At 42.5% G+C, this 288358-nt stretch overlaps 4 protein-coding genes and 1 long non-coding RNA gene across 5 annotated transcripts; 4 read left to right on the top strand and 1 right to left on the bottom strand.

Moving 5' to 3' along the window:
• Positions 1–46479: 46479 nt before the first annotated feature.
• LOC141981515 (enoyl-CoA hydratase EchA19-like) lies at positions 46480–79070 on the top strand. The gene is made up of 6 exons (XM_074943174.1): positions 46480–46771; positions 50402–50569; positions 60360–60457; positions 63126–63270; positions 69033–69182; positions 78539–79070. The coding sequence occupies exons 1-6, from the start codon at positions 46609–46611 to the stop codon at positions 78757–78759; spliced, it is 945 nt and encodes a 314-aa protein (XP_074799275.1). The 5' UTR covers positions 46480–46608; the 3' UTR covers positions 78760–79070.
• Positions 79071–86841: 7771 nt separating this feature from the next.
• On the top strand, positions 86842–242256 carry BMP6 (bone morphogenetic protein 6). The gene is made up of 7 exons (XM_074944904.1): positions 86842–87466; positions 201572–201764; positions 218702–218850; positions 220542–220739; positions 237318–237394; positions 239939–240049; positions 240141–242256. The coding sequence occupies exons 1-7, from the start codon at positions 86926–86928 to the stop codon at positions 240288–240290; spliced, it is 1419 nt and encodes a 472-aa protein (XP_074801005.1). The 5' UTR covers positions 86842–86925; the 3' UTR covers positions 240291–242256.
• Positions 227316–231775, top strand: LOC141983480 (uncharacterized). Its single transcript, XM_074946687.1, has 3 exons — positions 227316–227899; positions 228639–228952; positions 231704–231775. Exons 1-3 carry the CDS (start codon positions 227341–227343, stop codon positions 231773–231775), a joined length of 945 nt encoding a protein of 314 aa, XP_074802788.1. The 5' UTR covers positions 227316–227340.
• TXNDC5 (thioredoxin domain containing 5) lies at positions 238943–279716 on the bottom strand. The gene is made up of 10 exons (XM_074944905.1): positions 279481–279716; positions 269161–269310; positions 265383–265488; positions 262578–262674; positions 256728–256843; positions 254128–254214; positions 251150–251290; positions 248954–249036; positions 243748–243877; positions 238943–243195 (listed from the first exon to the last, which is right to left on the bottom strand). The coding sequence occupies exons 1-10, from the start codon at positions 279699–279701 to the stop codon at positions 243073–243075; spliced, it is 1254 nt and encodes a 417-aa protein (XP_074801006.1). The 5' UTR covers positions 279702–279716; the 3' UTR covers positions 238943–243072.
• Positions 279717–280441: 725 nt separating this feature from the next.
• On the top strand, positions 280442–286180 carry LOC141982635 (uncharacterized). The gene is made up of 4 exons (XR_012638163.1): positions 280442–281548; positions 281977–282074; positions 285426–285498; positions 285874–286180. It is a non-coding gene; the product is annotated as an uncharacterized LOC141982635 (long non-coding RNA).
• The last annotated feature ends 2178 nt before the right edge of the window (positions 286181–288358 follow it).

Below are 288358 nucleotides of genomic sequence, written 5' to 3'. Positions count from 1 at the left end.
AAAATGTTTATTTTCCATTAACAACGTTTGTCATGGGCAATACTGACTCTCATAGACTTTAAAGCCAGAAGGGACCATCATGATCATCTAGTCTGACCTCCTGCACATTGCAGGCCAAAGAACCTCATCCACCCACTCCTGTAATAGGTCCATCACCTCTGGCTAAGTTACTGAAGTCCTCAGGTCTTAATTTAAAGACTTCAAATTACAGTGAATCCACCATTTACTCTAGTTCAAACGAGCAAGTAACCTGTGCCCCACACTGCAGAGAAAGCTGAAACCCCACCAGGGTCTCCGCCAATTTGACCTGGGGGAAAATTCTTCATGACTCCCAAATATTATGGGGATTCATTAGACCCTGAGCATAGAGGCAAGACCCACCAGCCAAACACCTGGGAAAGAATTCTCTGTAGTAACTCAGAACCCTCCCCATCCAGTGTCCCACCTCTGGCCATTGGAAATATTTGCTACTAACAGTTGCATATGGGCCATACACCACTGTAGGCAACCTCATCATGCCATCCCCTCCATAAACATATCAAGCTAAGTCTTAAAACATGTTAGGTTTTTTTGCTCTCACTACTCCCCTTGGAAGGCTGTTCCAGAACTCCACTCTTCTGATGGTCAGAAACCTTCATCTAATTTCAAGCCTAAACTTATTGATGGTCAGTTTATATCCATTTTTCTTGTGTCAGCATTGCCCCTTAACTTAAATAACTCCTTTCTCTCCCTGGGGTTTATCCCTCTGATGTATCCCTCTCAATGGAAAGGGATTAACTATAGAGCAGGGGTTTCAAAATCACAGCTGTATCTCTAGTGCAGACTGGGCCTTTTTGTCTAAAGAAGACCGTATGTCTGGAAGTGAGGAGTGAAGTATTACAGACAGTCAGGGGACAATGTTATAGTCTCATGCCACAGTAGATGAGGATTCAGGAAGACTTGGAACTCTTCATTGCCCATTAACTTATATGGAGCTATACCGATTTAAACCAACTGAGCATCTGACACATTGACTGTATACTTCAGTGCATATACTGAAGTTAACTGAAACAAAAAATTAAGAGGTTAACAGGATTAATGGGTTTACATAATCCCAATTTAAAGGCCTAATAGTTTGTTGATGTCATTTTACATACCTGGTTTCTCTTCTGACTTGCACGCTTGGTCCAAGCTGATAAGCTGTCAGGTTGCTTTGTGATCCAGGAACAATATTGACTCCAGAAGCCCTGGGTACTCCTAGTTCTTCTAATAGATCAGTGACTAAAATGGAACAGCGGTCAACATGACTAACATGAAAATGGTGAAAAAAGTCATCACGTGTTTGGATAAGGAGCTACCACCAAAATATGGAATGGATGGTGATGCTCCCAACAGGGGGAGGGGGATTTTCCCAACCTTTCTCACTAAGTAGAGTTGGAGAAAAAGTAGTGTTGGTCACAGCTAATGTCCTATTACCTAGGAGTAACATAAGAGTGAGCAGAAAAAAAAATAGGAAGAAAATGAAATATTACATCATAATAAGGAAATGAGCGTGGGATAGAAATTGGGTGAATTAAGATATACTTTGGCTTGTTCAGCCTTAGACATTTCTCACTCCAAACTGGTTTGTATGTGGACATGTACCCGCCTTATGGATATTGTATACAACTGCTGTAGCATACTATGTGTTATAGAGGGAAAAGTAAGGGAAGAGTAAAGATTATACATACCTTGTGCTTCTCTTGAGACTTCAGGAACTGGGAAAAGATTTTTCTCTCCACTGAATGATGTCCCAGCTGTTAAAGTTGTATCATCTCTAGCATCAACATAGTACTCTGTTGGGAAAGTGTGTTTCTCTCTGTCCGGGTAATAACCTGAAGATGTTGACTCATAATATCCAGCTGTGGTTTCCTCTGAGTAATATCTACCAGGGTAGTCTGTGAGGTAAGGGATGCTTGTGAATGGCATCCTGAAATCATCTCCTGATTTATAGCCATCATAAGATATACTTCCTAATTCAGGCAAATAAGGGTATGATTCTGCCGCTATTTTCCTATAGGTGTCTTCATCACCTAATACATTTTTGAGATACCAATAATAATAAAACATTAATCACAGACACAGGCACAATAAAGCACTTTTTATACTAAGGCCCAGATCCTAGCTCTCATTGGTATCAGTGGGAATTAGGCACCTAGCTCTCTCTCAAGATCTGGGCCTACATTCTCAGTCCAGTGCTTTTGGGTACAGCCATAACTATAAATGCCATAAATGAAAAAGATGGGTCTAGCCAATCATATCACCAGTCTGAGGTTTTTGAAAAGCAAACAACAGTGATCTGAATAAATACAGGGAGGCTAATAACAAAAGTTTTAAAACCCCATCAAGTTTATATTTATTTTCTATTTGTCGAGCTGCTTAGGTGGGACCTGAGCCACCACAGATGTTATCATAGCTGTTTCTGACTCATTTTGGAACATGACCAAGGACACTGAATCTCTCTTAGGCCTGATCTACGCTGAAAAAGTTATAGGCATAGCTCTGTCAGTCAGGGATATGAAAAATCTACACACCTGACTGAAGGACCCATTCTGACATAACCCCCAGTGTGGATGCAGCTATGTCGATAGAAGACGGATTCTGTCAACATAGGTAATGTCATTCGAGGAGGTAGTGTTCCTACACGAACAGAAAAAACCTCTTTGTTGTAGGCGGCATCTACACGACTGGGCTATGCCGACATAATTATGCTGGTATAATTTCATAAGTGTAAACATAGCCTGAGCCACTTGGAGCTTGAATTTTAAAATTAGACAATCACATTTATGTATGCAAACACAGGCATTCGGGTTTAGGCCTAAACACTACTGTACATTGGACTCATGAAGTAGTATCAGCATCTCAGTATTCAGCTTGTTCCTATTTCATTGATATGTTCGCATATGAGGTGTGGGAACGAACTAAAGGCTTGCGTTTCGCTTTTAGGTGTACAGTGTTCTTTTGTGTATTACTTCTATTAGAAATTGGATCAACTCTAAATGCTGTCATGCCATGCAGTGGTTTTATTTTAATTTCTAATATATTTGCATGTAAATAGCATTTTGTTGCATAGACATAGGAATTTATTTACTCATAGGGGCTACTGTATAGCTTGTCTTACTATAAGACCCAATCCTGCAGTTTCCCAATGGGTATTCAAGAACTGCAGGTTTGGGAGAATCATAGAACTGGAAGGGACCTAGAGAGGTCATCTAGTCCAGTCCCCTGCACTCAAGGCAGGACTAAGTATTATCTAGACCATTCCTGACAGGTGTTTGTCCATCCTGCTCTTAAAAATCCCCAATGATGGAGATTCCACAACCTCCCTAGGTAATTTATTCCGGTGCTTAACCACCCTGACAGTTAGGAAGTTTTTCCTAATGTCCAACTAAACCGCCCTTGCTGCAATTTAAGCCCATTGCTTCTTGTCCTATCCTCAGAGGTTAAGAAGAACAATTTTTCTCCCTCCTCCTTGTAACAACCTTTTATGTACTTGAAAACTGTTAATGGGTTCATAGCTCACACTGGGGAAGTCTACACTGCAATTAAACACCCGTGGTTGATCCATGTCAGCTGACTTGGGCTGGCAGAGCTTTGGCTGTGAGGTTGTAAAACTGCAGTGTAGACACGTGGGCTTGTGCTGAAGCCCAGGATCTGGAACACCATGAGCAGGGAGGGTCCCAAAGCCTGGGCTCCAGCCTGAACCCAAATGTCTGCACCACAATTTTGCAGCCGAACCCCAGCAAGCCTGAGTCAGCTGACACAGGCCAGCCGCAGGTGTTTAATTACAGGGTAGACATAGACTTAGTCACACAAATGAATGTTGCATCAGCCCCTTTCATGCTACATTTCTATTGCTTTTTATCTACAATATTATTGTGCTTTTTCCAATTAATCAGCGGGTATTTAAATAATTGGCTTCACCAGCTCATGGTAATTTTTCAGCACTGTGCTCATCATTAAATTTCAAATAGCTCATCAAAGAACCAAATGAAAAGGTGTCATCGAGGTCATTGGCAATCATTCTGGTAAAATATTTACTTTTTTATCATATTTGTTTTTGGAGAAGTTAATTGATTTATCAGCTTGTACCTGAATGGTATCCAGAGTGCTCTTGTCCATTGACAAGAAAGGACTGCATAGCAAGAAAGACACAGACAAGTACCCATGTCCCAGCTCTGTTCCTTGGCACAGATGAAATCTGGCAAAAAGAATCAGGAAACATGATTAGAACTAAAAGTCAGCCACAGCTTACGGCAAAACAACAGGGTTTCTGTGGAGATGCTGCAGCCCCTACGCCTAGCAATTTACATTGCAGCATAGCGGATTATGTTATAAACTGAGGCAAGATAGTAATATAGCAAACTGCTGTGAAGAGTGAAAGAAAGAAAGAAAGAAAGATTAGTTACAAGATAAATTTACCACTACATAATTCTTTGTTATAAAACTAACTGATTGTAATTGTTAAAATACAGCATGGTTTGCCTTTTGTGCATAAACTTGTACATAATAATTAGTGACAGGACTTGATCACATTAAGAAAACGTGGTGTTTTGCACCCAGTTCTACTTACATCTACTTACATGCCTCATATTATACACTGTTCCAAATCCACACAGTTCCTCAGAGAAAACATAAAATGCTTCACTCTACACCACCAGGATGCATTTCTCCTTTGCAGAGAAAGTGTCCTTCTCCTGCTCTGGGGCTTCAAACCATGTTAAGTTAAGCATATGCCTAAGTGCTTTTCTGAACAGGGATTCTTTCCTGAATTTGGCCAAAGCTTGAGAAATTTTGTACCACCCAGTGTGTGAATGAAAAATCACATATCCAGCAAGCTACTGTGTGGGAGAAATACATGCAACAAAGGGATTGGAGGGTTGGCACAAGCCAAGTGTTGGCCGAACTGGGGCCTTAATTTAAAAAATAGAAACTTAATTCCATTACATTCACACTATTTAATGTTATGTCTAAAAATAGTCATTTTAAAAATTAGCTGGAATATTTATTTTTAAAAAGCCCACCACAATTTTCCTCTTGGATTAAGCCTGTGTTTGGCCAGTTAATTTTTCATGGCAATTATGAAAAATGCCAAAGAAATGGGTGTCTCCAATGAAAGCGCTACTAGAAATGTAACTGGAGAGGAGGAAATGAGCAAGTTTTTCCCAGTTTATAAGAATTATTAATCACTGAGTCTAGTCAGGAGTGTGAATAAAAAGAACCAACTGCCAGCAAAGCTGGACATTCCACACTGGAAAAAAAAATATTGCAGAGGGGCTTCTGCAAACACCAGTTGCACAAAAGAAGGGTTCATTGCTTTAAGGACTGGACAGATGTGTGGTTTGCTCACTCCAGCTTGTGAAACCAACAGGCAAGTGCAAAAGCTTACTTCCATTGCTGCTTTTGGCCCTGATTCAGGAAACCACTTAAGCAAGTACTTAAGTGCCCTTCCTGAACAGGGATGCTTTTGTGAGTGTATGTAAGTATAGTAGCTGTATGTAACAAGTTCGAATCCATTTCTCAGTATTGCATTTGCCATTGTTTATAAAATCTCTGATAGAAAATGGCTTCAGCTAAGACTCCATATCTGACCAGGTTGAGACAAGTGATTATAACAGCTGAAAAGTAGTCATCCTGTCTGCCTTTTTCTGCCTGATGTATCAATACATACAGAAACTTTACCAAAAAGTTGCATTTACTTATTTACGACTGAGCATAAATTAAGATAAAATTTAATGGGTCATTCAACACCATAATACAGCAAAGATTATAATAATTTATGCAAAAATGCTCTGTACAAAAATTCTTACCAATATATTTCTGCTGGAAGTATTAATTTAATTTTAATATAATATATGCCCACAATGATGCCCAGATCTTTTCCTGGAGTGGTTACAGTTTCTTCAGAACGCAGCAAGGTATACGGGTTGTCCTTGTTGTTACTTCACACAACACTAAATTTCATCTGTTGTTGTGCTGCCCATTCACCCAGCTTTGTTAGGGACCTCTGAAATTTCCCAATATTCTCAAATCTTAACTGATCTAAATAATTTTGTGTTATCTACCCATTTTGCCACTTCACTATTAAACCACCTTCTATAACACCAGTTCTCTCACAGAATTGTAGGGCCCACATGGGTAACTTTTGCCATGTTGAAAACTGACCTTCTCTTTGTTTTCTTTCTCTTAGCAAGTTTCTATCCATGGCAGCACTTTGACTCTCACTCCATGATTACTTAGGGCAGCAGTTCTCAACCAGGAGTCTGGGATTCCCTAAGGAGAGCACGAGCAGGTTTCAGGAGGTCCGCCAAGCAGGGCTGGCGTTAGACTTTATGGGGCCCAGGGCAGAAATTCCAAGCCTGAGCCCAAGCCCTGCCATGTGGGGATGAAGCCAAAGCCCAAGCAACTTAGCTTTACAGGGCATTCTGTGGCGTGGGCCCCGGGCAATTACCCTGCTTGCTACCCCCTAATGCCAGCCCAGGCTTCTATATGCAGAACAATTGTTGTGGCACAGGTGGGCCATGGAGTCTTTATAGCATGTTGGGGGGGGAGGGGCCTCAGAAAGAAAAAGGTTGAGAACCTCTGACTTAGGGTACATCTACATGGCAAAGAAACCCCACAGCAGTGAGTCTCAGGGCTCGGGTCCACTGACTCGGGCTTGTGGCGCTCACACTGCAAGGTGAAAACTGCAGGGTAGATGTTTGGGCTTGGGGTGGAGCCTGAGGTCCAAGACCCCCTCCCCTCTTCCCTCTCACCAGGTTCCAGAACCCTGGCTCTAGCTACATGGCATGAGCCTTGCAAGCCCGAGCGAGCTGACCTGGGCTCTGAGACTTGCTCCTGTGGGTCTTTTTGTGCAGTGTTGGTGTACCCTTCATTTCTTGCGAGGGAAGGGTAATGAATTTGTAGTTAAGGTACGGAATTGGAACTCAGTAGATGTGTTAATTTCCTAGCTCTGTTCAAGACTTCCTTTCTGAATTTTAGCAAATTACTTTTAATCTCCCTGTTCCTCAGTTGCCTATCTGTTAAATGGAGCTAATAATACTTCCCTACCTCACAAAATAATGCACAATAAGACACAATATTTTAGAATATTATTACATTAATATTATTAAGAACTATAGAAATATAACTATATGCCTATATAACCTAGTAGCAAGGGGAAAATGTGAGTGATACAATACATTCGGAAAAAATCATTAGGGTGTATTTCATTGTGGTTTTGTGCCAATCCTTGGCTGGTGTAAGTTAGTATACCAAATGGAGGAATGGATCTGAGAATCTGACCTTGTGTGTTTTAGATTTATGTCAGTTTATATATTTCGTGAAACTTTAGAAGACTTTTTCATCCAGAAAGAATCCTGAAAGAGATTTGGGACTTATTTTCAGCATAAAAGACCTAACTGACTTCCCCCCCGCAACACTTTTTAAGGCCTTGATTCAGCAAAGCATTTAACCGCACGCTTAACTTTGAACTTGAAATCAGTGGGACTTTTAACCATGTGCCTAAGTGCTTAGTGGAATCAGTGCTTAAATGACAACAGAGCGGTGTAGTAATGAAAACATGCATTTTCAATGAAAAGGTAATTTTGAATAGTCACATTATCACCAAAATAACTTCCTCTAGAGGGCAAACAAACCATAATTTATTAAGGCAAATTACTCAGATTAAAACTATACAATGTTCAAATGCCAGTGAGTTTTCTTATTACCCTGCAAAGTAGAAAGGCAGTTTCACTGTTGGCAATTTTAAGCAGCATTGTTTTAAATACAAAGCAAAAGCCACCAACCTCTCCCTCCTTCCAAATCTTGTTTTAGACAAGATATTGGTTCTCATTTTACATATACCATATGGCATAATACTGTACTCCTGCAGCGGAAACCCCAGGACTCCAGGGAGGTAGAAGTTTGCACTAATGCCCAGTGTATTTATTCTGGCAAAGATATTTGATTTTTCAGTAGACAGCATGTTATCATCCAGGTTGCTAAAAAATAGAAATATTACACATGGCAACGATGGCTAATACAGGGCCTGATCCTACCAACAGACACATAAGTAGCTATTCGTGGAAGTAGGCCAGCTGAGTTCATGTGTGTAGTGTTTGCAGGATTGAGCACATATACTGTGGTAATCTGTACACTGTCATTTTGTCTTGCTAATAATTTACTCCTGCTGGGCAGTTCTCCAAAAAAGATGTAAACTTCTTCCCATGAGGGGTTTCCATTTAATTGTAAAATGGGAAAAAGTTACTCAAATCAGGGTGTAAAGCTTAATATTTGGCACTGATGTGAAAAAATGAATTCTTAAAAATATAGTTAGAGAGCAAGTCTCTGATCAACAGGAGGAACTATCCTGTAGCCTGTCTTGGGGTAAAAATCATTTAAGGAAATTTTTGGTAGATTTCTTGCTTGTCCACAGAGTGAATGTTTAAACAGACAAGCAAAACACCAAGGTAGGAGTTCTTAAACTTTTTCTTAGAGCAGACCACATTTTAACAGAACAGTTGTTTCATGGATCGCCTCCAATTCACAAACCCAAAACAATGCTGTGGAAACTACAGTAATTACTTATATGTTAAAGTAATATTGGGGAAGTATGTGTGTATTTCCAGTTGTCTTTTAATTAAATTTAGCAGCAGGAAACAAAAAGAGCTAGCACTCAGAGCTCCGATCATGCAAATTCTTAAGCAGTCTCATTGACTTCAACTGGGTCTATTTGAGTAAACCCCAAATAGAATCTATGCCTTGAAGTCAATAGGACTGCTCAAGCACATGCTAAGCGCTTTGCTGTATCAGTGCCAGAGTTCTCAGCGCCTTACAGATCCAAGTCCTATGTCTCCTGTTGAATACAAAAGGAGTCTTTCCATTGATTTCAAAAGAAGATGGATTTTGTCCTATGGAAAGACAACATTAGTGAACGACTTTGAGCCTTTGCTTACAACTGTTTCCCTCTAAAACAGGAGCATATGTAAAAAGTACTATGCATTTATAGCTTTTTCACATTCCTTTTGAATATTACTATGGCCTTTAAAAACCCCACAGAGCAAATGTTTTTGTTTACCCTTTCATGGACAAAGTACAGAATGTCTTTCCTTTAAATTCATTTTAAGCAAATGTCTTACATCCAACTTACCATCATGCAGTTCTGCAGATTTCATAAGCAGTTGATTTAATGAATATAGGAAGGAACACAACCTCTTGGTCACACGACACTCAGAAATGGATATCCGTGAAACATGGCCACAAACATATACATATAAAGTACATTTCAGAAAATATCTTTTGAAAGTAGCTCCCCCCCCCCGCGCCATCATACATTATTTTAAAAGCTAAACTATCTTGCTAATAAAACTTTGAGAAAGGATCTTAAAGACAATGATTGAAAATTAGCAATGGAGGTTGGGGGGGGGGGAAAGAAAGATTTGACTGTACCTTTGACAACAAGTCTGCCATAATTCTCCAATTGTGAACCCCTAAAAGTACTGTCCAGATATGTACCAGCAATTACAGATATGGTAACAAACCCGCTTTGCCCTTAATTCTTCCTTTTCATTGCTGTGTCTCTGCATATTTTCTCTCTCTTCCTTGACTTTTCCTCTCCATAGCTCAGTGAAGTGACACTTCCAAGATTTCATCAGCCTTCCTGTTTGCCATCCAGTGCATGCTGATCTCAGAAAGCCATGGGCAGCCTATAGCAATCCCCAAAGTGGTGAGAAATACCCCACTCCCAAATGCAAATATCTCTGACTGCCTTCAACTTCTATTCTTTGTCCTCTCCTTCCAATCCAGCCTTCACCCTGTAATGATTTATGATTTAAACAGTACATGGCACTTTTGCATCTCTCATCATTTTTTCCTTTTAAATAATAAGTGTAAAAACTATATAAAAGGAACGTTAAGCTCACCTTGTTTAAATGACAGGGCAAAGCATAGTTAAAATTCCTACAGTAATTTAACCCACATATGCAGTATTTGCTATTCTTCTTTTGGTTAAATGTATAACTTAATATAGGTCCTTTAAAACTTTTTTGTGGTGTAGACCACATCTTAATAGGTACTGTTTCATGGACCATCTCCCCTCCATGTCTTGCTTGAAAAAGTCAATGCCTGCCTCTCTATTACCCCATCTCACTCCTCCCCTTCATTTCTGCACTCAGTAAGAGCACCATGTTTAATCATTGCCTTGATTTTCTCTCCTCCAGCTCTGCCTTGGATTCCTTCCCATCTGGACTCCACCCTCTCCACTCAACTGAAATCACCTTCACCAAGGTCACTAGCTAAGTCTCGGGACCTCTACTTCATCCTTATCCTCTGTGACTTCTCTGCTGCTTTTGATGCTGTTTATTATTCTCACCCCCTTGACATTATAACATTAGAAGATTTTTGTGATATTGTCCCCTCTTGGTTTTCCTCCTACCACTCTGACAGTTCCTTCAGCTTCTCTTTCAGTGGGACCTCCTCCACCCCTCTCCCTTTCTTCTTGTCCCCCTCCCTGATCTCCTCACTCTACACCCTGGGCAAGCACATCCATTCACAGTGCTTCAGTTACTGTCTCTATGGTGATGATTTGGAAATCTACCACTTCTCCCCTGAACTTCTAATTCCATTCTTGTATTTCAGGCAGTCTCCTCTTGGATGTCTTGTCATCTGCTTCACATTGACATATCCAAAATCAAATTCCTTCTCTTCCCTCCAAAACCCTCTTCACTTGATCTCTTTATTTCTGTCAACAAGACTATCATCCTCCTTGTCACTTAGGCCTCCAATCTGACTTGAATGTTTGATTCAGTCTCTCTTGTCCCATACATCCAGGCCATATCCAAATCCTGCTGCTTCTTTCTCCTCAACACATTCAGGATCCATTCTTTACTTTCCATCCTTGCAACTAAATCTCTCATTCACTCCCACTTTGACTACTGCAACACCCTTCTCCCTGGCCTCTGTAAAGCCCACATTGCTTCATTCCAGTCTACATAAAATGTTACAGCTAAACTCATCTTCCTTGTCCATTGATTTGATTGCCATTTTTCTCCTCAAGTTGTTCCACTGCTTCCATTTCCGTTATTGTATCAAGAGCCAGGACCTGTCAGCTCTCTGCAGACTACCAGTAAATGTTCTGTGGGTCACAGTTTGGGAATCTCTGGCTTCATATTTTATTCTTTATGACCCTTATCCTGCAAACCCATAAGGCTACTCATGTGCTTAAAGTTAAGCTCATGAATAAGTATTTTCAGGATCAGGACCTACATTTTTAAAATTTACCCCAACCCTGCCCCCGCCTCCCACTGAGCTGTGCAATGTGGTCAAGTAAATGTTCCTGGAGGATTCACCTTTTGCATATCCTGGTTACTTTAAACCAGCAACCTTATGGTTGTATTGACATCATTATTCCATTTAATAGTTTTAATTGTTCTTTTCGTTTAAAATAAACTTGACTAAAGCAGAAAAGAGCAGATAAATGATTTTTATTGTTAAATCTCAAGATCTTAATTGAAGAGCAGATTGTTACACTTTCATGAACTATGGAGAGGTCTGTCCCCTGGCTATAACCAGCAGTGGGTGGATTATGTCAATGTACTATCTGTGGGAGCAGATCATATTAGATTGGATACTTGCGTGCATTACACAGGGGTGTAAAGGGAGTGATTATGGTAGCCCTTTCCAGTCAAAGATTTAAGGAATCATCATATTTGAACAATACTTTGAACATAGTTCTCCATTATTGTTTTTGTTTGGGAGCATGATTGAACTGTTTGAAATGAACCTCCTTGGGATTTGTTATCAAAGCACAATCTGTGAGGATCTGGTACACTGCATGTATTGTGTACTTCTGTACTTCTCTAAAGTTGTATTCTCAGGTGGTGTAAACTGACATAGCTCTATTAAAGTCAATGGAGTTATACCGATTTGCACCAACTAAGTCACTGATCAGTGGCTTGAATTAGTCATGGCCTCATTTATACAGCTCACTCCAACCATCAGATTTAGATACTAAGGGCGCACTAAATTACACCAGCTGAGGATCAGGCCATAAATGTTCATTTTTGTCTTTATCAGGTTGTTGGATGATATAGTGGCTCCATGGTGATAGATTACACCATGGTCATCTCCCTCTAGATTTCCCTGTCTGATCATCTCACTGAGGACATGAAGAACTTCCACCTTAACCTGCAGGGGTAGAAAATGCACTCAGTGTACAGTACAGTAGACAAAGTACAAATAAGAGCAAAATCTTCCCACACTGACAAGGGATCTGTTATAAATCCTATACTATGGGCATTCATCACAAGAAAAGGAGATGTTAACCTCCTGGCCTCAACGTCATGTGTTATAAACAGTGTGATATGACAAATACAGGCTGGAGGCCTCTTGTGTCCTGCACTCCCCCATCTGGAACTGCAACTCCCATGCCTCTGGATGTGCATGTATGCACTTACACTCACACATATACGCACATGCACTTCAATTAGCATAGTCAATGTCACCGTGCCACTGGCTGCCCAAACCATGGTTTCAGCACCACAGACAGTTCCTTAAAACAACATCACAAGCTAGTATATGGGAGATCTTTGACTTTCCTGACCTTGCACAGAAATGTTTTGTCCATAGTAAACTAAGCATTAATTTTACTGCTAGTCTCTCTCTCAAGAGAGAGTAATGCTTCATTGTCCTTCATGGCACTGCTGCTATCCCAAATTCTCTTACGTTAGCACCTCAGTCTAGTAGATTAATTTTGACTGCTTTTACTGTGTTTTTTGTTCATCTTTCATCGCCATCCTCTGAAGCGTCAGAGATGGCCACATCTGGAGATGGGACATCGGGCGTGGTGGGCCAGGGATCTGAGGTGGCACCAAGCATTCTCTTTTCTGGCTGGTTCTTGCTCACATGCTCAGGGTCTAACCGATCATCATATGTGAGTGTAACAGGGTACACTCACAGGTGTGGTGCCTCCTTGTGGCTATGTCTGGGGAATAGCTTTTGTCTCATCTGGCACCCTCCCTCAATCAATTACTCATGCTGTGACCCCTTTCTCTCTCTCTGCAAATTGGGGTGCTTCCTCTTCATTACTTGGCCTTCCGACCAGGTCTCTATATAGTTCTCCCCTTCTGGGGTAACAAAGTCACACAAATAACAGTCCAATGCCTTTACAACAGGTCTTCAGCCCCCAGCTCTGGGCTTCATGGTCATGCACCCTCTTGGTTTAAGGCTTTGAATGTCCTTATCCCTTACATCAGGGGGCTTTATGCTACCTTCCCCACGGTTGGTAGGAGATGCCAGGCCCATCCTCTACTTTGGGTTCCAGCCCCGGACCCTGTAGCTGGCAGCCAATGTCTACTCCCTCAGACTGCTTGCTGCTTTGCTGGACCACTTCCTACCTCTTCTATCCACCAGAGAGTGACTGCAGACTCTCTCCCTGCAGCCCCTTTCTGCTGCAAGTTTCCTGGCTTTATAATCTCCACCCAGGCCCTCCCCAGTTGGACTTCATCAATTAAGCCTGGCTTTCTCTCTTTCCCAGGTGTTGCCAGGTAAGTTAATTGGCCTCTCAGGCCCACATTAACCCCTGCAGGGCCTGTGTCGGGTACACAGTGGGGTCTGGAAGGAATTTTCCCCAAGGTCAGATTGGCAGTGACCTTCAGTATTTTTCACCTTTCTCTGTAGTGGGTAGGTGTGGGTTATTTGCCAGGATTATCTGGGTATATCTCATTTAATCATTTCCCTGTCATTGCAGGGACCGCGAGCACTGGCGCACCTCAGTCCCTCCTGTTCTCTGCCTGTGGCAGATAATAGTCTAGTCTTCTGTGGGCTGTAATGCTTTGGTCTCATTTCAGTTGTTGGGTTTAGTGTGCAGGTGTTGGGTGGTGTTCCTGGCCTGTGATATTCAGGAGGTCAGACTAGGTGACATGGTGGTCCCTTCTGGCTTTAAACCCTATGCCTCTACAAGTAAGTACACATTCTCCAAAGTGTTTAGCACCCACAAGTCTCCACTGTGATGCATGTGGATAGATTTTCAGACAGCTCAGCACCCAGTGTGGCGAGTGCTTTTGAAAACCTGACTTTATTTTACAGGCTTCACAGAAAATAAAATGGAGACTGATTCTTCATGGCCTTGTTATTTGTTCTGGCTTCTCTGACCTTATGCCATGTGAGAGGAGAAAGAATATGCTGAGAACGACAATCTATATGTTGTCATAAAATGGCTCCCTACTGCTTACCTGGAAGACAGTTATTTTCTCCACCTCATCCATCTTCTAAAAAGATACAAGACAGGTGTTTTCCTATTGTTAGTCAGGGATCCCAGAGCTCATTCAAGAGTCAGACTGACCAGTAGGTTATCCTACAGAAACAAAAACAAAGGCAGCATCCTCAACATACTGGCCAACTGATGGCAATGGAGTTAGACCAGGGATGAATGTGATCCAGTGAACTTATTTCCATTAGGTTGAGTCTGTGGGGTCTTCCCTTCTGAATAGAAAAGAGGAAAATAGAAAAAATAAATTGCTCAACAGCTTTGGATGAATTTAATGTTGCAGAGGGACACTGTGCATTGTTCAATAAAACGCTTCATCTTGATGGTGTCTCTCAGCTCTGGACTCTGCCTCCACAGGTAGGTGATCCTCAGGACACTGTGCACTGGGAGTATAATAAAGGCATTGATAGAGCAGTATTTAAGCTGCCTGTGTAGAGACTAAGGGTATGTCTACACTGAGAAATTAGGTTGAATTTATAGAAGTCGAATTTTTAGAAAGTGATTTGATACAGTCAATTGTGTGTGTCCCCACTAAGCGTATTAAGTCGGTGGAGTGTGTCCACAGTACCGAGGCTAGCATCAACTTTCGGAGTGTTGCACTGTGGGTAGCTATCCCACAGTTCCTGCAGTCTCCGGCGCCCATTGGAATTCTGGGTTAAGCTCCCAATGCCTGATGGGGCAAAAACATTGTTGTGAGTGGTTTTGGGTACATGTCATCAGTTGCCCCTCCCCCCGTGAAAGCAATGGCAGACAATCGTTTCGCGCCTTTTTTCCGTGCGGGCGCCGTACTGCTTTCAACAGAGGGTGCAGCAGGTCTGCAAACTGTCATCATCGAATGACCGCTTCCACTGCCACTCTGCTCTCCTGCTCTCCTGGTGCTATGAATCCACCTTGCAGGTCCTCTATATGACCGTCATCATCCACCGTTTCCGCTGCCACTCTGCTCTCCTGGTAGTCTCGCAGGTCCTCTATATGACCGTCGTCATCCGCTGCTTCCTCTGCAACTCTGCTCAGCTGCTCTTGTCTCGCCATACCACGGCAAGTGTGCAGCCCGCTCAGCTGTTGTGTCCTGGCAGCAGACGGTGCAGTAGGTCTGCAAAACTGGTCATCCAACCACCGCTTCCCCTGCAACTCTGCTCTCCTGCTGACGCCATACCACGGCAAGCATGGAGCCTGCTCAGATCACCACAGCAGTTATGAGCATTGTAAACACCTCGCGCATTATCATGCAGTCATAAGCGTGTGCAGCACATTTCATTAGGGTGTGCACCCAGGGAATTTTTTTTTTAAAGGCGAACTTTTATTGAATACTCAATCATAAAGGACATTATTTTTATTCATCAAACAAACTAAAGAAACTAAAACTGAACTTATTGTTTTTTAAATTAACAACTAAACTTTATTTAAAAAATACAAACTTAAAAAATGAGACACAAAATACCAAATTTTTGCTGTAATGATAACCAGGAGTATACAAAGATACAGTCAATTTTCATGATCTTTATCTTTAACCAGATAATGAGCAAACCCAAATTGACCAAAACAGATTAAGGTTTCTTCATCTTCCTGTCCTAGAGAATAAGATGTCGCTCACCAGGTGTTATGGACTTAAATTCTTCAATCACATCATTGTAATTAACGACGAAGCCAATTCTTGCTCAATGTACAAAATCATGAGTGAGTTGAGGCGCTGTTGGGACATTGTACTTCTTAGTTTATTTTTTACAGGTGCTAGTTTCGAAAAGGCTCTTTCACATGAACAGCTTGTAACAGGTAAGACTGCAAAGCATTGAATAGATTTGTAAAAGGCCTGGAACATGGAAGACCGATTGGATTCCTTTAGCCAATCAAGCCACTCTCTGGTGGTGTTCGTAGTGCTACCTTTAGGAACAGATCCATCATAACCCCAAAGCAATCCGACTTCAGCTTCCAATTCATCTAAGGACACTTTAAATTTGTTGTCCATGATTCTCATATTGTCCCTGCCAATGTCTAAGCTCAGCAGTTTTCCCATTGCAGTCACAATTTTACAAGTCTCCTGTTCAAATCGCTGGTCAATGCCAGTAATCTTTGAGTTTAGGAGTGGGTAAAATGAAGTGATTCTCTCCTGCTCCTCTTTTGTATCAAAGTGATGCTAGGACTCAAATGCGTCATCAGTATGAGTGGACGTTTTTCTCTTCTTAACTGGAGGAATCGATATATCATTCTCTACACACATTTTCACACTGTCATTGAAAATAGATTGAAAATATTCTGGGCCACTTCTCATCGCAGCCAAAGAGTTACACAAGCTTTTCATCCCTGTCATTGCGGTAAGTAAGTTGAGATATGGAACTTGAAGAGCCTTACTCACTTTTACCACCATCTGGAGAATAGGGTGCATCATGTGAAGGGCAAAGATGAATTTGAATGAATTTAGTTCATGGATAAGGCCCCTGGCTTTTTTAGTGTCAGCAAGGCGAGTTGTTTCAATAATCTCTTGTGAAGCTTGTAAAATGATGGAGTAGTTTTGTTTTACAGCAGCCACTGCTTCTGCTCTGTCTGCCCATCTTGTGTTTGATAGGGACTTCAAAGTCTTCAACTGGGATCCTACTTCTTGTGAAATCTTCTCCATTACTGCATGTCGCACAGGAATCCCCTCCATAAAGGCATAAAGAGTCTGAATAACATGAAAAAAATCAAAGACAGTTCTGTTTTGTTTACTTGCAGTGCATGCATCTTCTAGGACGAGGTTCAAACAATGTGCATAGCAGTGTACATAGAGTATTTCACTGTTTCTTTCTTTACATTTCATTTGAACTCCCAGAGTACATCCAGACATAGTAGATGTGCCATCAAAACAGACAGACATCACTGATGACCAGTCAATTTTAAGAATGCCAAGGACGTCATTTAACTAGTCAAAAATAGACTGAGCATCAACTGTTAATAGTCTCTGAACAGACACAAAATGTTCAACTGGACTATGTTTTTCATTGTCAAAATACCGCACCACAGTGGACATCTGTTCATGGTGTCCACAGTCGGTAGTGTCGTCGGCAATTATTGAGACCATTTTTCCATTTAGTGAAGACACGATCTTTTGTTGCACAACGTTGCGCAAGGCTACAATTAAATCATTTTGGATGCGATTACTCGGATAGGTAGCATTTCGAGGAGATTGTTGCACATGCTTTGCCATTACGGGATCATATTTTTGGAGCATATTGACAAGATTTAGAAATAAACCTTTCTCAAAACTGTCAGCTTTTTCATTGTGACTCCTGAATGGTCTCCCACCTTTTGCCAAACACAGAACAATGTCAATCAGTCGCTCCATTACACTTTGGTTATGGCACCGTTCTTCTTGTTTAGACAGGTAAGCCTGCTTGCCCTCATCCAACAATACATCAATAGGTTTCCCTTCATTAAAACTTGACCATGAAGAACAGCTCAACACATGAGATTTTGACAGTTGGTGGTTTTTAAAACATTCGTTAGCCCTATGCCAGTTTCTGAATCCCTTATCAATAAATGCTGGATCAGTGTGACCTTTGTTTGCTGCATCATTAGAGGAGACGAAACGGCAGTAAAAGCAAAATGCTGCATCCTTTGATGGGCTATATTCTAACCACCTATACTTTTCATACCAATCGGACTGAAAACTTCTTTGTTTATTCCCTATTTTACTTCTAGGACACATACTCAATCTAGGCTGATAAGGACCTCTAGATAATCGAGACTGGCGTTCTAATCTATTTTTTGGAATATCACAGACTGGGTCATCAGATGGAATGTTTGATGGTTTTGAATAGGAACTACACTGACCTGAACTAAGAGACAAAGTCTGTTTGTTGGTCATTACTCAGTTTATTGCACACACTGGAACTGGTGGTGGCATTAGCTTCATGTAAGTTCTTAACAGAGGAGTCCGAGGTATTTGCACTACTATCAGCACATTCATTATAATTCAGTTTGACTTCTCCTTTTCTTATATTAACAACGAACCGATCCATATTTTAAAATTAAAAGGGGGTATCATACGATTGAATTAAAACATAAAGCCACGGGCTTGTTATGCTATTTCAGTAGAGTACACGTGACAAAGATTACAAACACTGTAGACACTGCGCTGGGCACGCCTGACGTGGCTGCTTATATAGGTCAAAGAATTTTCTAGAATGATAGTCGGAGGGGGAGGGGAGAACCAATGGAAATGCGGCGCCGGAGTAGTGGGGACGCATGCTGGGAGCGAACGCGGGCTTTCTATGCATTTCTACAATATCTATATTATGCAATTCAGCACTTATTGCATAATACAACATAATATAACTGCAAAACTAAGCATTTCTGATAGTATCTTCTAGACTGAGCACTGAGTCCCATTGGGTGGATAGAAAGATTAACTTAATAATCTATACAGAAGCCTGTGGAACCCCGTAAAATTGGGTCCCTAATCCATGAACTATTACAACTCATTTACAAAACTTTTCTTAAACATTACATGAATATATTGTCTCACACTATAGAATTAGAATTTATAATCCCTATTCCATTATGAGATATAATGTATCTTAATTAAAACTATCTTTAGATATATTTTTTCCTCAAAAATCCAATTTAAATAAATAAAATCCAATATTTTTGATTTTTTTAAAGTCATTGATTTTTATCCACCCTAACAGCTGGGCATGGTGGGGACGGGAGAAGGATTGGTCCCCAGCTGGAGTGAGGCAGGGGCCAGGGGCAAGAGGAGCATAGTGGGGCATGGTGGGAGGATTAGTCCCTGCTGACTGGAGCAAGGCAAGGGCTGGGGGCAAAAGCACGGCAGGGCGGGAGCTAGGGTTGGTCCCTGGAGCAAGGGAGGGGCTGGGGATAAACTGCAAGTGCAGCAGGGCTGGGGAGCAGGTAAACAGGATCCCCCCCACTCCTGCCCACATAGAGCCGGTACCTATCTTCTCCCTGGTTCTAGCCCATTCTCTTCATCTCTCTGTCAACTGAGCTGAGGGTGGGGGTGCACTGAGTACAGGGCTGGGGATGCAGGCTCTGGGAGGGAGTTAGGGTGCAGGAGCAGGCTGGGGGTTGGGGTACAGGGTCTGGCCAGGACCTAGAATGAGGGAGGGGACTCAGGGTTGGGGCAGGAGGTTGGGGTGTGGAGCACTTATCTGGGGTAGCTCCCATTTGGTGCAAGGTGTGCAGGTGGATATGTGGGCGGGAGGGCTCAGGAGCTCCCCGTTTGGTGCTCAGGGTGGAGGTGGGGATGTGGGTGTGTGTGCAGGAGTCAGGGCATAGGGTGTTTGGGGGGGTCTGGGTATGTGTGGGGGGTGCAGGAGTCAGGACATGGAGTGTGGGGGGCTGGGTATGTGTGGAAGTGCAGGAGTCAGGGCTGGGGTGTGTGAGGGGGGTGCAGGAGGAAGGGCAGGGTGTGGGAGGGGGGGTGCAGGAGTCACAGCTGGGATTGGGGGGTGCAGGAGTCAGGGCAGGGGGCTGGGAGTGTGTGAGGGAGGTGCAGGGGTCAGGGCTGGGGAGGTGTGCTGGGGTCATGGGAGTGCTCCCAGACCCCTACCCTGAGTGGTTCACAGCAGGGGGCTGGAGGGGGTATACCCTGATTCCACCCCCTTTCCCAAGGCCCTGCCCCTGCCTCTTCTCCACTTCCTCCTCTCTCTCCCCGGCACACAGCTGATCGGGGGAAGGGAGAGAGAGTGACAGGAGGAGGGGCAAGTATGCAGCATGCTGGGGGAAGAGGCAGGAGCTTGGCTGCTGGCTGCCAGGCGCGCAGCACCACCAAGCTTCTGCCCCCGCAGGGGAGAGCAGGGGCAGAGAAGAGAGACCAGGCCGGGGCCCCCGCTACCCCCGGACTTCCCCGCCCTCCATCTCTGGCAGTCTGGCAACCCTTTTTTTTTTTTTTTTGTGCTTGGGCCGGCCCTGATTAGGGTGTGCCTGGGCACACCCCGTGCGCACGCTTATGCATGCAGTATATGCAGAACCAGAACCTGCAAAAGCAGGCGAAGAGGCGACGGCAGAATGGTGACGAGAGTGATGAGGACATGGACACAGACTTCTCTCCAAGCACGGGCCCCGGCAATTTGGCCATCCTGGTGGCAATGGGGCAGGCTCATGCCATGAAACACTGATTCTGGGCCCAGGAAACAAGCACAGACTGGTGGGACCGCATAGTGTTGCAGGTCTGGAACGATTCCCAGTGGCTGCGAAACTTTTGCATGCGTAAGGGCACTTTCATGGAACTTTGTAACTTGCTTTTCCCTGCCCTGAAGCGCAAGAATACCAAGATGAGAGCAGCCCTCACAGTTCACAAGCGAGTGGCGGTAGCCCTCTGGAAGCTTGCAACGCCAGACAGCTACCAGTCAGTCGGGAATCAATTTGGAGTGAGCAAATCTACTGTGGGGGCTGCTGTGATCCAAGTAGCCAAAGCAATCACTGAGCTGCTGCTATCAAGGGTAGTGACTCTGGGAAATGTGCAGGTTACAGTGGATGGCTTTGCTGCAATGGGATTACCTACCTGTGGTGGGGCGATAGACGGAACGCATATTCCTGTCTTGGGACCAGAGCACCAAGGCAGCCAGTATATAAAAGGGGTTTTCAATGGTGCTGCAAGCACTGGTGGATCACAAGGGACATTTCACTAACATCAACGTGGGATGGCTGGGAAAAGTACATGACGCTCACATCTTCAGGAACTCTGGTCTGTTTGAACAGCTGCAGCAAGGGACTTACTTTCCAGACCAGAAAATAACCTTTGGGGATGTTGAAATGCCTATAGTTATCCTTGGGGACCCAGCCTGCCTCTTAATGCCATGGCTCATGAAGCCATACACAGGCAGCCTGGACAGTAGTCAGGAGCTGTTCAACTATAGGCTGAGCAAGTGCAGAATGGTGGTAGAATGTGCGTTTGGACATTTAAAAGTGCGCTGGCGCAGTTTACTGACTCGGTTAGACCTCAGCAAAACCAATATTCCCATTGTTATTGCTGCTTGCTGTGTGCTCCACAATATCTGTGAGAGTAAGGGGGAGATGTTTATGGGAAATCGCCTGGCCGCTGATTATGCACAGCCAGACACCAGGGCAATTAGAATAGCACAGTTGGGTGCGCTGCGCATCAGAGAAGCTTTGAAAACCAGTTTCATGGCTGGCCAAGCTATGGTGTGACAGTTCTGTTTGTTTCTCCTTGATGAAAACCTGCCCCCTTGGTTCACTCTACTTCCCTGTAAGCCAACTGCCCTCCCCTCCCCCTTCGATCACCGCTTGCAGAGGGAATAAAGTCATTGTTGTTTCAAATTCATGCATTCTTCATTAATTCATCACATAAATAGGGGGATAACTGCCAAAGTAGCCCGGGAGGGGTGGGGGAGGAGGGAAGCACCGGGTAGGATGGGGAAGGAGGGGAGGAGGGAAAGACAAGGCCACACTGAACTTCAAAACTTATTGAATGCCAGCCTTCTGTTGCTTGGGCAGTCCTCTGGGGTGGAGCGGTTGGGTGCCCAGAGCACCCCCCCCACCCCGCGTTCTTGAGCTTCTGGGTGAGGAGGCTATGGAACTTGGGGATGAGGATGGTTGATTACACAGGGGCTGCAGTGGCAGTCTGTGCCTTTCCTGCACCTCAACCATATGCCGGAGCATATCAGTTTGATCCTCCAGTAGCCTCAGCATTGCATCCTGCCTCCTCTCATCACGCTGCTGCCACCTCTTCTGTGGCTCCAGCCATCTATCCTATCACGCATCCCTCCTGTCCTCGCATTCATTTAATGCTTTCCTGGACTCTGACATTGTCTGCCTCCACACATTCTGCTGGGCTCTTTCAGTGCGGGAGGACTGCATGAGCTCAGAGAACATTTCATCGTGAGTGCGTTTTTTTCACCTTCTTATCTGTACTAGCCTCTGGGATGGAGATGCTAGTGGCAGAGTTGAAACATTTGCAGCTGCGGGAGGAAAAAAAGGGAGAGTAAAATTGAAAAAGACACATTGGCCATTTAAAAGGAGGGGCTGATGTTTTCGGGTTAACGTGCAGCACAAACCCAGCTAACCCCCCCACCCCCAACACCAAATTCTCTGGGATGATCGCTTCACCCCTCTCCCCACCGCGTGGCTAACAGCAGGGATGATTTCTTTTCATCCACAGGCAAACAGCCCAGCAGGAACGGCCACCTCTGAATGTCCCCTATTAATAAAATTCCCCTGTTTCAACTAGGTGACCATGAATGTTATCACTCTCCTGAGGATAACACAGAGAGATAAAGAATGGATGTTGCTTGAATGCCAGCAAACACTGGGACCACACACTGCCATGCTTTCTTATGCAATGATTCCAGACTACATGCTACTGGCTGAGTGGAGTGGTAAAGTGTCCTACCATGGAAGATGCAGTAAAGCTGCCCTCCCCAGAAACCTTTTGCAAAGGCTTTGGGAGTACCTCCAGGAGAGCTTAATTAAGATGTCCCTGGAGGATTTCTGCTCCATCCCCAGAGACGTTAACAGACTTTTCCATTAGTTGTACTGGCCACGAATGCATCCCAAGTCTTCAAGGCAAATTAATCATTAAACACGCTTGCTTTTAAACCGTGTATTATATTTACAAAGGTACACTCACCAGAGGTGCCTTCTTCACCTTCAAGGTCCGGGAGCCCAGGTTGGGAGGGTATTAGCTCGAGGGTGATAAACAGTTCCTGGATGTTGGGGAGAATGGTTTCTCCGCTTGCCTGGTGTGCACTATCTTCAACCTCCTGCTCCTCATCATTTTCCTCATCCCCAAAATCCTCATCCCTGTTGTGTGAGACTCCCTTGCAGGAGTCCACGTACAGGTGTGGGGTAGTTGTAGGGGCACCCCCTAGAATTGCATGCAGCTCATCATAGAAGCGGCATGTCTGGGGCTCTGACCCAGAGCGGGCATTTGCCTCTTGGGTTTTTTGGTAGGCTTGCCTGAGCTCCTTAAGTTTCAGGCAGGACTGCTGCAGGTCCCTGTTATAGCCTCTGCCCTTCATGCCCTTGGAGATTTTTTCAAATATTTTGGCATTTCGTCTTTTGGAACAGAGTTCTGATAGCATGGATTCATCTCCCCATACAGCGATCAGATCCAGTACCTCCCGTTAGGTCCATCCTGGAGCTCTTTTGCGATTCTGGGACTCCATGGTCACCTCTGCTGATGAGATCTGCACAGTCACCTGTGCTGATATTGGGTCATATTAAAGAAGTTCTGTATTAAAATCACAAATGAGTTTGATTCCCCATAGTTTAAATTCCAGGGTATTACTAATTAAGAGGTCTCTTGGTTTTTGGTACTGTTTCTCTCCCTCTATGTGTGAAACTTGCAAGCTGCTAATTGTGTTAGTAAATTCTAAGACAGAGTCTGTTCTCAAAGCAATTTTTTGTAACAACAACTACTCACACAGAGAGAGACTCAAAGCAATACTCTGTAACAATAGAAACAGCACCCAGAGACTCCCCGCCCTTTTGTTGTATTCATCTCGCTTTGTTAACCATTGTGATTAAAATAGAGATAGAGGTATGTATGTGGATGGATGCTTGGTGTGGATAATAACTGAATGATCAGGGAGGTGCCAGCCTAAGAATCCAGTGTCCATCGGCTGAAGAAGGCGTCAAATGGAAATAACCAGAGGACCCCGGAGGGCAGACTGGAATCCACCCAACAGCCTCAAGAATGGGAGAACCAAAAAACAAGATAACATCTAGCAGCGTGGAGCCATCAGGAATGTGCCATCTGCTGATTGATTCAGCAACAGCATGATGAAGCAATTCCCATAGACTGAGATAGGAAGAAATTCCTATAAAAATGGACTCTGGAAAGTGAGAACTTTGGGGTCTGATTCTTCAAACCAACTTGCAGGAGCATCAGATGTGCATCTGACGAGGTCCTGCTCCCTCCTCATGTCCAGGCCACCCGGCCAGTGGCTTGGCATGAGCAACTCTAAGGCTGGTAACTATGATGATAACCTTGCAGAACCTGTGTGTGTATGTGTGTGTGTATATGAATGCATGTGTGAATAAATATGATATTGAATGGAATGTTATAGCTATAACTAACTGCTTACTATGATTCTTTCTGTATTCACAATAAATGTGGTATTTTGCCCTTTCCCTTTTAATAAGATCCTGCTGGTTTTTATTTTATTGGTATAACACTGATCAGCTTGCCACGCTGGCCAAACAGGAAATGAAATTCAAAAGTTTGAGGGGCTTTTCCTATCTACCTGGCCAGTGCATCCGAGTTGAGAGTGGTGTCCAGAGCGGTCACAATGGAACACTCTGGGATAGATCCTGGAGGCCAATACTGTCAAATTGCGTCCACACTACCCCAAATTCGACCCAGCGATGTCAATTTGAGCGCTAATCCCCTCGTCGGGGAGGAGTACAGAAATCGATTTTAAGAGCCCATTAAGTCAACAAAAATGGCTTCGTTGTGTGGATGGGTGCAGGGTAAATCGATCTAACACTGCTAAATTCGACCTAAACTCGTAGTGTAGACCAGGACTAACTGATTCCACAAGACCAAGAAACCGTGCTTCTGTTTTGCAGCTACATTGGAAGGAAAACCTACCCCAGGAGGATCTGGAGGTGAAAACAGTACCAACTAACTGCATCTCTGCTCTGGCAGTTTGTTCTGTCCCTGCCAATGGAACAATCAATGTAAATAATCCATTAGCACTTTACAGAGAATAACTTTCCTTACTCTAAAAGAAAAGGAGTACTTGTGGCACCTTAGAGACTAACCAATTTATTTGAGCATAAGCTTTCGTGAGCTACAGCTCACTTCATTGGATGCATACTGTGGAAAGTGTAGAAGATCTTTTTATATACACACAAAGCATGAAAAAATACCTCCTCCCACCCCACTCTCCTGCTGGTAATAGCTTATCTAAAGTGATCACTCTCCTTACAATGTGTATGATAATCAAGGTGGGCCATTTCCAGCACAAATCCAGGGTTTAACAAGAACATCTGGGGGGGGTGGTAGGAAAAAACAAGGGGAAATAGGTTTTTTCCTACACCCCCCCTCAGACATTCTTGTTAAACCCTGGATTTGTGCTGGAAATGGCCCACCTTGATTATCATACACATTGTAAGGAGAGTGGTCACTTTAGATAAGCTATTACCAGCAGGAGAGTGGGTTTGTGTGTGGGGGGGGGGGTGAGAAAACCTGGATTTGTGCTGGAAATGGCCCAACTTGATTATCATACACATTGTAAGGAGAGTGATCACTTTAGATAAGCTATTACCAGCAGGAGAGTGGGGTGGGAGGATGTATTTTTTCATGCTTTGTGTGTATATAAAAAGATCTTCTACACTTTCCACAGTATGCATCCGATGAAGTGAGCTGTAGCTCACAAAAGCTTATGCTCAAAAGATTGGTTAGTCTCTAAGGTGCCACATGTACTCCTTTTCTTTTTGCGAATACAGACTAACACGGCTGTTACTCTGAAACCTTTCCTTACTCTGGCCCCTGTTTCTTTTTTCTGCATGCTGCTCCATGAGGGGGCACATTGCTCACCTGAAATATTAGGACACAACCGCTTTTTTCACTGTTAGCTGTATGTCCAGAACTTAATCTATGCCAGGGCTTGCCAGGGCTGCATCCTGGCACCTCCAGGCTTGGCAGGTCATAGTTCCAGCATTTCTGGGCTTGCCATGTCAGTCATGAAAGTAAAACAATTGCGTGAGCCCCGGCACCTAATTGCATGAGCCCTGGCACCTCTTTCATTACAAATTATGTCCCTCAGCCAAAGAGAAAGTGACTCAGACTGTAGAATGGATCTAAGATGTTGTCTGGAGGGGCTTCAGGATTCCTCGGTGTTTTCAATGGGGAAGTTGTTGAGTCAGGGAAGTCTAAACAGCTAATGTGAATTGTTTTAGGATAGAATGTAACACTTAGCAAAGGAGGAGAACTCAATTCCATGGGAAATAAACCTACCCAGGGAATGTTCCTAATCATGTTCTCTCCATAGAACAGAACTCCATAACTGTATGGGGAAGGGAAAGGGGAATTAGTTCTGAATGGGAGTCAGTTCTTTAATGACCACTGTGCTGTGAAATATACTTAATGAGGTGATAAATTGCTTTCTGGGTATAGAGACATAGGCTCTGGGGAGTTGTGATAGGATCCCTGGGGTGCAATCAGAACTGTAAGACCATTGCACCTTCTGTCCCTCTAACCTGGGCTCCCTCTCACGCTGATGCTGTGACAAGCTGCAAATCTGTGGCAGCTACTGCACTTACAGAGCCATCCACAGGAAGGGATACGCGCAGCTGAGTTACATGAATGCTTCTCCCAGCCACTTATGAACTAACAATAGAGAGGCTCCAGACAGTTACCCCCAGCCTTGCACCTCTGACCAGTGTAAGTTTATAACTCAGTCCACCCTCCCTTCACGTGGTGAGGACGTGCACCAGCTTTTGTACCTGAGCTGACGTTTCCCAAGCACTTCAAGCAAAATACACTGGTTTAGGTAAAGTATAAAACAGATTTATTAACTACAGAAAGAGAGATTTTAAGTGATTATAAAGTGGTAAGCAGAAAAGATCCGAGAATGTTACTGAAGAAAGCAAAAGAAAAATGTACACTCTAACTCTTAAACCTTATTACACTAGGTAGTATTTAGATCAGCAATTTTCTCATCTCACAGGATGTTACAGTTCTTAATATGCAGGCTTCCCCTTAAGCCTGGGCCAATTTCCTCAGATGACCTTTGTCTTCTTTTCATTCCAGTTGCTTCCAGTGAAGGTGGGGGAGGAGAAAAGCAAAAACTTGCTGCCCCAGTGTCCTATTTTATATCTTTAGACCATGTGCCTAGAAGATATGTCCTGGTGGCCTTTGCTGAGTTACTAAGCTGGGCAATCTCCCTGGTGTGGTCTTGTGCAGCTGAGTCATAGAGTTGAGCAGTCCCCATTGTGTTGTGCTTGGGCAACTGTCACTGGATTGTAAATCCCTTGATTACAACTCCCCTACTGATGAATGGTTATTGAACACCCTCCTAGGCGTGGGTCCTTTGTATGTCACTAGCAAACTCACACCATATTTCATTAACAACCAGAGAGCAAAACTTGTAACTGCATACACACGAATGAATACATATTTGGACAGAACCATGGGTTTCAGCAGATCATGGCCTTTCATATGATATTTTACAAGGCATGATTTATATGAAACATATCATGACTATATGAATGATGAATGTGGGGGTTCCAGGGTGCTGCTTTGAGGCACAGGGTGTCACAGGATTCCAGTAGCTACAATAGGTTGCCACAGGAAGTAGATGGGTCAGTGAAAGAACGTCAGTGAAGATCAGAGGAATTTACCTGTCCGCAAAATCCTAGTCTTTGCAGATTAAACAGACCATGCCCTGGTTCCTAAGAGTTCAATATACCATTAGAAATATATCGGTTCACTGGAGTGAAGTTGCAGTCCTTTAAATGAAATTCAGTGCCTGCCTTGCCTAGTCCATGAATCTAAAATCTCCTGCTCCCTTTCTGAACTGCAAGGTTCTAAAATGTGAGAGCTTTCCCCCAGAGTGTTAATTTTTCAGTACCTGTAGAGAAGACACAGAATAGCAATGGATACTTGCTTTCATGGATTCCTGATCTTGGCATGTTGCTATGCCTGTGACGCTAGGTTCATCAACAGGCAAAGAAAATCCCTTAGGAGCTGCAAGCCTGCATCCCTTACATAGGTGCTATCCCTGCACTCTTGTGAAAACCCAGATGCTGAATCTCATATGAGCTCTAGTTTCTTTTTAATGGTTCTGAGTACACTTTGCATGTGATTGCAAGACTTAGGCCCTTTGGTGGCAGCTGTTATTGGTCCCGTGGTCCCATGACAAACATGTTGCAAACTTTGATAGCTGATACGAATGATGAAGCAGGAAGTAAAACTGCCATTGTTGAACAAGATTTGAACACAGTACAACCCTTGACTTTTTATTTCTCATGGTTTACATAATCCTGTTGTCTTGAAACCTACACGAAGAAGCAAAACAGATTCTTGACCTCTATTGCAGTGGTTCCATGTTCCCATCTCTGGTTGGCTAAATGTCTACTAGCTAATCAGCTCAGACCTGTGACCCTTTATTTTTATAGTTGTGTTGTTAGCACTATTAATAACTTAATAACATATTGCAGTAGCATTTAAATGCCTCAGTCAGGTCAGGGTCCCATTGTGTTAGTGCTATACAAACGTATAATAGAGACAGTCCTTGCCCTCAAGAATTTACAACCTAAATTATTTTTTGTGTCCCTTCACTTATACAGCTAGGTGCCTTAGCTACTATTAGCCCAGTTGTGCAGGGCACAGAGAGAAGAAACATTTAACTAACGTGTGTAAAACTCCCCTAAATATTACCTGAAATAGCTTTTCTGGCCACAAATTGTCTTAACTTGAAAATGTGATATCTCAGGCAGATCCCAGGCTAGAACCAAGTGCTGTGTTTTCCATCAGGATGCTGGGAATCTCCCCTTTCAACCGTATAAACTCCTGTTTCAAGCTCTTCAGGGTTATGCAATGTCAGACCTTAAACCTGTCACTGCCCATTGACTGTCTGAGCTTCAGAGGATTTGGGGAAGGTATGCGTGAGCGTGGGGGAAAGGGAATCCGCCTTTGGCAGAAAGACGGAAATATTTCTGTCAGCTGTGTGATGATGCTTGGGAGCTTGGAATGTTTAGAGTAAGTCCCACTAGAGGTAATTTAGCACATAGTTCTGCAATTTACCATGTAGTTTCAGCTGAAATGTTTAAACAGCCAAGTACAATGTGCAGAATAATATCCTTAAAGTGCCCTCTAGTGGCTTGTAGCAGAGATTGTCTATCAAAGCAAAACAAAGTTCCATTTGACTGAATTTATTACAGGCAGAAGGATCTCAGCCCCTCAGTCCAGACAGCAATTGAAGAGGCCATTGCAACTATTCACATTCAGCAGCACAGAACGTGAAAAGTAAAGAATGCAGCCCAGCTTGGTCTCGAGATCTGTGCAGAATGGGGAGACTATCCCCACTGTTCAAATGCCCACAGAAGTCTGGATGCTAATATGTCTGGTGCAGCTGGCTATGAAAAGAAAGTGGAAATAAAATCTACGCATGGATCTTTGAATAGATTTTTTTTTAAAATGCAGAAGCAACACATGGGGATAATTTCATTTATTCTCTTACAAAGTATCTATGTACAAGAGCTGCAGTGTTGAAAAAACTGGAGCTAAAGTTACAGGGCCAGATCCTCAGTGCTGGTGTAAATTGGTGTAGCACCATTTAAAGTCAATGGAACTGTGCCAAATTACACCAGCTGAGGATCTGACCCATCGTTTTCTAGCTAGAGTATCATAGTTTGGTTGAAAGGTAAACAAAACACAAACCAAGCAATTCCATTTTAAATCTCAAACTGCATTAAGTGAATTAATTGTGCCGTTTGAGCTACTAAGTTCCAGGTGGGCTCCTAGCATTTAATTGTTACTGCTTGTGTTTTTGAATCCTTACAGTGGCATTAGTTCCCAATAGAACTCATCAGTTTTGACTACAGTTGAACCTCAGAGTTACGAACAGCAGAGTTACTAACTCACCAGTCAATCACACACCTCAGCTGGAACCAAAAGTACACAATCAGGCAGTAACAGACCAAAAAAAAACAAAAACAAAGGGGAAGCAGCATTTTTCTTCTGCATAATAAAATTTCAAAGCTGTATTAAGTCAATATTCAGTTGTAAATTTTTGGAAGAGCAACCATAAAGTTTTGTTCAGAGTTACGAACATTTCAGTGTTACAAACAATCTCCATTCCCAAGGTGTTTGTAACTCTGAAATTCTACTGTATAGGCTGTTTGCTGCAGCTGGCAAAAGAGTAGTAATAATTCAATATGACTGAATCACAAAATTTTAAAATTCAGAAGACCACAGAGCATTCTCAAAACTTTAAAGTCATTTTTTAAATCTATGTTTAAATTTTAAGACCAGTTTGTATTCACTCCCACCTCTAACTTCCTTTATTTCTTCCAGGTTCTTCTCCAGATGTTGGAATCAATGGCAGATCCACTTCCAGCTCCCATTATGCAGATCTGTGGTGGCAGTGGGAGACAGCACTTGCTACCAGAGAGTGAAGATCTGCTAAGTCGTCGCAGATACAAACTTTACAAGAAGACACAAGGTTAGCAGATCTTGCTTCCTTCCCCCCTTAATCAGGGGTGGCAATGCAGACCCATAGAGCACATGAAATTGGTACTTTGACAAACCGGCTGGCCAGGCGTGACATTCTTGGATTGAAATCAGCGTTCTCAATCACGTAGGGGGTGACAGAGATGAGAAACAACTTGGCTAAGGTCACCCAGCAGCGCTATGGCAGAGCTAGCACTAGAACCCAGGTCTCCTGAGGCCCAGTCCTTCACCCTCTCTACTGTACTACACTAGCTCTGCAAGATCAATCACAGTAATTTAGAACCTACAAGAAAAGAGTGATTGGTCCTAAAAGAGTTCACCTTAGTCAACACTTGTCATCGTAATTAATTTTTTTAAAACTGTATCATGTTTTGCAGCATAGTAAAGGGACTTTGCAGTTCTGTTATCTTGTGAGGCTAGATCAGGGGAGGGCAAACTTTTTGGCCTGAGGGCCACATTAGAGTTCCAAGACTGTATGGAGGGTCGGGTAAGAAAGCCTGTGCCTCCACAAACAGACTGGCCCCCACCCCCTATCCGGCCCCTCTCACTTCCCGCCCCCTGACTACCCCCCTCAGAACCCTCCACTCATCCAACCCCCCTGCTCCCTGTCCACTGACTGCCCCGACCCCTATCCACACCCCCACCCCTGACAGGCCCCCCGGGACTCCCACGCCCTATCCAACCCCCCCCCTTCCCCGTCCTGACTGCCCCTCCCCAAACCTCCACCCCATCCAACCCCCCCGCTCCCTGCCCCCTTACCATGCTGCTCAGAGCAGCATGTCTGGCAGCTGCGCCGCCCAGCTGGATCCAGCCATGCTGCTGCGCTGCCCAGCAGGAGCTCACAGTCCCACCGCCCAGAGGGCTGGTGGCACGGCAAGCTGAGGCTGCGGTGAAGGGGGAACAGCAGGGGAGGGGCCAGGGGCTAGCCTCCATGGCTGGGAGCTCAAGGGCTGGGCAGGATGGTCCCGCAGGCCGGATGTGGCCCGCGGGCCATAGTTTGCCACCTCTGGGCTAGATTGTGAGTGCAGTGCGATCACATTGGCCATGACTCAGGCCAGTATTTTCTTTAGCATTTGCCTAAGACCCATTGACTTCAATGACACTTAAGCATGTGCTTTAAGTTAAACATGTACTTAAGTGTTTGTCTGGGTATGGATGCTTTCCTGGTGTGGGGTCATTTATTGGCATAATATTGAGAAATATTTATACAATTAACATGTTCATGTTGTTGTGATATCTATTTCTAATAACTTGGGAGGCACTCAGATGCCATGGTAACAAGAAGCCAGAAGTACTTCATAACCTTCCAAGACCTAAATGTATGACATAATTTGTGACCAAAACCCAAAATGAAGATCATGAAAATAATTCAAGCAGGAAACAAAGTGTTGCGAGAATCATTCCTAAGATATAAATAACTCTATAAATTCAGTTTATTATTATGCATTTCTAATGCATATAATTTTCAACAATAAAAGCGAGGTGACCCACATTTCTGTAGCTGCAGGTAACTTTGGGACTAAAAGGAGTGACATCTCTTGAAATGACAGACACTTCACTTGTATGAGGCCAGATGGATAAAGAAGAGATAATTTTATTCTGGTTCTGTTGCTGCACCAAATCATGAACCATAAATACATGCTTGAAGCTGACACATTCCCACAGCATCCAACTCTCTAGTTTCTTTGAAAAGTGCTAGCATTCTTTGGAAGGGTACTCTTCATGGGGAAAACTTTCAAGCAGCAAAGATTTTTCCCATGAAAATTTGCCGAAGATTTCAGCTCACCACAGAATATTTGCAAAGCAAAATGCAGATGTTTTTCCAAGTTCTGCTCACATTACCTTTAATTTAAAAAGTTTCCCCTTAAAACTTGTGGCCTATAAGCATGCCTGAGGGAGTTGACCACAGTCATTTAGAAATCAAAAGCTCTAGACATGTGGCTGAAATATGGCTGGGAGAAAAATAGAACAAAATAAATTAACTGACACTGAAAGTAACTTGAAATGCAACTGTTTAATTATGATGTTTTCCAGCAGGATCTTGGAGATTGAGGAAAGAAGGGAAACAAGGTACAAGCAAGTTGATTTTGCAGTGTTCAGTAATTTATGCAGTGCTGCATATTGTCATTTATTATTTTTATTTAGCTTTTGGTTTGTAAAATGCACCTATCAAGCTCTCTGAGCACTTGAACATCATATGAAACACATTAAATAATGACAGGTTTCAGAGTAGCAGACGTGTTAGTCTGTATTCGCAAAAAGAAAAGTAGTACATGTGGCACCTTAGAGACTAACAAATTTATTTGAGCATAAGCTTTCGTGAGCTACAGCTCACTTCATCGCATGCATTCAGTGGAAAATACAGTGGGGAGATTTATATACATAGAGAACATGAAACAATGGGTGTTACCATACACACTGTAACGAGAGTGATCACTTAAGATGAGCTATTACCAGCAGGAGAACTGGGGGGAAAAAACCTTTTGTAGTGATAATCAAGGTGGGCCATTTCCAGCAGTTGACAAGAACATCTGAAGAACAGTGAGGGGTGGGGGTGGGGGGAAATAAACATGGGGAAATAGTTTTACTTTGTGTAATGACCCATCCCAGTCTTTATTCAAGCCTAAGTTAATTGTATCCAGTTTGCAAATTAATTCCAATTCAGCAGTCTCTCGTTGAAGTCTGTTTTTGAAGTTTTTTTGTTGAAGAATTGCCACTTTTAGGTCTGTAATCGAGTGACCAAAGAGATTGAAGTGTTCTCCGACTGGTTCTTGAATGTTATAATTCTTGACATCTGATTTGTGTCCATTTATTCTTTTATGTAGAGACTGTCCAGTTTGACCAATGTACATGGCAGAGGGGCATTGCTGGCACATGATGGCATATATCACATTGGTAGATGTGCAGGTGAACGAGCCTCTGCAGGAGAGTGAGTTTGTGTGTGTGGTTTTTTGAAAAAAGGGGGGGGGAGGGAGGTGAGAAAACCTGGATTTGTGCTGGAAATGGCCCAACTTGATTATCATACACATTGTAAAGAGAGTGGTCACTTTGGATGGGCTATTACCAGCAGGAGAGTGAGTTTGTGTGTGTGTGTGGGGGGGGGGGGGGGTGGAGGGTGAGAAAACCTGGATTTGTGCTGGAAATGGCCCAACTTGATTATCATACACATTGTAAGGAGAGTGATCACTTTAGATAAGCTATTACCAGCAGGAGAGTGGGGTGGGAGGAGGTATTGTTTCATGGTCTCTGTGTATATAATGTCTTCTGCAGTTTCCACAGTATGCATCCGATGAAGTGAGCTGTAGCTCACGAAAGCTTATGCTCAAATAAATTGGTTAGTCTCTAAGGTGCCACAAGTACTCCTTTTCTTTTTGCGAATACAGACTAACATGGCTGTTATTCTGGAGCCTCTGATAGTGTGGCTGATGTGATTAGGCCCTATGATTGTGTCCCCTGAATAGATATGTGGACACAGTTGGCAACGGGCTTTGTTGCAAGAATAGGTTCCTGGGTTAATAGTTCTGTTGTGTGGTGTGTGGTGGCTGGTGAGTATTTGCTTCAGGCTGGGGGGCTGTCTGTAAGCAAGGACTGGCCTGTCTCCCAAGATCTGTGAGAGTGGTGGGTCGTCCTTCAGGATAGGTTGTAGATCCTTGATGATGCATTGGAGAGGTTTTAGTTGGGGGCTGAAGGTGATGGCTAGTGGCGTTCTGTTATTTTCTTTGTTCAGCCTGTCCTGTAGTAGGTGACTTCTCTCCAAGGAGAGACTGCTGAATTGGAATTAATTTGCAAACTGGATACAATTAACTTAGGCTTGAATAAAGACTGGGAGTGCATGGGTCATTACACAAAGTAAAACTATTTCCCCTTGTTTATTCACCCCCTCCACCCCCCACTGTTCCTCAGACGTTCTTGTCAACTGCTGGAAATGGGCCACGTTGATTATCACTACAAAAGGTTCTCCCCCCCCCCCCCCGCTCTCCTGCTGGTAATAGCTCACCTTAAGTGATCACTCTCGTTACAGTGTGTATGGTAACACCCATTGTTTCATGTTCTCTATGTATATAAATCTCCCCACTGTATTTTCCACTGAATGCATCCAATGAAGTGAGCTGTAGCTCACAAAAGCTTATGCTCAAATAAATTTGTTAGTCTCTAAGGTGCCACAAGTACTCCTTTTCTTTTTACATTAAATAATGTCATCAACAATTAACAAAATTGACTCAGTTTGCCATTTAAACAAGTCAGTGAAATGCTCAGATCAAAAATGTTTTAATACATTAAAAATTTGCACACTGAAATAGTGAAAATGGAATTCCTTTTAATTATTCTCATTAATGGCATCCTTTTAGTTTCTGTCTTGGGGGAGAAAGAAAGGATGGAATGGACACTGAGACTCAACTAGTCTCCTATCACTTAAAAAATTATTCTCCTCAGGGGTGAGGGATGGACGCTTCCACTGCCATAGGACTGCTTGTGCTGTTCTCAAAAGGAAGCTTGACACTGGAACTAGTGGGGCACTTCCCCACATAAAAGACCAAGAAAATAAAATTAATGTACAATAAAATTACTTTAATCTTAAGTTTCTTCACCAGTCACTGCTGTTTAATGGAATAGCTTTTCCAGATAAAGGAACCATGGCAGGCTGCTCTTTCAGTGCCCTGGACCATACATGCGGAATGCGCACATTCAAGTGAGAGACTCCAAAGCAGCATCTTTGTAATGAATAGCTCAGTAACCACAGAAGAGTGCTGAGGACCATTTTCACAAGTACCTTTAAATAATAAACTCATGTGTGTGTCCCATTAAGTTGCAATTCACAGCACCCCACTCAAAATTTTGATCAAGGGCTGCCACTGCCTCTTCTGTAGCTACACAGAAAATGTTATTCTCTTAGGCTGTTAACTTAGCACCTTTTACAGCACAGTATTCTTGCAATATCTCCTCAGACCTAGAGCATATTCCCACACAGGGTCAGCCAGCTCTCCTGGCCAGTCCATGGGATGGAGGTGCAGCTATGGCTGAGCTCTTTCTGTTCCCCGACTCAGCTGCTCCAAAGGAGAAGCTTCTAAGGTGTAGACCCTGTGTTTCTTTGAGAGCTGGAGCTGCTATCTGAACAGTCATTATTACATGGGTTGAATAAGGTGGAATCCTTTTTCACTCCAACTTCCCTGCATAGGCATGATAGCAAGGCACAATCTAGGCCTTGGGGGTTTAGCCATATGATTTCCTCTGATTTTATTGCACACTGAGTGGCTACATAAAACCCATGCATCACTCTGAAAACCACTTTGCATTGCATTACAATCTGAGAAGTATCTGCAGTACTCATTATCCCTTTGATAAACCTGGGCTTCTGTCACTTTTTTTTTTTTTTTTTTTTGGTAAGGAGATGTTTTCATTGCTGCTTTGCTAATATTTTTCATATCCATATTAAATAAAACACTGCTGTAAATATCTTTCTTACGTCACTTCCCATGGGTCCAAGTATTAGTCCAAGTTAGATATGCAGCTGGCTCCCTGCTTTCAAAGCTTCACTCTGGATCATGGCCAGGGCCTTTGCAAATAAACTCTGAGGGTTTCTACAAACAGTGAACAGAGGCTACTGTAACCACCTCTGTTATTCATCATCAACTCCTTTACTTATTGGAATTCTGTAGACTTAAAAACTAGCCAGATAGTCTTCCAGGAGACATATAATCTATCCCAAAATAAAACAGAAGTAATTAAAAAGGCCTTATGATTTGCCAAGAAGGGTAATGATATTAATTATACAGTAAAGAATAACCTATGTGTTCTTTTGTTACTTTAAAAGATTAAAATAGTCTCCTCAAGCCAAACAAGTAAGTCCAGGCAATTAACTGTATATGGTAATTGTACCACTTTCTTTGTCATATTGAAGAAAATACTCCAGATGAAATCCTGGCCCCATTGAAGTCAATGGCAAAACCCTCATTAACTTCAGCAGAGCTAGGATTTCACCATCTACGTTTTGTTCATAGGTGAATGGGTATAGAGACAAGACAGGCTCAGAAGGTGAAGGATATATAGGATTAGCCAGACCAGCTGGACAAATAGGTAATTTAACATGAGGCATATAAAGATTCTTAAGGGACCCTAGTATTTTAAAATAAAAATGTGTTGAACCCATGTAGCAAATTTTAGGTATCCTAAGAGGTGGAGTTTTCCTATAACTTTAAGTCAGATGAATATGTGTGTAACAGGGCAGCCTGCCCCTTTAAGGGCCAAGAGGCCTTGGCCCAGACTGTCCTATTCAGTTAGTCCCCTCCATAATTAGCTGCCTCTCAGCCTGAAGGCTGGACAAATAAAGTAGGTGTTAGCCTGATAAACACCTGTGCTTCATAAAAACGTTGAGCAAAGTTGGAGAGAGGAACTACAGGAAATAGGCTGTATTAGGCTCTGGGACTGGCAAAGGGGCTCTGAGGTAGGGTATGTAGGGAGCAAGGTGGGCTTTGGGAGAAGCTGCTAGAGTTAGTGGGAACCTACTTGGAAAAACAGTCTCTAGGGAGAAAGCCCTGGGAGACAGTGCTCAGATAAAAGAACAAAGAAGAATTCTGCAGGGCCTGGGAATAGGGGTGCAGAACAGGGAACTTCAGTGAGTGATAGACTATGAGAGGGACTCTAGGGAAAGCAGCCTAGGAGTCACTGCTCTACAGCAGAGGCGGGACTGGCTTAAAGGTAGACCAGAAGGAGTCAAGAGCTGATTCTAGAAGGTGGGCTGAACAATAGTTCAAGAAAGGCAGAAGAATCATAGAATCTTAGGGCTGGAAGGGACCTTGAGAGGTCATCTAGTTCAGTCCCTTGCACTCAAGGCAGGAGTATTATTTAGACCAGGGGCGGGCAAACTACAGCCCGTAGGCCACATCTGGCACATCAGACCATTTAATCCAGCTCTCAGCTCCTGCCGGGGAGCGGGGTCAGCAGGGGCGGATTTACCATGAAACACACAGTGCCCTGGCACGGCCCCCCCCAACAACAGGGAGGCCCCCAGGGCTAGGCACTCGGGCAGCTCAGCACTGGCGCACCCTGTGCAGGGGGGCTGCTCCACGGGAGGTGGGCTGCGGGGGTAGACGCTGTGGCGGGCAGGAGAGCAGGGAGGGAGGCTCACCCGCAGCCTCAGAGGAGCAGGCGGGAGGTGCGGGTGGCGGGAGAGCTGCAAACGTCGGCCGGAGGACTCAGGAGTAGCACAGGGCAGCCGCGCAGCCAGCCGGAGAGAAGCGACGCTTTGAAAGGGAAACCCCCGCTTCTCTCCGGCTGCCCCTGCTCCCCCTGAGTCCTCCAGCGCCTGCTCGCAGGGCCGGATTCGGAAAGGGGGCAGGGCTTTAGGGGCTGGAGCCCAGGGCTCCGGGCCCACTTAGCGCTGGGCTGCAGCCCCTAAAGCCCTTGCGTTCCTGGTGCGGGGGAGGGAGGGGAAGGCATCTCCGAGAATCGTGGCCAATAGGAGCTGCGGGGTGCGGTGCCTGCAGGGCAAGCACAGGGCCGCAAGGAGCCACCTGAACTCCCCGCACCTGCACCAAATGGGAGCTGCCCCAGGTGAGTGCTCCGCACCCCAACCCCCTGCCCCTGCCCCAGCCCTGAGCCTCCTCCCACACCCTAACTCAGGGGCGGGCAAACTGCTGCATCGGGTTTCTGAAATTGTATGGAGGGCTGGTTAGGGGAGGCTGTACCTCCCCAAACAGCCAGGCATAGCCCGGCTCCCGCCTCCCATCCGACCCCTCCCCCCCGCTTTCTTGCCCCCTGACAGTCCCCCTCCAGGATCCCTGCCCCATCCAACACCCCCTGTTCCCTGACAGCCACCTGGGGTCCCCTGCCCCATCCCCCCTCTCTCCCCGCTCTCGGTCCCCTGACCGCCCCCAGACCTCCTGTCCCTAACTGCCCTGCACTGCCCCATTCAACCCCCCCTCCTTCCTGACTCCTCCCCCTGGGACCCCTGCCCCATCCAACCACCCCTTCTCCCTGACCGCCCCCGACCCCTTGCCCCAACTGCCCCCCACCACCCCATTCAACTCCCCCTCCTTTCTGACTGCCCCCCCCCCCCGGGACCCCTGCCCCATCCACCCCCCTGCTCCCTGTCCCCTGACCGCCTTCTGCCACCTCATCCAACCAGTCCTCTCCTTCCTGACTGCCCCACCGGGACCCTTGCCCCCATTCAACCCCCGTTCCCCCCCTCTGACCTCCCTGACCCCTATCCACTCCCCTGACCACCCCCCAAACTCCCCTGCCCTCTATCCAACCGTCCCTTTACCGCGCTGCCTGGAGCACCAGTGGCTGGCAGCGCGGCTGCACCAGGACAGGCAGCTCTGCCGTGCTGCACAGCACAGAGCACCGGGTCAGGCCTGGCTCTGCAGCTCCGCCACCCAGAGCACGGCGCCGCACGGCGGCATGGCTGCAGGGGAGGCGGGACAGCCTCCGGGCCAGGAGCTCAGGGGCCGGGCAGGACAGTCCCGTGGGCCGTACTTTGCCCACCTCTGCCCTAACTCCTGGCAAGCCTCCTCATCCCCATCCTGTTCCTGCACCCTAACTCCCTCCCAGACCCTCCATCCCTAGCCCTGAGCCCCAGGGGGAGAATGTAGAGAAAAAAAAAGAAAAATGGTGGTGGGGGGGGAAGGAGGAGATAAGAGAGAATGCTCCCCCTGTTGGGGGGACCCAGCAATGAAGCAGGGCACAGGGCCCCACTAACTCTAAATCTGCCTCTGGAGGTCGGGGGCTTGCCCCGCTCCACACAGCTCCCAGGATGCAGCCAGCATGACCCCCTTTGGCTCCTACATAGTATGCGGAGGCGTGGCCAGGTGGCTCTGCACGCTACCTTGTCTGCAGGCACTGCCCCTGCAGCTCCCATTGGCCACGGTTCCCAGCCAATGGGAGCTTCCGGTGGTGGCGCCTGCGGATGGGGCATCGCACTGAGCTGCATGGCCACGCCTCGGAGTTGAAGGGAGGACATGCTTCCGGGAGCTGATTGTTGTAAGCGCCACCCAGAGCCTGAACCCTTGAGACCACCCCACGCCCCAATCTCCTGCCACAGCCCTGATCCCCCTCCCACCCTCCGAACCCCTCGATCCCAGCTGAACCCCCTCTTATATCCCTTCCTGCCCTCCAAACCCCAAGCCTCACCCCAGAGCCCACACCCCTGGTGCCCCAACAGTCTGCCCCATCCCTGATCCCCCTCCTGCCCTCTGAAACCCATTGGTCCAAGCCTGGAGCCCCCTCCTTCACCCCAAACTCTCACCCCTGGCCCCACCCCAGAGCTCAAACCCCCAGCCGGAGCCCTCACACCCCTCCCCTGTACCCCAAACCCCTGCCCCAGCCCTGATTCCCCTCCCGCCCTCCGAACCCCTTGGTCCTAGCCTGGAGCCCCCTCCTGCATCCCAAACCCCTCACCCCCAGCCCCACCCCAGAGCCTCCGAGGTCAATGAGAGCAATTTTTCTCCCTCCTCCTTGTAACATCCTTTTAAGTACTTGAAAACTCTTATGTCCCCTCTCAGTCTTCTCTTCTCCAGACTAACCCAATTTTTTCAATTTTCCCTCATAGGTCATGTTTTCTAGACCTTTACACATCATTGTTGTTGCTCTTCTCTGGACTTTCTTCAATTTGTTCATATCTTTCCTGAAATGTAATGCCCAGAACTGTTCACAGTATTCCAGCTGAGGCCTAATCAGCGCAGAGTAGAGCAGAAGAATTACTTCTCGTGTCTTGTTTACAACACTCCTTCTAATACATTCCAGAATGATGTTCGCTTTTTCTGCAACAGTGTTACACTGTTGACTCATCTTTAGCTTGTGATCCATGACCCCCAGACCTCTTTGTGTAGTACTTTTTCCTAGGCAGTCATTTCCCCATTATGTATCTGTGCAACTGATCTTCCTTTCTAAGAGGAGTACTTGGGCTTTGTTCTTACTGAATTTCATCCTACTTACTTCAGACCATTTCTCCAATTTGTCCAGATCATTTTGAATTTACTTTGTCCTCCAAAGCACGTGCAACCCCTCCTAGCTTGGTATCATCCACAAACTTTATAAGTGTATTCTCTATGCCATTATCTAAATTATTGATGAAGATATTGAACAGAACTGGACCCAGAACTGATCCCTGTGGGCTTCCACTTGATATGCCCTTTCAGTTTGACTGTGAACCACTGATAACTACTCTCTGGAAACAGTTTTCCAACCAGTTATGCACCCACCTTAGAGTAGCTCCATCTATTGTATCTCCATGTATTGTATACATGCATCCATATATTTCCCTTTGGTTTGTTTGGTCTTTTGTTACCCTGGAAGGGAATTGAACTTGAAAGGTTTGCTAGCTGGAGGTATGGGCCGTGCAGGCCGCTACAGGATTGGAATAACAGCCAACAGGGGGTGCTAGAATAGAAGAACTTCTGTAATGCTGTGCCCTGACATGAGGGAATGCTCTAGTGGGGAGTTCCCCACTTACAATGTGCTTTACAAAAGTATTGTAGAGGTACCTGAAGATATTCAGTGATTTTAAAAATTCCAGACTTGTCCCCATGGTAGAGTACATATTTTGTAATTAAGAACATTTACAGGAAGATAGCTTTACATTTTTGAAGTGCTAGCTAAACTTAATGTCCTTTATAAGGACCAGCTGAATGGTTATTTATTTGATGAAAGCATTCTGTTTTTCTATTATGATCAGCAAGTAGGGGTGCATGCTGATCTCTAGTGATTCAGGATTGACTCATGGCTAGAGAGAGACTTTGGCACCACCAAGACAGGGACCCTTAGATCATGAAAACTACACCTCACTTTAACTTATGAGGCCCCAAAGATTGCGGCCCACTGCAGTTATAAAATATACAACTTCCTGGGGCTTCCCTGTAGGGAGTTATATTCATAGAGAGGAGAATATGCCCCATGGTAGTATGCATGTAGACTGTTTATTTTAAAATCCTCTTTCTCTAAATGCTTTCTTCCTCCTGTTACAATAAATAATACTTTGGTTTGAAGAAAGTTGTTTTGTCTCTGCACACCACTGGTCACAGATTTCTAGGTAGAAGAACCACAGGTGCCTGAACTCAGTTTGACCTGACCGTAGTTGACACGGATGCTTGTGGCCAAAGGCCTGGTCTACACGTGGCAGAACTGCAGAATTCCACCTCAAACTAGGTAAAAAGATGATGCCCTAGGCAGTACACCCAGAAAGATGACAGAGGTACAGCTAGCCCTGTAACCATGACATTAGCTACCTCACAAACTTTTCCCAAGATGAAATAAAAAATTCCCATAACTAGGTACACTAACCTAAATGTACACATCTGTTAGAAGAAACTTATTGCCAAGTGTCATAATATGGGCACAGTTGTCAAACAACAATCTACAACACACAAAGCTGCTTGGATTTCACAGGCATCGTAAAGCTTGTCATCCTTACTGGAAACATAATTAGAACCATCTATTACTGGCTAGTCTGTGAGAGTTGCCTTTTAAGCCAATGCATTGAATATGAAAAGGTTGTATGAAGAACCTGCTCTCGGGTTTGCATTCAAATGCATATCATCACTGTCCAGATGTATATTTATACCAAAGCACTGCTTTCTGTTTCTCTGTGTTTCCTCCCATCTCAGGAGTGGGGTCTGTATCACCACTTGTGGGCAATCAGTAACACCAAGCATATTAAGAAATCCTCCTATGTCATTAAAAAAAAAACCGCTCTTTTTTTATTGCTTGTGTTTTGGCAAAGAGGGAAAAATACTCAAGATGTTTCTGCATAGCTTTTTGGAAATCATGCAGATGGCAGCACAGAGAGGACTAGGACATAATGCATTAATTACAGTATATCCCTAGCCACTCATTTTTCCATTACAGACAGGGTTGACAGATTCTTTTGTAAACATGGTAATAATTTCTCTATGCCTTGTAAAGAGCCCAAAGACTCCATTTAGCAGGTCACTCAGGTCTATCCCCCAGAAATGCTGCACCCTCTGTGCTTGGTGCTTATTTCACTTATTTGGCAGAAATCTGTAGTGATTCCACAGTCGTCAAGGCAGTGACACTAGTGTAAACCCAGTGTGAGGTTAGAGCTAGCTCATCTACAACTGTCGTGCAGGGTATGCACTCAAGTATGATAGACCTTCTGTGTGACCACCTGCCATCCTCGTCACTCTCCATTAAGAAAAAAGTTAACACGGGCATATAATTAAAAGGCATAGCCATTTCAACCAATATTTGCTAGTAGCTAAAGAATATACAAAATTGCTATTTGGTAATCATTTAAAAAAAAAGACTAGTAACACTTTAAAACAGCCAGTTTGGCTCCTAGGAAAACAGCATTACCTGGTCATCTATGTCTACCCAGAGGGGGGCAAACTATGGCCTGCGGGCCACATCCGGCCCACAGGACCCTTCCATCTGGCCCCCGAGCTCCTGCCAGGGAGCAGGGTCAGGATAGGCTTGCAGAGGAGCCAGCCCAACTCCCCAGCAGCGTGGTGAGCGGGGCAGAGGCTAGCCCCTGGCCCCTCCCCTTCTGCTCCCCTCCCTCCCTGCCTCTCTCGCAGTCACAGTTCCCCCAGCATCTGGCCAGCGTGGCTACAGCTCTGGCTGGGCGGCACGGCTATTGCGCCACCAGACCTGGTGCTCCAGGGCGGCGCGCTCAGAGGGAGTTCGGGGGGGAGTGAGGAGCCGGGAGGGTTGCAGGGAGGGTTGCAGGGCGGCTGTCAAGAGGCCTGGGCCTTGCTGCCGGTGACAGGGGCAGAGCAAGCCATAGCCCCCCTCCACCTCCAGCATGCTTGGCCCCAGCAGCCAAGCCCAGACAGGAAGCGAGCCCTGTCCGACTGCCAGGGAGAGCAGCCAAACCAGCAGGGGAAATGCACAGGGAAAGGACTGAGCCCCCTTTTCCCCCTTAGGTAATGCGGGGTGGGGAGAGCTGGGAGGGTTGGATAGGGGGCCCCAGGGAGGTGGTCAGGGGGTGGGGAGCAGGGGAGATTGGAGAGGGGCAGGGATCCCAGGGGTGGGAAGCAGGGGGGATTGGATAGGGGATGGGCATCCTGGGGGGATGGTCAGGGGGCAGAGAGCAGGGGTGTTTGGATAGGATGCAGAGTCACAGGGGGTAGTCGGAATGGGGAGCAGAGGGGGTTGGATGGGGGTGGGAGTTCCTGGGGGCTGGAATGGAGGCGGGGGCCATGCCATGCTTTGCTGTTTTGGGAGGCATAGCCTCCCCCACCCAGTCTTCCATACAATTTCTGTACCCGATGTGGCCCTAGGGTCAAAAAGTTTGCCCACCCCTGCACTAAGTAATGAATTTTTTTCAATTAATGAACAAGTACCATTGAACCAGGCTGCAATGTACCTACATGTAATTAAAATGTTCTGTATGTAATTAATACATTACTGAACAGCTGCCTGCCAGTTAAATGGTAGATGTGGGTCACCTGCTCGATTGATACAATCACCTGATGAGTGTGGCAAAGCTCAGCAGGGTAACCAGGGTAACAGTAAACTCGTTAAAAATTTCAGAGATAGCTTCCAGCTGGCTACCTCTGACTACAGAAGCACTGTTTGATGGCAAAGATGGGAGAAAAACAAAGGAAAGAAAAGCTGGACTTTCCCGTAGTCCTTTCTGCACTGTTTCAATGACTACACAAGAATAAAGCTTGTGGAACTGGATCTGTGGCTATCCACAGTGGCTAATACAGGTGAAACCAAGGACTTAGCAAAGCTCTTATAGCACATTAGGGAAATAAAAGTAAGATAAAGGAGATGGGGAGCAGGAAATACTGGTTTCAGAGTAGCAGCTATGTTAGTCTGGGTCTGCAAAAAGAACAAGCTTTCGTGGGCTCCAGCCCACTTCATCGGATGCATAGAATGGATATATAATAGAACATCCATTCTATGCATCCATTGAAGTGGGCTGGAGTTCACGAAAGCTTATGCTCAAATAAATTTGTTAGTCTTTAAGGTGCCACAAGTACTCCTTTTCTTTTTACTTATAGACTGTAATGGAGCTAGTAGTTGAATGACTGATGCAGACATAAGTAGTATGGAAAGGATGACTTGATCAATCTAACAGATGATCAGAAATGGAAAGTGTGGGGAATGATCACAATGGGTATGAGTGCTCAGGGTTAATGCCATTTCAAAACTCGGAGTTAAACAGAAAATAGAGATATGCGATTAACATCCAGTGTGCAAGAACACTGGCACAAAGCTTCAAATTTAGTGTTTGAGTACTATGTTGCTGATCTTAGAGAAGACATGAAGATAGCATACAATTTTTGACTGGCAAGAGTTACATAGTTTTTTAAATATTACCACTTTCCTGGTTTTGACCTGTAACACTGTAATGAGTGTATGTGCAGCACGCTCTTGAAAAAGTATGTCACTTTGAATGATCTTAGTGATTACGGACAGATACACATCAAAACCCCTCACTCCCAACTGTTGCATGTAATTATTTGAACAAACCGAAATTCAGAGGTAACTTACAGGGCATATTGGCCCAGCTGAAGTCAGCTAGATACCTGATTAAATCTTCTCCTATGCCTGGCACTTGACAAAACACAATTTTGGTCTGGTCTATGCACAGATTTTGAATCAGGATAACTACATGTGTTATCTACCAATGTGATATATGCCATCATGTGCTAGCAATGCCCCTCTGCCATGTACATTGGCCAAACCGGACAGTCTCTACGCAAAATAATAAATGGACACAAATCTGACATCAGGAATCATAACATTCAAAAACCAGTAGGAGAATACTTCAACCTCTCTAGTCACTCAGTAAAAGGCTTAAAGGTGGCAATTTTGCAACAGAAAAGCTTCAGAAACAGACTCCAATGAGAAACTGCTGAACTAGAATTAATTTGCAAACTAGATACCATTAACTTGGGCTTGAATAGAGACTGGGAGTGGCTGGGTCATTACACAAATTGAATCTATTTCCCCATGTTAAGTATCCTCACACCTTCTTGTCAACTGTCTGAAATGGGCCATCTTGATAATCACTACAAAAGTTTTTTTTCCCCTCCTGCTGATAATAGCTCATCTTAATTAATTAGCCTTTAGAGTTGGTATGGCAACTTCCACCTTTTCATGTTCTCTGTATGTATATATATCTTCTTACTATATGTTCCATTCTATGCATCTGATGAAGTAGGCTGTAGCCCACAAAAGCTTATGCTCAAATAAATTTGTTAGTCTCTACGGTGCCACAAGTCCTCCTTTCCTTTTTACATGTGTTAGGAGTGTGATTTTTACTGGAATTAGCATAGGTGCTGGAACTAGGGCTGCTGCCACACCCCCTGTCTTGAAGTGGTTTCCATCATATACAGGATTTACAGTTTAGTTCAATGGCTCTCAGCACCCATACTATAAAATTGTTCCAGCGCCCTGCTGGAATAGTGATACTAATGCAACTTCTGGTGTTATGAAGTTATAGCGGTGCAAAGGTGCTGTTTTACTGCTATGTCTTATTTCTCTTCTATTAGAGGAAATAGTATACTGGAATAATTGTGTCTACAATAGAGGGTGGCCTTGCACTGCATTCACTTTCCTAGTATAATTACAGTGGCATAACCCCTTCATCAAGTAAAGGTGCCAGAGGGCAATACAAACAGAGATTAGAAGCCAGCAACGTCTGTCTGATTTGCAAAAATGAATATTTAACCCTGGTCAGTTTTCCTAGAATTCATGAAGACTCATTGCCACCAATGTGGTGGCATGCAGTTGTGATAGTGCCTAGTACAAAGAGGGCACCTAAAGCAGCAACAGGGGGCAGTTCTGCCGGGGATAAGGACAGGGAGCACGTTCCCCTGCTCTCTCACAGAGCCGGGCCGGAACAAGGGTCTGGCACACCCAGCAGAAGACTGGACCCTGTACTTCCCGGCCCAAGGACGGTCGCATGATCTGGGTCCAGGGGCTAACAATGGTCGATACTCCTGTTACATGCCAGAGATCACCACCCACTGGCTCCAATTGCGGCTGCCTCCCCAGTGACCCTCCCCGCCTGCTGACAGCTGAAGAGGCAGCTACCTTCCCTGGGGGCAGCCTGCGGCTTCAGTGGTGGCGAGACCAACGGGACCGGGGCCATTTTGAAAGAGGGTAGAGATCAGCAGCCGCTCAGGCCACGTGGGAGGCTGGTCCGTGCGTGCGGGCCACAGCTGCGCCTTGCGCGCTGGCACCATCCGCGTGCCCGGGGGGCAGCGGGGCGCGGCTTTGGGGTCGCTGAAGAGGGATGTCCGGGCAGCGCGTGCGCAACCCTGCGCGCCTCCTCTTCAGGGCGGCCCTGGGCAGCCGCCGGGCGGCAACAGCAGCAGGTGCCTCTGCTAGGGAGACCCCCGCCGCCTCCTCCTCCTCCTCCTCGGCTGCAGCAGGAGCGGGGACACCGGGAGGCGAAGGTTTGTGTCCCCGGCAGAGGGCAGTGCTCACTGGGTTGCTGACAGGACAACACTTAACGGGGAAGGGAGGGAGGAGCAGCGCCACCCCGGCTGCTGCCGCTGCCGGAGCGTGCGATGTGGAGGCGGACTCCCCAGGGAGCGGCAAAGCCACCCCGTGCCCTTCGCTGCTAGAGTACAGGAGTCCCTCACCGCTGCTTCGCGCCTGCAGTCGCGCCCACGCTGCTAGATTACAAGCGCTGCGAGGCGTCTCGGAGCCTGCGTGGTTTTTAGGAGGCCCCGCTCACCCCACGGCCCTTAGTAAATGTCACGGTTTATGCTCTGAGCAGTAATAGCTCCCTTCGCTTCGAGAGGCTTTTGGGTCATATCAAATGTCCGTTTCTAGGACGAATTGTTCTTTAGGGAAGGATCAGCATTAAATTCTGAGTAATGTATCCCAAGGTGGGGCGTCTGGTGGGAGCTGCAGATTCTAAGCTGATTTATAGGGGGCTCTGAGCTGTTGATTTATTAGACTTGAAAACCAAAACCAAAACAGGAATTCTTGATTATTTGGGGACCCCACGTTTTCATGTGTCTTGATGACATTCCATTTCTTTTGTTGGAAATTTGACCTCAGCATGAAAAACAGCACTGTACCCTATCCTGAAGACAATGGTCCAGATTCAGTGTTACCCTCTGCCTGCTTTACCCCCTTACAGAGCAGCTGATAACCCACTTCTGCCAGGTTTATGGCCCCCTTGTGTCATCAGAGTGGCACAGAGCTGGTGAGTGTACCAGTGAATCTGCCCCGATGAGGCATACAACAGAATGGAGACTAAAGGATAGTAGACAACGAATTATTTCAGAGTAGCAGCTGTGTTAGTCTGTATCCGCAAAAAGAAAAGGAGGACTTGTGGCACCGTAGAGACTAACAAATTTATTTGAGCATAAGCTTTTGTCACGAAAGCTTATGCTCAAATAAATTTGTTAGTCTCTAAGGTGCCACAAGTCCTCCTTTTCTTTAGACAAGGACTGTTATCATCCTAGTTGGAGAAGTGATGGTTGCAGGACCTCTGTTTATGTTTCCTTCATGAGATAGATGCTTTGCCTAGAGAGTGGTCTTCACCTTGCACTGGACAAAATGAAACTGATGAATAAATGGTAAACTATACAGCAGGTGACTCAATTTTTTTAAAACTTTTTATTTATTTTTTAAGTTAGGGTGCTGCACTCTTGAAGAACTGCTGTTGGATACAATGCTCTACTGACTGAGCCCCAACACTAGCTTGGTGTTTCATTTTTGAATAGCAGTGAATTTCTTGCATGGTGTCAAGTATCAGAAGGGTAGCGGTGTTAGTCTAGATCTGTAAAAGCCGCAAGCTTATGCTCCAATACGTCAGTTAGTCTATAAGGTGCCACAGGATTCTTTGTTGCTTTTAATGAATTTCTTGATTCTAAAGCCCCATTCTGCTCTCTTCTCCAATCCCTATGCTTCATGAAGGGTGAAGTCCTGTTCTGAGACCTTAAGTGGGATTTGTATGGGTCAGGGGATTTGTATGGGTCAGAGGATTTGTGCTGACCCATCACACAGTTGAATTTCACTCAGAAAGAGTCAAGCTTTAGAAGTATACATGGATGACCATGCATTTAAAATGAAATGCTATCTGTGCAATTTGGGGTGGTTGTAGACTGCCTTAAATATGTTTAATAAAACGTGAGAATAAAGGCTGATTTTACTTTAATCACCCTAGGAATGTATCAGTCCCTGGGAAGTGGAGTGTCTTATTGCTGCTGTTACATCCGAAGGGAAAAATCCTGGCTCATAATTGGCTAAAACAGTGATGTGATGAGTTAGTAGACTTCTGCTGCCTAGGCTCCTTAGCGGTGAGCAATATTAAGATCTAGAGTAATATTAATCAATCAGATCACATATGTCAAACAAATAAATGCATCCTGAGTGGATGCATCTGAGGTTAGTAAAAACTATCTGACTCTAGCCAATCCGACAGCAGTTCTTATTTCTTTCAATGTAAAATGTATACCACCTATCCTGGACTCTAGGAGCCTATGCCAATAACTTAAAATAACTTTAGAAGCATAGCCAACAGCTTCTCCTCCACCCAAAATAGTAATAAAATAAAGCTTCCCAAGTGCCCCTTTCTGCACAAACACCATCCCTTACATCCCCCCAAACTTGTGTAAATAGATAGCTATGCAGTATTCCCTGACTGTCCACAGACTCAGGTGGTTTTGCACTAATGGGGGAATTGGGTTCCAAAGCTGAGGGCTCCTCAGAGCAAATATCCTGCTGGGAGACCCCCCTCTCTCCTTTATATGGAAGAACCTCTGCCAATTACAGCTGTGATAGTGTGGAACATGGAAAAATATGATCTCTCAGGTATAAAGGTCTTCCTGACTGTCCCATCAGAAGTGAATAACTGGGCCAGAACTTCAGCTTTTGTAAATCGGATTTGTTCTATCGAGAGCAGGGAAATGAGGCCAATTTACGCCATTTAACTGTAAAGCACCATGCACAGCTATGGCAGAACTAAAACATAACTATAAAAACAATACTGTAGAAATAACAGATCGTTAACCAAGGTTTTTCCCATCCCCCAGCAGTTAATCTAGGAAATTTATTCTACTGATTCATACACCAGTGGTAACTTGAAAAGTGCTGTGACACGCAAGCAACAAAAGATCCAAATCCAATGAGAATCTGTTACTTTTTTTTCTGGACTTCAGATTTCAGGTCCCTGTAGACTACTGCTTGAAAGGAAAAACTTAGATTTTCAATTATGTACAAAGAAAACATTTAGAATATATGTAAAATTACAGGTACTAAGCCAAATTCTGCTTCTAGTTTCATTGCTGTGTTCTGGAATAGCTCCTTGTAAATTCATGCAGTGCCTAGAATCCCCAGCTAAGACCGAGACCCCATTGTGCTGGGTACAGTACGCACACTTAGTAAGAAACCGCAGAGAGTAAATAATCCAACTACTTACACTGAGAGCAGAATTGTACCCTTGGTTTCCTATTTTGGTAGAAAGAGAGAGTTACTGTATCTTGAGGTAAATATGATTATTTACTACATTAAACAATCTTGGTAGTTATCTAATTAGAAGCTAATGTTTATTGTAAAATGGGTTATTGAGGGCTGTTTTAAGCAACCTGATTGCCTGCTTTGCTTAACATTAATTCTGTAGAAATTCCTTTACCTCCAATACCAGATGAAACTACCTCTTGCATTTAAAAATAACTTTTTCCCTTCATTTTTTAGCAATAACAATGACCCCACAGCGCATTTCACCCAGAAGAGTGATCCCCAGCTGCGCTTGAGACAGTCCACTCGTCACAGCTGGTCATTGTTATTAATTCTCAGGAAATACCTTCTGTCCTTATTTACTGTTGCTTAAATACAAGCCTGGCAAAGATACTATATATTAAAATGTTTAAAAATGTTCATGAAGGAATGATGTAAGTGGTAAAAGTAATATGTTGGATTTACCTCTGTTTGTTTATTTTAAATGTCTCTGTTGTCTAATAGTAAAACATTTTAAGCCTTTCAGACCCCTTTTTTAATGTATTAATGACTTACTAAAAGGAATGTAAATATACTTTTACGCTGATTGTTTTTCTTTCCCCCGCACACAGGGAAGAAGAATGTAGTCACTGAAAGACATGGAACCATCATGACAATTGGGATCAACAGGCCGGAAGCTAGGAATGCTGTGAATCAGGAGACTGCAGCAAATCTTCTGCAGGCATTCACCTCATTTGAAGATGATACCTCACTAACTGTTGCTGTACTTCATGGAATAGGTGAGATTTGTGATAGCCCTGCCTTATTTCCCCCTCCCCCACAGTGGGTGGTCACCAGGCTGTTATAATCAGACCCAACATTTGAATCCAGCCTGCTTTCCAGCCATCTGGGTCAGGGCAGAGTCCAGTCACTGTCTAACTGAGCCTCTAGGGCATGCTCCTGGCATGCAGACTTCCTGTCTGGCCCTCTTCTTTGGGATGTGGGACTCCTCAGTGTAGTTGCCTTCAGCCTTGAGACCAGTGCTGAAGCTCCCCTGCTGTCTGTGCATGGTTTCCCCATAGCTCCATCCCCAGGGGCACTTTAGTTTATAGTTTAACTCTTTGGGGAAACGTGGCAGTTAAAGTAGGGAACACAGACTTTATAAAGGAACTTCTTAAACACACATACTTTACTCATAGACAGCACAGCAGAATTACAGATGTAGGCAAAACAATAAACACATGAATGCAATTCCTCTCCTGCCCCCGAGAGGCCAGAGTCCTCACCGCTTCTGAGAGTTCTTAGGGTTTTGGTCAGTTTCCTTGGAAAGGGAAAGCCTGTTCTGTGCCCACTTCTCCAGCTGTGTCCTCTATTTCTTGTGACAGGCTGACTGTCTTGCCCAAAGTGCTCATCTCTTTTTAAAAAGCAATCTGTAACATCTTTTCTTTTTCTGTCCTTGTGCCGGTGATTTTCTGTCCCCCAATTCCCAAGGCTTTGCTACGCAAAGAGTTTTTAAAACTCAGTGGTTCTGCTGGTAGCAACCTCCATTGGCCTTTCAGGGCAAAGCTATTCAGTTGTTGATGGCCCTATTTAACTTCTCCAGACATAGTTTGTTCACTACATGCCAGGTCCCTGCCACCAAATGGATGATCTAATTCATAATGGCTGTTAGAACCATAAATGATATTAGGGATTTATATGTTGACACAAACATGTTCCCCAAACTGTCACAAGGCTATTCTCTTCCTCCTGAGATTAATCTTCTACAATTTTGAAAAAATTTTTTTGGACTCATGCTATAGTTTCACAGACAGTGAAGTGGACACTGATTTTTGGATGCCTCATATTTTGTGTGCTCAGCTTGAGACATGTTGGTCATGAACTTCAGAGGTGCTGCTCACACTTCTGATGCTCATGCTGACTTCCAGAGGAGAAGTGAATACTCAACACTTTGGAAAATCAGTTCGAAGTTGTCTTAGGTTTGGCATTCAAAAATGGAGGAACCCAAAATAAATGACCACTGTTGAACATTTTTGCAATGATATACCTTCACAAGCAGTGAATTGGTTAATTATAACCTGATTTTGGTCAGGGTCTCTTTTTTCTAATAAACATCACTGTTTATATTGCTGCCTTTTCAGCAAAATAGCAGCTGTTCCCAGATGCTGCTAAGCTTTATAACTCATGCTTTCTTGACTGTGTCAATGTACATGTTCACTTATACACTGAACTTAAAGTTATGAAGAGGTAAAATATTTTAGATACAACTAAATGAATTCATTTGATGCTTGTTGTAAAATGTGCCCTTGAGTAATAGTTGTTTATAAGCTAATAAGAAACTCTGAGACAAATTCCTGTTTTTGTTCTTTGAAATATGTATAATATCATGATAATTATGATTGAGGGTCAGATACCCAGCTGGTATAAATCAACATAGCTCCATTGATTTTCATTAACTGAGAATCTGACTGTTGGAGGGTTTTTATTGTAATTATACTGCTCAGGTGCTGTGTGACTTTTGAGAAATCCTTTATATTTGAATATATTCTACTCTAGGTGACGGAAAACCTCCCAATGACTTATTTTGTCCAATACAAATGACTTATTGTGCCCACGGACTAGGGTAAGACAAGGCACATGTATCTGAAAATCAAAACAGGAAATGAGAACATGCATATTATTTAAGATGCATGTGCAGTTTTTTCTTGCTTTATTCATTTATCTTGGAAGCGCTGCAGTTGAATTTAGGATGATTGAGACATAAAACCCAGCACTTGGAAAAAACAACCTCACCCTAAACTTCAAAGAGTATATGAACATACTTGTGTGAATTGTCAGATGGAGGTAGCAAAATAAGAAGAGACACATTGCTAAACTTTAATTAGAAGTAGCTGTCTTGTCATTATCCAGAGAGGAGGAAAACATTCACATTCATGGTGGAAATATCATGTTAGTTTTTTTACAGTCAGAACATTTAGTAGCAATTCCAGCAGTTCCTAGCAGTGACTGCCACACCAGTTTAAAGACACTTTACATTTGCAGGGTCAAATCCTGGCCAAGTCACCTCCCATTTACTTCTACAGGATCAGTATTTATAACTTATTGCTCCTATTATTTTAATAACTTTTTGTGCGTTCCTCTATTATTTCCTATTCTCTGGCCTGCCTTGATAGCTCTCAGTAGTCAGAGATGCTTTTATCACCACTACGTATGGAGATCTGTTTTCAGGTAGGATAAAAATCAATGATTTTTTTTTTTTTAAATGCTTTTTGAGGAAAAAACTTATGTAAAGATAGTTTTAATTAAGATACTGTACATTATAGCTCAAGGATATCTCATCATGGAATAGGGATTATAAATTCAAATTCTATAGTGTGAGACAATATATTCATGTAATGCTTAAGAAAAGTTTTGTAAATGAGTTCCAATAGTTCATGGATTGGGGACCCAATCTTACGGGGTTCCATAGTCTTCTGTATAGATTATTTAGGTTAATCTTTCTATCTACCCAATGGAACTCAGTGTTCAGTCTAGAAGATACCATCAGAGATGCTTAGTTCGTTTTGCATTTCTCAAACTGTGGATTTGTGTCTCCAGACGTAACATCAATTTGATTAAATCAAATCTACCCTGTCTATTTTGCTCTAGTTAACTATTTTAGTTAAAATGCACACATGCATGTGTATCTTATTATATAAATAGCTCAGCATCCAAGACTCTAAAGTTATAACCATTTAAATTGTGAGATTTTAGATGTCATTGATGCAAATTAATTCATTTCTAGGTCGTGTTCCTTAAAAAAACAAACAAACAAAATGCAAAACACTTTAAAATACAGGCCTAACAAGTAAGGCCTGTTTGTTTTTAAACTGGAAAAAAGGCCAAATAAAAACAGTGTCTCGTTTTTGAGAGAAGACATTTATTTTTCTCAGGGGAGGAACAAGTCAAATACCCAACCTGCCATTAGAGTTTTGTATTTGGAGATTCCCACACTTTTCCAAACCATGCAGGTAGTTTCCTAGAGCAGAATTCCTCTTGTAAAATTAGATCAGCCTTCACTTTGACATGGGCCTATAATAGGATTTAGTGGCTGAGTTCATTCATTTGTATTTTCTTTAATTTAATCTATCATCTCTGGCCCAGATCCACTAAGTTTTAATCAATGATGCTCAGGATATGTCTACACTACCAGCTGGATCGGCAGGCAGCAATCGATCCAGCGGGGGTTGATTTATCGCGTCTAGTCTAGACACGATAACTCAACCCCTCCCTCCCCCCGAGCGCTCTCCCGTCGATTACTGTACTCCACCGCTGCGAGAGGTGCAGGCGGAGTCGATGGGGGAATGGCAGCAGTCGACTCACCGTGGTGAAGACACCGCGGTAAGTCGATCTAAGTACGTCGACTTCAGCTACATTATTCATGTAGCTGAAGTTGCGTAACTTAGATTGATTTCCCCCCCCACCCCCCCAGTGTAGACCAGGCCTCAGTCTTCCGCTGGGAACAAGTTATCAAAGGCACTGGGCTTGTGGATTTCTCTGTGGTATTTATTTAATTTATGCCAGTATATGTAATGATTGACCTCTTAGGTGTGTAAGGTTCAGCAAGAACAGACTCACCCATTTTACAAGAACAGTCTCTGTTGTTCACTACAAGAAAAACTCACTGGGCCAAATCTACCCCTGGTGTAACTTCACTGATTTCAGTAGAGTTACAGTGGGTATGACTTTGGATTACTGGCTCTGTTCATACATCTCATAGTTTCTCTAGCCTCACTCTTCTGACTTCTCAGTCTGCCTTTATATGATTCCTCTCACTCAGCATCCTAACTCCCAAACCAAGTATCAGCACAAAAGCAATGACTGTCCGATCACTGGGCGCTACCATGTATTACTGGCAAACACTTATATTCCTTGTCTTTCTGGTGTCTTCTGAAAAAACAAGATTTTCAAAAGCGACTTGTGATTATTATTATTATTGGTGCCTCAAACTTTGTGTGCCCAAAATTGAGATACCATAAAGGGACTTAGCGTTCAGAAAGTGCTGAGCCTGCTTTCTGAAAATCAGGCCCCTTTAAAGTATTGCAGTTTGGGCACCCAGAATCACAAGTCACTTTTGAAAACTTCAGCCTAGGGGTTTTTGCGGGATTTTTTTCTGTCCCCTGTCTCCAGACTGATCATTCTCTATGTATTAAGTATTATGAAGCTGAATACATGCTAACAAAACTAATACATTCTTAATATTAATACATGACCATTCTTATTCAAATAGAAAAGAGGTGCTAGGCTGGAGTCAGTGGTACTACTGAAGTCCTGAGAAAATTACAGAAATTGTTGTAGACTAAAAAAGGAAAGTTGTGTGTATATTTTAAAGCTTTACATCCCCAGGACATATGCATGGGTTATTTATGCCACCCTAACTGACTTAACAGAGAGAATTAGAACACTGAATTTTGCAGCCTAGTACAGTGGTTCCATCTGTTAAACTGTATCAGGGAGGTTCTTGCTCTGTGGCCTCTTATGTTTTAGAGACAGCAAGGGATTTCTGTACGTCGTACAGTTGAATATTAAAGTAAATGTGGTGGGTTTCAATGTTTTGATTTTCATTGTGGTGGAGCAGTGAGCAGCAGTGCTTTCTACTACTTCCAGAACTCTGAAGAAACGACACCTCAGTCATGCAAGAAATGGTCTGAATTCACTCTTTCTGCTGTGAGTAGCTGTGTGGAGGAGGCATACTTTCAGTGATAAGGAAGTGGAGGGGGTGGAAGGGCGAATAGGTTTTTGGCATGCACCAGTGAGAACCCTGGAAATGAATTCCTGTTTACTTCGTCTTCACTTTCTTTTAAATGACACATCCGTATAGAATGCAGCCTTTATTCAGTGTTTAATCATAAAATTGGCATCTGCAAAGGAAGAGAATATGGAGAGTTACTAAAAAGTCAGTGCAATGCTGATATTAGACCGGGATCTTCAGTGCCAAAAGACCGGTTTTTTCATTTTCTTTCACCATCAGAAGATTTTTATTTCTATGTTTACTTTTTAAGAAGCTATTTCATAATCTCAGCTAGCATATGATACCACTGTCTAGTCTTGCCACAGCCCAAATGGTTTAAACGTGCAGCTTGTGGCCTCTGGGCACCTATGTGAGATTAGGTGGCCTCGCTGCTCTTCATAGAACCTCAGATTTAAATATAGGAATAACACGTATTGTATTACGTGACATAAAGGCAAATTCTTCCCCACACACTCCTTTGAGGAGGTAGAGTGGCCTGCCTGCAGCGGGACTTGCGTGGTTCCCCAGGGCTGGAGCGGGGCTGGGCTCCATGCCATGGGCATGAAGCTCTTGTGCCTTACAAAGCCCATCTTCCTGGAAGCACACTGTGCCCCAGCACACAGGGGAGAAGTAGGAGGTTTGCTAGTTGATCCCTGGCTACACGAATCTACTGGGACTTCTTAAGGGAGTTTGTGCTGCAGAAGTTATTGTGGCTTTGAGATCGCAGTCGTGTCCGAGAAGTAGTTTAGTTGCTGCCCACATCTGTGAGAGAATCTTCTTCTCCCTCCTGCCCTCTGCCCCAATAGAACTAAGACCAGGGGAGTTAGTGCAGGGTAGAGATTTTTTTTCCTAAAAGACCATTTCTGGAATAGTGAACACCACCAGTGTCCCCATCTCTTTCCCCCAAGGAACTTTGATCTGTTATAGGTAAAAGCTGATGGTGTATTGTGAAGTAACTTGATGTTTTCTCTTGTTTGTTTGAAAACTGAGATGCAAACAGGACTACACTAGTAAACTGTAAAGACTACTGTGTTAATATAGCCCTGAGTGCAATAACTTGTGTCATACTGCACTGCAGAAAGCTGTCCTCATGTCTCATTCACAAATGATTTAGTCTTGGGAGACCTTTTCTCACGTTTGTCAGAGAGCACAGGGTTTCTTTCAGCATTAATAGCATAGTTGTTCTTGTTCCTCATTCCCATTAACAGGTTAATTTTCAAAACAAAATTACTTTGCACTTATTTATATTCATTATTCATCTCCCCAGTATTAAATGTGTTATGAAAATTGTCATGGAGATGCTTAACTTACACAGCGTCACATAAACTATTTTATTGGATAAAGTGTTAGAGAGCTAATGACACTCATTTGGTTTATGTTAAGAGTATTTAATACCCCCTATTACATGCTATTGCACTGACTAATGATTTGGAACATAAAACAGAAATAGGTTTTGCAGCATCCCTTGGAGGAATCTTACAGAAACTTTAGAGGTTGTGGCTAGAACATATGTTTTAACCTAGCTTTAGCATAATTGGGTAAGGTCCACACTGGCTGGCCAAACTGGCTTATAGCCCAGTTCAGCCACAACCATTTTTAAAACCTGCTTAACCACAGCTGTTAAACACTGTTATCTGGCTTTTGTAGATAGGGCTTTAATTCATACTCAGGGTCATTCTTTTACAACAATGATTTGGGAGATTTCCTTAACCAGAACATGGATTGTTTGATTCAAACCTGTATGAAACTTTTCTCCCAAGAGTTCATTTTCTGACATGGATTTCTTTTAGATTTCTAGACTTGGTATTTCCTTCATCTCAGTCACACAGCTAACTTGAATGAAGAGAGAGTTTAATTTTGTGTCAGTGTGTTGTGTAACTTCTAGGTGAATTTAGCACTTATGAAAATGTTATTCTCAGTTATCTTCTAACCATAGCTCAGTCTGGATTTTGGATAGCAATATGTGTTTATACAGTAGTTGTTGGCTTTCCACATTCAGTGACTCCTCCTTTCTTGTATCTCACAGTAACAGCTTTCCTGAGAGCTTCTCCATATTCATTTATTAGTCAGGTGTCTAACCCTTCCTTGGGAACTAACTTTCATCCTGAGTTACTATACTTTCCTCCTTTCAGGCTTCTGCGTTAACTGCTGTCATGCAGCCTTTCTTGTAAGGGAAACGCTATCTTAATCTAAAATAATTAGATTATTGCATGTTCAAGAGATCGTCACACTGTTTCCTGTTTTTTTTTCCCCCTCTCTTCCTTCCAGATTCTTTACCAAGCAGGTTTTGGAGTTCCAACAAAATCATTTCAAAATTAAAGGAAAAATTCTGCCCAGCCTTATCTGAGTGCACAGTATGGGTGAGGCCACAAATATCCTCTTCCCCACTCCTCCACTACCCTTGCAAGGTCCAACCTGAATTGCACTCCCTGTGCTTAGGGGAGTGATAAGATTGCTCCATCCTTACTCGCAGTGTACATGGTGCCCCAGAGGGCACAGGGACTAGGCAGGGTCATGACTGTATCCCTGCACACTGACTAGGGGAGCTCCCTATAGCAGCGTATATGCTATCTCTGTATACACAGGAAGAATGTTTTCTCTGAGGCAGAATGCCTCTTGGGTGTTCTCTCTGGGGCAGTGTGGCTCTGCAATGCCTTCCCAATGCAGGGCTGTGCCGATAAGGCACAATTAAGCCCTTTATCTGCTTTCTTTCCCTGGCATCATTTGTCCATTGGTGAAGTCATTCTTCATAAAATAAAGAGAGACTTCCACCTCACCCTAAACCTGTTCTTTTTTTCATCAATCGGATCAGCTATTTGTAGCCTACATTCCCAAATTGTTGTGTGCTGCTCATGTGAGATGTCATCTCTCTGACTGTTGTTGTTGTTTATTATTTGAATTATCATAGCCCCTTTGAATCAAGAGACCTGCTACCTAGACTCTCCCTTTCTGCTTTCTGTAAGCATTGCTGCCTGGCATGGACACTTTCTTCCACAGAGCAATTCAAAACAGATAACAGATCTGATAACAGATGAGATCTGTGGAGGTGATCCCATTAAAGAGAAAATAGGCTGATTTATCAGTAAATGAAGTTCTCTGACAAGTTTATCTCTCCACACGCTCATAGTCTCCCTCCTCCTCCTTGTTGCTTCAGATCTTAAATTCAGATCTCAGTACACAACCTGAGGGCCAGATCCTCAACTGCTGAATATTGACATTAATGGAGGACCGGATGAGGATATGGTCCTGAGTTGGTGATGTTAGCCCAACACTTAAAAAAAGAACTGTTTGCTTGGGATGGATGTTGAAATGCACACTAAAGCTTTCTAAGTCTATGTTTCATGGATCCCACATCCCATGTATTGATAACATGAGCTTAATAATGTGCCTCTATGGAGGAAATAAACCATTTGGAGAACCAACTTACATTACTATTAGGAAGTCTTTCCCCCTCATTAGTGATGTGACTCAACAGTACCTGGTTAAGCTGTAGTCTAGTCAATAGAAACAATGAAGTTAAAAATATGTTGAGAGCCCAGAGGGAAGCACTCAGGCCGTAGGATGGTAAAATTAAGGTTGCCTGGACAGTTTTTTACCCTGCCTTCTTTTGTGTGTTAGATATGTTAGATTTAATGTTTTAAAATATGACACCCACTAGCTTTCAAACAAATAGTTCAATGTACTTTTAAAAAGACAATCTTATGGACACATTTGGCATGTTGTAGCCTTTCAGGCAGTGGGTACTGTTGGGCCTTACATTGTTTTGCAAATTCCTTAGAATATCATACAACTTTTTTCTTCTGCCGTCTTAGATATGTTTTAAACCCACTTCAAGGCCCTTTTGTGCTGCCAGAGTGATGAAAAGGGATCGGAGTATAAATGAGAATCAGATCCTTTGTCTTCATTGACTTACCTTTTATACAACTGAAAAAGACAGGTGTAATGGAAGTGCTACTTTCTGTTGAAATATCATTTAAGATTGATGAGTCAGATCTTCAGCTGGTGTAAATTGGTACAACTACACTGATTTCAATTAAGCTATACCAATTTATGTCAGCTGAAGATCTGGCCCTGTGACTGTAATAATAACAATTATTATTTTTTGTATCACCCTAGGATATAGGAGCCCTAGTCATGGACAAGAACTCTGCTAAGTCTTACACTTGACAATAATATTAACTTCAAAATGAATCAGAAAAATTTAAAGGTAGAATAAATAAACAACCTAGATCCAGAAAGCTGTTTAGGATCCTAACTTCCATTGAAATCAATGGAAGTTAAGGGGCTAAATACCTTTGTGGATCTGGGCCTAAGTCTCTCACATAAAACTGGATGGATCTACTATACATTATACGCCACTTTGGTCTGGCATAATGTGCCCTGAAACCAGCTTCACTGGGTAAGGAGCTGAAAATGACCCCTTGACAATGGAAATTTTCATGCACCTTTGACAGTAGGTGTGGCTACACTTTCATTATCAATAATCCCATTTGAAAGTCACATTGTAGCAAAATGCTGCTGTCACTAAATGGATGGACAGAAATATTGAAATGATGTTTGTCTGAGATATACGTATACATTTTCTGATCCAGATCTGTTCCTTAGATGTGTGTATAAATTGTCTGATGCAGACTCTCAACAAGGCTTTCAGGGTTAAATAAACTTCTGAATAAAAGAAAATGGTCCCTTGAGCCACCCCAAAAGCAGCTCTTTGGACAAACCTCAAGGAAAAAATGTGAATATTTGGAGCTCCACTGACCCCACACTGGTGCTTTCCTGGATTCATTGCTGCGGAGTCTAATTTTTGCGGTGTTTTGTAGGAGGTAATTTCTGCGCTGGTTATGATTTGAAAGAGCTGGCCCACAACCCAACCTCAATCAAATTGGAACAAGATGTCACCAAATGTCCTGGTCCCATGGTATGTACTTGGAAACAGAACTGTGCAGCGTGGAGAGGTTTTGGGCAATTCAGTGAAACTAAAGTCAATTTTCGTGGCTTGAAATTGCTGCAGGACCAGATCATTGTGTTTCAGTTATTTTGCTATATGTGTGAGAGGCAGCTGTTTTGTTTTTGACAGACAAGAAAACTTTAAAATCCTGATTTATGGAAACAAGTGACAAATTTCTGTTAACTTGCAGAGACAAAAAGGGGAAAATATACTTGTCCTCTTTGAAGTTAACTAAAAACAAATGGGATTGTTTCCCCAAAGGAAAAGTAGGCATTTAGTTATGATGCATCACCTCCTAGACATCTTGGAAATTATATATACTGTACCCTCTGTTTATATAAATATGAATTACATGATTGTGGCACAGGGTCATTTGTAGTTCAAATGAAAATGTCATAGGCAGAGACTGCTGAGGGATAGACAGGATCCAAAGATCTATTAACTATTTTCCAACATGGTGTATCATATTTTTTCTTTAAGTTGAGTGGTAAAGAAAACTTTGGCCCAGTGTCATATGTAGGTATCTTAGTCACATCTGGAAAGCAGGATTTTCACCAATGTTCATATGACTCCAGTCATTCTCCATTTGCATGGTATCTCTACCATGAAGACTTTGGTGCAGGAGTTCACTGTTTTTGCTCAGAAACAGACTGATTATGAAGTTAGAAGAATCTTTCTGCCTCCTAAAAATGAGTATCTTTATATTTGTACTTGCTGTGGCTGGCGATGTAGGAGAGGTACATATGAAAGCACAAGAACTTCAGGTTCACTGGGGAAGCTTGCTAAAGACAGACCACTTGTAAGGTGGAGGTGTTAGGTAAGTGCTTTTTTTCAGTATGTTAGATAGCTGTGCTCAATGCTTTGAACATCACTTTATATGGGCACTGAGAGATTTGTTTCCATATACAGCACGTTCGCCAGAAGTACATTAATGGTGACATGTTGATAAAATCAGTAGTCTCAGAAAACAAAATGTTGAATTAGATACTTGGGTATCGGAATTCATTCACCATACATTAAAAGAAAAGGAGTACTTGTGGCACCTTAGAGACTAACCTTAGAGACTGTATTTTGCGAATACAGACTAACACAGCTGCTACTCTGAAACCTGTCATCACCATACATTGTCAGTTTTGTTTTTATCTTAGATAGAGTGAGGGTCAATAAAGTCACTAGGCTTCTCCAGTTGAGATGAAAACAAGGTGTCAGTCTCACTGGATAGAGTAGTGCATATTCCTGTCTGAAGTTTGCTGCTGCTTCTCATATCTGTAAATTTATTTAGCATTTTGACAGATGAGGGTGTATAACTCAAATAGAATGAAATCTTTTCTTCCTGAAAGTTATTCTAGAGTGTTTTTGAGAATCTTGTCTGAGACTCAACGTATACAAGCAAAATAATCCTGCTGTTTGAATTGTTGTGTTCATGAAAGAGTGGTAATTTGAGTGGGCAAACAGCTTATTTAACTGTCCCTCAATTTCTCCATCTTTATAATATAAATAACAAAACTTTTTAGCCTTCTAAAGGAGTTCGAGGTCCTCTGATGGAAGATGTGGTTTAAGTGCAACATGCTTTTAATAGACAGCCACAAGGCTATAGGTCACAGTATGCAGTCCTGTGTCTTTCACTTGCTGAGCCCAATAGTCTCTCAGAGGCATGCCTTTGTATTAACGCTAACAGCTGTGGGTTGCATTTGGTCTGTTAGCATACTGACTACTTCTCTAAATTACTGATGCTTGATCCTTAATACAGTCCTAATATGCATAATTATGGCATTCAAATGTTATATGATTGCAGTGTATATCATGAAATTTGTACACATTGGAAACAAATCAAGGATGAAATGCCTTCTTTAAGAAGTGAATTTCCTTCCTTCCATGTGTACAGTGTCTCCCTGATATCAAAACTTGCTCAGCTGACAAGTAAAATGTCTTTCATATGGTCAGCCCTAAAAACTCAACATGGGCTCTGAAAGTGTAGCCGGGTTCTTTCTACCTTGAACATCATAACCAGTAATAAAGGCTCTGTTAGCCAAATTGTGCCCTTGGCTGCACCTGTATAACCTTTTTGCCTTCAGATTATGCCTCAGTGGTCCATGCTCAAATTTAAAGTAAAGTTTTTGGAAGACCATGGAGTCGTACAGATGTATCTGAGGTCATCATTTGGTTTGTATCTTTACATAATCTATACAGGGCAACTTCTGTGATGGAAGCTTAGAATTTCACTACTGTGAACATCTGCTTTAACACCATTGGCACTGGATAAATGTCTTATTAATTTTTCCTACTGCTGTCCTGATTAAACAGCAATCATTGTCATTCAGTCTCATTAGGCACCCAGGGATATCAAAGCAATCCCGAATAAACCAAGTAGACTGTATTAATAAAAATGTAAATTGATCACAACAAAACCAAGATAATAAATGGAAGTTAGTATATGTGGGTGCATTAGCTGATGTGCTGGTTGCAACCATCCTAGATATGGTCCAATCCTGTAAATGCTTATTACAAGGCATAGTCCCGCTGAAGTCAATAAACCTCCATCCTATATTAAGCACTACGCCCAACAGTGTTTGCAGGATTGGGTCTTTGGTATGTATACTGTGGTATGAATGTATTAATATATCTTTTATTTTGATAGGGTCCTTCCCGAATGAAGTTTTCCAAACCAGTGATTGCTGCAGTAAGTGGATATGCAGTGGCCGGGGGTCTTGAGCTCTCTCTTTTGGCTGACCTGCGTGTTGTGGAGCAGAATGCCATTTTTGGAGTGTTCTGCAGACGCTTTGGTATGTTTTCATACAAAATCTCTACAGAGATAGCAGAGACCAGATTTTAAAAAAAAAGTCTTTAGAATTGCTCTCCCAGTTCTTGCAAGTGCGAAACCGATCTCTGTATATGTGAATTGGGTACATAGACCCACAATTTTCTGGTTTGTATGCATACAGTTTGCAGGCACATGGTTACAGATTGATTTGAGAATTGGGCCCTGATCTCTCGGGGTCTCTTTCTCTTTGCTTCTTTGTCTGCTTTCTTTATAGCCAGAAGTTACAGGAAAGTTTGGAAATTAGAAAACTGCTAGCTAACTAAGGGCTCATCTACACTGGGAATTTATATCGCCATAGCTACACTGCTTAGGGGTGTGACAGATCCACATCCCTGAGTGATGTAGTTACGCAGACCTAACCCCCCAGTGTACACAGTACTAGACAGACAGAAGAAGTCTTCCGTTGACCTAGCTACTGTCTCTTGGGGAGGTGGATTACCTACACTGACGGGAGAATCCCTCCCATTGGTGAAGGTAGTGTCTACACCAGGGTTGGGCAAACTTTTTGGCTCGAGGGCCACATCTGGGTATGGAAATTGTATGGCAGGCTATGAATGCTCACGAAATTGGGGTTGGGGTGCAGGAGGGGGTGAGGTCTCTGGGCGGGGGTGCAGGCTCTGGGGTGGGGCCAGAAATGAGAAGTTGAGGGTGCGGGAGGGGGCTCTGGGCTGGGGGGGGGGTGAGGGCTCCAACTGGAGGTGCGGGCTCTGGGGTGGGGCTGGGTGCAGGAGGGTGCTCCACGCTGGGATTGAGGGGTTCAGAGGGCGGGAGGGGAATTGGGGCTGGTGCAGGGGGTTGGGGCATGGGGGGGTGAGGGCTCTGGCTGGGGGTGCTAGCTCTTGGGTGGGGCTGGGGATGAGAGGTTTGGGGTACAGGAGGGTGCGCTGGGCTGGGATTGAGGGGTGTGGAGGGGGATCAGGGCTGGGGCAGGGGTTTGGGCATGGAGGGGTTCAGGGGTGCAGGCTCCAGGCAGCGCTTGCCTCAAGCAACTCCTGGAAGCAGCAGCAGCATGTTCCCCTCTCTGGTTCCTATGTGGAGGCATGGCCAGGCAGCTCTGTGCGCTGCTCTGTCCACAGGCGCTGCCCCTGCAGCTCCCATTGGCCGCAGTTCCCTGCCAATGGAGGTGTGGGGGCGGCACTTGGAGCCGGGCAGCATGCGGCGCCCTCTGGCTGCCCCTACGCATAGGAGCTGCAGGGGGAACATGCCTCTGCTTCCGGGAGCCACAGCATACGCAAGCGGAGTGGCCCCCGACTGAGAGGGGATATGATAGAGGTCTATAAAATCATGACTAGTGTGGAGAAAGTGAGTAAGTGTTATTTACTTCTTCTCATAACACAAGAACTAGGGATCACCAAATGAAATCAATAGGCAGCAGGTTTAAAACAAACAAAAAGGAAGTACTTCTCTACCTCAATATAACGCGGTCCTCGGGAGCCAAAAAATCATACCGCATTATAGGTGAAACCGCGTTATATCGAACTTGCTTTGGCCTTGAGCATTTCAGTTATTAATAGTCACTTCCTGTCCTGACTGACCCCTCACAACCCCCGACTCATCCAGCTCCCCCACCCCGCTCCCTGTCTCCTGACTGCCCCGACCCCATCCACACCCCTGCCCCCTGACACGCCCCCCGGGACTCCCACGCCCTATCCAATGTCCATTTCCCATCCCCTAACCATCCCGCCCCCAGAACCTCCAAACCATCCAACCCCCCCTACTCTCTGACCACCCCCCAAGACCCTCTGCTCTTTATCCAACCCCTCAGCCCCAGCCCAGCACCTTAACACGCCGCTCAGAGCAGCGTGTCGGAGCCAGACACACTGACACGCTGATCCGCCGGAGCACACAGCCCCGCCCCCCAGAGCGCTGCTTTACTGCGTTATATCCGAATTCGTGTCATTTCAGGTCACGTTATATCAGGGTAAAGGTGTATTTCTTCACACAATGCACAGTCAACCTGTGGAACACTTTATCAGAGGATGTTGTGAAGGCCAAGACTATAACAGGGTTCAAAAAAGAACTAGATAAATTCATGGAGGATAGGTCCATCAATGGCTATTAGCCAAGATGGGTAGGGATGGTGTCCTTAGCCTCTGTTTGCCAGAAGCTGGGAATGGGCAACAGGAGATGGATCACTTGATGATTACCTGTTCTGTTCATTCCCTCTGAGGCACCTGGCATTGGCCACTGTCAGAAGACAGGATACTGGGCTAGATGGACCTCTGGTCTGACCCAGTATGGCTGTTGTTGTGTTCATTTATGTAAATAATCATTATGAATGGTTATTATTTTAAATTTTAATAAAGCCATGAATATCTACTGTAGTTCCTGCTGATAAAACAGTTGTTAAATTTAAGATGTTATTGTTTTCCTCCTAATAAAGCAAGTTTTTTTTTTTCAATGTATTTAGGTAGAAGAGTGTGGAATAAAGGTATGAAGTAGAGCTATGAAATATTTTTCTAGTTAGTCTGAAGGCTAATGATAGTTCCTCCATAGCTAAAATGAAAGCTCGCTTCTCATTATAAGCCCTATATAACAAACAAACAAATCAATTGCCCTGAAATTTCACATACCACATCAGTCTTGGGAAGAGGTTTTCCTGGGAAATTTAATAAATTTATCAAATCTTTTTTCCAAATTTTGTTTTGTTGGCCTCGTTGAGGAGAGGCACTTTTTTCTAGGCCTGGGAGGCAGGGAAGATGCCTAAAAAGGGTTTACAAAGTTAAAAAGTCAAATGACATGCACGCTGTGCAGCTGCAAACAATTACATGTGCTTTACTTTACTACCAAGAGCAGTTCTGTTGATTTCAGTGAGACTACTCCATAGTAATAAAGTTAAGCAAAAGTAAGACCTTGTCTACACTACAGGGAACTTTGGTATAACTTACGTTGCTCGGGGGTGTGGATTATTCATACCCCTAAGCGATGTAAGTTACACTGACCTAAGTGCTGGTGTAGACAGCACTATGTTGACGGGAGAGCTTCTCCCACTGACATAGCTACTGCCTCTCCTGGAGGCAGGAGTTATTAGGCTGCTGGGAGAGCTCTTGCCCATCGGCTTAGAGAATCTCAGCCACAATGCAGCTGAATCGCGGTAAGTGTTATACTGTAGATGTAGCCTAATTGTTTGCAGGATTAGTGCCTTACTAGAGTGGTGTGCTAGTGAGTGCTGAAGGATCCTGTGGCAGCAGGGAACTGACTGGATCCCTGCTTGTTCATTTCTAGGCTTTTTGATGTTGGGGTAGTTGAGTTTCCATGGCCATTCAGATCCTTGGCCTCTCTGCAAAGACTGCAAAACATGGTAGCTGTTTTTGTGATGTGGAGACCTTTTTGCCAGGAACTGGAGTGAGGCTGCCAACGATGATGGTAACTTTCAGCCTCTACCAATCTATATCTAGAGTTGTACAGATGACTTATGAGATGCCTCTAATAGCCTATTTACAAGAAGGTCCCTGCCATCTCAAGAATTTAATGGGAAATTTTATAAGTCTTTTAACTATATTTTGAGATGCTCAGGCTTTGTCTACTCTGCACACCACTTGCGGCAGCATATAGGGTATGTATAGCTACATGCTGCAGTGAAAAGCAAGCCGCATCCATGCTGCGGAGTGTAGATACACATGAAAGGCTCAGCCAGGGGAAGGCAGTGAGGAAAAGCTCTGGGGAAAGACTCCAGCAGCAAGGCACTGCACTGCTAAAGATAGCAGAGTAGATGAGGGAAGCACTGCTTGGGCATGTAGAGAGTCTTGAATGTAGGGTACATACCTGCAGGGTTCAGGCACGTCTTTACTCACCTTAGCAGTGCCTCACTGTCTCTGCTGCTATTTATACCCCTACTAGGGGGATATGTAGTGTAGGTACTCTACAGGTAGCTGAAAGGGTGTGCCGTGTAGACGTATCTCCAAAGTAATAACTTCTTATTACAATCAAGAAGGGGGAGTATGGCAAGGTATTTGCTATGGAAAGTTCCTCTGACTTGTGGGGGTATGGCAGGGAGAGGGAATACTAAACTTCAGCCCTTAACAGCTGCAATGACTCTACTGGTCTCACTTACTTGAATTCTGGTTGACTCATGCACAACTTGTGCTAAAATTCTTGCAGATAGTGGACGTGCTGCAACTGGATTTTCATAGCTCTGATAGTTTGACTGAAGTAGCTGTAGATTTCACTGTTGACATTCTAGTATATTCCACAGACAGGCCTATTTGTAAAGCAAGTTGTTGAACAAGGGGCATGCAAACTATCGTTTGTAATAGCATGGTTTACCCTAATAGTTTGTTGGCCCTTGCTGAGAGAGAAAAAGCAGTGCTAAGAATGTCTAGGGAATGCAACACGCTTGCACCATGCTTCTTTGAGCATCTGCTGCAGTATTATGCTTATTGTAGTTTGGCCCATTTTTAAATACTTGAACACAGTGCTTCATGTGGTGCTTTTCTTTTTTTTTTTGAGTGAGTGGGTGGTGCGTCTTTGCAGGGAAGACGCCACTCTTAAAATCGGCTTTTTGTGCTGCTGCTGCTGTCATATAATCTATCCTTTGATCCTGACCACTTATCCACATGGTGGCTGTAAAGATCTGGGAACAAATTTCCCTTTTAGTTCATTTCAGATCATGACTGATTTTCATTAAACCAGTTTTTAGAGCATCTCCATGAAGAAATATTGCGGTGATGTCTGAGCTAAATGTGAATATTTTTAAAAACCTTTCACAGAAATAAATTCATATGGCAACATCCTGTTATATCTTAAACCTGTTAGGGGAGAGCACCCGGTTATGGAGGAAGAATAGACTTATGGGTAGGGCACCAGTATGGGATTTGGAGAACCTGCGTTCAATTCTTAACTCTGCCACAGACTTCCTGTGTGACCTTGGACAAGCTACTGTGGCAAATTGCCGGCACTACTATGATGGGTCTCACGCTTTCTCTTCTTGGGGAATTGTTCCTGACAACATCAGCACATTTCTGATAAACATGTAAACAACATTAAGTCACTTCTTTAAGTGCAGGTCTGCTCTGAAAAGTGACTTGTAAAAGTAAATCTGCTCCCTGTGCTTAGTCACATTTGTTCTGTGACAAATATTACTCTTGACTTCTGAGATCCCTGCAGAGTCAACACAGCTAAAAGAGAGTGAGCTGGATTTTTGTACTCCTTGTGCATCAAGAGAACTGTTTACTAAATTATGGTCCAATCAGGACTTAAATTAGAGGCCCATCCAGTAACAACTGTGCAACCTCACGAAAGGCACCGGGTTTACACAGGTGCCACCGAGGGCATCATTTGGTCTATAAAAGCATATTTATTAGTGATGAAGCTAGAGTAGGAAAGAGCCTAGCTTGATTCTCAGAGACTAGGCAGTTTGCAGAGCTGACATATAGGAAAAAAAAAAACCTTTTTACTTGTAAAGTGAGCACATTTGATACAGAAATCATCAAGGAAAAAACATGGAAGCCAGGAGTGCTGTTTTTAGAGTCACTTTTCAGGGTAGATCAAATTGCACTTACCGTTTTAGATAACGGTCTTTCAGTTGTGAAATTAAAGGGAGAATCCTGCAAACCTTTACTAATGAAATAGTCTTTTGTGTTACCTTAGTTACATTAATTAAATGCAGAGAAGCAGCCTAGAATACTCACTTGAGTAAAGTCATGCAGGATTAGGCCAAAAAATTGTTTTTAAAATATAAACATTTGGGTTTTCTTTTAAGCCTATGTTCTTTTGTCTTCACAGGTGTTCCACTGATTGATGGTGGCACTGTACGGCTACCTCGACTGATTGGTCTCTCACGAGCCTTAGATCTCATTCTAACTGGTCGTCCTGTTGGTGCACAAGAAGCATATGAGTTTGGGCTAGCCAATCGAATAGTCCCCAATGGCCAAGGTTAGTGCTTAATGAACAATGTAGGAAATGGTTCTAAATGTGAATCTTTTGATAGTGTTATTATCTGTACGTTTGTCTTTGTGAAGACTAGTTAACACACAAATAATCATGATTTTTGTAATAAACAGAATTGGTTACAGGGGCGTGCACAAGAGTGGGCAAGCAGGGGCATGGCCCCCCACCCCAAATTCTCCATGTGTCCCTGCAGCTGGGGAGGGAGGAAGCAGTGGGCAGCTGGCTGCTGGCTGAGCTCCTCCTCCCCTAACCCCTACAGCTGCTGCTGCTTCTTCCTTGCTGCTGGAGTCCCAGGTGTTGCCTCTGCCTCCATCCCCTGAACCACTTCACTAGGTGGTCTGCAAACCAGGCTGCAGTGCTGGGACTCCAGCAGCAGGGAAGGAGAAGCAGCAGCTGTAGGTGTGGGAGGAGGAGGAGGAGCTCAGCCAGCAGTCCTGCTGCTTCCTCCCTCCCGAGGCTGCAGGGACACGGAGAGTGCTGTTGCCTCTGTGCTACTGGGCGTCCCTGCCAGAGGCGTCCTGAGAAGTGTGTGTATGTGAGAGACATGACCCTTTCACTTGTATGTGTTTAATGTACCCCTCCAAAAGCAGTCAAATTTAAAGTCCTGCACACGCCCCTGATTGGTTTTGATTAAAAGTAAAAGGTCCCTATGTCATGGACCATGTTTTAATATATATTTGCACAGTGCCTAGAACAATGGGGCCCTACTCTGCTTCCTAAACAGGGGTCTTGTGGTGCTATCGTGATACAATTTATAATCTAAAATATACATCTGGCACAGGATTGACACACTGCAGAGAGGACATCCAACATCTGTCACATTTGCTTTTACTGCTACACTGCTATTAAGTTATTCATGTTTAAAGTAGATCTTAAAGCAGGCTGCTAACAATAATACATCATCCAATTATCCATTCCCTTTATTGTAAATGTTTTGTAACATCACATAGCTGAAACTAGAACGTTAGCTGATGGGCTGCCATCATATTTTAGTAATTTATTTTGTTTTAAATGGAGGGAAACAAAACTTTCCAAATGTTGCTGTATGGTTTAAAAAAATGAAATGGGTTTCCTTATATTTTGGGCAAGGGAAATGAATAGAAGTTTTTCTAATGGAAGTCAGACGTAGCACTTGCTTTTACACTTAAAAAAAGCATATGTTCCAGTTTCTCTGCTTGTGAATCAGCCTTGTCCTGCCATTGTACAGTTCCTTGAAGATTTTTTTATTTCCTTTCTAGCTAATTAGGTGCCTACTCCATCTCTCCAAAGCCTAGAGACAAAGATATTGTGAAGAACTAAAATTACTTGAGGCAAGAATCTAGTTTAGAAAGAGATTTCCTTTACAAGTTAAATGTTATGTTTCCACTCAAAAGAAAGGTGCTGCTGTGCAGTCATAAAAAGCTGGCCAAAAACCCTGGGAACCTTTGCAGTCAACTGTGGTGTTTTTGATCCATGCCAACATGAATCACAGCTCTGGCCCAAGAGAAGCAATGCTTTCCGACTCCGTCAAGCTAGAATCCAAAGAACTCAAACAGCAGCTCACTCAGGGCCCAAATCTGCAAGCACTTATTCACATGAGTAGTCTTTCCTTGGGCAGCTGATCCCACTTATTTAAATAGGAGTAGCTGTGTGAGTGATCAAGGGTTTTCAGGATCTTGCCTTTATTCCCTCCACCCTTTAATTCATTATCCTCAAATATTTCTCATATTGTAGTATCATTTTATACTTGTCCCACCAGTAAAGATGAGCTTAGTTGCATTGAGTAAATATTATGTAATGTTCAGATGTTTACTGTCTAAGGATTTGATCCTGCAAATGCTTACTACTAAGTATAATGCTTATGGAAATCAGCCAGGCCACTCATGGAAATAAGCACTATACCTAATAGTAAGTATATGCTGGATCAGGCTTTAAGGGCTCACCAGATTTTGAGTTCACTCAGCACCTTGCAGGACTGAAATCTTAATAGACAAAATACATATATTCAAAAAAGGGTGGTGGGAGGAGGCGTGCAACCCAAGACTTCCTCTTCCAGTTCTAGCGTTCCCTTTTGTTAATCCTTGTAGGTTTTATTTTTTTAGTCTTTACTTATTTGTGTTTGTTTTTTAACTCATGCCAATTTGCATTTTTGTTTACTTGTTTCTAACAGTTTACTGGGTTTTTGTATGTTTGTCTGACTTTTTGTTTTATATTATAACCCTTGGTTAGTTTCTTTGTTAGGGCCGTACCCTGGTGTCTGGCCAAAGAACGCTTAGTGCAGTTCAGGAAAGTGTGTGTGCAAGTGGCTTTAAGCAACCTTGCAGTTGCTTGATCTTGGGGCAACTTTTTGCCAGTGGGAGTGCCAGGCACAAGCTAGAGCAGCCCAAAGACCACTCTAATTTGTATCTTATGCTATTAGGCATTAGCCCAAAGGGGCCATTACATCAGCCAGGAATCGTTGGGATGCAAGGACAGTCCAGCTACACCCACTTTCACCATACATCCACAAGGAGAGAGTGGCGTAGGTGCTACTATGGTAGTTCCCCAACCCTTAGGGATCCCTTGAGCTGGGAGTAGCCTCATATGATCCAGTAAACTTGCTTTAATGCAGTTTTGCACTGGGGGAGTTGAACTGAAGTATTCCCATACCCTGGAGGAACTGGGCCTTTGTTTTTAAGCTAGTCCTATTTTCTGTTTGTTTGTTTTAAATGTGTGTAACTCTTTCCTGTTTTCATATTTAACACTTTCAGAATGCCTACCATTTCCAACCCTGGAAAGCGCTGTCCTCTCTCCTTTGATATTGAGAGCTAGTGAGCCCATAGCAACTTAGCTGCCTGGCTCCTCCCATACTGCTTACGTGGAAAGGTCTGTGGAGGCCAGGACTAGACCCTTTCAGAGTCATGTAGCAAGTTTGTGGACTTGTCTACACTGCAGGCTTAGCTTGAGGTATCTACACTGGAGTTAACGCCTCTCGCGTCGTGTTAGCCTAGTGGAGAAAGAGCATTCACACTTTAAAATGACTCTTGAGCTGGACAGTGCTTGTATCAGCAGCACAAATTGACTGCGTAGCCACTGTGCTACTGGCTCGAGTGGCAGCAGAATCTGGGCTTCATCCCGCTGCATTGATGGGCCAGCTAGCTCATGTTTAAAGTACCATTTAACTTGAGCTAGAGACTTTTGGGGCTCAGTGGAGTCTGTTGGGTAACACTCAAGTTATAGCTCTAGCTAACAGTGCAGTGAAAACAAGCCCTGTGTTACAAGTGTGCCTTTTATCGTTCTAAAAACTTTAAGCTCTCCATAACTGACATCTGCTGCTATTTATCAATTTTACTCAATTTAGGAAGTATAACCTGGTTTCTTTTGTTAATTTAAAGAGAGTTGAAAACATGGACATAGATTTTAAGAGGTTTCCTTCCAATAACAGGGGTGTATCCTGTAATAAAAACAAAACGTTTCTATTGTTAACCTGTGTCCATTATAGGGAACTACTTCTGTAAGGTAAATGTAGAAAACCTTTTCAAGCAGTCTCTAACATTTCCTGTAGAAGGAAAAAGGAAGACGCTCTACTGAGTTACCTCATTTTGAATTGGCCTGGAAATTGGTTTAATGCACAGTAGCAGCTGCTTTTCTTCAACTTAAACTGATATGACTGCTGCTTACCGTAGCCTGTTCTCTTGACTAGTTAGCAAAAAGATTACAACATGTACTTTTAAATCTAAATGGGCTTTGGAAATGGCTTTTTTTTTTTTTTTTTTAGCTTGTGTGTCTGAGAGTGTTTAATTGACTCATGGCTAATTTCCTTTTAGCTAGGACAAAAAGGTACAAATGTTCAAGAGTGTGTGTGTGAGAAAGAGAGAGAAAAGTAGGTTATTTTGATCATGGAGTGTGAAAGGAGGGAGAGGAGATCAGTAATAACACAGGAGGTTATTCAAACCTCCCGTAGCGGCCGCTGTTTTTCAAGTCCAAAAAGTGACTAACGTCTCCATAGACTTGCTGTCGCACTGTGTGCATTCTGATATCCTGATTCCTTTTTCAAACACGAGTGTTTTGGTTGGCGCTGGATGATGTAACTTAGAAGTGAATGCGAATGAAACCAAGTTTTATTTACTGAATGTGTTGTTGTAAGCAAAGGAGAATTCTATAAAGTGTGTTTTACCCTGGCAGTTAGCATTAACCTGTTGATTACAGAGCTAGATGTAAAGCAAAGAAAACCTGGTGGTAGGACATTCTAGTGTCATGAAAGACCTTGGGCCTGATCCTCAGCTACAACTGAGATGTGCTTGGCTGAGCTGAAGAAGAGGTACACAAACTGTCTTTACACTCCCTCTATCTTAGAGCAATTCTTCCCTGATCTGCTTCCCTGGAACAGAATAAAGCAGCCTGCTCTAATGTCTGCCTGGGGCCCCAGAAGACTGATATGCTAGCGGAAGGTCACTGGGAAGTTGGCTATGCCCTTGGGCTAAAGGCAGAGAGGGAAAATGTAGGAACCAACCTGTATGGCTTAGTGCTGTTTCAGTCTATCACAATACTACGATAAAATGTCTTTGAATAGGTTTATGGTTTTGTTGCTCGCTGAAGGTGCATTGACGTGATAGAGCATATCAGAGTATTTCTAAGGCTATGTCTACACTGGAAACTTCAAAGCGCTGCTGCGGGAGCGCTCCTGCAGCAGCGCATTGAAGTGTGAGTGTGGTCATGCGTAACCGCTGGGAGAGAGGTCTCCCAGTGCTCCTGGTAATCCACCTCCATGAGGAGAATAGCTCTGAACACTGGGAGCATGGCTCCCAGCGCTCGGAGCCTGGCCACACTAGTGCTTTAAAGCGCACAAACTTACTGTGCTCAGGGGGGTGATTTTTCACACCCCTGAGCTAGAAAGTTAGAGTGCTATAAAATGTAAGTGTAGACAAGCCCTTAGTAACACTCTGGCACCCCTCTTGCCTCCTTCTATATCAAAAAGATTTTCCAGTCTCATCTTGCAATATTTGTTAGCAATTCTAGCAGCCATTTTCGCTCCTTAATTTTTTGCTTATTTATTCTTTTCAGCATTGAAAAGGTTTCCATTTTATATTTCATGTGAATTTTCCTAGTAATACTTAGTCAGTATTTAAAATATACTGTGTTAAATTTCTTCACATACTTAGAAAGTTACTTTATTTCAGTAGCACAACCATTCATTACCCTAACATTGTTAGCTAGTTTTATGTGCACCTACGACTTACTTTTTTTGTTGTTTTTTGGAAAGTGGGGGGGAGGCCATATTTCTATTGTATTGCAACCTAGTTTGTTAATGTTGGGTCTCACACTTTCATCCATTTAAAAGAAACAGCATTCAGAGACAATAAGGGAGGTCAATTCAGAGTCCTACAAATCAGTGTGTGCTCAAAGTATGCTTGGGGCAATTCTGTCCTACTGTAAATAGCCTAAAATGCCACATGTGTAGTGGTGATGTACATATGATTGATTGCAGAACCAATAATATTCATTACCTGGTTGTATACTTGATCATGCACTTTTGACCAGCTCATGCTCTCTGCCCTCTAGTCCATCTCATGTAGACACATCCGGACATTCCAGATCTTTGAACAACTTCACAGGTGCCAATTTAAAGAATAAATAAACCTGCCATAAACATGTTTCCACCTTTCTCCCGAATATGGAACTTCCCCTTTAAAAATTACCTGCTATTGATCCAGGACAGGCAGTACTCGATCTTGCTCCAGTGACAGGCTTAAGGTTTGATATCTTGAAGCCGTGCATAACTTTACACCATTGGAAAGGGGAGAATCCAAGCTTCCAATGGGACCCAGCACTTGCTTGTAGGCTTGGGAGCTTGCAAGATATCAGACCGTAACCATATACCTAAAATGTTAACAGAAAAGCTATTTAGGTGCATTTTAGAGGTTTTTAGGGCCCTTCAGAGACTTGTGCCATCAGACTGGTAACTAAGGCATCTGGCTTCACAATAATGAAAGTAGTGGAGGGTCTGGGGTGTGGGCAGTCAAGCCTAATGATTAGTCAAATGCCTGGAAATGGATCCAGGTTCAGAGCTGGGGTCAGAGTCAGGGTCCAAGCTGAGGGTCAGAGCCAAAGACAGAGTCAGGAGTCAAGCCAGGGGTTGAAGTCAGGGTCCGTGTCTGGGTGGATGTAGGAGTAGAGACCTGAAGCAAGGCAGGAAAACGGGAACTGGGAGCAGACAGGGGTCTAGGATGAGGAGGTCAGGCACCAGGAACAGGCTGGGAGTCATGGCTCGGGAGTCAGACAACTAGGCAGGGTCTGTAGTAGCAGGCAGCCAGGGATTCACCTAGTTGCTCGCACAACTTCCCATGATTCTGTCTAGCTTAAGTAGTGCAACCCAGCCAATCGGTGGGGCTTGGTGTCTCGCCCAGTCAGGAGCTTTGTGGGCACAGCCCATTGTGAGCTAAAGTTCCAGAAACCCCTTCTCCAGGGGTTTGGGTGAGCTGCCACGTAGAAACCATGGCCTGAGTTCTGTCTGGTGACCCACAGGCCCAGGTTCAAGGCCCATAATTCCTCACTAGTAGTTCCTGTAAAAATGGTTGTGTGTGTTGTGAACATGGGGGCGGAGAGCAAGGAGGTGTGGGTCTGTAAAAAGGGCAGTAAAGATAGTCTTGCATTCTCCCCAGCCCTGGTGTGCTGGATGTCTATCTCTACCAGTTGTCATAGAGGGATCAAATAAAGAGAGAGAACGCTAAAATATGTTATAGTTGATTTTCTGTAGTATGTGTAGATGTAGGATAGAAGAGATGTAGCTATTCGTAATTCATAAGAGAATGTTGATAAATCTCTTACTCATAATGGAATGGCAGAGAGGGGACTATACTGTTTCTGGACTATGAATAAACTGTAAGAGATGTAGCTATTAGCAATCATTTGGAGTGACCTGGGTAGCTCACAAGGTATTTGAGAAAACACTGTGATCTCAAACTCATGCTGATAAAACCTTTATGCTGCACCACACCATCATTTATCCTCTCTGCATTAAACACAAAACAAAAAAGACAACCCAATGCTGAGATTGCCGTTAGAATCACGGGGCACTCTGAAGCGCTCCTTACTCTCTCAAGTTACAGTAGGCCCCTGAGGATTCCGATCCCAAGTCTCTGAGTCCCAGACACGGAGCAGCTCCTATGACTGTCTCCAAGCAAAGGGTAAATGTGATCCTTGGAGCAGGACTCTACCCCCCAACAAAACTTTCACCCTTCTTCCAGATTCCTTTCAATTAGGTATAGGTGAGCGTCCCTTTCCTATCCCTGTCATAGCCAAGGAGGCAAGCTTATGCCTCCTGGAGACACTGGAGGAGGGGAAAAATATTGGCTGTAGGCTATCCTGACCGCTACTCACCTTCTTACCCAGAAGATATCAACATTTAAAGTGGGAGTTGGGATCTATTAAAAGGAGTGGTGTCCTATCTGGAGGGACTGTGCGCCATGAAACATTCCCCTAAACCTGCTGAAGTTACCTCTTGCTTGACAAACCCAGAATATGCTGCAGTTTGCCAACAATATTTAAAAGCATGCAAAGTCCCCTCCTCCCCCCATCTTTTGTGTTTCTTTACTAGTTTCAGATAGTTTTATAAGCTCCAAAAGTGCAATATCTGGCAGAAATGATAGCTGTTATGGATGGAACATTTGAAACAGAGCTTTTCAGTTACACTATCCATTGTTGCATTTGATGGGGTTTAAAGCTCTACTGACCTTACAGAAGAGCTTTCTGTTGCCTTCTGGCTTCTATTAAAAAATGAAGTTAATCCACAAATAAAAACTTAAACTGGAGTTAAGGCTTTAAATAAGTGTTCATGAAATCAAATACTCAGAACACAAGTTATAGCAAACATTTTAAAGTGAGGAAAATTAGTAATTTAAGCCTGTGCCCCATATCTCTTCCCAGTCTCACCTATAGCCTGGAGGCCTTTTATATCCATCTACCATATCTCCCTGTATATGCTCAATAGGGGCTACAAACCACCTACTAAACAGGGCCCACAGGCAATCTTCTAGTTCACCCTCCTATTATGAGCTATAAACATGATCATTTATTTTCTTCTGTTCAGCAGGCCGGCTGTTGAGATTGGGTAAAAATTCATTGAAGTTACACCCACTTAAGTAGCAGAGAGCTTGGGAGAAATTCAGCCCTCTCCCTCAGCATCTGACATCTTATTCGAAGTCCAGAAATAGCATAGTCTCCTCTCTGCTAATCCATTATGAGTAAGAGACCTATCAACGTTCTCTAATTAAACTGGAAACCCTACTGTACCTTCCATATTCATGTAACCCATATATGTCACAGCCTCTACTAGACAGCTATAGACATGTTAAAAGGACACCATTGCATTAAAAATGTCACGTTGTCTTAAATGTTTCATCCTTACAAGTAACACCTCTAGATTACTTTAACTGAGAGAGGCTAAATCACTTTTCAAATTTGTTTACTAAGGACATTTCACAGCACTATGTAGTGAGTTTCAGGTGTTTTCCCATATATAGTCAGTTACTTAATTTCTCCTGTTGCCTTGCATCTTGCATACACAAACAAGGGAGAGAGAAACATTTTTGAAATAGGAAAATGTTATTGTAAACCCACAAGTATTGGCTGAAGGGGTCGGGGCAAATGTAGTATCAAACTACTCTTAACTCTTTAAATTGACTAGATTCTAGGATAAAGCTGTGGCTTTAAAATATTTGAATTCCTGACTAATAAATTTAAACAGTAATCATTAGGATATAAGTATATTCCTGTTAGGTGGAGATGGTAAACATGAAGATTGGAACAGAGTTGTGATTGTTCGAGGAACCTTAACTATGAATTTCTTCACTTTCAGATGTTTGTTTTTATAAGGATAGTGGTGTAGTAATGTTGTTATTGAATTTGGTATTTATATACAACCATTTCTCTCTCAAAGATTTGGATCTGATAAATTTGTATTACATATTTTTAGAAAATATTTCTAGGTAAAGAAAGTAGTGGGTCTGTGTCCCGGGGTGTGTGTGTATGTGAATAGTAAGATGAGACATTTAAAAAATAGTAACTACTAGACTACTTGCACTAAAGAAACAGCATTCATCAAATGAGAGGAAAAAATTTGGGCATACATAGCAAATATTGGTTTTAGTCTGCTTCCATCTTTGAACTAAGTTTGCGCTAAACCACTCTTCTCCAGTTCATAAGTAGACCTTGCAAGCCAATATTAAATTTACTGTTCATGTTTTGCCGTTTTAATATCCTGTTTTCAAATGCAGCATGTTATAAACAGCCCATATCACATACCTGTTATTTCTTATATCTGCAAGTTGTGTATGATTTTTTTTAAATACTATTAAAATATTCTTTTATGTTTCTATTTGTAGCCCTTCAGAGTGCCGTTGAGCTTGCTAACCAAATCTCTGCCTTTCCTCAACAATGCATGCAAGGAGACCGAAGTTCTGCTTATTACAGCGTCTTTGATGCCACCTCATTCACAGAAGCCCTGCAGTTTGAGTTTGATGCCGGTGTGCAAGTGATTTCGAAAGAGTCTCTCCCTGGTGCTAAAACGTTCAGCTTAGGGGTGGGACGTGGAGGAAAGTTATAAAAGTCAAATATTTTCTGCATGTAGAAAAGGTTTTCTAATAATTAAAATAGTAGAAGTCTACTAAATTTACAAAAATAGTGGAAGTCCTGAAAAAATTATTATATAAATTCAAAATTTATAATTTACTCTAGGGTACATAATCTTGATGTATGGGAAGTTGCATACATAATTGTGTTAGCAAGGGTTATGTACATAAATCCTTGTGAATGGAGATGAGAGGATACCCTGTGTTAATATATCTTATACCTAAAAATCATTGTCATGATGAAAAATTTCAATTTTTATTGTACCTTTGTTCTGAAATCCTGAAATAAAGCTAATTCTTTTACATTTTTTTATTTGAATATTTTAGCCATTAGTCTTTATTAAAAGAAAAAGGAATTGCTTCCCAGAACCTGTGTATAAAACTACTAAAAATGCATGATAATAACATAATTTATATAAACGAAGCTGATTGATTTGCCAAATGAAGACAACCAAAAACCAGCTATTTATTTTTTAGGCTAGGACTAGGTGGCACAGCTTTATTTACTTACAACCTAAACACTACAGCTGCCAGAAGAAATTAACTACTGTAGTTTAATTCTTATTTTCAAAACTCCATATCTTGAAACACAGTTCCTCTGGTAGCAGATCTGTTCATGGAACTATTTACAGTATATTAGTGACAAAGAGAACCTGCACCTGCTCAGTTCTCATACAGCCAGGATCTTGGCTTATGGGCAAGAATTTAAAAGAAGTTAAAAAAAATTAAACCATTTTATTGCTAACTTTCCAGTATGGATGTCTTTCAGAAACAGTTATGCATGAGCTTTTCATTTCACCACCAGATGTCCTCCAGGAGTAGGAAAATATGATGACCTGAAAGATACTCTGAAGCTTGAGTCTACAACATTTTTGAAGATATGACAGTGAAAGGAAAGTTTGAGTGAAAGCAAATGTTACCACAGAGTTTTGGATGGTGTGTGTGTTGTGGAGGCTTTCTGGCAGGTGAAAAATTATTTCAGTAGCACTAACGTATTTATTTAACTCTTAAAGTATTTGTCCTAGTCTGCAACAGATTACATACATGCCTTTCCTTTTGCCTTCACCCAGAAAATTAGGTCTTGTTCTCTATTCTTTATCCTTTTTAGAAATGTGCAATTTCAAATGGTAACATGTTTTTGTTTGAAATTTGAATCTGTGGTATAATCTCTTTAAGAAGACATAAATCTTTCATTCCTTCCAATGAGTTACTGAGGAAGCAAAGCAACATAGTGGCTTGTCTAGTGCTGATAACATGGTCAGAATCCAAAACAAGGCATTCTGATTCAGGTGGTCGTGGCAGCTCTTTAGGAACCCTAGGGCAGTAGTCCACATCATTGGTAAGAACTACTAAAAGGAAGGCTAGAGACTGAGCTACAGCACGTTATTTGTTATGGAGAGGTTAAGTCGTCATGCTGGTTTGTATAGAAAGTCTACCTTAATAAGACCGAGGTAATTTAGCAGAGCGGTGCTGGAAAGTTCAGTGTATCCATATCCTGACACTGCCTTGGTCCTGGAGTGCCCAAACACTGACACTTCTATAGCTATATTACAATAACACATATTCAAAATTCAATCTTTCAAATATTTTACTTTAAGAATAAAAAAGCGTAGATGATGTATGCTTGTTATGGATCATCAGAAAAGCAATGTTCACTACCATGACAACTGTCCTAGGGTTCAATCCTAAAAGGTGCTGAACGCTTTCAAATCAAGTTGATTTCAAGAAGAGATGAGGGCACTCTATATAGTTAACTCTGGAAAATATATATATTTAAAATGTGACACTTCCTTCTGTAGTATCCAAAATATGAAGCAGAATTTATAAGTCTCTTGTGGAGAAAGTGATGTAAACTGCCCCTAAACAGACATACAGTGGAAAGGTGGGTGAGGTAATATCTTTTATTGGACTAACTTCTGTTGGTGAGAGAGACACGTTTTCAGGCTTACACAGAGTTCTTCTTCAGATCTGGTAAATGTACTCAGTGTCACAGCTAAATACAAGTAGAACACATTTCAAGGGACCATTCAATGTGAAGTGGCCTGTTAAAACCTTCCAGTCATGGGGGGGAGAGGGGAGGGAGGAGGAGGAAAATAATCAAGTCCTTCCCTAAACAACTCTAAGAGAAACTTTACAACCTCATCCCCCACAAATCCATCCCAGGGAATCTTCTACGTACTTCCCAAAATATACAAACAAGGGAACTCAGGTAGACCCATCATATCTGACCACTGTATTGTCACCAAAGGAATATCGGCCCTCATAGAAATCATCCTCAAACTACTCACCACCCAAAGGACCAGCTTCCTCTAGGACACTGCCAGCTTCCTCCAGAAACTCCACAACATTCACAATTTCCCTCAGAACACCATCCTTGCTATCATGGATTTCACCTCCCTAAACGCCAACATCTCTTACCACCACCAACATGATGATTGTGTTGCCTGCCTCAAATATTTACAAGGTAACAGACAACACTCCCATATCCACCCCAAACACATTGCCAAGTTCGTTCATTTTATTTTTGCCCAAAATAATTTTTAATTCAACAACAAACACTTTGCCCATACCATAGGAACAGCCATAGGTGCTAGGATGGCTCCCCAATACCAGACTACCTAAACTCCCTCAGATTTCCATCACAACTCAACCACTGCCACCCATCCATTAACCTCTCTAGAACAACTTTCAGGATGTCACGATCAGCTTCAGCAATGGAACCCTACAGACAACTATATACAAGAAGCCCACTTCCCACGCCTACCTTCACAGATCCAGTAACCACCCCAAACACACCAAGAAATCTGTTATCTACAGCCAGGCACTCAGATACCACAGAATATGCTCAGAGGAGAAAGTCTGGCACCTTAACACATATGTACATCTTAACACACTTAAAACTGCCTTCACCAACCAAGGACACTCTGCTAGCGAAGTAGATTGCATCACGAAACAGGTCACCCAAATACCCTGAGAGAACCTGCTTCAATACAGAAATAAAAACCCCTCCGACCTCACACCCCTAGTTGTCACCTGCCACCCCAAACTGGAACCTATATGGGGTATCAAACAACTACAACCCTACTCAGTGGGGACCCCATTCCTGAACCCCCTCTTCTGGGCTTCAAACAACCCCCCAGGCATTCTGAGATTATCAGAAGCAAGCTCCCTGTAGACCAGGACACACCAACTCAAAGCAGCACCAGATCCTGTCAGAACAACAGATGCAAAACCTGTAGACAGATCTGCATTGCTACAATGGTCAACATGCCCCCACAACACACCTTTCAAGATCCCTGGGTCCTGCGCATGCCTATCAAAACATGTGGTGGACCTCATCCAGTGTACTAAATGCCCCAATAACAACTACATGGGTGAAATGAAACGAGACGATCACCTTGAACAAACTCGAACGAACTCACGCTGGGAAATGATCAAAGACAAAAACATCACATCACGTGTTGCTGAACATTAATTTCACAAAACCTTCACTCCATATCTGACCTCTCAGTCCTCATCCTCAAAGAAAACCTGCACAACACCTTCAAAAGACGAGCCTGAGAGCTTAAATTCATAACTTTGCTAGACACTAAAAATCATGGACTGAACAGAGACAGTGGATTTATGGCTTATTAAAACTATAGCCCATGAACCTGTTCCCTCCCTTCCCCCATCCTGCCCCCCCAGTGACTGCAGAGGTGTAAACAGGACACTTCACCTTGAATGGTCCCTTGAAATATGTGTTATCTACTTACGCTAATCAATCTGTTCAACTTTGGATTTAGTTGTGATGCTCTGAATACATTTCCCAGGCCTGAAGAAGAGCTCTGTGAAAGCTCGAAAGCTTGTCTCTCTCACCAACAGAAGCTGGTCCAATAAAAGATATTGCGCACCCACCTTGTCTCTCTAATGTCCAACACGGCAAGAGCACTGCAAACATACAGTGGAAAGTCAGGTCCATTGTTATACCCTAAGAGTGAAAAATCAGGCCCAATAAATTAACATTGTGAAAGTAGCTGCTCCTTTCTGAGCCCACCTCCTCAATAATTACTTGCATGGGTGTTTGTAGGTACTGGTTTGGGTAACTACACGTGCAAATCACAGCCCCTAACATCTACATCATCAGCTTTTGGAATGCCCTTCTGTAGTTTGTCATAAAAGGCATACAGAATAACCTCTCCATGGCTTTGGGAGGGAAGCCAGAATTAGAACAGACAACTTACATTCTATGCTTCTTCCCCTGGGGTGCAAGTTTTCTTGCAGCTGCCCATACCAGAAATCTACCAGCACCTACCATACCTCAGAGCTGTTTGTTTGGGATTTTTAGCTATGTAGTAAAAACCAGCATCATTGCTCTAAACTAAAAATACACAGACAAATTAGAAAGATTAGTGTAAACAAAGAAACAGTTTAAAAACAGATGCATAATGGAGTACAGTGGTGACAATATTACTGCAGCTTGCATGCCCTTTAAGGGCACCAGCTGCTTGTGCTAGCAATGCAAAAAAAGGAAATGTGCAAGATACTGGGGTTGGATCATCCCTACCCTCCTCCTCATCCCCACACACTAAAACACAGGGGAGGGGGCAAAAGAGGAAAATATTTCTGAGGACCCCCTACCCAGCCTTCCTGTTTTTTCACTGGGGAGAGGAGGGAGTGTGGTTTGCATACCCATGGAACAAGCAACAGGGCCAAACCTGGATAATCACCAGGGATTTCTATGGATCCTAGGAGATATGCAAAAGGCCACTAGTTTTGGTCCCTAGCACCCCCCAGCTGCACTAGAACCATGTTATTAGAGACTCCTCTAGCCCAAATCTTCACACTATGTACGGGAGGCCACAGAACAGCTAACAATCTCCATGAAGGCAGAGGGAGGAGAAGATGCATTCTGGGCCATGCCTCAAGCTAGTACATGCCCACTCTCTCTCCAAAGGGGTTCTGATGCTGTGAGGAGCCCACTGCAATAGGCGGCTGCAAAGGCAACTAAGATGAGATCTGTGCATGCACATCCTGAGAGGCACAGTCTTTCTTGGAGAACAGAACTAATGTTAATAAAGGATTCTCCTTCATTATCATAGATAAAATATGAGTGTTAAAGCTTGCTTTCCTCAGAATAAATTTTAATTGTCTTCTAAACTTCTGAAAATAAGTCTTCTGTCTTTAATAGTCCCAGCTAATGCTCTGGGAGACTGAATGTGAATATAGTGCCAAATTCTGATCCTCAAACAGTCAACAAATATTTCCAGTAACTTCAAATGGATCAGCATTTGACTCCTAGGACCAAATTCTACTCAGTTACACCAGTGTAAATACAGAATAAATCCACTGATGTCAGTGGAGGTAGCCTGGATTTACTAGTGTAATGAGCCTGAATTTTGTAACTGAGAGCATGCTATGACCCATAAGGATAGAGACCAGTATATGAATGTCTACTACTGGTCTGTTTGACACAGGTTATAAATTTTGACACAATAATAAATAGGGGCTGGAGTTACAATTGTTCTTCAGCCATTGCTCTAAGGTTTGAAATATTTTTTTTTATAAGCTAGTATAAGGTTTTCAAGCAGTTTGTGTACATATTACTACTTATTTGTAGATTAAGGCCAGAAGAGACCATTATGGATGATTTGGTTTGACCACCACCTGAATGATGCTGTATGTGCCATTTTGTAAGTCTCTTTCTAAGAATATTGTACTACATTGTACCATGTTAAAATTACCGTAGATATGACATGCTTTAAGAACCAAAATGCTTTGAAAGTAAATTTGATTGTACTGTAAGTAACATACTTACATTCTAAGTTAATTTAAATTAACAATTTAAATAGGTTGTATAAATTGGAGAAAGGATGAACAAAAAAGGCAGGTGATAATTTCAATTCACCATTTTTTTTATAAGCCTTGCAAGTAGAGCTAACTTAGCTATTATATGAAAGAGCTCTTTCAACAGAGCAAAACAACAACTTGGTTTATTTTAAAAATTTGTAAGTGCGACTGTGCACGAGCTTCCTTCCTATTAATTTATTCAGAAGCTATTCCTCTGAATTACTGTAATTATGAAATAACAGATGCATTGTTTTAGTTTGAAGGTCTCCATTAAAATTAATGAGGGAAAACTCATGACTATCTATGCAAGTGTATAAGCTGCTTAGGTCTGATTGGTGAAAAGTTTCTCTCTTTCCTGATATGTCTGCCAGTCAACATTCTGAATCCTCCGGAAGGTGTTTTCCAGATTCAGACAGAAATTAATACTGTACTTTGACCCTGCAAAAAACAAATTAAAAACTTAAAAAAACAACCCCACACCTACTGGCAAATCCACAGTACAAGGGTATTCACAGTGCAGTATAGATGTATACAGCCAGAGGTTTTATTATAGTACCATATGTTTTACAACATATAGGAAGACACAATCCCTGCCTTGAGGAGTTTACAATGTTTTAATCCCACAGTCGGATCTGCAGGGGAGGACCCTTGCAGAGCCCCATTAACTGACTAGGTTTTTAAAAATTCTAAATATGTAAGCTCTTTGGGGGCAGGCCTGTCTTTCTTCTTGTGTTTGTACAGCATCTAGCACAATGGGATCCTGGACCATGAGAGGGACTCCTGGGTACCAATGGAATACTGCTAATAAATAAAAGGATTGATTCCGTTTTGTTCAGTATCATTTAAGAACAAAATAATGACTTCATCAGGGCTCTGTGTGAGCACAAGAGTCTAACTGCAGGCCTAAATAAAACAAAACATAGTTGTCAGACATCAGCCCCTGGTGGGGAAGGGACTGATGACAAGGATGAGGCCTGAACCAGTTGTGATAGCATCATTTTGGGGCTCTTTTACATCCCAGCTAAGCCAAAATGATGCTGCCCTTTCAGTTCAGTGAGGATATCAAAGGAAACCAAATGAATCCTTTTGTATTTGTGAATACAACCCGGTGAGCATCACTCTCTTATACCAATTAGAGGCTACATGGTATTTTCATCTGGTTCTACCATCTTCCTGCCCAAAGCCGAAGTTTCAGTAACTGAAGAGGCAGCAACAATTAAAAAACCAAGACAACCCCCTGCCTCCCACCCTAAACCACGTATTCCTGCCAAACATTAAACTACAGCCAGGGCAGCAGCAAAGCCAGGGCCTTGCCTTCCACCCCTTGTGTCCCGCACACCCTCCTCCTCCGAGACACCCCCCCCCCCCTTCCACGGCTTATTTCCAGCCTGCAGCTGGGGAAGCCCAGAGCCAGTCGTTGCAGACGACAACACCCCCGCTAGCAGCGGGCTTGGGGTGGGGAGACTCTCGCACGATGGACGCGGGAGGAGCCTCTTTAATAGCGGCTTTCGCTGTCTGTCAAGGGGGTGGGCGGGCGCTTCGCGGAGCTGGAGTGTGGTACCTGGCGGAGCGCGGCTCTCCTCAGTGAGTCAAGGCTGCCAGTCCCGGGAGGAGGAGCAGCGCCCGCGCGTGTGATTTTTTTTTTGCCCCACCATCACCCCTTCCAGCCGACCCCGGGGGACCTTAGCAGCAGCAGCAGCAGCAGCAGGAGCCTCCAGCTCCCCTGCAGGGACTTGCCTTCTGGAGAAAGTTTGCTTTTATTTTATCCGCCCCCCCCCGCCCCCCCGCTTTTCTTGACCCCTCCCAGGGCAGCAGGCTCCTGCCCCTGCCAACGCCGCAGCTGGCTCGCGCCGGGGGCTTCGGGGCGGGCTGGCGAGCCGCGCGTGTCCCACCGCGGGGCTGGGCAGCGGGGGCTGCTCCGCGCGCAGCCGGCGGCTCCCGGCCCTGAGTCCCCGCGGGCTGTGTGAGCGGGGCAGCGGCGGGGCGCGTTTGCTGCCTGTGGGGGCGGGAAGCCGCCCACCCCCACCCCGGGCGCACACCGGTTGCACCTGAGCTGCCCCGTCCTCCCCCCCCCCCCCCCGCATTACCACCGCAGCCCTTCCTCGGGGTCTGCCTGCGCGGCCGGGGGAGGGGGCAGAGAGTGACCATGCGAGAGAGAGGGAAGGTTTAACCCCCTCGCCTCCCCCCCCCACACTCATGAATTAACTCCCGAGGGGGGGAGCAGCAGAGCCCGGGGACAGAAGGAGCCGGGCATCCCTCGTCTGCCTCAGAGGCGAGCCAGCAGCAGCCGCAGCAGCACCCGGCTGGGAGCGATGCCGCTGAGGCTCGCCTGGCTTTGGTGGGGGGGGCTGCTGTGCAGCTGCTGCTGCTCCCCGCCGCCGCCCGCGCTGCCCCTGCTGCCCGCCGCGGGGGCGCTGCTGGCGGACGGCAGCAGGGAGCAGTCGCAGCCTCCAGCCTCCACCTCTCCGGGATTCCTCTACCGGCGCCTCAAGTCGCACGAGAAGCGGGAGATGCAGAAGGAGATCCTGTCAGTGCTGGGGCTGCCGCACCGGCCCCGGCCGCTGCACGGGCTGCAGCCGCGGCCGCCTCCTCCCCAGCAGCAGCTGCTGCCCCCGCCGGGCAGGCTCAACTCGGCTCCTCTCTTCATGCTGGATCTGTACAATGCCCTGTCCAGCGAGGAGGAGCAGGGGCCGGGGGCAGAGCGCCGCCGCCTGCAGCCCCCCATCGCTCACACCCTGCAGCGCAAGACCCTCATCCCCCAGCCGGGACCCAGCGGCGGCTCCCCCTCGGCCAGCTCGCAGGACAGCGCCTTCCTCAACGATGCGGACATGGTCATGAGCTTTGTGAACCTGGGTGAGTGTCAGGCGGCCGCCTGGGGCAAGGGGCGGGCCAAGGGGGAGACGTGATCTGGGCGGTGGAAGCAGGTGGCATCGGAAAGTGGGCACCGCGCGAGAGCTGGGGGGGCAGAGCCAGCCGTCAGCCGCATTTGGAGGCTCTTGGGTGTGAATCCGGGATAAGAACATCGGTGTGTCTCGGCGCTGGGCTGCGCTTCTCTCCGGGGTGGCGGAGATCTTACCGGAGCTGACTCAACTTCTCCCTAGCAATCGCTAGACGGCCCCGCTGCTTAGACACGGTACTGGCCCTTTACTGCATCCCAGGGCAAGGTGTTACCTGAACCTCTTACAAGCACCCGCTCAGCGCTCCCTGGGATCTGCTCCATGGTGGGCTCTCCCTCTTTTGCCCCTGCAGGAGAGCACTCACCTAGCACTTTGCATCTTCAAATGCTAATTAGTTAAGGGCAGCAAAACATTCAGTGACTGTGAGTTGGTAGGGAGAGGCGCTTTTTCGTTGGTTTGTTTGTTTGTTTGACAGTTTTTGCCTGGAGCAGGAGAGTCAGGCTTGGCTGTCTGTTGTACATGTGAATGCGCACACATACGCTGCCCCATTTATTTATTTATTTTGCAGTGACGTCCTGGATGGATGAATGTGTTGATTCTTGAGGAAACCAATGTTTGTTCCCAAGTTACTGTTTAGTTACAGCCGCCTACATGAATATGTTTTCAGGGATCAAAGCAAAAAAACAAACACAACCCCTTCCCCCCCAAAAACCCAATTGCCCATCATTTGCTATATTGAATGTGCACTGTGTTACTAACATAGGATTGTAGCAGATAAAGGTGGAAAGGTTCTAACAGATCATTGAATCCATCTCACTTCAAGTGCACAGTATAGTCCCCAGAGAAATGAGGTATTATTAAAGTGATGCTGCACTTGATATAATCCAGAAGGCCAAATCATAATTATTTTCAATTCAATAAGATTAAACAGGCCTTTGCTATTTCACTTAATTTTGAAGATGATTTTCAAATTACATTTGGATAATCTGATACATGCACCAACTTGATGATTAACTTTTTCCCCTCAGAGACTTGTTTGCTGTTGGTTGGTTGTTTTCAATAAGTGCAAAATAATGTGAGGTGGAAGGACATAAGATACCCTTAAAGTTTTGGACAATTTAAATCACAGTTTAGGACAGCTGTTCCAGTAGTAGAATAGCAAGGGTCATTCTGCAGGTTAGGATTGCGCTGGCAGAGCTGTGGTGCACGTCTGTATAACACTTGCCCATCCCCTGAAAGTTTTTGGCCAGTGATACAACAAAAGTGACAGACTAGAGTTGTATGGACACTGAAATTCAACACCATCTTTTCTAATAAAAACAAACAGAATTGAGTTATACCTGTAGTCTTAGGCCTCAAATAACTAAATATCGCTTATTATCATTTCACATCTATATTATGATAGTGTCTAAAGGCCCTAATCTGGATTGAAACCACTTTGTTTTAGGTGCTGAACAAGACATAGTTAGATCTGACTGTATGAAATATATGGTAGTCAATTGCACCCAAATTGTGGCAGGAACCAGCGGTATTGCACAGGCAGTGCATGCATAGTCCTGGAGCAGGAGCAAAGAATGGCTTGACTTGCTCAGCAGTGATCCCTCTGTTTGGTTATAAAATGCTGTGGTCTGGCTATGAAGAGTACCAGTCCTCTGCCAGAAGAATGCTGACTGACACTTGGGAACACAATAGGAAGATATATGTAATGGGGAGATGCTAAAATACATTTTGTTAGACATCAACCTTATTTTTAAACAGATCTCATTTTCATAATGTTATTAATGTGCCATGCACGAAAGAGAGAATTTTCAATGGAAAAACAGAAAACACTTGTTAATAAGTTTTATACAGTGGAATGCAACTCTAAGGAACTGATATAGTGAAACTCCATTTAATGTGAAGAAGAATGAAACACCAATATTATTCCAATACGATAATGTGCAAAGTGATTTCCATTTTAATGAAGTTCTGTAAAGTTTAGACTTCACAGTAAGATGGTTCAATGTCATCTTAAAATAAATGTTTTGATAAATGTTGATTCTAGAATTAAGTAGCAGAACTATGACTCTTATCCAGGAAGAGATTGCTTCAGAGATTGTGTTGTTGAGCATTCCACAAGTTTCCTAATCTATAGCAATGATATTTTATCTAAAATTTAAAAATGTAGCTGTCAAACTATTACCACAGAAAGGTACATGTGTTTTTTGAATCAAGGCCTGGATGATGCACGCTTATAGAAACTCTTGGGCCAAAGTTAGATGGAAAAATCAATGGGCTTAAGACCGTGGAGTTTCTGCCCCCTTATGTGATTGCTTGTCAGAGTTTGGCCACCAAAGGAGCAGGCAGTGGGCATGGCCTTAAACTCTGGATGCTCTGAAATTGGTGGGGAAATTCTGTGGAACCTTGGGCAAATATGCAGTGGCTCAGAGCTTCCCCGCCACTCTCTGCCTGCCCAGTTTGCTTTGGCAACACTGTCAGCTGCCAGGGCATTCCCAACTATTGCTGGCTCTTTTCCTTGCCACTAGGGTTCTCGAGGGCATATAGCAGGAATGTGTGTAAATTAATGAGCACAGGGTTATTTTACTCTAGGAATTCCAGGAGAAGGATACTGTGGAGAGTAGCGCTTTTCTAGTTCCATCTACTTTCCAACCAGCGGGGCTTCTCCCAAACCCACAGAAGCCTGACTGCATGTAGTTCAGGCAGGTGAGCTTTGCGGAATAGAGGGGAGGATGCCACATTGCTGCCACCACCTTATTTTTATACATTTTGGCTTATGGGTTTGGTCCTGCAAGGGGCTCACCAATTCCCAGAAGCGTTGAGCACCTGCAACACTTATTGACTTCAATGGGCACTTTGGGCAAGTTGTTTAGCACTTTGCTGGATAAAGCCTTTGGGGAAAATTATTAGAGAGATTGATACTCCCCTCTGTACAGTAAAAGCACTGTTTTCTGTTGTGAGCCAAAGCATTCATTAGGTTCAAATCAGTTCAAATAATTTGGATCCAGACACTTACATAATGACCAGGGGAAATTATTCATGTAATATATTGAAATAACAGTTAAAATGCTAGCTATGGGTATCAGGAAGTATGAATCAACATTAGAAATTTCTCACCAACATCCAAGTTGCTAGTCATAAAAGATAATGACACTTATAATCATTGTCTGTTATTAAACTGTTCATAGATCAACAGACTGAGATTGAGCAATTGGTGTTGCATTTATTGCCTCTTGGGATGTCTTGGTCTCTTGCAAATGTACTAATGTCTACTTTTTTCAATTGAATGATAATTTATAATGCAAAATAACAGGAAGCTTACTGATATAGCATAAGATAAAGACAAGTTCTGATGGGAGAAAGACAAGCCTGAATTGCTGCTTATGAAAATGGGTATTGGTATGGTATATCCTAGGAAAAAGCAGCAAAAATGTACAGGATTTCAGTGTCTTTCAGTGCTCCTATGAGGTATATACCAAAAAACTGCCAAAACTCATAGTTGAATTCTCTTCACCTGCAATCACCACCAAAATGATTTTCCTGGTACTTGCATGTGATCAGGACTCCAATGAGTGGATGCTGACTAAATAGAAAGGTTACTTTTCATAGAATCATAGAATCATAGAATAACAGAGTTGGAAGGGACCTCTGGAGGCCATCTAGTCCAACCCCCTGCCCAGAGCAGGACCAATCCCAGCTAAATCATACCAGCCAGGGCTTTGTCAAGCCTGACCTTAAAAACTTCTAAGGGAGGGGATTCCACCACCTCCCTAGGTAACGCATTCCAGTGTTTCACCACCCTCCTAGTGAAAAAGTTTTTCCTAATATCCAACCTAAACCTCCCCCACTGCAACTTGAGACCATTACTCCTTGTCCTGTCATCTGCTATCACTGAGAATAGTCTAGATCCATCCTCTTTGGATGCACCTTTCAGGTAGTTAAAAGCGGCTATCAAATCCCCCCTCATTCTTCTCTTCCGTAGACTAAAGAATCCCAGTTCCCTCAGCCTCTCCTCATAAGTCATGTGTTCCAGTCCCCTAATCATTTTTGTTTCCCTTTGCTGGACTCTCTCCAATTTCTCCACATCCTTCTTGTAGTGTGGGGCCCAAAACTGGACACAGTACTCCAGATGAGGCCTCACCAATGTCGAATAGAGGGGAACGATCACGTCCCTCGATCTGCTGGCAATGCCCCTACTTATACACCCCAAAATGCCATTGGCCTTCTTGGCAACAAGGGCACACTGTTGACTCGTATCCAGCTTCTCATCCACTGTCACCCCTAGGTCCTTCTCTGCAGAACTGCTGCCTAGCCATTCAGTCCCTAGTCTGTAGCGGTGCGTTGGATTCTTCCATCCTAAGTGCAGGACTCTGCACTTGTCCTTGTTGAACCTCATCAGATTTCTTTTGGCCCAATCCTCCAATTTGTCTAGGTCCCTCTGTATCCTATCCCTACCCTCCAGCATATCTACCACTCCTCCCAGTTTAGTGTCATCCGCAAACTTGCTGAGGGTGCAATCCACACCATCCTCCAGATCATTAATGAAGATATTGAACAAAACCGGCCCCAGGACTGACCCTTGGGGCACTCCGCTAGATACCGGCTGCCAACTAGACATGGAGCCATTGATCACTACCCGTTGAGCCCGACAATCTAGCCAACTTTCTACCCACCTTGTAGTGCATCCATCCAGCCCATACTTCTTTAACTTGCTGACAAGAATACTGTGGGAGACCGTGTCAAAAGCTTTGCTAAAGTTGAGGAATAACACGTCCACTGCTGTCCCTTCATCCACAGAACCAGTTATCTCGTCATAGAAGGCAATTAGATTAGTCAGGCATGACTTTCCCTTGGTGAATCCATGCTGACTGTTCCTGATCACTTTCCTCTCATCTAAGTGCTTCAGAATTGATTCCTTGAGGACATGCTCCGTGATTTTTCCGGGGACTGAGGTGAGGCTGACCGGCCTGTAGTTCCCAGGATCATCCTTCTTCCCTTTTTTAAAGATGGGCACTACATTAGCCTTTTTCCAATCTTCCGGGACTTCCCCCGATCGCCATGAGTTTTCAAAGATAATGGCCAATGGCTCTGCAATCACATCCGCCAATTCCTTTAGCACTCTCGGATGCAATGCATCCGGCCCCATGGACTTGTGCACGTCCAGTTTTTCTAAATAATCCCGAACCACTTCTTTCTTCACAGAGGGCTGGCCACCTCCTCCCCATGCTGTGCTGCCCAGTGCAGTAGTCTGGGAGCTGACCTTGTTCGTGAAGACAGAGGCAAAAAAAGCATTGAGTACATTTTCTTTTTCCACATCCTCTGTCACTAGGTTGCCTCCCTCATTTAGTAAGGGGCCCACTCTCTCCTTGGCTTTCTTTTTATTGCCAACATACCTGAAGAAACCCTTCTTGTTACTCTTAACATCCCTTGCTAGCTGCAACTTCAGGTGTGATTTAGCCTTCCTGATTCCATTGCTACATGCCCGAGCAATATTTATATACTCATCCCTGGTCATTTGTCCAATCTTCCACTTCTTGTAAGCCTCTTTTTTGTCTTTAAGATCAGCAAGGATTTCACTGTTAAGCCAAGCTGGTCGCCTGCCATATTTACTATTCTTTCTACACATCGGGATGGTTTGTCCCTGTAACCTCAATAAGGATTCTTTAAAATACAGCCAGCTCTCCTGGACTCCTTTCTCCCTCATGTTATTCTCCCAGGGGATCTTGCCCATCAGTTCCCTGAGGGAGTCAAAGTCTGCTTTTCTGAAGTCCAGGGTTTTCTGAACAGCATTGTCAGTGTTTTTTAAAGGTGTTGTCTTTTGACTACTGGTAAAGTAGTGACTACAAAAGAAATTGGAGTGTCCTTCAGAGTCATTTTAATAGAATCAGAAATATAAATTCTTCTGTGAGTGTGGATCCTATTGTAGGTGCTCACATGTCTCATGCATGCAAGATTAATTTTTTTTTAATAACAGTGTCCATCAGGAAATGCCTGCGCCCTGTTCCTTCTTCTCATGCTCCTGTGTGAGGGCACAGAAGGTGGAGCAGCCACAACCCTCCCTCAGATCCCTCTTACTGTCTGTGGCAGTGAGATAGAACCTGGACAGTGTCAGACATGTTACTTTTCTTTGAGCTTCAAACACCTCTACTAGACGAGTCCTGTGAAACAATTCTTCTTCACGCTCTTTGTTACATTTTATACATGTGGACATTCCAAAATGAAAGGGGAGGAGGCAAGGTTCAGGAGCAAAATGAGGAGGGGCACTGAATCTTCACATTTGTTGGCTGCTCTGGTCAAGCCCATTTCCTGGCCAGCTTTGATCTCTTTTTGGACTGTCTTGGACCCTTATGGCTGCTATGCCATGAAGGAGATTGTGGATGTCTTGTGCTGAAGCCACCTGGCTTTACGTGACTTTCTGCCGCTGGGGAACTGCACCAGGGTTTATGTTGGTGTAAGTCCTTGTTGAATCTAGTCCAGCACCATCAAAACAACAATATTCCTGCATTTAGTTTAAAATGTGAACATTGTACATTGTGTTTTTAACTTAAATAAGGGAAGAGAGATGCCCAGACTACCCATGTAATTGAGAGGGGTAGTTAGTGCTACGGAATCTTACATCTTTACTAATTTGAACAATTTAAGAAGTTAGAGCAAAGTATTCATTCCTTAAGAGAAAGAAGAAAGCCCCATTGATTATCTCTGCTGTTTCCCAAACAGTAGACCTCTTTAAGTATGATTAATCTACTACCAATAAGCACCTCTATTTGATTATTTATAACAATGAAGTTTTATTGTTCTACCATCACACAACAAATTTTATGTAACTGGAAACTATCTAACTCCAGGCAAATTGTCGACACTTGTGTAACCTTGTTGTTAAGAGCTGATGTAAAGAGCTGCACAAAAGTAGTCCATTTGCAATACCCAACATCAAGTTTTATTGGTTCCAGAAAACCCAGGAACTTTGCTACATATTCTTGAGCACTATCTAATTAAACCTTATCTACGGACTATTTACATATCTATTAACATAGAGCAGAGCACTCTTCTAATGAGAATAGCCTCAAATAATGAAATTAGTGCAAACCCCAGCTTGCTCTTGTCTATATGTAGGGGTCAGCAGTGATGTAGCTACACCAATAGCTGGCCACTGAGTACTGAACTGCAATTGTTCCCAATTTAGATTTCCTTCCAACTCCTTTTGCTTTTGCCATTATTAGGTGGCATGATTTGGGCTGATGCCATTATGGAGATGATTCTTAAATTAGTCATTTTTTACAATATGTTGGAATAATAACCTTCTTGTCAAGTTGCCTATCTGAAATTTACTCTTGGGTGGCTGGATGCAAGATTTGTTATGATGTGTCTTTTATAGGCCCAAATTTCTAGCTTTCCTGGCTTGTAGTTTGATAGGAGAGGTCTCTTGTTTGCTGTTTCCATTGAGAATCTTGGGATTGCTTGGTGGACTCAAGTGCAAGTTTTCAAGGAACTGTTACTTAAATAAGTGGCCTGATTTTTTCAGAAGTGTGGTCAAATTGAGTAAACGTGACAGAATCAAGCCCTAAGGTGGCAGTATCAGCCATCAGGAGCTGTTTCTTAACTCTACTCATTTATTAAAAATGGGCTTGATAATTGCAGTGCTATTGTTCATGGCTTTTGTGCTCTTAATATTTGTGACAATCAGAGTCCAGACGCCCAAAGGAGAGAACAGGGGATCTGAACCCCGAAGAATAAGCAATTGAATCAGCTGGCTGTATACAATGTTATTGTGTATAAATATATGTTAAGTAAGGTCTTTTATGGAAGTGAGTAATACTCTGAACTTGATGGTCATTAGGAGATGTGTACAGGCTGTGGTTATGCATGTGTATATATGTATAGAAAATTGTTATTGTAACCAGGGTGCAGCTACAGCATCACCTCACAGCAGTGTGGGGAAGCAATCAGGCAAGGAGGGGCACCTCCCAGTCTAGTTGTTTACATAAAACTAACTCCAAGCACGTAGCATTGTACAACCGAGGGAAAGTCAGTGGTAGACCATTAAAATTAACAGAAAGACATTGAACCTGAAAAGAAAAACTCAGTCCTGGAAAACTAAGGGAGGAGGGAGTTTTCCTCCTCTGTGTAACCATGAATTACCATGTCTGAGAGAAAGGAAAAAAACAAATTCCCTCCCCCTCTGACCTGCAAACCCTGTTAAAAGGGAAGAGGTTTGAAGTGAAGGCTAACCAGAAACTGAGGGCCAGCATCAAAGCGGGGTGCTGTCCCTGAAACACTGGATATCCTCTAGGACAGAAGCCATGCTAGAAAACTGTTCAGAGGCAGTAGGTAACTTGTATTAGAGAAGGGAATTTAGCTAACATAGAAGTGTAAAGCCTGAAGTTTTGTCTTTATGGTCTTCTATGTAACTTGTATGCATTTTTTCCTTATTATTTCACCTTTGAATCTGTGAGATTTATCTATTAAATAAACTTTTAATTTATTTTTACCTGAAGCAAGTCACTGTTGTGCAACCTGAGTGCAATGTGCGGCCCTGAGTGGATTGATGACTTGGGGGCAGGATTCACTCCTTCAGAGATGAATGATGAATCAGAAGAGAGAAGTCTGAGTGTCTGGTAGTTAAGAACTTGGAGGATGCATTTGGGGAGACATGAGACCAGAAGGGCTTATTGGGGTCATCCTGCAAGGAGTAAGTAGGTGGATGGAAGCCAAGATGAGACCTTCATGCTTGAAGGCTGGCTACTGGTATCAAAGTTCTGAGCTATAGCAGCAGAGCATTAAGGCACTCAAAGGAAAAGGCAGGCAATAACAGAACCCTTTACGGGGCTTGGTGATCCCCAATATTCACTCATATTGTAGTCCAAATTTACTGCTGACCTAACTCATATTATTCTGCAAACACTTTTAAAATGATCTACAAATTCTGGTTTGCCAATTCATGGGTCCATGTCTCCTGATTTGTCTGAACTGTCCATTTTTGACCTCCACGAAATCATTAAGGACCATTCTACTTGCTTGAGGCTTGTAGTGTTCAAGAACAGATTTTGATGTTTTGGTGGCCAGGCATTTTGTTTGGATTAAGCCTCTTTTTATTTGGGAGTATGTATAGGATCTAAGGCTGGGGCAGAGAGGTGCATGGTTATTTATTTATTTTTGGAGAGAGAATGTAAATATTTCCCCTTTAAATTACAGTTTGTGTTATATGGAGACATCTTGTTGCTTAACAGAGCTGCTGTCTGTGCATTCAGCGTTGCTTCCTTTGGTGACATAAATAAATGTTGGGGTAACATTTTCAGAAGTGTGTAAGTAACTTAGAAGTTGAAGTCCATTTCAAAAATGACTTGGACATATGTGGTCTGAACCAAAACCCATTGCACTCAATAGGAAAATTCCCATTGACTTCAATGAGCTTTAGATCAGAGCCTGAGGAGCCTGAATCATTCAAACACAATGAGAGACTTAGGGTCCTAAGTGTCTGAAACGGCACTTTTGGAAACTTTACCCTTTATCTGCCATCTCTGTAGTGATAGGTAACAGGAGCAAGTAGAACAGTTCTGACAGTGAGTGGAATTCTGTTCCCACAGAATTGTTAACCCAGTTCCAGTTGCAGGGCCAAATGCTACCTTCAGTTTCCTTTGCTCAACTCCAGTGAAGATAGTTAGTTACCGCTCTGCAACCTTATTGAGTTCAGTTTCACTGGGGACAGAAATGGTGGGATGACTAAGTCACCAAGGTGCTGGCAGCCATGGTGTTTTAATCCAATGTTGTCTGTACCTACTGTGAGCACAGTTAATCAACTCAGTGGTTTCCTGGAGCCCTTCCTATACTAGCACACTCACTGTGGCTAACAATGATAGAACTGAATTAGTGCTAGCAACAGGGGGATTTTTTTTTTTTTTTTTTTTTGCAAAAAAGTCTAGTGTAGACATAGCCTAAGTCAGGGGTATGGCACTCGATTTCAGTGGCACTCACACTGCCCAGGTCCTGGCCACCGGTCCGGGGGGCTCTGTATTTCAATTTAATTTTAAATGAAGCTTCTTAAACATTTTAAAAACCTTATTTACTTTACATACAACAATAGTTTAGTTATATATTATAGACTTATAGAAAGAGACCTTCTAAAAACGTTAAAATGTATTACTGGCATGCGAAACCTTAAATTAGAGTGAATAAATGAAGACTTGGCACACCACTTCTGAAAGGTTGCCGACCTCTGGCCTAAGTGTTCTGCAAATTGAAACAGTAGCTGTGTTTTTAAGAGTTTTGCACATGACTGTCTTGATCCAATGTAGTGTTAATCTCAAGAATACATTTCCCTATGAACTTCCCCTTAAAAACTTCCAGTGATATCACCTGATGTTCTGCACTAATGCCCAATATAACCAGAGTTCAGAACAGTTGGCTCCATATAAACTCAGAATATTGGTCGATCAAATATTTGTGTATAAATAGAATCATTTTGAAAATGCCTACTTAGAATACAGAAGCACAATGTTTGCAATCTGTGCAGTGTATAAATGTACTGTACAGCTTGAGTGGCTTTGCAAATTAATCAAGACAGTTTGAACACTTGTGCTGCAGGAATCAAGATTTGCCAGTATTAAAGAAGAAAGTGTTTTAAACAGTACTGCAAGGATGTATCATTTCATCTTTTTTCTAATGTTTCTTTTACAATAAGAAGACAAGAATGTATCAGTTATTTGTAGCCTCTGTGTAAACATAAGATATATTTAATCAAGGTAAAATCTTGCTTTATGAGTCACAATTTCTTTGTCATAAAGTACATTAAAAATTTATACAACATAAGTGTTCATATTAGTAGTATATTGCTTTATGCAGGTGCAGATGCATACTTATCTTGTCAGTTTCTTTGCATTACACTTGCCTGGCGTATACTATAAAGGTGTTAGACACTCTGTTTACATATGTGCTAAAGGGTGACATAATGTCTATTGAAGCAAAGTCACTGAGCTCCCAACTACGCTACAAGGAGCACTTAAAAATGAAAACAGATCAAAGCTCCGAGAGAGGTTGCGATATTCACAGCCATGAGCAAAGAGGTGTTTGAGAAAAGGGGCTCTAGTTTGTCTGAAACAGAGGTGCATAATTGCATGACTGTATCTCGAGAATCCCTTGAGTTTCCAGACTGTTTGAGATATGAATCTGTGAGAATAAATTTTTTAGCAGCAAATCCAAAAAGTCTGCTGAAAATTGTCCAAATAAATTAAGAAAAAGGTTAAATTGTAGCAAGCTCATACAAGACGAGAAATACTAGTCTGCCTGTCTTTTTATAGACTACATTATAGAAGTTGTTTAGAATTGGACACTCATTGTAGTGTGACTAATATTTTTCAGACATAGTGAAATGTCTGCAATATAGACCTGTGCCTTGGAATGAAGTAACAGTTGCTTTTTTAGTGCCATTTAAATGTGGTTTTGATCAGCAGAATTTCTCTTCTTGAGAAAGGTGGATTTGGATGTTACCAAATGAATATGCACAAATTAAAAGGGGTAGGGGGGTTGAAAAGGTAATTTTTTTGATATCACTTCACTGTAGATTTTTTTTCAGCACTGTTTCTTCCCTCCTACTGATTCCCATGATGCTGTTTCAATCCCATTTAATCTTGACAAAGTGTGTGTGTGTATTTAAATAATGAAAGAGAGAGAGACAACAGTTACCAATGCAGCATTACTATGCACATTTTATTTATACAGATTTTCATTATTGCACAACATTGACTGAAACGTCTCATCTAGCTTTGTGAACAAGGGGCTCCTCCAGAATGGACAACTTCTCCCTCAAGGCCTTGCATTATGGTGACCTGTCTTGAATGAGGAAGGCTAGATGAGACTCCCTTTGAAACCCATAAATAGGACATCTAGCACAGCCACTAGGTTGCTGTGGAGCAATTCCAGGCATTCCCTTTCCCAGGGAAATACCATGCTGTCACCATAATGCTCCCAGTCCAGCATGGACGGTGGAGGAAAAGGGATCAAACCTGTGTCTTTTGCATGGCAGCAAAGAATACTAAAGCATAGCGCTACCAGGCTAACTTTTATTTATTATTAATTATTATTATTTTACATCAATAATGGCTTTGGAAAAATAGAATTCCCAATCCAAGTTGCATATTTGAACTACAAAAGGGATGTGTATCTCTGTGTGTGTTTGGTTTTCTTTATAAGCATCTTCTTCACAATGAAGTTGGAACTGACCTAGTAAAGCTTCTGATCATCAAGAGTGCTGTCATTGTCACATTACATATTTAGCAGATTTGATTTTAATACAAAATACCACAAACACAGTTTTAAAATTTGGCCATTTTAATCAGTAGTTATGTATAGAAAAATGATATCTGAATGCCTAAGCATAGACTTGATTCCCAGACATAGAATATGAGTGCCTAATTTGGACAATGAAATTTGAAAATTGGAGTCTCAGTTGCAAAAAGGAATTTTTCGTCTCCCACAAACCCTCTACCCCTTCCATCCTCATGGCCATTCTTTTGAATGCAAAGTTACAGACCTTCTTAGTTAATTATTGTAACATCAAAAGTCTTTGACATGAAAGGGACCAAGCAGTGGCTATACAAGATAATGATTTGTTTATAACAATAATTTAAACAGTATATGAAAAGGATAAACATGCGTGTCCTGCCAACATTTGCTTTATGTTCTCTGTAAGCTTCAGTGATTGACTCTCTTGGCTTCCCCTTTCAAATGTTTCTCCCTTTAAAAATAAAACAAATTGCAGAGGAGAAAAATCTTTCATATTTAAGGAGATTTCTATTTAATACGCTATAGGGGATAGCCAGAAACAAAATATACATGCATGTAGTATGATAAAGGATAGTTCGCATTTAGAGATGTCTATATTTCATTTCTGGTGTGTAGTGGTTTTTATGCTTATGGTTTTTAGTGACTGTAACAGCAATCCAATCCAAAATGTTCCACCCTGCAGTGTATGGAAAGTTTATTACTTACTAGAAAGTCTAAGGATCTTACTTTCTTTCATCCAAGGTTCTCAAAACACTTCAGAAACATTTAATTAAGCCTCAACTTGCTCTGAGGAAGGTAAATATCTATTATACTCCTTTTCCAAATGGCTAATATGAGGCATGGCGTTCGTGACTTCTCCACGGTCACCCATGAAAATTGGTAGCAGAGCAGTGGAGAGAACCCAGAAGTCCTGACTTCCAGTCCTATGCTCTAACCACTGATCCACACTCCCCATTATTGTATTGGCAAGTATGCAAAAGACTTGTAAACAATGGCAAGCCAGTGGAACTGTAAAATCTACCTTCAATTCCTAATGTCACTTATTGGAAGGTCTTAAAAAACCCAGGAATTCTCATTAGACCTCATTCTTACATCCTTTTCCTCCTGCGCATAGGGTATCCACCAATTTCCACCTTTTATTTTAGTCTTGTGCTGGTCTCTTAAGGATTCTGAGTGTCCTGTTGATGGATTAAGTCTTTCTCTGTTGTTCTGCATAATGTTTCTCTACATCATCCTCTTTTTCTCTTCCAGGTGGTGTCCACATTATCACTTGATGTGCAAGTTGTGCTGGTGGCGCCTTTAAAGCATGTCCTAAATATATCTGTTGTTATCTTACATGTTTGATTCTTTAGGTTGATTTGCTTTCCTTAGAATTTCTGATGTTGCAAGAAACTCTTTCCAATGACTTTGAAGATCTTTTGGAGGCATTTACTTTGGAATGAGTTCATTTTCTTCTTTTCAGTTTCCATTGTAGATTTCAATGACTTTTTGTATCAGTGCCAATCACGCTACTTTTCTAAATCTTTTCAAGTTCATGAAAATTGTTTGCTGCTTTTGATATTTGTTGCTTGACATCAAGCATGGAGTATTACCATCATTGCACATCTCACTCCCTAGATCTGTAAAATGCCTTACTAGTTCTAGTGTTCCTCCATCTACTCTGATGGTTGGTTTTGGGAGAGTGATAGGCATATATGTTGTCTTCTCCTTGCTGATGAACAAATTGCCTTGTTTTGCTGTGGCCTTGTCTATACTACACAGTCTTGTCAACTGATATAATTACATTGCTTGTGCAAGTTCACACAGTGCTCCTTTTGTCGGCGGAGCATATCCACAGTAGGTGCCACAAGTACTCCTCAGATTACTTTTGGCATTGATGGAGCAGCTGAACACGGTGAACTGTCGGTTTTGGGCTCGGGAAACAAGCACTGAGTGGTGGGATCACATCGTTATGCAAGTCTGGGATGATGAGCAGTGGCTGCAGAACTTTCTATGAGGAAAGTCACCTTCTAGGCACTGTGCTCGGAGCTCACCCCAGCCCTGTGGTGCAGGGACACCAAAATGAGAGCTGCCCTCTCGGAAGAGAAGCGCATGGTAATTGCTGTGTGGAAGCTGGTAACCCCAGACTGCTACCATTTGGTCACGAATCAGTTTGGAATCGGGAAGTACACTGAAGGGGCTGTGTTAACGCAAGTGTGCAGGGCCATTAATCGCCTCCTGCTACGAAGGACTGTGACTCTTGGCAATGTGCGTGAAATAGTGGATGGCTTTGTGGCAATGAGATTCCCTAACTGCAGCGGGGTGATAGGTGGCACACAGCCCAATTTTGGCCCCGGACCATCTTGTGTTGGAGTACATCAATAGGAAGGGGTACTTCTCTATGGTATTGCAGGTGCTTGTGGATTACTTGGGTGTTTCTCTGACATCAGCACAGGGTGGTCTGGGAAGGTGCATGATGCATGCATCTTCAGGAACCCTGGCCTGTACAGAAAGCTGCAAGCAGGGACTTTCTTTCCAGGGCAGAAGATTCCAGTGGGGGATGTTGAAATGCCCATATTCATCCTGGGAGACCTGGCGTACCCCTTACTCCCATGGCTCATGAAGCCTTACACGGGAAACCTGGACAGCAGGAAGGAGTGTTTCAACAATAGGCTGAGCAGGTGCAGAATGACAGTTGAATGTGCCTTGGGCAGATTAAAAGCACACTGTCACTGCCTGTATGGCAGGTTAGACCTAAAAAAGGAAAATATTACTATGGTCATAGCAGCCTCCTGTGTGCTCCATAATATTTGTGAGGCTAAGGGTGAAAAGTTTCCCTGGGTTGTAGCGCAGAGGCAGATTGCCTGGCTGCTGAATTTGAGCAGCCAGATACCAGGGTGCTGAGAGCTGCACACTAGGGGGATATTCAAATCAGGGAGGCTTTGAGGCACCATTTTGACAATGACCACAAGCAATGTGTCTTTCTATACAGCACTTTGCCGTGCTTCGTTAACTTGCTGCCTTGCTTGAAAATTGTGATGATTCCTGACTGTGATTTGTAGTCAGCAAATTATCAAATTGCTACAGCAGCAACAACCAAACTCTATTTGTCTCCTACAGAGTTTGTTTTTATTAAATATCAATTTACAACACACACAAAAGGCTTGGTGGGAAAGAAGATAAGAGTGCAGGGCAGTGTAGACTCTCATAGCTGTGGTTAAGCCTAGCTGTAATTTTGGAAGTTGTTGAAAGGGTGGAGTGAATGGGGTACCGAGACGTTCCATGAAGTTGCAAGCAATGCGTGAGGGGAGTTTGGGGAGGGCATGGAAAGCAGTTCTGTATTGACTGCAGGAGTAGGAGGGCAGTTGAGCACACATGTGTTCTGGCTGGAGTGTGATTAGGAACTTCAACATCTCTGTTTCCTCTTCCATCACTTTTATCATCCACTTCTGTTCCTTTACAATGTGCTCCTCACTCTCCTTTCTGTCCTGCCTTTCTATTTGAAATTTTTCCTTCAGGGTCTCTCTCCATTCCCTGTGTTCTCTTTTTTTGGCCTTTGAGGATTGGAGTACCTCTTGGAACATGTCCGCCTCGCTCCTCCTTGGTCACTTCCTTATCTGGCGGAGGTGCTCCGCTGTTGTGTAGGGGCTTCCCCTGAAGGGCACATCTGTCGAAGCATAAGAAACAATGCACAGAAGAATGATTGTTAGTTCATGCACAGCATTGAATCATTATAGTAAAATGCACCTCTTTTTTACATAACAATCACTTTCTTGCTGTCCCCTGGCAAGCACACGTTGGCAAACACCCTAAACATGGTGAGTTGGGCCCATGGCTGTGTGTATGAGTGTTGGGCGCTAAAGATGGGGCAAACAGTCTAAGTGGTTTTTCAAGGGGATCACTGCAGGAAACTAGGGACATTTTTGTAAATTCTGCCACCATTTTTCACAGGTGGAGGTCATTGATGCCGATATCTTACTCCTGAGGGTAAGCAAGGATGCAAGGGTGCATCTCCTGCACGCGTGCGGCTTTGGACCCATTCCCTATGCTGCTTTCCTGTGTGCTACCTTGGTCCCTGCACAAGTGATTACCGATTAACACGTGAAAGTTTCCTACAATGGAGGAAGGAACAAAGCAGCTCTGCCAAGGAACCTTCGGTAGAGGATTGGCAAGTACCTCCAGGAAAGTTTCCTAGAGATCTCTCTGGAGGATTCCTGTGAAAACTCAGTGTGCATTAAAACACTGTTCCACCGCACTGCTTAGCTGCACAAGGGAATGTGGAGCACACTTAAGCACAGCTAGTCTTGTACATTTCTGTCCCTTCACCCACTTCTAGACTATTCAGAGGAAAGGGCAGCTCTATCTCATATGACCAAGCAGCATCTACTCAAAAGATCACTTACCATAGCTTTCCTCTCCTGCATCATGCGCACTGTGAAGCTCAAAAGCTTGTACCTTCTACCAACAGAATTTGGTCCAATAAAATATATTAATTCATCTACCTTGTCTCTCTCCTATCCTAAGATCCAAAATGGTTACAACAACACTGCAATAAGCAGGACAATATCACCAGCAAAAACAGGGTCATTCAGTTGTGCTTTATCATTAGTCCATAAAATTCCTTGGTTACCTTCTGTGGTTACTTTCCTCATGACATAGTCAGTGACTAGTGCAAACAATAGAGGGGAGATAATACATACCGTACTCCAGTTGCACTGCAAACCATTTATCAGCACTATTGCAAGTGGTGTACAGTCTATTCACCCGCTATATGAAAACTATGACTACTTCTTAGACATGACTGATAGGAGTAGAGGCTGTCTTACAAATTGCTTTTGCACTCAGATCTGATCCTGAGTGGGCCTCTGGGCACTATCGTAATATCAAAGTCCATTCATATTTGATTACTGCAATTTGCCAAAAGTGCCAATTTTCTAAGTGATAAAATAGAGAGTTGCAAGGAAGCTGCCCCATATTACCAGGGGAATAGCTGCTTAATATAATACGGCTCTGATCTTGGTCGGGGGTGGGGAGGATGTCTCTAGTTGTTACTATAATGCAAAGAATAGCAAAGACTTTGTAATCAGGGAAGCTTAGAGGAGTAAATAATAAATTTTTTCCTGTGCTCTTCATATGCAAAACATCCCAAACTGAATTACAGAGTGAAACAAAATGTTGGCCAAATGTAATATGGGTCATGGGTAAGGAAGGAAGGAGTAGATATTAACCATTCACATAGCTGTCCCTTGGGTAGGGCGAACTGGGGCAACTGCTCTGGGCCTCGCACAATGGGGGGCCCTGTGGGCTGGTGCAATTGACCGGCACAGTCAGTCCTGAAAGAGACAAATATGTCACGTCCGCCCCAGGCCCTGCACCTCTGTAGGGACAGCCTGACCATTCATGTTGATAGGTGCCAGATCAATGATGAATTTCAGTACTCACTGGGAGCCACTGTCTGAAAACATGCAGGTTAGCCACAAAACCAGAAATACGTATATGCTACAGAAGCAGCATCAGTGTGCTCTAATGTTTTGTCCCCTGTATATCCTATGGGAGTAATCTGTGCAGGGTCTACAAGTGCATTTGCTTGGTCACAGGGCATATGCATGTAAAAGTGAAGCCTTGCCTGCTAGAACCATCCTGGAAAGGAAGAAGTAAGATTCAGGGTGGACATCTTCTGCCCTATGGGTTTCTTGGTGGATACCAATGTGTGGAGACTTGAAATTTGGCCTTATCTAGTCTCTGTTTCTGATGCCAAACTACTTGAACTGTAGTTTCCAGCCAGTTCTGTTTTTACATACTCCTTAAAATGCAACTTTCTTACAAAAGAGTATCTTGGTTTCTAAGAAGAGATGAATTTAGAACTAGAAGAGGTAATTGATTGAACAAACACTTTAAACTTGAAAGGTATTGGATAAACTCTTACTGAGTGAGGAGTTATACATACAGCCCATGGTTAAATTGAAGGTCTTGTTAATTTTTAAGACAATGAAAGAGGCACACTGAGACAAAGTAATGTTCATGCTGAAAGAAGATTAAAAGTTTAAGTATAGTAATAAGTTTTGTGTTGACTGTTACTTTTTATAGGAAAGTTTATATGCAAATAACATATAGCACAATGACTGGAGCCCAAAATAATAATTCCTTTATATTGCAGGAACTATTGGAATTGGGGCCATCTGATACTTTCACTATTGTCTGGCTCGGTAAAAACAATTTTATGGGGTCCCCAAAAAACCATATTGTTGCTCCTGGCAGCAATCTGTAGAGTTGGCAGCTTTGATTCCCTAAAACCTGAAAAGATAATTCATTAATTCTTAGCACTTTCCAGGATAAACCCTTCAAAACTCATCTGAAAAAAAAGTTAATCCTTGCTTTCACTCAAAACATTACATTTGTCTTCAGAGACAAATTATAAAGGTACATAAGAACATAAGAACAGCCATACTGGGTGAGACCAAAGGTCCATCTAGCCCAGTATCTTGTCTTCCAACAGTGGTCAATGCCAGGTGCCCCAGAGGCAATGAACAGAACAGGTAATCATCAAGTAATCCTTCTCCTGTCACCCATTCCCAGCTTCTAGTAAACAGAGGCTAGGGACACTATCTCTGCCCATCCTGGATAATAGCCATTGATGGACCTATCCTCCATGAACTTATCTAGCTCTTTTTTGAAACCTGTTATAGTCTTGGCCTTCACAACATCCTCTGGCAAGGAGTTCCACAGGCTGACCGTGCGTTGTGTGAAAAAAAACCTTTCTTTTGTTTGTTTTAAACCTGTTGCCTATCAATTTCATTTGGTGACCCCTAGTTCTTGTGTTATCAGAAGGAGTAAATAACACTTATTTACTTTCTCCACACCAGTCATGATTTTATAGACCTCTATCATATCCCCCCTTAGTTGTCTCTTTTCCAAGCTGAAAAGTCCCACTCTTATTAATTTCTCCTCAACTGGCAGTCGTTCCATACCCCTGAACATATTTGTTGTCCTTTTCTGAACCTTTTCCAATGCCAATATATCTTTTTTTGAGATGAGGCAACCATGTCTGCACACAGTATTCAAGATGTGTGTGTACTATGGATTTATATAGAGGCAATATGATATTTTATATTATCTAACCCTTTTATGTTAACCCTTTTATATTATATTAACATTTTTATATTATCTAACCCTTTCTTAATGATTCCCAACATTCTGTTCACTTTTTTGACTGCCGCTGCACGTTGAGTGGATGTTTTCAGAGAACTATCCACAATGACTCCAACAGCTCTCTCTTGAGTAGTAACAGCTAATTTAGACCCCATCATTTTATATGTATAGTTGGGATTATGTTTTCCAATGTGCATTACTTTGCATTTATCAACAGTGAATTTCATCTGCCAAATACCTTCTGAGCTGGTTAGCTACAGAAATCACATGCCATCATTTCAGTCTCCTGATTGGATGAGTTATGCAACTAATCAAGAGTGAATTTTGAATTACAGACTTTCATGTCAGATTTGCACTGTTGTTTAATTATACCATTCTACCTGGGAGCTAAACACTGATTACTCCAGAGTATTTTCCCTAGCAGATCTAGAGCACTAGAAGGGTCCTGGAAAGCCAACCCAAAATAGTCACACACACACACAAAAGTCAAATGCAATAGCTAGTAGCGGGTTCTCATTTACATGGATACACAGGGTTCCACTAGCAGACAAGAATGGGGAGAAAGCAGCATTTGGCTTAAAGAAAAGCCCTACATTGACTCCAGTTTAGGAAGTCAATATCACGGTTTTACTTGTCCCCGGACATTTGCAGTGGCTGCTCTTTCCATTAGGGTGGTGTGATGGCACTTGGCAACACCTGAGGGACACATGCAGCTGAGGGAGTAATGGACAATGTTACACATTAAATGAAAACTCTGACCCTCTCTGGAGATCTCAAAGCACTTTACAGAGATTAATGATAACCCTTATTACCCAACTGCCCCAGGAACCAAGTCAAGTACCATTTGCCCTGTTTTATAGCTGGGGACACCGAAGGACCAAGGGATGACATGATCAGTGCGTGGTCACACAGTGAGTCAGTGGCAGAGCCAGGAATCCCACTGCTCCATCCCATGCTCAAACCACCAAAGGGCTCCTTGGAAAACAGCAGATAAATTGATGAGAACAAGTGGCGGCTCAGCTCAGTGGATACCTTTGCTCAGTCCCTCCTGAATGCTGTCTTGTACTGGGTGGCAGAAGCTCTCAGATCCCATGCCTCATAGTAACACCCTTGAATTGCTCAGACTCAGATGCATGCCAACCCCATGCAGACATGTCCGTTTTCTAAGGAATGAGAAAATGAATGGAAGGTAAGTTATTGATTGTAACTTAGTTGAAACTTTAAAAACTCTGAGTAGAGTAATACTGAGTATTTAACAATATATTTAATCAGTGTGAAGTGTGCATATAATCTAAATAAAGACCTCGGGGGCAGATCCTCAGCTGGTGTAACCTGTGATAACTCTGTTGGACTCCATTAGAGTTAACAGTTTACATCAGCTGAGGATCTGTACCCTCGTTCAGAGAGGCTGACGTCATGTGAAGCTGCAATTTTCACACCTCCCAGGATTGAGCCCTTGAACACCAGAAATCCTTATTCTGTATGCTGCACATTTCTAAAGAGTTGTTAAGGAATTTCTGCTTGTAGTGCACAGATGTTTTGTGAAGCTTGTTATTTTCTATGTTGGAGGTTATGAGTCAGATTACTGTTACCAAAATGTTTATGTGAAATCATTTCTGAGTCATATATTTGCATCATATACAACCTGTCTGACAATCAAAACATTCAGCACTCAGCTAATGACTATACTAAGTTTTCCAACACTCTCATCCAACATAACATAATTACACAGAAAAGTGCAATATATTACTTTGACAGGGTTCTTCATGTGTCTTATAAGATAATGGCAAGACATCAGAATTACTCTTCTTTTAAGTTTTCAGATGAATATGCACCTCATTGTATGAAACCAAGTTTGAAAAAAAAGTCATATATAAAATACAGTTAAAATGGAATTAAATGCCCTGTAACTACTGAAAACTAGCTCTTTAAAACCCAAATAAATGTTGAATCCAGATTGGGTCAATGCTGTTATTTTTTTCTCTGCTAATAGGTATTTGATTAGTCTTGAATATTTGTATGGAAAAGCTGCTTGACTACCAGAATGCTACAGCTGTCCAGGAGACTGTTTGGTAGTTTCTGTACAATACAGTTTACAAGAGGGAACTGAAACATTTTTAATAGCTTGGAAGATATAAACAGCCTGCAAACTACAACTTAATGCAGATTCTGTTTATCTGTTCTGTAACTTCTAGCATAAGTAGAGGTTTTTTGCAAAAATAGTTTGAATAAATAAGACAGTCTTTTAAAATACATATATTTACTCTAATTGTATGTGAGGAGAGTGGCAGGACTGTTCATTATCACATACCACTCAAAGATTTAAAAAATAGTAACCCCCCCTCTTGACTGTTTGTTTTCTTAGCAGCCAGGTTCCTTTTTCGCCTTGATATACAGTGAAAGATCAGGGGGCTTGGAAAAATAATAGTTTAATTTAAAAATATATAGGCTGCAGTCAAAATGGTGGGATTTTTTGGGTGTGGGATTGATTTGTCTCTGTTTTTCACATCACTCCTGCTGAAAAACATGCAGGGATTTAAACAGAAAATTATTTTAAGACTGATTTGTCGGATGCAGTATGAAAGTTTGGTTTACAGTCTTTCAAAATTGGTGTTTGGGATCTGCATTACATTTGTGGATGGCGCTGGCAGGTCTTTTCACATAAAATACCATTGGATTTCATCACTTTTACTAGACTGGCATAGTGCAAACTGCAAGATGGCAGATGATGACATTCTTTATGTTTGTGGTGAAAAAAGTCAAGTATGGGCAATAAAGTAATGCCTTATCTGACTGTAAATGACTACACCGTCCTGGTAATTAGTGGACCTTTATTTGAAGAAATAAAAAAAACTTCCCCGTGTGCTGTTAGTGAACACCATCTTTGCTTATCCACCCTCTTTGGCTAGCATCAGTGGCAAATATATAATTGGACTATGAGGACCAATATATTGTAAAGTGTAGTGGAAAATGCCAAGAAAAATCTGTTGGATGAAGTCCATTTGTCCTGTGTTAATTTGTAGCTCTGTAAACAAACACAGCTGCTGAGTGTAGGATGAGTGTTCAAAGTGGTAAAAACAGTGATGCATTGCTAGTGAGATCGCAGCAGAAAAAATATGTAACATATGAGGCTGCAGCACGGCTCTAGTCTATCCTCAGTTCTGATTAATTCTGTCTGTTTATATGTTTTCATATATTTATAATACTATAGGTTAACTTGACTGTGAAGATGTTTATATTTCCCAGGTCATTCAGCTGAGACTGTCAGAGTATTAACTCAGTATTGACTGAGCTGATAATTCTGAACTTTTGAAGAAGGTCTGAATTAGAGTCCCTTTAAAATTATTTCTCTTCTACCAATATGCTATCAATTCATTCTTCATTGCTTCATTGCACCCCCTTATCCCCCCAAGTGCTCTGTGTGCGTGTGTGTTTGTGTTATTTTCGTTTGTCATTTCACCTTGAAAATCGTGTGTCACCAAATAAATGACACGAGAATTAGAGCATTAGAAGCCTCGGGGTCAAGTCTGCGAGGTCACTGGCAAATGCAACAGCACTTACACTGTAATTTGTCTTGTAGCCCAGTAACATGTTTTGACATCCCTGCACTGATTAATTGCTCTGAAAAAGTTGAGGATGGTCTCAGTTGCTGCTGTAGAAAAGAGGTTTTCTTTTCCTGCCACCTCAGTTATTTACAGAGGAATTATTGTATTATGTGTTTACGGTACCGCGAACAATGGGACCCCGACCCATGACTGGGGCTTCTAGGTGCTACCACAAGACAATTATAAATAATGATAAAATGCATGTGCTCTATCATTGTGCATTTCTTCTCATTACAGAAGACTGAAGATATTAATTTGTGTTTCCTCACTTAGTTTAAGAAAACTAAGGAGGCCTGGGGACTATATAATTCAGTTAGAGGGAAATGGAGAGTAAATATGGTAGGCTATAGATCACCAGGTCAAATCCAGCCCAGGCTGGTAGAGCCTGAAATAAAGCTGGTTGAAAAATCTCTGATGGAATGCTGATGAATCAAAATAGAAATGTTTGACTGAGATAGTTTGATTTTAGACAAAGTTGCAACAGAAACCAGGCAGGTTTTGGAAACCTGCCAGGCTCCTCAACAACTCACCTGGTGGTCTTCTGTGGAGCCCTGTCTTCCAGGCGCTGGGATTCTTCTGCAGCTCACCTGAGCAGCTGCTGTGGAGTGGGACTTCCAGCATCCCAGCTCTTCTGTTTCTTGCCAGGCAAGATGGCAGGGAGCCTGGCAGGGTGGACTCACTTAAATCATTTATTTTCATCAGCTTTTCCATTTGTACTTAAGCTACTTTCTAAGAAAGGTGCATTCTCATTGGTTGATATAACCATTAAAACATGCAAGTAACCCATTGACGTAATTGATGTTGTTTGAGGAATAAGGTAATGATATGAGTAAGAGTGGAAGAACCTTAACAGGTGCAAACAAAAGCAAGGTAGGGATTTGGGTTTATCTACCATTTCCAGATAATACTGACCAGGAAGAAGCCAGTCCTTCTCATCCTCAGAAATCATTTTATTTATCCATTTCAGTTCTCCCCCTACCCTCTTACTGACAATGAGAGGAAGCAGAAATCCACCATGGGTGAAGCCTCAGAATTTCATGCAGTCATGGACCTTACTTCGGTCTCCTGTCAGGATTAATTTTATTATTTCTCACTGTGCCAGCAACTTCAGAGAAGTTGAAGGGAATCAAGGAGAAGCCTCCTATTTGTCTGGTTGTATAGGCTCCATGGCATTCAGACTCACTGGGGATCTAAAGAAACCATTTAGAAGGAGAGAGAGAAATCCTGAGTAGAACTGAAGACTGTCTACCAATTTGACCCTTTAATCTCTTTGTGAATTGTCAGCAAAAAGGTTTTGATTTTTATCAGTTGTCAATTACTTGAAAATTTCCAGGCAAATGTATTTCAATCAAAGTTGCCTGTGACCTGTTCTCTTTGGGGTGGCCAAACTGTGGCTTGCAAACCATTATCATTAAAGTGTGGCCTGTGGAGCACACCCCGCTTTCCCTCCCTCCATTCTCTGCCTACCAGACTGTGGGGTGTGGGGAGCTCAGGACCTCTGCCTTGCAGCAGGGTGGTGGGATAGGGGCTTCTGCCCACCGGGGAGGAGGGTCTTGGGGCTTCAGCCCTGTGGGGCGCACCTGCCGGGGCTCAGGGCTTCAGCAGGAGCGGGGTTGAAGTCCCGAGCCCCAGCAGGCACCTGCTGTGGGGCTGACATCCCGAGCCTTAGCAGGAGCGCCCCAGCTCTCAAACTTCTGAAGATTTTCATATGCGGCTTGGAGGGTCAGTATGTTTGGCCACCCGATACTGAATATTTTCCTTTCACTATGCATAGTGGGTGATTGGTTAGCTAAGTCACACATCATTGTATGCTTGCTGCCTGGATGACCAAAACTGTTCTCAGGAAGAAAAATCAAAGGTGTGTGTTTGGGCAGTTTGACTATGAAGCAGTCTCCATTACCGAAGAGTGAAGTTATTGTGGAGATCTAATGTGAAAACTGCACAGAAGGAAGTGAAAATTCACTTATAATAATGGACATACCCACAAGTAAGGAATTGAAATTCTTCAGCAGTGCATAAGTATTAACTATATCATGTGTTTAAAACATGTGTTTTGGGATAGCCAGGTACATGTGTGATGCAGCCACAGAGAAAGGGAGGAGGATTCAGGGTAAACGGCGAAGGGGCAGGATAAATAAGTTGAGCCAAAAAGTGAAGGGTGTTGTGTGTGCTTTTGGTCTCTTGTACACAGTGGGAATGTGTCTAAGGATGGTGCTTAGAAGACTTTCTCTCTCTGTAACTAAGCTTTCAGAAGCATGAAGTAGATGATTTTGAGTAACACAGTTGCTGTACATGCACCTTCATCATGTCATATCCTTTATGTTGTATGATCTAGGCCTTCTAATGATGTATAAACAAACGTTTTCTGACTGCATCGTATTTAAGTGTGTCTCCTCTTAGAGAGCATTTTTCAGAACCTCATTATGTGCATGTGACCCAGGGACCCCTTGATGCCAACTGGCAGAGAGCACAGGCAGTGCCTAGGGTTTTACAAGGATCCTCTGGGCCAGATAGCTGCACAACTGTTCACCAAAGGGTAGCATGAAAGGCAGCAGTTTTCACACTTTTTGAGGTGAGCCCCCACCCCGCTTTGAGTTACAATTTTTGGTTGTGCCCCCCCAACCCAGACAAAAATAGACACAATATTTGCCCCACACCCCCTTGGACTGACAGGTTGGGGGGAGGCTGCCAGGAGTGGAAATTGGCGTTGTGGCGGCGGATATTGACACTGACCCACAGGCTTGGTGACCCACTGGCTTGAGTCGGGTTGGAGGTGGTGCTGCCTCTCCCCTGAACCCTGCCTGGTAGGGATAGCGTCGCCGCTCACCCCCCTGAACGTTCTGTCCCATAGTTTGAAAACCTCTGATCTAAGGTCTCTGACCAAGAGCCAGTAACCCCCTTTTGGTCATAATCATTGTGAAATGTAGGTGTGGATAATATTTAAGGAGTTACCTCTCTGTACTGAAAATTATGTTCTTAAGGTCTTGGAGTTAAGTAGTAGGTCACCAGAAGGTGACATGCCTGGAACATGTTCCTTTGAGGCAGGAGCTAACGGACACCTATCTCCCTGTCTGGCCATTTGGGTACTGCGTATTGTATGCCTCTCCCTGTATGCCTATTTGCATACAGAATGGAGTGAAAAATCTACAAGATGAAACAAACAGCAAGGGGTGTCTTGTTTCTGAAAGATGCCAAAGGATTGTTCCGGTATATTTTGGAGTGTAAGGAAACACACTGAATCCTTCACATGAGAGGCAAGCTGGCAGGGTACTTTTCTCGTGAAAGGAGGATTGCAGCCAGCTTGGCTGTAAAATGCTGCAAGGATTTTGGGTGAGTTATATTCTACAAGACATGAAAGGTCTTGTTGATTAAGTTTAGGTTCTAGAATGTGTGTTATGATTTTTGTTTCATATGTAACCATTTGTTTCCCATATGTCTACTTTCTATTACTTGAATCGCTAGGCTTAATTAAATAAACGTACACTTGATTTCACTGTAAACATATCTAAGTGCTGTGTGTTAAGCAGAGTGGTGATCTGAAGTGGAATTGGCAGAGCTGGGATGTATTGTTTCTGTGGAAAGAGTGAATTTGTGAATACTGTGAGTGTCCAGTGGCACAGGGATTGGACACTCCAGGGAGATGCTTGAGGGTTTGGGTGTACCTATTGATAGCCTGTGGAGTAACAATAGGACTTATGAGGCCTACAGGGGAGTGGTTGTGTTGCCTGTGGCCAGTGGAGGTGGGGAAACTGACTCCTGGTAGGCACAGACAAGGTAGCAAAGTGCCTCTCAACCCTGGGCACCCCTGGGAAGTATCACACTGAAAGACAACCATTCCTTTGTGGATTAAGCTTTTTTGACCTGATTAGCTAGGCAGACAGGTGTGTGCACAGGCTCATGCCCCTCCCCCCGGCCCCACCCTGACTCCACTCCCTCCCTGCCTCTATTGGACTCCTCCCCAAATCCCCGCCTTTTCCCAGAGCGCGCTGCATTCCTCCTCCTCCCCCCTCCCTCCCAGCACTTGCCGCGCGAAACAGCTGTTTCATGGCGCAAGTGCTGGGAGGGAGGGGGGAGAAGCAGGACATGGCAGCATGCTCGGGGAGGAGGCAGGAGCGGAGGCGGAGGTGAGCTGGGGCAGGTTGGGAAGCTGCCGGTGGGTGCAGAGCACCCACCAATTTTTCCCCGTGGGTGCTCCAGCCCCAGAGCACCCACAGAGTCGGTGCCTATGGGTGTGTGTCTTGCCCCTCCCTACAGAGCCCAGGGAAATAGTTGCCTCATTCTGAGACAGACTAATGAGTCTGTACCACAGAGATAAATTGGGTGGTGTCCCATCAAGCTCTTTTGATTGTTACATGAGTAAGTGGTGAATAGACTCTGTTGTGAGTTGTGTGGGAGGGAAGGCTGAAAAAACTGTCTAAAAAGAAATGATATTAATATACTTCTCAACTGATCATAATGTTCTTTGTTCTCTCTCATTAAACGAGTATTTCAGAATATAGACTCAAGCTTGGAGTCCATGTTAAAAGGCTGCTGAAATAAGCTAGTTCTGGGTAGTAGATTAATAAAACTGCTGTGGTTTCATTTGCACCATAAGTGCAGTTCAAAACAACAACAAAATATTCCCTTAAAAAGGCGAGGTAGACAAAATACTGCTTGATCTAAAGCAGGGATCACAAACACATGGCCCACGGGCAGCTTGTGGCCCACAGAGTTATTTCCTGCAGCCTGTCACAGCTCCCTGCCCCCCACCTCCGCCCCCCCTGAGCGCGCCGCGTCCCCACTCCTCCACCTACCTCCCAGACCTTCCCGCCGCCAAACAGCTGTTTGGTGGCACATAGGACTTTCCAGGAGGGAGGGGGGAGGAGCGGGGATGCAGCATGCTCAGGGGAGGAGGTGGAAAAGAGGCGGGGCCAGGCGGGGATTTGGGGAAAAGGTTGGAATAGGGGCGGGGAGAGGGCGGAGTTGGGGCGGGGACTTTGGGGAAGGGGTTGGAATGGGGATGGGGAAGGGGTGGGAAGAGGTGGGGCAGGGGCGGGGCCTCATGGAAGGGGTGGAGTGGGGGTGGGGCCAGGGGCAGACGGGGGGCTTTTGTATCTTTGTATGAAAAGGTGTCAGTGATGCGGCCCTCGGGCCAATGTACTAGTCCTCATGTGGCCCTCACGGTGATATGAGTTTGAGATCCCTGATCTAAAGCATGCAGAGTTTCCTTTGTATAAGACTGAGATGTATGATGCACTTTGATTTTGTTTTCTTCATATTTAAGAGAGTTTGCTCATGCAATGTTCATTTCATAGGCCTGTTTTGTAAACTTGTCACCTGAACAAATTAAACACATCACCACACATCATCACAGTTGGACCATCTATATCTACACCTACTCTTCAGCATAACTAGAGAAGAATTCATTTAGCTGCTTTTACAATCTATAAAAAGAATTTCAGCATCACAAGGGAGCTTATATGATATCCTTAAATGTCCCCTTTTCTCTGTTTTTGCTTATACTGCCTGCAGTAGAGATGGCTCTGAGTGCAGTGGTGGTGAATCAAAGCAGAAAACTCATTGGTTTTTTTTTATTAGAAATGGTGCATCAAAAGCCCTGATCTAGTCAGGAAAGGAAAAGTGATACTCAGTTTGTGGAGAAATAGACAAAACGTCCAGATCCTTCCCCTGTCATGCTCATGACCATACATACTAATTCAAGTAAAAAGTAAGCTTTTTCACTGTGGAAGGAGAGCATGTCTCAAGAATTTGAAGTTTGTGGATATAAAATGTTAGAGGCAACTTGTAGGAGCTATAAAATACAGGTGTTGCATATTGCCTGTCTCTGTGATCTGACTTTACCAACGTTGGAGTTCAGCTTTTTTAGTTATATTTGTAACACCAGTGCAAATATGTTGGTGTCTGAATTAATATTTGGAGAACTACTGGCCAATGAGGGCCACAGACCAATAAATGTCTCTGATATATGAATTACATTCTGAATAATTGTTTAAAATTTATATGGCATCGATCATTTAGAATGAACACAAAAGACCTTCTATATTGTGCAAAGACTAAATGTTCCCACTAGATGTCCTGTATCAGTGTGGCTGGCTTAACTGGGAAGTTTTCCAGGGAACCAGTGTAACTTAGTGATAGTTAATGGCAATACCTAGAGTTTAATTGAAAGAGTATTAACAAAATATCTGCTCTGTGGAGATACACCAGTGGAATAATAAATTATGATAACTAGGTATGACATTTAACTGCCACTAGTCTTTTAATGCAGAAGCTGCCAAATAAAACTGTGAAGATGAAATGCGGTGAATATGTACACTTTTAAGGTCCTGACTCAGGAAAGAATCTTTTAAACCTTTTAAGAGTTTATTTTAAAGAGACATCCCTTAATTAAGACACTTGCTTAATCTGGACAGTAATAGGCCCTCCACTGATACGTCCCAAGTAAGATGAGTGTATGGTACCAGCAACAGTGAGACAATAGCTCTCTTATTCTAAGGTGCATTACTTGTCAATTTTATGCCTTCCTGCCATGCAGCACCTCTCTACAAGACCGGGCAGTGACACTGAAGTCAGGAAGTGAAGACTACTATCAGTTGAAACGACAAGGGAAAAGTTAATTTTACAGGCCTCCCAATAGCTTCTTCTAGAAAATGCTGGCAGTCTAAAATTAATTGAAGAACTTTGCTAAGAAAGAGGCCAAAATGTCCACAAAATGTCTACAGACTTCTGGAACCAGTCTGAGCTTGAGGCTTTTCCCTGTTGGAATAGTTTGAATAGCATTGTAATTTTTACTGGTGCAGTTGATACAGTGATCCCAGCCAGATGTTTTATTCTGTCTGTGTCGATATAAAAGTTTTATCTGGTCATTCTTCATGAGTGTCCAGTTGCAATTTTTCTCACTTCCGTGGCTCAGAGCCAACAATACTAATGGCACTGTAGCATGATCTAGAAAAAGTGAAGTAGTCACAGCCTTGAATTTTTCTGGATCCTGGCTGTTTCATAGTTCTCTTAAAATACAGGATTTGAATTTTGCTCGCTCATGCTGCCTTCCCTGACATCTAATGCTCACTACTTCTACCTAAAGAGAGAGAGGGAAGCTGAACAGGTGGCGATGTTGCTGCAGCAAGTGGGAATAATAAGAAGAGCTGAGCCATGCTTTAAAACTAAACAGCTGCTACTAATGTTTTAAGTGTCCAGATCTTAATTTTTATAATATCTGTACAAAAGAGGAATAAGCAAAACTCTTGGATTTGTATGCAGACCTATTGCTCACCACTCTAGGATGAGCTTTGTGGTAATGCTAAAATCAGCCTGTTCACTGGAATGCTTTGCTGAGAATTCCTTAAGTCCTGGAAACAATATTCCATTCAAGTACGTTAGTGCACATCAGCCAATCACTAAAGCACAGTAATGCAGTTTCTACCTCACTTTGAGTGGAAAGGAGAGCAAGGGAGCAGCATGACAACACAGGGCTGTAATGTTTGTTTGTTTGTTCCAAATTACATGCTCTGGGCTCTAACCTTTTAAGTTGATAGGAGTTGACCCTAATGGGATTTGTATCTGACCCTTTTTGGTAGCAGTTTCAATTGACCTTCAGCAGAGGAAATGTACTGCTTCATTTTCCTGTAATGACAGATTTATATATAGTTGTTCATGTGTGTGGGTTTTTAAAAAAAAATTCCTGTTATATTTGCTTTCTCCCACACTATTATACTGAGCCTATAGTTGTGTTGTACAAGAACAAGATTAGCATCTGTTCTCCCTCCTCCTACAGAATGGAGTGCATTGTTGCTGCAGTATCCCTGTGTCATTTACTTTTGATTTTCTTTGCTCCATGAAATGGGGCAGTTGAGAGCTGAGAAAGGTAAACAAGAGCATAAGCCATTGTTTTTTGTCTATGTCCTTCATGAAGTGATTACTGTGTGGGGCTTTTTTAGCTGCAATATTTTGACTTTCTTTTTAACCAACTATCTAGCTATTTTAAAATCTGGTGCATTCACAGTTGAAAAGTACTGGAAGTCAAATAAGTGCTTAATGAAAAATGTATGGTATATTTTCTCCCCAAACAAAAAGACTGAAATGAGTGGGCAAATGCAACATATGATCTTGCAACATATGATCACAATTCTCCAGTACAATGTTTCGTTAGGATCTTATGAATTGTTGTTACTTTGGCCTCTTTCCTTTCCCTGAAGAGCTTATAGTCTAATTGGTGAAAGAGACAAAACACATACCGAAGGAGGGGTTGTCTCTTGCTGTATGCATGTACAGTGCGTAGCACAATGGGGCTCAACCAATCTGAGGCCTCTGGAGGCTACTGCAATGTAAGTAAAACTTTTTAAGCACCGTATGTGTGCTTGGCACAGTATGATAGAAGACAACGCAGTGCCTATCCCAAATTGCTTTCAGTCTAGTAAGACAAAGAAAATCTCACAACTTTTTTCTGTGTTACTTCTATGTCAGTAGGAAACAGCATTTTAACAGCTTTGGCCTTCACAAAAGTGAATGCTAAGGAGGAATTTTGAGGAATGGGGAGAAGGTATTGTATGAGTTGGTCTGTAATAAGGAGCCATTAAACCATTATGATGGTAAAACAGATTGATTATGTGACAGAGTGCTAGTTGTAACACCTGATCACTGAAGTTGCCACAGCACAGAGAAAGCTACAGGCTTAATTGGGATCAATCAGCCCGTTATTGGTGGGGATTATGAACACTTGGTAGCAATGGTTGGGCTAATTAGTTAATTGGCTTAGTAATGGGGAGGATATGTAATTGGAAGGAACAAGAAGTAAAAGGGAAGCTCAGAAAGCTGTAGAAGGTCCCTCCTGCTGTATATCTGGGCTGTGTCCTGCTCTGTAGGGAAACTGAAGTGAAAGGTATATGTGGGGAAAAAGAAACAGACTGTGTGTGCTTGTGGCTACAAGGGTATTACAGAAACAGGTTAAGTAGAACTGCTCACAGGGTAGTGTGAGAAGTGCCCTGGGATAGCTTGTTGCAGTCTTAGGATACACTGCAAAACAGACCTAGGGCAAGAAGCCTCAGAGCTCAGCTCAACTGACTTGGGCTTGTGGGGCTCATGCTTGTGGGGCTAAAATAGCAGTGCAAATGTTTGGGCCTGGGCTCTGAGCCTCCCCCAGCAGCTGGGTTTCAGAGCCAGAGTTGCAACCTGAGCCAGAATGTCTACATTGCTCTTTTTAGCCCCTTGGTGCAAGCCCAGATCAGTTGACCCAGCCTCTGAGACTTGCTGCCACAGGTCCTTCTCTTCCCCCACACCAGGGTAGACATATCCTAAAATACTGCAATGACCCTGCTGGCTTGTTACTGGGTAATGCACCCAGGCAAACCATTAGGCCACAGCTTACTCAGGGTATGTCTACCCTGCAATTAACACCCATGGCTGGCCCATGCCTGTTGGCTTGGGCTAAGGGTTGTTTAACTGCGGGTTAGATGCTTGAGCTGGAGCCCGGATTCTGGGACCCTTCCCTTGCAGGGTCCTAGAGCCTGGACTCTAGTCTAAGTCTAAACATCTATACCACAGGTAAACAGGCCCTTAGCCTGAGCCCATGTGTCAGGGTTCCCTCCCCGCTCTGAACTCTAGGGTACAGATGTGGGGATGCACATGAGAGACCCCCTAAGCTTATTTCTACCAGGTTAGGTTAAAAACTCCCCAAGGCACAAATTCTCCCTTGTACCTTGGATTAGGTAATGCTGCCACCACCAAGTGATTTAGACAAACTCAGGGAAAGGACCACTTGGAGTTCCTACTCCCCCATAATATTCCCCCAAACCCCCACACCCCCTTTCCTGGGGAGGCTTGAGAATAAATAAGATGCGCACAGACCAGCCTTGGGTTTTTTTAGGAGACAAAAAAAAAAAAACCCCAATCAGATTCTAAAAGAAACAGAACTTTATTGAAAAAAGGGGGAAAGAAGCACCTCTGTAAAATTAGAATGGAAGATAATCTTACAGGGCAATCAGATTCAAAAACACAGAGGATTTCCCTCTGGGCCAAACTTTAAAGTTACAAAAAGAAAACCATGAATACGCTTTCCTCTCAGCACAGAGAAAATCACAAGCCAAAACAAAAATAAGCTAACACATTCCCTTGCTAGTACTTACTAATTCTAATGGAGTTGGATTGCTTGCTTCCTTGATCTGTGTCCAGCAAGCACACAGAACAGACTGACCAAAACCTTCCCCCCTGATTTGAAAGTAGCTTGTCCCCTTATTGGTCCTTTTGGTCAGGTGCCAGCCAGGTTACCTGAGCTTCTTAACCGGTTACAGGTAAAAGGATTTTATGACTCTGGCCAGGAGGTATTTTATAGTATTATATACAGGAAGGTTGTTACCCTTCCCTTTATATTTATGACACCATGTCAACTGGCATATGTCAGCTGTGGGTGTCTAATTGCTGTGTGGATGTACCCTCAGAGTGGCAGTGGTCCAGATCTCGGCATCTGGCTATTAGAAGGCAGAGTGATCAGGAAAAAGAAGTGACATCCTAGGCACAGTGACAATCAGGCTGATAGTACAAGGGTGTGTGTGTGTGTTTTGGGGGTGGGGAAGTGAGACACACACACACTGGAGAAGATGCCAAATAGGAAGTAAAAGGTTGTGTGAAGGAATTACTCACCAGACCTTATGTCCTTTTTAAGGGCTGTAGAATCACACCTCTGATCAACTGGATTTTCCTCTTTATGGAACGTGTGCACAAATGCTACAATAAAATACATAATATGTTTCCTCTGTCTTCCGGTTGTAAAACTCCAGAGTCACAACCACAACATAGAGCCAAACCAGGTACTTCCATTAAGTTTTGGTAGGCTGAAGTGGTGTGGGGTCGAGCTGGTATTAATAGGTCTATTCATCGCAATAAACTTTCTTGATGGAAATAGGTTTGGTGGGTGCTGTGGAGAAATGTCTCAGAAGTGATCAGTCGCCACCCAGGAAAGCTGGAATCGCAGCACGTACTGGTAATATGCAAGAAACAGAAAAATGATGGGTAAGCACAATTGTGTGACTCTAAAGTCTTTTGAAATTCAGGTGAGCTGAGGTTTAGAAAGCAACAACACATATTTTGGTATTTTGAATATTTGCTAATGTGAGTTGCTAGTCATTTAATCTATGCCCTGTAGGTGAATATGCACTTGAATAAGGACTCCCAGTGATATCATCTCTCCTCTCCTGTCCGAGCATACCATAAAGAAATCTATAATAAAACAGTAAAGGCTCTTTGGGTCTCTACTATGTGCAGTAATGGACAATTTGAAACCAGCATTTTTATATATTTCTGTCTTTATGTATGTTTTGTGTCCTCTTTAGAAGTTTTTTTTCCTATCTGTATTGCTATAGTACTTAAGATTCGTAGTTAAGGATCTGGGCCCCATTGTGCTAGGTGCTGTACCAATACATAACAAAGAAGAAAGTCTTTGACCCAGAAAGCTCACAGGATGCAGCAGGGAGACAAAAGGGGTAGGAAATGGTAGGAGGACAAGATAACAAACTGAATAGAGTTTAGCAGAGAAATGGATGTCTGCTCACACTCATAGTAAGTGAAGTGTCATTAACATATACACTTCATACAGGTGCACAAAGATTTTACGTTAGTGTTCCAGCTCAGATTTGGAGATTGGACTATTTAAAAAAAAAAAAAGGGAAAAAAAGGGGGGGGGCGGAGAGAGAGGGAATCAAAGTAGATTTCTTGGCCTTAAAAGCCAAGAATGTAAATCAGGCACACTTTTGCATACACATAGTGTGGGTCTCACTGTTACGAGCATGTAATATTTAATGCTTTTCAAATCTTAGTTGATTTATTCCTGTAATGCTGCTGTGAGGCAGGTATGTATTATCATCATTTTACAGATGGTGAACCCGAGGTAGTGAGGTGGTGACCTAAAGAGATTAGTGACAAAGTGAGAATGAGAGCTTAGGAGTTCTGACTCCCAGTTCTGCACGGAGAGCAAATGTTGCCACATAGAAGTCAATCATTTGGTCTAAAGCATCACCCTCTTTATCTTGGACACATAATATTAGATCATAGAAAAAGTAAATTAAGAAATGCTTAAAATTCCCCAAACAATGGAGAGTGGTGGCACAAATTCAGTTGTGCAATAACATAGTTGTATCTTTTATATAGAATGTAGGCTGTAGGGATGCTATGTAGCATCCTACTCCTACTGTTTGGAGATCCCTGCCATAGCTATTCACAGTTTGGTGAATTAAAAACAGTGGGAGAGGGGCTCATATCTGCCTCAGTGCAAAGCCTGAGCAGGGATAGAAGGGAGCCTTTGTACCTCCCTTAAATTAGGGCTCATGGGGCCAGAGGAGCCCCTTAGACCATGCTGGAGCACCCTGCAGCCTGCCCTAACTTTTCCCCTTTGCTGCAATAGCTGTTATAAACCTTGTGACACCAAGGAACTACTGGGGCACAGAACCATCCTGGTCATGACCCTCCTGCCTCTGGAGCTTTGTGGGGCAATATCTGAGCTAGTGAAGCTGGCTTTGCACCATGTGGGAGAACCCACTATGTTGAATGAATGCTCCCAGGATAGCCATGTGCAGTGTGGAGTTCCCCTAGTGTCCGTTAGGTGTACCTTTGTTATTGCCTTGCACCACTGAGCAGTGGCCTTGATTTCAGTTCTGTGCCGGTACACACAGAATTTGGCCAGTGGGATTGAAAGAAATTGCACCTGTGTATCTTAGGGCAGCAAAACTGGGCCCAGTGTATTCAGTCTTAACTCTGAATTTCTTTGCCTTTAGACAGCATGTGGAGAGAGAATGCACTCTCTTGCTCAGGTACTCCATTAATGCGCAAGGGGCATGACTCCAGATACAGTACACCCACTGTTTGGAGGGCCTGCACAGTTGTGGGTAAGCGTAGGAACTGTACAACATGCAGTGCCATTATAATCTGCTGTTTTAGGAGATTGGACTGTTGTTTGTTGGTATACAATCACTGACGTTTTTCTTAGATCTAAGGTGAATCTAAAGAACAAGGAGCTTGAATTGCCCCTGTTGTGTACAATGGAGTCTAGTTTGTACCCCTGGCATTTTTTGGGAGCACGCAATTGGGGATTCACTTCCAGAAAGAGAGCCATCGTCCACCACAATCCGGTGAGAGTTCAAGATGAGCCTAATTAGGTGGTGTTCCCTAGTCTGGTCAGCACATTTTGTTGTCTGCACTGACTAACTGCATGGCCGTTGTGGATTCTGGGAGGTGGGCTGGATGGCAGACAGCTCTAAACTGTGTTCCTGTGGTGTGGAAGCTAGTGGAATCCAGGCAGTGACAATCTGGTCTACATGCCGTAGTGGTAAAGAGAGCTGTGGTGAGCCAGGTTTACAGACTGGCCAGGGAGGGGGTCAGGCACCCATGTTGGGTGAGTGAGTGAATGGGAAAGTTTTGTGTCTGTGTAGACAGGGTTGGTAAACAGATGAGTAAATGAGTGGGAGACAAAAGAACATTGCAAAATGAATACCTTGATGGATGAGTAACTGAGTGGAAGAATGAGTAAAGTAGCTTGATTGGGTGGTGTCTAGGCAGGTTACATTTCAATCTGGGTTCCAGACTGCTGCTGCCTATCTTACAAAGGGCACAGCACGTCGCCAAATGCAACAGCGACTGCTGCACAGGACAGATAAGAATTCAGGTATGCCTTTTCGGGAGTAAAATACGTGGTAACCGTATTCTGTAAAGAATTAAATATACAGTAACTCCTCACTTAACGTCCTCCCGCTTAACGTTGTTTCAAAGTTACGTCACTGCTCAGTTAGGGAACATGCTCATTTAAAGTTGTGCAGTGCTCCCTTATAACGTGGTTTGGCTGTCTGCTTGTAAGATTCTGTGGAAGAGCAGCGACTTTACGTGGGAGCATTGCACAAGTTCCTCTTCTCCGTCTCCTCCCCCTCCCTCCCAGCGCTTAGGACTTTCGAGGGGGCGGGGGGAAGGAGCGGGGATGCGGTGTGCTCCCAAGAGGAGGTAGAGTGGGGGTGGGAAGAAGTGGGCCTGGAACATCCCCCAGCAAAGTCAGTGCCTGTTCTTCTCCAGGGAAGCTGCCGCTGCTGCTGCAAAGGTGCTTCCCAGCATCCTTGCCTGCAGCAGGCTGTGCCTGTGTGGGGTAAGCCAGGGGCACTTCCCAACCACAGTACAGTACTGTACAGTAAATAATGCAGGGATGGGGAAACTTTTTAGGCTGAGGGCTGCATCTGGGTGGGGAAATTGTATGCAGGGCCGGGGCAGGGGGTTGGGGTGCGGGAGGGAGTGCAGAGTGCGGGAAGGGGTACGGTGTGCGGGAAGGGGTACGGTGTGCGGGAATGGGCTCAGGGCAAGGGATTGGGGCAGAGGAGGGGTGCGGGGTGTATGAGGGGGCTCAGGGAAGGGGGTTGGGGTACAGGAGGGGTGTGAGGTGTAGGCAGGGAGTTGCAGGGTGGGGTGCAGGAGGGGTTTGGGCTCCGGCCTGGCGCCGCTTACCTAAAGTGGCTCCGGGGTGGCAGCAGCGTGCACCGGGGCCAGGATAGGCTCCCTGCCTGCCTGCCCTGGCCCCATGCTGTGCTGTGCTGTGCCGCTCCGGGAAGCGGCCAGCACCACGTCCCTGCGTGGCCCCTCGGGGTTCGGGGGGGCCCACAGGGCTCTGTGCGCTGCCCTTGCCACGCCTCCAGGTACCTCCACCAAAGCTCCCATTGGCTGCAGTTCCCCATTCCCGGCCAATGGGAGCTGTGGGGGGCGGTACCTGGAGGCAAGGGCAAAGCACAGAGCCCTCTGCCCCCTAGGGGGCTCCAGGGACATGGTGCCAGCTGCTTCTGAGAGTGGTGTGGGGCCTGCGGCACCACGGGGTGCAATCCTGTGGGCCAGATCCAAAGCCCTGAGGGGCTGGATCCGTCCTGCGGGCCGTAGTTTGCCGACCCCTGATATAATGCCTTTTGTCTGCCCCCCCAAAAATTTCCTTGGAACCTAACCCCAACATTTACATTAAATCTTATGGGAAAATTGGATTCCTTTAACATTGTTTCACTTAAAGTTGCATTTTTCAGGAACACTAGAAATCCAAGGGGAGCAGGAAGGGAGCTGTCCTTGTGCTCAGTGTCTGTAATTCTCCCTGATCTGTACCATAGGCTGTGCTAGGTGGAGGGGATTGTCTGAACCCATCCTTTGCCCCCTCCCTATGCTCTACGCCTAGGTAACAGCCAGGAACAGTTGTTTGCATTTAATTTTCATGGGTCTAAATTCAGGCCTGGTGTTAGCAGGTGCAACTTCAGGTGAAATTGCATTTACCTCACTGCTTTCACTGTGGTGGGGTATATGCCTCACACTGGTAAATAAAGGGTGAACAGGCATCTTGGGGCATAATTAGCCTATTAGGTTATATCTGGCGGATGGGTCAGGTCCAGCTGAGGAGTGGGACAGGGTTCCATAAAGACAGGCCTGAAGCAAAGTAAGGAGGATTCTGGAGTTGGGGGGCTGCCAGAGAGGCTGTTGGTGGCCTTGAGTTGCTGCTCCATAGTGGGCTGGGGAAGAAGCTGCGCGAGGAGACAGAAGTCCAGAATGAGAGAAGTGGAGGCCACAGACCTGTGAGGGACACTGATGAACAAGGAGGAAGTAGCAGCCCAGGGAAACAGCGAGGCCAGGGTTTGTAAGGAGCAGTCCTTAGTTGCCAAACACAGAATCCCTAGGCTGGAACCCAGAGAAGAAGGTGGGCCTGGGTTTCCCTCCCCATCCCACAGCAAGAGGGTAAGTAAAAGCCTTAGGATTAGAAGAGACAAAGAAGCTGAAGGCCAAGAATACATGCCATTAGACTTTTTTTTGTTTGTTTGTTTTTTTTGAGTTTTCTGCTACTCCAGAAGTAGCCTGAACTTGAAAGGTGATTTGGCTGGGCCATGAAGCTGCAGACTGGCAGACAATAGGGGGCACTAGAGTAGAACAACCCCTGTGATGCTGCCTCCTACCTTGAGCGGCTGCAGTAGTGGTAAGTTCTGCCCATTACATCCACCAAATCTGAATTTGGAACCGTTTGTTTGCCCTTCATTCCCGCCCTTCCCCTTTCCTACAGAGCAATTTTGTAATTTACTATCTAAGGACTTTTATCTATTATTGCTGGAGATAATAGGACCATCTCCTGTAGTTAAGGTCAGTTCTTATTTGCTTATGACTTTGTGAAATGTTCTCCCTTTTGAGTTAAATTTTCACAGTCTGGTGTCTTCCTGATGATTTTTATTTTTTAAATTTGTTTAAGCAAAAATTATTTAAGTTTTTTAGCTCAGAGAGTAGGGACAAGAAATACTTGTGACTCTTTTTACTATTCATTTAGGAAGTTTTAAGGTTTTACAAATCCTTGCCATGTAGGTATCCGAGACAAAACAATAGTCATTACAACAATGAGCTCCTGCTTAGAGAAACATTATACAGTAACACAATAATCAGATTTCCAAATTTAACAGCATATTATATTACAGAGTGAGCGCTCTTATACTACATTTAATTTCTGGTGACTTTAATAAATTGAGTGAAATCTCTGATTACAATATTTAACAAACCAGACTTGTCTATCAAATGTTAATATGTTTCCCCTATCCCCCCGCCAAAAACAACCCAGCAAAACAGGTGTGCTGATCTTTTTTTCCAGGTGAGTATTACTAGTGACCTTTTTCTGAACAGCCCTAGTACAGAAACAATTGGCAGTAGAAAGCTGAAACTTTAGCTTGGAAATAACCTTCATTGGTGGGATGTGCCTTTCTGATGTGTTCTCGCAAATGTTGGTTTTGATTTCAGAGTTATGACCTGTTGAAAATTGCACTCTGCATGCTCTGTATTAGAGCTGGTCAAAAATGGTAAATTATATTTTATGGAAAACATTCAAAACTTTTTTTATTTAAAAAATACCTGCAAGTGTTAAGGTTGATTTTAGTTATATTTTTTTTTACCTCCCTTTTTTCACTTTGCCTTTGAAAGAGGGAAATAGAGAAGAAAAGGGAAAAATAGAACTGAATAAGTAGAAACTTTTCTATTTCAAAAATAAGGTCTTTTTTCCCCTTTGTTTGAAATGTCAGAAAAAAGATTAACGGTTTTTTGTTAAAACTTGTTTTGTTTTTCAAAAAGGCTAACTGGTCAAGAAAAGTTACCTACCTACCTACCTCTATTTATTACATTTTGGGTGGTTTCGTTCACTATGGCCCAGATCCTACAATTGGGTCTGCATGGATGAACCCTTGTATCTGTGCAGAGCCCTGTTTATGTCAAAGTGTGTCTGAATGGATAACAAGGTCATCTTAAAAAGAAAAGGAGGACTTATGGCACCTTAGAGACTAACACATTTATTTGAGCATAAGCTTTCGTGAACTACAGCTCACTTCATCAGATGCATTCAGTGGAAAATACAGTCGGGAGATTTATATACATAGAGAACATGAAACAATGGGTGTTACCATACACACTGTAACCAGAGTGATCACTTAAGGTGAGCTGTTACCAGCAGGAGAGCTGGGGGGGGGGGCTTTTGTAGTGATAATCAAGGTGGGCCATTTCCAGCAGTTGACAAGAATGTCTGAGGAATGGTGGAGAGAGGGAGAAATACACATGGGGAAATAGTTTTACTTTGTGTAATGACCCATCCACTCCCAGTCTTTATTCAAGCCTAAGTTAATTGTATCCAGTTTGCAAATTAATTCCAATTCAGCAGCCTCTCGTTGGAGTCATCTTAGATCTGTTTGCACAGGTGGAGCCATAGTGGGAGAGCCATCTAAAATATACTGAGCATGTACAGAGTCCTGCACAGGAGCATGGGGTCTGCCCACGCAGATCCAATTGCGGTATCGGGAGCAAAGACTTGCAGCAGAGTGTACATGTATAGTGAATTGCAAGGTGAGGAGCAAAGTTTGTAAAATATGTGGCCTGACAAGATCCTGCAGGGAATTTGCATCTAATATAGTTGCACAATGAGAAATTAGCGAAGGTGTGTAAAGAATAAGGCAAGGATTCTTTACATTGATTTAACTGAAGCTTCATGTTCTGAAAAAATATTTTATAATATAAGATAAGCTACAAGGATACAAATGCTGTTTTGGTGGAATTTCTTGGATCATATTAAAAGTGATTGGAATATTGGTCTTTTCTATATGACCACTTGTTCCATAATATTGATCACGCTGTATCGTTTATTGTTTGAAAATTGTTGCACTTCGTTTTAGATATATTAGTGTTTGTATCAATTTCATGGATTATATATCAATTGAGATATATTTACTACTTTTTATTTACTTTATAATCTGCAGTGCATATGTCATTGTGTTAGGTTGTATTTGCATGCAGTTTGTATTTATAGGCATCAAAATATTTTTTTCATATATGAGATTGATGCAATTAAGCATGGGTGTGCATTACAAAATAAGATTACAGATTGGTTTCAGAGTAGCAGCCATGTTAGTCTGTATTCGCAAAAAGAAAAGGAGTACTTGTGGCACCTTAGAGACTAACAAATTTATTTGAGCATAAGCTTTTGTGAGCTACAGCTCACTTCATTGGATGCTACTGAATGCATCCGATGAAGTGAGCTGTAGCTCATGAAAGCTTATGCTCAAATAAATTTGTTAGTCTCCAAGGTGCCACAAGTACTCCTTTTCTTATTACAGATTGGTGTAATTCTTTGCTCAGAAGTCTAGGACTCTCTCTAATAGTAGAAGTAGTGAAGTACAGCAGCAGTTTGAGAGGTCTGTTGGCAGCATGAGGGTACAAAACTGCAGGATGATGCTATCAGTCCCTTACTTCAGCACCAAATTCACTCACGTTGGCTTTTTTTTTTTTTAAAGTGGGGGAGGGACATATTAAGTTACTGATTAGAGACTGTAAGAGGCTTAAAGCTATAATTACACTTACCACAAAAGTCTACTTTTAGGGTTCTGTTAAGTCCTCAGATATGAAAGCAGGTCATCCCTGGAAACTGATTGTGTATCTGAGGGTAGAAGTTAGCCTATTTTGTCTTGTCCATTTGTATTATAAACCATTTCAATGATTAATAGCAGTGTGGATTGTTTTAAATCCATGACTTAAATCACTGATTTTAATCATGATTTAAATCAGCTAGCAGGGAACCATGATTTAAATAATCAATTTTAATTTTGTTTAGCTTTTGTAACTTTTAGTTCCCCCCCACCCCTCAAAGAGAGGCTGATTCTCATTGTTTTTCTTTTAACCATTAAGATACATTGATTTTCAACTATAGATAGCCCTTACACGAAACATGGTGCTGCTTTTTGCTAACCAGGAAAATATATACACATTTATTTAAGCAATTATATAGTTTTTAATTTTTACATTTTTATTATGTTAGAAAATGGTGAATTGTGCATGTGAATTGTGAAATGGTATATGGTGAATTCACTACGTTAATTTTTTGTTTGTGTCAAGCTCTATTTGGATGGAAATCCAAATTCAATTAAAAAGCACATATCCTGCATTTTAAAATGTTTATTCTTGAAAACTGCTGGATACATATTTTTTTCGTATCAGAAAGTTTATTAAAACCTGTTTTGCATTTAAAATTTTTTTATTAAACAAAGGAAGTATTATCTGTAGTTAGTGAATTTAACTGGTTGTTGGTCACCATGTCCTTCAAGATTTTAGAGCTAGTAGATGTCATTTTCTCATACTAAGTTCTTAATCATAGATTGGAAGAGGAAAACAGCTTTTCTGCTTTTTCAACTCCCAGCTGGCTTCTTAATGAACTAGACATTGAATTGAACTAGTTGAATAAACTGAAATGAAGAAAAATATTCTCTTTGCACCTGCAGAAGGGGTTACTGCTGTCAGAAGGTAGTTTAGCATTTCAACAGACTGGGTCCAACTGCTTAGCCAGTGACTTGGCACCAAATGGACTGCTTAAAGATTACTTTTTATAAATTAATGGATTTTAATAGAGTATGGTAGGTTTAGGCCCTAATATAGATGGTCATAATTTCAAATTTAAATAGGTTTATCTTTTTTTTTTTAAATGCTTTAAATGAAAAAAAAATCTGTTTTTTAATTTAAAAACATCAATTTTATTCACCCTGCTTAATAGAGGTGATAGTTAATATTCTGCAGTGATAGAGCACCTTCTATCCTAAGATATCAAAGTTCTTTACAAATAACTAAGAATCTCAAAGCCCTAATATGTAAATATTTACTGAGATCCATTTTACAGATGGGTAAACTGAGGCACAGAGGTTGCCTGTAAACAGCTTGCCCAATGTGGTGTAATAGATTGTTCTCAGAGCTAGCTAAAGAGCCTAGGGATGAGCTCTGACTCTGCTTCCTGCTGTACTAACTAGACACATTCATTGAAAGTGTATTTTAATAGAAATATTAAAACAGGACAAAAGTCTTGTGTATTTTGGCCATATACACAGCACATGTCAGTGAGCACATGCGTAGGTGGCTTAAAGCTCACCCTTGTACTGCCCAGTTGGTGCTGCTCTGTGCACGTCTTCTTCCCTGTGCTGTATTAAAGCAGCCTAATTTACACCAGCCTGTAACTGATTACGGTGACAGAAAGCTCAGGATCAGTGTTGTATAGGGACATCCTAATTGTGACCTCTTCCCCCTCACCTCCCCCCCATCCTGGCTGCAGAGGGCAGTACTGCCAACCTATGTGTTTCTTTAATTTAAAAAAAAAATTTAGGGCCCCCCCCCAATTCATGAGATATTTAAACCAATCATGAAGAATAACATTCACGTTTTTTATTTGCCTTCTGATGTTTGAGCCTTTCGTGGTTGTAATTTCATGCTTTTCTTGGCAACCAAGAAGGCTAGACACTTACTATTTGTTGTTTTTGTTGACAACTGAGATTTTTAGGTAATTAGCTCCAGGAGTTGAGCTTTCAGAAGAATACCAAACATCAAAAAATTCATGATAGAATTGCAGGACTTGGTAATGCTGAGAGTGGATGTGTGAAGAACAAACGCCTGCAGCAGCTGTTCACCACTATAGGATCACCCTTTCCCTTGGGTTTCTCCCTGGGTCATTTATGCTACATCTATGCTGTGTGTGTGATACCCAGTTCACATAGACCTACTCGCATTAGGTCTTAGCAAACTAGTGTGCTAGAAATAGTAGTGTGGCAGTGGTGAGCGGGGGCCTGGGCTACCTGCCCTGAGTATGTACCCATGCAGACTGGGCAGGTTTGTATATCTATTTGAGCTGGAAACCATGCTCCCAGCTCAAATGTTCGACATAGCCTTAGACAGGTTTTGCCGCCATAATATACTGGCAGCAGTAACCAGTTTGGCCACACCTCACCTGAGGATCTGGTGCAGTGCAGATGAGAGCATTTACTATATGTGAGCACTAGCAACCAATATTTAAATGTTAATGACACAGGTTTTTTGGTGTGGGTTTTTTTCAGTCACATACCCAGTTTATAGGTTGTAAAATTTAATTGCATTTATTAATGCTCATTTTGTTTTATGAGAAGACACAGAATTAGGAACTTTTTGTGGCTTCTTTGTTTTGTTGGAATTCCCCTACAACACAGAAACATACAAACAGATTTTGTTTGGTTTTTAAATAAAAATATCTGGTCCTGGTTTAAGGTTTTATATGCCAAGTTCTAATTCAAGGCTGAATTAGAAAGCCCTGAAAATGACTTGTAATGGAAATGCTGAGACACAGTATAATGGTCGCACCTGTGGATACCACTGTCCTATGGTTGCAAGCTACATTTTGGAGCAGGCTGGGGTCTTGGCCAGATCACACAGTGAATGGAATTTTCCCAATGTGTATGTAAAGTTCTGATTGTTTTGACTTCCCGCTACCACCGACTTTGACCATGTAGAACAGTCCCACTGAGTCTGCAAAGTTCAAGCTGTACAGTAGGTCTGTTTAAACTGGCCTCAGTCCACACACTGTGCATTGTATTTTGGGGGCAAGACTATCTCTTGTGTAGTTTCTTGGTCCTAGGAGACTAATTCATTCACTATTTTAGTCAAATGAGCCAATGGTCAGGCATCTGCACGGATAAATGCCACTGCACTGATGCCTACTATAGTTGCTGGGAGTTTGATTCTGAATTATATTCTTGCTCTGGAAAATGGCATTAGGGGTTGTTGCTATATATTAATAATGATTTTTTAAAAATACTTTGCTATTGACCACAGTGGCTGAAACTAGAGTTGGGTAAAGTTGCAGAATACATTTTTATAACTATATTTTTAAGGAAATTTACTTCAACTGTGTGTGTGCCCCTTTTAAGTTTGGTGTTCACAAATTTTCTGTCAAATAAGTATATTGGTAAGAATATTTGTGGCAAGTGTGACATTTAAGGGAATACTGGAGAACAACTGCACAAAGTGAATTTTAAATGTGAAAGAATGAGTATTTGCACTGGAAACCGGAGGAGTTACTCCCTGAATCCAGGAATGGAAGTATAACATGTCCATGATCCTGCGAAGTCTTGTGTGTGCTAAAGATGTGCTATGCGAATGTGTGTTTTTTTTAATGGGACTGCATCAGTGACTAAAGTTAAACAGGGCATGTTTGTAGGTTTGAGGTCCATGTGATCTGTGTCAATTCAAAGTAAACCATTCTTCAAGTAGTTGTCTCTGTAGGTGCTCTACTTTACATGTGCACGCACCTGTGCACTTTCATTTGGAGATTTATAGGTAGCAGTGTTGCTATGTCTGTGCCTGTCCCCTACACATCCTCGTTCCCCCAGTCCAAGGGCATATAGAGGAGGGCGAACCTGCTGCCTCTCCACTTCCTTCTCAGCTGTCTGCGGCTAGAGACGGAGTCTTGCAGTATCCGTTTGCTTAGCTTGACTAGCTTCTACTTTTTCTCCCTTTTTCTCAATTCTTTTATTAGTTTGTTGTTTTTAATCCACCCCCGCACCACATGCTGTGTGTTTCTGGGGAGTGTTCCTCCCACTTCGTCTTTGTTTTCATGGTCACCCCTACTTTTCCCTCCCCGCTACTCTTGGCCTCTCTTTGTTGGTGGCCATCTTGGTTTATGCCCCAAACCCCAGGCTTCAAACCCTGATAGACTTGCCACAGGTCTCTTCCCCTCAGCAATGGGCATTCCAGCTGTCTGAGTCTCACAGCCCGTAGAAGTGAAGGTCTGCACTGGTTAAGAGCAGATCTAGGAAACTGAGAGAGGACCAGCTCAAGTTGCTCCTTTATGGAGCATTCATGGAGACCCGCTACTGCTTTTGGGGCCTGATTTCCCCTGTCCCATCCCATATGTTAGCTTCTGCCAACCCAAGCACTCTGGCAACTTTTGTGACTTTGATGCCAGTGAACAAAGAGATAGGGTGCTGCATCAGAAATGTTGAAGACTTCCAAAGAGAAATAATATGGCAAACGTTGGTGACCATCCCACCCAGGTGCAAGAGGGCTAACAAGAAATACTATGTATCTGTCAAACTCCCATCCCACCCTAAACTCCATGGTAGTTGATGCCTAATATCAATCATTTATGTTCACAACGTTCCAGATTAACTCCTTGTGACAAGAAGCTTAAATGCCTGGACCTTCTTGGCTGCAACAGCCACTCTTTGGCCACATTACTGTTCAGGGTATCTGACTATTGTGTCCTGTTGGCGAAGTATGACTACAAATTATGACAAGTTCTCCCTCTTCATTGAATATATGCCCCAGAACCAGAACAAGTTTCAAGTCCTCATTATCAAAGGCCATATGATTGCCAAAGCTTCTTTGAATGTGACTGATACATGGAGCCCTGCACAGATACAAAATTTGTTATCCGCACCTGATCTGTGACATGGTACGCAGATAGAAAGTGGATATCTGCAGATTTGCAGGGCTCTACTGACACAACCTCTCGTGTGGCAACTGCTTTAGTTGTGTGCTGTGCTTCATGGCTACAGTTCTCTGGACCCTTAGGGATGTCCATAATACAGTGGAGAATGTTCCCTTCAAAGGGCCCATGCTCTTCAGTGATGCCATGGGCAAATTCCTTCACAAGAATTATGGATGCTAGTTATGGGATGCTAGAGTGACTCTCCGATCTTTGGGCATCTACAAGCTTGCAACCAAGAGAAAATTCAGCAGTTCACAGACAGCTCAACAATCTCACCTGCTCCAGCACCAAACCTTGCAAAGAACTATGGAACAACCTAAGAAGGGCCCATCACCTATGGTCGCGATTTCTTCTGAGTGACCATTATGAACCATCAGTCTCAAACCATCCCACAGTATGGATCTTATCCCGCTCAACCTTTCCATCCTCTACCCATTCTACCGGGATCATATCTCCCATTCCAAGGAAGCTTGAGAGCACATCACATTAGGCAGAAGGATACTAGAAGTCATTACATCAGGCTACCAGTTGAGCAGTTTTCAGCGTTCGCACATCCTATGACTTCAAGGTTCATTTAGAGTGTGAGCAACTTTTCCTCATGTCAGAGAGCCTACTCTCCTTTTGGAACCTTAATCTAGTCCTCAACCCTTTAAGGAAACCATGTTTTGAACCCTTGGGAAGCTGTTCGCGTCTCCACTTATCCTTCAAAACCTCGTTCCATGTAGCCATCACTTGGGCTAGAAGGGTGGGGGAGTTCCACCCCATGCTGTAGTCTATCAGGACAAGATGAGTCTACGTTCCCATCCTTGCTTCCTTCCCAAAGTCTCATCAAACTTTCATATCAACCAGGACATTCAGTTGCCAGTCTTCTACTCCAAACTTTGTGCTTCAAGGGAAGAAGCCAATCTTCAAATTCTGGATGCGAGAAGGATGCTTACATTCTACCTTGAGAGGTCTAAGCCCTTCAGAGCCCCCCTCAAGCTTTTTTGTCCCTTTCATAGACAGTATAAAAGGAGCTCCTATTTCCACACGAAGACTCTCATACCACCTGAAGGCTATCAAAATGGGTCTCAGGGTGTATTTTGAAATTATACAAAGTTTCTGGAGTGCATCTCCCAGCTAAAGGCACTGCCCTTTCCACTAGGACACCATCCACCTCTGTTGTCCCTGCTAAAGAGCACACCCATTGCAGATATTTGTCAAGCTGTCATCTGTGCACTCTTTTCCCCAGCGCTATGCTATTTTTCATGCTTCCAGGGCAGATGCAGCCTTCTGGCACAGCTGTTCTCTGAACTGTGCTAAATTGATCTCCTGTGCACCCCTCTCCGTAGTTGGGATACTTTAAGTTCCCAGGCTTGTCTTTTGAAGGGGTCGGGCAGGTTTTCTATGAGGATGAGGGATGAGAGGTCAGATATAGTTATTTGCTTTGTGAAAAACGTTCAGCCGGAGGTATATAGTGTGTTTTGGTTTTTTTTTTTTTTTGGATAAATGTAAGAAGCAGATAATCTCATTTTCGGATTAAGAAAGATGAAACAATAAGAGCCACCATCCCTAACACGTGTTAAATGCAAGGTCAGTCAGGAGCTCAGCAATGTGGAGGGGTTTCACTGGGGGCTGAATGCGAACGCAGAGGGCTGAGTATTGTTCTGGTGGAGAGGGCACTGGGGAGGTGGGAGATGGGGACTCAGCCAGAAACACCACTCAAGCAGACAGAAAGTAAAGGATAGCTGAAGAAGCTGACCCTGAGAGAGAGCTTTTTGGGTAGAGTACTGGCTGAAAAAAGGGGCTTGGAATATCGAGCAAGGAAATGATCTCCTCTTTGAGTCCTACTTTGCTCAGGGAAACAGGACTTTGTGTATATTCTTTGTAAATAAAAATTGTTGCATGAAAGAAATACCTGATTCTCTCATGAATTTCTCCTCCTAATGGAAACAGTCTGCAAAACAGTCTGCATGGGTCAAAAGCAGTAACAATATGAATACAGAAAACAGATTATACTAGTTCCTTGTCAGCTGCACTGGCTACTTGTTCACTTCAGTTCACAAGTCAAAATGTTGACATTGAGCTATAAAGCATCTCTATGCATTGGATCCTGGCTATCTTGGAGGCAGTGCATAGGGAGAGGCACAGTGTTCAGGTGATCTCATGGGTGTCTTCTGTTGCTGACTACCATGCTTTCCAAAATATGACCTGCTTTCACCCTTCTCTTCTCCTTTTGGTACTTAAAAAAAAAAAAAATCTTGCGTATGTCATTGGTCATTATTATCCCCTGCTGGAATTAATGGTGTTCTCTCCTTATATTAACAAATTATCTGTTTGCCTTGAAGTCAAGACTCACGTTTTTCTCATATATTTAAAAAAAATCCCAAGAGTTTATGCATATTTTATATTTCTAGTCTCTCTCTTAAACAAAATTTATAAGCATTATGCACAGGGTTATTTTTAAGTAGGATTTCTTGTGTTTGCAAGGTGTTTATAAAATTATCAAAAGTGCTATTGTGGGAGTAGAGGAAAAGCTCTGTCCTACCAAACCATAAAAACATTGAATTTAAGTTCTCCGCACTGTTAGACTTTTTTTTCTCTCTCATAAACTAAATTTTTGTGGTAGAAATTTGGCCTGATGTGCTATCAGTTTGTTTTTCACACCCCCTTGAACCGAAAATTACAGTATCTCCTGTCCTTTTCTAATTGCCAAAAATCTTTTTTCTTATTTCAAGAGTGTATAAAGATGGTAATAATTGTTGGCACATAAAATCACACACATGGGTTTACTGACCCTCTCAGTGAATGTGGTTGTTGTTTTGGGGGAATACAGAGAGCATAACACTGCTTTTTGTTTTGGAAGCATTATCCCAATACATATTAAATGGAGCATTATCCCAATACATATTAAACTGTGCAATTTGAAGGCTCTGCCGGGCTTTACCTACCTCCAGTTTGTGGGACTGGGTGCGAAGAGGCTCAGCCATTTGTTGTTTCTTAACTTCTTTTAAGACCATTTTCTTAAAAATCTGTTCATGGTCAGGGAGGACATGCCTGAAAAAACATTTGTACATAAAACAGCTGTTAAGCAAATCTCCACGCACTGAGATCAAGAGAACGTGAAGAAATATGTACTTCCAAAGACATCTCTGCCAACTTGGAGCCTCGTTCAGAAAATAAATACAATCTTGCTACAAGTTTCTGGTAACTTAGTTACTGAAAAATAAATTGAACTACTTAAACCCTTGAACCTTAATCCCCCCCGCCCCCCAAATCTGCCAAGTCTCAAGCTAATGCATAAAATTGAGTTGGAATGATGCATGCTGAAGCCAAAAAAACTGATTTTAATGTTTCTTTAGTGTGTTGTCAAACTAGCATAGGGCAGTCAGCTATGGAGTTCATTTGTGTGTGAACTAACCACTTCCGTTAGTGGTCAGAGCAGCTTCTCTGCAATAGTAAACTTACAATACGTTTTAAGTCCACTTTAAGAACTCTCTAAACTGCCTGCACAGTTTAAAGGGGCCACGGTGTAAAAGAATCAGGTTTGGTATAGATGCATTGTGGCATGATGATGGACTACTTCATCTAAAGTTAAGTTTTTGTCTTGTGCATGGCTTAACATGAGTAAACAGTGGCTTCAGTTTCAGTTTCCTTCCTTCACTTTATATCAAACCGCTTAACATTGAAATTTTTTTTACTCGTGTGTGTCTTTACAGTCAGACTGATAGAAGTTCCTCTGTGGTAAGGTAATGTCCCTCTAAAATTCTTAATGACTGGATTTAGAGAAGGTTGATGGTGCACTACAGATGTTTTTACAGTTCACTTCCAAACAGCTGCTTTTTCCCTTCTTTAGTCTGTTTTTTCCTTTATTTATCAAATCCCTCAGGAAGGCTCTCAGCTCACAACCCTGGCAATTGTTTCTTCAGTGAAAGCCTTTGCATACCCCACAGTGGCATGTTCACAAACAGCACCTGTTACTACAGTAGGTTTATTGATTTAACAGGTTGCTGTCCTTGTGAGCTTCAGGGATTTTGTTTGTGTGTCAAGATTCTGTGGATTCAATCAGCCTCAGAACTGTCGGCCCCCAGTGAAAAGCCTGACATATCTAGCATTTCATAAAGCAACTTAGAAAAAGATGGAAAAGCACTCATTCACAAATGGAGAAAATGTTTAGTCAGTGTAGCAGACGCCATGGCTCCGCATCCCTGCACAAGGGTCTAAGCCAAGCGTTTCCTTAAGGCATGCCACTTTAATAACGTTTATCCCACTTCTGGTACTTAAATGAGCTAGATCGTTTAGAATATTCAGACTCACCCTCCCCTCCCCACCCCACCACATCTGTCATCTTGGTTGAAAATGTGCACTCGCACTCTGACACTGTAAATCTTTTAGCTGTTCCCTAAAGTACAGATATTTGCTCCAAATGGGTATACAATGTTTAGAACCCAGGTAATAAGAAACAAAGAAGAATGAAAAGAAGCCATGAAGACCTATTTAGCCAGCTGTCAAAAATTCAAAGGTATTTGTGACCGAGTCCTTGGCTCATATGCTGGATTTTTCCCATTCATATTCTTCTTCAACAGACAAATTTCTGTAGACTTAAAAAATAAATACATCCAAAGATGAATCCCTGTTCCCACCCCCTCTTTGATTAGGTTACCACTGTGCTATTTGCTTGTGTGCAAAAAAAAAAAAAAAAGGAAAAGAAAATGAATAGCTCTGTCTGCTCCTTCCCTTTTAAATCTTATCCTTCAACTTAAAGGAGTTCAGTCTAGTTACACTTTTTTTTGTTTTTGTTTTCTAGTCATGTCATATAAGGCCATTAAACCTGTTGCTATATTATGATGAAAGATCTGAAGGTGTTTGTATGTAGTGTTTTGGGTCAGCCTATATCTATCTGCTTCTCTAAATCTCTTTAGCTAGTTTGTTGTCATCATGGTACAGGGTGGATGGAAAATTTGTATGCCTTTTATGACAATTTTGCAACTCTAATAAGGTTAATTTTTTTTATTTAAAAAAATCTAGCAGTATAAACTAGGAGCACATTGAATGCCTAACCGTATTTTGCCAGATAATTGGAGAAGGTACCTGAATTAACTGTATTGTGAATAAAGCAACAAATGATATAACCACTTGCATTATAAGTGATTCTTTTTTTGTAGCAGGATTTCAGTAATAAAATCCAGTACCAAGTTAATCTCACAAAACAGAACATTATTAATATAGAAAGGTAACCACTAATTTGCCATTGTTCTCATGCTGGAGGAGATCTATAAAGTGTTCCTCTGTATAAACAATGGGATGGGGAAAAAAAGAAAATATAATACCATTATATACATTGGCACCTGGAATTCTGTATTAGAGTGATCAGAAAAGTGGTGAAAACAATTAGATCCCTGGAAGAACTTCCATCATCACTCAGATTCCCATCCCAGAAATAAATAGCAGCAGGGGAGGATCTTGCATGAACTGGCCAGGTGAAGGGGAGAAGACACATCTAGTACCACTCTGAGGTATCAGAAGGGATTGGAGCCTCTTCATAACTTCCTCTGATTTATTGCTGGGCTATGATCAGAACTGTGTGTGAGAAAGAGGGAAGGACGAATGGCCAAGCCTGCCATGTTACAGGTAATATGGGGCAGAAACATCACCTCCTTAACTACACTGGTGCCCATAACATGTTTCCTTTCACCGTTACGTAAGGCGTCGTCCTGAAACAGCCTTACAACAGCAGCAGTTGGGGCAAACAGCCTTACTATTTTTAAGATGGAGTTTGATAAGTTTATTAATGGGATCATATGATTGGGTTGCCTGTGACAGAAGAGGGCTGGACTTAGTGACCCAGGAGGTCCCTTCTCATCCTATGCTCTTATGCCCATATGAGTGGCTATTCCCTGTATTTACAATGGAGGATACTGCTAACTGTAAAAGGAAGCTTTATGAATACCCATGGTATTTGACTTCCACTAAATATTTGGAAGACTATTTAGGTGAAGGTGCATATTGAACTTTTGGCTTGAATTTGGCTGAATTCCTACATGGAGTAAAATGTCAGTCCAGTCCTGGAAAGTAAATATTACTATGAACTAACCACAATAACCAGGGGTGAGCTTTTGGAGTTGGAAGGCTTGAAACCACAAAAACTTAAATGCTTAAAAACAAAGCAAAAAAATAGCCCACCCCACTATCCAAACTTTTCTAGTTTAATGTATATATTCTTATTTTAACTTACTGCTGTCTGTTATTGCACATGCAGATGGGCCATGCTTTTGAGATGTTTTGTTAGGATTAAGGGAACACACAGTTTTGTAGGGTAAGAAGAGAAAGGGCTCAGAGAAAGCTCTTGGATCCTTTCTGCTGTCTTTTGCCACACTCTACTGCAGTGAGACTTGAACACTTGTCATAATGCATACCTTTCGAGGGGCTTGATCCAGGATCAGGCTCCAGAGTGCACTCTAAAAAGGACTGCGATAGTTAAAAATCATTACCTCCGGTTGACAGGATTTTTGTTTTTAAAAAAGTCATGATAGGTTTGTTTGGTCTTTATCCCTCTGCTCCCAGGCTTAGTTGTTTCTCTTCCCAATTTCACTTTGCTTGCAGTTGGCATTTCTTGAAATGCTTCACATGTATCTTTAAGGCTTTTTTTGTGAGCTGCTGCTGTCATATTATTGATCCCAAATTCCAAATCCCTTTTGGTTCATACAGAGCCCCAGGAGAGTCCTGAGCTGTTTTAAGGCAAATAAATACAAGTTAATTTTGCATATTTAGCCATGAAGTCTAAAAACCTCTATTGTCCTTGCCAGTTAACTCAACTGTGTACTTAGCTAGATGTGTATTGGCAGTAGCTGTTATCCCTTTCTATAGGTCTCCTTCCCCATTTCAAGCACAATTTATAGCAATACATTTGTTTCACAGCTTTATTACTTTTGCTACAAACTCTTGAGAGTTGGCACAGAGCGTACAATACTGTACTGGCAGGGGGAGATCAGCTGGTCCTTTCCTTCTGTAATTTGTACAGTACTATATTTGTAATCTTAGCAAATATGGTATGAAATTGTAAAACTGCAGATACAGAACCTCAATGCCTTTTTAGAGGTTTTTTTTTTTAAATACAGTGGAGTCGCATCTTATGCGAGGGTTAGGTTCTAAAGTCAGCGTGTAAGGCGAAAATCGCGTATAGTCAAAATTACCCTTGAAAATCCCTTAAATCGCCTATAAAGTACAGTATACTGTACTGGTTTTGTGTATACAGCCCTGTACAGTAATATGTATAAATGTATAATGTATACAGTAATGTACAGCATCTAATAAAGAGTACATATACAAAATATAATTTTACAGTACTGTATTTTTAATTACAGGGGGTAATTACAGGGGGTTGTCAGGGCTTGATGTCGATCCAGGAGACGGAGGTGACGGCGAGCGAGTCGCAGACGAAGTGGTTGGCTCTGGTTCAGCTCGAGAAGTTGATTGCGTAGGCTCATCTGCTGCTGGTTGTTTTTCCTTGAAAAACATGGTGATCGGTAGCTGTTGCTGTTGTCTCCTTGAGCTGCTCAAACATTTCTTGATACGGTCTCAAATAGTCCATAATACTACGTGTGATTTTGAGGCTTCGTTCCATAGAGGGATCATATTCAGAAATTAAATCATTCAAGTGTTTCGCTGCTTGGAACACTTCAGCAAATTTATGAAGATTCCAAGTTGCTGGCTCTTCCTGTTCATTGTCATCATCTTCGTCTTCTGTAGATGATTTTATCATTTCCTCTAACTCTTCGTTAGTCAATGTTTCTCTATGGCTCTCAATTAATTCTTCAATTTCTTCCTCAAGGATGTAGACGAATCCATCACCACCCACTTGCCTGACCACCTGAACAATGCGTTTCGCTTCTTTGTCAATGGTCGGGAAACCCTTAAAATCATTCACACATTCTTTCCATAGGTTTCGCCAACATGCATTGACTGTTTCAGGCTTGATTGCATCCATTGCCTGTTTAATATAAGTGATGCAATCGGCATTGTTGAAGGACTTCCAACACTCCATCACATTAAGATTGGGATCAGCATCCATAGTGCTACGTATCTGTGAGACCGTAAGCCTTGTATACGTGGCCTTGAAACAGCGAATCACGCCTTGGTCGAGAGGATGGAGGTGGTATTGTGGGGGGAGAAAGATGACTTCAACGTCGTTATGCGCAAACCGGAGTGCTGCAGGGTGGCCAGGAACATTGTCTACAATCAGCAACGCTTTGAAGTCAAGTCCTTTCTCTTCGAGGTACCACTTGACCTCTGGAATGAAACACTTGTGGAAACAATCCAGAAATAATCCTGCCGTCACCCAAGCTTTTTTATTTGATTGCCAGAACACATGTAGGAGATTTTTGTTCTTGCCTTTTAGGGACTGGGATTTGTAGCCCTGTAGAGCAAGCCCGGCTTTATTAAATGCCCAGCTGCATTGGCACAAAACAACATGGTCTTTAGCTGCTTTGAAGCCAGGGGCTTGTCTTTCTGATTTCAGAGTGTAAGTGCGGTTGAGCATTTTTTTCCAGAAGAGCCCAGTCTCGTCAGCATTAAAAACTTGTTCCGGAAGATAGCCCTTTTCTTCTATGATTTTCATTAATCGTTCGGGGTAGGCTTTTGCTGCCTCTTCATTGGCAGATGCAGCTTCACCAGTAGTCTGCACGTTTTTGAGGTTGAAGCGGTTCAGAAAACTGTTAAGCCGACCTTGGCTGGCTTTGAATTCCTTCTCATCAGAAGGTTGTCCCTCTTCGGCGGGAGGTTTGAACAGCGTGTGGAGGCTAAGAGCCTTTTCTCGCAATGTGTTGCCATCGATAGGCACACATTTATGGTTCAAGACTTCCAGCCATAAGTTTAATGCCTTTTCAGTCTTCACTAATGTCTTATCATGCACCTGGCTCGTCACCTTAGCAGTTATTGGAGTACTTGATGCCACAGCTTGACGAATTTCTCTCTCTCGAATCTTGATGGCACGGATGCTAGACTGATTGTGGCCATATTTACGTGTCACATTGGAGACCGACATATCATCTCTCAATAAGTCCAACACAGCCAGTTTTTCCTCCAGCATTGGAACAGATCGCTGTTTCTTCACTTGAGCACCAGATGAAGATGTTGGCTTGCGTTTAGGGGCCATGTTGTACGAAAAATACGTACAGTATCTTTAAACACTAGAATCACACTCAGCACGGCGAGATGTTCACACTATGAGAGGCATGTGGGAACTGAGACCAACTGAGGGAACAGCAGATTCACGTCTCCCATCTCACGCTCGCTCCAGGGCATACACTCATTGAGTGGAATGGTGGGCGGAATCGCCCGCACTATTTACAGGTATCTTGTTTGTTTTTCTTTTTCTTTTTCTTTTTCTTTTTTTTGCCAAGCGTGTATAGTTGAATTCGCGTAAGTTAAATGCATGTATGATGCAACTCACCTGTAAAGCAAAACTTTGTGTGATGGTCTTGTTGAATAATAAGGTGGGCCTAGAATTTTTAAAAATTCTTAAGTTAGGCTCCTAAATTAGTGGCTTGATTTTTCAAAAGTTATTATTACATGTCAGCTTCCACATATGTTAGCTTGAATTTTATTTGCCACTTCTCCCCCTCCTCAAAATGTCACTGAAGCTACTGCTGATCTAGGTTCTGATCCTGCAAAAGCATGTCCTTAACTCTACACCCTGCTCATAGTGTCGCATAACTTCGGTGGGACGACTCAAGGTGCATAAAGTTAAGCTCATGAATAAATCTTTGCAGGACTGAGACATTAATTGACCGACAGAGCAAATATTGGGAATTCTTTCTGTGTGCTGCTTCTTTGCAAAGGTTCAGATAACCTCTTCTTAATTGAAGGGGAAACAAAATGTGTCCTTAGGGCCTGATTCTGCAAACTATCTGCTCACAGAACTGCCACTGACTGACTTCAGTAGGAGATCTACACACAGAAGGTTTGTAGCCCTCAATATTTGCTTTTCATTACTTTATAAAAAATTTTACTTTATGTAAACTCGCACCTAATGCAAATGATTGGAAAGCAATTAATTTTACTTCTGTTTGGGATTATTTTTGGCCAAGCTTCAGACCAAAATGGGCTTACATAGAAAATACTAAATGTGAAAATCTGCAGTGCATGACTTTAGTTATTAACAACAACATAAAAACTGTCCCATATGCTTTACTGGCAGAGAAAATTTATTTTTTATATAATAGAATTAGAGCAGAAAAATATTATTCCCTCTTGGAAACACTAGAGTATATTAAATATAAACTTGGAAGCTACATTTCCAAACAACTTGATTCTGAAAGCTCATTAAAGTTTGATGTATGCTCCAATATGTTTGATTTATGTTGGTTTGTATCCATCCTAACTAGCTAGGAACACTTCATCTGACAGCTGTAAAATTATGAAGGGTAAATTGCCACTACCAAATCTTCAAGAAACTCTTAGGAATATCTTCACTTTTATGAGGCATACAATTGCAAATGCAGAAGTTTTCCTAGCTAAATATGTGAAAAAAGTTTAGGTACAAATAACTTTTTCCCCTTTAGAACTTTACCCATCTGTTTAGTCATTACTCATACCCATGTAAACATTTACACGTAAACATTGTTTGTTTGTATTACGGTAGCACTTGGAGGCTTCAATCAGGATCGGGACTGTTGTGTTAGGTGCTGTACGGACACAGAGTCACAGTCGTGTACTGAGTCTAGATTTTATCTAACCGTCAGAAGGAACTGGGAATGGGTAAAATATAGTACTTTATTGTCTTCAGATTTATACTTGTTTTTCTAAACAAATGTCTTTAAAAATATACCTTCTGGTATTTTGGAATCCATTGCTCTATGCTTGTTTTTGCTGGTCTGTTTTGGGTTAATCTAGCAACAGGACTTATAGGGCCACATTTAGCCCTTGGTTACATTGGCAGACAGACCAATTGGTCAGGGGCTGCACCAGTACAAGTGAACTGGAGCCCACTCTGCTGGGGTTCTGTAGCTGGACATTGCAGCCTCCAAAATGAGTGTTTCAGTTTGGAGAAGGAGCATGGCCACGGGATTCATGTACCACTCTGATTGTCCTTGCCAGTGGCACCCCCGTTTACTCTTGACCACAATTTAAATGTGTTCTCTCCCAGAGGTGAATCCCCCATCCTGGCTCAGTGATGTGCAATGTGCAGCTGGTGGCACCGGCAGACATGAATCAAGCCTGAACTATCTGAATGTTTCCACTTTTAAAAAAGTGAATATATTCAGGAAAGTTGCTGAATTGACACCCCCCAAAAAATGAAGTTACATATCAGTCCACAGAACAGGTATAGCCTGGGCAGCAGCAGCCCAAGCTTCCCTGCACTGCTCCACCAGTCTTCTGTAACCCTGACCTGGAGATGTCACCTTTAGGATTCAGAAGGTAGTTGAGTCTCTGTGCTTATTTAGTGCATAGCCTTTCGGCTGCGGCTGGCAACAAGGATTCCACCTGGGTTGGTTTCCAGAAGTTGTCATTTCTTCTTGACCCTAGACTGAGAACACCAATCCCATTTCACACACTACACGTTTAATGAATGGATACAAACATTTTAACCGCAGGTTACTAATTCAGGACATGTTTTGATATAGCAATGCCAATAACTATGTATATTTGTGAGAACTGCTAGAAATTTCCCAGTAATTTCAGGTTGTTTGTCATGTAGGTATGCTGAAGATGACAAGAGGAGGAAATTTCACATTACTTGATGTATCTGCTAAATCTCATATTCACCATAGCCTTTTAAATAATTTTTTTAAACATAGCATGATATACTGTTGAGAGAGAGATTTCATAAAGATGCTTCAAGGTAATAATTGGAGGTCAGAGTAATATTTAAAAACAAGGGCAAACACATTTTGCCAATACTAAAAGAAACCAAAGGCAAAACTCACTGCAATTGTCATGTACTTTTCTCTTGTTGATACAGAAGTTGTCTCTTTAAATCTTGGGTGGTCCTCTCTTACCCATTCATGAAGCAGAGCATGAGCAAACTTAACTTTTTTTAGTCAATGGGACCTTAGAGGTGAGAACCAGGAACCAGCAGTGATGGAAAGTGGGTCACATAAGATGGACAGGCCACGGGATAATTAGGCAGAAATGGTCTCCTTAGACTCCACACCTTTCTCTGCCTTCCAGTAGTCTGAAGGCCTCCCTAGCACAGCATCCACCTGCCGCTTAACTGAAAGCCTAGGAGAATGACAATTCCCGAAAATAACACATACCTGGATATTGGGCACTATCCCAAAACTTAGTTTATAGATGCCCACTGCATTTATCTGCCCAGTAGCGGCGGGGGGGTGGGGGGGTTGTCTCATTTAAAACATTGCAGTGTAGTGACCTACCGAGGAGAAAAGACACCATCTTCAGCCCCTAAATGACTGCAAAGAAAATATAATTCAGCACATGTAATTTCTTTTATGGTTCTCCAGATGAAGACCAAACCTGAGACTTTTTTTCTCTTTCCCCACCCCCAAAAGAGGTGGGGAGGAAAAACAATTTTTGCTTCATAGACTCACTTTGTAGAAAATATTTTAGAAATAGATTTTTCTCATCAGTCAAGTGTGAAACACCTCATGAAATGAAAGTAGGCAATTTGCAGATATAATCCTGTATAAACAAATACAATGTAGCGCAACTAATATTGCAACCTCATATCAATCTTATGGTTGTGTGTATTGAAGTGACGGGCAGCATGTCCTCTTATAAATCTGTCTTGCAACTGCTATAAGTCACCTTGTTTTTGTTCTCTTAAATCCCTAATACTCTTATTTTTGGCATTATTGTGCATTGCTAGACTTAAATCAAGCTGTTCATCATTGGTTACAGAGGCACTGAAACTTGATAGAGACACATCTGCAAGAACTGACGCTGCAAAGCTGCACTTGCCTAGTTGGATCTGAATGCTTCTTAATTAGAAACAAATCCAGGTGAACAGGAAATCATTTCCTCTTGGTCAACTTTCAGGATTAAACTGTACCCTCAGATACACATGTGCAACTCCCCCTGACTTGCATGCATGTCTGAGGGCAGAATTTGGGCCTCAGTGCTGAGATCCCGAATGATTAAATACTGAGACAGAGTACAAATAGATACTGCCAAGTCATGCTTCAGCTACAGACTTGTTTTCTTTTAATGTTCTCAAGTGGTTGCAAGAAATGGCTTGAAAAGCTCCTTTAGGATGACATAGTGGATTTTGTTTTGTTCAGGCAATTTATACCAAAACACTAGATATAATTTAGAAATGACCAGATGAATTTCAGTACTTAATTCCCTGCATGGTTACCTTTCACATCACCTGCAACTGCTTGGCACTTACAGAAAGAAAACTTGCTGATGGCGTTCCCCTTGAAGTAAGTCGAATTCGTAGTAGAAACTAGTTCAATCACAAAAATACCACGGATGCCTTGCAGCAGTTTCAGTAACAGGATTATTGAACAGGATTAGCTTAGTCTGGATCAAGAAGAAACACTGTTTGGAATTTGAAGAGGATACAGTCTTCTGGAATGTTTTTTGATTACTTCAGACCGTTAAATGGAGGTCTTGGATGGAATCTTCACTGGGTCCTGTCATAGATATTGTCAAGCGCAGATGGAAGTTAGATGTAGACTAATAAAAGTAATCGAGTAGCATCATGGGAAACACATTTTTTGAATTCATAGGTCATTTGACATTCCTTGGTCATTGACTGTTAGGAGCTGATTGTAAATATTGTTGCTGACAGCTATTTTGTTTGCTCTTTACCAAAAACAAAAGAGGACGACATTCTGTATATGTAAATTAGTGTCACTAGCAGCATCAAGAATTTCCAAGACTATAAAAGAAGCCTTTTCTCCTGGAAAGAACTAAATTAGATAGTTTAGCTTAGTCAGAAATGGAGAGTTAGTATCTTATCCTATGCTATGCTATTCTTTCAAGCAATCCCAGATGCCATATCCAAGTGAAGGACAGAATCCTGTTGTCTAGTTATAGTGGCATTTGCATAGACCCAGAAGGAAGCAGAAAAACATGCAACTCATGTGATACCCTACACTCCTCATGCCTTGGTACTTGGATATTTTTTCAGTTCAGCCTCTCTTACATTGCTGTTTGAGTACAAATGTATACATTGCTGTTGTAGATGTTCATAATTTTCTAACTTTGTGCTCATCAAATGTATCTACTGCATTAAGGTTAGTCTCTCTCTTTTCACTATTGCCCCCGCCCAAAAAACAGACCAAGTTTTGAAATATGTTATAGCATAGAAAAATCTGCCATCAACTTCTTGCAAATCCAGTGAGTTATAGTTCCTGCATGGAAAGTACAGGATTCCATAGGGAGAATGACTTTCTTCTTTATAGGTGGCAATGGGAGAAGTTATTTTATAATTGCTTGTTTAACAAAGTCTGGGCTACAGGTATTGCCTACAAGGCAACACGTATTTATGCCAAAAATCAAATGGTATAGGTCACTACAGGCAAGTCGGTCATAGCGAATTTGTCTGGAAATTTCAGGATCAAAAGGTGCCTTCTACCTTGCCCTTCTTCACTTCCTTCCAATCATGGAAATATGATAATGCATTATATTCCTTTTGTTTGATTGTGTCAAAAACAACAAAAGACTTGACAATCCATCTGCGACATAAAATGGCTTATGTAGAAATATTTTGAGATGGAAGCTCCTAACCCAGTGATCTTTCTTACAGGTCCAGGATATTGCATTTCACCTCTGGGCTTGCAGGATGGTATCTTTCTCTAGTCCTGCTGGTTTCTCTCTGATATCTACAACAGTACTAGGTCTTTCCATTGCTCTGAAAGTGTTTACCAAATTATTGTTACCGGTTTCAGAAGCCTTCAGGAAGAAAGACTCTAGTCATTCTACCTTATATCAGCAATTGCTGATATTCATTTTCCAGTTTGCAACACTATAAATAACTCAGTTCTGCAAATGTTTCATAATTTGGGACAAATAGTAAACTTAGAGAAAAGTCTGAGTCAATTCAAAAGCTGGTACATCTTGGGGAAGTTCAGTACGAAGTTGGGAGACACTTCATCTCCTGATAGTGCAACCTTATGTGGTCTGCTCCAAAATCCAGGAGAGATGGCCTCCACAGTGGAAATGATAGAATCACAGGGAGGATTTCATACTGGCTGTCATCAGTTCTTCCTAGCGCAGAAAGACGCTCCATGATCTGTCCTATCATAGATGGGACACTTACTGAAATAATGTACAAGAGCAGTAGAAAAGAAGTGCTGTAGTCACACTCTATTATAAACAACATTGTCTCCTCCCCCTTGTCCAAATGAGCAGCCTGAAAAGGAAATAAAGGCTTGTTTTTAGACCAGTTGAAAGTTACAGATTGTACTCTGAATGATGAGGAAAAAGAGCATTCCTGAACCAGACCCTCAGACACAGGCTCTCAATTTTCTGTGTTGCACCTGTAGCAGACGTAGCCAGGGGATCTCTCTCTGCTACTTTTTGTTGCAGTAGTGGGACATACACTGCTAAATGGTCCCCTCAGGTGCCCTGGCCATTTGAACCTCTTACAAATAAACACTAATAGTAAGACTTTGAATTACATCCATTAAATAGAGAGCAGTAGGTGCTATGGACTAATCTCTCTTACCCATCTGCTAACTTCCAGTCTCCTCACCTGCAGAGTGCTGCATTCAAACCCCAAGAACTCTAGCCTTGATGGACTGGCATGTGGGCTGCTGAGACTGAAGAGATTAGGTTTTTCCAAAGAGACTCATTTTCCACTTTATTAAGTTCTAGGAAGTCTTCCACATCCAAAATCCCTTGCAGGGTGTGGGCAGTGTTTTTTTTCCAAATAGCAAACACTTTTTTTTTTTTTTTTTGGCAAGAAAATTCCCAGAAAAAAGTTTTTCTTTCCAAAATTCTGGATATGTAGTACACCAAGGTTTAAAAAGCAACTAGCTCTTAGCATTGGTATGGTATGGTAAGGGCTTCTGCTCATAGGGCTAAATCCTCACTGCTGTGCAGAGCCAGAGTATGTGGTGTGTGTGCTGAAGAGCTCTGCCAGCATCCAGGGTGGGAAGGAATTTTTCCCTTCCTTGTCTCTTAAGCTGCAGAGCTGCCCTGCAGATGCTACTGCAGCCTTGGATGGCTGCTGCGCACCCCTGCATTTCCATGGTGCGCCTAGCCATGGATTTGTGTGTTGAAGATTCATTGGCCCTACCTTATCTCTGGCCTGACCCCATGTTTCCTTGGGTTCTGGGGTGCTTAGAGACCTCCTTAGACATCCTACATGAGCTACAATCCCCTACGCAGCCTATCATCCTGTGCCTTCCTAGGGTGCAATGGACCTGCACCAATTCAACCATTATGGGTATATGGAGTGTCCTGGGGAAAACTTGCCCCTGAATGCTGTGAGAGGAGGAAGAAGAGAGGAATTCAAGGGCACATTGTTAGCCAACCATTCCTTAGCTTGGAGAAACCTAAAGGCAAAATCCTGTGGTCTCTTCTGATCAGACTATATCAGAAGACTGGGAGCCAGAAATACCTGAGGTCTTCTCCTAGCTCTAACGCTGACTCCCACTATGGCCTGAGGTAAGTCACTTATCTGTGCTAAGAAATGCCTGGATCTTCCCCTTTTGAACCTACAGCAGATAGACTTGTCTCCTTTCTGGCTTTCCAATAAAACCTTTAGTTTTTCTTAGTAGCTATTCTATTCCTGTTTCTATGTGGGCTGGAAATCTAGCCACTCTGTCTTATAACCTCCCTTGGGAATAATTCACAAAAATACAGTGGTTCTTCACTCTGCTCTAGATCTCATCGCAAAGACTGTCAGGTTTCCATTAGAATAAAATTATTGCCCTCCCTAGTTTTTGTCCTGATTCTAAATCTGAGTATGTGGCACTCCAATCATAGTTAGGGATAGCTACACTTCTTTATATACAGAACTAAGCATTTTGAGTTAATAGACTCTCTGCTTGTTTTTTGCTAAGGGAGTTCCCAAGACGTCAAAACGAGTGGAAGAGGCTAGAGAATCTAGCTCAATGCCTCTTAGTTTTAGGAAACAAGAATAACATTTCAAAGCGTTTAGTTCATAATCTTGACTATGGCCCATGCACCGATGTGAATCATGTTTTTAAAACAAATGTTAATTTTCACAACAGTGCTAGCATCACAATAGCGGTCTACCTCATGAGTTGTGACCTAGTCAAAGGAATTGTTCAGAAGCATAGTGTGTCAAAAATAATTTAAATGTTTCAATGCTAAGTATCTCATAAGTAGTGATCCCTTCATCCTTTCTATAGAAGACACTGGACATTGATGGTTACTTTAGTGGAAGAAGGTACTACAGCAGGGTTTTTCCCCCCACCTCTGATAGTAAAAACTTCAAAATGTCTCTTAAAACTTGTATCTATAGGCACTTTTTTACCACCCTGAGAGGTGGGAGGTGGTAAATGTATGGTCCTCTTTAAAAACAAACTTTTGTCAATGCTGAACCACTCCACCTTATTGTGCTGAAATGTTTCAACTGAGTTCATTGTAAATATCTCAAACAATGTAGTTCATACCCTTTTTGGGGGGGGTGGTGGAGCGGAGGGCTTATGAAATCATGTACTGACATACAGGTATGAGAAGTGCTCTGCATCCATTCAACACAGAAGAGATTGTTATCTGAGCAGCAATTAACTTAAATAGTAGACTGGAATTAACTAGTGTCCCATTATAGCTTTACACAGTTGGGACATTCAGATGCTAATATTTTTCACATTCCTCAGTTAGGCTATAAAAATTGAACCCATCTCTGTCTTATTTTAAATGGTTCAAGATGGATGGAATTTTGTGCAGATGTATCAGATACTCTGGAGGGAAACCAGATCTTTCCCTAATTAGGGTTTTTGTTGTAGTTTCATGTAACAAGAATGAATATGAATCAATTACAATATATTTCATTATGACTGAAGAAAACAAACATGGCATCAATATTCGCTTCAAAAGTCTTTTTGTTTTCAGAAAAGCATTCGCAGAGCCTCATAAGGCAAAATAAAACCCCAGAGAAGATAATCAAATAGCTCAACTGAGAGCATAAAATATTATACAATGAAAAATGTCACAAGTGTTTCAATGTCTTAGACATGTTCATATGTGAAACATTTCTGAGTGAGCCTTCCCACACTATGGGAGGTTATAAAGTACAGCAAAATTAGGTCTGTTTATCACCAGAGTGACACGTGACTATATTAGAATTTAGTCTCATTACTGCTGAAGTGTAAAGTGTCAGCTTGAAAAGACTGAAGGCTTGTCACCCATAAGAATTGCTGTATTTTAATGGGCCAGGTCAGCATTATGGCTCACTGCATTGTACAAGATTAATGTTTAATACATTTTATGCTAAGCCTGCGAAAATACAAAATTAACCCCCTTGATATCAGAAGTTGGAATTCTGTAGTATTCATCCCATTGCAAGGAATAGGATGTGCAACAACTGATGGCAGGGAGGTGTGGTAAAAAAACCAAAAGCATATTTTTTTCTTGAATCTCATTGTTTTTCCCAAAGCACTCCTGGCAGTGTGCTTTTGTATCCTCAAACTACCAAGAAGAATGATATTTTACTAATGTGTCAGGTGTGAAGAATAAGGAGAGAGCAAGTGCTGAAGCTAAGCCAAACAGGGAAAAGTTGTGTCCTTCCAAATCGTTCTTTCTACTTACCAAAACCTGAGAGAGAAAGTTATTGGGGTGGGGAAAGAGATTTCTAGAGTATGTCTCACTGCAGAATGTTACAAGACGTGTCCTGATAGGCCCAAAGATTGCTACAACAGTGTATGAAGTCTTACAACCTACAACAGAGAATCTAATTCCCAGAGTAAACACAACTGGTGTATTTGAAGGGCACGTTATTCTGGTTATGGGTGACTCCTTGTTTGCACAGAAGAATACAGTTTCTTAACAAGGAAAAATAGTGGGGTGACTGCCACTTGTTCCAATAGTCTGTGTATTTTAGACACTGGATGCCCCAATTCTGCATAGTCAATTTGTTGTAGTCAGTTTACACTTGAGAAACCCCTGTCTGTCTGATCTATTTACAGGAGTTTTAGCTGAATTATTGTTTTTATTTAATAAGTTCTGGATGATGTAGAAATGATTGGAAAATTAATCCAGTAGATAACTGAATTTTTGAAAAAAGTTGTAGGTTTTCCTTGGATACATACGGGCCCAATTCTATCACCCTTACACACACTGAGTAGCCCCCTATTCTAAGTAGCCCCCTTGAAATTAACGGGTCTACTTGTAAAATACAGTATGACTAAATAAATGTTTCTAAAGGTGGCATAACTGGACTCTAAATCTTTCTAAAGCTAGTCCAATAAGACCTGTCTCAAGCAGTACAACCACTTGAGTTTCAAGGCCAAGGTTGTCAAAAGTGTCTAGTGATTTTTCAGTATTTCATTTGAGATTCAATAGGGCCTTATTTTCAGAGGGTGGATGCTCAGCATTTCCTGAAAATCAGACCCTTTTCAAGTTGGACACCAAAAAATGGAGGCAACCAAAATTACTAAACACTCTTGAAAATCTCTAGGCCAAGTTTTTTGTATCTATTAACAATAAATAAGGTGAACAAAATCTTCCAGTCTTTTTAGTAGTGAGACATGGCTTACTTGGGAAACAGCAATGTTTTCTTAGTAGTGTGGTGTAGATATCACTGAAGATCATTGATTCAGAAAAAACTGGATGAATAAGAAACTGGTAAAAGTAATAAATCACCTCTTTGGAGATGCAACTGAGAATCAAAGGAATTTCATAATTTTAAAAGACTATGTGCAGTTTAAAATGTGAGAAGCAGCAAATGGCTTTTAGAAAGTGATAGATTTGACAGTGCTTATGTACAACTTGTTTTAAAAAAAAAAATCCAAAAGAAATCAGCCCACGGACTTTTCTTTCAAAAAGTCATAGATAGCGACAGGACTTGCCACTTACAATGTCTATAGCAGGAGAGTGACGAGTTAAGTTACTATATATGAATTAAATTGCAGTTTGTTTATTTTTAAATAGAGAAATAAAAGGAAACTTTGTGAATAATCAACGAAGGTCTTAAAACTTTAGCACTTAACATTGGCCTTGTAAATGTATTTTTGAAACAAATTTCATCTGTTTTGTCTTAGTTCTTAATTGTCCCTCATCACTAGTCTGGGTGTCAGAGACAGAATTCTTATCATGTAGGCTTTCTGAAATGAGGATATGAACATTTCAAGTATTTTATTTCAGAAACTGCTCTGTTTCTTAAAACTATAACCAGTGTGTCAAAATCTATTGCCTGGACCTTAATGCAGCAAATAACTCAATTTAGCTTCCATTTTTAATTCTCTGTTTTGAATCTAAAAAAATTTTCTTTGGAAATAGGAGAGGTAAGAAATGTTTTAATATTCTCCCTCCCCCGGCATGTCTATTCTTATTTACCTTGGGAGACTGAGAGAATTGGACAACGGGTTGAACCACGGTAACCAGCATCATCCATTTTTCATTAATTCTGATGCTTCCTTAAACTTCTGAAATCTTGAAACCATAAAGAAAGTTTATAGTCAGTTTTGAAAACCACACAGCATTTGGCAAAAATTCCATCTCTTTCAAACAATTACAGGATATACATGATGCTCTTTGATGCGTACATTGGGAAAGGCTTTAGAAACCACTCTTCTCCTCCCCTGCCTCCCCCACTTTAGTTTAAATTGGGTTTTCAGAAGTGGCTTAAATGTATAACTCTTTGTAGACTGCAGAAATAGATCTCCGTCCCCACAAGCATTAATTTAGCTGGCAGTCCAAAAGTGCCAGTGCTCCAATGGTTAACATCCTAGTTGATCTATATTATTCAAGTTTGGGAGATGTATATGTAGCTCTTGCTGTCCAGTGTTGTAGAAGACTGGCTGTCCTTAGCAGAAATGGAAGAATAGCCCGAGACTAGGGAAAAGAATGCACAGCATGAATGTTGTTTTCCTTTGCGGTTGTGTGAAGGCAGCAAAGGATGAAATGTGGTTAAAAAATTAAATGCAGACAACTGCTGTTCTCCTCTGAGGACTGCACAGAAAACAGTAATGCAGGAGACACTGCTGACCACTGACCGCATTCCACCCACCACCCAGTAGGAATTTTCAGAATCCATAAGGAAAGGCTAAGACAAGAGATTGTTTCCTGAAGGGCTGTTTATTATGGGTTTATTTTTATACTTTTGCAGATGATTAATTGATTTGTGTGTGAACTAGGGGAACTTTGTTTGGACTTACAGGGAAAGCAGAAAGAGATTTGATATTCAGAGTGGCCAAACTATACTGAATGCTTGGGGATTGTCCGTAAGGATTGAAATAAACTGTTTATAGAAATAAAGGTTAATTGAAACTGAGAATATAGAAAGAGCCTGGGAAGGAGGAAGGGAAAACCCTAACACCACAAATTACTCTTGTACTGAGAGATCAGAAGTCAGTATATTAAAGGTTTGAAATAATTTTGTTGTACTCTTACATCTAGTTTAGAAAGACTCATTTTAAATCATAACTGGCAATTTCTCTCTCTCACCACAAACACTGACTAGGGAAAAAATTCCCCCTATGTTCTCTCTCTGTGTGTGAGAGAGATGGTGCATATTTCTTTTAAACAAAATAACTTACTTTGAAGGAATAGTTGTCACATGCATAAATGCCCATTGGGACCAATTTAGGAGTCGGAGTATAAATACCCACTGACAAGAAGTCAGACATCACTAGCATTCATGTCTCAAAAGAACATAAATGGCATAGCAAGATTTTTTGTTGTATGTCACTCTAAGTGTTGTAGCAGTGGAAGCATTGCTTCTAATGCACCCAAAACAGAGTGATGGCTTCCCTCCACTCCCAAAACACTTAACTTTTAGGGCCTGATCCAGCAAACACTTGAGAAGTGCTGCTAACTTCAGGTGAGCACAGTTACTGATGTCCATAAGTACTGGACACTAACAAGGGAGTAAAAGACAGAGAGAAGAGGGGGAAAAAAGGTACTAAGATCAGTGGTTTCAGATACTTGGCAAATGCTAGTGCATAACATGATAAAGAAGGTGTGTGAAGGTGGAGGAGAGTTGTATCTTTTTAAAAAATGTTTTAAAAATAGATATCTCTACTAACTTCTTGAGTCATTGAAGCAGATGTGGGTTCTAAGAATGGACTAAAACTAAGAAGATAGTTGCAACCTGTGCATCTCCTCTCTTTCATTGTGGTTTGATGCTCTTCGGCAAAGCAAAGCTCCTTGCATTTCTTGCTAATACAGAAATGTATTATGCAGTATCCAATTATCAGATATGCTTTTAAAAAAAACCTGTTACGAATGTTGACTTCTACAGTTAATATGCTTTGATTCACATAACTTTGTGGTCAGAATTTTACTTCCTGCAATTGCAAAGTTTCATTCAAATTGTTTGGAAATAAACACTAATATCAGTCTTTTTGGCGTATGCGCAACATGCCTTAGGTGGCACATGACCGGGATTCATCATCCAATTTGATCTGCTGGTTGGATTATTAGCTTCCCAGGCCCAGTTCTAATAGGGAGCATGACATGAACGCTGATCCATGCCCCCCACTAGTATCTGTTGAAATGCAAAATGAAATTTAAATAAAACTGAATCCTTTCAAAGCTATTTGTAACTCACACAGTGCAAAAGGCAAAAATGTCAAACTTCGCTTGGCAGCAATGTGCAGTAATGGTAAAATCTCAAAGATATTTTCAGCTAATTTTACTGGGAAATGAGGGAAATCAAGTCAAATAATTTCTATCATTAATTTGTCTTGCTTGCACAGCATGTTACTACTGTCTAAAATATACATTTGTCAAAAATCCCCCCAAAATGTTTTTTTTAAAAAGGGAAAAGCATAATGGGAATTCAGCAAAACATTTACACTAAGTACTTTCCAATCTGGATTTCAGAATTCTTAGCATATTTAATATCAAAAACAAACACACGGGTATTCTGCAGACAGTTGAGAAGAACAATTGGAGGGAGATTATTTTGGGTGTATAGGGTTTAACAAGTGTCTTGATGGGATGGTTGTTTGTTTGTTTGTTTTTATTTTTTTAAATAAAACTGTTTCAGGTTTGCAGAGTGTATTGGTGTTACATCAGTTATACTGCAACTTGATAAGCTGTGCTTCCTGTTGAAGTGTACCTACTTACAGGGAACTGCTTGAATTAAGCCATTCTTGTCTTGATCCTAACCTTTGTGCCTTAGCAGAGCTGGGTGCAGGATTGGCATTTGAGTCTCTCTATGTTTAGGGTAATTGTCAGAGTGCAGGTAGGCTCCTAATAGGTTAATCTGGAAGGTCTCACTGCACACTATGTAGTACTGACTATTAAGTTCTGGGTTGTCTGTAATAAGAGCACTTTTTTGTTGAAATTGCACAGGGCTCTCTGTGCTCCTTGCCTCTGCCTGCACCACAGCACAAGAGTCAGCTTCATTGGATATGTGCATGCTGCATGGGCACCTGTGGTTCTGTCCCACTAAACTCTGGCTCTTGTCTGCAACTGAGTTCATTTCTTTGGTAGGACTGCAGCGAGTTCCCCACCATCTTTCTGAGTGCAGACATGATAGACAACAGTACAGGAGGAACAAATGACACAACCTTCACATCCCTATGCCAGTGTTTTTAACAGCTAGTGTTGTCTTGCTATTATTAACTATACAGGCCAAGATATTCCAAAGTGGGTGTTACAGGAGTGCTCTGTCTGTAGGTAGATAGGTAAATAGCTATGGTGTCAATAGATGGTAATCAAGAATATGTAGCATAGGTCCTGTAAGACCAATACATTTGCTGCTGTGCAAGGCAAATGTCATCTTGTATGCAGCTTTTTACGTAGAGCTCTTAACGCTGAGTGCCTAAATTTACGTTTCTAAATTTGAAAATTTACTGGAATTGCTGCTGCTCAGCACTTGTGAAAACTTTTTAAAATGCCTAAATATGGATTTAGGAGCCTAAATTTAAACACTCTTGAAAATTTTGCTCACAGTATTTAAGATTTTTAGCTACTGGTTGGAACAATATGGCATCCTATTAACACCTCTTTGATATAACAAATCTGTACAAATTATGAGCATTGTAATGTATAAAACTAATTGGAGGAAGACTAAGAAAATACTGCTGTATAAAGAAAGAACCATGTTTTCTAAAGATGTGGAAACCAGAGAATTGTTAATTCCAGTCGCAAAGGAAGTTAAATTGGAAAGATTTTAACAGCAATTTCTTTTAATCCCTTAAAGCTGGTAGCTGTGACTTTCTAGTGCGTATCCCACTGAGCAAAGAATACAGAGTAAAATGCAGAATATATTCTTTGTATTCTAAATTTTAAAATACATCCATCTCAATGGACTTGGAACACATGAAAAGGTCTCATACACAAATGCTTAGTTAAGGTGAAATGAAGATTTCAGGCACATATCAGCGATTTGAGTGTACAGTGTATATACTAACTTTCCAACAATGTTAGATTTAAAAAAAATTAAAATTATATATGCAGCAAACTCAGAGTTTAGGTTAAATTTACAAGGAACTCAAAACTTTGAGATTATGGAAATGTATAGTGAAAACAGTGTCTTTAGTGTCTCCTACAGAAATTCCAGTCTAGCATCTTCCCTTCTTTTGTATGCAGAGTATTGAAATTGTGCATGACAGAACACTGGTTTTATAATTTATGTACATACATAATTTTAATTAATTTAATTTGATGTCAAATGGGGTGACTTTTCACCTTTTTTTCCTGTGACTTCCGCTTTTGACCTTTCTGGGGTTGCTAGGTGCGCTACTATATTGCAAAGAAATAACATTATTGATGCTTATGATCGCTAACAATGTTTCTATTTAAAATAATTTAATCTTTCATATTTGATTTAATTAAGTAACATTGGATTCTGTACACTACATGTCAATTAAGGAAGTCTAGCAATGTGAGTTTTGTCTCCCTCCCCCCCTTTTTTTTACTACAGTTCATGAACCCCCTTCTCTCATTCACACCATACTTGGTAGAAAAATTCTGTCTCTGCCCTAGATCTGCTGTATTCTACCAATTTTGAACCTTATGACTTTTCTGTTGGATTTTAAAGGGAACAGGGAAAGAATAACAGGCTTATAATGTAAGTTCAGTTGCAACCTTAATTGTAGAGTAGCTGCTGCTGCTCTGTAATGTAATGGAAAAATAAGTCCATTAAAAAGATTAATTTACTCTTCCTCACTCCTTCAGGCAAAAGTCTGAGTAAAATAGGCCTTGCCCTGTGCCCTGAAAGTTAACTAACTTGGGCTCTGTCAGACCAACGAGGGAAGCAAATTCTTAATGTTATGGTTGACTTGATCTGAAAACACTGCCACTGGGGACAGACATTCAAAGTCAAGTAAAGTTGGTCTCAGCTGGTCCCAAGTGCTGTACTGGTGAATGGGGATAAAAATGCTCTCTTAGGGAGCTAGGACCTAGACCATATAGGCTTCAAAGCTCAATATTAACAACTTGTGGAAGGCAACAAAATGTTAGTAAAATCTGCAGAATATTAGAAAAATGTGCTCCTTATGGCCAGGCCCACTGAAGGTGTGGACAAGTCTTTTGGGCAGTGTAAGGTGATCAACGGGACAGCCTGTATACCAAGACTTTTCCCATGTTGAATGTATGCAAATGAAACTATATTTAGAGTAGGGTACCTCCTGCATCCAAACTTTAGATCTAGCACTGATCAAAAATTTTCTGTTTAAACTTTTTTTAATGGAAAACTGGCATTTTTGACCAAATTAAATTTGTGGAAAGTGTTGCCTTTCCTCGAAAATGTGACTTTTCATCAGAAAACTGGAAACTCAAATACAGCACTTAAAAAAATTTTTTTTTCTTACAATGGGTAAATTTTTATTTATATTTTTTTCTGATGAGTTTTTTTAGTTTTGAATAATTTGGATACAGCACCTCCACAACCCTCTCTCGATGCTCGCTGCTTAAAGTGTCTGTCCAGAACAAGCTGTGTTTACAAGGGTGTACTGCCACATCATCTTGGCAGGACTCTGCTCTAGAACCGAGAGAGGGGCATCATTTATGACTACTGTAAATCACAGGGGGTGATGGCGTATTTGGGCTGTCTCTAGAGGGGACCATTATTTTTTTGGTCAAAACACTTTTTTCAATGAAAAATTGTTTTTCAACTGAAATACAGAATTCCTTTTCGGCTGAGCCTCCTTTAAATAAACACTTCTCTGGGAAGGATTGGGGAGGGAGGAGGAAATCTGAAACCAACTTTTTTTCATTTTGCTTTCATTTAATTGAAAAATTAAGAAAAATTCAGATGAAACTATTGTTTTCATCTTGTTCAAAATTTTTAGTGGAAAGTTCATAGCATTTACCTATATCTTAAACACATCCTACCTTATCTTTCTGTGCCTATCACAGGCCATGCTTACAGTACAAAATTACGTTGATCGAAGTTACGTTGGTATACAGCCGCCACAGGTATTGCGTCGCTTGTGCATGTGAACGCTATGCTCTTTGTGTCCACAGTGCGCGTTCTCACCAGGAGCGTTTTTATTGATGCAGTGCACTGTAGGTAGCACTATCCCACTGTGCAACTCGCCACCATGCAGCAGAGGGTGTTTTGGGAAGCTTTTGCAATGGCTCATGGGGCCACAACAAATCACGCAGGAGTGACTGGGAGAATGGATTCAACTTCCCATAATGCAGTATTCTCCTTCCCATAATCCCATCTGCATCCCACAATGCATTTCTCCTCTTCTCAACATTCCTGCAAATCCATGCATTCCTCCTGGCTGTCCACCATTGCTGATAGACGCCTGGAGCCTGCACAGCCCTGCACTATTGTCACGAGGATTGCACAAACAGGACACCTGATTCCTTGGCGGAACGGATTGTTGTGCTACAAAGAAAGAAACAATTCAAGGTTTTTGGTGACATTCACAGAGCAACTGCAGATGGGGGAGTGCCGATTCTAGGCCTCAGAAACAAGCAGTACCGGGTTTACCAAGGCACCAGACCCACGCTCCAAAGGGGCCCTGGCCCGGCCCATTCTTCTCCGCCCCCCACTCTCTCCTGCGGGGGCAGCGGGCAGAAGCTTGGTCTGCTGGCAGCCAAGCTCCCCCTCCCCCACCTCTTCCCCTGTGCCATGTTCCCGCCCCTCCCCATCCCAGCGCTTCCCCTGCTGCCAAACAGCTGTTTGCCGGTGTGAGGAAGGGGGAGGAGAGGGGCTGCAGTGCGCTCAGGGGGAGGAGGTGGAGAAGAGGTGGGGACGGGGCCTTGGGGAAGGGAATGGAATCGGGGCATATCCCCTCCAGGCCCCTGCTGTGAGCCGCTCAGGGCAGGGGGCTGGGAGCACCCTCAGCCCTCTGCCCTGACTCCTGCACCCCCATCACACACCCTCAGCCCCCAGCCCTGATTCCTGCACCCCCCACATCCCCACCCTGAGCACCAAACAGGAGCTCCTGCACCCCACCCCCCCACATTCCCACCTGCACTCCTCGCACCAAACAGCAGCTGCCCCAGGTAAGTGCTCCACACCCCAACCTCCTGCCCCAACCTTGAGCCCCCTCTCTCACCCTAACTCCTGGCCAGACCCTGCACCCCAACCCCAGCCTGCTCCTGCATCCTAACTCCCTCCCAGACCCTGCACCCCCAGCCCTGTGTTCAGTGCACCCCCACCCTCAGCTCAGTGCAGAGAGAGATGAAGAGAATGGGCTAGAACCAGGGAGAAGGTAGGTATCCGCTCTATGTGGGCAGGGGGCGGGATCCTGTTTACACTTGCAGTTTACCCCCACCCCTCCCTTGCTACGGGGACCAACCCTAGCTCCCGCCCCACTGTGCTTTTGCCCCTTGCCCCTGCCTTGCTCCAGTCAGCAGGGGCTAATCCTCCCCCCATGCCCCACTGTGCTCATCTTGCCCCTGTCCCCTGCCTTGCTCCAGCTGGGGACCAATCCTTCCCCCCCACCATGCCCCGCTGTCAGGGTGGATAAAAATCAGTGATTTAAAAAAAAAATCAAAAAATCATTTTTTAAATTTAAATCGGATTTTTGAGGAGAAAAAACCTATCTAAAATAGTTTTAATTAAGATACATTATATCTCATCATGGAATAGGGATTATAAATTCTAATTCTATAGTATGAGACAATATATTCATGTAATGCTTAAGAAAAGTTTTGTAAATGCGTTCCAATAGTTCATGGATTAGGGACCCAATTTTATGGGGTTCCACAGGCTTCTGTGTAGATTATATAGGTTAAACTTTCTATCTACCCAATGGGACTCAGTGCTCAGTCTAGAAGATACCATCAGAGATGCTTAGTTTTGCAGTTTTCAAACTGTGGATTTGTGTCTCCAGAGGTAACATGCTTGTTAACAGCAAAAATGTTTTAAAATAAATAAATAATATATAGAAATGAGAAATAACAGACCTCACCTCTATTGTCCCTCTGCAAATTTGTGCACACAGAGTCAATCCCTTACCTCTCTCTAAAAGTGAAAAGTTTCAAAAAGTTCAATGAATAGAAGATTGTTGGGGGCAGAATAGATCTGGACAAGGAGAAGAAGTCTGGAGATAAATATGAGAAGCGAGGGATATACACGGTTTTGTTAAAATATTATGTTTGCTGTTGAAGAAAAAATCCGGAATACTTAACCGTTGTTGTTTTAGTTAAATAAAACAATTTAAATGTCTATCTGGTGATGTTCTCCTCCTAATACAGCATAGCAAGAAAATCCTCCAAATATTAATGATTAACCTGTTGAATTGGAGATAGTTCACCTCCCAATGACTTCATAAATATTTGCTTCAATTATCTTTGGTAAATGAAATAACCAAACAATCATTCATTTTCTGATATAGCTGTAAAACTCATCTGAAAAGTTTTTTCAAAATAAATCACTGTTTAAAAATGTTTAGTGTGTACCTTCTAAAAATGAAACCTACATCTATCTCTGAGTTGTGAAGAATATGTATTAAGGTTATAACAACCAACAAGAATGCACTTTTATGTAGAAAACCATGTTTAAATCGAGTCTTCCTGACTAGTGATTTAAATCATGATTTAAATCAAATCCACCCTGCCTGCTGTGCTATTGCCCCTGGCCCTTTCACTCCCCGGGGGGCCCACAACTATGTTTGGCGCTGGGCCCACAAAAAGTTAATCCAGCCCTGGAAACAAGCACAGACTGGTGGGATTGCATTGTCATGCAGGCTTGTAATGACGATCAGTGACTGCAGAACTTCCAAATGTGCAAGGCCACATTCCTGGATCAGTGTGCCAAACTCACCCCAGCCCTCTAGCGAAGGGACACCAACAAAAGAGACATGCTGACAGTTGAGTAGTGAGTGGTGATTGCACACTGGAAACTTGCAATGCCAGATTGATTCCCGACTGACTGGTAGTAATCTGGAGTCAGGAAATCCACCACAGGGGCAGTTGTCATGCAAGTGTGAAGGGCCATTAATTGCCTCATACTACACAGGACTGTGACCCTGGGCAATGTGCAGGACATAGTGGATGGTTTTGTGGCATTGGGGTGATAGACAGCTTGCATTATCCCTATTTTAGCACCAGACCACCTTGCCACAGAGTACATCAACAGAAAGGGCTACTTTCCTATGGTAATGCAAGCGTTGGTGGATCTCCAGGGACACTTTTCCGACATCAGTGTGGGCTGATCAAGGAAGGTGCAAGACTCATGCATCTTTAAGAACACAGGACTGTTCAGAAAGCTGCAAGCAAGGACTTTTTTTTCTCATCTGGTGAATTACCTTTGGGAATATTGAAATGCCAGTAGAGATGCTGGGAGACCCAGCCTACTCCTTGCTCCCATGACTCATGAAGTAATACACTGGCCAACTCAACAGCACCAAAGAACACTTCAGCTACAGGCTCAGCAGGTGTAGAATAACAGTTGAATTATGCCTTTGGTCATTTGACGGGTGTCTACTTGCGAGATTGGACCTCAGTAGAAAAAATATCCCAATGGTTATCCCAATGTGTTCTGCATAATATCTTTGAAGCAAAGATGGAAAAGTTTCTGTTGGGGTGGTGGGCTGAGGTCGAGTGGCGGTCTGCTGAATTTGAACAGCCAGATCCAAGGGCTATAAGAAGAGCTCAACAGGGAGCTCTACGGGTCAGGGAGGCTTTGAAAGGTCATTTTAATAGTGAGCCAAAGTAGTGTGTTCTACCAGGCCTTGCTCTTTTGCAGCCTGCTTTGAATCTTGCAGTGAGTGCTGTGTGTGTAGGAATGCCAGTGCACCTATTGATATTGTCTGAGAATGGTGTTATGGGTTCTGTGACAAAATGAAGTAACAGTAAATTGATGGATATCAGATCTGCTCCGCACATGTTGTGAACTAATAAAGATGAATTATGTTCCAAAAAATAGAATTTATTCTATAACATGAACCAGGCAAATAAAAAAGCATTTAGAACATTATAAAACTGAATAAATTAAGGGAACACAACTTATGAAGGTGAAAGAACAGTCATTTCCATTTCAGGTACACATACACAGACCTGTGAAAGACATGGTTGGTGTACATGCAGCTGTGATTGTCTTTAACGTCTCCTGGGCAAAGTGGTAAGGGTAGTGCAGCGGCCCCAGATGCCATGTGAACTGCTGAGGTGGGGGTATAGGGAGGTCCCAACACTGAGTTGTCTCTGGGCTGCAGAGGGAGGTGAGCATGGGATTCTTGGAACTGCAGGGCAACCATATTCCTCAGCATCTCTGTATGCTGCCTGAGGGGCCACATTATGTCCTGGTGCATCTCCCTCTCCTATTCCTTCATGGACTCCCAGGCCTTTCTCCTCTCTATTCTTCTTTCTCCATGCTGTCTGCAAGGGTCATTCTCCAGGCTCTGGTCTCATTCTCTGATGCAGCACTGACTTGCAACATTTTCTGCAACGTCATCCCGAGTCCTCTTCTTTCTTGTCCTTATCTGGCTCAGGTGTTCTGCAGGTGTGGAGCAGGAGACCTTCCAGGCCACAATCCAAGCAGCTGCAGATACAACACACACAGGTACCAGTGTCAGTGTATTCACAACACAAATCTAAACTTAAGATACTGAACTCACTCCCCTTGATCCCAGAAAGTTGTGAGCACTACATTCTCACATCTCCTTGGGACTGACACAACACTGCTCCAATCACAGCACCAGCAATGGTGAGTATGGCCCTTGGGGGCGGAGAGGGTTGGAGAAATGAGCAGGGGATGGCTCACAGGCGTGTGTGTGTGTGTGTGTGTGATTGAGCGTAGGGCAATGGAACTGAATACTGGCACTGTTTTCCACTGGTGGTGGTGATTTTAGCTGATATCTCACTCCTGAGGGTAATAGAGGCAGAGAGACCACAGCTGCTGCTAGCGTCCTGATGCTGTCTAGGCCTGTATGCTGCTAATCTGTGTGCTGCAATGCTGCCTGATGAAGGAATCACGGAGTTGCATGGGAAAGTGCCCTTTGGCAGAGGAAGAAATAAGGCAGTCCTCTCCAGAAACCTTTGGCAGAAGATTGTAGAGTACCTCCATGAAAGTTTCATTGAGATCTCTGCTGAGGATTGATGGGACATCCTGGTGCACATAAACTAACTGCTCCGGCTGGCCCCCTCTTCCGAACTCTAGAGGGAAAGGAAAAGCAGATAGCAACTCTACCTCTCCTGGTTGTTCCACTACCTCTTGGAGCACAAGTAAAAGAGAATAAATCAACATGGGTGTTCTGCTACTGTGGGGGTTCCATCCCTGTAATTTCAAAGCAAACCGCATCCTTACCAGGGGTTCCTTCCCCTGCATCCAGGTTCGCCTGTGATCGACTGTAGGGACTGGCTGGACTGTGGTGGAGTCACAAATCTGTCCTGGCTCTCTGCACAGCTGGATCTCCTGATTCGCCTGTCCCCCATACTCCTCCTCCTCCTCCTCCTCTTCCTCACTGCTCATGTCAGAGACCTATGATTCAGGCTTATCCATGGTGCTCTTGTGGGTGGTGGTAGAGATATCTCCACCAAGGATGGCATGTGGCTCTTTGTAAAAATGACAGGTCTGTGGCTCTACACCAGATCAATTTGTTGGTCTTCCTGTCCTTCTAGTATGCCTGCCCCAGCTCCTTGACTTTTACGCAGTGCTGCAGCTGGTCCCTGCTGTAGCCCTTCCCCTGCATGCTCCAAGCAATCTTCTCGTAGATGTCAACATTTTCATGGCTGGATCGGAGCTGTGCCTGCGCAGCCTCTTCTCCCCACAGGCCCAGGAGATCCAATATCTCCTGTCTACTCCAGGCAGGAGCACGTCTGCAGCACGTAGCTGACATGTTAGCTGGGTAGTTGCACACAACAATGGAGAGTTGGTAGGTGTGCTCACCAAGCAGGGTGACCAGGAAAAGGAATTTCAAAAATTTGGCAGGGCTCTAATAGGGAGGAGTAGCTTCCTATCCTCCTGGCCCCTGGGCAGCAGAGTTCACAATGGTGACCAGAGCAGTCACTCTGGGGCATTAGGGGACACATCAACTGTTACTCGCCTCCAGGAGGTAAGTAACATTGTTGACACTGACACTGCAACGACCTAACTACATTGACCTTGACTCTATGCCACTCGGGATGGTGGTATTTATTATGTCAGCAGAGCGGGGCAGTTAGGTTAGCGGGAGCGAAATTTAAGTGTAGACTCATCCACAGCTAAGTCAATGTATGCTGCATTGCATCAACCTAACCATGTAGTGTAGGCCCTGGTAAGGATCTGACCAATACTGCCTTGTGCTTACTCTGTTACAGCCCAGCTACTTCAGCTGAGTTCCAAAAGAAAGTCCAAGCCTGGAAGTAAAAGCTATCGGACACCTAAAGATAGGAACTCTTCACAGTAAGGGAGACAACCCATCCAGAACTCTCCCTAGTCCCAAATTGACACTGGTCAAAAAATAAGTGATTTCCTACCCTTTTAGATAACCGGGTTGGTATTAATGGTTCTGAAAAATCCTCAGAATTATTAAGAATTTTTTAAAGTTCATTTTATGTATAAAGTATAAAACTAATGTTACTTAGCTGTTGCTGGTATTTATGGATATAAAGTAAGGGCCAACAAAACTCAAAAAGGGGTGTGTATCAGTATCTCATTAAAACATTGAGAATGTGGGATTCTGTACTACACTGGCTATTGTCTAAAAGATTCCATGTAAACTACACACAAGTGGATGTACATCAGATATTCCTGGGTGTTTTTTGTAGTCTGCCTATTTCCTGTAATTTTTTAAATAGCATAAAATAACCAAAAACTATGGTCTAGACTAGTTTGCTCTGCTGATTTCTCCCCCCTCCGCCCCTTGAGAGATTTACAAACCACAAAGACTTGGAATGAATCAAAAATAACTGTTCATACACCTACTGATTAGAGCTTTCGATGTCCCCAGTCTTGTTACAACACACACAAGCATAATCATTCACACAGATTAAGGAAATGTTTTTTTTTCTTTTTACTGGAGAACACTTTAGATGTGGTGTGTTTTGTTTCAGTATCTTGTGGTGCCTTATAACTGGCAATACTCTAGGAGTCCATTATGCCAGAAAGAACATATTTTAGAATCCTTTTCACTCTCCCCTCCCCTTATTATCAAGCATATTACTGCCACTCTCAGAGCATTTCATCACTGCTGTTTCTAAACTGCAGATTCCTCCAAGCATGATAGCAGCTGGAGCTAATAACATGAATTATATAAGTCATACATTTTAAGATCATTTTCTCCAATACTAACTAGAGGAGGTTCCTCACTGTGGCATGCAATGTAATTGACTGTCTCTTTGCAGAAGGCAGCACTGAGGCAGAGGGTAGCAAATGCTTCCAGACTGGTTTGTGCATTTTTTGTTTTTGTTTTTTATGTGCAACAGTATAAAGCTTTAGCTCTGCTCTCCATAAACATCTGTTTTTATTGCCATTCTGAAACAGCAGAGTAGTTTAATAAGACTGAGCACTCAGAGGTAAAGAGAAATTTATAAATATGCATTAAAACCCTTTTTCTTTAACATAATCAAACCATTATATATAAGAAGCATCTGGAGGGAGGAATAATAACATGAGAAGATAGACAAATGGGCTGGCTTTTTAAACATTGGAATCTTTCAAAATACTTTTTTTAAGTTAAAAAAAAGTAAGCAAGTGTTGTTTACCATTTCACTGGAGTCCTTCCATCCCTGTCAGATATATAGTATTACTATGTTGCAATAACAATTTAAAAAAGCTATACTGTTTACAACCAATGTGTTTGCCATTGAGTCATAAAATTAAAATCTCTGGGCAATTCACTTGCTGACACATTGGGACGCTTTACGTTTGACAACAGACAAAAGGTTGGAGTTGGCTATTGTTATCTTATTTAAAAATATAAATAGTTTTAGGTTGGAAAAAGCTTGGAAAAAGATGGCAGGCGACCAACCAAGGCAAGAGATGAGGGCATTAGAGAGAGAGGAAAAATAAGATCACTGATGACAAAGTTAAATTATAAGAACTGGGTGTGGCAGAAAAATGCTCAAATCACCAAACAGCTGGGATGTGCAAAGCAAAAATATACAAGGCAAATGTCTAAAGACTAATTCGTGGACAAGCAGCTTTGTGATGAATCTTAGCACACAGTGTTTTATGGGGGTGGTGGTGGTTGTTCCTTTTAAATTTTATCCTCAGGAACCTGATCACTGAGGAAGAATGATCTAGATAAACTGAAAGCCAGGTGTTTAGGGAACTTTCATCTTTATTTTTAACCAGCCAAGTTTTATTAATTTCCCATTAGCCAACCTGAGATTTTCCAGGTCAATGTCTGTGCTGCTATTTCAAGACTGTGTGTATGTTACTTTTATTTTTAATCATCTGGCTTCGAAGTGTAACTTTTTTTGTTTTTCCATTCACCAAATACAAAAGAGGGAGAGAGAGGAAGTAGGAACTTTGCAGGGACTGTTTCTTGTCCTGCTGGATACTCTTGAAGTGATCTACCCAACTATGCTACTGTATTAAAATTAAGCCAACTATTTGGACTAAGAATCTGTCTGTGAATCCTCTTTTAGTAACATTTAGCAGTAGTTTGTTCCCAGATGCTATTTTATCCATTAACTTTACATCCAGTTCAAGATTATTTATTATTTATTCCCAAAGCATCCTCTCCTTGACTCTTAATGGAGTTGGAAATAGTGAGCTTCAACTGGAAAGAGAAGCCCACATATCTTACAGTAAGAGTATCTGAAACTGGACTGCAGTGTCCAGATCTCTTTATCAGATGGATAGAAGCATTCTAAGTATGTTTCTAGTAATTGGGGGATATTAATTTATTTTTAACAAAAATTTGTCTTCCTGTTTTCAAATCTGGAAGATTTTTGTTCTTAAGGTGAAAATCACCCCCCATGCAGAAGTCCTACACAAGGCCCATGTACCACTTAACTCCTAACTCTGCATGGGGATGAATTTCATCCTTAACTTGTGATGTCTCTTTTGAAAGAACTATCTGGGTGGGAACTGGATGGCTGAGGGATACGTAATGAATTAATGATCCTTTTACCTCTACTGTAGCTCACTAGTTCAACTGCAGCCCAAGGCAGTAATGACTGAAAGTTGCTAAGGTCTGATGGCTATTTTGCCGATGTAAAATGATTTTAGTTGTCTTGGTTCAGTTCCTGGTGGACAGGTTTTCACAGAACAAAACCCCCACCACTGTTTGAATCCTTGCCGATATGATCAGCAGGAAGGTAACGGATGGAATAGACGTGAAGACTGAATTTTCCACTCTACTAGGTACAGTAGGGTAAGGTGCTCTCCATTTCAAGACTAAGGCATTAGTTCACAGAATTGTGAGGGAAAATTTGACAGCTGCTGGCCAAATCATTCCTATTTTGTGGCTAAATAGAGAATACTTGTTTCTAAGGGTTTGCCTTCACTGCAGTGTTAGAGTGTGGATCACTCAAGCGAACTCTGTTCAGGTTAGCCTAGTTTGAGTGAGACCAGTTGCACTGCAAAACAGCACTTGAATGACACACAGTAATTGGATTAGCAGCACAGAGTAGCTGTATCCCCACTTCATTACTAGATCAAGTATCAACTTCAGCTTTAACCTGTACCTTCCAACAGTCCAGCTAGCTTGAGTTTAAAGTACCATGTGACTCTAGCTACAGACGTGTGTGTGTGTGTGTGTGTGTGTGTGTGCACGAGAGTCTTGAATTACTGTATACCTCAAGCTAATGCTGCAGTGAAGACAAGCCCTAATGCTCTCAACTTGTCAACTTTCAAGTGCACTAACTTTACTTTTTTCTTTTTTTAAGTATGGATTTGGAACATTGTTAGATGGAAACCCAGATTGTGATCCTGCAATCAGATCTGTTGGGGGTGGGGGGTTAGGGCTCAGCCCCAGCTGATTTGACCACAGGATCAGGACCAAAGGTAACTAGGGGCATTTTCTTGAGGAATTGTTGTTCTGTGAAAGGAGTTGATAACTTCTAAGAACTTTACACTAATATAGGCTTTGTAATACATTCTGGAATTTCTCTCAAAGTTATCTATAGCTCCAGTCACTGTAATATCTGAGCACTTCCCCGGCAAATTAGGGTTGCATGGTGCTGTCTCTAATGGACTTTGAGTCTTCTGTCTTCCCTGGTGGAGGGAGGTTATGTATGAGAGATACATGGCTCTTCCCATCCTTCCTCCAGGTCTATATTTTTCCCCCTCATTAATGTGGTTAGGGCAGAAAAGCTTTGCTGGAGAGGAAAGTTTTCTGCAGTGGACTCTGAAAGTGATCAAACTTGAGATTCTGATCTCTGGAGGCAAATGGTTCTGGAGCCAACCTTCCACAGCCAAGAATGATTTTTCTCCTCTTCACAAATGCTTTGTCCTGGGCTTTGTGAGCTCTGTAGTCCCGGAGAAGCTGTCTTGGTGATTCTTGAAAACTTTGTCCCAAGTATCCCAAGAACGAGATTTGCTCTGAAAGCCTCTTTGGGGAAGTGGTAAATAATGCAGAGGACAGGTCACAGAGTGCTTGCGCCCAGCTTACCAAGCGATCCAGGTCAAACAATGTGTTTTTAACATGCCTAAGTGGTCATCTAGGAACAAACAATGCAGGCCATATTTACACAATGGGGGACTCTATACTGGGAAGCAGTGATTCTGGAAAATATGTGGGGGTTGTGGTGGGTCTGTGGTTGGACATGAGCTTCCAGTGCTACCCTATGGCCAAAAGGGAAAATGCAATCCTTGGATGCAAAAGCAGGGGAATCTCAAGTAGGAGTCAAGTGGTTATTTTACCGCTGTATTTGGGACTGATGTCTCCTGCTGGAATATTGTGTCCAGTTCTGGTGTCCACAATCCAAGAAGGATGTTGGAAAAATTGGAGAGAGTTCAGAGAAGAGCCAGGAGAATGACTGACGGATTGGCAGACATTATGAGTGGCAGGTGTCATAGGCCAGGGGAGGCTAAGCCTCCCCTAAACCAGGGTGTCACCCCGCCCACACTCTGCCCCGAGGCTCTGCCCCGCTCCCCTTCTCCCCTGAAGCCAGTGGGGGCTCAGCTGCAGCTGGCAGCCTGGAGCTTGGGGCTCGGGTGGGTTGGGGCTCTGGCCACATGGTGGGAGGACAGGCGCTCGCTCAAAGGGGTGGCCAGGGACTGCTTGGGCCAGCCAGGGACTGTGGTGGCCGGGGGCTGAGAAGTGCGCTCGGGTGGAAGCGGCAGGACTAGGGTTGCCAGGCATCTGGTTTTTGAATGGAACGCCCAGTCAAAAAGGGACCCTGGCGGCCCTGGTGAGCACTGTTAAAAGTCCAGTCGGTGGCACAGCGGGGCTAAGGCAGACTCCCTGCCTGCCCTGGCTCCTAAGCGCAAGTGTGATCAGGGAGTATCCATGCGCTGTCCCTGCCCTTAGTGCTGGCTCCGCAGCTCCCATTGATCTGGAACTGCGGCCAATGGGAGCTGCAGAGATGGCGCCTGCAGGTGCGGGCACCGCACAGAGCTGCCTGGCCGCCCCGTGCCTTGGAGGCGGACATGCTGGCTGCTTCCTGGAGCAGTGCAGAGCCAGGGCAGGCAGGGAGCCTGCCTTAGCCCTGCTGCACCTCTGACCGGGAGCCGCCTCAGGTAAGCACCCCCACAGCTGGAGCCTGAACTCCCACCTGCACCCAAACCCCTGGCCCCAGGTCAGAACCCTCTCCCACACTTCAGACCCCTCGGCCCCAGCCCAGAGCCCACTCTTGCACCAAACCGCTCATCCTCAGTGGCACCTGAGAGCCCACACCCGCAGCTAGAGCCAACCACACCCCAACCCCCTACCCCAGCCCAGAGCCCCTCCCACACTCCAAGCCCCTCAGCCGCACCCCAACCTCTTGCCCCAGCCCTGAGTTTGGTCCCGCACTTGAAACCCCTCATACCTTGCCCCACCCCAGAGCCTGCACCTCCAGCTGGAGCCCTCCCACATCCCAACCCAGAGCCCCCTCCCACATTCTGAACCCCTCAGCCACACCCCCTCCCACATCCCAATCTCCTTCCCTAGCCGAGAGCCCCCTCCCCCACTGAATCCCTACTCTCACTCCAAACGTCTCATCACCTGCCCTACCCCGCATCCCCAGCCGGAGCCCTCCTGCACCGCAACTCCCTTCCCCAGCCCAGTGACAGTGAGTGAGGGTGGAGGAAAGCGAACAATGGAGGGAAGGGGGATGGAGTGTGTGGCAGGGTGAGACCTCAGAGGTGCGATTAGAAAGTTGGCAACCCTAGGCAGGACCAGGAGACTAGCCTCCCAAAGGGGGGTTTACATGCTGCCCATGGCATACATGCCTTATTAGAATAGATTCAACTATGTCAATCTGTTTAGCTTAACAAAGAGAAGGTTAAGGGGTGACTTAGTAAGTACCTACATGGGGGAGATAATAATAGGATCTTCAATCTAGCAGAGAAAAGTATAACATGATCCAATGGCTTGAAGTTGAAGCTAGATAAATTTAAACTGGAACTAAGGTGTAAGTATTTAACAGTGAGAGTAATAGAATTAATTCACCTGATGTAGGCTATGCTTCTGCCCTGACTGCAGAGAAATTCAGAATCCTCATCAATCTAAGGGCTTGTCTACACGTGTAAGTTTCTGTGCAGTAAAGCAGTTTTTTGTGCTCAAACTGCAGACGTGTACACGCTGCCAAGCCACTTAGTGCGCAGAAACTCCTCAGTTGCAGTGCTGCAAAAAACCCACATCGATGAGAGTCTTAAGGCTATTTGCACAGAGGCTCCAGCGCTTTATTGCCAGTGTAGACACTTGATTGCTTTTTGCACTGTAATTGGCCTCCAGAGCTGTCCCATAATGCCTCAAGTGACTGCTCTGCTCATTGTTTTGAACTCAGCTGCCCTGGAGACATGTGCCCCTCCCCTTTCAAAGCACCATTTCTGACAGCCTTGTGTGCTGTGCTGATTGCTCAGGGACACAAAGCAAACCATTAATGTGGAATGCTCTTGCTGTTGAACACAGAGGCAGGGGTGTGTGTGTGTGTGTGAGATTGCTGAGCAGAGAGCCCAGGGAGGGAGGCAGGGGCTGATGTCGGGGTTTCCCCCTCCCCCTGCCTCAGGACTGGTTGCTTCCTGCTGCTGTCTGCACTTACAAGACAGCATGCTGACACACTCTCTGTCCCCCAAAACAGTCTCCCCCCCTACACACTCCCTGTCACACACACTCTTCCCCCCACCCCCGACTTCAGTTATAAAGCAGCTGGCAATGTAGTAGGATGCCCATAGAACAATGGGATTGGGAAACCTGCATCATGTGATGCTGTACCTGCCCCAGGAGGCATTGCAAACTTCTCCCAAAGCACTCTGCGGCCAGTTGCACAGTGGGATAGCTACCACAGTGCACTGCTGTTTTTGCCATTGCAAGAGTTGCTAATGTGGATGCACTGCAACATCACAAAGAGCACAGTGTGGACACACAACAAAAGTTTAATTCCAGAATGTTAATAAAAGTGGTATAACTTGTGGCACAGAAACTTGCCAGTGTAGACATACCCAATCACCATACTTCTGTCCCTGGATGGTTCTGTCTTCTGTCCCTGGATGGCTAAGTTTGCTTTATTCTTTTTAAGCAAAACTATTGGAAATTCTGGCAAGAGAGCTGGCAAGCTGTTCACATTTAGACTTAAGCAAATATACTGATTCCCAATAATATTCAGGACATCCCTAAGATATATAACCAATTATTGCACATGTGGCTAATGATTTGGAGATACAGAGTTTGTTAATCCTCAGTTTGTGGGGTAAAATTAATAGACTCATAGACATTAAGGCCAGAAGGGACCATCATGATCATCTAGTCTGACCTCCTGCACATTGCAGGCCACAGAACCTCACCCACCCACTTCTGTAATAGACCCATAATGTCTGGCTCAGTTACAGAAGTCCTCAAATCATGATTTAAAGACTTCAAATTCCAGAGAATCCACCATTTACTTTAATTTAAACCTGCAAGTGACCCAGGCCCCAGGCTACAGAAGAAGGTGAATCTCCTCCCCCCTCCTCCAAGTATCTGCCAATCTGACCCGGGGGGAAATTCCTTCCTGACCTCAAATATAGTAAGCAGTTGAACCCTGAGCATGTGGGCAAGACCTACCAGCCAGACACCTGGGAAAGAATTCTCTGTTGTAACTCGGAGCCCTCCCCATGTGGTGTCCCATCACCAGCCATTGGAGATATTTGCTACTAGCAGTCGCAGATGGTCCACATGCCACTGTAGGCAACCTAATCATACCATCCTTTCCATAAATTTATCAAGCTCAGTCTTGAAGCACTGCTCCGCAGTTCCAGAACTTCACTTCTCTGTTGATTAGAAACCATTTAATTTGAAGTCTGAACTTGCTGATGGCCAGTTTATATCCATTTGTTCTTGTCAATATTGGGTTAGGGTTAACCTAACTTAAGTCCTCTCTCTCCTTGATATTTATCTCTGATGTATTTATAGAGAGCAATCATATCTCCTCATTGCCTTCATTTAGTTAGGCTAAACAAGCTAAGCTCTTTGAGTCTCCTCTCATAAGGTAGGTTTTCCATTCCTCTGATCATCCTATTAGTCCTTCACTGTGCCTGTTCCCGTTTGAATTAATCTTTCTTGAGCATGGGTGACCAGAACTGCACACAGTATTCTAGATGAGGTCTTACCAGTTCCTTGTATAATGGTACTAACACTTCATTATCTCTACTAGAAATATCTCACCTGATGAATCCTAGGATTGCATTCGCCTTTTTCACAGCTGCCTCACATTGGCGGCTCATAGTCATCATGTGATCAGCTAATACACCCAGGTCTTTCTCCTCCTCTGTCACTTCCAATTGATATGTCCCCAGCTTATGGCAAAAATTTCTTGTTTGTTAATCCCTAAGTGCATGACTTTCTACTATTTAAATTTCTTTCCATTTCTATTACTCAAGTTTTCAAGGTTGTCCAGATTTTGTATGACTTTCCAGACCTCCTCCCTATTGGCAATACCTCCCAACTTTGTCATCCGCAAACTTTATTAGCACGCTCCCATTTTTGTGTCAAGGTCATTAATGAAAGTGCTAAATAAGATTGGTGTGGCGTGACACTTCATATTCTTCATAAAAATATGCTGAAGATACGAATATGGCATAACTAAGGTATACTTTTTGCAAGATGGCTCATGTAAGATATAATTGGAAATGTTATGATTTACTGAATGTGAGTATCCGTTTGTATGCATGTATCATTTCTGTATCTAAAGTTAGGAATATTGACTATGTAACAATTACAACTGTGTGTACTTGGGGGGAACGCCCAGCAGACAGTAGGCAGTCCTCCTGAATGACCCATTTAAGAAGGACAATAGAACTCTGAAGATGCTAATTTCCCACCTTCCTAGGATGCTGCATTGACACTACAAGGTCAGGTGATAATGTCATCAGATAAAAAATACCCCTTGGACTGCTAGTACTTTTCCACTGTAGGGGGATGGGGATCAAACAAAGGATTCCCGCCTTAGGTAAATCCTTTTTAAGGGCTGGGGAAGGGGTTGATCTGGACTCTCCTCCATTGCTTACCCAAGAAGAAAGACTGCTGGAAGTACCTGAGGGGTGAGTCCAGCCTGAGGCAGGGGTCCAGTCTGTAAGAAGAGATAACTGGAACTCTAAGCTACATAAACTCTGCATCCTGCCTAACTCCACATTTAGGGTGAGAAATTACATTTTGTAACCTGTTTCTTTAGTGACTCAAGCTTAGTTTGCGTGTTCTATTTTATTAGTTTAGTAATCTGCCTTGTTCCATTTGCTATCCCTTATTATCACTTAAAATCTGTCTTTTGTCATTAATAAACTTATTTCTTGTTTATAACATAACCCAGTTTGTGCAATCCATATCTGGAGGGGGGGCAAGAAGCTGTGCACATCTCTCTTCACATTGAGGAAGAGGGCGAATTTTTATGAGCTTGCGCTGTGAAGATTTTTCTATACAGCATAGGACAATATACCTTTGGGTCTGGACTCCAAGGGAGATGAGCACCTGAGTGCTAGGGCAAGTTCCTTAAGCTGAGTCTTCCCAGAGCTGATCTTAGTGTCTGTGTCTTTCTGCAGCTGGGTGGAACCCTGCCTGTGTAGGTGCTAGCAGAGGTTTAAGAGCCTGGCTCAGCAAGATAGGGTAAAGGGGGCCTAGCCTGGCAGAACAGGTGGGCTCAGTGGTATCCCAGTACATCAGGTGTCACCTTAAACGGCGGCAACCCATCACAATTGGTCCCAAGACCGATCCCTGAGGAACTCCACTAGTAACCTCCCTCCAGTCTGACAGTTCACCTTTCAATATGACCCATTGTAGTGTCCCTTTTAACCAGTCCCTTATCCACATTTCAGTTCTCATATTAAACCCCATCTTCCCCAATATAAATAATAATTTCTCATGTGGAACTCTATCAAATGCCTTACTGAAATCCAGGTAGATTAGATGTACTGCATTTCCTGTTGTCTAAAAAATCAGTTATCTTCTCAAAGCAAGAGATCAGGTTGGTCTGGCATGATCTACCTTTTGTAAAACCATGTTGTATTTTATCCCAGTTACCATCTACCTCTGTCTTTAACTACTTACTGTGATGAAGTGGGAATTTTTCTTAATATTTTGTATGAACATTGTGTGTGCCTCAGTTCCCCTGCGTGCTGCATGTTTAACTAGGTGGTAGGAAGGGTTGTTTACTCCTGGCAGAGTCTCAGCAGACAATGGCCACTCTGAGGGCCGGACGTCTGGTGCCTGGCAACTAATGACCCAGGACTGCCGTGTGCCCCCTCCACACTTAGGAAACCAGCCAGTTTTCACCAGCTGGAGAACAAAGAGCTAAGGTGGATGGCCAGGTAACCTGTTTTGCCTGAGAAGAAAAACAAAGGATGGAGAAGGGGTTTTGGGGGGTTGTATAGTGTGGGCTATTGGAAGCAGGACATACACTTCTGGACTGGGACTCAAGGGATGGGGGATCAGAGAGAGCTTGGGGCTCTGGACCAACCCAGATGGACTTTGCTGTAACTTTCTGTTCTCTGTGCTAACCCAGTACTTTCTATGCAGTGTTCCAGACATCTAATAGACCCTTCTGCTTTTGCCACACTGCCTGAGAGTCACTCCAGCCAAAGGAAGTCAGGTGCATTGCTGCCTTTGGGTGTGCAAGCCTCAGCCAGCTGTCCAATTCGAGTGGACTCACTGAGGAGAGCTAAGAGAGTAAACAAGGGTGCTGAAGGCTCCAGGGTTCAATCCCAGGAGATGGTGAAGCCATCGGGCTTACTCCAGTGAGTGTGTGTGACCCTAATGGGGTTAACACTCAAAAGGGGTCCTCCCAAGGACTGTTCCACAGGTGTGCAAGAGCACAGGACCTGTGGGTCAGTAACACCTGCTCTCTGAAAATTTGTTTCAAGACCTTGGATACAATTGACTTCAAATTAATGATTCTGTGGTTTCCTGAACCACTTTTTTTTCGCTTTCTTAAAAACAAGTACTGTATTACCCTATGCCTGGAGCATTGCTATGACCCCCAAGTTTACGAATTACTGTATATACTTGTTCATAAGCCAAATTTTTTGGTAAAAAAGTGAAGCATCAAAGAGCTGGGGTCGGCTTATCAATGGGTCTACACCAAAAGTTGATGATTTTAAGCTCTATTGAATTGAATATCTAATACATTGTGTTTATAGATCGGGGTTGGCAAACTTTGGCTCCTGGCCCGGCAGAGTAAGCCGCTAGCGGGCTGGGATGTTTTGTTTACCTGGAGCATTTGGAGGCATGGAGCCCCGCAGCTCCCAGTGGCCGCGGTTTGCAGTTCCCAACCAATGAGAGCTGCAGGAAGTGGTGGCCAGCACGTCCCTCGGCCCGCACCGCTTCCTTCAGCTCCCATTGGCTGGGAACTGCAAACCGCGGCCACTGGGAGCTGTGGGGCTCCGTGCCTGCAGACGCTCCAGGTAAACAAAACATCCCGGCCTGCCAGCGGCTTGCCCTGACAGGCTGGGAGCCAAAGTTTGCCAACCCCTGCTATATTTTAAAAGTTGATGTCACAAGAAACACTCAAAAGTTTTGCTAGAATTATTTTAATCTAATCTAACAAAAAACCTGTTATAATAATAACTGAACAAATATGTATTCACCTTCAAAATTACAGTCAATGTTTTAAATATCCATTTACTGATTTTAAAGTCACGCATTATTTAAAAAGTTTTAAAATCCTTCAAAGTCTGAATCAGTCTCCGATTCGCCAAACAGTTAATTAAACTCTGATTCAGTCACAGCTGCACCTGCATTGTCATTGTAGATGTCGGCAGTGTCATCTTCAGACTCAGATTCCTTCTCATCATCAGCCTCTGTTGTGTCGTCATCAGTTATGGCATTGTCTTCTGACCCATCGAGCGCATTGCTTATACAGCATTTCCAAAATGAATTTTCTGTCATTTCTGAGGGAATGGACTCCCTTGCGTCCTTGACCCACTGGACGACCAGATTGATTTCAGGGTTCATAAGATTCCCGCCTTTTGTCAACTTCGCCATGCCTGAGCACATCCATTCAGACTACATTTTGCATAGCCTGTCTTTAAAGGGTATGTTCAGGCAGACATCAAGCAGTTGTAGAACAGAAGTTAAGCCTCCAGGTATTGCAGCCAAAGTAGTTTTCATTTTTTGGTCACATTTTTCACCTCATCTGTCTTGTGTGTCCTGAACATGTCCTAAATGAGCATAGCAGGTTTCTTGAAAAGTGCTCCTGGTCTCTTATTCCACACTTTTTCCAGCCATTCAGTAGTCCCACTTTCATCCATCCATCCATTTTCGTGTGCCCGTACGATGACACCAGCAGGAAATTTCATGTTTTTAGGCAAGGTTTTTCTTTTAAAAATAACAGGAGGGAGCTTTGATCCATTGGCCAAACACGATAAAACCACCGTAAATTGGATTTTTTCATGGCCAGTGGTTTTAATTAAAAATGTTTTTTCACCAACACCGGTTACCGTTCTGTTGCTCAGGAGATCAAATGTCATCGGTGCTTTGTCCATATTTCCTATTTGTGACAACTCAAATGCATATTCCTTTCGAAGTTTTATAATAAACCTTTGGAAAGATTCGATTTTTTTCTTCCAGATCTCTCGGCAGCTTTTGCGCTATTTTTGTTCGCTGATGAAGACGGAGACCACGACAGTTCATGAAGCGAGTACATCAGCCCGCTGATGTGACAAACATTGACGGCTTTATTGACTTGTATTTGTCGTCTTTCGACATTTGCAGAGGACTCAGACAAATTCCAGTTCTAGTGATGACGTACCCAATTTGTCAACATTCAACAACCCAATTATTGAGATCTTTCTCCAGCTCAGGAAATGAAGCGCACCTCGATGGACACTTTTTCTTGCTTCTTGGCATGTCTTCTAGTGTTGTTTTATTTTTTCACCATTCTCTTACTTGCTTCTCATTGATACAGAATTCACGAGCAGCGGCGCAATTATTGTGTGCTTCTGCATATTCAACAACTTTAAGTTTGAACACTGTGTGATAAGCAGACCATTTTCTTTTGATTTCACCCCATTGTTCATTTTAAATACTAGTATGAAAATCTTAGAAAATAATAATTTAACTATAGATTTTGTAGGACTTTATATAGCAATGTCATCTGCTTTATCACTGTCAAATTATTGTTCTTTGTTTATTTCAAAGCAGCCCTGTAGATTGGCATGTCTGTGGCGATAACAGGCTATTTAAATTTTATTACAGATTCCATCGATTCTGCACATAATATCTTCAGATTGGCTCGAAACTTAGAAGTTCCATTGGTAGAAATGCACAAAGAGATCAAATTACACAATAGCGGACTGACACCAGTGCCATTGTATTTTTCTGATTGGCTTGTAAGGTGTAACATTTTGTGAATGTCATGCAGTTCTGCAGCACTGCTCTTTTGGCATTCATTTCAAGCCAATCTAGTCCACTAAACAAAGCCTTTGACACTTTAAATGGCTGCAGTATTGACATCAATAATTTTTTATGATCAATATAAGTATGCGCAATAAAAGTAATTATAATATAGTCCTGTAGTAGAACAATACTAGGAAAAGCAAACAGCTAGTACTAGGAAAATTTAAGTAAAAATAAAATTTTAGCAATTTTTTAAAGAAGCGAATCCAGAATTGACGTCCCATCATCAGCAATCTACAACCGGGGTCGGCAAACTTTGGCTCCCAGCCTGTCAGGGTGAGCTGTTGGTGGGCCGGGACATTTTGTTAGGTAAACATCCTGGCGCGCCAGTGGCTTACCTTGACGGGCTGGGAGCCAAAGTTTGCCAACCCTGAAATATAGGGTCAGTTTATGAAAGGGTCATACGGTTTTTGCCATTTTTACCTATCCATCTTGGGGGGTTGTCTTATAAATGAATGGGCTAATGAATGAGTATATACGGTAATTAAAAATCCTTGCTATTGGGCTTGCAATTTCATGTGCCTGCTCCTTTAACATTCTTGGATGAAGGTTATCTCGGCCCCCTGATTTGGTTCTATTAAGCTGTTTGAATTTGACTTCCATCTCGGATATGGTAATTTCTGTTTCCTTATTCTCATTAGCGACCCTGCCACTACCCTTAAGCTCTTCATTAGCCTTATTAAAAAGTGAAGGAAAGCATTCATTTAAGTGGTGGGCCATGCCTAGATTATCTTTTAAAATCTTTTGAAATCAAGAACCCAGGTTGCTGATCTATTTCTGTTCATCATTTCATTTAGTTTAAACTGAACTAGCTCATGGTCTCTCGAACCAAGGTTGTCTCTTACAACCAATTTGTCTGTGAGGTCCTCCCTACTCACCAGTACTAAATCTAAATGATATCACCTCTTATTGGTTTGGTGACTCTTTGGTGAAGAAATCTGTCAATCACATCCAGGAAAATCTGGGCCTTACCATTATTAGTATAATTTATCCTCCAATTTTATCTGGGAAATTGATCTCCCATACACAATTCCCAGTAGTATTTATTTAAATAAAAACTATTAAAGAGGTCTCTATCCACATCCAGATTGGATCCTGGGGGTCTATAGCATAAGCCAAGCGTTATCCCAGGGGAGCTTCTGGTAGTTTTCTTCCCCAAAGTGATTTTGACCCAAACTCTCTGTTTTATCTATTCCATCACATCTAATTTCTTTAGTTTACCTCATCATTAATATACATTGCTACTCCACTGCCTTTACCTTTTATTTCTATTTTCCTAAACAGCACATACGTTCAATACCCGTACACCAGTCATGACTACTATTCCACCATGTTTCTGTTATCCTTATATCTGCTTTCACTTCCTGCACCAGTAGTTCTAGTTCCTCCATTTTGTTACCCAGGCTCCTTTCATTGGTGTACATCTGTAGCTGGTTTTGCTTGGGTTTGCCCAGATTCCTCACCTGATTGGGTACAGTTAATTCTACTGTCAGTATCACCTACCTGACTGTTAGTGCAAATACCAATGATACTATCTTTGCGCTTGATATCCATTCTCCTACCCACTGCTGTTCCTTTTTCCATTGTTGTATCCTCTCTTACTTGATTTTCCTCCCAGTCAATATTAGAATCAGGTGTGGAGATTACATGGGCACCTCCCCCGAATTCTTAGTTTAAAGCTCTTTTAATCAGTTGTGTCAACTTCCTTCCCTGAAATCTCTTTCCCTTCCTACTGAAAATGAATGTCCTTCCCAGAAATTTGTATGTCCAATTTGTTTATCTTCCTATTTCTAGTCCTCAGACTTGTTTTAAGGAATTCAGAATGTTCCTTTGCGGCACAGGGAAGAAACCTATATTCATTCTGAACAAATTACAGCTCTCCCTATCTCTCAGGGGGATTTCATTTTTCCAATTTACAAAATGGTCTCCTGTTTTGATAAGCCAGGCTTCTCTGTGATTGTCAGATATGACAGCACAGACCCCACCTTGGGTTCAGATTGAATGAGAATTGGTATACTCCTCTCCCACTTTCTGGCATGGTAGAATTGAATTATTATAGATTTTATGATTCCAGAGGTCCCCCAATATAAGGTCTGTGAGGCAAGCTTGGTCAAACATGGCTAGAAAGTTCTGTTTTCGTCCATTCTTCCATGCAGAAGGGGTCCTATGGAGTAATCCTGTTCTTAAAATTGATGACAAAACTTGATGTGGAAAGGTTGGATGGAGAGGGGAATTACAACTGTTACAGCAGATAGACAATGATAAATGTAAACTATCTGTAGCTCTTCAGCAACAATTTGACTTGCTCTGCTCCAGAGCCTGTAAATATCTCCACTTAAAGTATCGCCTTATGAATGTATTTGGACTAGATGCATGGGTGGGGGGCCTCCAGAACTTTTAATACTTTGGAGGAAACTTCTTGGATTTACTTGGACAGTGGTATCCTTCTACAATTTTCTGGCCCAAAAAATTCTGCCAAAGATTGGTAATTTTGAGAGTTGCTTGAAATAGAGATTTAGGTACATAGCTATCTCTGACTCAATGGAATACAATTGTATCTAATGTTTGAAAAAGCAACTATAGACCTGAGACTACAGTTTATTCACCAAGAGATGCTTTTTAGAAATAATATATTGGTTCCCATACAAGCTAATGGTAATGGGCCTCATACATTCTGACTGCTGTTGGAAATGTAACTCCCTTGAGCTACGTTAGCTCATGTGTTTTGGGAGTGCCCCTGTATCAAGAATTTCTGTTATGAGATGAGTCAAAGGACTGATTTGATATTAGATGCTGAGCTGGAGCCCTTCCCCTTAAAACTTCATTCTTGGATGTATTCTTGCTACCTGGAGGTTACCTAGGTAACAAGGAGCCATAGTTCCAACATACAGCTTTGGTTGCTAAAAAAATGAATCTCACAAAAATGGAAACGTCAGTCTCCACCAAATGTTGATGCCTGGCTCAGTGATATGGCTGACCTTGCAGCTAATGAACAGCTGGCATTCCTCCGAAGGGGAATGCTTGAAAATTTCAAAGCAATTTGGGCTGACTTTCTAAAGGTCTATGATTAGTGCAGACCCTGAGATAGATATGTTGCTCCCTCTCCCTTCCCTCTTTGCTTACTTTGTGTATCATGATGAATATCATATTTTGGTATATTTGTTGTATTTGAAAAAAAAACCCATTATAAATTTATAAAATAAAAAAAGCCAGCATCCCTTCTGGCTTTGTAATCTATGAACCTAAATGTTAAGGGAGTGACATCTATGACATGATAAGCAGAGGTGACTTTAGCCTTTCTTATCACTCCTGTCACTTTCTGCATCCTGTCTTTTTGAGGGATGACTTTTTTTTCTGTCTTCTGTCTCCTACATTCTCATCTTACTTCTCTTTCTGTCATTGCTGATTCTTGTTCTCTCACTCCTGGATTTCTTTGACCTGCTCCTTCCCTGTGTCCTCCTCTTATTGCCTATTTTGCAAAAAGCATCTCACCCACTTATATACCCATGTTCGCTGTCTTGTATTGTTGGGATATACCTGTTAGGTGAGTTGAAAACATTTGCAGTACAATCATCTTTGAAAATGGGATATTATATCAGGAAGGGTCAAGTTTATACAGGTTAATAATGTCAGAAAATCTAGCAAAGAATTAGCTTGTGATTTGATGAATCTCAAACCTTACATTGAAGATTACAATTCCAGTTCCATGTAGACGGTGGGACAGGTTTTTGTCACAGTTTAACAAATTTTCAACAATAATATCTTGTTCCTACATAGTTTCTGTGCTTACTCCACTGACTGATGTTTTTCCTTGAATGCTGGATTAAACATTTGCAGTAATTTATAAAATCTTAAACACCCTCTACAGTATTTTTACAGTGTGTGACTGTATTGTGTCCTAGAATTATCTCCCTCAGCTGGGCTATTAAACAAAACCCCCAAACTGCATGCAGTGCCAAGAGCTTAGTGCGCAAGAGAATGAAAAGCGTATAACTTAATTTGCAAACATTTTTTATACGGCTGGCTTTCCTGTTTACTGCTGATAGATTCACAGTTACACTAATAATGTTAAAGCTCCCTAGTGAATTAGGGGGAGAGAGAAAAGGACATAAACAAAACATTTTCTGCTTTGCACAACGGATGTATTAAAATTTAAATCAAAACTGTGGTGACTTACTTGGACTGCCTTAAGTTCTTACAGAGAGTTTCACAGACAGTGTGAGGTAAACCAGGAAATTGCAACATAGTATTTAAAAATTCCTGAACATGTTTCAAAATACCTATTGATATGATTTGGGCAGCTGTGAAATCCCAGGGAGCTGTCATTTTAATTATGATTTTAGCAGGAATTACAGCATGATATGTAACAAGCCTGGAGGAGGAGAAAGGTGGGGAACAGTAGGAGATTTCCACAGATTGCTTTAGGTGAGATATGTAAGTATTATATGGATATACGTGCAGAAGCAAATAAAGAAAAAACAGAAAAAAACAGAAGCTGTAGAAATGTTCTCCTGACCTTTGTGTCTCTGGCTGCACCTCTGAGCTTCTTATCTTGATAGGTATCATCAGGTTGACAATGATTCCTTAAAGAAACATCATATGAAAACTGAATATGAAGTATAGATATGCCATTTGAACGGAGTAATAGTAATTTAATCACATTTAATTTTGAAACTGAATAGAAAAAAGTTTCCAATCCAATAAATAACCAATCTTAATAAACTCATGGGGAAAGTAGCAGCTGGTCTATTGCTATAAAAATACAAACAATGGTTCTTTTGAAATACCAATTGGACACCTCAGAAGCAACTGTACATGGAGACAAGATGGTGGTATTTACACTGTATCAGTGTGGTGCAGATCCTTTGTAGGTGTGGTCATCCAATGCATGAAAAAGACTGGTTTTGTTAATGGTTATGTTCAAAGGCTGTGAAGAAAGTTGGCCAGAGGGCACCTATATTTACACTGACAAAGGTCCCTGTTGTGGAAAGTCTGCCTCAGACTGGACTGTCGTGGTCTCAGAACGGTCTCATTTTTCTGCTATGCTGTTGTGGTTGTAGAGAGCCAGGGAGCCCCCAAAGTGCATGACACTGTCTGAGAAGAGGGTATTGCTGAAGTCTATTGATTCAGTGACTTTTTTCCATTTGCTTAGCTACTATGGAGCTTCCAACAGGAGTTACAGCTGGTTCTCCTGACCTCCCTCATTGGTAATTTAGGCCTTTCTGTGCCAGCTTTAGTGAAACTGGTCCAAGATGTTGACAGGGTTTTAATATGCCGCATCCTGACTGTAGAGTAAGCATCTCAGTGGATACTATGCAAATGGTTTTTCATAATTTCTGGTACCCTGTAGATGCTGTGAATTTGATGGGTGCATGATTTTGTTTTAAAACTGTCTGTCTGATTCAGGAATCTGAAAGTAAGCTGTTGTGTATTGATCTTAATCTTGTTTTTATTAGCTGGTTCCAGCTTGTTTCCGAGCACAGAGGAACAACTCAGTTAATGTTTTCTATGGTAAAAAGGCTCATCCCCTATTCAAGATATGTTATAGAAAGTTGTGTAAAAGGAGATTGCTTTGCTATTGTTAAATGTAATCTCCATAATTGTACTGGGGTCAAATTAATCACTGGTTATAGTCTGAATAATTCTTTTCTAGCACCTCCAGCTTTTCATATAGGGTCAGATCTTCATTTGATGTAAATTGGCATAGGTCCTTCAACCTCAGTAGAGGAATTTTCTGTCAGACCAAGACAGACATGATTTGACATTTCTGATATTTCTTAAAAAAGTGGAAACTCCCTCTCCCCTGCACTTAAAAAAACTTCTAGATAGGGCACAATGGGGTAAGCTAAAGATGAAATGCCATCTGAATTTCATTGCTTTTCTCATCCTAAAGATAAGGCGTTCTTTTCAGCATGCATGTTGATGATGACAGCCTTTAATATTAAAAGCTCATATTTGTGGCCAGCATAATTCTGAATACTCTTAGCTGCTGCTGCTCCTGACACACGCTTTCTTCATTAGGGCTTCACTGCAGGATGCAGATTGGAGATTTTTTTTCCCCTCCTTCCCTTTCTTTTTTTCAAGAATAGGGAGAGAAGACTATGATGGCTACTGAAGCAGCATTAGAAGTGACTCAAGGAGAGGCGATGAAGATGCGGAAGCTGCTGGATATGTATCATCCTTGAGGGGGAGTATCTGAGGGAAGCTACTTATCTATGAACTGTCACCTGGTAGAGCTCACGGTAGAGAAGATGGGAGGATTAGAGATGTAGCTGGAGAAAATGATAGAATTCGGATGAGGATTTAAAGGTTTAGTGCAGAAGAGGAGAGAGGAGGTGGTGGTGATACAGACAACTCAAGATTTGCAGACACTTGCCAAACACAAGGATGTGGAGGACAGATTGCCAGAACAGGAGGGTGATCCATAGAAGAATGTGACCATGAGGACAAGGCAGAGAAAGGGGCCAGCTAGTGGTGATGAAATGAAGTTGAGTAACAGGCTTGTGCCAGGGGAATGATGAGGAGAAACTGGCAGAAGATGGTGTGGCAAGGAAGAAAAGAAGGGAAGCTAGCCCCTGTAGAAGAGATGGTGGGGATAGCCAGGGAGCAGAGCCTAAGGAAAAATAAGGATGGTATATAGGGGACTGTGAGAGAGAACATAAGACAGATTCATACCAACCTCAGGAAGAGACAGGTCTATGTGATCAGGGACTTCATGCTCAGAAGACTCAACAGGCTTGCACCAGACCAGAACCAGAGAACAGCAGTGTGTGCTGTCTGCCAGGAGCAAGGATACAAGATGTGGATGTGAGACTGAAAAGGATCCTCATGTGAGTGGAGATGCATCCACCAATTGTGCTGCAGGTCAGAATGAACGGCATGGCTAGATTCCCATGGGAATGGATCAAGGATAACCACACATGGCTATATAAGACACTTAAAGAAGTGGAAGCTCAGGGTGATTTTTCAGTGGAATACTTCCTGTCCCTAGAGAAGGAGGGCTAAGGCGTGACAAGATCATGAAGATCAACAGATGGCTCAAGGATTGGTGCAATGAGGAAGGTTTTGGGATGTTTGACCACTGCTTGATATTTACAGAAAGACAACTCTTCTTGACTGATAGACACCGCTTGCATATCTGGGCTATTACTCTTCTAGGATCAAGGCTGGCGTGATTGATAAGAAGATTCTAAACTAGGAGATGAGGGGAGGAGATTGGGAGAGACTCACGAAATCTTCACACCTGGTTTCAATATGTGGGAGCAGGAAAATCAGCTAAATGAAGATATAGTAAGGGATTACGGAACACCACAAGCTAGAAAATTGGTCCGAGAAGAAAGAACTGAAATGCTTGTACACGAATGGAGGAAATCTGGGCAACAGAATGGAGGAACTGGAACTCTGAGTACCAGATCTTATAGGGATTTACCAGATCTTATAGGGATTACAGAAACATGGTGGACTACCACACATGACTAGAATACTGATATTGAAGAATAAAATGCTGTTTAGGAGAGAGAGGACTAAAGGTAAAGGTGGTGGGATACTGTGGTATATCAGTGCAACAGTAAACTGTAAAGAAATAAAAGTGACACAATAGCCAAAACAGAATCTGTTTAGATCATAATCAATTTGGGGAAGGATTGTAAAAGAGGTTCTGTTGGGATAGTGCTAGGGGTCTGCTATAGACCTTCAGGGTAACACCCGGATATGGGTAGAGATCTCTTTTAATATTAGAGAGAGAATGGCTTTTGGCAATTGTCATAATGGGAGACTCTGTGACATTTTCCAGCATACAATCTGGACTGTTTAACAGCGGTGTCACACAGCCTTGAGCATGAAAATTCACTTCCAGCTAAACACATGAGTACTCTGACCAGTACTCTGAATTACATAGAGGTAGAAACCCGCAAATTCTTAGTCCCAGCCTTGTTTCCCAGAAATGTGCGCCTTGTACTGCTCAATACCCTTTTGAACAGTACAAGCTCATAGAAAATCCATCATTTCATAAAAGGAAAATGATGATGCACCAGCCTTGTTATCCCAAATTGAGTTTCTCCCACAGTGTAATCCAAACACAGTGGTTAAGATAAAACAATAGAATAAGTTTAACCACAGAAAGATAGATTATGATGCATAAAAGTCATGATTGGTTACAAAAAGAAAATAAGAGTAAAATGCAAGCTAATACCTAACTTAACAAACTATGTGAACTTAAAAGTAAAAGGTTTTCCTCACCAGTAAATTTCACTGGCTGGGTTTCTTTTCAACTAAGGTTTTTAATTTCAAAAGGGCAGATTTGGGGAAATTAAGGGAATTAGGTAAAGAAGTCAGCTGGACTGAAGAGCTCAAAGTCTTAAATGTGGAGGAGGCTTGGAATTTCTTCAAATCAACTAAACAAAAACTGTCCAAAATTTGCATCCCAAGAAAGGGGGGGAAAAAAACTTATAGGGAAAGGTTCCAGACCCAGCTGGATGGATAATCATCTCAAAAAGGGTATTAGGAGTAAACAGAGAGCAGAGTAAGGAGAGAGATAGGGAATGGAAAAAGGTGTTCGATTAGTAAAGAAAGCTACATCATGGCAGTTGGAAAATGTAGGGATAAAGTGAGAATGGCTGAATTAGCTCTTGCCAAGGTAATTAAAATAAATAAGAGAGTTTCTAGTTATATAAATAAAAAGAGAATAAGGAGTGATGAGATTGGGCTGCTATGCAGTGTGGATGGGAAGGAGATTAAAGATAATCTAGGTATGGCCCAAAAACAAAGTATTCATTCAGTCTTAGTTTTTCAGTAAGGATGATAATATGGAACATGGGCATAAAGGCAGTACAGCTGATGGAAATGAGTGTCAAGAAATGGAAATTACCACATCTGAGATGGAAGATCTTAAAGAAATTACTGTGTTCAAATTGTGGGGCTGGATAACTTCCATCCCAGAATACTGAAAGAACTGGCACATGAGATTGCTATTCTGGTAGTAAGGATTTTTAATAAATCTGTCTATTTGGGTGTAGTACCATGTGATTGGAGAATAGTTAATGTTGTACCTATATTTAAGAAAGGGGGTGTGGTGGGGGAAGAGTGATCTGAGTAATAATGTTAGTAGGCAAGGTTTTAGAACAAATTATGAACAACAACAAGAAAAATTAAAAGTATTTGGGTAAATGATAAAAAATATATATAATGCAATATGGTTTACCAAATGTAAATCATGCCAGACTAACCTGATTTCCTTCTTTGAAGAAATAATGGTTATTTGTTGTTGTTGTTTTTTTAAGATAAGGGAAGGTGCAATGATCTGATATACTTGAACTTGGGTAAAGTATTTGACGGTACTACAGGGGAAATTAGTTACATTAGGGAAGATGAGGACCAATAAAACATTGTAAAATGGACAGGGAATTGACTAAAGGAGAGAAGGCAATGGTTTTTGCTGAAAGGTGGATTATTGGACTGGAGGGAGGTTACTAGTGGAATTCCTCAAGGATTAGTTTTGGGATCAATCTTAGGTAATATTTTTATTAATGACATTAGTACAAAAAGTAGGAGTGTGCTATTGGAATTTGCTAATGATGTAAAGTTGGGAGACATCATCAATACAGAGGAGGATCAGAATATTATACATGAAAAGCTGGATGACCTTCAAGACTGGAGTGACAGAAATAGGATGAAATTCAATAGTACTAAGTGCCAGGTCACAAAGTTAGGGTCTACTCCATTGGAAGTGAAAGAGGAGGGGAGAGACCTGGGTGTATGCTCTAATCACAGGATGACTGAGCTCCCACTATGATGCAGTTGTGAAAAAGGCAAATGTCATCCTAGAATGTATTAGGTGAAGCATTTCAGAGAGAAAGAGAGAGATGCCATTGTACAAGGCCTTGGTGAGATCTCATCTGGAATACTGTGTACAATTCTGGTCACCCAGGTTTAAGCCCTTTCGTTTTCAGTTTAAACCGATTTTTACTGATCCCTCCTGGGTTTACAAAAGGTATTATTCTTTTTTTTTCTGATTTTTCACCCTACTTTTGTATCATTCAAATATATAAAAAATAACTTGTTTTATTAGGAAAATACAATACATTGCATGAGAAACTAAATATTATAATACATTAGTCTGTGTGTATATGCAAATCTACCTGTTGAAGTAAGACCATGTATTAGTCTAGAAGACACGTACAATAAACAAACAGACATGCATGCAAGCTCTGAAGTGCGTGCACATCTGAACATACCGATGAATCTCATGCCCACCACATACACATTTCAAGCTGTTAGCAGATAACTGCTTAAAAATTTGACATGCTAAAATGGGAAGAAAATGAAAATCTGTCCTTCTGTCCACCAAAATAAACCCCAATATTTACCGAGAAAAATTATTAATAGTTTTTACACTGATTTTTAGCTCTTTTTGTTGTTGTAATGAACACCAATACATTCTTAGGAAAAAAATAATAAAATAAAAACTGAAAACTAAGGGTCCTACCCATCATGGAAGATAAATTCAGGGAAGATAAATTCAAGCTGGAACAGGTGCAGAGAAGAGCTACTAGGATGGTTAGGGGAGTGGAAGGTGTCACTGTGCCTCCAGCGGTCACAACTGAGAATACCAAATTCAGAACAAGCTGCTGAGAAATAGGGCAAACACACCCCAAAACCGGTAGTTATTCTCCCATAAGCTATACCAATCCAGCAACAAAAGTAAACTTCTGTCTCACCACACTGACTAACAAGTCAGAATTGCAGCCTCTTTAGGTATTTCAGTCCTCGATTCAACACCCAGACACTAGACTTAATGATGAGTAGTTATTTAAAACCAGTTTCATGAAACAAAAGGATTCTTCTGATCCCAAAGGAACAGCCTCATACCCAGGTCAATATATAACTCAGATCTTACCCAATAATCATGCTGTTGCCAGTCCTTTAGTGTCTAATAGCTAAAGATTTATTTATAAAAAGAAAAAGGTGTGAGATTAAAATTGGTTAAAGGAATCAAATACACACAGTAATTGCAAAGTTCTTGGTTCAGGCTTGTAGCAGTGATGGAATAAACTGCTGGCTTGTTAAGTCTCTGGTTGCTTGCAGATCATTGGAGGTCCTCAGTCCCTTGGTTAGAATGCTCCCATTAGAATAAGTTTCAGAGTGGTAGCCGTGTTAGTCTGTATCAGCAAAAAGAACGAGGAGTACTTGTGGCACCTTAGAGACTAACAAATTTATTTGGGCATAAGCTTTCATGGGTTAAAACCCACTTCTGTGCATCTGATGAAGTGGGTTTTAGCCCATGAAAGCTTATGCCCAAATAAATGTGTTAGTCTCTAAGGTCCCACAAGTACTCCTCGTTCTTTCCTTTGGAATAAGTTCATAGTCGAGAGGTTTGATCAGGAAAGAAGCCAAAATGGAGATGTCCCCAGGGCCTTTTATAGCTTCGGCCAAGTGAAGGGAAACCCATTGTTCTCACTGTGGGAAAATTACAGGGAACATGATGGTGTTTGGAGTCACGCGGGCAAGTCACATGTCCATGCCTGCTTCGCTTAGTCATCGTAGACACCATCACCCATACTCTAGTTAGAATGTTCACAGGAAAGTCCATTAAGTATAGATAGGCATCTCCCATGGTCCATTGTGAGTTAAGTGTTCCTTGATGGGCCATTTAACTTGAATAGTCCCTTCAAGATTGCGGGCTAAGATTTCACCCTTGTGGGTGTTACCACAGCAGCAGACATTCGAAATACAGGTACATAGTTAATACTCATAACTTCAGATACAAAAATGATACATACATACAAATAGCATAGTCATATTCAGCAAATCATAACCTTTCCATAGACATCTTACTTGACATACTTTGTACAAGATTTGTAGAAATTATAGAACAGTGGTAGCACAATGATCTACATGGTCATATTTTATCAGATAATATCACAGAGGGGTCCTAACTTTATGAGAGGAGACTGGAAGAGCTTGACTTGTTGAGTCTTGCAGAAGGAAGGCTGAGAGAGGATATGATTGCTCTCTAGAAATACGTTAGGGAGGTAAATACCAAGGAGGATGAAGAGCTATTTTAGATAAAGAACAATGTTGGCACAAGACCAAATGGATATAAACTGGCCATGAACAAATTCAGTCTTGGAATTAGAGGAAGGTTTCTTACCATTAGAGAGGTGAGGTCCTAGAACAGCCTCCCAGTAGGAGTTGTGGGGGCAAACCGCTTAATTAGTTTTAAGAAAGAGATGGATACATTTCTAAGCGCAATTGTATCACAGGCTTGCTTGTGATGGTAGGAGGCAGGGCTTAACAGCCATGAGGCTCACTTCCAGTTTGTCTTGTGTTCCTAAAGTTCATGCTTCAGGGTCAGCCACTGTCAGTGTATTCTGGGAGGGTTTTTTACAGTTGCCCATGATGCTGATCACAGATGCCCATGGCTGGAGATATAGGACATTGGATGTGGTGGACCAGGGCTCTGAGGGGGCACCTAGTAGTCTCTCTAAAGTGCTTGGTTGGCTTGCTCCTGCTCACATGCTCATGGTTTAGCTGATCACCTTATGTGGAGCCGGGAAGAAATTTTCCTCCAGGTCACACTGGCAGTGACCTTGTGCCTTGATCCTTCTTGTTCTTTGGCTGAGGTACATAATAGTCTAGTCTCCTGTGGGCTTTAATAGTTTGGTGTCTCTTCAGTTCTTGGGTTTAGTGTGTGGGTGGTTGTGATGGGTGGATCACAGAAATCCCCTTGGGAATTGCCACCTGATGTGCCTAGACTACCTCTGAGCCTGTTTTCCCTGCCAGCTTGGGACTTCAGTCCCTTGCCTGGTTTGAGCCAGACACGCTTGCCTGGTGCAAACACAGATCCAGGTCTGAACTACGTCACCCAGAAGCTGCAGGCTTAACTGAAAATAGCTTAAGAAGTGCTCCTGTCTCCAGCACTCAGATACCCAACCCCCAATGGGGTCCAAATCCCAAATAAATCTGTTTTACCCTGTAAAAAGCGTATACAGGGTAAACTCATAAATTGTTCACCCTCTGTAACACTAATAGAGAGATATGCACAGCTGTCCCCCCCCCCAAGTATTAATACATACTCTGGGTTAATTAATAAGTACAAAGTGATTTTATTAAATACAAAAGTAGGATTTAAGTGGTTCCAAGTAATAACAGACAGAACAAAGTGAATTACCAAGCAAAATAAAATAAAACATGCAAGTCTAAGCCTAATTCAGTGAGAAAACTGAAAACAGGTAAATCTCACCCTCAGAGATGTTTCAATAGGCTTTTTTCACAGACTGGCCTCCTTCTAGTCTGGGTCCAGCAATCACTCACACTCCTGTAGTTACTGTCCTTTGTTCCAGTTTCTTTCTTTCAGGCATCTCTTTGTGGGGTGGAGAGGCTATCTCTTGAGCCAGATGAAGACAAAATGGAGGAGTATCCAGGGGTTTATATAGTTTTTCTCTTGTGGGTGGAAACTCCCCTCTCCCCATGTAGAATCCAGCTACAAAATGGAGTTTTGGAGTCACATGTCCATGCATGACTCAATTTTCTACAGGACATTCCCAGGAAAGCTCAGATGTGGATTGGTGTCTATCAAGGTCCATTGTTAACCAAGTACTACCAATTACTTGAATAAACCCTTCACACTATGTTGACCAAATCTGCCTTAGGTGCTTTCTACAGTAAACACTTTAAATACAAGCATAGAGCCAACGCTCATAACTTCAGGTATAAAAATTATACATACATACGAATAGGATGAATACATGCAGAAGAACAGTAACCTTTGCAAATATATGTTACATGGCATATCTAGCATAAAACATATTACAGTTATGCCATATTTACACTCATAAGCATATTTCTATAAAGCATTATGGAGTGCAGCATCACAGTGGTATTGGTGACCTGTGATATACAGGAGGTCAGACTGGATGATTCTAGTGGTTCCTTCTGGATGTAAACTGATTTCTAAGCGAGCTCCTAATTAAACCTAAATATTTTTTTAAAATATGGCATGAAAATCAACAAAAACAAGTAAATGTAAATGTTTGTTATGAGTCATATGTTCTAAGTGACCTCTACTTGTAAGCATGCTACTCTTCTGTCATTTACACATGCATGTCCAGTTAGTAGATTTTAACACTTGCATGCAAGTTCTCATGTAGATGTTCACAAAGTTGCTTCTTCACAAATGGAAAATGGAGGTAAAACCCCTATGATTTTTTTCCCTATTCTGCACAGTGCTTATGTTAAAAATAGCATCTCTTTACTTAACATATGGTGGCGGGGGGTTATGCATTGTTACATCTACTTATATAACTATGGCTGAGGGAGGTGGATTCTGTTCCATCTTGCACAAAATCTAACAAGTTTTTTCTTAAGCTCCAATTAGTTTGATCCTGTGCAAACCCATCGAAAGCCATTATTGCAAAGGTGTCAGAGATGGTTGTATGGTTCCGTATGTACGTGTTGTATATATGTGTTAGCCACATAGTTTGTGTGTTTCATGAGGAATACTGATGCTAAAATATTAAGGACCTGATCATTATGATAGTTTTACATCAGTGTCACCCCACTGATTTTAGTGCATAAAACTTGTGTAATGGAGTGCAGAGTTGGCCCTTCAATTTGGTAGTAATGCTATAGTTGTGGCAGAATGGGGATTTTAAGTGGCCCCTTTTTCAGGGGCTTGGTAATTTTGTGGGGTGAGAGGAAAGGGGGAACCTCTTGGAGCTGAGATTCCTTATGTTTGTAGCCATACAAAAAGTGAAACGTGCTTTTAAATTATGGTTTATTAAATTAAATTTTAATAAATCATATTCATTTATTAAATATGAAAGTGTGATTTTACATACAGGAGTAAGTATTTCTTTAAAGTTGTCAGGATGCAATTTTTTAAAAACTTCAGATTTCAGTCTTTGGATATAATAGTGTTCAAAAATCATGAGTCTAGGCCCCCAAAAGTCATGACATTGGCCTAAAAATCATGACTTTTAAAATATATTACTTTTTTTAGATTCCTTTTTCATTTTGCCTTCTGAATTCTGAGCTTGTGGGGTGCACTCAAGTTCATGTCTTCATGCTTTTCTTTGCAACCACATGGGCTAGAAACTTATTTTAAAAGAGCTCTCTGTCACATAATCACCTGACTCCGAGAGCTGGGACTTAAAAAAAAAAAACAAAAACAAAAACCCTGCCAAATATGGCAAGACTTACAATAAAATAGTGGGAGCTGGCAACTCTATTCAGTCAGGGCTAGTGCCTTGGTTATGTTTGAAATGATTTTATGGAGAAATAGAGAAGCACTTGAAAATCAGTTACCCAAGGAGAATTTATTTAAATGACTGTCACTATTCTTCTCTTCACTGTCTTTCAAGATAGGTGCGAGAAGCAAGGTGAGTGAGGTAATCTCTTTTATTGGACCAACTTTTGTTGGTCAGAGAGACAAGCTTTTGAGCCACACAGAGCCACCCACCTTGTGTCTCTAGTATCCTGGGACTGATGCAGCTACTACACTGCAAGATACATGTGAGACATTCAAATGAAAGTATAATGGTACAATCACTTAAATATATTTGGTTAGATTCTTTCATTGTGTGATTGTTCTTTCTTTTTTTGATTTAATTAATCAGCTTTCTTATATAGTGCTTTAAAATTAGGAAGTGTGTTACAAGTGGTAGGTTATTTTTAAATCAAGAAAATTCTTGCAAAAATAGCTATTGAAACATTGGTTTAGAATTAAAATGCACACAATTTAAATCCACAAAAACCTTAACTTTGAATTTCTTGACTTTTAAATATTTATTCATATTGTTGTATTCATACAGTAATTTAACTATTTGCTAAGAGTTGATATAACATGCTGCTGGCACCTTCTCTATTAATCATATATATATACACACACACACATACAGACATTTCTTGTAACAATAGTCATGTCCAGAAATTAGCCCAAACCAAAATCCCAAGTGCAAACACTCCCAAACTTCACAGCTCAGTCCCATTTCTACTTGTGATACTACAGGTCCGTACTGTACCTAAGAAACTCCATAATAAATGAGTAATAATAGAAAAATATATTGTGACTCAGAGGATAACTTTTGTATAAGGCTGTAATTTATGTCATAGTCCTGCAGTATCTTCTTCTGTTCTTCTCTGCTAACATTGGCTAGACTCAGAGCCTGAAGATGACCAGCAATGTGAAGCTCATTTTCAACCTGTTGACTGTTAAGATTCCCTTATTTTTTCTTCTGCCGTCAGCTTATAAAGCTTGAATACATAGAGAAGCCTTAGGTTAGAAATTAATTTGGACTTTCACAAACTACTGATCAGACCAGCCTGAACAAATTCACATTGAAAAAAGATTGGAAAGCAGTGTAAGAAGTTGTTTTTTCCTTCTGACTGCTTGTTGGTGTTTTGGTGTGCGCTGTCTGCTCTTTGAATAATGGGTCACCTGATGCAGTGTAATACCAGCAGCTAGAACAGGGGCGGGCAAACTTTTTGGCCTGAGGGCCACATCAGGTTTCCAAAATTGTATGGAGGGCCAGTAAGGGGAGGCTGTGTCTCCCCAAACAGCCAGGCGTGGCCTAGCCCCCACCTCCTATCCGACACCCCCGCTTCTCGCCCCCTGATGGCTCCCCCAGGATTCCTGCCCCATCCAACCCCCCCATCCCCTGATGGGCCCCCCGAGACTCCTATCCCATCCACCACCCCCTGCTCCCTGTCTCCTGACCACCCCTGGACCCCCCCACCCCTGACTGCCCCCTGCTGCCCCATCCAACCCCCCCCCTTGTCCTTCCTGACTGACCCCCTGGGACCCCTGCCCCATCCAAGCCCCCTGTTCCCCGCCCTCTGACTGCCCCGCCCCCTGCCCACCACCCCCAACTCCCCTGCCCACCACCCCCAACTCCCCTGCCCCCTTACCACGCTGCCTGGAGCACTGGTGGCTGGCGGCACTACAGCCGCGCTGCCCAGAGCATCAGGTCAGGCTGGGGCTCTGCAGCTGTGCTGCCTGGCCACCCAGAGCATTGTGCCAGCGGCGCAGTGCACTGAGGCTGCGGGAGAGGGGGAACACCAGGGGGAGGGCGGGGGCTAGGTTCCCAGGCCAGGAGCTCAGGGGCTGGGCAGGAGGGTCCCGCAGGCCATAGTTTGCCCACCTCTGAGCTAGAACCTTGCCTTTCGGTGTTTACTGTGGGTTTTACAACACAAGTTCTTCGTTAAAATTGAACTGTTTCTAAATCATGGTAAAAAGCCCCACTGCAAACAGCTGTTGGGATTTTATGTTTAAAGCTTTCCTGTAGAATGCAAACAACTGATGGTTAACTTGATGGCATGACAGTGATGAATATATACAATTTAAATATCCCACCAGACCCACCCATACAAGGAGAAACACCATGCTGTACTATATTATGGGAAATTTGAGAAAAACTTTCCAACCAAACAGTTAAACTTTTATGCTAGTTTCATACCAGCTTGATTTAATTTTTTTCCTAGTCCTGTGACATTGTAGGGACACTTTCTGGACTAATTTTAGAGGGACAAAATCAACGTAAAAATAATACTTCTCTCTGAATTTATTGTACCTGCTGCTGTAACCATTAACGTCTATGTTTACTGTAGCTGAAAGAGATTGGAGAACAAAAGTTTTTTTTCTTTGTTTCAATTACTTTACTCTGACAGCACTTTGAGTACAGTCAGTTTAATCATTTCTCCCATAGTAATTTTTGTCCTCTTCCCCTGTTTGTGTGGGTCTTTTGCACCATGACAGTGAAAGACAAAGATATTTTTAAAATGTGCTTTTCAGATCATAAAAACTGAGAGAGGAACTCGGGGCATGTATTGCACTTGAAATTACTTTGTACTCTTTTAAAAATTGACTAGATTTCACATTGACTGTATCGCTTTTAAGTGCACATTTTGGACTGAGGTGGAGAGGAGGTACTTCAGTACCACACCACTTCTCCAAATTGAAATCTGGAGATATTTTAATGGGAAAAAACTGACCCCCTCATATTTGGTGTGTTCCTACCACTTGTCGGGTGGGACAGCACTTTCCTTGTGCTCCTACGCTTACTGATGCTGAGTCAGATCTTGAGGCAGGGCTTCCTGTCTGTGACTAGCAAGAGACATGGAATGTTTACTTCATTTGTTTCTTGTCTGTCTCTCTCCTTTTCTGATTTAAGTCTTACTGACTCCTTCTTGTTCTCCTGTTCTCTCTCATTTCCCCCAGCATCCTTTCCTGGGGCTCTTCCTTGTCCTGTTAGTTTTCTTCCCATTCCTTCTTCGTATTTCCATACCATTCTTTTCTCCATCTACCTTTGCTCGTCCAACCTCATCTTTTGCAACAAATCTTGGAAAAAGGGACCTTTCTATGTAGTTTTTCCCCCCACACTGCATTGTTTAGCACAATGTTGATTCAGTCCCACACTATGTGACAAGTGTAGTAGACAGAATGGGGAGTAGAGCCCAGATCTGTTGCACTGGTAGAATCTGGGAACCTGTAGAGGTATAGAAGCTACATGCTAAATGAGACATGCAGGTCTAATAAGTTCCTAGGCAAGAATTATTGTTTCATTCTTCCCCCTCCCATCCCTCCCAATAGCTGATTCAGATCATTCCATCACCAATCGCTATATATAGCTGCATATCTTGTAGCAGATGTTCAGAACTTGGTCTCTGTCTCTTTAATCTTAACCCCTGCCTTTTTATTGCTTGGACTTTTCTATGCTTATGAAATATGCCAACATAGTGTTTAGAAAAGTATGCTCGGTTACACTTTCTTCAGTGGATGAAAATAGATGCAACGCTCTTAGAAATAACCAGATATTCCAGCCCCTTTTACAGAGTACATACAAAATAAATAAAGGCCTGCTAATACTGGTGAATTTCAATCTCTTATATCATTCCACCCTGAAAGCTGATTTTAGATGGGATGCTTTGTGGCAACATGGACCATCAGTAAAATACAGCGATTGCAATCTCAAATAAAAATTCCTACCTATAGTGTAATGAAACTTTTGGTTAAAAACAACACCAGCCAATAAAGAAGACCGGAAGGATACAGTACATTGAACAAATGTATTCTGAAGCATTAGAAGGGAATGATACCACTACTTGTAAAATTGGTAAAGGATACAGTGGGCAACCCAGCCCTCTTTCTGAAAGCTCTTAGACCAGTGGTTTTCAACGTGTGGCCCGTGGACCCCTGGGTGGTCCACAGACTGTCTTAAGATTTCCAAAGGGGTCCACACCTTCATTTGAAAATTTTCAGGGGTCTGCAAATGTAAAAAGGTTGAAAACCATTGTCTTAGACTCAATAGCCTGTACTCTCATTTGTGTAAATTCTAAACTGATCAAGCCAATATTTAATGATGCAGAGGTGCCAAAATTAATAGTCCTTTATCTATGACCACAATTTGCAAATTCACCTATTTATACCGTAACTTTTATAAAGCATACTTAGTGCATAGTACAAAAAAGTGCACTGCACACAGTTAGTTGTAGGTGAAAAGATTTCCAGGGAAGCTTCAAAGAGAAGGAAATGACTAAATATCTTGAAGGGAACCACAATAAAGTTCCAGCTAGATGAGGCACCACAAATGAAAGAACAGCTTCCAACTGCAGATTAGTAATAGGGAGAGAACAGAGAGGAAGCCAAGATTGGAGTTGGGGGTGGAGAGGGAGGGGGTAAATAGACAGAAATGAAAGGCTGAGGAGTGTCTACCATTAACTGTGTGTAATGAGAACAGCGGGGTGGCTTTTCTTTTCTTAGTGGGCTTGAGGATAAGTCACTAGACTGAGACACAGGAGATCTGAGCTCAATTCCCCACTCTGCCACAGATTTCCTGTGTCCTTGGACAAGTCATTTAATCTTCTCTGCCTCAGCTTCCCACCTGTAAAATGGGCATCTCTCCTTACTCTGGAGGATAATGTGAGGATAATTTAATGAACATTTTGAGGCACTCAAATGTTGTTGTAAAGGCCATATAAATTCCAACGTAGGTAGGAAGTAATCTGAAGATGATGGAAGATGGGGTGGTGGGAATGGTATGGTCTTTCTTCCTGAGCAGGAGCAAGTTGGCATGTTAAGGGGAAAAAGCATCAGGCTGATTTAAAAGGAAAATCCTCCCCTCACCACTGATCCATAATTACATGTTCACATTGATAACATAATGTTGATTTATTTATTACCGACACGATTCCTGTTTCAGCTCCATTGGTGAGAGCAACTTTACTGGATTTTTTTTTAATTCTTTGTAATTTATAAACATTTTAAAACAAATTATTATAAAATTAAAATCCAGGGAACAAAGACAAAATGACAGTGGATTAAGTTAAAACCCAAACAAGGCACAATGAAGGTATACGGGAAGAGAAATTAAAAGAAAAACCTCTGGAGAAGAAAATGCAAATCCTAAGGTGCAAACCTCTTTAAATAAATGCAGGTGGCCTGATTTGGGTCTCACTTACCATACATATCTCGTTCCTATTTATGAGCATCATAAAACCGAGGCCACTGGCTTGCAGTTCTCAAGCTAAAGCAAGCTTCCACAAAAGGAAGAGGAACTTGGTGGTTTTGGTTAACTTTAACCCTGGACATAATGTCATACAAATATTATTTTATTTTGATTGGAAGCCTAAAGCATAAACCTGGGTGTCAGGAGATCTGGGATGTGTTTGTGGGTCAGCCACTGACTTACTGGGCTCACTTAATTTTATCTGTCTCTCTCTATGCTTCAATAGCCCCATCGTCAGAATGGAGAAAATAATGAAAGTAATTTCCTCTCAGGCTAACATGGAGCTTAATGAATATTGTAAAGAGCTGTGAGATGACAGAAAGTGAGAAAACTCTTGTTGTTAATTTCAGTTTGTCACAATCTGTTGTGTTTTGTTTTGTTTTGGTAATGTTGTAGTTGAATATGACAAGGAGTTCACACCTCACCAGCGACACCACAAAGAGTTCAAGTTTAACTTGTCCCAGATCCCAGAGGGGGAGGCGGTTACTGCTGCGGAATTCCGAATCTACAAGGACTGTGTCGTGGGGAGTTTTAAAAATCAAACCTTTCTTATCAGCATCTATCAAGTCCTGCAAGAGCATCAGAACAGGTAAATAAGGGACGGTCCCTCTTTTTCACTAACTACGGCAACTGTGAAGCCTGGGGTGGAGGACTCCTTTTTTAAGGAGGTGGGAATATTCGGAAGGTGCAGAAATCCCTTAGAATATTTTTTGCCCAGTTTAATAGAGGTTGTTACTGTTCAAGTTTCATTTATTAGGAAGTAGACTTTATAAAATATAAAATGGATGTGGACTGAAGAAACTCAGCAGTAACTTAGTCCAGAATGTCATTCGGGGAATATAATTTTGTTGACTTAAAGTGAGACAAGAGTCTAGGGTGAAGCCATGTAATTTTAGACTAAAGATTCTGCATTGCTAACATTATTCATGCACACTAAAATGGGTATATGTTCCATTTCAAATAGATACTAAATGGATATGTAATAGAGCTTATCCTGGAAATTTAGAGTAAAACTGCTACAGAAACATTGCTAAGCATTGTAGTCCTGATTCTCCTTCGAGTTGCACCTTTGTAAATCAGAAGTACAGTAACTTGATTGACTTTAGGGGAGTTACACCAAGGAAAATGAGAAGGAGAAGAAGACAGCCCCAGAATTAGAGGAGCTGAACTTTATATCTTGATAGGTTAAAAAAAATGCTTTACTTATACAGGAAGATCAAATTCAATGCACTTGGAAAACTATGTAGGCTATTTTCTCCAGGAAATCCCTCTGTTAAAGGTTAGTTGATAATATAATCACAGAATCATAGAAATGTAGGACTGGAAAGGACCTCAGTAGGTCATCTAGTACAGCCCGCTGCAGAGAGGCAGGTCTAAGAATTATCTAAACTAGTGATACTCAGACATCCGTGGTTCAGGAGCCAAATTAGCCATCAACATTATCCAAAGGAGCCACATTCATTGTTTCATTTATTGTCTAATCGAGCATCTATGTATCTAATCTAAATTCTCACAACAAAATGACTGACCAAGTATTATTATTTTATCAACTACAATTGGTTAATAACATATTGACCAATCAGGATTCTTTTACTAACTTGGATGGGTTAATAATTAAATCACACAATGTTTTAATATCATGGGCTGTAAGGAGTCACAGGAGACGCATTAAAGAGCCATTCGTGGCTCCTGAGCATCAGTCTGCGTATCACTGAGCTAGATCATCCCTGACAGGTATTTGTGTAACTTGTTCTTAACTCCTTCCTCCTTCCCCTCCCCAGTGACGGTGATACCACAACCTCCCTAGGTAATTTGTTCCAGTGCGTAACTATCGGCACAGCTAGGAAGCTTTTCCTAATGTCTAGCCTAAATCTCCCTTGCTGGAATTTAAGGCCATTGTGCCTTATCCTGTCCTTAGTGTTTAAGGAGAACAATTTATCACCCTACTCTTTATAACAACCTTTTGTTTACTTGAAGACTATTACGTCCCCCTGTTATGTCAGTCTTCTCATCCCCAAACTAAAGAAACCCAATTTTTTCTGTCTTTCCTTGTAGGTCATGTTTTCTAGACCTTTAATCATGTTTTTGTTGCTCTCCTCTGGACTTTTGAGTTTGTCCATATTTTTCCAAAAATGTAGTCTCCAGAACTGGACACAATACTCCAGCTGATGCCGTATCAGTGCTGAGTAGAAAAATTACTTCTCATGTATTGCTTACAGCACTTCAGCTAATATATCCCAGAATGATGTTCACTTGTTTTTGCATTTACATTGTTGACTCGTATTTAGTTTGTGATCCACTGTAACCCCCAGATCCTTTTCAGCAGTACTCCTTTCTAGGCAGTCATTTCCCATTTTGTATTTGTGCAGTTGATTATTCCTGCCTATTTGTAGTACTTTGCATTTGTCCTTATTGAATTTCACCCTATTTATTTCAGACCATTTTTCTGGGTTGTCAAGACCATTTTGAATTCTAATCATGTTGTCCAAAGTACTTGCAACCCGTCCCTGCTTGATATCATCCACAAACTTTATAAGTGAACTCTCTATACCATTATCCAAATCATTTATGAAGATATTTAATAGAACTGGACCCAGGACAGATCCCTGTGGGATGCCAATCAATGTGCCCTTCCAGCTCGATTGTGAACCTATGATAACTACCGAGTATGGTTTTCCAAACAGTTGTGCACCCATCTTATAGTAAATTTCTGTAGGCTATATTACTTTAGTTTGTTTATGAGAAGCTCGTGAGAGTAAGGCTTTTGACACTGTCTAAAATTGAGATATATCACATCATCTGCTTCTCCCCCTACCCACAAGGTTTTCTCCCTTGTCAGAAGAGAATATTAGGTTGGTTTGACATGATTTGTTCTTGACAATCCATGTTTACTGTTGTTTATCACCTTATTTTCTGCTAGATGTTTACAAATTGATTTTTTGCTCCATTATATTACTGGGTACTGAAGTTAAGCTGACAATCTGGGTTGTCCTTATTCCCGTTTTTATAGATAGGTGCTATATTTGCCCTTTTCTCCAATCCTTGGGTAACTTTCCTGTCCTCCAGGAATTCTCAAAGATAATCAATAATGGCTAAGAGATCTCTTCAGCCAGTTCCTTAAGTATTCTAGGTTGTATTTCATCAGACCCTGCCAACTTGAAGACATTTAACTTGTGAGTAATTCTTAACTTGTTCTTTACCTATTTTACCCTCAGATCCTACCCCATTTATACCGAAGTTCACTATGTTAATCATCCAATCAGAGTTTTCACAAAATAAGTTAACAGTAACAAAAAAGGCATTTAACGCTTTGGCCATTGCTGCATTTTCTATTATTGCCTTTTCCTCCTCCATTGAGTAATGGAAACTACCTTGTTCTTGGTCTTCTCCTTGCTTCTAGTGTATTTTTAAAATGTTTTCTTGTTACCTTGTGTGTCCCTAGCTAGTTTAATCTCGTTTTTTGCCTTGGCCTTTCTAATTTTGTCCCTACATGCTTGTGGTGTGGGGTTTTGGGTTTTTTATTCATCCTTCATAATTTGTCCTAGTTTCCATACTTCCTATCTTTCCTATGCATTAGGATAGTTTGCTTTTGTGCCCTTAATAATGTTTCTTTTTTAAAAAACTGCCAACTCTCCTGAACTCTTTTTTCCCTTAGACTTGCTTCCCATGAAATATTACCTACCAATTCTCTGAGTTTGCTAAACTCTGCCTTCTTGAAGTTCATTATCTTTATTCTGCTGTTTCCCTCCTACCATTCTGTAGAATCATGAACGCATCATTTCATGAACATTTTAATCCAAACTGCCTTCCACCTTCAAATTCTCCACTAGTTCCTACCTGTTTGTCAGAATCAAATCTAGAACAGCCACTCCCCTCGTCTCTTTCTTCACCTTCTGCAATAAAAAGTTGTCTCCAATACATCCCACGGACTTCTGGATAATCTATACCTTGTTGCAGTATGTTCCCAAAAGATGTGTGGGTAGTTGAAGTCTCCCATCACTACCAAGTCCTGTGTTTTGGATGATTTTTTTTAATTGCTTAAAAAAAAGACTCATCCACCTCTTCTTCCCAGTTAGGTGGTCTATATTGGACCCCCTACCATAATATAAACTTTGTTTTTAACCCTTTTATTCTTACCAAGAGACTTTCAACAGGTCTTCCTCCCACATCTATCTCAACCACAGTGCAAGTATATACACCGTTGATATACAAGGCAACACCTCCTCACTTTTTTCCCTTGCCTGTCCTTCCTGAATAAGCTGTACCCTTCTATACCAGTATTCCAGTCATGTGAATTATCCCACCAAGTTTCTGTGGTACCAGTTTGATGTAATTGTGATTACTCACTAGTATTTCTTATTCTTCTTGTTTATTCCCCATACTCTTTACATTAGTATACAGACATCTATGATCTTTAGATTTCCCACCTGTATTTCCTCTTGTCTCTCCTTTGCTCCTGCCGTGATTGTCCATGTTGGCCCCAGATTCTGACCCTACACCTAGGTCTCAATGTTTTGGACTTACCTATGGGCTTTTGTCTCCTGCTATATAAGTGTATTCTTATTATTTGGGGCCTCAAATATGACCATAATATATATATATATGTAGGAGCCTGATGCAATGCCCTTTGAAATCAATAGTAGTCTTTCCATTAACTTCATTGGGCTTTGTATCAGGCCATAGGCTCTCCTGTCTATATGAGGCTTTGACTACTGTATAACTGGAATCTAATAGACAAACGGACATTCAAAATATAGTGATATAGACAATCTACTGCCTACGAGAAAGCCCTGGACTATGCTGCATGTTGATACTTAGCAACATTTGCAATCAGTACAGTGATAGCTGGTAGGCCACTGGTGTCAAATAAGATGTGGAGGGCAAAGATAGGGAAGATAGAACCTGTGGCACAAAAATATAAGAAATATGAAACAATTTGATATATTTAAGGAATAACATTCATGTCAGGGAAGCATCAAGACAAAAATGAAATTAATGGTCAGTTAAATGTCAAAGTAAATCTGAGCCACATAAGCAATTTATTGGCTAATGATGCTATTCCTATAATAAAAGAAATGAGAAGATGCAGCAAACTACAGCATTAAAAGGAAATATTTTCTTTTCCTTGTGATGGTTTGCAAGGTGGTGATGTTTTGTGATGTTTCTTTCTCAGACTTTCCATTGATGTCATTTTTGGGTCCATGCCTTAGCTGAATAAGTGTTGTGAAGACCAAGCAACCATTCACTAACTGAAGCTAAGAGGAGTGGCATTTGTAGAAAAGGAGTGAAATAATTGGATGCATAATATCAGTGAGGATTTTGATATGTTGGAAGGGAATAATGTTGGGTTTTCTAAGTTGTGGTCTGCTGAAATCTCATGTTTGCTAGCTAGAAGTATATATGAGCTGATATGGACGTGTGTGTAGACTTTATAGTTGTCAGCTGTTCTGTTCATTGTGACCACACAGACTTAAAGACCAAATCCCAAGACTTTTCCACACATACATGTTTCCATCACTGGAGCTGAAGAAGAATCTCTGTTAACTAATGTAGTTTTAGGCCTTCAATATAGCTTCTGTGCACCAGTCCCTAGAGCAAGCCATAGTAATGCATATTTCAGCAGGTCTGACATTCCTTCCCCTACAGGGCATTGGTAACTTTTGTTTGTATGTAACGTTATAGTACAGTGAATTGAGTAAAGTATTATAACTTAAAAATGAGTGAAGAGAAATGGGACTCTGATATGGCCCATAGCAATTAATACTCCCATTTCTTAGAGGTTGGTGAAGTCTTTGTTTCAAAGTAGTTGTTAGTAGTTCTGTATATGATGTTGTTGACAAGCCATATCTATATTTCAAATAATATCTTAATGAACACAAGTTGCACTGTTGAGTTGGGAGATAAATGTACCTTTTTATTGGGAATTTAGTACTCATGCAAGATTGACAGTCCTGGATACTGCAGCCCTCTGTTTAGTCACAGAACTGGTTCCCTGAAGCCAGCAGCACCTCAACTCGGAATTGGAGTGATCACCTCAAGAAAGTAATTCAAGTCTCTCCATTCAGTTGTGTTTTCCTGTTGATACTGCCAACAAGGGTGCCTGTAGTGAGCTGCATGCTAGAGTCTGAACTGAGAATCCTGAAGAAGTTTCATCTAGGCCAAACAGACAGCAATTTTCAGTCACTGTTAACATGGGCTAGATTTGAACTGGTGACGCAGATCTCCATAGCTCTTTACTAATCCCTTACTCATCTGTTCCCTTAGGGAATTTATTTATTTTTATATGTGTGTGTGTGTGTGTGTGTATGTGTGTGTGTTTATGTTGGGGTGGGGAGGGGGGTTCTAGCTAAAGAAACATGCACTTTGGATGCATGCCCAGGACTTGTCTACACAGATTGGGCTTCTGATGACAAGGGCAAAATTAGGCCCATATATTCTCAGCGTCATTAGAGAGAAAACTTTATTTCTTCTACTCTTAGCTTAAGTAGTTGTGGATTTTTTCATTTTTTAAAAAATAGATACTATTTTGCAAGAAACACAAGCTTCTGACCACTCTGCAACTTTAGCTTCTATTTACATTTTTGACACTGTAGGGTGTGGTTGCCTAATGTGTGACCAGGTTAGTGTAATGTGTACCCTTGTTGTCCCTTGCTTCTCTTAAAGGGAAACACTAGGTACTTGTTTACAGGTGCTTGCCAACATCTGTACCTAGGAAAGTCCACACTTAAACACATCCCATCTTCTTGCCTTGAAGTCTCTTTGGATGCCCTACATGAAGTTTGAAACACACTTGGTTTGAATAACTTTTTATCCTTTGATCATTAGTCCGCTTATTTTCTTTTCCTTGTGATGAAAATACTTCAGCGGAAGTTGTGGCTAAAGTTTTGCTTTAGTGATTCATTTGGAATATATTGGTTTTTTTGCCTATTGGGAACAGTGTTTTATGGCTCAAAAGCAAAAAAGCAATAGTTTTTTTTTTAAAAGGAGCCAACAAAACGTTCGTAAGACCTGCATTGAGTTCCAGCAGCTGACTTATAAGCCAAAAAAGAACAGCTGTCTTTTGCTTCCTTTAGACTAATGGCTTGAATAAGGACCTGATATTTCCTGACATTTGATGACATTGTACTAAATGAAGAAGAGTCTGTAGACATCCTGAATTCTAGCCACAGATCTTTAATTCAGCTAAATTGAAGAGAAGTATGAGGAAATTCTAGCTGGATTTGGGGTGAACAAAAGTGAATTGTGTGCAAGGCGGTGGATTGACAGAACAGTAGTTATTTATCCATCTAAAACAGATACAGCACAGGATACTGCTCTGCTGCCAGATATTATTCCTCAACCCTGATCAGGAAGATTCACCTTCAGATCTGAGATAAGATGTCCATTCAGTCATTGATCTTTCCTCTTGAGATTGCCAAAAAGGGTGCCAGTTTAACGGTGACTTTTAAGATGCAGACACAAATCTGCTAGGAAAAGGAACAATTCATTTCTATAGGCTGATGAAACACCTTTGAGTGATGATTGTGACGGGCGGTTCACAGAAACCCCCTTGGGAATTGCCACCTGATGTGCTGAGACTACCTCTGAGCCTGTTTTCCCTGCCAGCTTGGGACTTCAGTGCCCGGCCTGGTTGTGCCAGACATGCTTGCCTGCTACAAACACAGACCCAGGTCTGAACCACATCCCCCACAAGCTGCAGGCTTAACTGAAAATAGCTTAAGAAGTGCTCCTGTCTCCAGCACTCAGATACCTAACTCCCAATGGGGTCCAAACCCCAAATAAATCTGTTTTACCCTGTATAAAGCTTATACAGGGTAAACTCATAAATTATTTGCCCTCTATAACACTGATAGAGACAGTTGTTCCTCTGATAAACACAGCTGTTCCTCCCCCATCCCCCCAGTATTAATACATACTTTGGGTAAATTAATAAATAAAAATGATTTTATTAAGTATAAAAAGTAGGATTTAAGTGGTTCCAAGTAATAACAGACAGAACAAAGTGAATTACCAAGCAAAATAAAATAAAACACACAAGTCTATGCCTAATATAGTAGGAAACTAAATGCAGGTTAATCTCACCCTCAGAGATGTTCCAATAAGCTTCTTTGACAGGCTAGCCTCCTTCTAGTCTGGGTCCAGCAATTTCTCACATCCCTATAGTTGCTGTCCTTTGTTCCAGTTTCTTTCTTTCAGGCATCTCTTTGGGGGTGGAGAGGCTATCTCTTGAGCCAGATGAAGACAAAATGGAGGAGTTTTCAGGGGCTTAAATAGACTTTCTCTTGTGGGTGGAAACCCGTTCTCCTCTCCTATGCAGAATCCAACTGCAAGATGGAGTTTTGGAGTCACATGGGCAAGTCACATGTCCATGCATGACTCAGAACTTTACCAGCCGCTGCCACATTCCCAGGAAAGCTCAGATGTGGATTGGTGTCTCTTAAAGTTCATTGTTATCTTAAGTGTTTCTTGACTGGGCACTTACTGAGAATAGTCTTTTCTCAAGAAGCTGACCAACTGCTTCACTGAAGCTACTTAAAATCAAACAAGTACATAGCCAATATTCATAACTTTGAATACAAAAATGATACATGCATGTAAATAGGATGAATATATCCAGTAGATCATAACCTTTGCAGAAATATGTTACATGGCATATCTAGCATAAAACATATTCCAGTCATGTCATATTTAAACTCATAAACATATTTCTAGAAAGCATTATGGGGTGCAACGTCACAATGATAATTCTTGGTGATTACTGATCTGGGTTGGATTTGAACAAGTCACTGAAATGTGAAAAGCTCTGTGTGTCTTTGAGCAAGAAAAATCATGAATGTACCGGGAGGGAGAATCCATGAATACATGAATTTGGGGAGATGAAGCCTCCATTAATGAATGAAACAGATTAGAATATTGAGTGTCTCAAGAAACAGAAAAGGGGAAACTGCAGGGAAGAGACCTGGGAAGGGGACAAAAATAAGTGAATCACTCCAAAAAGGTGTCCCTGAAGTTACCAGGGAAAAGAATGAGCCACTGGATGCTGTGGGGGGGGGGGGGGGGCAGGGAAGGGGAAGGTGTCCATTGGTTCAGAAGCACGTAATAAAACTCTTCTTAGCTCTTCTTAAGGAGAAAAAAAAAAACACCCCACTGACTGACTTCATAGAGGTTTTGCTTATTAGGACCTTACGGCAGTGCTAATAACCCTTCCCGAGTGGAGTTAGATGACATAGGGGTTTAAAAAAAACAAAAATACCCTACTCTTGAGCCCGATCTGTACTATGGCTTCTGTTGTTTACTATTGATGGAACTGTACTGGTATTGAATAATGGGTCCTATTTTTGCCATTGTAGACAAGGCTGAAGACAAGCTTACAGATGTTACACTATACAGACCTTGCACTGAAATTCTCATAGATGAATGCTCTATAATTCTGTATTTCGGCATGTACTGAGAAAGCAACAAAAAGGAAGTGAATTATCACAGCAGTTCTTAAAATAGCATAAAATCATTATGGAGCGATTTCACATTGTCTTTATTTAAAGCAATCAAAAAGTAAAAATGATACTCATGACACCTGGAGACATTGAGGCAGTCATTCAGGGCAGTATGATCGAAGCATATTTTCTTTTTTTAAAAGAAAACATTTTAATACTGACTCAATAGTGTCAGCAATGTGGTGGTTCCCCTTCCAGTCCTTTGTATGGTTAAAAACAGTGCTTAGTTGTTGAATTTCTGATTTAAATCAAATAATTGTTACAGACTACTTTTCTTCATTACAAAAACCACTGATGTCGTCAGCAGAACATTGAGGAAAGATTAACGAAACTTAAGTTTGGCCAGAAATTTGACCTACCTTAAGCATCCCCTTTGAACAGTTATATAGATTTTGTGATTGGGTAAAAAACAGTCTTGTAAAACAGATTTGAAGTATCTTTGGACTTATTTTGAATTTAGCAGTCTAAAAGTTTGAAACAAATTGTGGGCTAGTCTGAGGTTAGGAGGTGGAAATGAAACATTTTATAAAACAATGCGTCTGTCAGCTTCTGCTTCTTTTCAGCCTTTAAGTTTTCAAAGACTGAGGTTATGTCTATGCTGCAATCATAGTATGTGACTGCAGCTCATGTAGAAATACCTGAGCTAGCTATAATCTAAATTCTAGCTAGCTCAGCTATCAGTAGCATTGAAGCGTCATCAGCATGGGCTTCCGCGCTGTCTGTACAAGCCTGCCCAGAATCCTCAGGACTTCAGTGGTTAGCTTGCTCTGAAATCCATGGTGCCAAGGCTTCACAGCTCTGCCACCCAAGCTAGCTAGATTAAAGCTAGCTCAGGTATGTCTACTTATTCTCTGTCCCTGGGTTATTTCAGCACCAGCGTGTTCATTTTTTAAATACACAAAATAAGAGAGATTGTCAAAAGCACCAAAAGAATGTAGGGGTTACAAGTCTCACTGACTTTCAAGTGCTTGTGACCAGCTTCATTATAAATAGGGGAGACATTCTACTTCACAAAATACGGCAGACTGTAGTAATGCAACCTTTTATGATGCTGAGGCAGAACAGAGAGGAATTCAACCCTATTTACATTTGTGTTCCAAATATATATAGAATGCTGAGTTTGTGGAAGCAGAAGAGGGAATTTGAGTTCCAATGCTATTTGGAAGTGGGTTACTCATTTAAGAGAGACATGAAAAGTGAAGGGAAGAAACAGATTTATTTCTAGAAACACACCATTATGTATATTTTTTGCTCAGAAACGTTCTTGCTTTCTCTTGGCAAGGTGTTGGGTCAGGAGTGGGAGCACTGAGGGGGTTTGTGGTTGATCAAAGATGTCAACCCTTGGTCGGGATGATTATTATGTTTTCAAGTGTAAATATCCTGTTAGTACAGACCTCAGAATCCTCCTACACTGTCCAAACAGCTAATCTATTTAAAAAAAAATGAAGCAATGGCTTAAGCTGAAGATCAAAAGAAGGATATGGTGCTTTAATGGTAAACATTTATTAAACAATTTCATTCATATCAAGAATGAAATATGGTAGCTTGATGTGCGTAGAAAGATTCCTCCAACATGATAAAATCGGGGTGGGGTATGTCCTTCACTTCTCCCATTTATATAGTGTGTTCTTCTGCAACAGAACATCATTCCGTTAAGGGTTAAAACTCTCATTAATTTTAGCTGTCAGTTAGTGGTAGTAAAGTCTTTCTCTTTGCAACAGGATATTTATACAAATGCTGTCTGAGTTTCTAATCTAAAGGGAAAATTGATTTGCAAGCAGTGTTTATAGTTTAGAAAATAACTGTCCCCAACTGGATTGGAATTGGCTTGTTCAAAACAAATGGCAAAGCTAACGTCAATCTGTCTCAAGCTAAGGTCAGATTTGTATATAGTGTGCATATATTTACTCCTGAGTGGAAGGGGAGGGTGGGTGGGTGTGAGTGTGTGTTTAAAGTGGTTTAAAAGTCAGAATTGTTCTGGGGTGAATTTAGCAGATAAATGTTCAGTCCTGTAGCTAATTACCTTTCCCTCCAAAATCTAAAGGAAACTTCTTTAGCTCCCCCCCCCCCCGCTCTTTTTTAAGGACAAAGAAAAGCCCTGTTGGTGCAAAATCAACTGAATTCTGAGATGCGACATGGTCTATTTAGAGTATATTGGTCTTGTGATTAAAGCACTGGACGGGGAGTCTGGAGAGACAGACTCTGCTTATGTGAGCTTGGGCAATATTTTTTCACAGTTTAACCGTTTGTAAAATGGAAATAATGCTATAATACTTACCTATCAGGGTTATAAGGGTTAAGGACCTGGTCCTGCAAAGAGTTCCATGTGGAGAGAGCCTACACCCACATGGAGCCCGTTGACTTTCTTTTAGTTTCTTACAGGCACAGGGGTTCCCTTGCATTGAGCTCTTTGCAGGATCCAGTTCCAATTTCCTAACTTTTGTGAGGTTCCTTGTGATCTGTTGAATATAAGTGCTTTAAAATTGCAAGGTTGTTAATATTCCATGTTATAACTTTGCATGCATCATGTTCTACGCACAATTTATACAGTATGTCCTGCATGTCAGCAAACTCTTTAAGATTTTTATCTAGGCAACTCTAAAAATAACATACAGAAAGAATTTGATTTACAGTTGGGCTAGGCTATACCTTCAAAATCTTGACTCTGTAAGACTACATTTTATGGTGGGTACAATTTTTCACTCTATTCGTGTTGGTTGTTCAGAAGAAAAGGTCTTGATGATGAATCAGCAGCATCACACCCAGAATAATTTTTCTGGAGATCTGAAGTAGTGCAAACTATAGATTGAGTGTGATATACAAAAAAGTATTAAGAAAGGATATTAAATTTTTAAAAAATAAAGCAGTAAAACCCCCTCACATTTCTGTGCAAAAATCTCCTTTGAGGTTGACGTTATGCAGTCTAGACTATTATGTCAACTTGTCTTTGAAGAAAAGTAAACAAAAATGTTCAGCTGAAGAAAGTTTTAGGGACTTATAGTAACTAATGCCTCAGTAAATGGCTGTCAATGCGTAACAATCCCTTAAACACCTGGGTAATTGGGAGCTTTGAAGCTGAGCCAAAAATGTTGTTCCTCATCCGTAATTAAAATAAGAGGCCTTTAACTTAGTCGTTTGAAAGTGAGAGCTCTGTTTATTCTCACTGCTTTCTTGGGAAAACTTCTGCCTAGTTTGGGGGAGGGGATAGAGGGAGAAAGAAGACTGTTGGGAAAATAGAAAACCTTTTTCCAATATATATGTCGTAAAATTTAGCTTTTTATAGCACTGGTGTTTTTCCTGTGGCAAAATTCCATGTTATAATGTGTACTCAGGACAGAGAGAAATTATTGTAATCTGGCGATTTCACTAATTATAGTAACAAAGATTAACCACTTGACTAAAATATAAGCTAATTAGTGTTTAGTTAAATAATTAAAATGAATTAACACCCACAGACATTTTGTTGAAAGGTTTATTGAGATTTTAGCTAAAGAAATATTTAATTACAGGGTTACCATAATTAGATGCAAACTATTCCTCCCATAAATTCCCTGACTACATGGCCAGGATGCTGGTGTTAAGAATAGTAGCTATAGTTGATATTTATATCTGGATATTTATAAATGGATCCTTTTCCAGAGTACTGGAGTTAGGGCAGAATTTATGATTCACACAGACAAATCATACTTCTCCCTTAGACTGTGAGATTCTTTCAGCCACTTGCAATTGTTGTCTTGACCTTTGTTTTCAGGGCCTTATCCAAAGTCAGTTGGAGGCTATGGACATACTCCCATTTACTTCAGTGGGTTTTGAGTCAGACCCATAAAATGAGGTCTAGAGGAACGAGCTCCTAATTGAGTGAGGAATTCCTGACTCTCATCTCTCCAGTCGGCTTGCGTGTAGTCTTGGGAAAAAAATCACTTCCCTTCACTACCTCAGTTCCCCCCATTTATTTACTTCCCCATAATAATACAAACCTATCACTTATACGGTGTTTAACGTGCTGCACAAACATTACTGAATTAACTACTTGCAGGAGTTTGAGTATTAAGTATGATTAAAATCTTGATTAGGTTCTCAGATATCACAGTGATGATGAGCACAGTGTAAATGCAGAAAAAGAGAACTGTCTGTGGATATAAAATACCAGGGACAGTTTAACTAAGTGTTAAGCAATGGTTCATTATGGTGTTGGAACTTCACTTCTATATACTGAATGCAAAAGTCCTCTCTTCTCTACATATGTAGGAGGCTACGTAGTATCCTTGAAATGAAGAGAAGTTTGTGCGTAAATCAGTGATAGCATCAGATTCTGTCTGTCTTGAGTCTATGCTGTAGATATTCTTTCCTGTCAGGTCCTAGGTAGCTTGCTCAGACCACCCCATTTCTGACTCTTCCACTAACATACTTTCTCTTTCGCTCCCCTCCAGTCTTCTCTGCCTGGTCCATGTCCCTTGTCCATTCCTACCTTTCTGCTGCTCCTATATGCAAAAAGTATGATACCGTTTTTAATAATATAGTCACAAACTATTTTTTTCCACAGGACCCCTACCTCATTCACTGCACAGGATGAATGGTGCTCACTGAAGGCTAGCTAGTAAATATTTTGTTTTATCCTCATTGTTCAATGTGTGGCCCCAGGCCTTACTCATGGCACACTATTCAAACCCTGCTCTGAAGACTGAATTAATATTTCTCATGGGCTTTTTTTATCATGAGGAGCACCATAGAATCTGAGTGTTTCACAAACCTTAATCAATCTTCACTACCCCCATTTTACAATTGAGGAACTGAGGCACAGACAGATTAAAGTAAAACATGTCCACTAATTTTGGGTGCCCAATTCGAGATGGTTAAGGGCCTAACTTTTCTGAATATTTAGCATTTTACAGCACTTCATATGTTCAGAACTGGGCTCAACTGATTTCTGATGCAGCTGTGAGTTTTCAGCTCTTCCACAAATCTGGCCACAGGTGTTTCAAGTTGGGCACCCAAGAAATGAGGAAAACATATTTAGTGACCACCTGTGAAAAATTTGGCTTCAGTGACTATTCTGTGGCAGAGGTAGGGATAGAATCCTGTTCCCCAGGGCAGCTTTCAGCTGCCTTAACCATCAGAGCTTCCTTTCTCTTCCTGTAATCCCTTGCCTCATTCACTGCACACCTTCCAACTTCTTCAGTAAATGAGGCAGGGAGTTTACGGGCAACAGCCTTGTTAGCTACACAACCCTGATTAATTCCTGAGCAATCATCATGCATACACAGACGGGGACAACATTAAGACTGCGCAGCCAACCTTATTTTTGTCATTTCTTAAGTTTCAAGTGCTTGATTGTACGATCTTAACATTGGTGAAGTTTTTCAGTTTGCTTTTGCAAAAATTTAGAAAATTACTCATGGAGAACCATATTTATCCCTTCTCACCCCATGAGCTATCAGTAGGGTTAGAACCTTTAGATTTGCAACACAGACCTCTGCCATTTGAGCTAACGGAATAATTGGTAGTAGTAGTAGGTTATTATCCTCTACGGGGGTCTGTGACCACAGGAGGAGGATGAGACAGATGCACATTGTGCCAGTGGGTTTCACGGATATTTTCAGACAGCAGAGGAATGTTGAGACTTGGGAATCCTGGGCTTAATACTGGTTTCTGGAGGGGAGTGTGCTGTAGTGGTTACAAGCCCCTTTCTGTTCCCATCCTTCCCAAGCCTGACCACTCCAGCTTGTCCCTTTCTCAGTCTGTCTCACTCCTCACCTTTCTGCATTTCACTTAGACTTTCTTCTCCATGCTGCCTGAATGCCAGCAGGAGAGCCTGAAAGCACAGGAGAGGCTGCTTGTAGTTTTGCGACCTGGAGCCGCAGTGGCCTTCAGCTGGCAGGAGGAGCAATTGCAGGGAAAGTTCCGCTCTGCCATGTAACCATATGATGGTGCATGCTCTGTTGCTCTGCGGGGATGGCATACAAACGGTCAGGTTGCTATGTGGGGATGGAGCATCCTCGGTGCAGATGGAATCTTCAGAGAATTTAGCTGCTGAACTCTGAGTCTTTACTGAGCATGAACAAATTTTGGTAAATTTTCACTGGGATAGCAAAAGGCACATCCCTACTTATAGCAGGCCTCTGCCAAATTTCAAATCCCTTGCTCCAAAACAGGGAGTGCTAGGGCTTCTCTATGAAATGACTGCAAACATTTTTTTAATGTGAGGAAAACATTGTCTCCTAATTTTGTTCCTGGAAACAGCTAAGCCATTTTTGTTTTCCTGAAAATTAAAATCTCAGCACAAGTAGTTATTCTGATAAAGTTACAACAGCTGAAAACAGGCCTTATAGTGGAAGGTATCAGGCTACCTTAACTATAGGTGCTTCTACTAGTGTCACCTATAACATCTGTGGAATAATACTTCAATAGCTGGCTTCATAAACCTGTACCAAGGAGAAGAGCTAGTGGAATAGTGGTGCTGGTTGGAAAATGGTGAGAATTTTTAGAGGAATTTTTTTTTCACAATTTAAAAAATTGACCCAGGTCTATTGAATAGTCTGTAAACCTATTTGTGAACAATAGTTGAATTGAAAAGCCTGATTTTTCTAGTGTTTTTTCATCGGATGTGGCCATTCATACCTGTGCAAAGTGGGTGTAAAAAGCAAGCATTGGTGTAAAGTGGAGAATTTTGATTTGGTCGCATTTTACACCACTTTTCACTCACTCCACACACATGTAAAAGGTTTTCTAAAATGCAAGATAGTGGCGAATCAGGCCCTGAATTTCAACTTGATCTGTTCATACTCTTTGTTAATTTGATACTTTATGAGTGTTTGTGAAAGTGTAGGTTTTCTCCATACATGGTTCTGAATAGTTTTGTGACATTTGTTTTGGGTGGAAGTAATGTGTCAGTTATTTAGGGTTTGGGGGTTAGAGGAAGGCAGGCTGAAGCATGTTAGGGTGGAAGAGGGCGGAGATGGTTTACAGGAAGCAGATTGAGGAGGGAAGTTCAGAGGAAAGACAGTGCAGGGACTAAGAGACCCTCTTGCACATGTGTAGCCCACTTCAGAGGGTGCCAGGGAGCAATCTGGAAGATGTATTACAAGACTCTGGGCTGATTCAGCAGTTAATCCATCAATAGTAGTGGTGCTCCAAGGTACACAGCATGCCTGGTGAAGCCCAACTCTTGCAATCAGAGAGTTTTTCCAAAGCATACAGCAGCTAACCAGCTCCACCACTTGCTGCTCCTGGAGGTGAAGGTCACAGAATTTCCCCTGAAACACTTTTCCCATTGGAAGGGAGGATGCAAAGACTCCTGTGGGAAAGGCTGCTGAGTCAACCACAGAATGTGGTCACTAGCTGAGAGAGGAGCAAAGCCTTTCCACTATAAAAAGGAGCTGCACTAAGAGCCCTAATATACTGACGTGCTTATTTTTCCATGTGTGATCTCATGTAAACCAAACTACTGGGCAATATGACATAGCATTTAGCCAAAAATAAAATGTAACTCAAACAAAACTTTTTCTGTAATTAATCTTTGATGGGAGAAAAGGGACAGGTAACCTGTTTTCTCATTTTCCTTACGTTCTTATTAATCGTAATGTGTTTTTGCAAAAGAAATAGTGATAGGATTGGTGTCAGAGATCCCTATTAATGTTGCAATATTGGCTCATCACACATAAGAATTGTAGCCCTTTACATAAATAGGGATACATATTAGGAAACAGAGAGACATGGTAATAACTTTTGGCCACTGTACACTCTAGACTATATTTACACCCAGGCCTCACTGAGGTAAGGCTTAAAATCCAGTTACCTAGGTATTAGCATTTCTGTAGCTGGTGTGGGTTCCACAAGCCTAGAAAACAGCTACATTTTTGTAACATTTTGAACTATATGTGCAGAAGCACATGCCTTTTCATGGTGAAATTAAAGTAACAAATGAGTAATATTTTAATTTTGACTCTTCCCACTTCTGTGATAGTGGAAGCACGTGGGGAATTCTGGAACCCCTCCCCCCCCAGCCCGACCATGTTCCTGTTTTCTTTTGCAGAGATTCTGATCTGTTTTTGCTGGATACCAGAGCAGTGTGGGCCTCAGAAGAAGGCTGGCTGGAGTTTGACATCACTGCCACCAGTAACATGTGGGTGATGAACCCTCAGCATAACATGGGACTCCAGCTGAGCGTGGTGACCAGGGATGGTAGGTTACAGACCACCTTACTTGATTCATCTGGCAGGTGATTATCTTTGTTAATTGTTTATAGCCATCAGCCCTAATGTGATGGTCTGGGTAATGTATCCAAGCGTACAATTGTTATGTGATAGACTAGGCAATGCATTCAAGCGCACAGATGGAAGGCTACTTACTGTCTGTCTGATGGCCTTCTATGTATCTCTCTAAAATACTTTGAGTACCCAGTTCTGTCTGTTGTATGTATTCCATATGTAGATCCTGTCATGGATAGCTCATAGGAATGCCACTTTCCCCATACACAAGTGGCCTGGCTTGCAGATGCTCTGCATTTCTGACGCTCCCATTGACCTCCACGCCTCTGAAAATCCAGCCAAATAAGTTTTATTTTTTTATTTTTTCAATTCATGGAAACATTTTCCAGTGTAACTTTTTTTAAAAAGAGGTCCACATTTAAGATGTGCAATGGCTTTAAAACTGATGCTAGATTTGCTGCAATTGTTGTTTCTGCCACCCCAGAATCCCTCCTACTACTGAGCTGTCCCTAAAAATATCAGAGGGTAAAGCACATCTACCATTGACTCCAGTGAAGCCAGGGTTTCACCCACTGCCTTCAGTCTATCAGTTGCTGATAAAAGCATTGCCTCCAGAAAGAAGCAGCAGCAGCAGAATTTTCACTAACATGAATGAAAAGCACGAAGGATTGTGATACACATTACAAATCCTAATTAAGCCTTGCAGTGGTGCTGTGGGGTAGGGAAGTATTATGATAATCAATTTACAGATGGAGAAACTGATGCACAGGTGCAGCTTGTCCAGCATGACATGGAGTGTCAGTAGCACAACTGGGGGTAAAACCCATGAGTTTGTCTCCCAGTGTAGTACTCTAACCATGAGATGCAATTTATCAGATTCCACATGTGAGAATGGCTTTGCGGACTGTGGGACTGAGAACTGCAGAAGAAACAGTAACATTTACAATCCATGGCAACTTTGAAAGATGGAAAAAGGGAGGTTGGTGGTGGGAAGGTGGAAGAAAAGGATGGAAGATGGGGAAGGAGGAGACAAAGGAGAATGTAAGACGGGAAGGACAACATGGAGTGGTGTGGAATTGTGTCTGCCTTCCACTTTTTTCCATTTTCTTCATCCTGTTTGGAGTTCCTCCATAAAACTCAAGCAAGAGATCAAAGACTGTCCAGTGTCTGTTTTGCCAAAAGAAATGTGGGATGCTAGTGTCCACCTATCTGTATGAGCTACTGATATGACGCTATTCCCCAACTCTAAGCTCTTTATGGGAAAGGTATCCAGCCTCTTTTCCCTCAAAATTTCCCCGGGTTTTCTCCCTAATGTCTCTATTCTTGGTGGCTCAGAAGTGGCATCACTAATTTTACAACAGATTTAGGCATTTAATTATATATGTGTAATATACCAATGTGTATACATAGCATTAGAGATGCTATAAGAATTCAAAAAGTCCCTGCTCTGAAGAGCTCACAGTCCAAGTTAGAGAACATCATGAAGAAGACAACAGTCTATGGTGGAGGGGGTAAAGGAGGAGAGAGAACAGAAAAGAAGGGGAAAGGGAATGCTACTTGTGGGAGAGCAGCTGTATGTGTGTGTTGCTAGCAAAAACTATTCAAGACTGCGTTGATTTTTTAACCCACCTTTTTTTAATTTATTTATTTTTGTTCCATTTGAAGGTCTCAGTGTAAACCCTAGAGCAGCAGGCCTGATAGGCCGAAATGGCCCTTATGACAAGCAGCCTTTCATGGTGGCCTTTTTCAAAGTGAGTGAGGTTCATGTTCGGACCACTAGGTCAGCCACAAGCAGGCGCAGGCAGCAGAATCGAAACCGCTCCACTCAGGCTCAAGATGTTTCCAGGGTATCTAGTATTACAGGTAATTTTTGCAACATCTATTTTCTCTGGAGATCAGACACCTTTTCTCTTCCAAGATCTTTCATTTGCTTTGATATGTGAAAAAGCACAAAAAGAGCATGGCCAAAATAAAATAAAATAAGCACAGAGGAGCACACTACATTTACAAGGGCCTGAGAGGGGAACGTTCATGTAACATTCAGGGCCGGATTAACCTTTTGTGGACCCGGCACCAAACATATTTGTGGGCCCCCATGGGAGCAAAGGAGCATGGTGTAGGGAGGTCAGTCCCCAGAGCAAGAGGCCAGCCAGGGGCAATGGGGCATGGCAGGGTCGGCCCCGCTCCGCCCAGCCCAGTGCAAGGGCACTGTATGCAAACTGTCAGTTGCCAGATGCACATTGGCCTGCCCAGCCCTGTGCTGTCAGCATGCCCCTTCCCCTCGAGGGTGGGCCCATGCCATGCCACCCCCCACCCCCAACTCCCTATGCCCAGCATCCCCTGGAACTGCTATGCCCAGCAGCCCCCCCCCCCCACACCCTCCACCACAAATGCACGGCGGTCTGCACACCACCACCCCTGCCCAGCACCTCCCCACACAGCCGCACCACGACTGCCCAGTGCACTTCCCCACAGTCCACCACCACAACTACACAGCACTCCACTCAGACCCCCCACTAGCCAGCATCCCAACACATAGACGTCCCCCACTGCCTTCCAAGAGCCCCCCGCCCCCACACCTCCAGAGACCCACTCCCTCACACTCTGCCCCCGGCCGTACTCACCGGCCCTGCTGGAAGGTGACGGCGTCTGCCAGGCTGAGCTGGCAGTGTGGCCAGGGGCCGGTCCAGTGCCAGGGTGGGGAATCACTCCAGCCTCTCGGGAGTGGCGCGATTAGCCAGGGTCTGCCCCCGCCCTGGCCAGACTCCCTCAGGACCTACTTGCCTGGAGATAGGGTGACCATACATCCCCGTTTGGCCGGGACAGTTCTTTTAAGCTCTGTCCTGGCCATCCTGACTTTTTTGACAAAAACGGGCATTTATCCCGTTTGCTCTTGCCGACTGACCAGTTGGCAAGAGCAAATGAACAAATGCCCAGTTTACCAAAAAAATCTGGTGCGCCCCCCCCGGCATGGAGGAACATGTGTGGTGGGGGTGGTGGTGAGGCGAGGTGTCAGGCAGCAGGGCTTGCGGGGGGGTCAGCCCCAGCCAGAATTGAGCTTGGGGGCGGTTAAGTGCCACCCCCAGCCCCTGGCAGCAGTGTAGGGAGGGTGTCAGCCCCAGCTCCTGGCAGTGGTATGGGAAGCTGGGGCGAAGGAGGGGTCAGCCCCTGTCCTGGCAGCGGCATGCAGAGCTCAGGGAGTGGGGGGTCAGCCCCTGGCTGCGGCATGGGGAGCTGTGGGGGAGGAGTCAGCCCCAGTGGTGGATTTAGAGATAGTGGGGCCTGTGCTCAGTTTCATTTTTGGGACCCCTCCTTGGGACCCAGCCAAGAAAAAGAACATTCTCTCTTATCTCCTCCCCCGCTCCTGTTTTTCATTCTTTTTTTCTTTATCCTCCTCCTATAAGTTATAGCAAGTAAATGAAAATAAAGTGAGGTACCTTGATTGTTCTTGTAGTCTAACTGATGTTTCCACAGACCACTTGAAAATTGCTGGGGGTCTCGGCGGACCACTTAATGATCTTTCCAAATATTGTTTGTACTGTTAGCTAACTATTGTAAAGCACTTTGGATAAGAGCGCTTTATAAAAATAATGTAAAAAAACATTGGGGTGCAGGGTCTGGCCAGGACTTAGGGTGCGGGAGGGGGCTCAGGGCTGGGGGTGCAGGGTCTGGGAGAGAGTTAGGGTGCAGGAGTAGGTTGGGGTGCAGGGTCTGGCCAGGAGTTAGGGTAAGGGAGGGGGCTCAGGGTTGGGGCACGAGGCTGTGAGCTGTGGGGGGGTACAGGAGTCAGGGCTGGGGGCTGGGGTGCAGGGTCTGGCCAGGAGTTAGGATGCAGGAAGGGGGTCAGGGCTGGGGCAGGAGGTTGGGTGTGGAGTGCTTACCTGGGGCAGCTCCTGTTCGGTGCGAGGGGTGCAGGTGGGAATGTGTGTGTGGGGGGGTGCAGGAGCTCCCTTTTGGTGCTCAAGGTGTGGGGGGTGTTATGGGGGGGTGCAGGAGTCAGGGTGTGAGTGTGGGGGGGGCTGGGTATATGTGGGGGGTGCAGAAGTCAGGGCTGGGGTCATGGGGGTGTGTGAAGGGGGTGCAGGAGTCAGGGCAGGAGGCTGGGGGTGTGGGCTGGGGTCATGGGGGTGCTCCCAGCCCCTGCCCTGAGCAGCTCACGGCAGGGGGCTGGAGGGGGTATGTGTAGGGGAGTGCGGGGGCCCTGCCTTTGTTCCACCCTGCCCCAATTCCACCCTCTTCCCCAAGGCCCTGCCCCCACCTCTTCTCCACCTCCTCCCCCGAGCGCACTGCGGTCCCGCTCCTCCTCTTTCCTCGTGCCGCCAAACAGCTGTTTGAGGAAGTGCTGGGAGGGGGAGGGGCGGGAACGCAGCGCACTTGGGGGAAGAGGCGGGGACGGGGGAGCTTGGCTGCCGGTGGGTGCAGGCGGAGCCTGCCCTGCAGCAGGAGCCCCAGGAGCCGGCAGGACCAAGCTTCTGCTCCCGCAGCAGAGAGCGGTGGGCTGGGGGTTGAGAACGGCTGGCGGGGCCTTACTGCAGCCCAAGCAGAGCAGGCTGGGCAGAGGCCCCTTTGCAGCCTGGGCCCGGCGCTGTGGCGCCAAGGTAAACCTGGTACTGGTAAAATTTGCTTTTGCTAGGGACTTCCTAAGACCATAGGTAAAATCCTGGCCTCATTTAAATTAGTGCCATTGATTTCAATGAGGCCACGATTTCACCTCAGATCCTTTGGACCAGTGATCGGCTGCAGAGTAACATTTGCCTAGAAGTGTGCTGCTGGTATGAAATATCAGGTATTTAACAAACATCTCTAAGTACTGAAACACTAACATTTACATGTAGTGCGCATTTTTAGTCCAGGCCTGACTAAGAAGTGGTGATGGCTTCTCTTCTTTGATTCAGAAAAAGCACAGTAGCATAGTGCAGTTTTTACCTTAAGAATCACATTATTAGGCTAGACTTCAAGGCAACATGCTGCTAGGTTTCTCAGTGTGAAAATGAGTGGTGCGCATGGAGGGATGGAGTGTGCCTTTTAAACTCTTGTTAGAGCTGCTCAATGATACAAAGGCAGAGCTGATAGATTTAAATTTGATCTCAGGCATCTTATCCCCAGTGCTGACTTTTTATTTTTAAAATTTTGCAATATATCCCCGTCTTTCCATCAGTTAATGGTATTTTGTTCATTTTAAAAAAGTCTAGCTTGAACATCATAGAACACACATTCAGTCTTGCCTACCCCTTAACTGGCATGAGTCATAAGCCACATAGGAATGGTTGAAGAACAGGCTTAAGAGAAAAGCATTTGCTGTCTCATTGAAGCTGGTTGGAAAATTCTGAAATTTGGATGAAAATTAAGGAAATATCTTTTGTTTTCCAACCAGCTCTGCATTGTATCATAAAGCTGAAAGTCCTTCCTTTTTGGGATATATTTTTGGTGAAATTACTGAGCATCTCTTTTGTTCCCTGATCAAAATGTAGCATTTCTGGAGCAACTGAGATTTATTATTTTGCTTATACTGCCCCCTTCTTTCACAGTAAACTCCTTAGCTTTTTTTTTTACTGTACTCCAAAATAAACTCACAGCAGATCCATTTATCTTCAGAAAAAACCGTGAATATTATTGAAACGTAACTAATGTCAGTCAGTGGGATCCTAGGAGACAACAGTGCACACACGATAGTGATTTAGAAATGTCCATATAGTCCCTGTTCTGCTGTAACAGCTAGACTGGGTTTTGAATTTGTGCTTAAAATGTAATTCATAGATTAATGGAGTTTAAGGCCAGAAGGGGCCACTAGCTCATCTGCTCCTGAATATCACAGGCCATTACATTTTAGCCAAAAGAAAAGGAGTACTTATGGCACCTTAGAGACTAACCAATTTATTTGAGCATAAGCTTTCGTGAGCTACAGCTCACTTCATCGAATGCATCCGATGAAGTGAGCTGTAGCTCACAAAAGCTTATGCTCAAATAAATTGGTTAGTCTCTAAGGTGCCACAAGTACTCCTTTTCTTTTTGCGAATACAGACTAACACGGCTGTTACTCTGAAACCTACATTTTAGCCAGTTACCCTGTATTGAGCCCAGTAACTTGTGGCCAGTTGCTTGGATGAACCCACATGCTACTTTAACTTTTAGAAACCTAAAAGCATGTGCACCCTTATTAAAAGGTGACCTGCAATAGGGTTGTAGCCATTATCATTACTATTAATGACAATTAGGCTATCCATCAGCATGTGCAGGAGCTCTGATTGGCTTCTTTCCCCTATTCTTCCACTTCAGACAATCAGACAGGGATTTCCTCATAGACTAGGTGTTTTCTTTGCAGGCTGGTAGGAGAATTGGGACGTCTGTAGGCTATGGGGGAATCCATAGGTTTGCAGCTGCATTGTTTGAGGAAGGGCATTGCAATTCCCTTGCCTGTGCACTCATGCTTCTGCCTCCCTTAATGTCAAAAGCCGGTTTCCTTCTCATAGAGCAACCCCCACCCACCCCAGACTGTAAGCATCCCTATGTAATAACCTGCTCTGCCAATTCCAGTTACTTAAATAATAGCAATGTTTATACAGATAATGAGAGAAATCCTAAACAAAGCCTAATAGCTGTGAAAAGCTGAGCTAACATGACTGAAAGCTTACTTACAGGAACACAGGTTAGGTACAATGAAAGCTTTATATCAGAAGGTGAGAACGTTCTCAGCCAACTGCCTCCAGCCCATCTGATGTTAGTGCTCTGGAGGGATGGAGGGGGAGTGTGTGTGTGTGAATCCAAGAATTCTCTCTCTGGGGTCACTCACTCAAGAGTGCATTAACATATTGGTATTTCATCAGCCCTGATAATCATAACTAGTTTGCATGCTATGCTTTAGCTCCACACCATGCAGGGCTGTAAGGCTGTATCCCCTTTAAGAAGCCACATCCAATCCCACAGATATAATCATTGGACTTAGCTCCATTGGGACCAGCTTTAGTTCCTCAGTGACTGTTTGCAAAGGTATGTGTCATGCTTGTTCACTAGGTTACCCTTGTGATCAATTTGCTCCCAGTAACATAAGTAAGCACATCTTATTCATACAGATTTTAAGAGCAGTATGCTGAGCCATTTAGCACAAAGTGTATAATTAATATATTCAGACAGAGCCCGGTGTTTCATTCCCTCTCAATGATGATGTGAGGACTGTTAATGTTTGTACAGCGCATTTGAAACGTTAAGTGCAGAGTCTCATTCTAGAATTGGAAATTGGCTGATATTTTGTGCTGATGACATTTGAGGCAGAATAAGACTCCACTTTCACTTCCATTAACTCTGCAGAGCTGGTTGACAAAAACAAGTTTTTACTACTTTTAAATCAGAAGATACGATTCAAATCCCCAGAGGGAGCAGATATATTGGGCAAAAGGGGGATGTTTTTACATAATCGCTTTTCTGACTATAACCACTCAGATTATAAAATGACAAAAGGAAAAAAATAACTAGTCATTTTGTGGTTTCAAGTGCTTTTTTGAGCACTTTAGCTCAAAGCCAACTTTAATTTAAAACCTGGGGTTTGGCACACTACTAGTCAACAAGGTAATGTTGAACTTTTGTGGATTTTTAAAAAAAGGAGAAAATTAAAATTGAGATGTTGGTTGGCTTATTTGAGAAAGAAAGAGAGAAATTAGCCAGTGCATTCTCTGTGTTTTACTGTTAGTCTATTGTCCCTAATCCAGGGTTGATTTAATAGCCTGTGTTAAAATGATAGAATCTAATGACTAAACAGGGAGTGCTTTATGGTTTGGTCCATGATTAATAGTGAAAGGTTTAAAAGCTATGGTTTTAAAAAAAAATCTTTGTAATCATGCCTCTGCACTTTCCTCATGTACTGACATACGATGAGACTGGGAGAATTCCCATGGGTATTGAAGGAGAATGTAGCCCTGGCTGTTACCCTAGGTGCTATATCAAACTTTGAGGGTTACCATCCCAGCCGGTTAAACTCTAGTGGCTCTCAAGAGTATTGAACCTCATTAGGCTTGTGAGGAGAACGGAATAGTTAGTTCACCAAACTAAGGCCTCTGGTTCACCAAACACTTACTTACATGTCTAACTTTAAGCAGGTGAGGAGTCTTAGCCCTGGTCTACACTACGAGTTTAGGTCAAATTTTGCAGCGTTAGATCGATTTAACCCTGCACCCATCCACATGACGAAGCCATTTTTGTCGACTTAAAGGGCTCTTAAAATCTATTTCTATACTCCTCCCCGACAAGGGTATTAGCGCTGAAATCGACATCGCTGGGTCGAATTTGGGGTAGTGCGGACGCAATTCAACAGTATTGGCCTCCGGGAGCTATCCTAGAGTGCTCCATTTTGTCTGCTCTGGACAGCACTTTCAACTCAGATGCACTAGCCAGGTAGACAGGAAAAGCACGGGAACTTTTGAATTTCATTTCCTGTTTGGCCAGAGTGGTGAGCTCATCAGGAGAGGTGACCATGCAGAGCTCATTAGCACAAGTGACCATGCAGTCCCAGAATCGCAAAAGAGCTCCAGGATGGACCGAACGGGAAGTACTGGATCTGATTGCTGTATGGGGAGAAGAATCCGTGGAGGCAGAACTCCGTTCCAAAAGACGAGATGCCAATATATTTGAAAAAATCTCCGAGGGCATGATGGACAGAGGCTATAACAGGGACCCGCAGCAGTACCGCGTGAAAATTAAGGAGCTCAGGCAAGCCTACCAAAAAACTAAAGAGGCAAATGGCCGCTCCAGGTCAGAGCCCCAGACATGCTGCTTCTCTGATGGGCTGCATGCAATTCTAGGGGGTGCCCCTGCCACTACCCCACCCCTGTCCGTGGACACCTGCAAGGGGGGAGTCTCACGCAACAGGGATGAGGATTTTGGGGACGAGGAGGAGGAGGATAGCGCACAACAGGCAAGTGGAGAAACCCTTCTGCCCGACAGCCAGGAACTGTTTATCACCCTGGAGCCAATACCCTCCCAACTCTCCCAAGGTGGGCTCCCGGACCATGAAGCCAGAGAAGACACCTCTGGTGAGTGTACCTTTGTAAATATAATACATGGTTTAAAAGCAAGCATGTTTAATGATTAATTTGCCCTGAATACTTGGGATGCATTCATGGCCAGTAGAGCTACTGGAAAAGTCTGTTAACGTGTCTGGGGATGGAGTGGAAATCCTCCAGGGACATTATTAAGGGGACATTCAGAGGTGGCCGTTCCTGCTGGGCTGTTTGCCTGTGGCTGAAAAGAAATCATCCCCTCTTTTAGTCACGCGGTGGTGGGGGAGGCCCGTTCACGTTTGTTCGTGTTTGGCTGGCAGGGATCTTCCCTGATATTAGTCACGTGGTGGGAGGAAGGGGGAAGCGATCATCCCAGAGAATTGGGTGGGTGGGGGGTTTAGCTGGGTTTGTGCTGCACGTTAACCTGAAAACCGCAGCCCCTCCTTTTAAATGGCCAACCCAATGGGTTCTTGGTATGGGAAAGGAGGGCGCTGCTGTTTGAAATCATTCCCACATGTTATGAAGGTTGAAGAAGCTGAAAGACTGTGACTTACCATGGCTGCCTGCAAGCCGAATTCTGTTGCCTGACCCTGCATGTGTGATCTCTCACACCAAACCATTAGGCCCACAATATAAGATGCAAAATGCTACCTTGTACCAAAAGCACATGTGCTATGTAATGTTAACAGTTTGGTTCACCGTGAAAGAGTCTACCCATTGTTCTCTAAAATGTGTCTTTTTAAATACTACTCTCCCTTTTTTCCTCCTGCAGCTGCAAATGTTTCAGCGCTCCCCCTATCATCTCCATCCCAGAGGCGAGCGCAGATAAGAAGGCAAAAAAAACGCACTCGCGATGAAATGTTCTCTGAGCTCATGCAGTCCTCCCACACTGAAAGAGCTCAGCAGAATACATGGAGGCAAACAATGGCAGAGTTCAGGAAAGCAGAAAATGAACGCGAGGACAGGAGGGATGGGCAAGATGAGAGGTTGTGGGAGCAAGAGGAGAGGTGGCGGCAGCGTGATGAGAGGAGGCAGGATGCAATGCTGAGGCTACTGGGGGATCAAACTGATATGCTCCGGCATCTGGTGGAGCTGCAGGAAAGGCAGCAGGAACACAGACCGCCGCTGCAGCCCCTGTGTAACCGCCCGTCCTCCTCCCCAAGTTCCATAGCCTCCTCACCCAGACCCGTCCCAGGCTACCTTGGCAGTTATCCCCCTATTTGTGTGATGAATTAATAAAGAATGCATGATTTTGAAACAACAATGACTTTATTGCCTCTGCAAGTGGTGATTGAAGCAGGGAGGGCGCTTGGCTTACAGGGAAGTAGAATGAACCAAGAGGGCGGGTTTTCATCAAGGAGAAACAAACAGAACTGTCACACCGTAGCCTGGCCAGTCATGAAACTGGTTTTCAAAGCTTCTCTGATGCGCAGTGCATCCTGCTGTGCTCTTCTAATCGCCCTGGTGTCTGGCTGCGCGTAATCAACTGCCAGGCGATTTGCCTCAACCTCTCACCCCTCCATAAATGTCTCCCCCTTACTCTCACAGATATTGTGGAGCACACAGCAAGCAGCAATAACAATGGGAATATTGGTTTCGCTGAGGTCTAACCTAGTCAGTAAAGTACACCAGCGCGCTTTTAAACATCCAAATGCACATTCTACCACCATTCTGCACTTGCTCAGCCTATAGTTGAACAGCTCCTGACCACTGTCCAGGGTGCCTGTGTATGGCTTCATGAGCCATGGCATTAAGAGGCAGGCTGGGTCCCCAAGGATAACTATAGGCATTTCAACATCCCCAATGGTTATTTTCTGGTCTGGGAAGTAAGTCCCTTCCTGCAGCTGTTCAAACAGACCAGAGTTCCTGAAGATGCGAGTGTCATGTATCTTTCCCAGCCATCCCATATTGATGTCGGTGAAACATCCCTTGTGATCCACCAGTGCTTGCAGCACCTTTGAAAAGTACCCCTTTCGGTTTATATACTGACTGCCAAGGTGGTCTGGTCCCAAGATAGGGATATGCGTTCCGTCTATCTCCCCACCACAGGTAGGGAATCCCATTGCAGCAAAGCCATCCACTATGACCTGCATGTTTCCCAGAGTCACTACCCTTGATAGCAGCAGCTCAGTGATTTCGTTGGCTACTTGGATCACAGCAGCCCCCACAGTAGATTTGCTCACTCCAAATTGATTCCTGACTGACCTGGTAGCTGTTTGGCGTTGCAAGCTTCCAGAGGGCTATTGCCACTCACTTGTGAACTGTGAGGGCTGCTCTCATCTTGGTATTCTTGCGCTTCAGGGCAGGGGAAAGCAAGTCACAAAGTTCCATGAAAGTGCCCTTACGCATGCGAAAGTTTCGCAGCCAGTGGGAATCATCCCAGACCCGCAACACTATGCGGTCCCACCAGTCTGTGCTTGTTTCCTGGGCCCAGAATCAGCGTTCCATGGCATGAGCCTGCCCCATTGCCACCAGGATGGCCAAATTGCCAGGGTCCGTACTTTGAGAGAAGTCTGTGTCCATGTCCTCATCACTCTCGTCACCGCGCTGCCGTCATCTCCTCGCCTGCTTTTGCAGGTTCTGGTACTGCACATACTACAGGATAATGTGCGAGGTGTTTACAATGCTCATAACTGCTGCGGAGATCTTAGCGGGCTCCATGCTCGCTGTGGTATGGCGTCTGCAGGAGAGCAGAGTTGCAGCGGAAGCGGTGGCTGATGACGGTTGCCATGAGAATAGATATTTATAGAGAACGATGAGAGGACCTGCGAGGTGGATTCATGAGAGCAGGAGAGCAGAGTTGCAGTGGAAGCAGTGGAGGACAATGGTTAGCACCTCTCACATTTCCCGAGGAAGAACACACGTACCCGGGAGCCCATGACAGACAACATGGAGAAATTCGCTATTGAGACAATAGCAGCAGAGCAGAGTTGCAGCGGAAGCGGTGGATGACGATGATTAGCAGTCCGACTGCACCATCTGCTGAAAGCAGTATGGCGTCCGCACGGAAAAAAGGCATGAAATGATTGTCTGCCGTTGCTTTCACGGAGGGAGGGGCAACTGACGACATGTATCCAAAACCACCCGCGACAATGTTTTTGCCCCATCAGGCATTGGGAGCTTAACCCAGAATTCCAGTGGGCAGCGGAGACTGTGGGAACTGTGGGATAGCTACCCACAGTCCACCACTCCATAAGACAATGCTAGCCATGGTAGTGAGGACGCACCCCACTGACTTAATGCGCTTAGTGTGGACATACGCAATTGACTGTATAAAATCGATTTCTAAAAATCTACTTCTATAATATCGACCTAATTTCGTAGTATAGACATACCCTTAGTGATGTAAGTAGATGATCAGTCCCACCGAAGTCACTAGAATGACTCGCCTGCTTAAAGTTAGGCACGTGTTTTGAGCACCTTGCTGAATTAGGTCTAAATTCTTAAAGAAAAGATTATGGTGTAAATGGACCAAACTTCAGGAGATTTCAGAGCCAAGGCTTCCTCTCCATCCTGTGCTCTCCTGCTGTCCTGAGATTTCCTAGCATTATGGATACTCCACTGTAAAGCACTGTGACATCTGGACGTAATGGTGAGTTCATGTTACTAGGCTTGTTCCTTCTTGTCCATTTTCAGGGTAATGTATTGTCTTTGGGGTTGCTGTCTTCCTCTTGTGATTCTCTTCTCATTCTCCCCTTTGATTTCTCTGCTTCCCCGCACCCTCTTACCGCAACTTCTGATCTGTGTTTAAAAAGGAAGCTGAGAAGTTGTCAGGCCTGGTGAAGTTGATACGTTCAACAACTCAGTCTTAACATGTTTGGTTTGTTGTCTTTATAGTGGATTGCACCTTTTCCTGTACTTACCCCCACTACTAGCAAGGGGCTTGTCAGTTTCAATCAGAGCGCATAATGATTTTGTCATGTGCTTCTGACTCCTCAAGGCCCCAGTCCTGCAACTGATAGTTCATGACATGCATGGCTGTGTTGGCACTGAGCCCTATTGAAATCAGTGGGGCTCCATGCAGGCACAGCAGTCTGCCCCTGTGCTGTCAAATACAGGATTGGAGCCTTAACGTGCTTTCTCTGATGTTCATATGTTGTTCAGGATTCAGTACCCAGTGCTCAGGCACCCAGGTGATGGGTATGGTATAAGAACCTAAACAGAATAAGAAAAGTATGTTTTTTCCCCCAGGAATGTTAGTTCCCCTGTATTATAAACATGTTATGACTGACCTATAAAGCAGAACTGAATTTATGCGGAGAAAGTCCTAATGTACATGGATGTGTATTTGCTTTGACATGAGATCCTCCATCAATCTACGCTTGGGGCCAAGTGCTATCCTTTTGCAGAAGAGAGGATGCATTGTGGGGGGTGAGGAATAAGTATTTTGCGTGTGCCAAGATTTTTCTGGCTATTGCTGACAGTTCCCGCCTTGAATTTAACCCATGTGACACCCCTTTTGGGATTCCTCTGTTTCAGGCACAGAGGCTATGAGGATCCATGAGATAGGTACCCTCTGGGGAACATTAGATCCTCAGGGATCACATTTCCAGTGCAGTGCCCCTGAACCGCACAGCTCCTTTCACTTTCGGGAGGAAAAATGCATGCACGTTTGAGAACTGAATTTTGTACTTAATTCCTAGTGCAGCACTAAATAAAAGCAACAAATAAGGCCAGACATTTCCAGGATGTCACAGATGTATCATCTTGTGAATAACATGATTGCCTTGCACCAGAATCTTCCATTAGCATAACATTCATCCATGTGTCAGGCTGGAGGTGACTGTGTGTGTGAGAGAGAGCCATGCAATGGAGAAAGCTGCATTACAGCTGGAGTGCCTTGCACAGTCAGAACAGCTTGCACTTCTCCTACCTCCTCTCTGCTTCTGATGTGTGTGTGTATGTGCGCGTGTACTTAAACCTGTCATCTTTTCTTATCCCACCCAAGCAGATGGCTTTCATGTTAAGTGGTTATTATTAACTGCATGATCAGTTTACACCAGCTTTATCTAGGCAAATCACCTAAGTCAAACACTGAGAGAAAGAGGCTGGCCCGGAGACCTCTGTCAAAGCCATTTAGAAGCATAGTGGCAATTAATAATCCTGTGGAATCCAGTGAACTGGCACCTTGGGAGCAGTCAGAGTATTCTTAGAAGGATTAACCTCGGTAAATATTTATATATTCTCTGCCAGCACTTAACGTGGGAGAAGTTATAGGAAATCTAAGATTGGTGCATAAGTATTTGTAGGAGGAAGATCATTAGGGTTAGACTATATACTCCCTCCTTGTTAAACAACAAAAATGTCAGTGTCCAGCTTTAAAAGAGACATCTGTGCTCGCAGAAAGTTGGTTTTGTGTTTGGCTTCTCTGGGGTTGAACTAAGGGAGCATTCAGTGCAAACAAGCCACCTCAACTCTGCTGCTCAACTGTGCTGTCTTGGAAGGTATTTTTAAATGACGAATTGCTTCTTAAATTTCAGTTTGAGACAGAATAGCTTTCAGAGTGATAAAATACAGCACATTGGAAGTACTGAGCTGGCATTAACTATTAAACCACAAGGGCAGACTCACTAAACCCGAAGGGGGCCTAGATGAACCCCCAAGAGCAGGGCCCCAAACTTACGTGGGTTTTAAGATTTGACGAGACTCTAGCATGGAGGCCTGTTTAGCGAACCATCCAAATGTGTAGATACTTATCTAAAGGTTTCCTAAATTATCCAAACCTGTGGCTCTCTCTCTACCCTATGAAGTCCTGTCTTTCTCACCTGCAATTGGTAATGTGTGACTCTGGGGCGTAAGAGGGGAGTAGATCACTCCTGTGTGTTTCAATTGTGTGTTCCATATAAACTCTCAGAGCACTTTACAAGCTATTCATCAAGATTCACAACACCCCACATGCTAAGGTTATGTAAGTGGTGGAATCCTCAGTTTACGGATGGGGAACTGGGGCACAGAGGTCGAGTGATTTGCTCCAGGTCACACAGCAAACTTAAGGCATAGCTGGGAGTAGAACCCAATCTGATGACTCCCCATCTTGTGCTTTTGCTACACGGCTCCCAGAAGGGAGGGGTGGACCAATCCACAGTACTCTTATCAAGAGGACCTGCTCAATAGGTCTAGAGCTTCCAACCCCCTGATCCAGCCTTTAAACTGCCACTATTAAATGATAATAGATTTGAGAATTGCTAGCTATTAGAAGTTTTATGTAGGGTGACCAGAGAGCACGTGTGGAGAAACTGGTACGGGGGTGGAAGGTAATAGGCACCTGTACAAAACAAAGCCCCAAATATTGGGACTGTTCCCTAAAAAATTGGGACATACTCATCACCCTAGTTTTATGTAGTATTATCATTTATTTGATGTTTTAAAGAGAATAAAAAACAAATGATCCCTGCCCTGAAGTGCTTACCTTGCAAATAAGACAAATGTAAAATATGGAGATGAGAAAGTAAGAAGGCTGGGGAAGGTGGGATGATAGTTAAACAAATGGATATGTGAGTCCTAGACCAAGCAAATCTTAAATGTTCTGATATTTTAAAATAGAAACTAGGTGGGCGGTGGGGGGGGGGGGGGGGGGAGCGGGCTCAGGAATAGAAGCCATTGTTGGAGATCAAGAGAAAATAGGTTTTGAAAAGGAAGGAAGATAGGTCAATTTGTGTTTGCAGTCAGGGGGTTGTTGTTTCAGGGATATGGATCAGATAACATGCATTATTGGTCATCGTAGAGTGACATAGGTTTATAAACAGTAAGTGAGGCATCATGTGGTGACGACCTCATCCAGTAAGAGAGAAAATTCAGGATGGCCTGTGCTTCATCGAAATTGTTTTATTTGGCATTTCTTGCTTCTGCCCTCCTCTTGCCTGAACTCTGCCTTTGTTCTAATTCATAGTCTCTCACTCTTCCTGACTTCCACCTTTTTACATCTGATTCAGGCCCATCTTCTCTCTACTTTTGACAAAAGGCAAGAATATGTTTTCATTTCTGTCCACACACAAATGTCACAAAAATGACCGCCTTCACATGCTCTTTTGTAACCAGCAGAAGCCCTGCAAATTTTTCCTAAGCAAAGAGCTTATTATTTCTCATTGAAGACTAATGCTGAGCACCAAAATCATCTTAAAGTCCCTCCTCCCCCCACCCCCCCGCTTATGATGTGTTAACTCAAAACCATTTTGTGACAAGGAGTTTGCTCTAGGAAGGCTTCATCATAAATGGATTATTTCTAGTGAGTCTGTCTGATTTGAAAAGAGGAGACTTGTATAGAAACGCCACCTCAGTCTTCACTATAAAGTGTTGCTGAAATAGAGTATGTTTATTCTACAGAAGCCAGTTAGTGGACTCTAATAACTTGATTAAATTTTTGATTGAAGTGAAACTATTGAATGTCTGAAATATAATCGTTGAAGTTAAAACCCAAACTGCAACTAAAAACAACTCTAGGTGGTTTGGAGGCTAGGTTTGTTTTGATGTGTAGGGTTTTTGAGACCTCAGCATTAACAGGACACAGTTGTGATGCAGTGTTGCCTTAATGTCACGAGGATGTGCTTTAGTATTCTAGTTTTTTCTTTTGAATAAATATTTGCACTTGTAGTTTTTAAAACTTCTTCAGAGCCAAGGAAACAGTAACTAAAAATATTTTTCTATCCCAGCTGCTGTGCATGGAAAGCAGCATTCGCCTTTCAGACAGTGTTAGTGGACTGGTATTCAGAAGCCGTTTCAAATCCTGGGTCTGCCACAGTTTGAATCTGTGACCTTGGGCACGTCACTTAGGTGCTTTTGAAGATATTATTGTAAGGCCCATTGTCAAAAATGACTTAAGCAGCTAGGAGTCTAAGTCTTATTGAAAGTTAATAGGACTTAAGTAACTTTTGAAAATTTTACCCCCAGTTTCTTTTTGCAAGTTTCTCATCTGTAAAAGGGGGAAAATTTTCCCTGCCCTAGCTTAGTGGCTGTTCCAACGAGCTTATAATATCGTACAGTGCTAGCTCAGACCAGGGCTGTTGTGCTGGGGCCTCTAGGTGCTACTGTTGTAAGAGAATGAAAATAGTACTGAATTTTTTTATCCTTATCTGTCCCCGGCAACAAGCTGCATGTAGCCACAGGAGAAAGCAGTAGCAGCTCAGTATTGTGTCATTTTCATTAAAAAATAAATGCATGAGTTAGCCATGTTGCTGCCTGGGCAGGGCTGGAACCTGAAGTGCTCTGTCTCTCCAGGTAACTGGGGCAGCATAAAGTGTCCCAACCTTACATGGAAAGGTTAGTTCAGTTTCCATGGCCCATTCTGGCTTTCGTCATTGCTGAGATTTCTAGTTGTGAAGTTGGTTTCTGGGGTATGGATGCTTAGCCAGTAGGGCCAAACAGCCGTCAGAGGTTGGTGGCTTTCAGTTGCTTCCAACCAAGGCTGGATTTGTGCTGGCAAGCTGGAAGAGAAAGGCCTCTCTGTCAGGGCTTGACTCTTCCATTCTCTTTTGAGCTGCAGTTCCAGGCGTTCACATGCTGAAAAGCATGTCCTACAAAATATAAATCGTGAAACTCCACTGGAAATTAAAACCTGCATTTTGTAGAATCATTTTGAGCCTCCTGTAAGTAGCCAAAATTGTCACTACAGCTGCCACTAAGATCAGTGTCACAGCTACTCAGCCACTCTGCAGCGGCAATTTATATTAGCAATTAGAACTTTAATATTAAGTTCTTTAAATACTATGTCATTTACAGCCTAGATGACACCGAACAAGAGCATTGTGAGATTTGGGGAGTAGGCTGAATCCCATAGCTGGGACAGTTATTTTCAGACCAACGGTGAGATGGGGAGTAAACTATTTAAGTCGAAGAGGTGCTCTCTATCAAGACTGGGTTTAGACACACAGCGGGGAGGAGGAAAACTTGTCTCTGCTGCTAGCCGTAGTGTATTTCTTCAAAGACAGAGAACTGCTGTCTCATGGCTTAGCAATCCTGGATACGCAAAGCAAATATGGATCTATTAGAAGTTGTGATTGACACTTATAAAAATCATAATGGATGCAACTACTGTGTGATCTTGAATATTTTTTGAAGCATGCTATAAACTGCATAAACATATCTGCCCCAGAGGCTCTAATGAGAAGACAGCACAAAACAGGTGCTTACCAAGTGCTGTGTTTACGAGTAGGAACAGATACTTATCAAAAGTGTTTCACAGGGTCAAGAGAATTTGGAACCACAGCTGAGATTTTCAATTGAGCCTAAAGGAGTTAGGCACCCAGATCCCAATTTAGTCAGAGTTGAGTGCCTGACTCCTTTGAAAAGCCCAATCCAATTCTGTTAATTTCTTCTCCTCATTTGTTGAGGGTGTTCATCACCTCTCACAATTTGGCACTTAGGGCAAGGAAAAACGTATCCAGTAACTCTTTAGAATGATGCTACGATTGCCTAAGTTTTACCTTTAAGTGGGTTGTTTTCTTTCTCCTGACAGATTACAACAGCAGTGACCTAAAAACAGCTTGCCGAAAGCATGAACTTTTCGTTAGCTTCCAAGATTTGGGATGGCAGGTGTGTGATGTTTCTCTCTGAGTAAGCTAGACATTTATTATGAAATATTATCTAAACAATGGTATGGTAATTCCAGTAGACACTACTAGCACACTTCAAAATGACCCTTGTGCCACCACATTAAAACTAGTCATTGGGGAGATCAAATATTGAGAGCTTTGGGATTTGATAGATCCCAAAGGGAGTTTGGCATATCTTAAGATATTTAATATTTCACATGGTATTGTATTATGCAGCCCTACTGCTGGACAGCAGGATAGTAATGAGGCCTGTAGATCTAGTCTGAGACCCAGTGTGCACATAGAAAAACTGATTTTAGTTAAACTAGTGCAACTATCAGTTTGGTTTAAACCGGATATAAAGTGTGTTCACCCAATAGGTTTGCACTGGTTTAACTAAATTGATTGATCTAAAATTGTTTTTTAAACCACTAAGTTTTTGTGATCAGGGCTGTTCCTGGGCCACAAAATGTCAAACTGGAACCCTTTCAAAGAATTATTTTTTTCATAGATTTTTCTCATCTGTTTGAAATTTTGGAGCACTTTTGTAACAGAGATAAAGAATTAATGTAAATCAAGGGCTAGTTGGTGATAGCTAAAATCTTTGAGACTATAATTCAGTTCAAACCTTTCTGACCCCATACACATCCTGGGAGCACAGAAAGGGGGGTATTGTGTAGCTTGCACACAATTCCAGCATAGTTCTACAACCGGCACTGCGTCACCCTGGAAGCTGGCCAATTTACTAAGATGTAGCCAAGGCTTAAATTCGAATGGATCACAACCCAGAACTACTTCTGGAGGCTGCAATCCTGTTCAGAGTCCCTTTTAAAAAAAAAAAGGGAAGTTGTCAGAAAACCGTCAGCATAGGACCTGCATGTAACCAATATACTGAGTCTGCAGCCAACCTGAAACAGTAGCTCTGGGAGGTGTGAACTGCCCAAACTCATCTCACTGTCATGTTAACCCATACCCCATGATGTTTTAAAGGTCAGTGTTAACTTTCACTGCTGCTCAAAACCAGCTGAGGAGGGGGACTATAATATGAAGAACAGAGTTACCAAGAGTGACATTGTAAATGAAGCATTATGGGTGGGTGGCACGAGACCCACTCCTTTCCCCTTCAATCTGATCTGTGGAGCTGAAGCAGACCCTAGGGCGGCAAGGGAAGGCAGATGAGCTGAGTGCAGGAGGGCCTTCAAGCTCGTTCTCCTCCCACCAGATTGAATACTCAGAGTTACAGGGGGAATGTAGGTCAGGTAGCTTCTTCACTGGCTCATGGAGGCTGCTGCTTCTCCCACAGCACCTGTTATACTTAGGTCACGGTTTTTAAGTTTCTCTTCACAAGCATGAGGGCTAGATGCTTGCTTTTCACAAAGAAAGCTTTTGGTTTCTTCACATGACGATGAGAGTTAATGCTATATACCTTAATCAAGCCCTACCCATGGCTATGTCTAAAAGATGATGATCAAGCATGTGCCAGTAGTTAACAGCTACAAGTAATTACTCAAAGAGATAACACGTAGGAGGGCATCACTATTTTTATTCTAAACCTTGAACCCAAGGTTTAATTCAAATTGTATGTTTGGCAATTCAGCACCCAACAATCAAATTTATAACAGGTAGCTTCCACAGTAACTGTCCTTTTAAATAAGTATTAATATCTACTTTAGTTGAAGATACAGTGATTTGGAATAGCTGGTTGCTGGGGAAACAATCTCACAACTTGAATTTAAACACATGCATCAGGAAAGTCATACTATGTGCATTAAAATGTGGTGACAGGTGATGACGTTCATTTTAAACGCAGCATTCCAGAATGTTGAACAAAAGACAGCATTGGTGTGTGTACTTAATGTACAATGTTAACATCTTAAGCAAATAGGATATAGGTAGGAAGCGGTACTTCAGTCATGTTTCTTCAAGGGTGAGAAAAATAAGGTTTTTTTGTTTTGTTTTTTTCCTACAGCACTCAAATTATATGCTACCATTTCAAATGCCAAATATATTACCTTCTCTTCTGTAGAGTATCAGGGCTCTCAGAATTTTCAACCAGATTATAGAAGTGGTGAGAACTTTTTTTGTGTGTGCAGCACTTCAAAGAAAACAGACTCTTGTGGGAAGTTTTCCATGGACAAATTTAAATTAAAAACGGCACCGCAGTGGCTAATGGGTGCCCTATGCTCCCATTCTCTATGGATGCTCTCTGGAAGGACTAAATCTCCCTCGATACATTTTCAGCCCTTTTGGTGAGTACAGGGAGTGCAGCATCAGAGTCCCTGGCTTTTGTATATCATGGGAGATGCAGTCCCAGCTAGATAGCCCAACCCCAAGAGTGGAAGTGTAAGGCACTGTGGTGCCATTTTTTAATCCAAATTTTAGTTTTTGATCAAAATAATGTTTTCCATGCAAAGCTGACACTTTTTGACAAACCCCCGACAACAGGCCTAATTGTGTACTGTTACCCCTATATGCCATCTGTTACAAAAATCAAATAGGCAACTTTAATTCCACTGAAATATTTTCTTTTTATTTCCTAACAAAGGATTGGATAATTGCACCAAAAGGTTATGCAGCAAACTACTGTGATGGAGAATGCTCTTTCCCACTCAATGCACACATGAATGCCACCAATCATGCCATTGTACAAACTTTGGTGAGTATACAGAAAGACTTGTGCTAAACTACAATTGAAGTTGGAGATCAGATTAGTTGGTACAATCAAATTGTTTTCTTTTTTGAAACAGGTTCATCTTATGAATCCTGAATACGTTCCCAAACCCTGTTGTGCACCTACCAAACTAAATGCCATATCCGTTCTTTACTTTGATGATAACTCCAACGTTATTTTGAAAAAATATAGGAATATGGTAGTAAGAGCGTGTGGGTGTCACTGACACACAAACATTCTTCACCCAGACCTACTGTGCAATTTTACCATGAACTTCTAGATTATACCTACCTGACCTTGGAGAAAGTCGAGATGAAGCAGACTTCCAAAACACAATGTGTGCGCCTTATGAGAGGAAGCAGCAGGATACTTCTTCATTGACATGCACTCACTTTGTAATGGGAACAGGTGCTGGATTTTTTTTAAAAAACAGATGTACAGCATGGCAGTCTTTCTGATCTGCAAAAACGAACTGCAAGGCTTGCAAAAAAGAAATCTGTCCTGACAAATTTTGTTAGCGTCAATCATTCTCTGTATGGTATTAAAGTCCCCTGAGAGTAGCAGAAACTTAAAACAGGAGCTTGACCTTGTCAGTTGGTCAGTCTGCAATTCAGTTTTACCAAACCAGCATTTGCTACATGTAAGCCTTGAAAAAGTGTCTCCTGTAGACAAAAAGCAAAGCTGTAGTAGTAAAATATAGAAATGAATGGTTTTAATACCTTACTATCATGCATTTTATGTTAGGAAGTGCCTTCTATTTCAAGAATATAGTTGCTACATCAATATGAGTGGTTTCTTCCAGAGGCCAACTTGATAAAGAGCATCTTCAGTTGTGCCAAAGCAAGCCTTTGACCCTCTGCATTCTCCAAACACACATGCTGAACCACAGACTTGACTAGATATTTAACTGCACCATGTATTAGTTCCATAAGGCGAAAGCCACTCCCGACCTGGTTTTTTGAATGTTCCAACTAGGCAGTGAATTTCTAAATTTGTTCTTGAGCAGCTTCCCACCTTGTTTAGATTCTATAACTCCTGCAAGATGCATCAACTAAGCCTGTTCTGTTTTAGTCTAAAACATTCTTTGCTCCTAAACTGTACCACCACAGAGGAGGCTGCAATCAGGACAGTTCTACAACTGTAAGTTTATACATAAATTTAGAAGCAGCTCCTGTGCTGGAGAGTGGACATGCAGTTAATGTAAAACTATCTGGCCAAAAAGGAAATTGCATTTAAGAAGTTGGTTTAAAGGATATATTCACATTTTAGCCATAGCTTCTAATAGACTAGTTTTATTCCCAACATTAATGGTAACAATGAATGTTCTGATCAATGTTAAAACTTGTATTAAATACACTTACCTCTAACTCTTGCATTTAAAAAGGCTTCTTGTAAATACAAGCTATAATTTATTGCAGTTGTCATCCTTGTGCTGTAACATTTATAGAAAGACCGGGCTTTTTAAAAAAAGAGTTTTTATTTAGAAAGTCTCAGTGTAAACAATTGTACTACTTTGATTTTATACAAGAAACTCATGAGCCAACGCTTGGGTTGCTACTCATGAGATTGTGCTTCACAACAGTTTTAAAAAACATTAATAAAGGCTTCCTTTAAGGCAGATGTATACACATTTTATCTAACACATCTGCCAGACACTATTTAGCCCTCATTGTACACTTTCCATGCTTACACATCATTTTTAGTTTGAACAGAACCTGTGATCCTTGCCAGAAGGAGTAAGTTACTGATGTAAAGATAATTTTTACTATTACATATGGACACAAAACAACAGCTTGACTTAGAGCAAAGTGTTGACATATGTAATTCCCAGAGATGACAATGAATTTTAATGCATGAATGAGGGCAGAATTTAGCCCCTTAGAAGAAAAGATACAACTACATTAGCAAGTTAATGGTAGCTGCATTGTAAATTCTTTGGCTTTAATGTATTAGAACACCTCACACAATCAGGTCATCGTTCAAGGCAACGAAGCGTACAGTCCTCCCATTCAAAGGTAGCAAGAGGAACATTTGGAAGCGCTCAAGAGGAACTGAACTGGTATTGTAGAAGAGTTTTGCTTCCATTTTAAGGAACGAGAAACACTTTTGAAGTATCAGTCTGCTTATTAAATAAACCATGAGTTCATCTGCTCCTGCTGCTTAAGTCAGATGAGTGGTTCTAGCAGTAAACTGGGGCAAGAGAAATATGGTACAGAAAATTGTTTGCAACCAGTTATTCCTAAATGCGTTAAAGAGGTAGACATCTCTTGGAAAATAATTAAGTGGTTGTTATGATAGCATCCTCTCCTCTCGTATTGAAGAGAAGTGTCTTGGATGAACTGTTATAAAATCCCCCATCTGCTATGGCATCAGTAATATTCAGGCACACAGTAAAAGTACCACTATGGCTAGGGCCTCCCATAACTAAAGAAATATTAACAGGAAACAAGCAGCTAGTAGGTGCCTGGTATCTTCCAAAGGGGTGTGTTTTTTCTTTTTCAGCCTCCCATTTCTTGACCAGCGGCTATATTAAGACATAGTTTTTAGCTTCAGCTGAAAAAGGCAACGTTTATTAGCAGAGCTGTGGCTTGCACCTTTCTAGTAATGGTGGACACTTTGTAAGCTGTACTTTGGTAGCAAGCCTTTACCCAAATTCAACCTGAAGACAAAAATAGTTTACCCAGTCCCTTAACTTGATTTTCCTCATCTATTTTAGGCTCAAAGGAAACCATTTATATCTCAACAGGGGAAGGCAGAAATACTGATGCTGAAAATACTCAATTTGCACAGTAACTACTTGTTACCAGTTTTCCTTAACAAACAATGGAAAAGTCAGTACAGTGTGGCTTTAAAACACACACACAAGGAAGATACCACAAGTCAGTACATTCAGTTTTCAAAAACAACAAAAAACCAATCCCACCATTTGAAAATCAATAGCATTAACTTGATTTAACTCTCCCCATTACTGTACAAGAACAGTCAGGGCAGAAGTATCCATGTGTGTTTTACAATTCATCCCTTGCCTGACGCAAAACAAACTTATGCAGTGTTTCAAGATCTCTGGCTCCATTGTGTTCACTGACTTTCTTCCCTCCTCGGAAAAGCAACAGTGTTGGATAACCATTCACCTTTAAGAGGGGGAAAAAAAACAAAATCATGTGTCTTCAGTAGCATCCTTACAACACCAGCAGCCACCCTAAAGACTAGGGGCCAAACCCCAAACAGTATGCTTAGCAGTGCTTAACTTTAGGCCCTCTGCCACCAAGTGGGATGAACGGCCCTGTGTTAGGCACCCAGGCTCCCTGTAAATTGCTGGGGAGAGTTGGGTACCTAAAAAAAAGAACTGAACATACTAAGGCATTCAAATCCCTGCTCTGCTATCTCCATCTCCCAGGTGAGTGCCCTAACCATTGCAGTGGGTCTCTCTCTGTTGCCTGTTGAAGCTGTTCCACTTTATATAAGATATTTAAATATTCACTAGCACAGGGACATTCCTAACCACCAGGTAACCATCCCTCTGTTTTCCCCCCTTCACGACAAGAGTAACTTCTGAAGTGAGTGCAGTGACAGGATAACTGCACTCTACAGTGAACTGCCACCTGGGCAAATTACTGGAGACTTCAACCTGGGGTACAAATTATTTAAGTTTATCCAATTAATTTTAAGCCATCCACACTTACAGAAAATCTGTTGCAGACATTACGTTCGATGGTGCAATCTACTTTTGCTATTTTGACATCTGTCAAACCTGGAAATTGTTCTTTGGAGAGGTTCTCCCAAGTTGGAGCCAAGTTCTTACAGTGACCGCACCTAGAAACAGACAGACATGTGTTCAGCAGACATCTTCCAGTGTATGCCCTAGCAGCTTTGTTATGACATCCATAAAATGTGCTCTCTCCTACCTCCTTAATGATATGGGCCAAAATGACAATTATGTAAGTGGACAAGGTGGATTACTGGGGTATTTGAAATAAGCCAGATGATTTGAAAGCTAAAATAGTTTCTGGCTTTTATGTAGTCTCTTCTGGTACAGTATTGTGCGAAATAGTGCATTAACATCTCTCACCCACCAGAAGCTTGTGAAAGCAAACATAAAAAAGATCACGGAATATATTTAAATAAAGTTGCTTGTATCAAGCCACAAACTGAAATTGTTTAAAAGGTTACACTTTTAAAGTTTTAAATAAGCTACTGGGCATGTACAGTACATTAATTCTCTCCATCATGTCACTTCCCTTTCTCCCACCAAAGCTAACCCAAGACACTGATTGATTAGTCACTTCTCAAGGGGTGTGTCTATTTTTAAGTCATATTGCACAAAATTTATGACATAAAATGAGACTTCTGTTTTCCTGGCAAAAGTTTTTATCCCAACCCCACCCCCCTTTTAATAATGTAGCCTCCTGGCACTATAAAATTCAAGTTCCTATATTAATGCTAATGAAAAATGCATAATGTTTCTCACACCCTGAACTCTGCAATAAAGGGGACTCAAGTAGCTTAATGTATTTTCCATCTTAAATTTAACCTTCCTGAAAATTAAAAACAATCCTTCACACATTAGCTTTGTCCTCTTCTCCCCTACCATCCTCAGGCAAGTCACATAGCATTTGCTTCCATTGTTATTTTACCATTACTACTGTACGTATTGGCTAAATCTGGAAATAAGTAGTTTGTTTGCCTGTGATTTTTGCTCTCTACAGACAAACATAACATACTGGCCAGATTCTGATCTGCATTACACAGTTGTACATTTAGAGTAACTCCGTTCAAGTGAGACTTAGAGTGGACAGGTCCATGGATGATTTACACCACAATTATTAATTTGCAGTATCATAACATTAGAATGTGGGCCTACTAGATGTAGGTTTTTGAACTTTAATTCTATAGTTGCCTCCAAGAAATAAATCCGTAAAAAAAGCACTTTAGAATTTAAAGATCTATGCATTTCTCATTTTGTTCTGCCTCAGTTGCACCTTAGGTTGGTGGTTACAGAAGCCCATGAGTATCTTAAGGCTTGATTCAGGCATCGACAAAGATGGTGACAAGTCTCTGCCAGAGTTTTCATTCTACAATTCAGAAAACAAGTATATATTTGAACTCTTCTGTTAATATACACCGAGTGTAAAAGCATTACTGACCACGCACAAAAACAATTAAGACAAGATGGTCTCATACTTACTGTGCAACTTAATGTTAATATTTACCTAAAATAAACTGAAGGGCAAAAGTAGATCTCAACCTAATAGTGTTTGCTTAGCCAAACACAAATTAATCCTACTTGGAAAGGGAAAAGGTCATTTATATACAATGAACTACAACTGTATACACAGGCATGATTTTTGAGCTAAGAATAGGATACCAACTACATGAATGTAGCAAACAGTTTCCTAAACTACAACTTTGTGATAACCAATCTATCCTCTCTGGCAGCAGCTAATAGGTTGCTTCTCTGTTTAATACACCCTTCCTCAATTGCCATCTGGCATTCTTCTGGAGTTTGCCCCATGTACCAGTACCCTTTTAGAATCCAATGAGAAGAGGGGAAGGTATTTAAAGTGTAATTCTACTCTGAAAAGTAACTAAAAGGGCTTATTGGGATTCCACTTTTGTCTCTCAATTCTCTTTATATTGAGCTCAGAAAACTAATTCCCAACCCTGCAAACTACATCTGGGTTCTGAATCAAGCCAGATTCTTTCCTCCTTGTGCATTATAGCCTGTAAAAGGTTGTGTAGGCAAAATCTGGTCCTGTGCAACCACATCTGCAGTGGCGCTGCACAGGTATAAAGTGAACAGCAGACAATTCCACTTATGATATATATTAAAGAGAATTCACCTCATTTCCTCTTAGCTGCATTGAGTCTACAGTGATGAGTAAAAAAGCAGTTAATTTTTGACAATGAAGTCAGCAAGTTATTTTACAGAACCCAAACTATGCGAAGAATCACCACTGTATAAAAATTACTGTACTGCTGTGGAAGCGTACAATCTGCTTTCAGACAGGAATCAAGAAAGTAGCCGCAGAGTATGCTGGGAATGAGCGCAGAAGGCCACACAGCAAAGGCAAGCACTGTTTTTTAGTATACAAATATCAATATTAGTACTGAATAGACATAAGAAGCTGATCTTTTGGGTAAGAAAAAGCCATGACAAGTCTTCTAGCAGTTCTACTCTGATTTTACAATTTAATTTACTGTGTTTCTCTTCTTCCCCCAGAGTATCTCTCATGCATAATAGGGTAACATTGGTGGCCCTCTAGCAGAAGCACCCCATCACTCTCAGCATGGCTCAGGGGTAGCTCTCACACATCGGAGTCAGTAGATTATGGATCCCACACCATGACTTGGGCTCACAGCCAGTGCTGAAATTGCAGTTTAAAAATAGGGAATAGTGCCATGCTGAGAGGCGTGATCACTCACTCTGCTAGGTACAAATTAAAAATTCCATGATACTTTTTGTAAATGGTAAGAATAGCATTTCCCCATCTCAAAATAAACCACAGTAAAATCTGAGATTGCTGAACATATTAAATTGTTGGTTGCATTTGCCTAGTACTGCTGCACTACATATGGCTAACTTACTGCTCTGAAATACTAGCACTTCAATACAAGTATAACAGTTTTCTATTCCATCACCCCTTCCTGTTCAATGCATCTTGGGGGTTAATCAGAGGATGTGTGAGGAAATTTGAATTACACTGTCTTCTGCACACAATGACATTCAGCTTTTTCCATCTCTTCCAACACAGCCAGTGAGGTGGAGCCCACTAACAGATCGGGGTAGGAAGGAGAGCTAGCTGCCTGAGGCTCAATCTAGGTATGACTGAAGTTTGTGGAAGAAAGTAATGAAACTGTCACTCCTCTCAGGTGTGGGGAGCAATGATGTGTTTGTTACACAGGTTTGCAACATTGGGGTCTTGTTGCATGTACCAGCTGTGCTGGGCAGTCCAGTAACAAGCAGATACCAAATATAAATTAATCATTTGGGAATTTTTCCACTGCATGCAGACTAGGGTTGCAAACTTTCTAATCACACAAAACCAAACACCCAAACCCTGCCTCTTCCCCTAGGTCCCATCCCCTTCCCCGAGGCCCCGCCTGCACTCACTACATTCCCCCTCCCTCAGTGACTCACTTTCTCCCACCCTCACTCACTTTCATTGGGCAAGAGGTTGGGGTGCACGAGAGGGTGGGCTCTAATTGGGGATGCGGGGCTACAGGGTGGGGCCAGAAATGAGAGGTTTGGGGTGCAGGAGGGGGCTCCAGGCTGGGGCCAAGGGATTCAGAATGCGGGAGGGGGTTGAGGCAGGGGGTTGTGGGCTCCAGGCTGGGGCCAAGGGATTCAGAGTGCGGGAGGGGGCTGCAGGTTGAGGTGCGGGAGGGGGTGAGGGCTCTGGGGTGGGGCTGGGGATGAGGGGTTTGGGGTGCAGGGGGGGCTGAGGGTTGGGATACAGGTTCTGGGTTGGGGGTGCAGGAGGCTGGCTCCGAGTTTGGGGGGGCTCAGGGCTGGGCAGAGGGGGGTGGGATGCAGGCTTACCGTGGGCAGTTCCCAGTCAGCAGGGCAGCGGGGCTAAGGCAGGCTCCCTGCCTGTCCTGACTCCACACTGATGGCCAGCAGGTCGGGCTCCTAGGCCAGCGGCACCCAGGAGGCTCTGCACACTGCTCTCACCTGCAGGCACTGCCCCCCCGCCCCAAGCGCCATTGGCTGCAGTTCCTGGCCAATGGGAATGTGAAGTCAGTGCTTAGGCAGGGATGGCCACGTGGCTCCATGGGCTGCCCCTGCCCAAGCACTGACTTCACATTCCCATTGGCCAGGAACCGCAGCCAATAGAGCTGGGGGGGGGGGGCAGTGCCTGCAGGTGAGAGCAGTGTGCAGAGCCTCCTGGGTGCCCCTGGCCTAGGAGCCAGACCTGCCGGGCACTTCCAGTGCGCAGCGCAGCACCAGGACAGGTAGGGATTAGCCTGCCTTAGCCCTGCAGCACCACCGACCAGATTTTTAACAGCCCGGTCAGCAGTGCTGACTGGAGCCACCAGGGTCCCTTTTCGACCTGGCATTCCGGTCGAAAACTGGACACCTGGCAGGCAACCCTAATGCAGACTTCACCACGGTCATCCATGCTGGTCACATCAAGGGTGGGTCATTGCAGCTAACATGCATTACATGCAACTTCACCTTAAGACCACCTGGAAATTGCAGCTAGTGCTTTGCATTCTGGTGACAAGATATTAAATAGGACTCCAGTAGTAGCACATTATACCTGTGCTCCATGGTCTGCACTGGTTTCAGAGTAGCAGCCGTGTCAGTCTGTATCCGCAAAAAGACAAGGAGGACTTGTGGCACCTTGGAGACTAACACATTTATTTGAGCATAAGCTTTCGTGAGCTACAGCTCACTTCATCAGATGCACTGACTCCCAACTGATTTCCAGGTGAAGTTTCTAACCTCAGAAGTCCTAAACAGTTTGGGCCCTGCTCTGATGCAGAGAGCACCTCTCCCCTTGTGTGATTCCAAGAAAACTGAGATCACCAGAGGTGCTCAAGCAACAGCCAGTTTAAACCAAGTCAAGTCATCCTTAGGTGGTGAGTCTTCAAAGGAAATGTCACTTCCCTCCTTTCCCCTCATGTCTGCCAGTGCCTGGATTTGATTCTGGGTATGCAGCAAGGTGGGTTTTGCCAGTCTCTCTCAGGGGACAATAGATAGGAGAATTTTGCTGCCACTCTGCTTGTTTATAAATATTTACTTATTCAAGCTTTGTACACAAGTTAAGATTTAATGCATTTTATATATCTAAATAAAAATTATGTAGGAGCACAAAACTCACACCAAATAATGAATAAAAAGCTAAATACCAATAATTCAGGATAATTTATACAAAAACTACTTACCATGGAGCATAGAATTTAATAAATGTAACCCCTTTAGCAATGGTTTGGTCAAAGTCTTTTTCAGAGAGAGACAGGACTGTAGCCTGTCAAGAGAAACACAAGTCAAAATTGTATAAGAAGTCAGTTCTTTGAACTCCTGAAATATGTTAAAGAGAAACTCTCAAAACTGCTGCTGTCACTGCCAGATCTCTTCAATCAGATTAGCAGCGTATGCCACTGCCAACCCCCAAATTATGTTTTTCCCTTATATGCCAAGAAATGAAAATATTTCAAGGTCATTTTCACCCATTTGTTGAAAAATAGTGTACCCAAATATGTAACTTTGTAGTATCTGAAAGGCTAAGTGTCTAGCAGCTAATGAGCCTTCAACTTCATTTTCATATGCTGTCATGCAACTTCCTATGGAATCACTGAGCTAACAATTAGTCTGAACAGTTAAAAAAATACTAATGTGTAAATTAAATGAGCTATCTAGGCCATTCTGATAATATCTTTAAAAGCTCTCCCACTGTGTTGTTACTCTATGTAAAGTAAACAGACTTGTCACCAGAAACAAACATTTGCATGTCAAGTGTAAAATGCAAAAAACACCGCATGAACACCAACAAGAATACCAACTAAGTGTGTATTTCATACCAAAAAAAAAGGACATTTTATGTGCAGTTTAGTCATTTGAATGGACATAAAATTGAGTTCAGTCTACCAAATAAGGATTAAACTTCTACTCTAAAAAATTGTGTGAGAGAGAGGGCGGGCTTCAAATGAAAGTTCAGATGAGAAGTCTGTGATGAATGACCAAATCTACTTTCTATAAAAGCCTCAAGTTACAACTGGGAATAAATGAAAGAGGGAACTGACACTACTACTTCTTACCCCAATAAAAAAGGATCTTTTACTTTAAGAGAACAAAAATCAAAGAGGAAAAGATATCAATAAGTTTAATTAAAAAACTTCTCTGTATTTCTCAGTTTTATATTAAAAGTCAAATCTAAAATGAAAAAGTCAATTCACTAAAGCCCTATCTTAGATAAAACACTTAAATTCAACATTACAATATTAAAGATGTTGGTTAACAACATTTACAAAAAATATTGTTAGGTCATGAAACTAAATGTAATTATTTTATTAAGACTGATTTTATCTGAAAATTAGATATTAAACTTTGATCTACTATAAATTACCAGAGGAACGAATAATCTCTCACATGTTTTTTAATTTTATACATCCATTACCATCCCACATTTTGTGGGCATAACAAACACCTCTTTTGCAAACCACAAATATTATATAAACTGAACTTAGGCTGTACTTGTTGATGTTACAATTTCTCGATGATTGTATTTGCACATTAGTTGCAATAAAAACCAAAGATGAAAAGCAGAAGTGTGTGGGTTTTTTTTTTTTTTTTTTTAAGACAAAAACCTAAAGTGATGAAGTGTGACCACGTAGAGTACTATTGTTTTATTACCATTTGCTTGGCAATCTGCATAACTCCCTGTAGCTCCAACACACAATTAATGCAGTCATTCCAAACTCAAAACTTTTACTGTCATAATTTCCCACACTATCACATTCATATTTCCCTCCACAATTCTTGCTCTTCCCCCACCTTTTGTGGGATTTTTCCCCTCCATCCTTTCTTTCCCTATAAATACAGTATCATTGTTTTTCAGATGCTCACCTGTTCCTGCTGTCTCTTTCCTATTTCAGGTCAGAATCCTGTTTGTGACAATCATCTCCACAACAACCAAATATGATGTCACAAGGATTCTGACTATGTGAAAGACATACAACATGCTAAATTTAGTAGACAAAAAAAGAAACGAAGTTTTTTTTAAATTCTATCTGTAGATGGATATGCATGCAACCCTCTAAACAATTTACCGTGACTATAATGACATATGGGCAGTTTTGTTTTTTCCCCCGAAGTTTTCCAATGCATCAGGTTAGTAAAAGCATTAGAAAGGCTTAAGGTTCTATGTTCCTCAACAGCAACTACTAACCTAAAATGTCTAATACTAACTTTATTAAAAGCTTTGCATGCAAACATGTTTGGCAAGGTTTACAAAGTTATTGTTTACAGGTTACTAAGCTACCACTTTAGCCATCACAAACTTTATGATAAATGACAGGAAGTGGCAGTAGATCTGTTGGAATACAGATTTTTGATACAATTTTACAGCACAGTCCACTTACCTCATCATGAGTGGGTTCTGTAGGCTGTTGTGGAACTTCAGATGGCTTATCAGCTTCTGGGGCATTCTTGGCATTTTGTAGCTGAGAATCTACATATTCTTTTAATGAATCCAAATCCCTCTTTCCTTTATACTGGTCAGCCTACAATTAAACCATTTGTGAAAATACATATTGTTTGTTTAGCAAATAGAGTTTTCTGGGGTTTTGGATTTTATCTAAAGATAAACATGGTAAATATCTGTAATAGATCATGTAATACGCATATTCATAATAAAATGTTCTGTGATCTGTAAAGATATGTACAGGACTAAGTTTACTCCAAGTATTCAGAATTTGCCACGGAATCCTTCCCTTGTACTTTAGAACCTAAACTTTCATTTAAAAGAAAGATTCAAGATTTTAAAAAGTGGCTGTCTAGAGTAAAACATGGAATTAGAAGCACTCAAAATCTTGGCCCCTCATTTCTAAAAGAAGTTAGCCCTTGTTTCTAGCTCTCAGGATCACAAAGATTCTCTTCAGTGTGTTAAACACAGTGTAAGAAAAAATACAGTAAACAATCAGATTTAGTCTCTATGCTTTAGTTTGATCTGTTGTCAGTGTGTTCTGTTGGTTAAATCGAGTGCTTCCTTTGACAAGTCTTCAGTTTTGGAATCTCAGATTCCGGTAAGTCCCAGAAGTCTTTGGGGTCAATTTCAGCCCCCTCAGGTGTGAGCTATGAGATGTACCTTAGATTTGAAATATCTTTTCAACGTACTGTTTACAAACTTTCCTACACCTTCTGAGTGAGACAGACATGCCTCTTTAGTCATATCCTATGCCTTTGGAGAACACTACAGACTTCGTATCTTTGCCATTCATATGGCCCATGTCCAAATAGCTGTGACTGCTTCTGTCCCTCTCTGACACCCCCAGTCTAAACCAGGGAGCTCAAAGATCCCAAGAAGTCTGTACCTGCTCATTCTTATCCATTTCAGCAGGGCGGAGCTCTGCCCATTTTTTTCTCCTCCACCACCCTTGGAGACCTTACCTACCTCTTTCCAGTACTGATGACATGCCAAATTTCAATTATGAGGAGTAAGATGATGACAACGATGGTGACAATGCTCAACTGGCTGAAGCAGTTCCCCACTTATTGAACAGTATCATGACCTTCCCATTGGACAACTATAAAATTTTCCAGGAGTTGCTGGGTCAAATGGTTGGAAGTTTTATTTCTGGATGTCACACTTGTCCAAAGAAACATCTTTCTGATTCTGACGGGAGTCCAGCATGAGGGAATAGCAGGATGTTGATAAAGGCCAACTTGACCTTGCCAGACCCGTAGTTCCCCAGGGCAGTGGCTAAAAAGGAGACTCATTTTTACCCAGCATAACAGTAGAGTGTTTATGTTTTTTCTTTTCAGTTTCTGGTTTTGGAAGCAGCTGAAAGGTCCAAGGGAATAGGAGCAACTTTATCTTCACTAATGGATAAGTAGTTCAAAAAATACTCATCTTGTCAGGAAAGCCTACTCTGAAGTGACCATAGCTCTTTGTAATGGCTATTAATGTGTGGTGCTCCTGATGAAATACATTATTATTTGGGGCCACCAACAGTCTCCTGGGACAACAACATAAAGCATCTTGGAAATTGTTTTGGAAGGTCAGAATGTTCCCTGTGCTTAAGAGCCTTTGCTGTGTTGCTCTCTGCTGTTAAGGCTGTGGAGACAGCAGTCAGCTTAAATCACCATTCCCAACTGTAGTTCTCCCGCCAGAAGTTCAGAGTAGAAGTGAAAATTCTGTTACAGGCTTTCATGGCCACCTTGGTGACTATGCTCCACAAAGATTCACATCCTTACCCCAAACTTTTTACTTAAGGTGGCTGTAGGCTAATTTGTACTGCAACACAAACCTTCCAGTTTTCTTCCTAATACCAGTTACTTGGGGAAATAGATGCGTAAACTGGACATAGAGTGATAACTTATTTAGATACAATGACACCCATTGGAAAGTTATCGAGGCTGTTCACACTCTTTTGTGATAGTCCGGTAATGAATTACCTGAAAGACTTCAGAAATGGGTTATTCTTTGTGTTTAGACTTGTTGCAGTTGAGTTGATGTCTTCCTAAATAACAAGTTTAGAGCTCATTCCACTAGCTCTAAGGCAGATTAATTTAATAGACTACGTAAGCATGACTTAATTTGTAAAGTTAGCACTTTCAGCTCTATTCATATGCAGCACTATTCTCAATCTTACTCCAATGCTTGAAAGCAGTTCTGTGATTCTTGTTTAATTAGTCCCCCTTTAGAGTTACTTCTGGTAAATCTCCCAAATGTGAAGATCTTCAGAGGCAATTCTCTTAGGAGGAAAATATGACTTACAGTAAAGCTTATTTGGTGTTGTTCAAATATATTGCCTCTGCAGATCTGCACTCCTCATTTCCCTAACCTCTTCAGAGTCCTTCGCAACTGGAGCCACAGGATTCTTATAACCTCACTTCAAATGTTCAGACTTGTGAACTCAACAGGCACTGCTCTGAGCTGATGGCTCCAGGGCCATGCAATACCCATGAATGTGAATCTGGAGAGGCAACATCAGGGGCGAGGGGCAGATTCTATTTCGTCTATTTCATCTATATTTCTAGACACTTTTACATGTAAGGATAAAGTTGGAAGATGAAAATATACCCAGAGCTCTCTCATAAGTTGGTATGTTTTGAGATATCTATCCCTGGTTTATGAACAATGTATGGTTTTTGGTTATTTGCAGACCAGGATGCACAACTATGTTAGATGTTTTATTTGTGGCACAAATGAAAGCAGTCACCACCCCATCCCAGACACTGCCCCATTCGTATTGTCCATCTTTACATCTCTTATAAAGAGGCTTTAAAATATATTCAAATAAGCCAACTTCTCCCAACATGCAAGAACATTCTACAAGCCTGCTTTTCTTCACAGAGGAAGAAAGGGTTTGACCTTGTACTGTATTTGCAGCCTTACCTTTTCACCATTCCTAAACCAGAGGAGGGTGGGATATCCACGAACTTGGTTTTCAGAACAGACTTCATAATGCTGTGTACAGTCAACCTAAAGTTTAAAATAGTTATAATCATTCACTCATATGGAATAAAATCCATCCTGTTCCAAACACAGCATCATACCCTTTATATTTCATATCTCACAATATGTATCTACAGAGAAATGCAAGGTCTGTCAGAAGCTAATTGGAATAATTTACAAGTCTTGTCTTGAAAGCCATTTAAGTATGTGTTCCAAATCTCTCTCAAGCTGTTCAGGGAAAGTAGAGGTAGAAGCAGAAAAGAACAAAGGAACTAAGATATAATATGCTAGTTAAAACAAGTATTCAGTATTTGCAGAGTGAAAAAAAGTACAACCTGGGCAGGAGGGCACCCAATACTCATATGTTAAGAGTTTGAAACCTAAATTTTCAGTACAAGGATTTACTGGTCTGTTTTATTATTTTGTTTATTTTTTAAATCATATAGGAGTACTCTGAAATCAGAAATCAAACAGCTAGTAACTTGACTTCAGTACAAGGGAAATTCCAAATGCTGAGCAACTGGAATTCAAATTAGATTCTAATGTTGCCACAAGCCAATTTGTAAGGACAGAGATTACATCTACACAGGGATAAAAGATCTGCAGTACAGCTGTGGATGGCCCAGGTCAACTGACTTGGGCTTGTGGGGCTAAATATTGCTGTGTAGACATTTGGACTTCGGCTGGAGGCCGAGCTCTGGGACCCTCCCCCTCACAGGGTCCCAGAGCTCAGGCTCCAGCCCAAGCCCATATGTCTACACAGCAATTTTTTTAGCCCCAGAGCCAAAGCAGTAGTCTGAGCCAGTTAACCTGGGACAGCAATTTTTTTTTTTTTTTTTTAATACCTGTGTAGGCATACCCTAATTTACAAATCTGATTAATAAGCAAATAAATAATCTACATGTCACATGCATGGTTTCAGCATCTGCTTGAGACAGCACTTAGATTTTTAAAGTTAACATTCGGAATTCTTTGCCACAGATCACTGAAGTGAGGACAAGTAAACAGACTACAGGCACAAAGTAAAAGGTGCTACTGACATTCACCTGGATTACATGAAGGTCATGTTTCCTGCCTACTTAGGGAATCACAGTCTAAGCCAAAACAAGTTTCCAATAGTTTCATGGTACCCTGTTACACAAAACTAGGTAGACATTGAGACAAGACTAACTGCCTTTATTAGAAAAAAAATGCTAAAAAATGCAAGATAGAACACTGGATAAAACAGGACTTTTGAAAACAATGAACTTATAACTCTCTCCATGAAGAAAGACTGGGTAATACTGTAGTAAGAGCATACTTAAACCAAGCAATAACTGCACCAGATAGCTCATGCAAACATTCCAGATGCTCAAAAAGTAATCATTGTTTAATACAGATAGTATCAAAGGACAAAAATCCTCTGGTACTTTATTCTGAGCAATCTCAAATGTGTTGCCAGATTCCAAAACATTTAAATTTCTCAATAGACTCACTCTGATCTACACCATAAGAGAAGTTTACTCTTACAGCGAAAAAGAACTTTCCAAGAGCTTTTCACGTAAGAAGGCTAACTTATCACCAGTGACAACCCAAAGTGCTACTAAGCTAGAGAAAGGAGAGACTGCAGCTTGTCATTAACAGTTTTACTTAGAAGTTAATGGCAGCAGTCTTTAAATACCAAGTTAATACCTTTGAAGGTTTAAGAGTTTAAAAAAGTTAGCCTCTATACATTTAGCATCATCAGAGAACACTGAGGGATTCAGATTGTTAGCCACCAGCATGACTTCAGCATGGGTCAGCAAATAAAGGGAGTAACTGCAGTTGCCAGACCACCTGCATACCTCTGCATAGAAGTCACTTCAGGAACAAATAATAAGCTCCCATGGTAAATACACCACAGAATCTGGTTATCATCCCTAAGGGAAATAGTAAAGCAGGACAAGAGATCAGTTTTTAAGACAGAAGTCTCCCAGAAGTTTAAACTAATTTTTTTGGGGGGTGGGGTATGGGTGGGAGGAGGATATGAATAATGAGAAACAACCCATCATTAATGCCTTTATTGGGTCTAAAATTTACATAAAGTTATCCAGCTGTATACAGTATATTGGAAGAGGAAGAGTAATTTTTACTACGGAAAATAAGTCTTGAAATTTATGAAGCCCTGGCAACAGACAAGGGCAATGCAATACAAAAATCAAAACTGAAAATATTCCTCTCATCATCTACTGTATTCGCCCTCTCTGTTTGTTCATACCTCTGAAACACAGTAATCTGGGTACAGACAAGTTTCTGGCACGCCCTTATTTACAATTAATAGGTCTTGTCAATTCAGCATTGGCCATCTCGTCAGGATAAATAAAATATTTGGGTCCATGTGGCATATCAGAGAAATAGCCAGCTCAAAATTAAAATGGGATCTGTGAAGGTGAAATGGTTTATCAAAAGGTATACAAAATAGAGTAAATAAAGTTTGGCTTACAGACTATAGGATGAGTAGCGTGCTACTTGATTAATATAAAGGAGGTATATTTACAGTTTAATAAGAGCTTTCAACCTACCTTGCCAATCTTGACAGTTTCAGAATGTTCAAGAACTGAAGCCAGCTGTTCCCAGGTTGGAGCCAAAGCCTTGCAGTGGCCACACCAAGGGGCAAAGAATTTGATAAAGTGATTACCTTTAAAAGAAAGAAAGAAAAAAAAGCCTTAATTCATATGTACCTGAAACAGTAGCTGTCATTAAAGAGTAGCTATTTACCACCAATTATAAATTTATCATGGTATTTCCCAGCTTAAGTACAGGTAATTCTGAAAATAGAATAGTAAAAATAAAATAGTGTGGTGCAGTAAACATTAATTTTTAAATGATATCCACTGTACAGTACTTCACTTATATTTACAGTTAGTTTGAAATGTCACAAACTAAACATGGCCACGAATATTTCAGGAACTCGTTTTTCAATGTCATATCCAAGCACATCAGTGCATAATTCATGTCTTTCATCCATCCATCCATCTTCACAAAAACCACCTCCAAAGTTAGATATTTATTAAAAGCACAATTTTCATCTAACCATTTGCTAAACTTTCTTATTCTAACAAGAATTCACGTGGGTCAGCTACGCTGCTGAAGAGTGGAAAACAGTAGAAGAAAAAAGTAAACAGCATAATTTAAAGAGAAACTTCGAACACTGAATACATTTCTAAATAAAGACGTGATGGGAATTCAATTGCTATAAAACTCTTTATTTGAATTAACTCTCCTCTTTTCCTTGCATTGCTCCTCTGTCATCTTCATGTTTGTGTTTATCTAAGTTAAAATTGCAAGCTCTTTGGGACAAGGACTTTTTAAATCTTTGTCATGTAATCCTAGTAAATAGGGTCCAATGGGAACAAAACCTAAGGGATAAAGGAGTTCAGGAGAGCTGGCAGTTTCTCAAGGAGACAATATTAAACGCACAGGTGCCAACTATCCCAATGCAAAGAAATATAGGATGAATAGTAAGAGGCCAACATGGCTCCATCAGGAGCTCTTTAATGACCTGAAAATCAAAAAGGAATCCCACAAAAAGGTGAAAAATGGACAAATTACTACGGAAGAGTACAGAAGAATAGCACAAGCATGTAGGAACAAAATCAGAAAGGCTAAGGCACAAAATTAGTTGCACCTAATAAGGGACATAAAAGGTAGTAACAAATGGAACTTTTAAGTATATTAGGAGCAAGAGAAAGATGAAGGAAAGTGTAGGTCCTCCACTCAGCAGGGAAGGAAAGGCTAATAATTAATGACATCAAGAAGACTAAGCTATTTAATGCCTATTTCACTAAAAAAGGTTAATAGCGACCAGATACTCAACACGATTAATATTAAAAAATGGTGGAAGGAACGCAAGTCAAAATGGGGAAAGAACAGGTTACAAACTATTTAGATAAACAGAACTGGAGAAAGGCAAACATATTCCTATCGTTAAAAAGGGGAAAAAAAGAGGACTTGGGGAATTACTGACCAGGCAGCCTAACTTTGACACCTGGAAAGATGCTGGAAAAAAATCAACAATCAATTAGTAAGCACCTAAAAGATATGAGGAATAGCTAGAATTATAAGTAATAGCAAACATGGATTTGTCATTAACAAATCATTTAGGCACTTAAGAGTCTAAATCCCATTGGCTGTTGATGGGATTTAGATTCCTAAGTGCCTAGATCCCTTCTGAAAATGATATTTAAGCTCCTAAATCAATTAGGCATTGTGACAGCAAAGCAATGCCTACATAACTTTAAAAAACTGGGCCTAAGTAGTTTAGGCTATCTCTACACTAGCACTTACTGTGGTATAACTTATGTAGCTCATGGGTGTGAAAAAGCCACCCCCATGAGCAACATAAGTTACACTGACCTAAGCGTCTCGCTGACATAGCTACGCCGCTCATGGGACTGGAGCAATAAAGCCGATGGGAGAGCTCTCTCCCGTCGGCTGGGAGAGCTTACAGTGGCATTGTTGCAGCTCGTCCGCTGTAAACTCTCTAGTGTAGATGTAGCAGTCAAGTCAGAAGCACTCTACCAACATCAAGGCAACGCCATATTAACACAAAATAGAAAGGAACTAAATACAAAGAAAAGAATGTCAAATGCTTTTAATGCAAGGACATAGAAAAAGTATAGTCACTGGAGAAGCGAAAATATGGAAACCTCTTATAAAAATTAAGTCTTTTTCACTGCTTCCCCCATCCTCCCTCACCCCCCGCAAATATTCCTAACAGAACTTCACTATAAATGGAGATTCACTGTAGGCAGGTTCTACTGTAATTCCATTCCAGTTTAAATGTTTGAAAGAAAACTTGAGAGGCAGAAGGAAAGATTGATGAAAATAAGATTTACTGGTACAACTTTCTGTCTGGGATTGTTGCCTTTTTCATATTTTTACTCTACAGTCGAGTTTCTTAACCAGGAACCATATAAACAAAGATCTAAAAAGTAAGGAATCCTAATGACTCAGTCCAGCTTTTTATCTCCAATGAACCTCTGATTTGGCAAGTGCAGCAAATGTGCCCACCACTTATCTCTGCCCCCTGATCTCTCTTTTGTGGTCCATCAGCCACAAATAACTTGACATTTCACACCACTCTGTGTTGTCCCCACAAAATGATGAACAAGTGAAAGCTTCAATGTGCTTTAGTGTTTTAAAAAGGGATGAGAAATCGCACGCAAAAAACAATGCCATTACTGTGAGGCATATTTCAATCCTTACTGGAAAACTATTAACTTATATTTTTGGTCCAGACAATAGGAGAGTTTAATTAGTATGTGGTTTCCAAGCTGAAACATTAGAGTTTTTAAAGTTTATTAAGTTGACGTTTCTCATTTAGAATAGGTAGCTAATGCAATGATGATGTAGATTATACAATCAGAATTATTAATTTTTTAAATTCCAAATATGCATCCAACAACAACAAAATTGTATGGTGTATGCACAATGTTAGATATACAAAACTATAGAAAAAGATTATGTAGTTTGCAAAACAGAGAACTTGAAAGTTAGGAAATGCCAAATTTAAGAGTTGCCCATGCAACCTTAATTCTGCCCCCTTATGTGTCTACCCTCTGCACTGAAAGAGACAGGCATCCAATGAAAAAAATACCATGTGATCATATAACTAAAAAAGGTCTTATAATGCATACGTACCAGAAGGCAATCTCCTCACTTTCAAATACTGGACTTTGTATTAAAAAAAAAAGGCCAAAAAAATTTCTTAGGTTTTTGAAATCGATTTGAATCCAGAACCTTTAGCACTGCATCACGGACTTCTATCACTTGAACTATGGAAATAACTGCATTACTTAGCAACAGAGGAAGGCTATTATCCCCGAGTGGGGACCGGGGTTCAGGGTGTGCTGGGTCCAAGGGATGACTGAGGGGAGCCCAGTCTCCAAACCATGGAGTTGGGGGAGTGCCTGACCCATGTGATAGTCCCAGAGGGCAGGGATGGACCACGGGGGCAATGGGCTGTATCGGGGAGGGGGAGGTCTGACCTAGCTCTCCTTCCATGACCCCCACTTGAATGCTACCTGAACGGAATTCCATGGATTAAGAAAAGTTACGTCTCTAGCCCCAGGGTGTTGTTCGTGTTGAATTTCAAAGGTCTGTTCCAAACAATGGAGGTGCTAGAGAGTTTCGCAAAGTTACAAGAATCTTTTATAATTGGAAGTATTATGCAACCTAAATATAGAGCGTGCTAAAATCTTTGAAGATTCCATCCTCACTGATCATATCGCAGCTCTTACATGTGACTGGACTCCGCATACATCATCCACTGAGCATGCTCTAGCACAGGGCAATGGCGCACAGAATAAACTTTCCCTATAATGACTGCTCTGGGCCAGGGTAGTGGCAGGCACTAGAACTGAAAGCTGGAAACCTGCCTTTCCTGTGGTCCCAATGACTCAACCCTGCTGGCACCTAACCAGTGTAGGAAAGGAAGCCTTCTGATTTGAATGCAGATTGGACAAAAACTGGACCAGGGAGGAGGGAAAGGAGTAGACTTGCACAAAGAGTCTGGAAAGAGTGGCACGGGGGGGTGGGGGGTGTGGCGGAGGGCACGGTGTTATGACTGGAAGCTGGAGGGGAGACTGAGACCAGCTGGGCAAGGAGACAGGGAGCCAGTAAGGGAAACGTGGGGTGGAGACCCTGGGAGCTGGTGAGGGAAACTGGAGACGGGGGAGACTGGGAACTACTTGGCTAGGCAAGGGAACACTGAGATGGGATGAGGGCTGTGGTGCGTGGGGAGAGCTGGGGCTTGCTGAACCAAGATACTGAGACAAAAAGCCAGGAATGAAATAGAGAGAGAGAGAGACTGGAGGGGGAGCCTAGGAAGGGAGAGTGGAACTCAGAGCTAACTGAAGGGGAGGGGGCCAAGGAGAGACAGACTGGACAAAAAGCTGGGAGGTGGGACTGCTTAAGCAAGAAGAAGGGGGGACACTGGGAACCTGACAGCAAATAGAGAGAAGGGAAACTAGGACTGATTAGGCAAGGAGAATGAGACTGGAATGAGAAGCAGAGGCTACGTAGGGAAGAATGGAATTGGCATAAGAAGCCTGAGCTGGGGAGAGACAGGAGTGGGGTAGGAGACTAGACCAGATTAGAGGAGACGGGGAAGAAGAGGTCAAGCTTGCCAGAAATGGGCAAAAGAGTCTGTGCCCACTAGAGAACTTTCCCCTTCAGGGCCAAGAATGGAACCCAAGATCCCTGAGTCTCACTATTCCTCTGTGGTCAGCCAATATCTGTGAAACCCACTGGCAAAGAGCATGTCTCATCCCCTTTTAACGCTGGGCCACATATAAGATGACAATCTACTACTGCTATCAGTTACTCTGTTATCTCAAGTTGCAGGAGTCTGTGTGGTGGATCTAAATATTACAACTCTACCAACGAACCATGTGAGTGTCAATATAATCCCATGATGGAATTTCTGTTTTTTTCAGTTTGCTTTTTTTAAATCCTAGGAAATTATACACACAAAACCTATTAAAAGAATGTTAAGGTGCAAAGTCAACCACTAAAAAAATCAGAAAATCGCAGAACTAAGGTTGCCAGTGCAACCTTAATTCACCCCTCATGTGTGTAGGCATTATGATACAGTTTTAATTACTTGATCACATACTATTTTTCCACAGAATGCTTGTCTCAGTCAATGCACAGGATATACTTGCTCTAGGGATGAATTAGGGTTGTGGAGTAAAAGAGGCTGCTGTCTGCAGGACCTCTGCTTCATTCATAGCAGAAGCTGAAATATATATATACTGTGTAGAATATGTACAGATAAATTAATGCTTGTGAAGCACTCAGATACTATAGTGATGAGCACCATACAAGAGCCCATAAGGAAATAAATAACTGTATTTCCATAGAAGAGTTTGAATAACACACAGTAAATAAAGCCTAGACTCTCACACTGAACCATGAGCATAAAACGAAATAGTGCAGGGTGGCTCATTAATTGAGCACTGTCCATCCTGTGTACTAAATGAAGATGGGATCCTGTGGGGGGAAAAAATGGTATGCAATCACGTAATTGAAGACTATCGTAATGTATACGCAACTAGGGGATGAATTTAAGATTGCTTGTGCAACCTTAATACTGTGATTTCCTAACTTTTGAGTGTTTGACTTCACAACCCTAATGTCTTTAATATATTTATTGCGTGTAATATGTAATAACACTGATTTTTTTTTTGTAAGTTGTCTTTCCACTTGTTACGGATTTTTGGGTAAGAAGATGGGAGAAAAATACTTCTAAAGACTAACCCACCATTTCTCTAATATGCCTCACAAGATCAAGCAAATATTGCAGGCTTCTCACTAATTAGATCTAAATATTTGTACCAATCACAGCTGCAAGAAAATAATTCAATTACCTTCTGCTATATGCATCTTGAAATTGGCTGCTGAGAGATCATGCATTCCCTGTTTAGGTTCCGGAAGTTTTGGTGGTTGCAGATCAGATTCTTGCTCCTATTAAAAAGAAACAAAGTAATTACTATTTCTGTCTTATGCAAAAGATGTACACTAAATGAACTGTCTATCTTACATAGTGGGCCATGTATAATGCTTCCATGTGGCAGTGTAAATGAAGACAATCCCCATTTGTCAATTTTCCAATTCCCCAAAATATTTCCTACTCCATCTTTATTCTGTATCAAGGTCTGTGTCAAGTGGACACTAATAAGCAGTTATTTGTAACTGACATTATATTATACAGAAAGCAACTATCTCAGTTACTGGTCAAACTGCATCTGGTCTTTCCTCCTGGTGATCCACCATCCTGGTCTCTTCAAGTGTACCTTCCTTTCCCCTCAAACTTCCAACAGTCACCTGACCTGGGGGAGAACCACGGGATTCTCCCTCTCTCAAATTGGGCCCTGGCTGCAGTTCCCAGTATATCAAATGTGATTACCTCAGCAGGTCTGACTTGGGCTCAGACCCTGCAGTTCTGTTCCCTTCCGGGCACAATAAGAGTGGCAGTCAGCTTCTTTAAAGCAAAGTATTATTTATACAGAACCAAAAGCATATTGTTTTTAAGATATGTTTTCTCTGATAAGCCAGCCTATACATATGCCTGTTTTCCCCTAAGGCTTACCATTACCTGGATATGAGAAGGTCCATCTCCTTCAGACTCCTGCACAGAGACTGCCTTTCACTTGTCTCTCTGTCAGAGCTCACCTACAATCGACTCTCAACCCCCTCTTCTCCTGAAAAGTCCCTTTTAACTGTTTGCTGTACTTTTGCTCTGTAGCTCCCAGTCTGGCAAGAAAGGAGGGTCACTTCAGACTGGACCCTGGAAGTATGCCATATAGTCTTGTAATTCCCATCCCAAGTGTCTGGATGTAGGTTGCTCATTTGGACATCCATTGCACTGCCTTTCTGTTTGTTCTTCCCACAGTCCCTTATTAAGCTACATCAACAACTAGCTTAATACAGGAAAGATTTACAATTGAATATACAATAATTCCCCCTTGAGTGACCAGATCACATACAGCCCTTATAAAACTGTAACATCTCAATCTTCTTAGATTATTACACAATAGCTCCTACACTATTTACAAAACACTACTACTAGGGCTACATGTTTGTCATGGCAGGACAAAAAGTCACAATGTGATTTTCCCATTTGTCTGTGACTAATTTGTGTATCCAGGACCCACCCCGCTATGGAGGCTCCTGTCCCACGTGGCTAGGCCTGGCTCTCTGCACCAGGCATTGCAACCAGATGTATGGATCACAACACCACTCAGGTTTGACTCCCTACGTCATGACGGGGACAGACCAAACATGAATGGAACTGCAACCATGCCCACGTGGTCACAACACACAGAGCAGAGAGTTAGGCCCAGCCCCAAAGGAGCTGCCATTGCCCATGCCTGAGGTGAGTGCAGGCTTCCTCTCAACCCTGGGACCTAGTCCCACAGGATACAGGAGCTGCCTGTGCCTGGGATGAGAGTGCAGGGCAGGCCTTCTCTCCAGCCCCAACCTTACCCCTCACTCCTTTGACCTTGTCTCTGTACCAGGTTGGGATTAGGGTTGTGGTACAGGGGCAAAGGGTGCAGATGTGGGTAGTCACTTGTCAGGGCTTCTTTTTAATTAAAAAAAAAACAAAAAAAAAAATCACAGAGCAGTCACCAAACAAGTGACTTTTCACTAAGATTACCATGACTTTTTGATTTTTAAAAAAATGCAGTGACAAATCTGCAGCCCTAATTATCAGATATCAGGCCCACTCCTGTCACAGAAACCACATGTGCCATCACACAAGTTTATGAGGTCTTTCAGCTATCTGTAAATTACAAGCTATTCAAGACTCCACTTTGAGAACTCTTTCCCAGTCCCACACAACCAGCAATATTAGAAAAGGAGCAAACTAGAATTTAGTCATCTTATAACTAAATTGCAATAGTCACAAACATTAAGTCAGTCACTTAACAGAAAAAAGACTATTTTCTAGGAACTAGATCAGAGCTGGAAAAAACATTACTAGAAACTACACTGCTAAAACTTCTTTGCATTTGACGTTTCAATTTTTAAAAGATACATTAATATGGATCTTGTTTAAGCATAACTGTGTATTTTAATCCACTGAGCTCAGCAATCATTGTGGCTTTGTCTTGACTAGGAAAAGTAGTTAAGTTTACACCAGGATCATCTAATATGCCAGATGAGCCAGACCTAAACTCAAGCTTTTTCCTTGCGTAGATATAGGGTAGCACTTTGTAACTTGATTTTGCTGGTTGAGTTGTAGCCTTAACTAAACTACAGCATGACCAGCTAATAATTGTTGCCCTGCATCTTCATTAGGAAAAAGGTTATTTATGCTGGACTTACCTAGCGTGTATTAGCTAAACCACTTTTCCTAGTCAAGACAAAATAATTGTGGCTTATACTTGTCAACTGAACGTGTACCAGGAAATCCCATCTTAAATGTCAAGAGGCTAATATTTCCTTGAAATAAGATTATGAATTTTGGTTTTAAATACAGGAAACAAAGGGCAAGTCAAAGGATGCCAGTTTTAATTATGGGTTTGACTGCTATTTGGCCATTGTTCCAGTTTATCATCATCCAATTTTTATTCTTACGAGGTTTTCCTCGTGGAAAGCAAAACCTAACCCCTATAGTGGCAAGAAATCAGTCTGACTCTGGAAGAAGGGAATATTTCCTGTTCACTTACAGCTGGTTCCTCATTTAGTGTCTGCAACATCCAGCTTTCCAGCGCCTGGAAGTCTCTAGGACCCTGGTATTTCACAGGTTCTTGGCCTGGTTTAAGCAGCTTTAGGCTGAAACATTAAAACAGTACAAAGAGGTAAGGCAAAACTTTTCAAATAGATACAAACAAGAAACATTATCTGGAAATAAATGAACTTTTTTCTGATATCATAACTGAGCTCAGAGCATACTCAGTCCTCAAGCCTATCACTAAAATCACACATTCCTTTGATTTCCATGATGCAGAACTGGGCCCTGTAACTAACCAGAACTCTGTTCTTCTCCTTTAAACTTAGTACAGATAGAAATACCATATTTTGCGTTAACATTCCAAGATGTCCTTAATTAACATGCAATGGTGAATAAAATGCTAGAAAGAATAATTCAGAGGTTAATCCCTGTTTATGCTTGTGAATCCTATTTTTCAGTTTGCCAAAAAAGCATCAGTTAATTTCTTTCAGTATGCACAAAAACAAAAAATTTATTTTCCAGGAATTTATCTTCACTTTTTTGTTCCATGCCAAATATGAATGTCCTTGATCAGATGCCACTTCTCATGCTGTATTAAACTAATTAAAAGTAGCTTAAAGTAGATGAATAAGGTGAGAAAAATAGGTGGATAGTTGCAAAGACAGTCTTTCTGATTATATAAATACATACTTGCTGTAAAATCTGTTTAACAAAATACCTAAATCTTTTCCCACTAAATATATGTCTAACTTAAAATTGGAAATCATATTTGTTTAAATACTGGAATTTTAAAGGGATACCATCAAATTGAGATGGTCTTTTTATTTAAATTTATTTTATTTTTAAAGAGTGAGTTAAAATTCATTTCAGTTACTACATCTGCCCTTGACTTCCCTTGCTAATTTTTGTGGTTTTACAACCACATTTTTCTAAATGTTTCTCTCCTGTTTTTTCTATTCAGTGCCCTTGCAACGTAAAAAAATTACTATGCAAAAGTGTTTTCAAAAGCACAATGCATAAAAATTAAAATAAGAAAAAAATCTTCCCTTTATTGCTTTTACAATAGTAGGTTAAAAAACATTCAGAAAGGTGTGTGGTTTTTAAGTTGATATTGTCCCTTTAAGAAGTCAACAAAAAATAAAGAAAAGAATTATGAAATCTGAATTGCTTATCATCTCTCCCTTTCATACATCTTCTGATAACAGTCTGGAGTAGAACCTAACAGAAATCAAGAAGTTAGCTTAAATGATCCTATAGGCATAGTAGCATCTCTATTATTTTATTAAGATGAGGTTCAGTTTTCCCCCCCAACTTAGATCTGTATATCCAATTTCTTTGTTTTGTATGAAAACAACAGCATATCTTCCTCCCCAACTGTACAGTATACAACCAATACGTAAAAGCGGCAAAGAGTCCTGTGGCACCTTATAGACTAACAGACGTATTGGAGCATAAGCTTTCGTGGGTGAATACTCACTTCGTCGGATGCATGTAGTGGAAATTTCCAGAGGCAGGTATAAATATGCAAGCAATATACCTGCCTCTGGAAATTTCCATTACATGCATCCGACGAAGTGGGTATTCACCCACGAAAGCTTATGCTCCAATACGTCTGTTAGTCTATAAGGTGCCACAGGACTCTCTGCCGCTTTTACAGATCCAGACTAACGCGGCTACCCCTCTGATACTTGAAACCAATATGTAAAGACTGAATGTCCTGAGGATTTTCAACTAAATCTGTTACTCAGTTGAAGATAAAATTAATTTTAAATTCAGACCTTTAAAAATTTCAGCATGTGACCCTGTGGAGAATGAGGGAGATACCTGTATTACAGGTATTTGTATGGTTTCAGAGTAGCAGCCGTGTTAGTCTATATCCACAAAAAGAAAAGGAGTACTTGTGGCACCTTAGAGACTAACAAATCTATTTGAGCATAAGCTTTCGTGAGCTACAGCTCACTTCATAGCTTATGCTCAAATAAATTTGTTAGTCTCTAAGGTGCCACAGGTATTTGTCTTGTCCCGCCAGTCTCTATCACATACATTTTATTAGATTCATATGTCAAAGCTAGCTAAGACCTGATTCAGCTTTGTGCCAACTACTATTAGGCTTTGCCCTATTGCCCCACTATTTCCAAAGTTACAATAAATTTGGAACTGTATTAATATTTGCTGCAATTCCTACCCCTAATTAAAATGCTCTGCCAGTGAGGTGGAAATGACAAACTTCATTCAGAAAGAGGAAATACTCAATTGTTAAAAGCCACTGATAAGGTGTAAGGTCTATATTAATATGAACTACAAAAACAGTAAACTATTTTTAACCTCTACTGGTCCATCTTCATAAATATCAATATTTGTGCAACTGAATAGGCAGAGTAGTGAATTGTTATTATTTTCCACCTCTTGAGAAAGGGTCAAAATACTAACTTCAGGTTTGACCATAAGCTTTTGGGGTCTCTATGGGTACGTCTACATAGCAAAAAAAAAAACCCCTGCAGCAGTATGTTTCAAAGCCTGGGTCAACTGCCTCAGGATTACATTGCAGGGCTAAAAATAGCAGTGTAGAAGTTTGGGCTCAGGCTGGAGCTTGGGCTCTGAAACCCAGCAAGTGGGGAGGGCTCAGAGCCCAGGATTCATCCCAAGCATGTACACTGACATTTTTAGCCCTGCAACACAAGCCCAAGTCAGTTGACCCAGACTGTGAAACTTGCTGCCATAGGTTTTAGGGTTTTTTTTTGGCTGTGTAGACGTACCCTACCATTGTAGGACATTTATTCACAAAGCTACACAATTGACAATCTGCTAAAGAGAGGTCCAGCACTAGGCTAGCAGGAGTGCTGGAATTTGGACTGATGTACTTTAAGCAAAGGCTTGCTTATCTGGTAGAAATTCCAGCTCACATTCTTTTCCTGCAGCTCAGAGGCAAGATGCGAGCCTTCTCACCAAGACCTTACTCTGGCCCTTACTGGTGGAACCCGCTCACCCTCATCTATCATAATAGGAAAGGTTTAAAAGATAACAGAATCATAGACTATCAGGGTTGGAAGGGACCTCAGGAGGTCATCTAGTCCAACCCCCAGCTCAAGGCGGGACCAATCCCCAGTTTTTGTCCCAGATCCCTAAATGGCCCCCTCAAGGATTGAACTCACAACCCTGGGTTTAGCAGGCCAATGCTCAAACCACTGAGCTATCCCCCCCATATGTTTAGTACTCGAGTTCATGAGCAGCTGCTAAGTTTGTCAAGCCCTGCTAAAGTAAAACCATGTAGAGAAACTTGCACAGCGCCAGCATCCATATGTGCCTAGCTTTAGATGGTGTTATTAATCTATCAGTTTTATGAGCACCAAATTCACACAAAAGTTTGAGAGACCATTTATACACACTACATTGGTTGTGCTGTACACAGTTAGACAACTGAAATTATTTTAAAGTAGTTAAAATAGTCCTGAACTACTAGTACTTTACTGCTATATGTTATGTTACTCTCTCACAGACTTGTTCTCTTGGGGTGGGGGAGAAAGGGGAAGGCCTATTCTGAACTTTGTTTAAACACAGCCATCTTCCAAGCTGTAAGATGGTGTCTAAAAAAAGAGACATTATAGATCATCTTGTCTTGGTAACATGATGAGAGCTCAAATTTATCTTCTAAAGACTGAAGAGCTATAAAGGAAACGACCAAAAATCATAACTTAGAAGTTGGTCTCAACAAATTGGCAGAGGACTGTGGAAAACATACAAAATAATAGAAGCACACATCCTTTTGTACTTACGTGGGGTATCCTCTGATTCCAAATTCAGAGCAGAGTGGAAGATCTATAGTGCAATCCACTTTTACAACATAGACTGATGGATTTTCCATGTTGTTGTATTTGTCTCCCAGATCATTCCAAGTTGGTTGCAGACGTTGACAGTGTCCACACCTACAACAGGATGAGCAAAAGATAAAATAAATTTCAGAAATAAGGTCGCTGTTCTGATTTGTATGCATGCTCTATACTTAACAAATATGTGTTTAAATATAAATATAAAGACTAGATATGAATGAATCTATGGAAAAAGTTTATATACACGTAGGTGGGATCTGATATACTTGAAAGATGATAGAGAAATGAAAAATCAGAAACCTCTTCCATATAAAAGAAGAATGAGTTAAGCAACAGTTAATACTGTAAAGTTGCCTTTTATTGTAGAAGACTAACCCTGTAAGCAGTTTTGGCACAAAATTCACCAAAAAATCTAAAACACAGCCCTGACTGTTAGAGAAGTACTTTTGTAATACAAAGTCTAGCCAGGTTCATTGTAAAAGACTATTAAATTAATGAGGATACTGAAAAGAGAGCACTCAGCTTCTCAACTTTCCAAGAGAAAGTTTCATAAGAGGATGCCTGGCGTTCTTTATGCTTTTACATTTGGAAGCACCATGTTTTTAAGTGTCTGGTAAGGAGATAATGGTTTGTACTCTTTTTATAAGGTCACTTGTGTTTCCGTTTAACATCAGAATTGTGACTCATGAGACCCATGGAATACCTAAGTCAGTGAAGTAGAACAGTTCTGTTTCAAAGTCCTGAAGAGATGCTAATCTTAATATGTTATAACCAGGAACAACTGCTTTTGCATAGTGATATCCTATGAGTCTCAAAATATTCAACATATGCACACAAAGTGGACTTAAAACAGGTTTCAGAACAAATAATTGCTATTTTGCTTCCCTCTTAAAGGAACAGTTAATTATTCAAGTAATCTTTCCTACTGCTTGGCATCCCATAACATACTAATTCAAATTTAAAGTGTTACAAATGTTCAGCCAATCAAGAGATTTATTAGTTCTTGAAAACATCATTCTAATTCCCCCAAAACTGAAAATCAGACGTCATACTATTGGCAAATACAAACTGGTGTTGTCAAAGACACTAACACCATAAATATGGTAAAACTATTTAAAAGAGCCAAAGCCAACTTCTCTTGAATGGCCGTTCTTGCTGTTCCTGATTTTTACAGGCATTATGAAAAATGTTGTTAGATTAATTAAAATATCCTCAACTTTGTTTGCTCTTGACAAGTCCTTCAAAGTCTACTTTTTAATGCAACAATTAACACAACAATAAGGAAGTTTGCAGGAAGTTGCCTCTTACTCCCTACAGAACTCCCATTTAAAAAACAATCCCATGTACAAGAAAGCAAGATTTTAAGACCGTTTTCAAACTAGTCTCATGTAATCAGACTTGGCATATATACTGGTGCATATGAGAGTTTTACATTTTAAATATTTTTCCTTCCTTTCAGTTTACAGTGCACCGTGCCCGCTTCATAAAGTTCTGTTATAAAAAACTGATTCAAACCTAGGCTCTCCAATACACTACTAAAAAATCCTCCTACAATTACATATTCTGAAACATTGCTTGTGATGGCTAAATGGCATGGTGAGGTAGTTTTCAAGATTTTCACCTCTGGATACCTGTTTTCACCTCTTGACTAAGTTGGGTCTCAAGCAAAAATCAGGAAAGAAGAGAGAAAAGTGTCTCATCCTAGTCTAGTTGACATTTGTAGCAAAAATCACGAAGCCGCCACCACCACAGTAGCTGGGATGATTAGAAGTTGATGAGAGGACCTCAGGCAGGACTAGAAAGTATGAGGTAGTTAGTGAATCTGTTCAGTTGCACCGAATAGCACCAGGAGTCATTTACATTGTGTTTTTCTCTGACTGGTACTTAATAAGACCTTTATTTTCATGAACCAAATGAACACCTGGCTTTTGAAGAAATGATACAATCTCTTTTTACTGCAAAGCATAGTAGATAATCCAGAATTTAACAAGGTTAAAGAAGTCTAACCAGCCTCTATGCAAACCTCAAAGTTCAAATTACCTTTGCCTACATAAAAAAAACGAGGAGTCCTTGGGGCACCTTAGAGACTAACAAATTTATTTGGGCATAAGCTTTTGTGGGCTAGAACCAGTGGTGAGCTAGAGCTGGTTCCCACCGGTTGTTAAATTTAGAAGCCCTTTTGGCCGTCGCCTGCTTCTCAGCCCTCCCAGACTTCCTGCCGAACAGCTGATTTGCTGGAAGCCAGGGGAGGGGGCGGAGAAGCAGAGTGGGGCGGCGCGTTCAGGGGCGGAGGCGAGTTGGGGCCGGGCGCGGGGCAGGGAGCTGCTGGTGGGTGCTCTGCACCCACCAAATTTTCCCCACTGGATGCTTCCTGGGAGCTGCCCCGGGTAAGCACCACTGGGACTCCCCACCTCGCCCTCCGGCAGGTCCCTCTGGCTCTTAGGGGTGGGGTGGGCACCCACTACGGTGGCCCACGAGACCCTCCTGCCCGGTTTTGGGGACAGTCAGGGGACAGGGGAGGGGGGTGGATGGGGCAGAGGTCCTGGGGCGGGGGGCGTGTCAAGGAACGCCGGAGGTTGGATGGGGCAGGAGTCCTGGGGGGCAGGGGTGGGCAACGACCCCCTCGTGGGGTGAGGAGGGAACCAGTTGTTAAGATTTTGGCATCTCATCACTGACTAGAACCCACTTCATCGGAAGCCCACGAAAGCTTATGCCCAAATAAATTTGTTAGTCTCTAAGGTGCCACAAGGGCTCCTTGTTGTTTTTGCTGATACAGACTAACACGGCTACCACTCTGAATCCTTTGCCTACATGTTACATTTAAAGCTACTGAAGAAATTTTGGTTGTGTGCATTTCAGCCAGAAGGCAGAAATCTTATTGAACATCAAGGTACAAGACCAACACTGCACAATTAAAGAAAACGCCATAATCAATAAATCTAGTCAGGGTGGATTTGATTTAAATCAACTGATTTAAATAATGATTTAAATCACTAGTCAGGAAGATTCGATTTAATCATGGTTTTCTATATAAAAGTACATTCTTGTTGGTTGTTATAACCTTAATACATATTCTTCACAACTCAGAGATAGAAGTAGGTTTCATTTTTAGAAGGTACACACTAAACATTTTTAAACAGTGATTTATTTTGAAAAAACTTTTCAGGTGAGTTTTACAGCTATATCAGAAAATGAATGATTGTTTGGTTATTTCATTTACCAAAGATAATTGAAGCAAATATTTATGAAGTCATTGGGAGGTGAACTATCTCCAATTCAACAGGTTAATCATTAATATTTGGAGGATTTTCTTGCTATGCTATATTAGGAGAAGAACATCACCAGATAGACATTTAAATTGTTTTATTTAACTATTTTACTTAACAACGTTAAGTGTTCTGGGTTTTTTTCTTCAACAGCAAACACATAATATTTTAACAAAATAAGCATATGTCCCTCGCGTCTCACATTTATCTCCAGACTTCTTCTCCTTGTCCAGATCTATTCTGCCAGCAACAACCTTCTATTAGTTGAACTTTTTGAAACTTTTCACTTTTAGAGAGAGGTAAGGGATTGACTCTGTGTACACAAATTTGCAGAGGGACAATAGAGTTGAGGTCTATTATTTCTCACCTCTATATATTTATTTATTTAAAACATTTTTGCTGTTAACAAGCATGTTACTTCTGGAGACACAAATCCATAGTTTGAGAACTGCAAAACTAAGCATCTCTGATGGTATCTTCTAGACTGAGCCTCTTTGGGTAGATAGAAAGATTAACTAAATCTATACAGAAGCCTGTGGAACCCCATAAGATTGGGTCACTAATCCATGAACTACTGGAACTCATTTACAAAACTTTTCTTAAACATTACATGAATATACTGTCTCATACTATAGAATTAGAATTTATAATTCCTATTCCATGCGGAGATATCTTTGAGCTATAATGTATCTTAATTAAATCAATCTTTAGATAGGTTTATTCCTCAAAAAGCAGTTTATCAAAAAAATCTGATTTTTTAAAAACAATCATTGATTTTTATCCACGCTGAATCTACTTAATTCAGACTTAAATATAAACATAAGTGTCTATGTATATAACAGGCAACCAAAGCTATGTCTACACTACTGCAATAGGTCGACCTAAGCTACGCAACTCCAGCTACATGAATAATGTAGCTGGAGTCGACGTACCTTAGGTCGAGTTACCGCAGGGTCTACACTGCTTGGGGGGAGACGGGGGGCTGACAGGCGAAACTCTCCCGTCGACTTACCTTACTCTTCTCATTGGGGGTAGAGTACAGGGGTCGACTGGAGAGCGATCTGTTGTCGATTTGGCGAGTCTTCACTAGACACGCTAAATCAACCACTGGCGGATCGATCTCAGAGCATGGATCCTGACTGTAGTGTAGATGTAGCCCAAGAAACTAACTTTTTTGTCGGACTAAAGTTAGGAAGTTATAGTGGCTGTGTAGTCATCAAGACCCAGAAGTAGAATGTAATCCAAAATTTATTTTAAATAATTACTCTTTACTGCAGAGAGACTGTTGTATCTCCATAGTTAAAACTGTATGTAACAAGGCTTCAATTAGAAGGCTAATTCTGGACTCAACTATAAAGTAATCCAAAAAAGGTCTGACACTTCAAATGTCATATGAGGTTTGGTAATTAAGGAAGAATTTGAGTATGGAAATGTAGCAAAGGTATCCCAAAAACTTTAGTTCTCTATTGTGCTTTCCCATTCTGTAAGGCAGTGGCTCTCAATCTTTCTAGACTACTCTACTTCTTTCAGGAGTCTGATTTGTCTTGTACCCCCAGGTTTCACCTCACTTAAAATCTACTTGCTTACAAACTCAGACATAAATATACAGAAGTGTCACAGCACACTATTACTGAAAAATTGCTTACTGTAACATTTTTACCATAATTATAAAATAAATCAATTGGAACATAAATATTGTACTTGAATTTCAGAGTATAGTATATAGAACAGTATAAACAAATCACTGTATGAAATTTTAGTTTGTACGGACTTCACTAATGCTTTTATGTAGCCTATTGTAAAAATTAGGCAAATATCTAGATGAGTTGATTTACCTCTAAAAGACCTTGGTGTAGCCCTGGTTGAGAACCACTGCTGTAATGCATTGATTCAACACTGGCTTATGTTGTTTTTTAGTGATGTACTACTCCCTTAGGACTTCATCTAGTAAGGATCAATCAGGTAGGTTCAAGAATTTGTAAAACTGCGGAGTATGACAGGATAACTTTTCTGCAGCTATGAAGTTTATACTGAATGGGGTTGGTGGCTGAGTTTGTACACACATTGTGGTTTCTTGACTATTACTGAGAAGGTTGGTTAGATTAAGGACACGCTTTTGGTGGTCTGAAGAAGAGTAAGTAATATGATATTGGCATACCTAGCTCTTTGGGGGAGGAAGAGAATTTGCTAGTAAAGATGACACTTGCATAGTGGATGCCTAGTTCATTTATCAGCACTTTAAGTGTAAGATAGTATTGTGACAGTACTAGTGGTGTATGGCTCAATGTTGAAAGTGCAAGGCATACAAGTGATAAGCCTATCTTATGAATGAGTGGAAGGTATATACAGATATAAGGACAGAGCTGATACTGTGTGAGGTACCTAAACCTTGCATTTCCATAATTCTAAATGTTTGGGACTTGGAAAAAACAAACACAAAACCCCCCTACTTTTAATGTCTTTATTCCTAAATGCTCTCCCCTTCAAAGTTACTTCAAAATTTCAATTTGTATAAAGGAAGGAGAAAGCAATGCTCAACTCTGAGTCAGTAAACCAAAATTAACCACACAGTAGCTGTTCATACACACTGACAATCCAGTACAAGAAAGTAACTTTATAGAGTTGGTTGATAAACTGAGGGCCCAAATTTACATCCACCTCTTTCCTGCTCTTCTCCAAATGTTACTGATTTTTTGACTGCTGCAGACTCTGGTTTTTTGACTGCTGCATCCTCATTGTGACATGGAGTAGTGGTATCTCACTGATGGATTTTAATCATTCTTTGGCCAGATATTCCCATGAATTCTGAAATGCTTTTAGCACAGGTTGTAATATGAAGAAGCAATATAGGTCCAGTCAGAAAAGTCCACAAATTCAAGAAAGCTTATCCTGATCAGTCTCACGTATTATATGGTCATATGCGTCTGTCATTTTCATGCTGCATTACTGAGCACTGTGCTCTTAGTGCTATCGCTGAAGATCGCCCAGAAGTGTCAACTGGTATAGATTGCTGCTGTTCACCTCCTATGTGGGCGGGGATGCTATGAGCATGATTGTTACTCTCAATGCTCTGCAATGACTTGCCACTTGTTTACAAATGTAAATCAAAGTCCTAGTTATGATCTATAAGCCATTAAGAAGTCTGGCTACTTGAAAAACTGCCCTTTCCCATATCACTGGAGGAGGGTAGGTTGACAGCAACTGAAATGCTTCCGCTCTATGTTCCTAAGTGTGATTTTTTAAGACCCACATCACAACACTCTCAGTCCAAGGTCTGAATGTAGAATGCACTTCCTCATCTGGCTCACTAGAGCCAAGATTTGGTGACCTCGGGAGAACAGTGAAAAATATCTGCTCAAGCTTTTGGCTAACATTTGTATAAGTTGTTCAGGAGAGGGTCACTGAAATCACAAACAATAAGCCAAGAAGGCAGCAGTTTGGCAGTGAAATTATGTGTTTTTTTAATTGTTGATTTTAAAGCTGAGGCACTCAGATGCAATGGCAATGTGTACCATAAGATAATATGTATAAACAAATATTCTAATATCAAGACATCACATTACACAGATGTTCCTCAATTCTCTGATTTTGCTGACTTGGTCTGATTTTGCTGACTTGGTCTGATTTTGAACATTTAGTTGACCTGATAAATAATGACAGGTTTCAGAGTAACAGCCGTGTTAGTCTGTATTTGCAAAAAGAAAAGGAGTACTTGTGGCACCTTAGAGACTAACCAATTTATTTGAGCATAAGCTTTCGTGAGCTACAGCTCACTTCATCGGATGCATGATAAATAATGTCAATTGACTGCTGCTTATCTGATCATGATAAAATATTGTCAAATATCCCAGCAAGAATGCCCTGATGTAGACAGCAGCCTACCTTTTGGATTTCACCGTAGTGCCATCTGTTAACACATCTACTTAAGTGTCTTGATCACCCACTTTTGTATATGCTAATCCCACTTGTTGGGAAAAAGGTTAACTAAATGAAAGTGGAACATCTTGATTGACAGGAATCTTCTAGAACAAAGATCATATGTATGCGTATCTCTACTTGTATACCAGACCATCAATGCACATGGTGGTTTACAAAGCAAAACACACAAGTTAAAAGACACAGTTCTTGCCCTGAAAAAACTTACAATCTAACCGGACTAGACAAATATACAGAAATTAACTCAGACGGGAGTGGGGGAGGGAGAGGAAGGCACACAAACATTAAACCTCCTCCCCCAAAACAAAAAGAAAAGATGTCTAGCCATTAAACTTCTTCCTTAATATCACAGCTATTAAAGCCCCCCCAAATCCCTCTCTCTCAAAAAAAGCAAACAAACAATCTACACTGAATGCCGATGTAAATAAACCCCCACTCCTCGACTCTTAACAAAAAGCCTCTTCATAATGCATCCCTCAAACACACAGACATCCCCACGTGGTTCACATTTTTCTGAGTTATGTAACTCAGGTAAGTAACTTGTATTTTGTAATTAGGTGTAAGTATCTATCTATCTACGGCTAATCCTATTGGAGACCATAATGCCTTACTCTGTTTTGTGACTGCTGTTACTGTTCTAATAAATCAGTGGTTTGACCATTTTTGACAATATTTGACCAGTCAACTGACCACCCTTAATTGAGTGTGGGGACAAATATTATTTCCCCACAACTCCTCTTTGGGATCTCCCTGAAAGGAACGTGCCAACCAGGTAAAAGCAAATTCATTACCACTGCTAGGTCTTACAGGTGGGTCAGCGGCACTCTGATCAAATGGCTGCTGATAGATCTTGTACAGGGGGCTCGCATCCTAAGAGATCATAAAACAGTCTCAGGGGTTGAGACCAGCCTGCCCTTTCCATATTGCTAAACTGAAAGAGGATTGCAGTATGCAAAATCTGAGAAACTTGAAAACCAGTATCAAGAGGCACAACCTGACCAGGAGATAGACACCTACTGCTCTAAGGAGACCACCAAGATGAATGCTATTTTCAGGTTATCTCCAGGTCAAAAGGCTCACTAATTAAGTAAAGTACTGAAACCCTGTAGAGAGCTATGAAATGGCAAATGTTAGAAACAAAACAGAGTCCAAAGTTTACAAGCTTTAATCTGTAGGATAAACTCACTCACTGAAAATTTCACTGTATCTATTATTTCTGTAATTGGCAGGTTTCTCCATACATGTTTGCCAACATGTCTATGTAAATATTTGGATGTAGGGGATGGCACAAGACCATATCTCATGTGAATTAATTGCGTGGTTAGTCAAGTAGAAAGCCATTTGATCTGGAAAAGATCAATAACTCCAGACACAAAAAAGCATTTTTAAAATGGAGGTCATGAGATAAGGCTGCCTATAATTATTATTTTGACTTCTACCTCCAAAGACTCCATAACAGAGTTCAGACATCCACTGCACTATCAAAAAATTCCATCCTTTTACCCCCAGTTATGAGGCTATCATGATCCACTGCATGTAGGAGGAGTTAAGACTAAGCTCTAGCTCAAACATAGACGCCCACAATTCTGCAATGAATTCCATACACACAGGCCACGACACTTAAGAGGAGAGCCAATGAATTCAATCGGGCTTGTATGGATCTCATTGCAGAACCAGAGCTATAACATGTCATATACTAAAACTGGTGCCAGAGGACCTCTCAATTAAGTAACTAGTAAGCCAAATACAAATACCCAACAGGACTAACATGAAATACAGATGCGTCCCACTGAAGGTATTCATAAGCAACAGATAACATTTATTACTTATATAACCCTTCGTATTTTCAGAGTTCTGCTCAAACATTAATACTCCCCAAGGTATGTGGAAGGTATTATCCCTATTTTTCAGATGAGTAAAAAGAGACAGATTAAGGGCCAGTTTTTTCAGAGATGCTGACCACCCACAACTCCAAACAGAGTCAAGGGGAACTGTGGTTGCTCATCCCTAACTGACTTGTCCAATGTGTCACAGTGGTAAATTTGGGATTAGAATTTAGGAGTTCATGATACCAAAAAAGTGCTCTGGAACATGATGCATTTCTTAAGAACCACACACAAAACACATGCCATTTACTTCGTTCATATTCATGGAGAAAGGAGGAAACAGAAAACCCACAGAATCATTAGAAGTCAGTTTTGAAAAACTTCATTTAGAAGCTCAGTCAGCAGCTGTCAAATCTATCAGCATGGTTTTTACTATTACATTAATCAGTAAAAGGAGTGAGGCTCCATCAGCCCCCTTTCAAAAGTGATTCAAGGAAACAGAATAACAGATGGATCTCAGAGCACACAAAAAGGGTTATTACACGGTCCTCTTAGGGCCTGTCTCCACGAGGATGGGAGGTGATTTTTTAAAAACGTGTTAGCCAACCTTAGTAACAGACTTTACTAATAGCTAAGCCAAGTGCAGAGGAAGGATGGTCCAGGGGCCGGTGTTAACCCGGACGTCAGAAAACCCAGATTCGATTCCTTTTTCTTCCACAGGCTTCCAGTGAGACCTTGGATAAGTCACTTCGCACGCGGGCGCTCTGGCTGAGCATTCAGAGAGCCCCACCGGGCCCGCTCTGCGGGTGAACTCCCCCTTGTGCAGACCCCGCGCCTGACCTGCCCGTGACTCGGCTCCCCCATCCGTGCCATGGGGACAGTGACACGCCCCGACCTGGCGGGGCGGCGGCTGAGAACGGGCACATTTAGGGCTAGGACCTGTTGCCGGGGCAGGCCACGTAGGCACCGCGGGGGCGGGTCGTGCCGTGGCCTCCAGGCAGCACCGGGCCCGGCTCCCCTCGGGCTCCGCGCGCGCGGGCCTGCGGCTCCCTCTGGCTGCAGCCCCCGCCCGTCCCGGCTCGCAGGGGGCCGGGGGGCTAAGGGGAGGCGAGCTGCGTCTCCTGGGCTCCGCGCCAGGCCCTGCCCCAAACCCGCCCGCGTGACCCCCGAGGAGCCGCCCCCAGCGGCCGCTGCCACGTCACCAGGGAAACGCGCCGCCGCGCGCCCGGCCCGGTTACCAGGGGGCGAAGAACATGACGAAGTGCGGGGCGCTCTGGGCGGCGTGGCGCAGCATCTCGGCGTTGTAACGGTGCCGCGCGTGCGGATCCGGCTCCGGCTCGGGCTCCAGCTCCGCGTCGCCCCGCGCCGGGGCCGCGCACAGGAGGCCTCCGAGCAGCAGCAGCAGCAGCCGCGCCGGGCCGGGCCGGGGGGAGGCGCCGCGGCACAGAGCAGCGGCCATGGCGGAGCGCGAGAGACAGACAGAAGCCGGGCCACGTCCGCCGACCGCCTCTCTCCGTGCCGGCGCCAGCCCCCGCCCCCTGCCCAGCGTCTTCCGGCCCCGCCTCCCCGGGGTCAAAGGGCACCGGGAGGGGGAACTCAGAGGACGAGAGAGTCGCCCCCATTACCCCTCCTCCACTCACTCTCCACCACCGCCTGTAGCCGCCTCCCCCACCTCCTCTCTATGCACTTCCCAGACACCCTCCCTACCTGTACCTGGGACCTACCTCAGCCCCGAGCTCGTTCTGCCTCACTGCACCCTCGCTCCTGCCCCTCGCTGTGTCTAAACCCTCCCCAGCCCACCCCGCACCCGCTGCTGCTGCCCACCCACGTCCCCCCTACTCCTTCCTTACGCCCTTCCCTCTCAGACTGCAAACTCTCTGTTAGAGCCATGGTCCAGTCAGGCCATAAACCTGGTGGGGTTGAAGCGGATGTGCGTTCCTGGTGATCACTTTTGGAATCATCTAACAGACCTTTTACATGAGCAAATAAGATGACGCAAAGACACCCACCTATCCACACACACACACTGCACCAGGAGTGTAAATCTAGAAATTCTGCTAAGTCACATAACTTTAAAAAAAGTTTCTTTGTGGAAATCCATGAAGAAAAGGTACATGACCCTTAGCACATCCTTAGTTAACAATGGGAATGAAGACAAGTAACAGATGCCTAGTAAGTGGAGAAAACCAGCTTTAGATCTTTGCCTCTGAAAGAAACCTCTGAAGTGCTCGGGTTCCTTTTCATAATGGTGTGTCCAGTGACATGGGGACCAGATACACTTATAGCCATTTAGCCCATAGGATTTTGGCCTATGTGCTCTTTTCTGCTTATGTAATACAGTATAGGGAGGCGATAGGAGGACACTAGTAATATGGATTGGTGCTGTGTATGACAACACAGCCAACAGCAGCAAGTCTCCAAGCCCACCTCAACGTATTCATAGTGTTTATATTGTTCATATTTAACATGTTAAAAATAGCAGTGTAGAAACTGAGGCTCAAGGCTCACTGTTACAGGCTATGTAAGTGTATGGGAAATGGCAGCTAAAGAATAGCATCCCCTACCCTTAGGGCTTTTGTTTTGATTTTCTGCAGTTGCCATATAAGAGCTTTTACTCTACAAAACTCGTGAGGGGTGTTGGGGTAACTCACTCTGCATACCATGTATCCCCCTCCACACAGCAGAATATAAGATATAAAACACATTTAAGATACTGCCCTAAAGAGCCTTAATTCCCCCATCTGTGCTTTCAGAGACCACATACATAAAGGATAGGGACAGCAGGTCAACTTTGAGAGCCATGCTGCCATTATTTGTAAATTACCTGTTTAGATCGCAGAGGAGATCTTTTCATTGGGTCTGAGATTCATGTAGTCCACGTGTGTTTCTGCAGACCTTGGCCAACACAGGTTTTGAAGGTTCCACTCCACAGTGTTGCCATCCTCCATAGCAGACAAGAGAAAGTAAGGGACTCATGGAACTGATAAAAGCAACAGATGTTTGCAAGGTTTCAGAGTAGCAGCCCTGTTAGTCTGTATCCGCAAAAAGAAAAGGAGGACTCGTTGCACCTTAGAGACTAACAAATTTATTTGAGCATAAGCTTTTGTGAGCTACAGCTCACTTTATCGGCTGCAAATAAGTTTTCCGCTCCTGCCAGGTTATCATGGGAGAGGAAGATATAGGCTTTTATGGTGCTCCTCTCGGACTTCAGATACTTTTGTTTCTGAACAGATTGAATTTCAATCATTAGATGATATTTGTACCAGATCAGCCATGACATCTCAAAGAACTGCTGTTACTATATGGGTAAGTAACCTTTCCTCCTTCTTTGTGTATTCCACTTTAGATGACTCCCGAGCAGTGTCCCAATGAAGGTGGATGTTGAGGGGAGGGATTTAGCACAGTTCAGAGAACAGCCACACCAGAGGCAACATTTGCTCTGGAAGCATGCACAAAAGTATAGTGGTGAGGGAAAGCATACACAGACAAACAGGTGGCAGCTTCACAAATACCTGCAATGGGTATATTCTTAAGTGGGGCAACAGGGGTGGATTTTGCCCTAGTGGAATGGGTAGTCACTTTAGCTGGTGCACTCCAGAAGCTTTGTCACACCCCAAAAATACACCCTGAGACCCATTTCAATAGTCTTTGGGTGGAAATAGGGGCTTCCTTCATTCTGTCTGCAAAGGAAACTGAGTCTAGGAGCGGTTCTGAAGATCTCTTTTCACATTCAGGAGTGTGAAGACTGGCTTCTTCTCTTGAAGTGTGAGATTTGGGGTAGAAGACTGGCAACTGAATATCCTGGTTGATGTGGAAGTCCAGTAAAATCTTGGTAAGGAAGCAAGGATGGGGACGTAGAGTCACCTTGTCCCAGTAAAATACTCTGTAGGATGGGTCTGTCTCAAATGCTTCCAACTCCCCTGCCCTTCTAGACAAAGGGACAGCTATGAGGAAAGTGGGTTTTGAAAGATAAATGGACTTGAGGGGTATTTTCTTCAATGCTTTGAGAACTCGATTAAGGTCCTAAGGTGTAGTAGGCTCTCTAATTTGAGGAAAATGGTGGTCAAGCCCTTACTGAGTCTTGAAGTTGTAGGGTGTGCGAATACTGAAAGCCCCTGAACTGGTAGATCAAATGCTGTAATAGCAGTCAGGTGGACTTTGATGGAGCTCAGTGACAAATCCAGGATTTTTAATTCAGCAAGTACTTGAGTATGTCAGTGAGATGCCAGTGTGGACACAAGAACAAATGGATAAACCTGGCCATCAGGAAGTTTAGAGTTGAAATTAGATGAAGGTTTCTAACCAAACAGAGGAGTGAAGTTCTGGAACAGCCTTCCAAGGGGAGCAGAGGGGGCAAAAGACATATCTGGCTTCAAGACTAAGCTTGATAAGTTTATGGAGGGGATAGTACGATGGGGAGGGGACAGTAGCTTAATTTTTGGCAGTTAATTGATCTTTGACTATTAGTGGTGAATATGCCCAATGGCCTGTGATGGGATGTTAGATGGGGTGGGATCTGAGTTACTACAGAGAATTCTTTCCTGGATGTCTGCTGGTGAGTCTTGCCCACATGCTCAGGGGTTAGCTGATCGCCGTATTTGGGGTCGGGAAGGGATTTTTCTCCAGGGCAGATTGGCAGAGGCCCTGGGGGGTTTTTCACTTTCCTCTGCAGCGTGAGGCATGGGTCACTTGCTGGAGGATTCTCTGCACCTTGAAGTCTTTAAACCATGATTTGAGGACTTCAGTAGCTCAGACATAGGTTAGGGGTTTATTACAGGAGGGGGTGGGTGAAATTCTATGGCCTGCATTGTGCAGGAGGTCAGACTAGAACATCATAATGGTTCCTTCTGACCTTACAGTCTATGACTCTAGGTGAGACTCGGCGGCAAATAATGCCTGGCGGGTGCATCAGGACTGGAACTGCTTGCACTTTTGCAGGTAATTCTTTCTTGTGGAGAGTTTCCTGCTATTCAGCAGCACATTCTGTGCTTCAAAACAGCTACTGATTTCTATACCCAAGAGTCATCAAGGAGCCAAGCCTTGAGATATAGCATGGAGAAATGGGCATTGTGGTGTGCGTATTGTGCCCAATTCTTGGGTCAGTAGGTCAGCTGTCAGAGGGAAGTGAAAAGGTAGTCACCAACAGGTGTATCAGGTCCAGGAACTTTACCTGCCTTGGTCAGGGTGATTACCGTTTTCTCTTGTTTTAGTTTATTTAGGACCTTGAGGAGCAAGGGTGTTGGGGGAGAAGCATATGGCAGAGTTCAAGGCCAACTGGTAAGGAAGGTGTCCCCTAATGATTTGTGGTTGTGTCCTCCCATCAATCAAAATCACTGGTATTTCATGTTGGATGGTGTCACAAATAAATCTATCTTTGGGATGTCCCAGGTGAGAATCTTCCGTAGGATAAGATCACTCAACTCCCATTCGAGGTGCTGGAGAAATGTTTGCTATGGTGTTTTGCTGACCAGGTAGATATGCCACTGAGATGTCAATTTGGTGCATTATGCCCCAGTTCCAAAGTTTTATTGCCTCTGTGCACAAGGACCTTACACCTCTTGGTGGTTTATTTAGTACATGGTTTCTCTGTTTATCTCTTGACCCTGACTAAGTGACCCTGAATCTTGGGTAGAAAGTGGTCACATATGTACTGAACTGCTCTGAGCTCAAGTAGATTGATGTGAGGAGCAGACACCTCAGGGGTCCATCTGCCTTGTGCTATGAGGTCCTGGAGGTGAGCTCTCCAGTCTAGTAGGGAGACATCTGTGGTGCTTATCTTTGTGGGGGGTATGAGAGAATGGAACTCCCAGGCAAACCTTGTGGGGATCCCTCTGTGATGGGGCGTCAACCCCAGACTGGCAGAGAAGGGACTAACAGAGCCGTGGGAAGGCTGCTTGGGAAACAGCCAGACTGCGAGGAACAGCCAATTAGGGCCCAGCAGGTCCATATAAAAGGGAGCTGCAGGGAAGAATAGTTCAGTTGCTGCTGGGAGCCCAGGGAGTAAGGATTGTATCCCTGGAGGGCTGAGAGAACTGTAAGCGCCTTGGACAGAGCAGTGGCTGGTTCTTGGGACCGAGCAGCTGAGTGCCCTGAGCTGAGGGCAAAGAAAGTACTGAAGCTGTGGGGAAGTGGCTGAGGGAAATAGAGCAGTATTGACAGAGTTACAGAGGAGCAATAGGAGGCTGCTATTTACAGGGTCCTTGGGTTCGGGCCCAGAGTAGTGGTTGGGCCTGGGACCCCCTCACTCGCCACTAGGGAAGTGGCTGGACTGTTGGACAGAGATACTCTCCCCAGGAAGTGGGGAACCACAGACAGTGACACGGCCGGATGGCTCAGTCAAGACGAGGACCCTGCGGTTCTGGCTGAGAGAGGAGCTGTAGGCGGGAAAAGAGAGAGTGCCAGTGTGCAGACCACAGATGTGGGCGTTGGCCTTGAGCTAATCCCCATCATGACAAGGAGGAGGTGCCAGTCTGGCGATGAGGACTGTACCCTGTGACACCCTCCACCAATTGAGAGAGTTGAGAACTCTGAGCATTGGGCACAGAGAGTGCAGACTGCCATAAGATGTTACAAGAGTACAGGCTGTCACATGGCTCAAAATCTGAAGTCAGGTCCTTCTAATGGTTTGAGGATTCTGCTGTAGTGTGGAGAGGAGGTTGGACATCATGACAAACTTGTCCCTGGGGAAGTATGCCCTGGCAGTTGTGGAGTCCAAGGTGACCCCTATGAAGTTGATGTGTTGGACAGATGTCAAAGATTGCATTGAACCAGAGTCACACAGAGTGGAAATGTGCTAGGGCCTTGTTGCTGCTGACTGTACCTCATGGAGAGAACAACCCTTGAGGAGCCAGTCATCGAGATAGAGGAAGGTGACTTTTCCCATTTGCCACAGATGGGCCATGACAACTGAGATTACCTTTGTGAAGACTCCCACGTCAGTTGGGAGGCCAAAGGGAAGCACTTAGTACTGACAGCGGTCATTGCTGATGATGAACTGGAGGCGATGTCTGTGAGCTGGATGTATTGCTACCTGAAAATATGCATCCTGAAAGTCAAGGCTCACAAACCAGCCTCCTGGATCTAATAATGGTATTATTGCGGTGAGGGTTACCATATTGAACGTCCACGTTTGGATGAATGTGTTCAGTCTTGGTCTCCATCCTCCTTTTTGCTTACGTACCAGGAAGCAGCTGGAGTAGAACCCTTTTCCGACGAAAGAAGGAGGAGCTGGTTGGATCACCCCCAGGAGCAAGAGGGTTTGTACCTCCTGTCTTAGGAGATCTTTGTGAGAAAGCCCCTGAAAAGGGAAGAGGAAGCTGAATGGGGGTTGGAAATTACATGAATGCCATAGCCTGATGTAATATACTCCCAATAAAGCTTGAAATAGGAGAGATCTCCATAGGGTGGGTGGGAGGCAGGGGTGGTGGTGCTGCATCAGATCCCGACAGTGGACTGACTTGTGATCCTCAACAGAAGGGTCAAAAGAAAGGTCAGAAGAAGCTGCTGACTGCAAGGTGATAGCAGATGATGGGACCTTGTTGGGTGGCTCTACAGATCTTTGGAAGGTTTGATACTGGATTAATTGAGAACATTGGGCTATCTGTGACCTCTACTTTTTCTTTTGGTTGCAGGGATGTGGATGCCCAGAGATCAAAGGGTCACTCTAGAATCCTTTACTGTGTGAAGGATTAATCTGTGGCATTGCTGAAGAGCTTAAGTCTTCAAAGGCAAGATCCTCTACTGTATTCTGGATTTCCCTGCAAAGTCCAAAGGAGAATAGCCATGAAGCATAGTGAATAACTATAGTGGATGCCACAGAAAGAAATTAGTTTTTGGCCTCATCCAAAGAGGCTCGCAAAGAGGCTTTGGCAGTCATCTGACATTCAGTGATGAGAGCCTGAAACTGGTCCTTCTGGTCTTGTGGTAAATAAGCAATAAAATGAGAGAACTTGCTGTAGTTTGTGTAGTTGTACTTTGCCACTAGGGTCTGGTGGCCAGCTATCCTGAATTGTAATGCAGCTGAAGAACAGCCTTTGCAGCTGAGAAGGTCCGGGTGCTTCAGTTTCTTGTCATGAGGACTTGATCTGGAGCAATATTGTCTGTCTCTCTCATTTACAACATCAACCACCAGGGAATTTGGGGTGGAATAGGAGAAGAGGTATTCTGAGCCCTTGGTAGGTACACAATATTTATTTTCTGCATTCTTGCAAGTTGGTGGGACAGTGGCTGGCATTTGCCATATTGCCCAGGCTTGTGACAGCAGAGCCTCATTTACAGGTAAGGCTATATTGCTTTGGGAAATCGGTATACAGGATATCTACCAGGGCATGCTGTGGTTCCTGCACCTCTTCCAAGGGCATCTGTAAGGATTTGTTAACCTTCTTCACGAGTCCTTGGAAGACTTTGAAGTCATCCACATAGGACAGGGGAGAGGGTCATAACTGCCTCATCTGGTAAGGAAGAGGACGTATTAGATGGCTCTACCTCTTCCTCCACTCTCAGCTCTTGTTCTTCTAGAGAGTTCTTTTGAGGAAGGGGAGTCCTCCTGGGGCACCAGTGATCATGAGGGTGCCCTCTAGAACAGGTCTTCGTATGGGACCCAAGGTTTCCAGAAGACCCAATGTGGTGAGGCATAAGGGAAGGGTACTCCTGCCATGGAGGTTGTTGGGCCAGTTGTCAACTGGTTCCTGGGGTCTCTTCCTTGGGATTCTTCTCAGGGGAGGGAAGTTCAAACAGAAAGACAGTGGAAAGTTAGACAGAGATCTTTGAGTCTGAAGAGGTGTTATCTTCTGTTTCTAGTGTTGTCAGGGAAGAGGTATTGGTACTGGTGGCAGCATCAGTATCGGTAGTCAAGTTGGGACTGGCAGCTGCATCAGTACTGGCAGCAGGGCCTTCATCTCAGCCACTGCGGGGGTATACTGGTACCAGCAGAAGTGAGTGCCGGGGTCAGGGTTGAAGGTGGTTTCTTCTAGGAGTTCCTGTGTTTGGAGGACTGAGAAGAGTATCAGAGCTGGTTCTGAATGGGGCTGTTTTCTGAGAGACTTTTCAATGCATGAAGCGCTGAAGGTTTTCTTCATAGGTATGGGATCTTGGTAATGGAGGAAGTAGGAGCCTCGGCAGTACCCATACGCAGATACAAGGTCTCCTTTCTCCCTGACTTTTAGGGTTACATTTCCTACCTCTTAGGAACTCTATTGGGGGAATCTAGTTCTTTTCTTCCTAGAGGGTTTCAAAGTCTCTGAAGCCGCCTCCTGGTGTCTGCTTGCAGGCACTGGAGCCATGGAAGTTGCTGGGACGCTCAGGCTGAAAAAGGCTGAAGTACGAGGGAAAATCAGGCTCCAAAGTAGTAGCAGGTTGCCAGAAATGCTCCATAAGCTGCAACCTGCCCTCCCTTAGCTTCCTAGATCTGTTTTTAAATCCAGTTGAGACCTTGCACTCAGATAGAATGTTGGACTCTCTGAGACAATGGAGGCAGCTGGAACGTCCATCGCTAAGGAGAAAGACCTGTCACAGATCTCTCAGGGTTTGAAGCCTCAGGTTCTGGGCATACCCCAGAAAGAGAAGGCCACAGACAAGAAGAGGTGTAGGTTTGATTGTGTGTTTGTGTGTACTGCAAAGACAAAAGATATGGGGGGCAGCCCCCAGCATGTATGAGGAATTAATAAAACAATAAAATTAATTGAAATGCAATTAAAAAAGGTAAGATTAAAAAGTGAATGGACACTGCAAGGCTCTATCTCTAGCCACAGGCAGTTGAGAAGGAGCTTGAGCGGCAGTGGGTCCATCCTCCCCTATATGCCCTTGGTTCAGCACATGAGAATATATAGGACACAAGCCTGGACCCACAGACACTGCTATGAAAAGTCTCCCATGGAAAGCATATGGGCACACACACACCTAAAATGCGGGTACGCAGAGGGTAGAAGAACACTAGTCACATTAATCAGTGATATTTATATCTTGGATTTATTCTACAACTTGCCATTTACATGTAGGATTCCAATTTACATTCCACTTTTGCTATAATCCATAGTTACCCTTCTAAAAAAAGAACAAACTCATGTGTATGTACCTAAGAGATTTCCAAAGCCCACAGTAGAGTATATTTTATTTTGA

Source organism: Natator depressus, chromosome 2 (assembly GCF_965152275.1).
Source record: "Natator depressus isolate rNatDep1 chromosome 2, rNatDep2.hap1, whole genome shotgun sequence".
Classification (NCBI taxonomy): Eukaryota; Metazoa; Chordata; order Testudines; family Cheloniidae; genus Natator; species Natator depressus.
This window is presented reverse-complemented; position numbering and strand designations above follow the sequence as displayed.

What these genes read in the sequence shown, in the direction of transcription:
- LOC141981515 (XM_074943174.1), top strand. Translation starts at nt 46,609, where the DNA reads ATGTCCGGGCAGCGCGTGCGCAACCCTGCGCGCCTCCTCTTCAGGGCG. An exon ending in GGGGACACCGGGAGGCGAAG is followed by an intron (nt 46,772 to 50,401) that starts GTTTGTGTCCCC and finishes CCCCGCACACAG; the next exon opens with GGAAGAAGAATGTAGTCACT. An exon ending in CCAAATGTCCTGGTCCCATG is followed by an intron (nt 60,458 to 63,125) that starts GTATGTACTTGG and finishes TTATTTTGATAG; the next exon opens with GGTCCTTCCCGAATGAAGTT.
- TXNDC5 (XM_074944905.1), bottom strand. Translation starts at nt 279,701, where the DNA reads ATGGCCGCTGCTCTGTGCCGCGGCGCCTCCCCCCGGCCCGGCCCGGCG. An exon ending in AAACTGTCAAGATTGGCAAG is followed by an intron (nt 254,215 to 256,727) that starts GTAGGTTGAAAG and finishes TTTAAACTTTAG; the next exon opens with GTTGACTGTACACAGCATTA. An exon ending in GGTTTAGGAATGGTGAAAAG is followed by an intron (nt 251,291 to 254,127) that starts GTAAGGCTGCAA and finishes GTTTAATTGTAG; the next exon opens with GCTGACCAGTATAAAGGAAA.
- LOC141983480 (XM_074946687.1), top strand. Translation starts at nt 227,341, where the DNA reads ATGCAGAGCTCATTAGCACAAGTGACCATGCAGTCCCAGAATCGCAAA. An exon ending in AGCCAGAGAAGACACCTCTG is followed by an intron (nt 227,900 to 228,638) that starts GTGAGTGTACCT and finishes TTCCTCCTGCAG; the next exon opens with CTGCAAATGTTTCAGCGCTC. An exon ending in CTGATATGCTCCGGCATCTG is followed by an intron (nt 228,953 to 231,703) that starts GTGGAGCTGCAG and finishes TTGTCTTTATAG; the next exon opens with TGGATTGCACCTTTTCCTGT.
- BMP6 (XM_074944904.1), top strand. Translation starts at nt 86,926, where the DNA reads ATGCCGCTGAGGCTCGCCTGGCTTTGGTGGGGGGGGCTGCTGTGCAGC. An exon ending in CTGCAAGAGCATCAGAACAG is followed by an intron (nt 201,765 to 218,701) that starts GTAAATAAGGGA and finishes TTTCTTTTGCAG; the next exon opens with AGATTCTGATCTGTTTTTGC. An exon ending in ATGCCATTGTACAAACTTTG is followed by an intron (nt 240,050 to 240,140) that starts GTGAGTATACAG and finishes TTTTTGAAACAG; the next exon opens with GTTCATCTTATGAATCCTGA.